The 288,358-nt window shown below is 36.3% G+C and overlaps 1 protein-coding gene across 1 annotated transcript; it reads right to left on the bottom strand.

The window, feature by feature from the left end:
• Positions 1-106,451: 106,451 nt before the first annotated feature.
• LOC127423643 (transcription elongation regulator 1-like protein) lies at positions 106,452-237,376 on the bottom strand. Its single transcript, XM_051668145.1, has 14 exons — positions 236,914-237,376; positions 235,941-236,265; positions 229,989-230,135; positions 229,167-229,347; positions 201,984-202,160; positions 138,670-138,795; positions 131,895-131,977; positions 126,672-126,760; positions 122,775-122,926; positions 120,597-120,672; positions 117,148-117,265; positions 115,938-116,027; positions 115,637-115,755; positions 106,452-107,650 (listed from the first exon to the last, which is right to left on the bottom strand). Exons 2-14 carry the CDS (start codon positions 236,205-236,207, stop codon positions 107,494-107,496), a joined length of 1,782 nt encoding a protein of 593 aa, XP_051524105.1. The 5' UTR covers positions 236,208-236,265; positions 236,914-237,376; the 3' UTR covers positions 106,452-107,493.
• Between the last annotated feature and the right edge of the window lie 50,982 nt (positions 237,377-288,358).

The following is a 288,358-nucleotide window of genomic DNA, read 5'->3' as shown; positions in this document are numbered from 1 at the left end:
TCTGTGTCCTTGATCCTAGAAGTTGCATATTTCAGCTAATAAGTTTCAGACTTGCCCGACTGAGAAAGTGCTTTCCAGTTTTGTGTGCAATATGAATCAGACGGTCAGTGAATGGACGTGTAAAGCTTATTCTATGCTGTCAGTCTTTCCATCTCTGACTTTAGATCTGCATACAAATTAGCCAAGTGATCAAACGCATGTGAAATATTACCAGAACTTTTGATAAAACTGGTCAAGAGACAGCAGGGCATGAGCTTTGAAACAGTGCAGGTGAGCTGAGCTTTAGTTCTTTTACACCTTTGTGTTATTAGACTCTTGAAACCCCTAGAGGCGCTCTCCTGATTTTTAAACACAATTGAAAGTTCAGCTGAAGTTTAGCTGCACTATCTACGAGTGTCGTCTAAAGAAAACCTGAATTAATCATATTTGCTGGGTATGAAAACAATAGAGAGCTACTGTACTGGTGGCAAGTTCGTGATTAAAGCTGAAAAATGAAATGACATTTTCAAAGGAATATTATCAGGAGTTGAGGAAACGGACATTTAAAAATTAAATCTAATCACACCCGGTTCTTTTGGCTTCGTGTGTTATATTCTTTCTTTTTTCAATGGCCTTTGCCAATTTTTGCCTTATTTTGCTCCAGCCCTTAGCCTTTTTTTTTTAATCTTTTTTTTTTATTATTCATAAATCATGATTATGATTTAATTACTGTGTATGCTGTGAAAGGAGGCAATTGGATTTTATTGTGGTGTCTTTGATATTCCCCGCTGGCTCCCTGCTGTTTCGGGTGGTTGACTCATTTGAGAGACTTTTTATCAAAATCATTATTTTACAACAAGAGATTTGAAGATAATGATAATTGGACTAGCTCTGTTCCAAAAACGTAGCTGCCCTGCTGGTCTTAGCTGGCTGCTAGACTGTTTTCCATTGGTCTGACTTGTGTAGTCTGGTGGTTTAAGAAGGTTTTTAGGAGAGAATCCCGCTGACCAGCCAGCTTGGCCTGGCTGGGAGATGAGCTAGACCAGTTAAAACAAGCCTGACCAGGGTGAAAGATCATCTTATCTAGCTTAAAGCAGCTAAGACCAGCAATCCCTTTTCTGCAGGGACATCTTATGTGTTATGTTACAGTTTATATTAGTCAGCTGTATTTGCTCACTAATTGGCACTTTCAAGTGTTTTTGGGATCCCAGAATTATGTCAGATCTGAATAACTTATGCAGTCTTTTTAAGATGGACTGCTTTGAATGTATTTTTAAACACAAAAGTTTTTCAGAAATAGCTTTGCATGTCTTTAATAGGATCAGGCTTGGTTAAGTTGTTGTAACAATAATATGAATTGTAGTCTGTGATCTAATAGACTCCTTAAGTCGTATTGTTTATTTGCAGCTTTTAAGTCCAAAGGCCATTTGCCTTGTAACGAATTTCATTGCAGTTAGATAAAGCAGGTTGGGCAAAAAGAAGACAGGAAATACACCACTGATACAGGGCTGTTAGCTCACACTTAACCAAGGAAAGAGTTAATAACCAAAGTTATTCTGAACTTATTCTAAATGTTTTCCAGGCAGAGTTGACATATGATTAAACATTAGTAGCTCTTCTCTGTGGATGTCGCTTGGAAACACCTACTAGGACACAAATAATTTTCAATGATAGCTGCAAGGTGGAAACTTAGAGCTGGTGCAGTCCTGTTATAACAGTAATTAATGGTTGATAGGAGAAGTGAAGTATGCATCCGTGAGCTGTGGGTGGTGAAGTACTGTCATACAAAACGTTGTCTTTGTTGTCTACATCCATCACTGTGGCTTAAATAGGTCGATGGCATACAATAATCAGTGCCCCCTAAAAACTTGTCACCCTTGGGTAGTTGTTTGTAACCAGTAGTGGTTTTAACCACCACACAAACCACGCAATTGCGTGGGGCCCTGGACGTCAGGGGGGCCCCCCACCCCGGGTAGGAAAGCTCTGCAAAAACCACTTGAGGGGTGATGTGGTGTTCTGAGTACATGGCAAAGTTTTTTTCCTGGGGCCGCCGTGCTTTGTATGTTTACTGTAACAGCTCCGAATGTTGCCTTCAATGCTCACATACAATACAGCCTTTTGCAACATGGTGAACAATACACTGCAGCGTCAGAATATAAGCTCCAGGTGAAAGTAAAGTAAATAAGACAGGGATATATTAATATTGTATACAACAAGTCATCAATATAATAATAATAATAATAATAATAATAATAATAATAATAATGTATCATATTATAATGACAAACTGGACAGCAATAAATAATTGTTGGGTTATAATATTAATATATACTGTAACAACGGAATTCCAAAATGTTACTGGGTGAAGTAGTTTTGCACACCATGTTAAAAAAAAAAAAAAAAAAGTGTTTTGTAAAAATATACTGTGTGTTGGGAGATATAGCTTTTATATCAATGTACTGTGGAAAATCTGGAAAACATGCATGAATTATCTTTAACTAGATTTTTATTTCATTAAACATTTTGAATGTACTTGGCTACAACGGCTGATAGGATGAATTTAAAATTATGATTTAAAATAAATGTTGTCATTTTTTTAAGCAAATTTGTTTTTAAATGGGGCACCGGGTTGGTCGGTTGCTTGGGGCCTCTGAAATCGCAAACCCGCCCCTGTTTGTAACTAATTACAATTACTAATTCCAGCTGATCATGTAAATGCAGTCTGTAAATAAAGTATTACCATATCCATTTACCATATACTGTCAAACAAATTCAAAATGTTTATATAATTACATGAAGTACTTGCACTGAATATGTTATTTTAGTAGGATATTTTATTATCTTGCTAACCACAGGGGATGCCTAATGGAATTTTTGCTTAGCATGCTAACTGAAAACACCTAGGGCCCTAATTTAAGAGTGCTAGTGTGAAGCGCAGCGCTACGCCATAAGTCATACATACAAAGTCAATGGGCATGACCATGAAGTTTGATATTTTCGTCAAGCATGTGCTAGGTCTAGGCGCAAGTGGGTTTGGCGAAAATTGCACTAATAGGCTGGGTCAAGTGCAATTTAATTCTGAGGTTCTTCTCTGGCACCGTTGGCATCATATTATATAGTCCATCCATTCCCTCAAGCACCAGCGATATAAACAAAGACAGCGCATTCATAAGAAGTTGGTAGTGTAAATGGACTGTATGCAATGAATTAGAAGAGTAGAAATATGGTCTTACAAAAAATAAACCATGGCCTAAAGATAGTTTAGCACAAATCTCATAAATATTTGTTTCATATAAAGGCTATAACAGTGATCATCCTGGACATAATTTTATGTTCCACTGTATTTTCAGAGTTTGGACATTAACTTTATTACCACCTGCTGGTGGAATCTTCAAACTGCAAATGCTGGAACTGAGTTGGGACTTTGCACTGAGATAAGACATGCTTTTGAAATATCTTAGTGCAATGACCTATTTTTCAGGAAAATTGTGCTTTGTGCCTCTTATGTACAATACACCCACAGTTTGCGCGCACACACCAACAGACAGCGCAAACACTCCCACCCATGGCCACTTGCGCTTTGCGCTCTCACAAAAATTGGATAAGACGTAGCGCACTCACGGAAATAGAGCCCATTAGCTGCGTCCCAAATCGCATACTTCTGCACCACTCTATGCCATTTTGTAGTTGAAGTAGTGTGAGTAGTGTGTTCACATTGAAAATGCACTGGAAAGAAGTGTACCCCGAGTAACCGGATGATGTACGTACTTCTTCAACCGAATTAACGGTGTGTGGAATTTTGACACCATGCACTAGGCGGTCATGGATAATACTATGTAGTGGAATGGATGGGTTAACCTCAGGGGCGTTGCTAGACTTCTGTCATCCGAGGCTTAGACCACACGCAATATTTTATTATAAAAATAAGAAGAATCCTTCCTTCCATGACTTAAAAAATGACCAACCTACCCGTCAAATAATAATTATATTAATCGCAACACTGACACCGGTTCAAAACATTGTATGTGCAAACGTCAGGTGCACAATAAATGGATCAAACACGTTTGAATTTAAATTGAGGATCAAAGCGAGAACTTTTCGGCTCACTGTTCATTGTGCAGAAACTAACACTAACAAAATCAAAGTCGTTTAACAATTTAAATTTGCAATTGTCATTTATCATAATATTTTGAGAATAAAGTAAAAATTACGAGAATAAAGTCAAAGCGTTATGAGATTAAAATCGTAATATTTTGAGAATAAATTGAAAGGAAAGTAACATCAAAGTGATGTGGTGGACAAAAGCAAAGTGTAGCGTCTGGGTCTTTACATACAACACCACTAACCAGGGAGATAACTTGGCTATGCATCCGAGCTGAATTTGTGGGAAGTTTTTGCGAACTCTGTTAATGAGTGAGGTGTGCATTAGTACAGGAGTATTCAATCTGTGAGCGCCTTTCAAGGGAGGCACGAGATATATTGGCTCACACTCAAGTAAAGCGAAAAATAATTGGAACTGCTGTGACTTATATAGGTCCATTTCAAGACATTGTAGGTGGTAACATCCCCTCAGTTACAGTATTGTTTGGAGAGGAAAACCCAACAAAAAAGACCAAGCATCACCAACGGCGAGCGGAACTTCAGGAATGTCTATCTGGTTCTTTCTCCAGAATAAATTACATTTACTACATAACCGCTGCAGTGCCCAGAAACTAGTAATAACTCTGTGCTGATATGCCAAAAGACCAAGGATTTCTTTATTGCTAAATCCTATTCTAAACATGATTACATCCTCTACATCCATCTCTTGCATTAACAAACCTGCTGGCTCGGCATTCGTTCTATCTTTGTGACAATGATGCTCTGTTTGGCCTAATATTGAGATTTTTTTCTTTAAATATTTCTTCTTTATTCACACAATATACTACTTTATTCACACAATGCTACTACTTTATTCTTGTAATTTTTACTTGATTCTCAAAATATTATGAATATAATCTCAAAATGCTATGACTTTATTCTAATAATTTTGACTTTATTCTCGTATGAATTTTATCTCAATGCTACAACTTTATTCTCGTTATTTTTACTTAATTCGCGAAATATTACGACTTTAATCTCGAAATCTTATATTTTTATTTTATTTAACGTGGCAATAAAACGCCATCATGGGATCACCGAGTAAAGTTAAAAATAACTTTAATTTGTATAAACGCATCTCAAAACACCTGCATTGGGTTTATGACTGTTACACCATTAAACATGATTCAAGGTTGTTTTTAACAAAGCAAATTTTCAACTTAAAGGTAAGGCAGTGTTTTTCCCCTTTTGCTCTGGTGTACAGACTTAAATACATTAATTAGACAAGTTCAATGCAATCTGATTTTAAACTATTTAAAATCAAGGCACTCCAAAAAGGCAATATAAACGCAGCAGTGTAACTCCACGCACATGACATGGAAATGTGAACCAGTTTTTGGATAATTTTTGTATGACTTTAATGTGAGATTTTATCATTTTAAGCCCTATGTTTTGTGCTATTAGGCTCATAGCTCACTGTGCTGACATTCTGAGTTGCATTTGAGGAAATTCCATTGCAGTAAACATTCTTTATTCCCACATACCGACACCAGATGAAAACCTGAATAACCGTTTGTGAAACCTTGTGGTTAACCGAATGGTAAAAAAGGTAACTGTGTACATCTCTACTAAAAATTATCAACGGATAATGATAAATCCAGATATTTGCTTTATTTCTACATCTGTGTAACTTGTGTAGGCTTTGTGACAGGGACATTTTGAAATAAGTTGGCCCTACATCTAATTGAAAAGTCAGGTAGGCCTAAATTTAGTTTAATAATATACTAAGAAACTTACAAAATATGACAATCTGTGTTGCCAAGACAGCTGAAATTTTCCTGTTCTCTCAAGACGTGAAGAACAAGAACAAAGTTATCCTAAAAGTCTTTGTACTTTTAAACTGGATCAGCACTAATGCAGGAACTTTTTGTGAAAGCCAAACGTCAACACTTTTGGAAGCTTCATTTTTAGTTGCATTTTATCTGAAAAGTATGTAAATATAAAGTGATTCCAGAAATGTTTTTCAAATCAGGAAGGAAGCAATTGCAGAAAAGCTTAAATATTTACTAGTACTCCAAAACTTTATTAAAGTTTTTGAGAAGGATTAACTACAACTTTTCAGAGTGTGTCTGATTATGATTCAAGCACTAGCAGAAATTATTCATATTATTATCTAACAAATTATTCACCATATTAAATGTTTCCATCAAGGAAAACAGAAAACAAGAGAATAATAATAATAATAATAATAATAATAATAATAATAATAATAATAATAATAACTTAACTCAGAGACGTTTACCATTCCAGATATATCGAGAAATTACTAAGTTAATTTTGTTCCAATAGCCAACAGATGGGGGTAATGGAATTATGGAGGAAAATAAATTAATACGAGGGAGGATTTTCATTTTGACAACAGATATTCTTGCATGGAGTGAAGTAGGAAGATGTATCCAATTTGCAAGATCTGAGGTGACTCTTGCTAGGATGCCATTTAAATTATTTGTGACAATGTCCTGTAAAGATGGAAAGATATCAACCCCTAAATATTTAAAGGAGTGCACCACAGGAATAGAGCCAGCAAACGCCACTGATCCAGTGTCAAAATTAAGAGGGAATAGACATGACTTAGTCCGATTAATGCTGTACCCAGATAAATGGCTAAACTGGTCAAATACATTTAAAACATGGTGTACTGATTGATCGGGTTTGTCTAAAAATAACAGTATGTTGTCTGCAAATAAAGATATGTGGTGAGATGTGTTTCTAACAGATATGGGAAGTATAGATTCAGATTGACGTACAGCTTGAGCTATAGGCTCTAAATATAAAGCAAACAATAATGGTGAAAGAGGACAGCACTGATGGGTGCCTCTTCCAATAGAAAAAGGTCATGAGCATATCTGGTCTGTAAGAATGACAGCTGTAGGATTAGCATAAATGATTTTAATCATAGTTATAAACCAGATCCAAAACCAAAATGTTCTAGCACTGCCCACAGATAATCCCACTCTAAGTGGTCAAATGCCTTCATTGCATCTAATGAAAAAAATGGCACAAGGAGAATTTAACTGTTCTGCTGCGTAGATTATATGATATATGATTGTCTGAGGCAGTGTGCGACTTAATGAATCCTGTTTGGTCATGATGAACCAGCTTAGTCATAAAGCCTTCTAAACGTTGGGCTAAAAATTATGCATATATCTTTACATCTGTGCCTATCAAAGAAAGTGGTCGATAGCTAGAACATGATGTAGGGTCCTTGTCTTTTTTTAAGAGTCTTGTCTTTTTTTATAAAGGTTCAGCTAAGGACTTGGAGTCTGATTTTGACTGATGGGAGATATTAAGAGTAGATAGGAAGGAAGTATAGGAAGCAGGTTCACCTTTAATACTGGAACTATATAGTTCAAAGTAGTAGGAGCGAAAAGTTTAATTTATACTCTTTTGGTCAAACAGAATCTCGCCTGAATGAGATCTTACAGCTGTGATATTGGCAAATTTTTCACTGTTGCGTAATCTTAAGCCAATAAATGACTGGGCCTGCTCCCATGAAAATAGTAATTCTGTCTGGATCTTTGTATAAGGAATTCTGCTTTTGGTCTATACAACAGATTAAGCTCTTTTCTGATAATATAAATTTTAATTGCAATATATCAGAAAAGGAATGCTGATTTGCTATGCTATTTTCCTATGCTCTATCATAGTATTTATATATGTCTTGACACATTATAGTCTTGACATATTATATATGTCATTCTGCCATCTGAATCACAGTGTTTGTCTAATATAGAAATGTTTACATTTCTCTGTATTCTTATTAAAACACCTATAGTTTTGTTATCTGCAGCAGCATAAAAAAATCTGTGGGCATCTTCTTTCCGTAAATGGGATTCCTGGATTAAAGCAATATCAACTTTCCTCCTTTGTAGTAATTCCATAAAACTTGTATGTTTATGGGGGCCCTTTAAACCATTTATATTGCAGCTCAATATGTTCAATTCAATCACTGGTGTCTAACAAATAAATAACTTGAGTAAAAGAGTCAAAGTAACACCCCAAATGTTTTGTCATAATTCTACCATTAACCCACCCCTTGCCCTCAGAACAACCCCATAACAGCCAACAAACCCACCCCACTGAACTTAAATAAGAACAAGCCCCAGTCTGCCACCCTCCCCTATCGAAATTTATGATGTCAGCATCAGCCTGTACAACATTAATGCACCGACATTAGCCCTCATTCTGAGAAAGAATAAGTGACTTAACCTTAAATCACATTGGTGTTAAAATGGGGATAAAGAAAATATAAATTAAACCTTTTGATCTTGTAGTGAGGGAACAAATACAGTAAACTGTATATTGATCCTGTAAGTCTTTAGGTTAGTAGAACATCACTTGTTTGCCTGCATAAAATAGCTACCAGCACTCATCTATCACATATTGTTCACGTTACACAGGTTAACTGACTATGACGGCCTCTTCTTCCATGTCGACATTTGAAGAATGAGGTTGGGTAGTTGATTTAGGAATTTACGCACTTCTTCTGGGGAATACAGCAGCTTGGGCTCACTGCATTTCATGACAACCTTCAGCGTGGTTGGGTATAGGAGAAAGATCTGCATCCCTGCCTCTCTCATTTCTTTCCGTATCAAAGCAAAGGAGCTCCGTTTCTTTGCTGTCACCGGAGAGAAGTTGGGGAAAAAGCTCAGTGTCGCACCGTCTCTTGCTTTTATCGGGCGACTGAATAGTGGGCTGAGTGCACAAAGCTCTGCTGATGTCCGGACCCATGAAAGTGTCACGTGATCTTCTGAGAGAACGTTTGATGTTTTGCCAGTGATATGTTCATTAAAGATTCATGCATATTTAAATCCTCCAGCATTTGATTTCGTGCCATAAACCTGCTGTATTTACAGAGGAAAGATTTAGAGTCTTGACCAACAATTTTACCAACTAAACCTCTAATGAATTATTAATGAGTATACTGGTTACTAAATGCAGATATACTGTTGGTATGTAAAGAACAAATATCCCTTTATGTTTGCAAATTTGTGAAATGCAGTACATCATGCTCAGGAAAAGCAGAGAATGATGAACTGTACATTACAAACTTTTACTTCTCATTTTTATTTTAGACTTTGCATTGAACTTGTGATTAAGGTCTTGATTATTTATTTAATCTTTTTAAGTCCTTGACATTTTTTTACTTTTTTTCTTTTCATAGCAACAGAAAAAAAAAAAAAAAAACTAGGAATGAATCAAGTGACATTCACGATGATTGGTGAGTTCATAAGAGTCAAAATATTTACAGATTTGTATTGTGGTTTAAATGTTTGTCTTATGAATTTTACATGAAGCTTAAAGGGTTAGTTCACTCAAAAATGAAAAGTCTGCAATCATTTACACACCCTCATGTTGTTCTAAACCCCTATTTTGTCTTATTTTTTCAGTTTCTTCACATATATGTACTCAGATGTATGTGCACAATAGTGAGTGAGAGGGAGAGTTTTATAATCATCCAAATTTAGCTGCTCAGTTATGTGTGTAAAAAAAGCTCTCAGAAAATCCATTAAGGTATTGGTCTATCTCCAGAGATCACAGTGTATGTGTATATATATATATATATATATATATATATATATATATATATATATATATATATATGTGTGTGTGTGTGTGTGTGTGTGTGTGTGTGTGTGTGTGTGTGTGTGTGTGTGTGTAGGTATTTTTACACACAAACAGAAACTAATGAGAGGGGAAATGAAAAACTCTGAGAGGATAAAAGCAGCTTCAACCAGCCTAAGGTGGTCTGCTGGTCTGGTCTTAGCTGGCCATCAGGCTTGTTTCCAGTAGTTGGGCTTGACCAGTTTAGTGGTTTTAGATGTTCTTTGGGCACTTGTCAACTGGTCAGACTGGGTGACCACCTGGCCAACCAGCTGAAAACCAGCTTTGGCAGGCTAGGAGGCCAGCTAAATCAGTAAACTGTCTTAATGGTGTAGTGTATGAGTTCTGCACCACCAGCATCACCAAATGTAATTGAAAAGATAATGGCAGAATCTGTTATTTAAGGATGGACAGTACCAACTATATTTGAACTGACATCAAACCCGCAGCTTGTGTGTAAGCGCAGCAAATCACTGTATATTTTTTCTATGTGCAAAAAGGGCATTTACATAGAAGTCTGAATGGCACAACAGCAAAGAACAGCCTGTTTAATTCAGAGGGTCAGATAGAGGGTCGAAAATGTAAGACTAAATTACGTCATTTTTGGTGCAAGAACTAACATAAGTGGATCTCAGGGAAAAATAAAATGATAAAAAATGTATGATATGACCTCTTCAAGAAAAGTTGGCCATAGAAAAACCTGCTCTAACTCATGCTAAATCATACAGCAGAGATGAATTCAGAGACTCTTTTGTGTGTCACTGCCTTTGTGCCTCTCAGACAGGAGAGTTAGACAGCATTTCTGGTATCTCAAGGGGTATGCAAAGACTTCTGTTTCTCTCTCTCTCTCTCTCTTAATGCACCAGATACAATTTTAAAGTAAAAGCAAGTGGTTTCCTTTGACTGTAGAGTGAAGTCTTGCCTCTCGGTAGCACTTTTTATGTAATATCTTTCCAGGCTCAGCTGTAATCTATGAAAATGAATATATTAGGGTGATTTTACATGATGCGAGGATGTATTATTTTGGCATGCCTTTACTTTTATACAAAGTCATCATGGGCCCCCCATCTTGTGTGTCCCAGTATGACTGCAACTTTTATGCAATTGTGGCCAAGTCAATCCAAAGTCATATGTTAAAATACATCTTAACTGTTTAAGGGTTCTGTGTGGGTGGCGTATATTGAACTCAAAACTGATCAGAGAAATAGTGAAACATCTTTAAAGGGAAAACATGAAGGTTAATAGTACTTCCCCAATGAAAAATGTCCAGGAACATAATCATATTACCCACATGCATACCTACAGAATGTACTTTATTAACGGCCTATTAAAACGTGTTTCATCATATGAGGTACATTCTTTGAAATGATTACAATGAAGTAAAGCTCAAGTTCAGCACTTGCTCAGTCCATTGCAGATGAATGAGAAACAAGTGAGAAAAAGATTGCAATATATCACAGTTTTGAATCGCAACATTATCATATCGTATCCCAGATATGGATATCATATTGAATCGCCAGGTTCCTGCTAATTCCCACCCCTAATCCTACTTTTAAGAGATATTTACCTCTGTGTTAAAGTTAAGGAAAAGTTTGCTTATAGTTTAAATGTGTGAACAAGTGAGATAGTACATGATGCTTCCTTCTACCCAGTTGCAAATGTTCTAGGATGACAGGGAACAATCAAATGGGTCAGTTTGTCCTGGCAACATGTGCTTAAGAGGAACATCACTAGCCATTTGGCTTCAAGAAAGAAATGGTTAGAACAGTGTCATTTAACCATTTTATTCATAAGTGTGAATGGTGGCCATGTGCTTCCTCCTGATAACCGGGACAGCTTGGCATGTTCAACTTTCATAGTACTTTCAGGCTGTAATTCAATGATTTACTACTTTTATTAATCAATTTATTATAGTATATGAAATAAAAAGTTATGGGGGCCAAAAGTCAGAGACCACTAGTGAAAATGCATCTATTTTGCATTTATTTTAATTTCAGATTTTCATAGTGTTTGGTATGTCAGGTTTAAATGAGATTTAATGTCTCATATTTCGGATCCCTTTATGTATGACTTAATATTCATTCCACAAGTAATTTGATGTAAATATAATCATGTAATGATTTGTATGAATGGAGATGTCTGTGATACAGTGCTAATTTGTCTTTTGATGACTCTGAGGCTGGTTTCGCATTTTAATGTGCTGAAATACCAATGTATCACACTGATTTCAAGCATCATTGGTAAAAAGGTCATGACACTTCTCCTCGTTCTGCTTCAAATAGCATGATTGACCCATGTCACAATTTTCTGCTCAAGTGAACTGAACATAAGGTCCTTGAGGTGAGCAATCGGTCAGGGTCAGGATGTTTTATTTAGTGTGACATCCGCAAAACAATGAATCAAAAACAAAGTCGGGTAAACACTGTATTTTGCCATGATTTTACTGTCTGAGATCCATTTTGGGGGTTGTAGGAGTCCAGATACTCCATTCCAGTTCATTTTTATTTTTTTATTTTCAATGTAAAATATTGCCTACATTAGTGCAAGGGCTCATCCACAGTGAGTGAGATGTGTAAATGTAACAAAATCAGTGCGTTTTCAAATGAAGACATGGCCAGAGATTTACAGGTCACAAGAGATGTCTTTTCTCATAAGGCACAGTCGGCAATCTTGGTTTCACTTAAACTGTTTTCATAGCAACTGTTATATATATATATATATATATATATATATATATATATATATATATATATATATATAGTTATAGGTGTCTTTAACTACTGTGTACTTGCATTTGATACAATGTACTTATTATGTACATATGTGTAGTTGCAGTGTACTTGCATTTAAAGTACATGCATTTACATCTGTAGTTACACTGTTAACCTTACCCCTAACCCTTACCCTGAACCCTAACCCTAATTTAAACCCTAAACCAACCCGTACCTCAACCTCAGTAGCAGCAAATGTGAATCTTGTACAAATTTCACAAAACAACATGTAGTTACACAATAAATGCATTGTATTGTATGTATTTTAATGTTAGTACATAGTAGTTAAAGACACCTCATACATTAAGTGGGACCAAATATGTACTAAATATATGATTTTTCATCATTTATTTTATACATAAAATACATGTATGTGTGTGTGTGTGTGTGTATATATATATATATATATATATATATATATATATATATATATATATAGGAAAAGGTACTCTTGCAAAGAAATAGAATATAAATTGCCAAACATAAAAATGCATGCACATATAATACATCAAAGATTAATTGTTAAAAATAATATACTGCATTTAATATTCAATATATTATTATAAGCATTTCATGTAATTCATCATACTTGCGTTGCAATGTTTAATATGAAAACAAATATGATTTGGTTCATTTAGAATATGTATCTTAATTGTTATGTAACTCATGGCCATGATAATGGCATTGTAACAGTCACATTTTGTGAGCTTCATACCAGTGAACAAATGCATTGAAATCACTCCTGAGGTGAATAAAGCTAAAGAAATACGCTTACCCATAAATGACTGATGGGTAAATGTCCTTCTTCACTACCTGTTAAGTGATATATCAATTTACACTTGTTCCCTATGTTGTTTACAGGGCCCTACTGACATATACGTACCGTATGATTTGGAATCTCACTACTGGCCCGAATACCCTGTCCTCTTGGCAGGGAAATATATCGCGATTGGAATGTACACTCTTGCTATTACAAACTCTTGAATGAAAGTGTATCTTTGGCTTTTCTTGTCAGAACATGTGACACAGAAAAGTGTTAATGCTTTTTTCCAAATTGAAATAGTTAACCGACCATAACAGCACACAAAACGTTCAGTTGAGTAGAGCTTTGAGTAAATAATTGCCCGTCATTCTCTGATTTAGAGTGTCTGTCGTCTTTGCTTGCTTTTCTTCATCTTTTTTGCTGGTGCACAATAACGGTTTGTCCATTCATCTGTGTAGGTCAGATTTATTTTCCGCTCTGCCTGAAAAGGGTGCGAAGGAAACAACCAAACTGAAGCAGCTTAGATGGTCTCATGCAGACCCAAAAGCCGCAGGTAAGAGTGACAGGTGGGCTGATCTTAAACTGAGGCTGCTGACACTGAAAAGTGATCTTTTGTGTTGTCAGAATTTTTATATCTAACCCTTGGATGGAATCGGATAAATAAGTGATGTTGTTGTTTTGGAGGGTCTGCTGTATTTTAGTCCATGGATTGCATGAATGATTGAGCTTTATTTGTCGAGGTCCTTGATGCGTACACCTCTCAGCGGGGAACATCATGCCTTTATCGTCACTTTCTGTCATTCTGACAATCTCATTCCGACACCAAGAATCCAGGTGCATGGAGCTGTAGAAAGGATGCATTTTTAACCAGCAGTGCTCTATGATATGCATCCAGATGAATAAAACAAACACCATAGATATAGAATGAAAACTCTTGAGTGGCAAAAAATAAACACACGATTGCCTGACAACCGATAAAGCACTGTAGAGTGAGTTTTGTGGACTACAGTTTGGAAAAAAGTAAGTGAATGCAGAGATGTAGAAGAGAAAGGTGAGTTTAAAACATTTGTTGTTATTGTTGTTGTTTTTTCCACCATGGTTATGTTCCAGTCACCTGATAGTGGCCTGTGAAATGAACTTCACCTGGTATTCTGACATCATAGATGCATAGCTCATCCATAAATGAAAATTCAAGCCTGATCAAATGAAAAGTATGTGACTGTGGTGACATTTTTGCAAAGGGACATTATGTGATTTGTCACATGTATCACGGCAGTTACTAGGTGAAATGTTCACTGAGTGGTGCTACAAGTAAGTTAAATGTTCTCTCAAACAGATTTAAGGTTAATGCTCTGTTGAGTTTTATCTAAAAAAAACCTACCATAAACCAAAACCTAACCAATCGTGTCATAAAATCAAATGTGAGATGAAAATTGCAATTACTGAAGCAACCATGTCATTCTGTGGTGCTTCCATGACATGTCGACTTGCATGTTCTTCTGTACTCATACCCTTGTACTTCACATTGTAAGTGCACTGCAATATTAGCTGAGCTACCGCGCAACTTGATCCTACTTGAATAGCCTTGTAAATGTAGTTGGTTATGTAAGCAAATGTTAAAATTAAGGCAGATGCTATTTGCACCCTGGTGCAAATAATGGTATATGCTATTTACACCCCAGTGCAAATAAGGCACTTATTATTTGCACCCCAACCCTGGTGCAAATAATGGTAGATACTAATTGCACCCTGGTGCAACTAGTTTCAGATACTATTTGCACCCATATTTAAATACTAACATACAGTGTGGGCATCACTGCAGTGAGTTTATTGTGTTCATTTAGAGTCCCACAGACAAACTACGTTAACCCTTACCCCTGAACCTACCCTTAACCTTACCTTAGAAAAAAATAACCTTGGTTTTACTACAGTAACCATGGTTTTACGTGGGAACGAGTGCGATCGACAGACCACGCCTCAGGATCTAACCCTTCTCTGCACTCCCCGACATTCACCGTGACCAAATCACTGCGATGAAATCAACATTTATATTCATTTTATCTATTATTATCTATTATTTTAAGTAGTATTAAAGAAAATATTAAGAGTGGAAACAGGAAATCGGATGGTAAAAAGAGCGGGACTTCACATGTTTCAGAGCTTTCAAAATCCCTGTACACATTTTGACCACATTGGTGATGTTAGGGGTCATTTTAACCACAACCTATTTTATGGTAGGCAGCCTGGGGAAAATGTACTGCTTTATTTTTCTCTACTGTTTTACCTTTTCTTCATGACTGTCTCCCATGATATTGTCAACTTATTACAAAAGTATCCCATACCTTTATTCCCTAACATGAGTTTTTCTGTATTAGAGAGCTTTTATGAGCTTTTGGTCCCCTTTAGTGTTTTGCGCCTCTGAAAAACTATATGTAAAACCTGTTTGTTTTGACTGGGGTCAAATTTACCCCAAACATAATAAATGTCATCATTTTCCTAAATATACAATTAATTAATTTGCCTTTCTTACAAGACTAAAAATATATTACTTAATCCCACAAATTGAGCCTTCAAATAGCACAAAGTATTGTTTGTTGACACAATTGTCATTTTGCTGGTATAAAACAAGATTTTCCTATGCAAATGTCATTATAAATATAAAATAAACATAAAAATTTCAAATGCCGTTTTTTCCCTAATACACAGTCTGTAGAAATGTCATAAAAGCAAATAACATTTTGAATTTGAGTAATTAATCCTATTTTAAAATGTTTGGGGTCATTTTGATTAAAGTTGTCACCCAACTTTAAACACTACACAAGGGTAATATTGATGATGTCATTTCACTCAAAATGGAAAGTAAAGCATTTTCAAATTACTCAAATTAGGTAAATGTATTAACCATGTTAAATAAATGTAATGGCACTAAACAAAATTGATCGCATTTATTATAAAAACAAAACAAGCAATCTATGAAGTCCATGAATTCAAAATTCTATAAACCAGTAACATACTTTACAATAAGGTTGTATTTATTAACATAAGTTAAAGCAAAAGTTGCAACATGATCTCATGAGAATTCATATCTATTTTTACGTAAAGTGTGGTTCTAGAAAATCTACATTTGCTTACGTTTGCATATACTCTAAACCGAATCATACATTATTGCCGTATTGACAGCATCTAAAATGTAATAATTTTAGGTATTAACACCATCAGAAACATATAAATGCTTATGTATAATGACTGAATTCATTACTGAATTTGTAGAATTAATCAGCCACTTTTATATAATTTATAATCAATGAGATTAGTTAAATGTCATCATATTTAATTAACACAGTTAATTAATATGACATTATAACGGTTTCATTGTGTTCTATGTGATTTCTGATGCACTTTTGTAACTAGTTTCAAAAGCTGACATCACTTTAACAAAGGCTAAACTTTAAAATGTCAAAAGAACATAAATTCTGTAATCGTTTAATCATTTATTAATCATTTAATTTTGTTTACCATGGGACACAAAACTATTTTTCAGAATATGCTGAGGCTAAAATAAATAAATAAATAAATAAAAATTACAAAAATAAACAACAAATCACCATAATCATAGCAATCATAAAAGTAATCAATTATATTTGCTCTATAATCAAAGTCTTCAAATAGCTCTGTGTGATGAATAGACCCAAATGCAAGATATTTATTCAACGATCTCTCTGTCTCCGTCTCCATCTGCCGTAGTGCCTATAACACCCATAACCGTCAACTTACGCACTGATGATAATTACAAAATTGCGGCTATGTCTAGAATACCCCCGCAGCCTAAGTCTCGTGAGAGTCTCATTCGCTGTTACTAAGTTTAGGTTTAGGTTTAGTTTTAGCGGTAGGGTTAATATTATGTTTAGGTTTAGGGGAAGGAGTCTGTGAACATTACATAACTTAAGGTAACCAGGAGGTTATCTTCTAGACATGACCGTAAAAGAGTTTTACGGCAGTGATGTAAAATGCTCAGTGGCTATCACGTGTCTTTTTCACGTGACCGATTGCGACTTGCCATATTTCGGAATAAAGAATTTTGATAAATTACCATTAAGATTAATAAATGCTGTAACATCATTGTTCATTGTTAGTTAATGATACCTATTAATGTATTAACTAATGTTAACAAATAGAACCTTATTCTAAAGTTTTATCAATAAATCTCAACAAAGAATTTATAAATATGTGTCTGTCTCTAAAATTGTAGGTAACTAGTGTATTTAGGCTTTATAATCTGTCAATATGTTGGTATTGTAAGTATCAGTGCCTACAAAGAAAAAAAAATGCAATGTAGGCTACTAGAACAACTCTTTACGTGCATATAAATGGTTATGAGCTCAGGTTGCACATGATGTTATATTGCTAACATATGTTAACTTCGGGCTCCCTCAGTTTACAAAAGCAGAGGCTGATCTACTGGTTGTGAAAGTTACAGTGTAATATTTCCAAACACCAAAGCCAGCCGTGCTACATACAATGCTCTATGTGATGTTTCCACCTAATGGCTCTCTCGATTTATCTCTTTGACAGTCGATCCATACAGATAAATCACCTAGGATGTTTTTTCTTGCTCTCCCTTTCTTTCACACTACACCTTCCAACTCTACTGTATCAAACGATTAAAAGTGCACCAAGTTTCTAGGGAGAAAAAAAACAATATAGTTTACTGCAGCAAACTTTTATAAACATATTCTATGAATGAAAAATTCTAGATACAATACCATTCAAAAGTTTGGAATTACTAAGAGTATTACTAAGGATTACTACAGTATCTTAGAGTTTTTGATAGGAATTAATGCTTTGATTCACCATTTAATTGATCAAAACTAGTTAAAACTGTGATATTGTAAATGATTATTACTGTTTTGAAATAACAGTTTTACATTTCAATTCAAATGAGATTTTTTTACCTGTGATGGCAAACATACTAATCTGAACATACTGATGGCAAGACACATCACTGTTTACAACTGTTTGCTTAAATGCATCTACTGTGACCACTTGTTTTCAGATTTCAAGGGGAGGGTCTCTGATTTCATGTCAACATACATCAATCATTATTTCAATGTGCTGCTTCATGATAATAATCTGCAAAAAAGTCATAAAAGACAAAGTAAAAAAAAGAAAAAAAAAAAAAAATGCCACACTGTTTCTCCCAGATGCAGTTGAAATTTAATCTATGCACAAACATTTTGAGTAGAATTCTCTGTTATTTTAGTCGAGTACTTGCATTTGCTGAGGGAGCTTTGCATCTGTGTCCCTGCATGTTGATCTGAGACTGTATTGTATATGTATTTGCTTTTTTAAAATTTCCAATCTGACAGTTATTTTATTTTAAAGCCGCTCGTAACCGGCACAGTTTAAAGTCTTGTTTTAGCACAGCAGTTAATTGACAGGTGAGGGGTGGTGCTTCGCTGCTGTTCGGGACACATTCAAGAAGGATTAGCGTTTACACCTCAAATGCGATGTGTTTACCTCCGTATGTAGTTTTTGTGATCCGATCACAAAACGTTCGGATCACCCGCATCGCATCTTAATACCTTGTGTAAACAGGGTCTCTGAGGCTGCTCACACAACGTGCTGTCAATAGCACCACAGGAAAGGGTAAACACATGTGAATTGATGCAAAGATGTCCTCGTCAAAATCATTCTGCAAAAATGTAAGTATAGTAACATGGTTCAATTAAACATGGTTGGAAATTTCTATGAAACATTGGCTCGTAGGGCACTTCTGAGTGACTTTACGATCAAACTGTTGTCACAACAGATGCGGTCGACATCAAGGTACCAGAACATTTGGTCGCAACGTGTTATATTTCTGTGTGATCATGCTGTGGTTAAAGCCAGCAGCCATTATTCTAGTCTACTTAGAAAAAACGAATACCTCATTCTTAAGAAACCATTCCAAATTTGGTCCTCCAGAAACCATTCTTATCTAATTTTCGCAGTTGTACGGCAGACGGAGAGATCGTTGAATAAATATCTTGCATTTGGGTCTATTCCTCACACAGAGCTATTTGAAGACTTTGATTACAGAGAACAAATATAATTGACTACTTTTATGATTGCTATGATTATGGTGATTTGTTGTTTATTTTTGTAATTTTTTTGTATTTTTTGTAATTTTTTTTTGGAGCCTCAGCATATTCTGAAAAATAGTTTTGTGTCCCATGGTAAACAAAATTAAATGATTAATAAATGATTAAACGATTATAGAATTTATGTTCTTTTGACATTTTAAAGTTTAGCCTTTGTTAAAGTGATGTCAGCTTTTGAAACTAGTTACAAAAGTGCATCAGAAATCACATAGAACACAATGAAACCATTATAATGTCATATTAGGTACTGTAAATGCATCAACTGTGTTAATTAAATATGATGACATTTAACTAATCTCATTGATTATAAATTATATAAAAGTGGCTGATTAATTCTACAAATTCAGTAATGAATTCAGTCATTATACATAAGCATTTGTATGTTTCTGATGGTGTTAATACCTAAAATTATTACATTTTAGATGCTGTCAATACGGCAATAATGTATGATTTGGTTTAGAGTATATGCAAACGTAAGCAAATGTAGATTTTCTAGAACCACACTTTACGTAAAAATAGTATATATAAATAGTGGTTAATGCATTTACCTAATATGAGTAATTTGAAAATGCTTTACTTTCCATTTTGAGTGAAATGACATCATCAATATTACCCTTGTGTAGTGTTTAAAGTTGGGTGACAACTTTAATCAAAATGACCCCAAACATTTTAAAATAGGATTAATTACTCAAATTCAAAATGTTATTTGCTTTTATGGCATTTCTACAGACTGTGTATTAGGGATAAAATGGCATTTGAAATTTTTATGTTTATTTTATATTTATAATGACATTTGCATAGGAAAATCTTGTTTTATACCAGCAAAATGACAATTGTGTCAACAAACAATACTTTGTGCTATTTGAAGGCTCAATTTGTGGGATTAAGTAATATATTTTTAGTCTTGTAAGAAAGGCAGATTAATTAATTGTATATTTAGGAAAATGATGACATTTATTATGTTTGGGGTAAATTTGACCCCAGTCAAAACAAACAGGTTTTACATATAGTTTTTCAGAGGCGTGAAACACTAAAGGGGACCAAAAGCTCATAAAAGCTCTCTAATACAGAAAAACTCATGTTAGGGAATAAAGGTATGGGATACTTTTGTAATAAGTTGACAATATCATGGGAGACAGTCATGAAGAAAAGGTAAAACAGTAGAGAAAAATAAAGCAGTACATTTTCCCCAGGCTGCCTACCATAAAATAGGTTGGGGTCAAAATGACCGCTAACATCACCAATGTGGTCAGAATGTGTACAGGGATTTTGAAAGCTCATTTCATATTGAAGTACATATTATGTATGTGTCATTCTAATAAATTTAGGAAAAGTCAGAAAGATTCTGTCATATCCTCTCGATCTGTTCCCACAAGATCCCCTTCCCCTTTTTGGACTCAAGATGGTGCCGAGTATGGCTGCTGCATTGCGAGCTCCGACACAACATAGCAATGTTTTGTTTGTTTTGTTCACAATTCTTATGTTTTTTGTCTTGGATGTTGTCTGCCTTATTGTCTACGACAGACAAACACTTTTGGACATTGGTTCAGCGATCTCACACCGAAAACCGGACTTCACATTCCTCAATGCCGACCCGCTGTTTACAAACACGCAAGCGGAGCCCTTTGTCTGGGGGCAAACTCCGCCATGAACACCGCTGCCTCTCTACCGGATGAGCTAAATAAAAATGTTATGCTCGTTTTGAGGGAAATAACACCGCCCTCGCGGAGAGAGCTCTCGCGGCTGAAGCTACAGAGGTTAGTTCACTCTCTGTCTCTATAGCGGATGTAACCCAATCCTTCCGACGGGTGAATATCCGCAAAACCGCGGGCCCAGACGGCATTCCGGGCCGCGTCATCAGAGTGTGCGCGAACCAGCTGGCTGGTGTTTTTACGGACATTTTCAACCTTTCCCTCTCTTTGTCTGTAGTCCCCACATGCTTTAAAACATCCACCATTGTGCCTGTACCAAAACAATCAAAAATAACTTGTTTAAATGACTGGCGTCCTGTTGCTCTGACCCCCATCATCAGCAAATGTTTTGAGAGACTAATCAGAGATTACATCTGCTCTGTATTGCCACTCAGTCCTGACCCGCTGCAGTTTGCTTACCGCAACAACCGCTCCACTGATGATGCCATTGCATCTACAATACACACTGCTCTCTCCCACCTGGAAAAAAGAACACTTATGTGAGAATGCTGTTTGTAGACTACAGCTCAGCATTCAACACCATAGTGCCCTCCAAGCTAGATGAGAAACTCCGGGCTCTGGGCTTAAACAGCTCGCTGTGCAGCTGGATCCTGGACTTCCTGTCAAGCAGACGCCAGGTGGTTAGAATAGGCAGCAACATCTCCTCATCACTAACCCTCAACACTGGAGCCCCGCAGGGCTGTGTTCTCAGCGCACTCCTGTATTCCTTGTACACACATGACTGTGTGGCAACACATAGCTCCAATGCCATCATTAAGTTTGCTGATGACACGACGGTGGTAGGTCTGATCACTGACAATGATGAAACAGCCTACAGAGAGGAGGTGCACACTCTGACACACTGGTGTCAGGAGCACAACCTCTCCCTCAACGTCAGTAAGACAAAGGAGCTTGTGGTGGACTTCAGAAGAAAAGACAGAGAACACATTCCCATCACCATCAATGGAGCACCAGTGGAGAGAGTCAGCAGCTTCAAGTTCCTGGGTGTCCACATCACTGAGGAACTCACATGGTCTGTCCACACTGAAGTCGTTGTGAAGAAGGCTCATCAGCGCCTCTTCTTCCTGAGACGGCTGAGGAAGTTTGGAATGAACCGCCACATCCTCACACGGTTCTACACCTGCACTGTGGTGAGCATCCTGACTGGCTGTAATTCCGCCTGGTATGGCAATAGCACCGCCCACAACCGCAAAGCACTGCAAAGGGTGGTGCGAACTGCCAGACACATCATCGGAGGTGAGCTTCCCTCCCTCCAGGAAATATATATAAGGCGGTGTGTGAAAAAAGCTCGGAGGATCATCAGAGACTCCAGCCACCCGAGCCATGGGCTGCTCTCACTGCTACCATCAGGTAGGCGGTATCACAGCATCAGGACCCGCACCAGCCAACTCCATGATAGCTTCTTCCCCCAAGCAATCAGACTTCTGAACTCTTGATCTCCCACGATCAAAATACATCAGCACTGCACTTTATTACCCTTACTCTTATATCTCACACCGGACTGTCATAAATTATATTATTATTATTATATTATGTTCTCTCTTAACAACTGACTATCAACCGACAGCCTGAATGTCAATACAGTACAATACTGTACATTCTATATATATATATATATATATATATATATATATATATATATATATACTTTTTTATATATTTTTTAATTTTTAATTTTTATTGAATAATGTGTATCTATATAGTAAAAAAAAAACAAAAAAAAACAGCGTATTGTATACTGTACAGTGTATGTTATTATTTGTATATTGTTGAGTGTAATTATGTGTATAACAGATGTTTAAATTGTGTTGTGTTAATTTGATGTTATTGTAAGTTGGTATATGTCATCACTGTCACGACTGCTATGTTGATCGGAACTGCACCCAAGAATTTCACACACCATTGCACTTGTGTATATGGCTGTGTGACAATAAAGTGATTTGATTTGATTTGATTTGATTTGATTCCCCTGAGTACTAACCTCAACCAGGACTACACTTCCCAGAATCCCCCTCTTCCCGCCGTTGATTTTCACACCTGATCTTCATTCTCTAATCAACTCCCTGTGTATATAAACTCTGCTCTCACCACTTTTCTCTGAAGTCTTGCCAGTTCACTTTGTTGTCTTGCAGTTTTGGAGCGGTATCTATTGCCTGCCTGTCCCTGATTACTGCCTGTCCCTGATTACTGCCTGTCCCTGATTACTGCCTGTCCCTTGGATTACCCCTTTGTTTACCATCTTTTTGTTACTTTGCCTGGACTGCTTACCTGGTTTTGACCTCTGCCTGTTTGATTACGATTGTTATTAAACTCTGCATGTGGATCTTCACTCTGTGCCTGACTCATTACAGATTTAAGGTTTTCTAAATTTTTTTGCATATTTATAAGAGATCGTAAAGTTGCTTTGGGGTCAATTTGACCCCAACCATTACAGGAGGTTTTTAAGTTAAAATTCATACAATATGAATGTATAAGGGAAAGCATTTATCTTAGGTCCTGTGAATGGTCACTTAAGTTGCCATTTTTGATCACCTTTTTTTTTTCCTTTATAGTTCATTTTAAATAGTCCTGCTGTGTGACAAATAAATTTTTAAAGGAAAAATATTCAATGTAGTTGCTCGATTAATATCGTATTAAAGCTGCATGCATAATGCATATAAAAGAATTAGTAAAATACTGCTAAATTAGTTTTAGAAGAAGTATACTGTTGCATGTCACACCGCAGGACATGTCGGCTTCCCAACAGTATTTCATGTCAACTACCCATGTAATTTTTAGGGTGTCTTAACGCACGGGCTTATACGGGCTGAAGTCCAGGGGCCTATATCTCCCATGGGGCCCATTTTTCCCTATCCATGTTCATGTGAGGAGCGCGTTTAAACACTTTCAGCGGGAGATGCGGTTGTTGAGATGTTGACAGTGCGCAACCGTTAAAGGCATCCGTGTAGTGCTTGTTCAATGTGCAGAAGTTCCCGCTCAACAAATGGAAGGGGGCCTCTGCGGACACAGCAGACAGTTCTTGAACAATGTCAGGCAATTGGAAGTTCGTTCACAGTCAATGAAGTCTTTTATACAGTTCATAACTCTGTTTATGTTTCATTACAGGTGGTTCTGCAAGGTCAGTTTTGATATATACAGTTTGCACAGTGGTAAAGTTATTCCTGAATGCAATCTAATAGGAACTAAACTGTTTACTTTTCAAAATGAATGATGAGAGAGATCGAGCAATGTTGACTATTTAAATACAGGACATGAATGATTTGGTAATCAAACTTATGACCACGGCAAATGAACCGACCGCTATAACAAGCAGTCAAATATTGCAGGCTGTCGTAATGATGGATATGTGCTCTTATGAACAGGTAAGGCAAATCTGAAAGAATGATCTGTTTAAACTGGTTCTGTTAGTCAGTTCAAGGGCACTGAAATCTACAGTACAGTTCCCTGTCCACATCATAACGTGTCTACAGTACAGTTCAAATTCTTATAACGTTGGTGAGGAATCTAGTCCCGAAATTAAGAAAAAAGTTATTAACTCTAATGCAATCTAAAGGTATGCTGCATAATAAGATTATTTATAATGTCTTATAATACACTTTAATATATCTTTTCATAAATACTTGTAATTACAGTTGCTGCATTCTAATTCTCATCCTATACAAAGTACTTACTGACGTGAACTGGGATGCAGTCTAGGACTGAGAGACAATGGACTAGTACATTTGTGATCCATTGTATTGGTTGACAAGTCACTTAGTAAGTCTGTACTGCCCTTGAGCAACATTTAAAGAGATAGAAGTGGTAATTACACTCTGAATACCCTCAAATTGATAATTAGAAATGCTATTATCAACACTGAAATGTAAGCCTGCATTTGTTTTAATTACATGGATTTGAATTATAATGAAATGACAGTAAAATGGAAGCATAAAACATTAATAGAGTATATGACACTAAGAAATAATCAATGAAGCAAGCTTGAGTCTCAGGCGCTTTCATTTTTTGCTTCTCTTTCTTTCGGCCTGTCTCTCTCTCTTCTAAACTCCTTTTTTGTTTGCCTCCAAGTGCTGTGTTCCCTCAGCTCTTTGGGGATGCTTTGAATGCCAAGTACATGCTGAAAGAGGCAGAACTGTAAGACTCAATCTCCTTCTACGACTTCTCACAGCATGTCATTTAATTTAAGGCATTATGGCAGGTTCCCTGGAACACATATCTAACTTAATTATAATACAATGAATCAGATATCTCGGATATCCTGTCATGCCTCTGAATGACCCAAATACTGTATTTCGGAGAGCCAATGCTGCTATACTATCAAATTGGTCTTTATTGCTGTTGTTTTATTCATTGACTTTTCTTTCGAACAATACATTTTTTGTATCTTTTTTTTTTTTGTTTTTTTGTTTTGTTTTTTTTGTACCTTTTCAATTCAAATGTTGAGGTTTCATTATAAACATTTTATGGAGGATACTCCAAGGAGGTAAGTTGAAAAATTATTATTACTTAAATGCATAAAAAGATCTTTGTTTAGACAACTGAACATGGGAACATTACTGGATGTACAAACATTAGATAAAAATTAGAATCTCCACCCCTGCAACTTGACTCTGTATATTACAATGTGTCTTTACCTACAGTTTGCATTTACATGTATTCATTCAACTTGTTAACAGTTGACTGTGTACTTTTACTATCCACAAAGAAAAAGCATATATGTGTGTATATATATATATATATATATATATATATATATATATATATATATATACAGGTGCATCTCAATAAATTAGAATGTCGTGGAAAAGTTCATTTATTTCAGTAATTCAACTCAAATTGTGAAACTCGTGTATTAAATAAATTCAATGCACACAGACTGAAGTAGTTTAAGTCTTTGGTTCTTTTAATTGTGATGATTTTGGCTCACATTTAACAAAAACCCACCAATTCACTATCTCAAAAAATTAGAATATGGTGACATGCCAATCAGCTAATCAACTCAAAACACCTGCAAAGGTTTCCTGAGCCTTCAAAATGGTCTCTCAGTTTGGTTAACTAGGCTACACAAGCTCGATGTCGTCATCAGAGGCGGACCGGAACATCTCCCAGTCCGTGCGATCAAAACAGTCTTGTAGCGTAGAGTCTGATTGGTCCGACCAGCACTGGATCGTTCTGAGGGTGGGTGCTTCCTGTTTCAGTTTCTGCCTGTAAGCGGGCAGAAGCAGAATGGAAGAGTGGTCCGATTTTCCAAATGGTGGGCGGGGGAGGGATTTGTAGCCATCCCGGAACGGAGAGTAGCAATGGTCCAAAACCCGGTCCCCTCGTGTGTTGAAACTAATGTGCTGGTGATATTTTGGTGCGACTGATTTTAAACTGGCTTTATTAAAGTCCCCGGTCACAATGAACGCGGCCTCAGGGTGCGCGGTTTCCTGCTCACTTATACTCCCATACAGTTCCTTGAGTGCCCGGTCTGTGTCGGCTTGTGGGGGGATGTACACAGCAGTGATAATGACCGCTGTGAATTCCCTCGGTAGCCAGAATGGTCGACACAGAAGCATAAGAAATTCCAGATCATGGGGAAGACTGCTGATCTGACAGTTGTCTAGAAGACAATAATTGACACTCTTCACAAGGAGGGTAAGCCACAAACATTCATTGCCAAAGAAGCTGGCTGTTCACAGAGTGCTGTATCCAAGCATGTTAACAGAAAGTTGAGTGGAAGGAAAAAGTGTGGACGAAAAAGATGCACAACCAACCGAGAGAACTGCAGCCTTATGAGAATTGTCAAGCAAAATCGATTCAAGAATTTGGGTGAACTTCACAAGGAATGGACTGAGGCTGGGGTCAAGGCATCAAGAGCCACCACACACAGACGTGTCAAGGAATTTGGCTACAGTTGTCGTATTCCTCTTGTTAAGCCACTCCTGAACCACAGACAACGTCAGAGGCGTCTTACCTGGGCTAAGGAGAAGAAGAACTGGACTGTTGCCCAGTGGTCCAAAGTCCTCTTTTCAGATGAGAGCAAGTTTTCATTTGGAAACCAAGGTCCTAGAGTCTGGAGGAAGGGTGGAGAAGCTCATAGCCCAAGTTGCTTGAAGTCCAGTGTTAAGTTTCCACAGTGTGATGATTTGGGGTGCAATGTCATCTGCTGGTGTTGGTCCATTGTGTTTTATGAAAACCAAAGTCACCGCACCCGTTTACCAAGAAATGTTGGAGCACTTCATGCTTCCTTCTGCTGACCAGCTTTTTAAAGATGCTGATTTCATTTTCCAGCAGGATTTGGCACCTGCCCACACTGCCAAAAGCACCAAAAGTTGGTTAAATGACCATGGTGTTGGTGTGCTTGACTGGCCAGCAAACTCACCAGACCTGAACCTCGTAGAGAATCTATGGGGTATTGTCAAGAGGAAAATGAGAAACAAGAGACCAAAAAATGCAGATGAGCTGAAGGCCACTGTCAAAGAAACCTGGGCTTCCATACCACCTCGGCAGTGCCACAAACTGATCACCTCCATGCCACGCCAAATTGAGGCAGTAATTAAAGCAAAAGGAGCCCCTATCAAGTATTGAGTACATATACAGTAAATGAACATACTTTCCAGAAGGCCAACATTTCACTAAAAATGTTTTTTTTATTGGTCTTATGATGTATTCTAATTTTTTGAGATAGTGAATTGGTGGGTTTTTGTAAAATGTGAGCCAAAATCATCACAATTAAAAGAACCAAAGACTTAAACTACTTCAGTCTGTGTGCATTGAATTTATTTAATACACGAGTTTCACAATTTGAGTTGAATTACTGAAATAAATGAACTTTTCCACGACATTCTAATTTATTGAGATGCACCTGTGTGTATATATATATATATTTATTATGTCTGATCATGGATTTGCATATATCTTCTGGAGTGTATCAGAAAATCTATCTCTAAAAGGGCAATCTCTTGAAGATCCTAATGATGCTACTCAGGACCCCAGCAGGAAGTAACACAAGCTTGTAAGTTTGACCTTACTATTAATTACATTTGTAATGTTTTTGTGGAACTAACACCATGTTCATTTATTCAGTCCTGTACTGTGACACCTCCACATATATAGAAAGTGAGATTAAGAGCATTAATAAGCATAAAATAAGTGAAAGCTTTGTTTATTTGTGTATGATTCCTTGCATATGGGAGTCTCTGCTGCCTTCCCTTACAAAGATCGAGAGTTCTGGCAAACTTGCCACAAACTTGCTGCAAATTTGCCGCCAATTTGCCACTCATTATTTTCACATGCAAATGAGCTTTGCTGCAAACTATTCATTGTCACCAAAGTTTGCTGCAGGTTCACCACTACTGGTGAAGGGCTACAAACTTCTTGCAAGAATTTGGGGCAAATCGCAAGCTCATTTGCATGTGGAAATAATAAGTGGGAAATTTACAGCAAGTTTGTCAGACCTCTAGATTTTTTGTAAGGGTTCATGTGCTATCAGAATTATCGTAAATACGAGTTTCCCACTCGGAAGTTGCACATGAACGACACGTCAAGTCGTAATTATGACTGGGAAACTCGGAGATAATTTTGATTCCTGAGTTTCCGAGTTGGGAGAAGATGTCATCTTTCAACATGGCGGAGAAAAGTATGCTTGACAGGTTATATACATTTTTCTAAATACAGATAAATGTTAGCACTTGCCGTTTCAGTACATTTATGTATATCAGCAACTATTTGATGCATTTGAACATTTTTACACCAAGAAAACAGCATGTATTTGGCCAAAACACCATTATCGTCAGCAAGCCGAGTAATACATATCATGGTGTCAAAATAAAAGTTCCTCAAGAAATATGCATGAACGAAACTGCCGATGTCCATGTTTCCTGTTCTTTTTGAACAACAAAGCACTTAAACGCGACACCACTTCTGAAGTGGTAATTATGAGTGTAAGTAGGATAATTCCAACAGTACATGAAGGCAGCATAACTGTTCGATGTGTCTGTCTAATGTGTCAAAATACCTAAATACCTTGAAATGTCTTGCAGTGTGACCACATAGTCCTGCAGTGTAAATCTGTATAAGGGTGAAAATAATTGCTGACCAGTTACAACATCTAAAAAAATGCACTTTCCATTATACAAATACAAAAAAAGCTCATGACCATCTGTCATCTTTCTTTTGTCTTTTCTGGCATGTTGTACCACAGATCATGTTCACACACATGTGTCAGAACATGTGTGCTAACCTGTAGGCCATGGCACAGACACAATCTATTATCTGACATTTTTCTGTTTTACAAAGTGTGTCTGTGGAAATTCTGTACCTGCTTTGGTGGTCTTCCTTTACTAATTAAAGCATCATGTCTGGTATTTTACAGTAATATCAATAAGCTGCACAGTTGTCAGTTGTGAGGGGGACTGTGCAGTAGAGCTTGAAGTAATCACATGAACAGGAGCTGGCAGGACGTGATAAAGCGACTAACAATGAGTACAGTCACCATTCACTTTTTCCCTGTCTTGCAGTGTGACAGTTAATCACGACCTATCAGAGAGCAATTCCTAAATTGTGCACCCTGTTAGCCAATAGGACCATGTCGTTACTTTGACAACTCACAAAATGTCAAATACACTAAAGGAATCGTGTAAGTCCACTTGTGTGTTTGTGTGTGTTAGCATTGCTTTTCTGACATATGAGTGCAATGCACATTCTATTTAATCCATTTTCTATCCATGTATGCAAATGCATATTTTGTGATACTGGAAGACAGCACATTTACGTACACTGGTGGCCAAAAGTTTGGAATAATGTACAGATTTTGCTCTTATGGAAAGAAATTGATACTTTTATTTACCAAAGTGGTATTCAACTGATCACAATGTATAGCCAGTACATTAAAACGATTTGAAAAAAAAAAAATAATAAATAATAATAATTCAGACCTTCTTAAACGACTTCAAAGAGTTCTCGTCAAAAAATCCTCCATGTGCAGCAATGACAGCTTTTCAGATCCTTGGCATTCTAGCTGTCAGTTTGTCCAGATACTCAGGAGACATTTCAACCCACACTTCCTATATGACTTGCCATAGATGTGTCTGTCTTGTTAGGCACTTCTCACGCATCTTACAGTCTAACTGATCCCACAAAAGCTCAATGGGGTTAAGATCCATAACACTCTTTTCCAATTATCTGTTGTCCAATGTCTGTGTTTCTTTGCCCACTCTAACCTTTTCTTTTTGTTTTTCTGTTTCAAAAGTGGCTTTTTCTTTGCAATTCTTCCCATAAGGCCTGCACCCCTGAGTCTTCCCTTTACTGTTGTACATGAAACTGGTGTTGAGCAGGTAGAATTCAATGAAGCTGTCAGCTGAGGACATGTGAGGCGTCTATTTCTCAAACTAGAGACTCTGATGTACTTATCCTCTTGTATAGTTGTACATCTGGACTTCCACATCTCTTTCTGTCCTTGTTAGAGCCAGTTGTCCTTTGTCTTTGAAGACTGTGTACACCTTTGTATGAAATCTTCAGTTTTTTGGCAATTTCAAGCATTTCAATTTCAAGGAATAATGTGCAGATTTTGCCGTTTCGGAAGGAAATTGGTACTTTAATTCACCAAAGCGGCATTCAATTAATCACAAAGTATAGTCAGGACATTACTGATGTAAAAAACAGCACCATCACTATTTGAAAAAAGTTATTTTTGATCTAGTCTAGACAGGCCCCATTTCCAGCAGCCATCACTCCAACACCTTATCCTTGAGTAATCATGCTAAATTGCTAATTTGGTACTAGAAAATCACTTGCCATTATATCAAACACAGCTGAAAGCTGTTTGGTTCGTTAAATGAAGTTTAACATTGTCTTTGTGTTTGTTTTTGAGTTGCCACAGTATGCATATCTTAAGGTAAATATTAGATCAAAAATGGCAAAAAATAAACAGCTTTGTCAGTCAATCATTGTTTTGAGGAATGAAGGCTATACAATGCTTGAAACTGCCAAAAAACTGAAGATTTCAGACAAAGGTGTACACTACAGTCTTCAAAGACAAAGGACAACTGGCTCTAACAAGGACAGAAAGAGATGTGGAAGGCCCAGATGTACAACTAAACAAGATGATAAGTACATCAGAGTCTCTAGTTTGAGAAATAGACGCCTCACATGTCCTCAGCTGACAGCTTCATTGAATTCTACCCGCTCAACACCAGTTTCATGTACAACAGTAAAGAGAAGACTGATGGGCGCAGGCCTTATGGGAAGAATTGCAAAGAAAAGCCACTTTTGAAACAGAAAAAGAAAAGGTTTGAGTGGGCAAAGAAAAACAGACAATTGACAACAAATAATTGGAAAAGAGTGTTATGGATCTTAAACCCATTGAGCTTTTGTCATGTCAAGTCAACCTTTATTTATAGAGCACATTTAAAAAGAACAGAAGTTGACCCAAAGTGCCTTACAGATCAAACAAACAAAATGACAGAATGATATAAAAACAGACTGATTTAAAGATAAATATAAAACACAATAAATTAAATAAAAACATATAAATGCAGCATCATTTATTTATCAATTTCTAACTATTCAATGATCTATTTAAAAGCTACAGAATAAAAATTTGTTTTTAAAGAAGATTTAAAAATGGCTAATGATGAAGCTGACCTCACATGGAAAGGGAGACTATTCCATAGATTAGGACCTATCACAGAAAAGGCACGGTCACCCATAGTGGCAACGAGGAACCCTCAATAGAAGTTGATCAGAAGACCTGAGTGCTCTGGTGGGCGTGTAAGGGTGTAGAAAGTCACTGATATATTGGAGCACGAGACCAGATAGTGCCTTGTAGACAAAAATCTGAATTTTAAAATCGACCCTGTATTCCACAGGAAGCCAGTGTAGAGATGCTAAAACCAGGGAAATGTGATCCCTCTTTCTTGACCCTGTTAAAAGCCTAGCTGCTGCGTTTTGAACTAGCTGTAGGAGGGATAACGCAGTTTGGGGCAGACCAATGTACAGTGAGTTACAATAGTCTAACCTTGATGTAATAAGTGAGTGGATCACAATTTCTAAGTTTTTATGGGAAAGAAAATGTGTTATTTTAGCAATAGATCTCAGGTGGAAAAAGCTACCCTTGACAACAGCACTGATCTGCTTAATGAAAAGTAACGAGGAGTCTGAAATCACTCTAAGACTCTAAGACACATTATCTTGTACATTCGACAACAGAGGACCTAACTGGGCAACCAGGGCAGGTAAGGAGGACATGGAGGAACCTAAAATCAAAACTTCAGTTTTGCTTTCATGTAATTGTAAGGAGGAAAACCACTGGAGGGCCATACCCTGGATGCCAACCATACATTCTAGACCATTGAGAAGAATATTATGGTCGATAGTGTCGAACGTAGCACTGAGATCTAATAAAACTAAGACGACAGGTGAACCTGAATCCATGAAGAGAAAAATATCATTAGTGACCTTCAACAATGCAGATTCAGTGCTGTGCAAGGGTCTGAAACTAGTCTGAAATTTATCTAAAATTATAAATGTATTTAAATAGGAGTAGAGCTGCGAATACATAACTCTCTCCAAAATCTTGGAAATAAAAGGCAGTTTTGAGATTGGTCTGTAATTGTTGTGTATTGCCGGATCCAAAAAAGTTTTTTTTTTTTTTTTTTTTTTACAAAGGATATAGAATTGCATTTTTAAAACTACTTGGAACAACTCCATTTGATAATGAGCTGTTAATTATAGCTGTCACACTGGAACTGATAGTCATGAAAACTTCTTGAAGGCGTGGAGAAAGAATATCCAGCATATAACTGGAACACTTCATCTTGGAGACTACATCTGTTAACTGTGCAGACGAAACTAGTTCAAAGTGAGTCAGGGAGCTGGATGGTGAAGGAATTAGTGGTTGATCAAATTGTGAAGGTGCAATTGCACCTTTAATCTGCTCAATTTTGTGAGAAAAGAAGTTTAAAAACTGTTTCACAGGTCTCTTGGGTGGCATCCATAAAAGCATTTCTAGTTGGGTTTAAAACAGAATCAATTGTTTTGAACAGCAGTTTTGGTCGAATTGCTTTATCAGAGATTAATGTAGAGAAAAACTTAGCTTTCGCTTTCTTTACAGCTCTCTGATAGTTAGTTAAACATTCCTTTAAAATGTCATAAGAGACCTGAAGCTAGTCTCTTTTCCAGTTGTGCTCAGCTTTTCTGCACTCTTGTCTGAGAGTGAGGGTGACATCATTTAACCCCCCTTGACTTAAGCGGAGTGACATTATCAAGTGTAAAATTACAAGATTTATTAAAATCGTCAACCAAAGTGTCAAGTCCAGCTAAGACATCATCTGTGAAACGCATTAGATAAAATTCTGAAAAAAAGATTGGCAGTAGACGAGTGAATGGACCGGGAGTGGCGTAAGGGCTGAGAAAAAGCAGGGAGAGGACAAGTAGAGACAGACTCAAACATTATTGAATAATGGTCAGAAATGCCAATATCTAAGACCTCTAAGTTGGATACAGAAAAAAACCAGATCTAATGAATGACCCATATTGTGAGTAGGACCAGTGACATGTCGTACAAAATTTAAAGACTCAGTGAGGGAGATAAATTCATTTACGAGAGGTTTTGATGGACAGCATACATGAATATTAAAGTCCCCAATAATCAGGAGTCTGTCACCAAGAGACACCAATCCAGAGAGAAAGTCCGAAAGTTGATGGATGAATTCCTTATTAAATCTGGGAGGTCTGTACACAAGTGCACAGAAAGAAGGACCCAAGCTGTCAATCTTTAATAGTTGGACCTCAAAACTGGAATACATATCCATAGGTAGTGTTCTGCATTTAAAAGAGTTTCTAAAAACAGTGGCAACACTATCTCCTCGCCTTGAAGTCCGTGGGGAATTTAAAAAGTCACAGCCTGGCGGTGTTGGATCCCCCAGGGCCATTTGTTCGCCAGGATTCAGCCAGGTCTCAGTGATGAATAAAAAGTCCAATGCTCGTGATATAAAAAAAAGTCATTCAGAATAAAAGACTTGTTCGATATCGATTGTGCATTAATGAGAGCCGTCTTAATAGTGGTGATATCTGTGTTTTGCGGTGAAATAAAATATGTGCGTTTCAGCATGCTGAGATTATCAAAATTGACACCCCGCTTAACATCTCTTTCACCAGTCAGAGGGTGACGGCGTGAAGACCAGATGGCCGGTATGTGGTGGTTGTCAGGGTAATTTGCAGGGATGTTGGCGTGATCCTCGATGGACATACCAGGGGTGATGCGCAATTCCAAGAGCAGCGCAATAGTTATAAACTCCATTTGACAGGTGGGCCGAGGAATTCAAATGCCGTAAATCCAGAGATGAGTAGAATCAAACCATATCGGAAGAAAGATGATTGCATGAACTTGCAAACAAGTAGGGAGCTCTCCACTGAAACTGGCAAGGGCCAACAGCAAAACTCCAACAGGCCAAGATGGGCAACAGAAGGCAGAACATCCTCAATGTATCCACCAACATGACTCAAATTCAAAATCCACACGCTCCAGCCCCACTGGACGTCAATGATGGACAGGGAATCAAGCAGCCTATTTAAGACTGCACGTAGCAGTCCCGGCAAAGACCATCGTTGAGTGTAGCGGTGTTAATTTAATTTGAGGTAATCCAGTCAGACGTGAGGTGTAGTGTAGATTTAAAACAAACGAAAATGTCAATAGTCCATAAGATTGTACATAAAAGAGAAGCATAAAACTCGATTTCCTGAGGTCGCTCATACGAAAGTTCACTAAAAGAAAAAGTGTCTAAAAACATTGAAAAGAACCCGGAGAGCAGCGGCAGACAAACACGCCAGCGTTCACTCTACATGAAGTACCAAAATAAAAAGTTCATGCATTTCATGCATGAGAACTAGAGGAACCTCTTTTGTGGGATCAGCTAGACTATAAGGTGCGTGAGAAGTGCCCAACAAGACAGCCACATCTATGGCAAGTGTTACAGTGTGGGGTGAAATGTCACCTGAGTATTTGGACAAACTGTCAGCTAGAATGCCAAGTATCTGCAAAGCTGTCATTGCTGCACATGGAGGATTTTTTTAGGAGAACTCTTTGAAGTAGTTTAAGAAGTTCTGATTTTTTTTTTCTCCAAATTGTAATAGTAATTTTTTCACGTTATTAATGACTCGAGCCTCTGGGACTCTGGATTTTTTGCCGAGTCCAGCTGAATCCATGACATTTGTGATGCAATGAAAAAAGAAATAACAAAACAGAACAGCTGCTTAAAATACTTTTTTTTACAGCATTTGTCCACCATTCACAACATTTAGCCATGCACAATAAAATATTAGGATATTTTGGGCAGTGAAATGTCTTGTTCATAATTTAATTATAGACTATAAAATAAATGTATTATTTGATGAGAGTTTGTGTATGAAGTTAAACTTCATGTTATGAGATGAATTTAGTTGGTTATGATGTTTTTATTTAATTGTGTTGAAGGACAGTTTTGTCTTCATACACCATATGCTTTCATTCTGAAACCACTTTGAAGTCTGTTCAGCAGGATACTAATCATAAAATATAAAAACCCACAGGTAACCTCAGGAGAAATACAGGCTGCTCTGGAAAAAGACGGTGTGGTTGTTTCAAGGAGCACAATACTTGTTGACCCCTCTCCAAACATAGCGCTTATGGTTGTGACCATAAAGCTCTATTTTGGTCTCGTCACTCCAAATAACAGTGTGCCAGAAGCTGTCGGGCATATTGTGACCGGGCTTTTTTGTGGCATTGGCTTCTTTCTGGCAACTCGACCATGCAGTGGTCGTATTTGTCATATTGTGCTCCTTGAAACAACCACACCGTCTTTTTCCAGAGCAGCCTGTATTTCTCCTGAGGTTACCTGTGGGTTTTTCTTTGTATCCTGAACAATTCTTCTTGCAATTTTGGCTGAAATCTTTCTTGGTCTACCTGACCTTGGCTTGGTGTCAGTAGATCCCTGAATTTTCCACTTCTTAATAAGTGATTGAACAGTACTGACTGGCATTTTCATGGCTTTGGATATATTTTTATATCCTTTTCCATCTTTATAAACTTCCATTACCTTGTTACGCAGGTCTTTTGACAATTCTTTTCTGCTCCCCATGGCTCAGTATCTAGCCTGCTCAGTGCATCCACGTGAGAGCTAACAAACTCATTGACTATTTAAACACAGACACTAATTGCAATTTAAAAAGCCACAGGTGTGGGAAATTAATCTTTAATTTCCATTTAAACCTGTGTGTATCACCTTGTGTCTCTGTAACAAGGCCAAACATTCAAGGGTATGTAAAATTTTGATCAGGGCCATTTGGGTGATTTCTGTTATCATTATGATTTAAAAAGGAGCCAAACAACTATGTGATAATAAATGGCTTCATATGATCACTATCCTTAAATAAAAGACTTTTTTCTCTTTTTTGCATGATCAGTCATATTTTCAAAATCAATGCCAAAATTTCACAGTTTCTGCCAGGGTATGCAAACTTTTGAGCACAACTGTCTGTCTGTCTGTCTATCTATCAATCTATCTATCGTATAAAAAACCTCATCTGTTTCTGAGAAAATGTAACTCTTTTTGCACCACACAATGGACATTTCACCTCACAACTGTTGCGATACATGTAAGGAGCCACTTATTATCATTTTGGTTGCAAAAATGTTACCACAGTCACACTTTATGGGAGATAACCAACCCATACATTTCGGCCCTCTTGTTGTGCATGTTTGAACACATGGGATATTTCCGCCCAAAAATAAAATCCTCTCCAGTTTCTTTGGAGCAGCAGATGGAGACTGTAGGTATTCTGACATCTCAATGTGAAATGAGTCAGTAGGAAGAGGAAGCCCCTGTACTGGCATGAGAGCGTAATGCTGCACGAGTGTGTGAGAGGTGTCGACATGTTTGATGATAATCACATGGTCATTGACTCGAGCCGCCTGTGGAATCAATACGCCTGACACATGGCTGCCTCCAGGCCTGATCATAATCCTTCATCTGTCACTCACTCCTTCATACCTCACCGTGGAACCAGTGGCAAAAGAAGGGCAAGAATTGAGCTGCTTGAGCCTCCTGCCGTGAAATGTATTCAGTGTCTGTGAATTCATTGCTGCTATATTGGCATCTTACGGAGGAAGACGAGGGATTAGATCAAATTTAATTACATTCTCCCACAAAGCTCCATATGTTGATGGGTTTAAAAACATACACTATCACACATGGGTGCTATACAAGGTTTGTGCTGTAATCAAATTTTCATTTCTTATTTAGCTGAGATCTTTCTAAGAAATAACCTAAGACTGTGAAGCTTAGATCAGTATTTTTAGCCATATCTCTTTCAATGTGGTTTTCATCTTATACCTTTTTCTATCCATTATCTAAAAGTGTCAAGTCTAAGATATATGATTACATTTTGTATTTTATGGATTACAGGCTCACACAAAATGTACCAGAGAGATCTGATTAAAAGAACTGGAACATTTTACAAATCTTTGTTCAACTGCAGAGGGTACCTATGCCAATTTTCGGGTGTGCGCCATTCAGAATTACCTTTTAAATTTGAATTTAAAGGGATGGTCTGGGTTCAATACAAGTTAAGATCAGTCAACAGCATTTGTGGCATAATATTGAGCCACAAAAAATAATTTCAACTTGTTACTTGTTTGTTTAAAAAAAAAAAAAAAAAAAAAAAGCACAAATGGCGGTTATAGTAAGGTGCTTAAAATTAAAGTCAATGGGGCCAATCCATAAACATTAAAATACACACTGTTTCAAAGGTTTAGACACAAGACGTGAACACTATACATGTTAACATGATTTTAGTATGAAAAAAATCACTTACTATCCTTATCTGTGTAAAGTTATTAATTATCAATATTACAACATTGTTGTCATGATGATGCTATGGCCCCGGTGAACCCTGTAATGTCATCACACTAAAATCGTGTTAACACATATTGTTTACATCTTATGTCTATACTTTTGAAATAGTGTGTATTGTAATGTATATGGATTGGCCACATTTACTTCCATTGTGTCTTACTGTAAGTGCGTTTTTTTATTTATTTATTTTTATTTTTTTTTTAATAAACGAGGCACAAGTCTAAATTATTTCCTGTGGTAATCAGCATTATGCCACAAATGCTGTTAATTTATCTTATTTTTTGTTAAGCCCAGAACATTCCTTTAATTCCTGAATTTGAATTGAGGTTGCAAACAGGATGCAGAATTGTAAGATGAGTTTTTATTTAAATGGATATTTCACCCACAAAGGAAACTTTTTCTGCCATGGAACACAAAAGAAGATGTTAGGCACAATGACAGACTAGGGGTTGCACGACTTGTGATTTTTAATAATTGACTAGTTGAGCCCATTAGGCGAGATGAATTCAACTAGTCGTAAAGTCGTGAACGGATCAGTCAGGTTTGAAGCAACATGAGCATGTGTAAATTATGAAGAATTTCCATTTTTGGGTGAAATATTCTGGGTTCAATGTAAGTTAAGCTCAATTGACAGCATTTGTGGCATAATGTTGATTACCACATATTGATTTCAACTTGTACCTCCTTTTCTTCAAAAAAAGCAAAAATCTCGGTGAGGCATTTGTAGGTTCTACTGGTTGTTTAGATCAGTGTTACTATCAGAAATAATAATTATTTATTTAGTTATTAAATAATATTTAAATTAAATAATAGAATCTAACTCATTAAAACCTCACACGGCACACCAATAAATGTAGTGCGCCATGTTCAGGAGCTGGTTTGGTTATTATCAATGATTATCAAAGATAATTATTAATTATTAAAATCAATAGAACATTGATGAGAATCAATGTTAGCTTTTTAATCCTTTAAATCAACAATTATCAAAGATAATCATTAATTATTAACATCGATGAAACATTGATTAAAATTAACACTAGCTTATTGATCCTTCAAATTCAACAATCATGAAAGATAATTATCAATTATCAAAAATCAATAGAATATTAATAAGGATTAATATCGCCGGAGCACCACCCTGGAATCAGGGACTAATAACCAGATAGTATAACAGTCTCAATATTAGATTGTCCTCTTAGGAAAATCGACATCCGAAAAATATCAACCTTCGAAAAGAAACAATGAAGGCTTGAATCCGAGCAATGACATCCCCTGTCAGCATGACGCAGGTGTATGCAAAACAAACCAAAACACTTCTCTTTGAAATATAACAAAGTTTATTTATGCAGTAATATCAATTAATAATCAATACAGTGCAGTCAATAAACAGTGACATGATTAGATATGGTAACCAAAATAAGCCTATAACACATGAGGGGAAAATAGGTGTGTGTGTGTGTGTGTGAATATGTGTGTGTGTGTGTGTGTGTGTGTGTGTTTGTGTGTGTGTAAGGTGTGATGTGCACAAAATGGCGGACGTGACCCTCGTGGAGAGTACGTCACGCGAGATTTCCGGCCAGATAATATGGCCGCGAATGTGGGCGGAGAGAAGCCGGCTAATGCTGTTTACCGCGTGTCTCCGCTTGTACGATAACTTAGGGACAAAGCTGAGCTTTATCACGAAGTTATCTACTAGCCAAAAGTGTGTGCGAGAATGTTTGTGAGGGGTCACGTGTGTGTGTGGTTAGTACGAGAGAGCGAGAGAATAAAGTGGCGGCACCAAAGCCGGTTTCGTGATCGTGGGAGAGAAAGCAGCTGTTAGTTTATCACTCAGAGATGCGGTGGATGGCTCGTAAATCATTCCGCGGTCTTTGATTCTTTAATGGATAAACTCAGTGTGCAGGTCTCACCCGTGATGGCGGAAATACACAACAGTCCAATGTGGTTGGACTACAACACAGCAGATCTCATTCGTGATAACAGTACATTACAGTAATACCTTGAGTATTATTAGCAGCAATGAGCGGACTCGGCGGTCTGCCAGTTGTACAAGCTATAACCTTGATACACAAGAATAACACACTATAATATTCTATCTCTGCCCAGACGTAAACCTCTTACTTGAATCATATGAGGACGCAGACGAATGTGTGTTCATCCGTCCTTTAGCTCTGTCGGTGGGCAGTACGGCTGCTGATTCTCAGCGGGCTGGCGGAGAAATCAGCGACGTCGACTTGATTGAAGATGGAAGAGAAATCTTTTTCTCTTCACTTCTGCAAGCAAACGGATGAAGATGCGGATTGCTCGGCGGTCTCCTTCGGATCCGTTAGAGTGTTCGGTGGAACACAGAGTAATCTCAACTCGTCCAGCGAGATGGAGATTGTATGGCCACAGTTTTAAGTCGGATGTTACTTCCTTGTACCACGAGGATACACCTGAGAGCAGCGATGAGCTGCGTCTACACACGGCGAGCAAAGTTGCTGGAAGCAAAGCCCGGAAGCATCTCAGAGCTGCTACTGATGATGTCATGTTTGAGGGGCGTTCTATCATGTGCCTCATCCAATAGGAGTTGAGAGTTCGATCCTTTAGTAAGCAAGGCTTCATGGGATTTGCACGTTTGATTTTGGCGCGGTTTTTATCAGTAAGATTTATGACTGTTTGTGGGCCTCAGTCAGGTTTTACAACTGAGTTAGGCCTGCATTTGTCTTCTATCTGAATACATGAGGCCCAACACATTTACAATGGAAATAAATGGGGCCAATCTGTAAATGTTGAAATACTCACTGTTTCAAAAGTAAAGCCAAAAGATGCAAACAATATGCTTGTTAACATGGATTTAGTGTCAGAAATGCTTACTAACCATTTCTGTGTAAAGCTGTATCCAATTTTACCAATTTGAACTTCATTGCTATGATGAATTTATGATGTAAACTCGCAAAAATGATGATGGATGATTGTACAGCTCAAATAATACACTAATTTTATCTGAAGAATTTATGTAAGTGCTTTCATAAAATTATAAGCTTCACTTTTCTGCCTTTAAACCCTCCAAAGATTGGCCCCATTCACCGTTGTAAGTGCCTCACTTAATCTTCATTTTTGCTATTTGTTTTAATTTTTTTATTTATTTTTTTAAAGGGAAGGACGAGTAGCAATTAATTTTGTGGTATTCAACATTATACCACAAAATGCTTCCAACTGAGCCTAACTTGTATTGAATCTGAAATATCACATTACATTTAAATATTAAGAAACAGTCACTGCCAATCAATGGGGGTAGTGTATTGTGTTAACCTCAACACTCATCCTCCACTGGCACTCGGTTAACAGGCTGCATATTACACACATCAGTAGACGGGCTCATCCACCTGTCGGTTTCCTCTCACCCTGGCAGAACACCTTTCCCCAGCACCTTTAGCAGTGAGCAACACTGTTTTAGTTTGGAGGTCATAGTTGGAAGCCCAGCTGCCCTTCCTCACCCTCCTGAAAGCTTCTTTTTTTGGAGCGGAGTTTGTCTGTCTTGGTTTGGTGCACTTGCATTGATCCGGGCCCTTGTTCTAACAATAATGATGGTAACAGACACTTAAACAAAAATGACACATGCCTGTAAACCCAATCAATCCATCCATCCACCCACCCATCCATCTCATATATTCACCTCCGTCCATCCGTCCATCCATCCATCTAGTTCGTCCATCCGTCACTCACATGCGTTAGGTCACGACTTCCGACATTCTCTTTTATTGCCAGTAAATCTTATGTAATTGAAAATATGAATATGTAGTGGTCATTATTTCAGTCGTTTTATCAGATTATTTTGTATAAATAGTGTAAAAATCACTGGATCAGGCATGTACTGTGATATAAAACTGGATGCACTCATTTAATTTCACATACATCAGTGTGTGGCAATCTTCCAATCACAGCTTAGGGAAGTAAAGCTTTTTGACTGTGATGGGATTTGACATTGCCTTTCGAGTGTCCTATTAAATTTGGAGCCCAATCTTTGGAGAGCTTCCTTTATAAGTTGTAAATGACAACAAGTGTGTGTTTTCAGTGTTTTTGGTGTATTGATTTTTTCCCCCAGAATAGCACAACAAAACGTTTTATTGTCTGACAGTTGGAGCACTGAATGCTATAAACTGAGCTTCAGGCGAGATTAGTTTTAACAAAAACAATCCACAACCTCATTGTCATCTCCCACGTACTGGTTATGTCTACTGGCAGCACAGGACTGCAGGAGAGTCTGTGTTTTATATGAGATGAAAGATGGAAAAGACAAACTTTGGAATGGGCATGATTTATTCACGGAATGTGTCATTTTGGGCATTAGTCACATAGCAACATGTTCTTTGATGGTTTTCCTCTCATCTAATCTCATCTCATCTCTTTCTTACTGTCCATTTTTGTGACTGGAGGTCTGAGCTGACTTGGTTAATGTAGCTTTATTATGGCTACTTTTTTTTTTTTTTTTTTTTTTTGTGACAATAGCCTTTAGTGGTGAAGAGCGTCTATGCTCAGGAAATTTGTTCTGAATTTTTGGAAATAGGTTTTATGTGATGCCCAGAATACTCATCTGTGATGCTTTTTAACTACAGAGAGTTTTGTGCACCACTACTACGACTTTTGAGGTAGCTTATTCTAATTTCCCATCATAAATATTTCCAGTTTGATCTCCTGTAAATTAAATGACTGTAGCGACATATTTGCAAAATTATATTACATTGTTCCTGAAACATATTGTGGCAGTTCTAAAGTGAGTTACATTTTCTGCCAAACAGATGAGGTTTATAAGGTTAATGCATTATTGAGTTTCAAAACAGCAAAACCTACCTCCCGTCCCTAAACCTTATACCTAAACCTAATGGATTGTGTCTTAAAAAGCAAATGTGAGATAAAAAACAAACGAGGTTTTGAAAGTTATTGTTGTTTAGAACTTTAAATCAACAAAACCTAACTCTTTACCCTAAACCTTAGAACTAAACCTTGCCTATACTGCCATAAAAAGCAAATGTGAGATGAAAAACACAATTGCTGAAGCAACCACGTCATTTTGTGGTGCTACTATGACACTTTCAGCTCACGTGTTGACTTGCATGCTCTTCAGGACTCGTTCCCTATTCCTTTACATCACAAGTGAAACGCTCTATAAGTTGAGCCACTGATTGTTTTCAAAAAACCTTATAAATGTAGTTTGTTATGTAATGCAAATGTTTAAATGTATCATCTTACAAGTCATGTGCTATACTTCAAGCGTTTTGATGTGAGCATTGTGTGAGGAACATGGCAAAAAGTATGTTTATGAACTGATAGTCTGCCGAAATAAGTAATTGTTATTGTAGTTGTAGCACCTCTAGTGTTACACGTAAAAATAATTTTGCAAAAGTGTAGGTATAGTAACGTGATTGTATGAGACCAGGTTAGGAAAACACAACAAAAATACTGATTAGGATTTTATTTATTTATTTATTTATTTTTTTACGTTTAAAATTACGTTTATTCGAGTCAAAATGTTTTCCTTATTCGCCATCAAACATGTACTACCCGTGTGATGTACAGAAATTTTATTGGACACTCCATTTCCCTCCTATTTCAGGAATACATTATGTCAATGCAGCCCTTAAGACAAATAGCTAAGTTTAATATTTATAGTCTTGACGTTAAAAAATTGAAACCAAGTACTCAAGTCATATTCTGCTTCATATTTCATATGCCTTACTGTCTACAGAACATCCTTTGAACCAAGGGCATTCAGTCTCTGTGGTTATGTTGCTCATTTTAACTAATCTAAGCCACAGCCCCACATCACAGTCTTTAATGGCCAGTAATGACAGTCTATCTGAACTGGGAATGAGCGAAGGAGTTGAGAGTCTAATTAGCTAATAATCTTCACACACCAATGCACAAATAAGACAGCAACTGTACCACATTCATTATTTACGTACACAGAGAGGAAGAGCGTGCAGCTTGATCAATCTCTCGTGGAAACAGCAGGAATAAAACATAAGGTGTGAGCCAACCTGACCTGCTATTTCCTCGGATACTCATTTTAAGCAGGAATTAGCTGCAGTTCAATCTATATCAGGGGTGCAAACGACTCTGTGACCCACATTATTAAAAGGACATGCATACAGTGCATCCGGAAAGTATTCACAGCGCTTCACTTTTTCCACATTTTGTTATGTTACAGCCTTATTCCAAAATGGATTAAATTAATTATTTTCCTCAAAATTCTACAAACAATACCCCATAATGACAACGTGAAAGAAGTTTGATTGAAATCTTTGCAAATTTATTAAAAATAAAAAACGGGAAAAAAATCACATGTACATAAGTATTCACAGCCTTTTCCATGACACTCAAAATTGAGCTCAGGTGCATCCTGTTTCCACTGATCATCCTTGAGATGTTTCTACAACTTGATTGGAGTCCACCTGTGGTAAATTCAGTTGATTGGACATGATTTGGAAAGGCACACACCTGTCTATATAAGGTCCCACAGTTAACAGTGCATGTCAGAGCACAAACCAAGACATGAAGTCCAAGGAATTGCCTGTAGACCTCCGAGACAGGATTGTATCGAGGCACAGATCTGGGGAAGGGTACAGAAACATTTCTGCAGCATTGAAGGTCCCAATGAGCACAGTGGCCTCCATCATCCATCAGTGGAAGAAGTTTGGAACCACCAGGACTCTTCCTAGAGCTGGCCGCCCGGCCAAACTGAGCAATCGGGGGAGAAGGGCCTTAGTCAGGGAGGTGACCAAGAACCCGATGGTCACTCTGACAGAGCTCCAGCATTTATCTGTGGAGAGAGGAGAACCTTCAAGAAGAACAACCATCTCTGCAGCACTCCACCTATCAGGTCTGTATGGTAGAGTGGCCAGACGGAAGCCACTCCTCAGTAAAAGGCACATGACAGCCTGCCTGGAGTTTGTCAAAAGGCACCTGAAGGACTCTCAGACCATAAAAAACAAAATTCTCTGGTCTGATGAAACAAAGATTAAACTCTTTGGCCTGAATGGCAATGTCTGGAGGAAACCAGGCACCGCTCATCACCTGGCCAATACCATCCCTACAGTGAAGCATGGTGGTGGCAGCATCATGCTGTGGGGATGTTTTTCAGCAGCAGGAACTGGGAGACTAGTCAGGATCGAGGGAAAGATGAATGCAGCAATGTACAGAGACATCCTTGATGAAAACCTGCTCTGGACCTCAGACTGGGGTGAAGGTTCATCTTCCAACAGGACAATGACCCTAAGCACATAGCCAAGATAACAAAGGAGTGGCTACGTGACAACTCTGTGTATGTCTTTGAGTGGCCCAGCCAGAGCCCAGACTTGAACCCGATTGAACATCTCTGGAGAGATCTGAAAATGACTGTGCACCGACGCTCCCCATCCAACCTGATGGAGCTTGAGAGGTTCTGCAAAGAAGAATGGGAGAAACTGCCCAAAAATAGGTGTGCCAAGCTTGTAGCATCATACTCAAAAAGACTTCAGGCTGTAATTGGTGCCAAAGTGCTTCAACAAAGTATTGAGAAATGGCTGTGAATACTTATGTACATGTGATTTTTTTTTATTGATTTTTTTTTTATAAATCTGCAAAGATTTCAAACAAACTTATTTCACATTGTCATTATGGGGTATTGTTTGTAGAATTTTGAGGAAAATAATTAATTTAATCCATTTTGGAATAAGGCTGTAACATAACAAAAAGTAAAGCACTGTGAATACTTTCCGGATGCACTGTATGATTGCCTTAATTGGAAAAAAAAAAAAAAAAAAAAGGTAGGTCTCCTAGGGTAACCTCTATCACATGGTTAATGGATGCAGTAATTAAATGAAAGTGATGGATAACAGGGAGGAGAGTAGAAATATTCTGGTGATGGATCCTGTCAGTCGAGGTTGGAAATATAAAGGGCTCTTTTTCAGGAGTGAATCCTTCTATCCAGTTCACTTTGAATGCTGCACTTTAGTATGATCCTGTTTGTTTTGCATTAAAACTGATTCAAAGTGCACTTGCAACTCTTTGAGGAACACTACACCATATCATTAGCCATTTTTACATCAAAATGAATGAAATAGCTTACCTGTTTAAAAGAAACAAAAAGGAAATTGATTGGAAGTGTGGTGGATTGGAATGGATGGAGAGTACACATTCACCTTTTCATTGTGTTTGCATTTTCATTTTGTTTTCTTTGGGGGGTAACTAACTAAAAGTGGTGACACTACTAATTTAACTACATTTTTCAACAGCTTAACAGTTAACAGTTTTCAAAACAGAGTAGCTTTTCCAGCAACTAGCTACTTCTTCAAATACTAATTTTGGACCATTGTATTGGACATGCAGCTTTACAGTCAAGTGAACTGCGGTAACAATCAAATGTTCCATCCTACAATTTCCACTCTGTCTAATCGGAAAACATATTAATTTTAGGGAATATCTTAAAATGCACAAAGTAGATACCTGCAAAACATTTTACATCTTCTTTATGTAACATTACTCATTGAAAAAGGAACTTTTTACTGTGAGAGCTACTATTTTGAAAACAGCTAAACTGCTGCCACGCTACTGAAAAATGTAGTTAAGTTAGTAGCATAGTTACTGTAGTTACTCCCCGACACTGAGTGTGTTTACATGCACACCAATATGCTGATAACTATAAAAACTGGTTATTCAAAAAATCTGCCAATGCAAGAAAACGCTTTTTACATAAGATTTGAAATCATCTGGTTATTCTATTTATTCGATGTCAAAACATAAACAGGCATGCACACAACATTTGCGCACATTGGATAAGCCGGAAAGAACGGTGGTAAAGGTGTTTCCATGCAAAGGGAAATCAGTGTAATTGGCAAAAGTCTACCTGTGTCGATCGGTTTATGCTTAAACCTTTTATGACCATACCTCAATAAAGGAAAAACATTCTAACTCATTGGTTCTCAACTGATTTTGCTTTAGGGCCCAGATTTTACTTGGACATCAAGTTGTGACCCAAAATGTTACCAAAATTGTTTATCATACAAAAACTAAACAAAATGTCCTTAATTAAAAAAAATAATAATTGTATTAATATTACCATTTTACTATTCTAACTATGCATTATATTGTTAGTTTTATTTTATTATTAGCATTTAGCATTGTTTATCCTGCTGTCCGCGACCCTATCAGAACAAACCTACGATCCATTTTTGGGTCGCGACCCACCAGTTGAGAAACACTGATTTAAGTTGTTTACCAGTGTTGTAGTACTCGAGATCGGTCTTTTTGAAGGTCTCGTCTCGGAATCGACCGCATTTTTACTCAGTCTTGTCTCGGTCTCAGACAAAGAGGACTCTGGATTTAATTTTAAGACCGGTCAAGACCACAACTGCGTCAATATCACTAAATTGCCTGTGCATTGTCTGATTTATTTGTTAACGTCATTACTGAGATTGGATGTAAAACTTCCTGCTTCAAATGCAAGCATTAACTTGACTAATTTCTCATTTGAAATTTTTGTTACTGTAAACGGCTGTCAGCCCTCCCCGCCCCCTTCACATGCACACCAAGAAAGTGAATGCGGGACACAGTAGAAGAAACTGTGGCTGTCTGAGAGATGTCAGCCAAATCTTGTGTAATACAATTTGGCAACATAAACCAGTGTTTCCCAACTACTGTGCCCACTAGTGTGCCGTTAAGGATTGTCTGGTGTGCCATGGAAAATTATCAAATTTCTCAAAATAAATAAAAAAAACTTTTTTCCCTCCAGTATTTTAGTGAAGGCATAGAGACAGTAGAATAGTTTTAAAGTTGCCAATTCAGTATATTTTCCATTACAAAGTATTTTATTCAACCAGTTTAAATATTGTGTCCATCATAACAATATTGTTCCAACAAACTCTAGTCCGCTGTCAAACGCAACTCCTCACATGCCCACAAAATGATGCTTAATCATCACACTTGTAGTAAAAACATTCAGTCAGTGAACCGAATGAATGAATAGAATACAACAGGTGTATTGTTTTACTCAAAGACTAAAAGCTGTTTATTTGTGCACAGTATAGAGTTACAGATGTTATAAACAGATGTGGCTTACTTGTCGCGTTTCACTCATGAAACTTCACAGAGCGCCTTTGACATCTGAACCGGTGAATGGAGGCCGAGTGGCTGCTCTCGGGTCCTAGTGCCTGCCGGATCCAACCTCTGTCAGTGTGACTTATGTGTTTTTTTGTTTTTTTTCTCTCTCTATCAACAACGCGATTTTGACCCCGTGCGACTTATAGTCATGTGCGACTTTATTTCCAGAAAATACAGTACATAAATAAATAAAAAAAATAAAAAAGATGTATTTGCTGTGCCGTTGCAAGAATTAATTTGCAAGAACAAATCTACAAATTGGAAAAGACAAATTTGTTGGTTTTTCATTATCCAATTAGCGCTCTTGGCATCTGTGACCTCATTATACAGTGTACCTCTGTTACTATTGTTTTTTGCATAGCCGAATTTCAAACATAACGAGTTCACGCTATTAAGACAGACAGAAAACATGGGACACGTTCTTGAAAAGGAAAATAATCGATGATGGTTATGTGGGATAGCGTTGTGCCACGGGATTTTTTAATCGTAAAAAGTGTGAAAAAATGGTTGGGAAACATTGACCTAAACCACAAAGAGTTCATCTGCAAAAAAGCGTCCGAAAGAAAACACACAGCAGTATGTAAATTATGCAATGCAATGCTTACCGAGATGGCTGGGACCACATCAAACTTTTATCAGCACTTAGAAAGGAAGCATAAAAAATGTAAGCTAAGTATAAGTGATGCTAGCAAAGCTAGCTAGCTAACGTTAGCAGTCTGCCTCTTGCTGCATTCCATTCAACTCGGAAAGTCGTAATTTCCAACTTCCTACTTGGAAAAGTGCGGTGGAATGACACTTGAAGTCGTAATTACAACGTGGAAAGTGACGTCACACAATCTTGTCAGCACCCAGGAAGACGTACAAAATAAGTGATAAACATTAACTTTTATTAAATAATATCGATAAGTGAGTCAAAGTTCCAACATTACATGATATTAAAGCTTGTTTAACAAACGTTAGCAGAGTAGCAGGTGTTCAAAACATGGTAAATTATACTCTCTTTTGATAATCGTACACCTGTAGCACAAATGCTAGCGTTGCAGATTGTTTATGAATTGGGTTGCTAGGAGACATCTCTGGTGACAGTCAAACACCTGATAAGCTAACGAGAGCTTTGCAGTTTTGTTTCCTTAGACGTCATCTTCTGAGCATCTGGCATTGGAATGCCTTTAGTCAGAGATCGGAGATATCAAGTGGAATATCCCACATCTGATTTGAATGGAACACAGCATTTGTACCTAAACTCATCTTCGCCCCTCACCCAAAGAGATTTAGCTAGTATTAACTATACATATAAGCCACCTATGTATTTACTGTTTTTTAGGTTGCTAGTTTCAGTTGCTTGCCAGCTATTTGTCACCTAGCTTGGTGTGGAAGCTACCTAATTTAGTTAACATATATTGAGGGATGTAGCTAATGCAGTGTTTACTTTGTGAGAGATTGAGGGGACAGGGCATGCAGTGACATCATTGTTCCCAAGTTACGTTTTTGCTTGTGATAAACAATGACGAGACAGGCCACATAAAGCGACGTAGCTAATGTTTATAAAGTTACGTTACATCAACATTAGCTAATGTCAGCTCCGACATCAACGCTACATGCCGTGGTAACATTCCCTCACTTGGGTGAGAGAGCTAGAGATGTGACAGCAAAGAGTGGAGACCGTTTAATTTGCCTCCACCTATATGAAAAAACATTTTAAATAGGCTGCTTTGCTTATGTTTGGCATTCTTTGTTCTATTTTCTAGATTTAGCTATGTGGTTAGCAAATTGCACACATTTGATTTGGAAAAGTAGTGTTGAATAAAGATGGTTAAGTTGATTTCAGCTCCTTAGTGTTTGTTTGTATTTGTTTGCTCATAGAAAACAAAGGGATATTCACACACATAAAATTCACCTTTGCAATGCCTTTTGAGTATTTTATCAAGACATTTCTCATAGTACACTGACACATACACACACACACACACACACATATATATGGCAATAAAAGAGGTGAATGAAGAGGAATCTTCATTTGTTTTCTGTGGGCGTTTTTATGGGAATGTGGATCTTTCAGATCGATTTGAGGAGTGCCTATGGTTTGCATGTTCCACATTTTATCGTAAGCATGTCATGCAGTGTGGGACTCGCACTGGTCTGGTCTTGGTCTTGGTCTTGGTCTTGACTTGGTCTCAACCCCTCAAAGTGTTGGTCTTGTCTCGATACACTCTGGTCTTGGTCTTGACTTGGTCTCGGTTTAGGTGGTCTTGACTACAACAAATTTGTTAAGTATGCCGAAGTGGCTTACACTGACACCTAGTGGCCTGGATGCTGCATCATTCAAACACAGTAGTTTTCAGTTGCCAATGCCATTGTGGAAATTCACTATGCACAGTAAACCAGAATTAATTTAATCCATGAATTAAAGTGTCCAACAACAGGCCAGTTACTGAGATTGAGTAGTTTTCAGATGGTCATGTGATGCTAACATGACTGCCCCAATGAGGCACCCCTGCCCCATGCAGAATAAAAGAGCTTTTATAAGGTTACTGATATGACTGAACTTTTCATCTCAAATGAATGCTCATGATTTTATACATATATTTTTAAATTTAAATGACTATTTATTTATTTAGAAGTAAAACTTTTTTTTTAAATGAGGAAAACATTACTGAGTTAACCTTTAAATTTAAACAGTAAGCCTTTCTATATGCACATTCTTAAACTGATTATGCTTGATAAGCCGACAACATGTGTGGTCATGTAAATGGATTTCCTTTATTGGTGTAAGGTCACAAATTTGCTTAGGAATAAACCAATCGACACAGGGTAGATTTTTGCCCTTTACCCCAATTTCGCATTGCATGTAAACACCTTAACTGCCATTCTTAATGGCTTATCGAATGAACGTAGTGTTGTGCACATGCCTCTACACGGATTGACGTCAAAGGCAGAAAATAACTAGATTATTTCAAATCTCATGTAAACGCCATTTTCTTGCTTTGTCTGATTTTTTTGTTAAGCCAATTTTGGACTGGTGTGCATGTAAACAGGCTCATTAAACAGTCATTTTGTTGATGAGATTAATACTGCTGTTGGTTTTCAAACCTGCATTCCCAACTAGCATGTCTCTAAATCATAAGCGTTACCTGAGAGTGTAAAATTACATTAGTCTAATATCTGTTGTTTTATGAGATGTCTAGATGACAGAAACACTATTTTACCCATTCATCTCTTCATAATAAAAGTGCTGCACTATGGTAGCGTTCCTGGTTTAATGCTGCAGATCACCCCGCAGGGAGCAGCCTGAGGGAGGCCTTGGCTTCCACCATGAATGAAAGATGTCCATGGCAGAAGAGTTTACAGGCTACGCACAAAGTACGCCATCTGCCACCATATTGAAACAACAATGACTGACATGAGAGCCAATGGGATTCTTAATGTGGCATGTGGGATTGCTAAGAGCAAGCCGTGGGGAGACATTACGCAAATCCAACAGTTCTCCTGCTATCTTAGCAATGCTTCTAAAAGCGAAGGGGAGCAGGAACTTGCATCAGTATGAATACAAATTATTTCAACTATTTCTGTGCAAGAATAGTCAAAAATGAAAGGAGAGAGAGAGAGAGAGAGACATAAAGAGAAAATAGAAGAGATGTTGTGGGGTGTGGGGTCCTGAAGACAGGAATTAGGAAAGTGTTTGTTGAACAGCGTGTAGTCAGGATGGAACATGTGCTACTGCAGGTGCTCGGCTACCCTGAAGTGCCATTCAAAATCGGCATGCCAACTAGAAAATATTGAGAACCAGAGAGTTGGGAGTTAGAAACTGAGAAGAGAACCTCCAAACTGAGTCTCATGAACGATAGAGGTGCATAATGTGGAGTCCCTATAATTCGATTGCTTTGACATGTTTCTTTATATTAAATAACAGATATCAATTAGTGCTGCACAATTAATTTAATTAAAATTGGAATTGTGAAATGGTCCTCTGTGATAATTAAACCTCAGAGGCTTTCATTGAATTAAATCAAATTAAGCATGCATGCATATACTGTAATCTTCTCAGATATCTTATTCATGTCCACGTTCAGATACAAAATTAGCACCACACCAGGTTTGACGTAATTGCCGCCAAAAGACTATTGTTTCTTAAGAGTTTTGTTAACAAAAACAGTGCGGCAGTTTGACTATGCAGAACTTTTTCTGCCTCGAAGATTTTTTGTGAATGGGTCATTGACAAATAAGGTTGTCTGAAGTGATAAAAAAAAATATATTCCTTCTCTCCCACATTACCTGAACAAAATGTGCCTTCTAAAAAAAAAAAAAAAAAAGTCAAAACATAGATTTTTTTACTTCACACTCAGTCTTGAAGGACGATGGCTGCTATCAAAGCAGCAAACCTATCAAAGCTCCTTTTGTCAGACTACCAAGCTATATGGACTCATGAAAATTGTACCACTGTTCAGTTCAAAGAGGTCTGACTCCAGCTGTTTCACTGTTTTGCTCTTGGAAGTCACATTTTGTTTCAGTCAGATTCCACAGGTCTAGAACCATCAGCAGGAAACATAGAGAAACAATTAAATATTAAGAACTGAAACATGCATGAATTGTCAATCACACTACCATCTTCTCCACTTTCTATTTTAAAACTCCGTCTTCAAAATCTATAGAATAAGCATATAGTTCATAGTAAAAGTTTTTTGTGAACATATTCATTGCTTGGTTGTAGTTGTGTTTAAAGATACAACTACCACATTTTAAGTCACATCAGATTATGTAGCTTTTATTTTTTAAGTTAGATATGCAAGACTTTAAAACTTAAAAAGCAAAAGGCAATCAGAACTTATCTGGGTTTACCATGTGCAGTCACCATCATGGAGATTTATTTTCCTTATAACTAAGATAAAGCTTTTTCTGAACAATGTAACTTTAATTACTAAATATGTAAGTAGAGCAGAAAATGTAAAACATCTCAAATTAAACGGATTGAGAAAATAAAATCTACCTAGATGTACAGCTTCAATCGAATCTGCTCGACTATGCACTGAAGTTAAAGAATACTGTGCTGACAAATATATATATATATATCTCAAATATGTCAAAATCAAAAGTAACAGTCAGTATCTGGTGTGGCCACCAGCTGCATTAAGTACTGCAGTGCATCTGCGCCTCATGGACTGCACCAGATTTGCCAGTTCTTGCTGTGAGATGTTACCCCACTCTTCCACCAAGGCACTTGCAACATCCAGGACATTTCTGAGGGGAATGGTCCTAGCACTCACCCTCCAATCCAACAGGTCCCAGACGTGCTCAATGGGACTGAGATCCAGGCTCTTCGCTGGCCATGGCAGAACACTGACATTCCTGTCTTGCAGGAAATCACGCACAGAACGAGCAGTACGGACATTGCAATTTATTGCCCTGGCCACATCTGCAGTCCTCATGCCTCCATGCAGCATGCCTAAGGCACGTTCACGCAGATGAACAGGGACTCTGGGCATCTTTCTTTTGATGTTTTTCAGAGTCAGTAGAAAGGTCTCTTTAGTGTCATAAGTTTTTATAACTGTGACCTTTATGCCTACCATCTGTGAGCTGTTAGTGTCTTAACGACCGTTCCACAGGTGCATGTTCATTAATTGTTTATGGTTCATTGAACAAGCATGGAAAACATTGTTTAAACCCTTTACAATAAAGATCTGAGAAGTTATTTGGATTTTTACAAAATTATCTTTAAAATACAGTGTCCTGAAAAAGGGACATTTTTTTTTTTTTTTTGCTGGGTTTATATAAAGCTTCATGTACATATTTTAAAGTAGAATATAATTGTTTTTTGTTGTATTAATTAAATTTAATATATCATTTTTAATTAAATAACTAAAATTATCAGTATTTTCAACTCCTAATATATATCTTAAATGTAAAAATAGTGTTAATACATACAAAAACATTTGACAAAACGTTATAAAAACTATTGTGTGCAACCACCTACCTAAAGAAAAAAAAAGAAAAAAAATTTAAAAAAAAAGAGTTAGGATATTAAAAGTAATTTATTTCTGTCACGTCCGAGAGAGCAAGGCAGGACCCAAATGCAGGGAGGCAAGGATGAGGGCTTTATTTTATAAAGTTCAAACCAAAAATATAAAACTGGAGAAAAACAAACAATTAAAACACTGGAAAACATATACAGAACAAGACTGGAGAAACACTAGACAAAGCACGATGATAACAAACGATTTGACAAAAGGAATCTTTTTGTTTTTTGGTGATTTGCCACCTACTGAACTGTAATGCAATCATGATTTATTTAGTTCATCGTTTCCTTTAACCTTCCATTTTGTTTTCCTTCTCTCCCTGCTTTCAAACACAACTCCCTTAAAAAATAAAAAAAAGATGCTTTGTCCCCACTCTAGTTCAATCAAGACCCCATGATTCAGATGGCACTTCGTGCTCCTCCATCCTTCACACAGAACCCCTCATGATCCTAAAAGTGTGGAATAGCATCATTAATGTACATTAAATTAAATATTATTCAAACCTTTACTATTTATGTACTGCATCAAAATCCTGTACTCTACTTGATCCCGATTATACTCTCAACCCAATAAAATTCAAAATCCTTATCTTTGACCTTTTTTATTTAAATATAATATTAACTCACTTCTCTCCTCTTCATACCTACTACATTCAAATATTACTGCTCAGCTGTTTAATTTCCTCCACAATACTCACATAAACCATTTTCATGTACTTCAGTTATATACAGTGATGAATTCAAACCTGAATGCCCAAGTCTTAGCCTAGTTATTATAACCTCTTCTTTCCTGTTTCTTGCACAAATATTCCATTTACTAACTACCATTTTTTTTTTTTTTTTTTTTAATGTTGTATAAATGTCTACCCTTACAATCATTATTCTAAACCTCTTGCCATTCTTTAACAATATTTTTTCCTTGTAATGGATTTAATGACAAAGGATTCCAACAGGAGGAGAGCTTATATAGGGGAAAACATAACAAGAGACAGGTGACACAGCTGATGAGCTGAAGGGAGTAATTAGTGATGTCATGGCAACAGGGCTAGCATACCGCAAGTGGCACCTGCTAACAAGAGGAAGAGAAACACACATGACACAGACAGACAGACAGTCAGGGGAGGCACAGTCAAACCAGACTGTGACAATTTCAATGTATTTGATTAAAGTTCAGTTTAAAAAAATGTTAAGAAAACATTATCTTTAATGTGTGGAACAACTGTCCATAGTTGTTCAGCCAAATAATAATAATTATTTTTTTTTTATTTTTTTTATTTTTTATTTTTTTTTAAGTGTGTTGGATCAGTCATATGTACTACTTTTATGATTTCACTTTTGTTGTATGGATAAGATAAGCTAATTTCTCTTTTGTGCTCCACAGAATTCAGATAATCACAGATATGATCGATTTATGTAAATGATGACAAAATCGTATTCACACAAACCCTTTTTTACGGACTCTTCAGAAATGAGTTGATAATGGCAAAAGAGTGATATTTTGGTAGAAACAGATTATAGTCAGTAATGTTTGTGAGAGTTGGTTACCAACTCAGAACATCCTATTCAGCCTGCAAAATGATGGACAAATTGGAAATCTTGGTAACGTTTTATTCAAGAGCATTTGCAGCCGGTTGCAACAAACCCTTTAAAGGTGAAGTGTCTAATTTTTCAGACGTTTAAATACCTTCTAAGGCATTTGTAGTTTGATTCCCTGAAAAAAGTGTAAACAAAATTGTTCAGTTTGTTTGAACATCCAAATCTACCTGACACATTAGCATTAGTTTGGGGCAGGACTATCTGTTTATTTGACAACCCCCCCATTATTTTTCCAATTTGGTTTGGTGGCACTAATAGCACAGAAATTACACACGTCCCTTTTAAGTTAAGAAAACACTTAATGATAATACCCTTACTAGGCTTTTCTAAACCTAAGGGATTTGTTGCATCTGGGCACTGGGCTTTATTTTTTATTTTTTGTCTTAGGTTTTGCTATTGATCCGAACAATTTCAGCAGTTCTTTGATGGCAGGATTCGCTTATTTCTAAACCATTTCACACATCACTACACGAGACCAAGATGAAACTGTCAGGGAAAAGACGTTACAAGTATATTAAATGTAGCTGACAAAGTGTGTTGTTTGTGTCAGACAATGCACATTGATCTGAAACTCCAATTTAATCTCTATGCAAATGCAGCAGGTTATTGGTCATGTGAAAAAAAAAAAAAAAAAAAAAAAAAAAAATATATATATATATATATATATATATATATATATATATATATATATATATATATATATATATATTCAGCATACAACAGTTTAAACTGCATTGTACCCTATAGAACACAGCAGTATTTAGCTATGTAGAATGCAGGATGAAATGCATTAGTAGATTTTAAACACAGTTGTTATGTTCAGTTCTTCTCTCTTATTATTCAGTAATGGAGCCTATTAAGTCATTGATTGGTTGATGAGCTTACAAGATTTGCAGTGAATGTGAAACTGAATAGCACTATGAGTAGATTCTTCTCTGCTTTTAGCTAAATTATTAATGGTTTTACAGTGTAGATGTACAGTATGCCAATGCTGGCAGAAGGGTTTAGTTATATTATCTAGAGTATTCCTGTTCACACACTTGTGTGTTTTTTTTTTTTTTAGAAAGTCGTTTTAGTATGCACCTGTTGAGATTCATCCACCTAATATGCAAAGTTACACATGTGTACCAGCATTACGACGTTATGACAACAAAGTTGTATGTATAGTTTGAACAGTAGCGATTTCTCAGGGCCAGCAAAGCCTTCTCTGCTGGCCTAACATGACAAATAAATAAATATTTTTCATCCTTTCATTCTCAATCACCTTTTTGCCTATGTATTTTTAATCACTTTCAACTCTTAATTAATCTACAAACAAATAGAATACAGTATTAATACAGTATTAACGTTATTCGTAGTCAGAATTTATTCCTTGATGCTTACAAGCAAAGCGTGACAACTGTTTCACAAATCACAAGCCCAAAGCCGAGCTTTTTAGCCGAAGCAGCATGTGAGTCTGAGCTCCACCCCCTCAGGCCTTCAGAATCTCCACAGAATCCTTCAAAAGTGCAAATGAATGAACAACTAAAGTCAGATTGTCAGATTCATCAGCCAGATGATTCAGATTGATTTATTTGTTCTTGGTGGGTGTGGTCTTTAAGATATGTCCTGGTTGAGGCCTTCTAGCTGGCCTTGAGTGATGCAATCATGCTTTAAGTGATGTACGTAATTCAAGAGCGAAAAGCGGGAGATCTTGCTGACGAGTCGGTTGGCATCGCTGCTGGTATTGCCGTTGAGAAAGAGATCCTTATGGATTTAAAAACACGAGTTGTTCTGCATGACCGTGTGATTGCTTAATTTATTAAACAGGAAAGGAGGGTTGATTTTCACTTCAAGCAAATTGGTAAGTGCTTTTTGCATTGTTATAGCAACATCAGGAATTTTCTAAGTGTAAATTAGGCTACTTGAGCATTCAGCAAGTTTTGAAAAGTAGCAGTGCATTCCATTCAACTCGGAAAGTCGGATTTTACAACTTCCTACTAGGAAAACTGCAATGGAATGCATTTTGAAGTCAGAATTACAACTTCTAGGCTCGTGCAGAAATTCTCCACACCGATTTCGCCGAGATACAGGGACATGATGTCACACAAAGATGGAGATATACAAAGTAAGTTATAAGCATTCACTTTATTAAGTAATATCAATAAATGAGTTCGTTTCCACATTACATGTTATTAAAGCTTGTTTAACAAACGCCTGCAGAAACAGGTATATAAAACATGGTAAATTATAATTTATTTTGATAACTGTACACCTGAAGCACAAATGCTAGCACTGCAGCATTGTTTATCAGTTGGGTTGCTAGGAGACATCTCTAATGAGAATCAAACCCTTGATAAGCTAACGGGAGTGTTGCAGTTCCGAATTTCGGGAATGGAATGCATTTATGGTCGGAGATATCAAGTAGGAATATCCCACATACAACTTGAATGGAACGCAGCATAACCGTGTACCCTGATGAAACAAAATTTATTTAGATCATTTAAATCACAAAAATTATTAGATAGATTTTTCCAGGTATTATAGACCTCCTTGGTAGATTTATATGAAAAATTATGATTTTTGAATGTCTGTTCGGGAGATGTTCATTTCACAAAACAGTCATGCTGCAGTTAAAATTAGGCTTGCTTGAGCATTAATTGTTGTTTCAAGTTCTGTCTTTCGTGTGTGGACGTGTTTTTAAAATGTCAGTTGATATTACTAGTTAGCTGCGACATAATGTGTGATGCCCAAAGGCATAGGGTGTCTTATTCGTGGTGAAACTGTTTTCTTAATGGCATGAATCACACTGAAGGCCTAGACTTAAAATGCACGGCCCGCCACTGAATTTGAATAATATTGGATATAAGTTTACACAGATAAGGTTACTATGCAGTAGAGTAGTTTAGGGCATATGCAAGCATACGCCATATGCCCACGTATCTTTCTTAGGATTTTGTGTATGCCCACCTAAAATAAGTGATGATACGTATGACCACCAGAACAACGAGTAGTCTTTTGACTTGGAACTTTTTAAATATACTAATGCGATGCCGCAGCACCGTTGAGTCAATTGTGTGTGTTTTTTTTGTTTGTTTTTTTAAGTGTACAGAGATACTCTCTAAATGCACACAGAGCAGCGGTAGGCGGGAGCGCAACTGATGGCACAGGCAAGACAGAGAGTCCGACTAAGCTGATCGACCAATCAAAGTGTTCATTTCAGACACGACTGGATATTTGCTAACCAGTCATATTTTCTGTTTCAGTAAGGGTTGGGACAATTACATGCTGATGCACAAGCATCCCTGGAGTAACCATAATTTGCACTGTAAATTGATTTCCCTGCTTAACGTATATATATATATATATATATATATATATATATATATATATATATATATATATATATATATATTTTACTTTGTGAAAATACATCATGTTATTGCACCCGTGGCCATTTTTGATGAACTCATGGTCAACTGTGTCCCATAATTATATCAATTATATATATATATATATATATATATATATATATATATATATATATATATATATATATATTGTGCCTTTTACTGCTGTCGGTGGTTCCTTTTTTTTTTCGTGATATCATCTAAATTTATATTTCTAAGTAGGAAAACAATATCACAATACACAGTAAAGCACATTATAGTACACATATAAAACAAATAACCATTAATTCTTATGTAAGCTAAACATGGTAATACAAAATAACATGTTAACGTGAACATTACTACACTCATATTAGCTATACAATGCTTAAAAGTTTATTGCATTTTATGTTTATATTAGTTTATTAATTAGAGTAATAATAAAGTATATATATATATATATATATATATATATATATATATATATATATATATATATATATATATAAATATATCATTGTACCCTTATGAGTGCAACATTAATGAGACCTATTAATTTAAATACATATTTAAAATCAAGTTACCATGTTACACCATGCCAGCAAGAAACTTACCCTGATATATGTTTTATAAGTTCATGTGGGTATATAATTGCATAATAATATTATTTTTTTTCTTTTTTTTTTTTTAGGGAAAAAATATATTTCTTACATATTTTACATGTGTGCTGTATATAAATGTAAATATATACAACTCTTCAGACACTACTACACCACTGTTAGTAAGCGATTTTATTGCACTAAAATGTTAACACATATATTGTATACATTTTATGGCTATACTTTTGAAACTGTATGTATTTGTGTATTTTAATGTTTAATGTTTATGAACTGGCAACTTCGCTTCCAATGAAAGTGCCTTACTGCAACCGTGATATTTGTTTATATATATATATTACAGTTGTGCTCAAAAGTTTGCATACCCTGGCAGAAATTGTGAAATTTTGGCATTGATTTTGAAAATATGACTGATCATGCAAAAACACTGTCTTTTATTTAAGGATAGTGATCACATGAAGCCATTTATCATCACATAGTTGTTTGGCTCCTTTTTAAATCATATTGATAACAGAAATCACCCAAATGACCCTGATCAAAAGTTTACATACCCTTGAATGTTTGGCCTTGTTACAGACACACAAGGTGACACACACAGGTTTAAATGGCAATTAAAGGTTAATTTCCCACACCTGTGGCTTTTTAAATTGCAATTAGTATCTGTGTATAAATAGTCAATGAGTTTGTTAGCTCTCACGTGGATGCACTGAGCAGGCTAGATACTGAGCCATGGGGAGCAGAAAAGAACTGTCAAAAGACCTGCGTAACAAGGTAAAGGAAATTTATAAAGATGGAAAAAGATATATCCAAAGCCTTGAAAATGCCAGTCAGTACTGTTCAATCACTTATTAAGAAGTGGAAAATTCGGGGATCTCTTGATACTAAGCCAAGTTCAGGTAGACCAAGAAAGATTTCGGCCACAACTGCCAGAAGAATTGTTCGGGATACAAAGAAAAACCCACAGGTAACCTCAGGAGAAATACAGGCTGCTCTGGAAAAAGACAGTGTGGTTGTTTCAAGGAGCACAATATGACGATACTTGAACAAAAGTTAGCTGTGCAAATGCCACAAAAAAGCCTGATTAAAAAGCCTTGACATGCCTTTGGAGTGATGAGACCAAAATACAACTTTATGGTCACAACCATATGCGCTATGTTTGGAGAGGGGTCAACAAGGCCTATAGTGAAAAGAATACCATCCCCACTGTGAAGCATGGTTGTAGCTCACTGATGATTTGGGGGTGTGTGAGCTCTAAAGACACAGGGAATCTTGTGAAAATTGATGGCAAGATGAATGCAGCATATTATCAGAAAATACTGGCAGACAATTTGCATTCTTCTGCACGGAAGCTGCGCAATGGCATGCTCTTGGACTTTCCAGCACAACAATGACCCTAAGCACAAGGCCAAGTTGACCCTCCAGTGGTTACAGCAGAAAAAGGTGAAGGTTATGGAGTGGCCATCACAGTCTCCTGACCTTAATATCATCGAGCCACTCTGGGGAGATCTCAAACGTGTGATTCATGCAAGACGACCAAAGACTTTGCATGACCTAGAGGCATTTTGCCAAGACGAATGGGCAGCTATACCACCTGCAAGAATTTGGGGCCTCATAGACACTGTCATTGATGCTAAAGGGGGCAATACACAGTATTAAGAACTAAAGGTATGCAGACTTTTGAACAGGGGTCATTTCATTTTTTTTCTTTGTTGCCATGTTTTGTTTTATGATTGTGCCATTCTGTTATAACCTACAGTTGAATATGAATCCCATAAGAAATAAAAGAAATGTGTTTTGCCTGCTCACTCATTTTTCTGTGTGTATATATATATATATATATATATATATATATATATATATAAAATTCTGTAATGTTTTGTTTTTATGTATATGAATATGGGAGGCATTAACTCCGAAAGCAATGTTTGGCATGTTCAATGATGTATCTGCCTAATATAGGAATAATGCAAGCCACAAATATAAAATGAGCAAATCATAATTGTTTTTTGGAACTGAAAGAACTAAACATCTTCCACCAAAGGACAGGAAAAAAATCAAATTTTAAATAGGCTTTTTCAATTTTTTTTTATTGTTTTTTTTTTATTTTTTATATTTTCTATGGGGAATTTGGACAAGTTTGATTTAAAAAGAATTTTGAAAATTTGTGTTACAGGCAATTTTGTGTTTTATATATATATATATATATATATATATATATAAATATATTTATTACTAAAGCACTAATATTGCAAAAAATATCTGTACAATGTGAAATTATAAAATAATGTTGCTTAAAAAAAAAAGAGAAAAGTATATGAATACAATGCTAAACCAGCCAGATTAATACATGCTGCTTGTAAGTTTTTTATGCTTTTAAAAGTGTACTTATAGACTTCTAATCTGTCCAATGTTCTCATGTATAATTGTCTAAACTGTTTTTGAATCAAAGTATTTTGATAAGGCCCCCATTTCCCATAGACGAGTTCATGAATAATTCAGCTTACAACCTTGAATGCAAATTAAGGTGAATGATATCAAGAGATTCCATTTCATTTACTGTTCCATCTGGATGAGTTTTTGTTATATTGCAGCTTTTATATGTCATTAGTAATAACCTTCCATGCTTTTATTGGAAATGTAATGCACGTGAATTCCCTGCACATTATTTGTCTAATTTTATCTGCTCGATAAGTGTGATATTGTGAGATTCTTTAAGTGCACGCAGATAATCAGATAAAATTCCTCATACTCTGTTGATCTTAAAGGTCAATTACTGAGTAAGTATCACCTCTTGGACTGTTTAAACCATCAGGATGAGCTTCAATTATGCTGTCATTCAGTAGCCATGAGTGGTCTTTATTTTAGTTAGTACTGCTTTGAAATTTTTTTTTTTTTTTTATTATCCCATCATATTTTAGCAAATATTTAAACCATACAGCATGAATGGAGTTGAATGTGTGCATTATAAGGATGTTCTTCTTTTGTCTGTAAACCAAAAAAAAAAACACACTTAGCCGTGTTATTATTTAATGGTGGCCTCTCACTCACAATTTAGACTGTTAAAATATGAAATATGATATATTCAGACATAAAAGACTGATCACATTGTGAATTCGCCGACAGTAGGCCTAATGTTTTGCAGCTGAAATCGGTCTGTGCTTACCGAAATTCAAATCACTGCCCCAAGTGGCTGAAGCTGGAAGTGTTGTTGACCATATGTGCACGTTTGGTGCCAAAAGGAAAGCATATTTTATTAACTCGTCCCCTTAATCCAAACCCCAACCCTAAACCTAACCGTCAGTAGAGTAAAAATTGAATTTTAGAGAGAAAATGCAACCTCAGAATCGTGTTTACCATTGTTTATGTGAATGTGATTGCTTCCTAGTTCTCGTGGGACCAGAACCTATGTTTCGGAGATTGCTTGCGCAACATGCCATGAGGATATACTGTATAGTTATCGGTTTCTGCCATTTGAATTCTGCCATACTGCCTTTTCATTGCGCAGGGTTCCCACACATCCTGGAAAACCTGGATTTTTGCAGTGCAGATTTCCAGTCATGGGAAAGTTATGGAAAATTAGAAAAATACCTTAATGTCCTGGAAAATAATAATTTGTCCTGGAAAATATTTGAGTATAATAAAACAGTTTGACTATGTGGCTAACATGTTTTTGTTACATATACAAAAACATTGTAACGATCAGTACTCTGGATAGGTGTCAAATACACATTCGTATCATTTTGTCAATGCCGGCAGCTGCACATTGTGAAACAACATCAACGGTTGACTGTCATGTACAAAACCCTGTGTCACGAACATTCTCTTCTCATCTGCTGTCATTTCTGCTTTGCTCCGATGAAATAGTGTAAGTAGTGATACAGTAAAAAAAATATGATTTTTCATTCTAACATTAGTGTTTTTTGAGCTACAAAAACACTTAAGCTGTAAATCTTAGACAACGGTTCATAGTCAGACTGCAAATTTTTTTTGAAAATGAGTTCACAACCCGAGGTGGTAGCATGGTGATGCGGCCTATACACTTTGGGATGTGAATTAATTTTCAATAAGAAATTAATGATCCGAGTCCACTTATACCACGGTTTCCACATGTAGGGCCCTTTGATTTCCGCAATGTGAAAAAAAGGAACAGAATCACTGAATCCAGTCGTAAAAATGGCATTAGCTGTGAAACGTGGAATGTCTCGGAATTTTACATATTTGGGAAGAAAAAGAATGTTTAAATTAGAGATGTGCTAGGGTGGTTGACTAATCAACTAGTCATCCATCAACTGACTAGTCAATCAGTATTACTGACTACTAACATTTCTATTTTCAGTGGTGGCTGTTTTAATGGCAGACGCAGTTCTCAAATTAATTGAGAGATGCCCATTTTTCATAGCGTTTTGTGTGATGATAGCTTGTTGTAATTAACAGCGAGGCTAATGGAGTCTAATTATACTTTTATTGATTCCTTAACACAGACTAGTCGACTAGTGGTTCAGACAACCCACTGAATAGTCAATTATGAAAACTGGTAGTTTTGCACATCCCTAGTTTTAATGCCCAAATTAAAATTGCAACATGTCCTAGTGTGATAATTAAATTTCAAAAGGCTGCAATTTAATTAAATATATAATCTGCATGTGCTGCAAGCTTCAAAATGAATGCGTGTAATGAATTAAAAAAATAAATAAATAAAAAATAAAAAAATCAATAACCACAATACACATCATGACCTCTCTTGTGTTTTTGCTTAAATATTACACCCGTTGGGCACATAAAATATCCTGGAAATGTCCTGGAAATTTGTGCCTTGAAAAGAGTGGTTCCCCCTGTTGCTTTTTATTGTGAACAGAAATCAATTTGTCACCCCTGAACTATTGATGTACTATGATTTGTTCAAATGTCTTTTTTTTTTTTTTTTTTTTTAATCCACAGAAATAATACAGAAAATACATACTCACCTTTAAAAATATATACATTATAAAATACACAAGCCGGTCTCATGACATGTTGTAATAATAGTACAAGATGGCAAAGTCATAAGAGTTGGCTTGTACAAAAATATATTACTTTTACTCCCACAGAGAAAAATAAAGGAACCAACAAATTATGTAATTGCGATTTTTCCTAAATTAAACCCCTAACCCAAACCCTAAGCCTAACCATGATTTTAATATGAATATAACTTCATATTCCATCATTTTTGATCACTTTGACCCAGAAACACATTTTGAGTTTTATGCACTTAAGTAGAAAGCTTTAGCTGTCTAATGATAATGTTTACTCCAACATGTTGCCGAGATCAATTTTAATGTTGGCTGAGGCTTTCTTTTTTACTTTATTTAATGCATACAACTCAAAATGTGTTTCTGGGTCAAACTGACTCAAAATGATGGAGCAGGTCACATTTACATATCATTTTGAACACTGTATTTAAAGGAATAGTTCACCCCAAAAAAAAAAAAAAAAAAAAAAATAATAATAATAATAAATAAAAAAATAAAAATAAAATAATAATAATAATAATAATTTAAAATGTAACCAGTTGTACCTGCATTTGGGTTTTGTGGTTGAACCAGGTAGAGTGAAAACACATCATGTTTATCTGAAGAGACCTCATCATCTGACCATCACCTGACCTTTTGGCCCCTACTGACCAAACTCTTAGTTTATGCCACAGCACACTGTGAGTAGAGAGAGTGAACAGCTTATTTATCAGGACACTCAAACTATCTCCCCATCCATCAAAGCATGACACAAAAGGGAGGAGGGAGAGCACACAGACCCCAGTAAAAAAAAAAAAAAAAAAAAAAAAAAAACTGCTGCAAAAGCAAGCAACTTTTCTGCTCAAACTGGTCTCGTAGAATCACGTTACTATACCTACATTTTTGCAAAATTATTTTTATGTGGCTCGTTGTACGTATCACGGCAGTTTCCTGGTGAAATAAACACTAGAGGTACTAAAACAACAATGCCTTTTATTCACTTTCACACAAATCACAAGTAAAAAGGCAGATTAACAGTTCATAAACACTTACTTTTCACCCAGTTCCTCACACAATACTATCTTATGACATCTTAAAACTTTAACTATAGCACATGACTTGTAAGGCAACACATTTGAATGTTTGCATTATATTACCAACTACATTTACAAGCTTGTTTGACTGCGATCAAATTTTGCGGTATATCAACTGATAGAGGATTGCAATTGTATGAGTCCTGAAGATCACGCAAGTCGACACTTGAGTCGAATGTGTTATAGAAGCACCACAAAATGACGTGGTTGCTTAAGCAATTGCATTTTTCATCTCACATTTGGTTTTATGAAACTTTCAGTTAGGTTTAAAGTTAAGGGTAGGGAGGTAGGTTAAGAATATTTAACTCGCTTTTAGCGCCACTCAGTGGGCATTTCACCTCGGAACTGCAGCGATGCATGTAATGAACCACATAATATCATTTTGCAAAAATGTCACCTCAGTTCTGTTTCCCTTTTAAATCAAAATTATTTTCCCTATTTTTTTTTTTTTTTTTTTTTTTTTTAACTAACCATTACTATACCTCAGAGTACAGTTTGACTATGTTAAACTTGCTGCATCAAAGATAAAGTGTTTTGGGGTGGTTGCCTGGGCGTTGCTATGTGGTTTGCTTAGGCATTTTTACTGTTTTTTTAGTGTGCTGTTATGTGGTTGACATGGTGTTCTGGATGGCCCTATACAAAAGAGCCCACCACCAAGTTTTTTTGTTGTTGTTGTTTTTGTTCTTTGATATTCTAGTCCCTCTTGCAAGTCTATGGAACTTTTTTATTTTTTGTGTGTGTCTGTTTTATTGTCTGTCAGGTGACAATCTCAAGTCTGATCTCTTAGTATTAGCACACCTTTCCTCAATAAGCTACATGATTTAAGGGTAGCATTCATGTCTGTACCACACAGTTACATGCCAAAGTTTAATACTTAGGGTTAGTGCTTTTGAAAACTACACTTTTAAAAATCCTTAAGTCTACTTATACTGTATAAGCAATAGAACGGATGCATGCCTTAGTAAACACAACTTATAATCTGTATACTTGTTCATTTTTCTAACTGTCTGCAGTACAAATAAGTACAAATGGTAAGATGTCATTTTAAGTGAAAATAAAGCTTATTAAAATAGTTAGGGTTTCAATTAAACACAGAAATCTAGTTGTTTGTTCAAAGTGGTCTGAAAATAACATTCATTGTAATCCACACACACTCACATGCTGCAGTAGTTTTTTATTAAAAAAAAGTTATTAAAGAGAGAACACAGCTATGGTCCAAAACAACCAATAATTAAAGTCAACAACAACTCGCAACTCATGCTGATATAGACATAAGCATCAAATAGCTGCCCCCTATATATATATATATATATATATATATATATATATATATATATATATATATATATATATGTCAGATACAAATTGTAACTTATGTAGCTGAAAAATATGTCTACATATTTGTCAGTCTTCTGACAATATTTTTTTCTTTACTCTGAAATGGCTTAAAAGGTCACATTTATTTATTTATTTATTTATTTATTTATTCAGATGAACCATTATTTTAACCTAACAGCCATTAATGTTGCAAGTTAGATACAATAAAAAAAGAAGTAAAACAGAGTAAAAATATAGTTATAGCACACACACACAGTATATATATATATATATATATATATATATATATATATATATATATATATATATATATATATATATATATATATAATGTATGTAAGAATTACATATATATTTCAAATTACATTTTTTTTTTGTTGTTTTTTTACATTTTAATAGATGTAAAATACCATATTGACTTTTGAGTGATGACAGAAAATAATGGTTGAATAAAAGATTAATTGAAATAGACAGTTTGATCTGATTCAAACTCACAAATCTTCTGCAACTGAAGTGATGCTGTACAGATTAAAACATATATTTCTTAATGCTTGCAAATGAGACAAGGGATGGCAAGGTTTTTAATGACCAAATAAAGTGCATTAAAGTCATCACAATGTTATTATTAATGTTGATTAATTTTACACCAGTATCAAATTCACTGTGAATACATTGTACATATTCAATATGTTGCCCTGCTCTATTCTGTAAGAGAGCATGACACAGAAGTTTTATTATCCAACTAAACAGTCTTCTAGTTTTTATAAAGCTCATTACAGTAGAGAAGCACACTGCTGTTTAGGTTCCATTATAAATAAATATTGGCATTGTGTTCTGAAAATGAACTCATCTCTGTCATTGTCAATGCTTTCAGGAGGACTTTTTCTTGAGAGAAGTGGATACGATCAGTTTTTCTTATCCTAGATATTTCAATGTCTATCTTCTACAAGAATACACTCAGAGCTAATAATAGTATCTTCAGTTCAACGTAATAATAGTGTTTTTCGAAGTGCTGTCCACAGATTTATTGACATGGGACACAAGCATCTTAATATGCTGGTTCTTCTGGGCCGGGCATTATGGGAAATAAACTGCCTGAACTTCAACATATCTTAGACATCACATAATTCGGTCTTTTGAGTTTTGCTTAAAAAAAAAAAAAAGATGCTTTTAAATGGCATTAATTGTGCATGTAGCTATTTTAGGGATTTTTTTTTATTATTATTTATTTATTTTATATGGAATAATTTATATTTTTTAATGAAAATAAAGGTGAATGTGTCATTTCTGTGCCAGTAGCATAACCAAACGAAGTTGCATAAATGATTGTTTTCAAACAAAATTCTTTGTCGACATATAGGACCATTCAATCCTATCAATCATGTTTTTCTTTATAATCTCCAGACATGAAACAATGCTAGAAGTAATTAGTAGTCTAAAACAGTGATCCTAACATTCATTTTTCCTGACTTTCACTTAACAACACAAGAAGAGAGCAACAGCTGGTGCGAGACAAGCGCAAGAAAGGCCAGACAGATGGCACACAGATCAATAATTACTGTACATCTTGTACACACAATGAGCACCGCAATCTGAGATTGCAAGCTGCATCAATGACAAAGAGGACAAAATTAAACAGCAGAGAAATGTTGTTTCACTGCTGCCCCAGCAGGCAAGCAATGCTCGCACAGAAATGGTAAGCAAAACACACTGTGACATTTCCGAAAATTGCATTGAAACAGTTTGTGGAGAGTGCACTTTGAGCACCAACAGAGTGGCTTAAAATACCACCTAATAAAAATATTTTACAGTTGGGCAAAAGTTCAGCCTGTCTGGTATTTCACCAGAATCTTAAAAAGGATTTGTGTCCCTTTGTAAACATGTAACATAATGTAGATATGGTATGATGTGCACATGATGTACCACAACACCATTCTAATCATAATAAATACTTCACCTTGTTTAACTTCCATCATATTTTTGGACTGGAATCATTGTCAGTTTAGCTTTGTTGTTTTTTTATCCTAACAAAACTCTTAAGTAAGCCATATTTGTCTGTCTGTCTAATCTGATCTGATCTGTGTCACTTGTTTGTTAAGGGGCAGTAGTTTTGTTTACCTTTAATTTTCCACTAATATAAGCTCTTAAGATGGAGAATTTATTACCTCTTTCCCTACAAATTAAACCAACATCAACTCATATTTTATGCAATATTGTATAAGTAGGACTTTGATAGAATATTAAGAACTATATCAGTTCTTAATAATTCAGAAGAATTAAATACAATTGCAATGCACTGTGTGTTGTGACACATCCTCCCATAACCATCATCAACATTTTCTGTGACTTGTGCCACAGTAGACCTTCTGTCGGTTCGTGCCATGGGCCTTGGGCACCCAACACCATGTCGCTGGTTTGTGGTTTGTCCCTCCTCGGACCACTATAATTTAACATTAAATGCTAGTTCAAATTAGCATGGTCAGCTACACCTTGTCCTTGTATCAATAGCACATTGTCCTTTTTACACATTACATATTGTAACTCCACATTTTTGCAGAGTAACAGCTGCATCTCTCGGCCACATTGTGATTCTGTTTTGCTTAGCAGCCCACATCACCATGACAGCCAGAGCGACAGTAGCATCTATTACAGAGAGATGGGTTCATTACAACCTGAATGGAGATATTCTACTAGAGGGTTTGTGTTTTTTGGCTTATTTATCTGGGCGTCTGCACAAATCAGATTAGTTTAAATAACGTTTGCCGCAGGCAATGTGAGAGTGCAAACATGCTAATACACTAGCAAGAGCAAATTGTCCGTCGAAGGCAAACCAGAGACAGAATTACAATTTAACTTGACAGATTAGATTGGAGGGCCATATCATGCTCTTTGGTTTCATCGGTTATTCAACCTTTAGAGATGAACGGTAATCTAAACTGATATTGCAATTAAATATTTGACTTTAACCAATTGCCAGTACGTGACTGCCATAAACAAACCATAATCTGTTTATCACATTTGTATCACACACATCACAAGACATGCTAGTAAACAGAGCAATTACTAATGAGGGTACCCTCAATGTTGCCCTCAATCTGCCTCATATATATATATATATATATATATATATATATATATATATATATATATATATATATATATATATATATATATTGCGGAGACCGAGGCTATTTGTCACAAGTCTATTACTCAGTAAAGATGAGATTTGGAGTCAAAAGTTTAATTGCACAAATGTGTGTTTTATCTTGCATTTTTTCTGGTATAAATGTGTTCTTAGGTCAAAGGTATTTTTCATGAAAGTATTGTCACATATTTTGATCGGGGCAGGTTGTCACATGTGTTTTAAATATCTTAAATGTTTACAATTTATAATATGCTGCCACTAATGGGGCAAGTTGTCACAAAATGTCAAAGTGCATTCAATGTGCTGTATCCTGGGCAATAATGGTGAAAACTTTCAATATATATTAGTGGTGCACCGATCAGGAAATTTGAGGCCGATACCGATCTCCGATTTTTTTAACACTAAGATCGGCCGATACCGATACCAAATTTTTTTTTCTTAACGTGCCCTTTGCCACACTTTTGCAAGTTATATTGTGCAGTTATATGTTTATGCCCCACACAGTAAAATTACGGTAACACTTTACAAAAATGTTCCTTTTGTTATTTAACAACATTACTGTAGTTAACATGAACTAATGAACAATGTAGTTACAACATATACTAATATTTTTTTTAAATCAAAAGTTGTATTAGTTAACATTAATGCATTATGAACTAACATGAACTAACAATGAACAACTGTATTTTTATTAACTAACATTATGATTAATAAATGCTGTAAAAAATATATTGTTCATTGTTTGTTCATGATATCTAATGCATTAACTAATGTTAAAGAAATTAAACCTTTTTATTAAGTGTTACCAAAATTGCATTAAAATTTAACATTGATTTGTATTGAAAACAGTTATGAATAGTTCTGTTGTTAATATCAAAAGGTCATTGTGACATACTGGCAACCAAAAACCATGAGAGCATCACACACAGCAGAGATACTTTCAAAAATAAGAAAAATATATCCATTACAAGCTCTAAAACTGCTCCAGTGAGAAAGGGTTATGTATAATAATAATATATAATAACAAAATTGGGTAAAATAAAAAGTTTAGCCTTATAATTAACTAATTAAAGAGACTTTTCTGAAATGAATGAAATATATTTTAAATCAAAATTGGCATTGCGCCCTGATATTTTCCTTGTGCACGGTCAGACGGCTTCTTATTAGACACATTAAAAAGGTCTTACATGCTGTCAGAAATGAAGTTTCTTTTATAAAATTTTGCTTTATAGTGGCATACAAAACTGCTGTGCTACTGCAAAGCAGTTTAGCAGAGTTGACCTTTTAAAAAGGGGACACCTGAGGTTCGCACACGGTGTTTATGTGTTGTGTTGTTTGTAATGTGTAGGAGGCCACTGCCAGCTGATATTTCCAAAAGCTTCACCATTGCTGTCCATAAAAAAATATACTCATGCAAACTCATGCACCATTTTTGTACTGAGTTCTGCATCATTGTCATCTGTGTGACCTTTAACCTTGTTTGTTTTTAAAGCTAAATAACTTTACCTTAATTAAGTACCACTTTGCATAAGATATATAAGCAATTTAACAAATTTATTTTCTGATTAAATTTGCAATTGTTATGAATGGCTTGTTTCAACGTGATGTCTTGAATGTATTGACAGCATTTAAAACGTAAATAATGTTTCGTCCGAAAAACTTGAGATATGTTTACGGATCCTTACTGAGTCCAAGAATATTGCATTCATGGAATTAATCGGTTGAATCTATTGTATTTATAATCAGTGGGATCAATTAAAAGTTCAATGCCATAACATTTATTTAACAAAGTTGATGCATTTACCTAATTTTACATTATAACAGTTTTATTCTGTTCTATGTGCTTTCTGGTCCCATATTCAACTTGTTTTAAAAGATTTCAACACTTTAACAAAAACAGAACTTTAAAATGTTAAAATAAATAAACATTATTTCATTTAATCATGACTTAATTTTTATTTTGTTTACTGTGGGACCCAAAAGGAGTTTTCAGAATATGCCAGAACGTGTAAATGCTTCACGCTGCAACCATCTTTTTGTGGACCGTGTGATGTTGTCATCACATAACATTTTTGAATGTGTATGAATTTTGAGGTGTCAATTCTCAGTATTGACAAACTGCTGAACCATTATAGTGGTTTAATTCATTAAAGTATTTTTCAGAGGTGCTGTGACAGTTGATTGCATATTTCCAATTTTATTTCTGATTATTTCAATTTTATCAGTAAAGAAATTTATGAAGTCGTTACTATTGTGCTGTGACGGAATATCTGGTTCAGTCGATTCTTTATTCCTAACCAAGTGGAGAGTGGTGTCGCTTTGCTTAGCGAGTATGCCGCCGAGACGTCACCCAAACGCCCTGCTGCAGGGGATCTACATCCGGAACCAAAGTGTGTGTGTAGTTCGCTGTACTACTTGCACCTGAAACAGTATCTACCAGCTTCACTTTCTCACTGACCTTCACTAGCATTTGGATGCATGTCTCTAACTTATTAACCTTCTCCATCAGCCTGACTAATTCCTTACATTTATCACATGTGAATCCCTCACTGCTGATGGAAGAAGCTATAGTAAACATGTGGCATGCAATGCAGGAAGAAATAACATAAGCGTATGCTAAAACTTACCGCAATTGTTTGTTGTTGTTGTTATGGTTGTTCTTGAGCAGTGAGGGTTTGAGATTGATGTGGTTCTATGTGGCTCCTGATCAGCAGATGTTTGAAATTGATGCATTAATCCATGTAAAACACAGCGGAGAAAACGAATGCACGCAGTCGAGATGTGAGATGTAGACAAGCGGAAAAATAAAAAAAGCGATGTAGTTGAAACAGTAGAAAATCAGAAAAACCCGAAGCATGTGGTAAAATGGCAAAGGATAAAACGATGAACGTATAAGCAGCAACCGGAAAAGGAAGTCAACCGGAACAGGAAACAGTGTAAGAGTATGGGCAGAAGAATGCACCGTGTGTGTGTGTGTGTGTGTGTGTGTGTGTGTGTGTGTGTGTGTGTGTGTGTGTGTGTGTGCTCCAGTGTGTCATGACAATCTTTGACAGTGACAACAGAACAGATCATTAAAAATTTTGACATTTCTCAAAATGAAAATTTTTATTGGACATTGTTATTTTTTAAAGTGGTACATTCTTCTGCAGTATATGGCCTACTTGTTAAAATGTGGATCTTTTAAAACAAACAAGCAAACAAAAAACAAAAAACATATTTGCCCATAAATGATCTTTAAAAAATAGTATGTAACAGTTTTTATTTATTTAAAGAACCATGCATTTACAAGAATTTGGCTAAATATCTATATATAATGTTTTATTTTACTTGTGTTAATTACATGTGTCCATGATGTATTAAATAGCATATAGCAGAGTCTTCTCACCTCATTAATATAAAAATGTAATTAAAATAGATTTTAATAAAACAATTTTTTTATTTATTTTTTTTTTTTTATTTTTTAAAGATTGCGGTCCTCGAGGCTAAAGGGATCCTGCTTTCCGGACCCCCAGCTTTCCAAAGTTGAGTACCCCTGACCTATATAATAGTATATTGTAACTGAAAATTATGGTCACTGCACATTTATCTGCCTGTTACATTTTATTTTATTTTATTTTTTTAGATTGTTGAAAATCGGTTATGTTTAGGGTTAAGGTAGGGCTAAGGGATCTAAAATATCTTTAAAATAGTAAAAATTTAACTATACAAATGTTTATAATATAAAGAATTTGTAAATATTTTTAAGTGTTCAAAGCTGTAAATAGATAGAAATATTTACATTTTTGATGCTGTCAAAACATATTGTGTATTTCAGTGTCTGTCCAAATGTACAAAAATGCATGTGTAAATTTTATGTACAAATAGCTACAAATAATAATTTGACAAATTAAATTTGAAGCAACTTACTGTGCACTTACAAAAGGGACAATCTCCTTGAAGTGTGGATAAGTGTAGTTCAAGATTTTGATTAGTCAATAATAAACAGGTGAAAACTGATGTACATTTAAATGTTTAAATAGTCATACATGCACTTTTAAGTGTTTTATTGAGATCCACTTACAGTGCATTCAGTAAGTATGCAGACCCCTTCATTTTTTTCATTTTTTTTTTGTTGCAGCCTTATGCTAAAATGCTTTAGTTCTTTTTTTATTTTATTTTATTTTATTTATTTTTTTACATCAATCTACACTCCATACCCCATAATGACAAAGCAAAAAAAAAACAGATTATTTTAATAGCAATCGGGGGAGAAGGGTCTTGGTAAGAGAGGTGACCAAGAACCCGATGGTCACTCTGGTTGAGCTCCAGAGATCATTTGTGGAGATGGGAGAAGCTTGCAGAAGGACAGCCATCATTGCAACATTCCACCGATCTCGGCTTTATGACAGAGTGGCCAGACGGAAGCCTCTCCTCAGTGCAAGACACATACAAAGGCACATAAAGGACAGAGCAAGATTCTCTGATCTGATGAAATGATGATTGGACTGTTTGGCTTCAATTCCAAGTGTCATGTCTGGAGGAAACCAAGCACTGCTCATCACCTGTGCAATATCATCCCAGCGGTGAAGCATGGTGGTGGTAGCATCAAGCTGTGGGGTTGTTTTTCAATGGCAGGGACTGGGGGATTGGTTAAGGTAGAAGGAAAGCTGGACACAGCAAAATACAGAGTTATCCTTAATGAAAACCTGGTCCACAGCGCTCAGAACCTCAGACTGGGCCAAAGGTTCACCTTCCAACAGGATAATGACCCTAAGTACACCGCCAAGACAATGTAAGAGTGGCTTAGGGACAACTATGTGAATGTCCTTGAGTGGCCCAGCCAGAGCCCGGACTTGAACCCAATCAAACATCTCTGGAGAGACCTGAAAATGGCTGTCCACTGATGGTCCCCATCCAGTCTGACAGAGCTTGAGAGGATCTGCAGAGAAGAATGGCCAAAATCCCCAAATCCAGGTGTGCAAAGCTTGACGCATCATACCCAAAAAGACTTGAGGCTGTAAATGCTGCCAAAGGTGCTTCAACTAAGTACTGCATTAAGGGTCTGAATACTGATGTTAATGTGATATTTTTTTTTATTTTTATAAATTTGCAAAGATATCAAAAATCTTGTTTTTGCTTTGTCATTATCAGAATCAGAATCAGAATCAGAATCAGAATGAGCTTTATTGCCAAGTATGCTTACACATACAAGGAATTTGTCTTGGTGACAGAAGCTTCCAGTGCACAACAATACAAAAACAATACAAAAACAGCAGTAAGACATAGATAATAATAAAAAATAGTTATACACATACGTACATTAACACACAGACACACACATACATACATACACACATACGTAGTGCAATCTAATACAAATCTGTTATCTGTTATGTACAGTGCAAATACAAATCTGTTATGTATAGTGGTGGGGGGGGGGGGGGGTCTTTTTTTTGTTTTGTTTTTTCAGAGGAATGAAATGGCAGAAGAGGTTGGATGTGTTGGATAAATATTAAAAAAAAAAAAGACTAAACTTTGTATTGCACATCGTTATGGCTCAATGGGGCAATTTAACTGTTCATGAGATGGATAGCCTGAGGGAAAAAAACTGTTCCTGTGCCTGACGGTTCTGGTGATCAGTGCTCTGTAGCGCCATTCAGAAGGCAACAGTTCAAAAAGGTAGCGGGCTGGGTGAGTGGGGTTTGAGTGATTTTTCCAACCCTTTTCCTCACTCTGGAAGTGTACAGTTCTTGAAGGGAGGGCAGGGGGCAACCAATAATTATGGGGTACGGAGTGTAGATTGATGAGAAAATAAATAAATAAATCTTTTTAGCATAAGGCTGCAACATAACAAAATGTGAAAAAAATGAAGGGGTCTGAATACATTCAGAATGCACTGTATGTTAGTAAGTTTTTATTTATTTATTTATTTATTTTTTGTTTTACCAAAAATCAGTTTTTCAACTATTTTCCACCCTCTGTTTGACCCTTAGAAATAATCAATGTTTATTTAGTTAGTTAATTACTCACTGTGACTGGTTGGACCAACTTTTTTAGCACCCAAGAGGCATGTCCACAACATGTATACATGAACATTCATTTGTTGACATATTCCTCAGTAGAATTTTAAAATGAGTCATTTGTGTGCAGTGTAGTTTCAATGAAAAACTCTTCAAGTTTTGAGTTCTAATAGTTTTCATATCAAGCTATTTTTTTCTCAAAATATCAAGGAAAATTTGGTTCCTCACACCCTAACCCTAACCCTCATAAGATAACAAATTGTAACTTTAAAACATACTGAGGAAATTGAGCAGTGAATTTTAGAGCTCTTGGGACTAGCATTATTATTATTTATTTATTTTTTAATTTTGCCAAATAAAAAAGCAAAAGTTTATCTAAAACACCTAGTCCAACTGGGTTCTAGTGGTAAAGTAAATGTCTAAAAACATATGGGGTTGGGGGGAAAAAAAATATGATTCACTGCACTATGGGCACATTCATTGCTGAGAAACATTTCTCCACTGTTTCTTGTAGCAAGTCAGCATCCTTCTGTACTTTTTCTTCTCCCTTTCTTGTTCTCTTTGGCTGAAGGTCATCTTACATTGCACCTGGAAGGCTTGTTTGATTCTTTACTGACACAAAAAAAAAAAAAAAAAAAAAAAAGAGAGAGAGAGAGAGACTCTGCATGTCTCCTATAGAAGCTTCTAAAAATCTTTGATAACTGCATGCCTGTGGCAATCAAGAAATAAATTGTTTGCTTGGTTGGTGGTGAAGCTTTATGCTGCAGGCAAATCGTAATTAAAGTGAAGCTCTCCAAATGAATCTTCCTGATCTGAAGCTCGCACTGACATGAAACAGGAAAACATGCCATGTCTTTCATCATACCAGCATGATCTGTCTCTCAAAGACTGCATGTGTGTACAATATAACATGTTTGGCTTGTATGTGTGGGTGGGAGTAATTATGTTTCTACTGGGCAGAATTGTGCTTCTTACTCCAGATTTAGCAGCTGTAGTTTCTCGAAACTTAATAATAGAGGATAATAGACTATTGCATTTCAGAGCTGTTTGTTTACAATGTCAAGAGTCAAAGATGTTTCCCTCCCAGTGTTGCTTTAAACACAAAAGACAAGGACACAGATTATAATGGTTTATAATGACTTTGTAAATGGCTCATCTAATCAGAATTTAGAGTAAGAACCTTCATTTTTACGACACGTTACTGTGCCTAAACTTTTTGCAAAAGTAGTTTTACGTTACTTGTTGTACGTATCATGACGGTTTCCTAGTGAAATGAACACTAGAGGCGCTAAAACAACAATGACATATTCCTTTCAGGCAATTAAGATTAAAAGGGCAGATTATCAGTTCATAAGCACTTACTTTTTGCACGTTATGTATCTCACAAAATGCTATCTTGTGACATGGAAACACTTTTACCATACCACTTCCACGACTCCGCCTTTCATGGCTCTGTCCCTCGAGCCTCCCATGGCTCTGGCTTCCACAGCTCCACCTTCCACGGCTCTGCCCTCAGACTCTTTCACTGCTCTGCCCTCAGTGTCTTCCGCGGCTCTGCTCTCAGAGTCTTCCGCGGCTCTGTCCGTTTCCCCAGAGTCTCCTCCTCCAGCGGTTCCGCCTCCTGACCCAGTCCCTGCCCTGTGGCCACCTCCCAGCCCACCGGATCCATTCCCTGCCCTGTGGCCGCCTCCCAGCCCACCGGATCCATTCCCTGCCCTGTGGCTGCCTCCCAGGCCTCTGGATCCATTCCCAGCCCTGAAGCCGCCCCCTAGGCCTCCTGATCATCATCCTTGGATCCTTCATCTTCTGCGTCATCATACCCTCCTCATCTGTCGCTGGGCACCAGGAGTCGCCCTTTAAAGGGGGTTTGATTTTGATTTTCTTCAAGGTCTCTTATTTTGAAGTTTTCCCCCGGACTTCATTTCCCATAGTGCACTGCCCTCATCACTTCCATCTGTTTCTTATTATCCTCACCTGTACTCCATTCACTCATTAGTTCCTTTTTGTACAAATATCCTCTAGTTTTACCCACTTCTTTGTCAGTCTTTGAAGTGTTTCGTTGAGTTAATGAAGTGCTACTTTGTATTTAAGAAGTGTTACGTTTAATAGTTTGTTTCCACTCCAGCTAATGTTTTACTCCAACGATTATAATTAAAGGATTGAATGAATCTACTCCTGCGTCTCCTCTCTTCCACTCCTAGACACCCAACGTTACAAGCACATGACTTGTAAGATGATTTATTTTAACGTTTTTGTTTTACATCTACATTTACAAGCTTGTTAATGGGTGATTAAATTGTGCAGTAGCTCAACAGAAGTGTTGTATTTATAAGACAAATTCTCCTCCCTCCCTAGGTGGCGATATGCACAAATAATATGAACTGCCAAAAACAAAAGAAAGATGTGAAAGTGGACATAAATAGCAAAAAATGAATTCAATATTTGTTTGTTTCTTACCCACACGTATCATATTGCTTCTAAAGACATGAATTTAACCACTGGAGCCTTATGGATTACTTTTCTGCTCCTTTGTGTGAGAAACAGGTGAGAAACATGTGATGCAGGTTTGATGTCATTAATGCCAAATGTCTATTGAATCAGAAGCAAAAAAGATGCACCAATATGTGCAATGCAGAAAGATATTTGAGAGCTGATGTTGAATATTTTTTTTGGATCTTCAAAGTTTTGTCCACCATTCACTTGCATTGTATGGACCTACAGAGCTGAGATATTCTTCTAAAAATCTTATTTTTTAATTCTTAAAGGGAATCTTATTGTAAAGTGTTAACAGTTCACTCAAAAATTAAAGTTCTGTCATTGTTTTCTCACCATTATGTTCCAAACCTATATGTTATTTATGTTTATATTTTTCTGTGGACACAAAAGGAGGATTTTGTCTTTTCAATACAATAGCAGTTCATGGTGACCTAGAGTCAAGCTCCAAAAAGGACCATAAAACCACAAAAGAACCATATTTTTTTTTCTTTTTTTCCAAATGACTCAGGCAGTGTATTCAGAGTCCTCTGTAGCCAAATGATCTTTCCCACCTCATCAGCTCCCGAATATCATTCTACATCCCCCATATTGGCAAATATTTTTTGCTTCTGATTCAAGAGACATTTGGCATCAATGACATTAAACCTGCCATGTTTTATATACGTGCCAATAATAGCCTAACACAATAGTTTCTCACACAAAGGTACTATATGGCTTTACAGGACATTAAATCTCTTTTGAATTATTTATTATTATTATTATTATTATTATTATTATTATTATTAAATTAAAGCATACATGTTTGGAACAACATGGGGTCATCTAAACAACTTTAAATAATGGATGAATATCGCCAATGAACCAGTAGTTTCTCCTATTTGTTCTTTTTTCTTCATAAACATGTTACAGTTCTTCAAACATTTCAGCTTCATCATAATAAGCTCTTGTCCCCAAAGTACCAACTGTGTTGTTGTGGTGACCTTTTGAATTGAAACAGGGAGCAAGTGCTGGAACATTTTCCACCATGTCCCCATGGCTGTTGGACTAGACATGGCAAGATCTGTTACAAATGAAAGATACCAGTGAATTCAATTGCTCAGAGCTGAGCAAGGTCATGCCCCTGAGGAGACAGCCAGGACTAACAGTCAAAGTTTATTATCTTTTGTCAAACTCAAAGGTGTTGTTTTATTATATGGGCTTTGTCTGTAACCTGAAAAATGCTGCCATCGCAGGCAGTATATGGAGGTTGAAAGGCACGAAGGCAAGTCCAAACCCAATATTTGTGTAACATCCTCTCTACTACGATGCCTTCATTTGGTTGATTTTTGAAGGCAGTATAGAAGTGTCCTTCACCGCCTATGAATCAAGATAACTCTCTATGTGTGTGTGGTTTGGAGGTTGACGGAAAGAATAAAACTGGCATCTGTTGGAGCAGTTGAAAGAAGTAAACAAATTCATAACCTTATGATTCTTTTTCTATCAAGAGAAAAAAGCATAGTCATTACATACTAAATGCTTGGTTATGTCTAAAACTCACATGAACTTGTTCTAGGCCATCAGACGAGACGTTATTATGCACTGGAAGCTGGTTTGAAAGCAGTTTCCTTGAGAAGTACCATCATTTATAAACAATGTCTGTCTGGTCGGGGAAGCAACAATGCAGCTGCATTTGGTTTCTGACAAAGCCGTAGCCTCACAATTTGCTCTCCCTTTCTCAATATTTGATTGAAAGAAAAACAATGTGATAGAAGTTAATAATTGTTATTGCAAAAGTCAAGTATAATTTCATACAATAACTTTGAAGATACAGATTTAATTATTACACATGTTTGCACATAAAATATTCCCCTTCTTTGCAGCTATACAATTTCAAAATCTCTATTTAGCGTATTTAAACCATTACGCGTAAACCAATGGCTTTTTGTCATCTATGGTGTGAAAGCTGGCACAACAACTTTGCTTTTTTAATCTAAAATGAATGAGTCAGAGCTTCAGTAGAGAAGATTATCAGTGAATATCAAACAAAATTTCAGTTTTTCTGTAAGTTTTTTCACACAGAGCTATCCTATGGCTTCAGAAGATTTGAAAGACAGTACATAAGTAATTTGAACTACTTTCTGTAGCTTCACAGACATGGTCACTATGAAATCTCATCTGGAAAAGAGTTGGGTAATGTTGTTTTCATAATCTCTCCTTTTGTGTTGACATGGAGGTGAGTCAATAATTGCAGATTTTTTTTTTTTTTTTTTTTGGGGTTGGGGGGGGTGAAATATCCCTTACAAGACTAACTTTTTTTTTTTTTGCGTGGTGTGGATGAGAGTAGGATATTTTTTTGCCGTCTTTTGAAATGACAGTAGAGCACAGAGGACAGAATGCCCTCAAGAAATCAAACTGATATCTCAATCTTCTCTTTAGTGTGATGAGTGTTTCAATCGAATTTCTCTTTTTTGCTCAAAAGAAGAGAGCTGAAATATGGATTTATGCTGTATTATGCACTATAATACTTCACATTATTTTCAAGTGCCACCCAGCATATTTCCACCAATACATTGTTTTTTTTTGTTTTTTTGAAAATTCTAACGATCACCAAAATAGATTTTTTTTAGCTTAACTGGAATGTAATGTGTTTCTAGTTACTTTATCTTGCAATCAACATCTCATATAAAAAATAAAAATAAATAAATAAATAAATAAAGCTCTGATAAAGATTTCTTCTTCCAAATTTTGCCCCTGGGCACACTTAAGTACAATTTGCTTTTGCATTCATGACGTTGTGGTGCCTTATATCGTTGTACAAAAGAACATTTTATCCTTCAGACTGTCAAGTTGTTGCAATAAAGATGTTTTATGAATCAATACTAATGATGAAATCCCTTGGTGTTCCCAATATCTTTCCTCCAATTGTGAAAAATCCCTTGTCGTCTAGTAGGTGCTTTAAAAAATATGAGAGTGTAACAGGACAGAGCATAATTTATATTATAGGATATAAGGCTGTTTTTCTTTCATGCGTGTAAATGAAGAAGGCCGTGTTGGGTGTCAGACATTGATTTCCCCATTAGTAATTTCAAAACATCTATTCTCCCTGATAGAACAAGCTGCACAACAAAAAACAAAAAAAATTGAGGACTGAAACAGCAAGAGAGCAATAAGGAGGCATTGCATATGCAGAATGTGTCAAAATGTAATTAGGAATGAGCAGAGGTTGGCCATATATATGGGGTTAAAGGATTTTGCTGTATTTGCAATGGTAAACACAAATTTGTAAGTTATAAGACATTTTCTAATAAAGGGGTCATACTATGGAAAAAGCATTTTACTTGCTTTTGAAGTAGGATATAGAACGTATCTGAAAATAAGAAAGTAGTTCATACAACTTGTGCTATATTCCATGTTTTCTGAAGCCATACGATAGCTTTGTGTTTGTTAATTTAAAAAAAATACCCAACAGTTTCATGACAACTCATAATGATTTATACAAGATGGCAAAATCAAAAGATATTTTTTAGTGCTATCATTCTATGTTGTTGCTAGGTTGTTGAAAGGTTTTTTCTTTCTTGGACAGTTGTAATTTCTGACTGAATGTACACTGATTGTAAAGCGACCTTTAGGAAAGGCACTATATAAATAAAATGTATTATTAATATTAGATATCATACAATTTGGCTTGTAAGAAAAGGTACAACTTTTATTCCCATAAAGAGACCAGCCAATCAACAAACAGAATTTCAAACCGATATAATTCAGGCATTAAATTTTAGCTTGCCTCCTATCCAACACATTATTTTAAAAAAGAAAACATCTGTGAACAAGTTACCCATTCCATATTTATACATGCAATACAAATGAATGATGCATATCAACAACTTGTAATATGCTTCCCTAATCTTGTTCCAACCCCACCGATGTTTTCTTTGGGTTAGGGGTTAAACTTGGGAAAAGTTGTAAAAATATTGTTCGTTGGTTTGCTTATTTGTCTCTGTGGGAGTAAAAGTTCACAGGGTGAACAGTTTACACAAGACTTTAATTAGACACACTTTAACTTGGACACAACATAAAACTGCTTTTCAGCATACACTTGCCGGTGCACACACACACACTGTTGGCCTTCCCGGGCCAACGCAGAATGCACACGTTTGTTGGTTGCATGCATCTCTCCCTCTCCAGGCTGATTGGGGTAATTCAGTGCCAGGCGTCCATCCTTACAGCCATGCCCTCCTCGTCACAAATTTGTTTATTATTTTGTCAAGATGAAACAAGATGCAGTTTTGGTGCAAATAAAGTTGAAGCAGTATTTTACCAGCAGCTTTATGCTCCCTGCTGATGGTTGTGTAAAGCAGTGGTTCCCAAACTTTTTCAGAGTACCCCTATTTTAACTTTCAAAATCCCAAACGACCCCCTCTCCTGCGAACCCCTAACTCCCACAAAAACAAAAAACAAAAATAAAAATAAAAATTACTGATAGGAGCAACATTAATGAATTCACCACCGGCTCAATAAAAACAACTAACAATATGAACTTGTTCACAAAAATAGATTTTCCTTGGAACAGGAGCAAAATATATAGGCTAATCTGGTAATGTGAATATCAGTGCATCAGAGGAGAAATGTATCCATTTTATACTCAGCCTATAAAACTTGCAAATATAAACTAAAAATGTAAGACATTAATATTGTGGTTTAGGATATTCACCTAATATTGAAGTTATGTGCATATTTATGCATGTTTTTTTTTTTTTTTTTTTATTTAAAAAAAAAAATATTACAAAAACTTTAAACGTGCATTTAGAGTGTGATTTTTAATTAATTATTATTTTTTTAAATTTTTTTACTTTTTTTTTTTTTTATGATTTGAGCTCTAGTCAAAAGATCCCTGAAGTTCTGGGTTCTACTTTGAAAATAAACTTTTCCCAAAAGAAAAAACTCCCTGGGTTTACCCACCATTTGAGGGTGTTTGGTGCTCTGATGGCTCTTCAGAACGACATGGAGGAAAAATCTATCTGTGTTAAGTTGTTGGATAATGCGATATGCCCAGCGATAATCCTATGATTATGTCATCAGTGCATGTGGAACATCGGCACCCTCACCACCCAAATATAGCCTACTGAACTGTCTTTGTTCCAAATGGCATATAGACTGCGTATAATATATATATATATATATATATATATATATATATATATATAGTTTTACCATAAGCTACATTTCCACAAATGTGACACACTCCATTATTTGAACCAGAAGTAGTGTTTTTTAATCCTGTGTGTGACAGATCACGGCAGCTGTCCATTCAAAGGGAGCGGGGCACAACGCTCTCTCTCTCTGACTTATAATATGAAAAAAAAAAAAACATGAATGAATATCAGATGTCATGTTGAACAAAACAATACAACTTACTGAAATGTATCATATATCATGTATTCACCCAATCTGTTAATGTTGAAATGACATGGAGAATATCTTGTGCTTTTCCATTAGCGCTCAAGTGACACCAAGTGACAATCGCATGCATAGTTTGTTCATGTTTCATTCGCTAGGAAATTAGCGACTTTGCGGCATGGTACAGTATATTTACAACTGCCAGCATTCATCACCAATAATATGTAAGAATTTATATATAAATTAATTTAGGAATATTGGCCGTGTTCGACCACCATTATATGAAGGATAAATGACCACTGATTAGATTATAAATCTGAATGAAAATTCTCCACCATTAAATATATAATACAAAAGGCTCATTGTATGAGTAGTATTGTAAGGCTCACAATGTATATGTAAGGAATTAGCTTAATAAGGGAATTATGATTTATTCCCTTATTGAAAGAATTAAGGTATGTGTCTGATCACTTGGCCATGCTGAGGTGATATGACACATCTGTTAACTCTTTAGAGTAATACTATTTTCATGGCTATTGAAAATAATATCACAAATATGTTGAAATATTGTTCGAGCTCGGAGCGTAGAATCAGTGACGAGATTATTTATCAAAATATACCACAGTCAAATTATCTTTGAATACAAACAAGACTTTATTGTTAATCTAAAACATCAAAATAACTAACACATACTGTAGACAAACATGAAAAACAGGTTGGTGAGTAAACTGTACAGAAGGTGAATGAAATGGTCTGTAACAGAGAAAATTGAACTTTATAAGGTCTATAGACAATGCCTTGAGAGCTATTGATACATTTAGTATACCTTAATTTGCAATCGGGTTACTCAAATTATATTAAAGAGACACCAGCACTTTCAGCGAAAGTTTGGAGATGTACTTGCGTTTCCTTGCGTTGCTTTGGATCTCTGTTAAGATCGTGAATTGAAGAGGCGGGGCTATGAAGCAAGGTCTCCCACAAGGGAGATTTGTGACTCCCCATCACGTGTGTGAGTCGTAGCGCAGAGAAGAGAACTGTTTTCGGAACTTTGCGTTCCGAGCTTTCCTAAACTCTACATCATGCAGAACCTGGGCAGAGGGGCACCGACACGAAGCCAGCTGAAGAAGGGCTAAGAGCCCAGAGGGAAGAGGAGAGAAGAAGAGGCAAGAGCAAAGAGCACAAAGAAGGAAACAGAAGACTAGGGAGTTCATCCTAGGTGGGGAGGTTTTTTTGAGTTGAGGTTGGCCGCCCCCCAAAAGTGTCTTGAGCCCATCAGAAGTGTCTTTTGCTGGGTCGCATGGTCCTTTCTGTCCTTCCCTCAAGATAATTAATTTATGGCCCATTGTGTGTGAAGATTTCTGTTTCCCACTCAAAAAGTAAACATTTTAATCATGACTTTCATAAGAAAATATATAACTGCAAATAACCCAAATATACTTCACAGCATCATTCTGGAATTTAAGAGATAATCAATTACATACCAAACACTTTCTTTTTAAATTACATTTATAATTCAGTTATAATGCATGATAAAACTTCCTATTAGTTTGTTAGTTTTAAATTTGAATTATACATTACACGTTATGAAAAACATAATTGTCATGGTTATTATCAGGTTAAACCTTGAATGAGATTTCTAGGCACGTTGGCAGATTATGTGCAGGATAAAATTACAGTAAAGTAAATTTTGCGATCGTATCAAAATTCCTGGATTAAGAGGAGATGTCCTGATATGTGTATACACTTGAAAAGTTAATTTTGTACATTTGAAGTTATGAGCAGAGCATTAGTTTTGTGTCCTGCTAAAAAGAGTTCAACGGTTCATATCCAGTGCGTGTCTGTTCAATCTCTCTGTTTTGTACAGTGAGTTTTAGAGTGTGATGGATATAATGGCTGGCTGTCACTGGATGGTCATTCAGTATATAATTTTAAGTGTTCTTGTTGTTCTGACTGGATGAATGGAACAAAGGAGCTTCTTTTGTATTTCTGGAGATCGTGGATGGTCCGGCATTCCACGGGAAATGTCTCATGCTCCCTTATTAGTCTAATTTAAGTGTAGCTAATTGTTTAAATCGAAGGACAAAAGAGTGTCTTAGATTACCAAAATCAGGCGTAAGTGAGCCAGCGGCCTGAAAAGAGTCCATAAATCTGCTCTTTTGAGTGTCAACCATCTTGAGAACAAAGAAAATTCTGTGGACGCACCAAGACCCCTCCTTGTCCATGTTGTAAATCAGAAATACCCACACACTTAATGGTCATCACATGACTTAAAGGCCATCTTCTTGCTCACTTACGCCTGATTTTGGTAGACTGTTTGGCGTCAGCAGAGCAGAGTCTTTAATTTAAGACGTTGAGGAATTTTGGGGGCCTCTCTGTGTCTTAGTTTTAATAACTTGGAAGGAAATATCAGCATAGCCTCTGGATTCAAGTCATTTTTCATAGACATCTTTAATTCTTCTTAATTTCATTCTGCCTGGTTTGTCAGATCCTACAATAGTCTCTCACCACAAATTACATACTCAATTCGAACTTTCTCCATTGTCTTAATGAAACCAAATTTAATACAAATAATTAAATCATAATAAATCCACCTAAATAATAATAAATAAATAATGAATACATAAATAAAACCAAAAGTTTTCTTTTTTACTACATTTTTTTCTTTCTACCTGACACTTTGCCATAGTCACTGATTTGGTTTGGCTAGCTAACCTGTTGTTTTGATCGTTGCTCAGTACTGTACAATTAGAACAAGCAGTTTTGCCATGTCTTTAAAAAAAGTCCATACCACTATCGCGAGATGCACACCTTCATCTTGATCTTTTCAAATATCTCATAAACAATGAAATATGATTAAAATATGGCCCTATTTGACTGAGCTTTATTACAAAAATAACTTTAACTTTTTCACCCATTCCATTTTTTTCTTCTTCTTGTAATACTCAAAATAGAAAGAGTTTCACGACCCCCCGTGAAGCTGTCACAACCGCCAGGTTAAGAATCACTGGTGTCAAGTATGTGGAGGCATGTCAGACGGCATGGAGGACTGTCGTTTCAGCGCCTGGTTTAATTCATTCTGCCTGAGCAACAGTGTGTGATGAAACAATGACAAAATGCGATAAACAGTAAAACTATACACATTTATGAAAATAGTAATTAATGATAATAATTTGACGACATATATTGCCAGTCTGTTATATAAAAACAGAATCATGTAGTATTTCTGAATCGCTAAAATAGCTGGAAATAGCTTATACTGGAAGTGGTCCACATTCAACGTTGTAATGGTGGCGCCATATTTACGTTGACAAATAAGGTGGATATTGCGGTCCGAAGCAGCACAGATGACAAACAGAGCAATGGATGCATTGCATACAGCCCATTTACACTACCAAATTCTTATGAATGGGCTTTCTTAATTTTTAATGACGTTGCTTGACATTAAATTTAATATATAATAGGATGCAGGCAGTGCAATAACTGAATAAGAACCTCAGAATTAAATTGCACTTGACCAAGCCCATTAGCGTTTTGGCACAGTTTCGCCAACCCACTTGCGCCTAGGCATGGTTTCGCCAACCCACTTGCGCCTAGACTTATCACATGCTTGCACAAAAATATCCCTTCAAGATTGTTGTCCCTGCTGAAAAGACAAGCATTTCTGTTAACCAGCTAATGTTGTGTTTTGGATGCTGGTGTGCTGGTGTCCCCACCAGGCTTTTAAACTAGCTTACCCTTCATCAGAAAGACCATGCTGGTCAACCAGCTTCACCAGCTAGGTTTTGCTGGTGAAAAGCGTTGCTATGCTTGGCTAGCAAGCATAAACCAGCCTCGACCATCTTGGGGAATTTCATGCTAGTTAAGCTGGTCTTTTTAGCAAGGGGTGTCTAAATATGAAGCAATCTCCTGATTCTATTTGGTCATCTGATCTCTTTAGTCTATATTAATGCGTATTTAAGATGTTTCCTCTACCAACTCCACGCTTCAGGCTGCGCTGTCAGTGCACCTGAGTTTGATGCCAGGAAATAGAAAGCCTGTCTGTCAGAAATGCCTCAGCGTGGAGAAATGACACAAAATCATCGAAGAATGAAATGAGAAGATCTGTCAAGTGTCAGACCCGTTTGATGTTGTACATCCCCCTTCCAGAGAAGGAGAAACACACCATGGGGTGCAAGGAGCATCAAGGGCAAACAAGTAGAATCTTCAGGGAAACATGCAGTACCAAAGAAGCCAGGAGGTCAGTTCTGATGATCTGTTGAAAAACTTAGATTAATTATCACTCCCTGAGGTTTGACAAGCTGTATTTTGGTGACAAAAAATGCTCTTGGCATGTATTATGTGAGACATCATTTATCTGTTGTAGCATGTTTTCTTCCTGCAATGATGTATGTATCCTGGATCATTGCTGCCTGATTAAAATTCCCAGATTCCTCCAACACCGTTCGTCGTTGGATTAATTTCCATATTTCTCCTGCAGGGCCCCATATTAAAATCTGCCAAGCATTCTGTGAAGCAGTCTAGCTGAAAAGGGCTTAATTATTTTCTGCGTCATTCTGTCCAGAACCTTGCAGCCAGCATGCAGCAGCCATATTTCCAACCATCTTCTACTTTTTCATAAGTTTGTTCATCTGTGTACAAAAAACAGACTAGTTTAAATTTGTACCTGATTATGAATTTATAAACCACTGGTGAAACATCTCACTCACAGAAAACTCATATTAAATAGCGGTATTAGCTTTTAATGGGTTGTGAATGTGTGAAATATATCAAAGACGGTAATGGAACAGTAAATGGAAGCCATTTATGTTGCTGTATTCTGGCATTTTGGTTGCTTGTAATGTTTGATTTAATTTCTGAGCTCAAAGTAATTTATCATTGTATGTTTATCTATTATATGGCTTGTTCTTCCTTATGGCCGCTTTTTGTGGACATATGTGTTCGCATTTGATTATGGGCTCCCAAAATTGTGTCCAATAGGCAGTGTTTGAATTGAGGGGGTGCTGGTAGTCTCCCAGACCCACCATAAGAGTACTGGCACCCCGATAAGAACAAATGAATTACATTTGAGGGGTCCCAAAAATTGCTATAAAAAAAGTCAAATTATTGCCCTGAAAAATCACGTTTTTCATTTATGCAAGTTTTCATGAGAGATCTAAAACGTTAATATATATATATAAATATTGCTTCCGGAAATGCTTCAGGACCAGACATCCGCAGTTGCATTGTAATTCCTTTGTTATTGTATATGTCCCTGAAAAGGTCTATAGTTTTTTTTTATTTGTATAACATTCAGGAGTTAGTGCATGATTAGGTGACCATTGCTTTGAAGTCAAATAAACTAAACTAACTAAAATGGAAACATATTAGACCCTGCTCATGTTATTCATCCACTGGCATAGAATTACAATTTTAGTTGATTACAATAAGGATAATAAAATTTTAATCTTATGATTTTTACTTGATAGTCTATATTGAAGCTATATTTTGTTATTTGAATTTACTTGTGCATTTAATATTAACCCCTTTCGAAAAGAAGGTGGGTGATGGGCAATTTTTGAACACAACCAACAGATGTTACCGTATTTTTCTCTTCTCTCTGAACATACATTCCTTCATTAAAATCAGCGAGTAATAAATTTTTTTAGCTCTCGTTTCTGCCCCAGTAATTTCTATTGAACACTCTCTCTCTTTCTGATGTGGAAGAAATGCATTTTGCTTTATGCCTCTGACATGAATTGCTACAGCAATTTTATTGAGATGAAAAATATACCACACTTCCACAAATTATCCATAATAAAATGTCAAATTTAACTGAGAATAATGCAGCACCTCCACCCAGTTTAGTCCTCTAAACTCCAGGTCTTGACCGCATAACGGTTCCATATCACTTCGCCAAATTATTTCAGTTATTTCAAAGAGTTGTACAGGCTACCACAACAAAATAACCAATTAAAACAAAGACATTGGTTAAGTACATCGGATAAGAATGACAAACAATGTCTTTAATATCCTAAAATTATTTCAGTTTCGATTGAAAAGCGTCCTTGGGCTCCCTCTCTTTCTCTCTCTCTCTCTTTCGCTCTCGTCTCAACCACACACACACACACACACACACACACACACAGTGCATGTTACCACAGCAAAATAACTATATAAACATAGACATTGATTAAAGTAAATCGGTTAAGAACGTCAAACAATGTATATAATATCTTACATTTATTTAAATTTTGGTTGAAAAGCTCCCTCATCTCCCCCACTCTCACACACATATATATGCACGCGCATGCACACACACACATTGAGACTCACCCGCACCCCCGCTACTTGATCAAAACAACAGTTTCTATTTTACGAAATAACTTTTAATATGTGAAACTTTTTATGTTTGAATGTATTTCTCCCCAATCAGCTTCAAATAGCTATAATGGAAAGCACCGCGCTACCCCTCCCCTTCTCTTTCACTCGTGCAGACACACACACACACACACACTACCTTGTTACTCCAATGCCGAAAAGCAGCGCATCCTTCGTTGCTAGTTCTAACGTGATGTTTTCGTACTAGCAACGAATGATTAATCTGTATCAAATCTAGATACACTTGATCAATACAACAGTTTCTATATTATCTGAAATATCTGTGGGAAATACCCTCGCACTCCCCTTCCCCCTCTCTTTACTCACTCTCACACACGTGGACACACATACATATCATGTATGTCATGTCAGTCACTGGCATCTCAGTAGGGTTGAAAACAGTTGTTAAAGTTTACATCGGAAATATGGCGACACTTGCTGCTGCTGAGAAGTCATGAAGAAATGAGTTATCCACTTTGGTGAATAAAGTACCAATTTCTTTCCATAAGAGCAAAATTTGTACATTATTCCAAACTTTTGGCCGCCAGTGTATGTGTGTGTGTGTATATATATATGTATATATATATATATATATATATATATATATATATATATATATATATATATATATGTATATGTATATATGAAAATATCCTTTAAATTTAGTCAATATTTCATCATATAATGTTCATTAATATTAGTTAGTATATATTTTAGTTAACCAAAATAATTTACTTTAGTTGACTGTAATGTGCAAAATGACAAAAACTTATGTCAAACTGTAACAGACCAAACTTTAAATTGCTCTTTTTTGCCTTGTCGAAAACCTTTCTTCAACAAACATTTTCATCAGAGTGGAAGGTGCTACACATAGCCAGGAACAGATTTAAACGACTTTCCCAAATTGTACTCTTAATGTGAAATCTGATCACTCAATAGTGATGCGTTATTGATGTGCTAATGTAAAAGTTTATGTGTTGATGCATTTATTTCTAAAAAGTCAAAAAGTTGCAAAAGTTCCAAGCGAGTAGTTTTGTAGCTAAGTTTCGGTACACTAAAGCTCATTTTGGACTGGTGAGATAGTTCTGAAAGTTACAGTATGTTTTCATTGTACATCAAGATCTGTTATCTCAAAATATCAAGGGATGTTTGATTCCTCATGATATGGACCCTTTAAGTTTAGTGACTCTTGTAAGATATGCACAAGTACCTGTATTTGGATGCAATGATTATGATAGTGCTGAAGTCCCAGATGCTAAATTCAGTATTCACAACCCCAGTACATTGTGCTGTGATCAAAGAGCACTATAAATGAGGATAACCTGCAGCAATGAGAGGCATGCTTTAACAATTTACTTGGTTTATGGTTGAGAAAGTGAATATTTGATCAAGTCTCTGAAGATGAGTCGCGCAGACGGAGACTTCCATGCAAATACAGAATTCTTGTGAAGTTCGGAACGAAATCTGTTTGCATTAGGAAAACGGTAAAATAGCTCTGCAGGCACTGTAAAAAATGAGCTCTACACATAAGTATTACGAAATTTGCATTTCAAATGTTGCATAAATGGCTTAGTTGAATTTATTTTTGTTTGGCATTGATTTGTATTTATTTTTTTCTTAATTTAAACATGGAAATACACAAAAATATAAGGTTTTGCTAAATGTAAAACAAAGAGAAGTTATGGCTTAAAAGGAATAAATATTTAAAGTTCTATACCATTTCTAGGTCATTGATGAAAAGTAAGCAAATTTGTGACATTGACCATGTTAAATTTGCACAAAAGGATTCCCTTGTTATCACTGAAGCAAACAAAAAATCTCTCTGAAACATTATTAAATCATGCTGGGATAAGAAAGTCTGTATATCAAGTGCATTGTTTTATGTTGTTTTTAACATTATTAAAAGAATTATGCAAACTAGATGCATTTTCACTAGTGCATGATTCACTTTGTATGAAATGCTTACATTTTCTAATTATCTAAGGACACTCCACAATTTTAAACCTAAGAGTATAGTATGTGTTAAAAATGATGCAGCACACGAAACCTAGGCATTTTGCATATACTCTTTAATATTGCTAATGAATATTTAGAGAAAATAAACAAATGATTCAAGCTCTTTGTTTTGGTCCTTAACGAGCCCCTTGAGAAAGTGCTGTATGGTCTGTATGGTCTCGTCCTTGTGTGAATCACCTGTAAATGACAAATTAAACCAGCTTATAGAACGAGCATTTTATACACTTTCCCTATAGGCATAAGATTACTTTTCCTCTCCACCTGTAAAAGAGCCAAGATTTGATTAATTAGTCATCGAAAGTGGCACATTGCCTGCTAGAGAGAGAGAAACCCTGGCCAAACGAGGCACTGACAAATAGGAGAGGTGACACGGAGGCCTAATTGGGGATTTGGTGAATATTTCAAGAGTCTGGAAGCCATTTGCCACCCTGCCAGATTGGCCTTTAAAGACCACCGTTAAGCTATTTCAAGATTGTAGAGACCTTTCACCTCACAAAATGCAAGCAGAAGTGGGATAGTGGGGATTATTCATTTAAATTCAACAATATATTTTTTTAAAACTCTTATTCTTCTTTTAGAAAATTAGGTGGTACACGGTCAGGCTGTTTATTTGAGTGGAACCTTCAGTTAGTGCCTTCAACACTCATTTCTCAAAACTCAATATGTAATTTGCTGGAGTATCCACACAAATGGCTTCAGACACAAAAATGTAAGTATAGAGGGCTTGTTGGGAAATAACTGCACAATTTTGTTTACAGAAAGTACATGAGGAATTTCAGATGAGAAATGAATTCAATGTTATAAGTAGCACAAAATTTTTATTTTTATTTTTTACTTAACCAAAGCTGATGTCTTATTTGAAAGAGTTGGTCTAAAATGCTCATGATATGTTGGTGGTAAATATTACAGTGCAAATGTTAAAGGGGTAGTTAAAGCATCACAAATCATTGGAAATCACCAAACTTTGGCATGTGTTTTCGGATTGCCCTGTTGAACATTGCGCTCACAAGATACAGGTCAATAAGTCATAATGGGCCATGTCAGAAAATGTATTGGCTCATGTCTCATAAACAATTAAATAAATTAAAATTATTTTAGAAAGGTTCATGACCAATTGATTTATGGACGTTTACAATAGCGTAACCTTGAGGCTGATTTTCACAGAATGTGGTACACACCCTCATCTTGCAACCCTTTATGGATAAGCCAAATTTCATAATGATCAACCTTTCACAATTGAAGTTATTAGCTGATGAAATTTTATTGGATGTTGGTGTCCATATTTGTCGACTTGTTTGATGACTAGTATTTTAAGTATATGTTAGCAAAGAAGATGCATTCCAAATGCATCAACGTTATAAAAGGTTTTTATTTGTAAAGCCCCCTGCTTGCAGAATTTGAAAACTTTTCGCATTCATCCTCAAAATGTTCAGATGTTAAAGTTTTGTTAAGTTTGGACTTTGCATTCAGAAGATATATGTCCAAAAAAGTAACTGACTTGCATCTTCGAAACAAATTGATGAATTAAACTTCCTTTGATAACTTGTTGTCATTAGGGTCTTTAGATTATACAAGCCAAATTTTGCAGTATAGCATAGAATTGTCTGAGTGGGGGGATTTGGGACCATCTTGCCAAGTTTGTAGTCTCTAGGATTTAAGGTCTCTGATCCCCAGACATTTTTATGGCAGAATAATAATGAAAAAATCATTATTTGTTCGGTGCTTGAACTCCTAAAAGCCCAGATTTCTGATGTAGTCTCTAACTTTAGGATCCCACTAGTGCATCTGTGTTGTTCTATCCACCATATATGTAACTAAGCAGTTGTGAAACTCCACAAAATGGCACATATATTGTAAGGATTTTTGCTCACTCAATTTCCACTTATTTCCAGCTGTCTAACAGCTTCCTGACATCCATTTGTCTGTTGAGAGGCTCTGCTGTCCATTGATCCATTGTGAATCTCCTCATCCATGCCGTGGGTGATTGTTGCTTGAAAATGTGCTTTGGTGAACTTGGATGCTTCATGGACCATTATGGACTGTGTAGATAAACATCATAGATAGTGAAGTGGTTCATTCATACTTTAAATTGGAATACTGGTGTATTGAGGTGAACAACATTGGAAGAGAGATCCAACTGACAGAGACACAGGACAAAACAATGACAAACACACTAATGATACAATGTCTTAAGAGATATTTCAGTTTTTGTTGTATCCCACTGGTAATAAAAGTGCAAAAACAGCACTCTTGTCTTATCTGCACTTCCTTCTGTAACTATGAAAATGAGATCAAATAGTGTTTCATTAGCAAGTGCATTTCACCATGAACTTTACAACTATTAAACTGTCTGGGAGAGACTGGCTTGCTTGCTCTGCATATGCACATAGTGGGCTGCTTAATTGGCACAAGCTGCAACCAGATGTGAAACAGTGAAAACGCAGTCTGTTAAATGACCATTGCACTGTCAGCTAGAATAATACCAACAATCAGAGCCATGGAGTTTCTTCATTTTAAGGCACATTATTTATCTCTGTTTAACAAAGCCATGAAGGCTGTTGCTTATTCTCCTTTTCTGTTGGAAATATTTAGAGAGAGATGAATAAAATGTATTAAGCATTGATGGCAATGATCTGAACTGCTCTTTGGATTAGAGCTCGGAAAGAGGAGACACTGATGACATCCCAGAGGAAAAATATTTTGCTCAATTGTTGCTCTTTCATTGTTTAGGAGACTTAAAGGTACTTAAAGTTCACCCTTTGATTTCTCAGCCATATCAGCATAGTTTGAAACATTGCTGGAGGAATTGGAAGGAACACTCAGACACTAAACTGGCTGAAATGCATTCATGTTCCTCTGAATGCACAAGGATTGAACATCATTAATGAATGTATTTGGCTGGATTCAAAATTCATGTCTTTAGTTATTTATATCCCATTGACCTATTCATGATAAACTGAAAGCATGAGAGACAAAATGGTGTGATTTTTCATAAGTTCAAGATTTATCTCCTCTATACTGAGGGAGCTGCTTTCCATTTGAAGCCTCTAAGCTCATATTGAATTGATAGTAGATAGAACTATCAATTACAGAATTACTCAACATCACTGGCAAATTATTAAAACACAATAGTCACATTTTATTTTATTAATTAGATGTTTTGTTGTCGTTGTTTTATTAGTATTGCTAACATAAAACCTGTAATTTCTTCTATTCCCTTTTTGACTAAATTCTCAATTTATAGTCACCTTGAAGTGCCTAGACAAGAGCAGTTTGATTTGGTGTTTTGATGATGATAATATATCCATGTTTTGAATCTCAATACACTAAGCATAAAGTATAAAGAACATTTGCTCAAGCTGTACATCCCAAGAAACCTCCGGCTGCAATTTTTTTTTAAAATTAACTCCAGAAACTTTCCTCGCGTCCAGCTCCCACATTGGTGTGTCCCATTCAGAAGTGTTCATCCCTATGCCCTATTCCCTTCGAAGACAGTTACACTCCACTGTTAGAGCTTCAAAAGGCTGAAAGGTGATAACGGTCAGTCGCAATTTTTATTGGAAATTCTGTTTTAAACGCCCTGCGAAGGCATGTTCAGCTCCAGTTAGAACACAGCCAGACATGTTAAACAGTTGTAGGAGGAGGGTGTGTTCTCTTTCTCGAAAACATTCGATTGGACAAGTCTTCTCAACCTCTTCGGGACGTCATGGATGTTCCTAAATATTTTTAGCTAGAAGAGAGAGACTGCAGATTTTAAATGTTTATGTCTACTGAAAACAAATTTTGTCAACGTTTAGAAGTACACTAGCATATAGATGACCTTAAAGCTAATAGATATGGACTTAAAGAAGCAAAACGTAAATTTTGATTTATGGAGTCTTTAAAGATGAAGTTTATTTTCTTAAAATAGTTTCTCTAGTACTGTTCAATTCCAGAAATTTTGGAATAAACTCCGATTTAGACTCTATGGTTTCTGAATTGATGGAATCGATTTTTTGAGTCTTAAGAAAAAAAGGAGGCAATGTGAAATCTTACAATAAGCAGTGCAATATAAAATATTATCCACACTATTTATGATTTACATGAATGATTGGTATGAATGACTCAAAATCATGTCATGCCCTCGAGCGAGTCGACATCCACTTCCTAGCTCCTCATAATCAAAGAATCGTTTATTTTTGGAATTGACTCCCTGTAAATTCTCTCCTATCCCAGCTTAATTATACATTGACTCAGCCAATGGCATGAGTTTGAGTTAGGACTTTCTGTTTGTACAGTCAATGGAAGATGTGGTGGGGGGCAGGGGAGTTGATTTCATTTCATGTGTCATGGGGACATTTAGAAGTCTTAAAGGCGGAGCAGCTGACCGTTTTATTCTAAAAGTGAGAGAGAGGATGGGAAATGGTCAAATTGTTTTTGGCACAAAGAAAAAAAATAAATTGGACCTCAGGGGGGAAAATTAACCTAGTTACGTGACAAGTTGTAATAATTAGTATGTGATGTTGAAATTTTAAGAAACCGTATTAGCTAGCTTGTACAATAACGTACGACTTTTCTCCCATAGAGAAAACTAAACTATCCAACTAACAATGTTATTGCTCATTTTTCCTAAGTTTAACCCACTGATCTGGTTAAATCCCAAACCTAATCATAAAGTCTAACCCCTTAACCAAACCCTAAACCTAAACCATGATTTTAATAGGAAAATAACTTTTTAACTTTTGTGTACTATGGAAGAAAGGAAACATTGGGTTTGGAATGAGACTAAGAAGCATATTACAGGTTACATTTAGTCATTTTAGCAGACGCTTTTATCCGAGGTTATTGACATACTACATCAGTCATTAGTATTGCATAAATGGATTGAGTAACCATATGTTCACAGATGTTTCCTTTCTAAAATAAATAGTTGGATATGAGGTTAGCAGAAATGTGATGCCTTTATTGTATCGATTTAACATTTTCTTTGTTGATTGGCTGCTGTTTTTGGGAATACAATTTTGACCTTTTCATACTAGCCAAGTCACATGATGTCTTACGATTTCACCATCTTCTACAAATTAGAGTTGTCTTAAAATGATGTTGGGCAAAATTATGATATGACATCTTTAAAATCAGAGTAATAGCATAGGTCATCTACAGGGGCAATTGAAATCAAAGCCTACTGACGTTGTAGTTATTGCTCTTTGTTCAAAAGCTTCACTTTTCACTCTGGTATTGATTAAGCTTCTGACTGTCCACTACTTATCATTGAGCACACTGGAATTAGCCAATTGAAATTAACTTATTAGAATTTCTTGTTTCAATTGTGGCTTGCTATAGTAAAAGCTTTATTGAGATTTTGAAGAACATAATAAGCAGTTTATTTGATTGACCACATGAAGTATAGGTGTACAGTAACTGATGTCTGAGATCCAGAAAGTCATTCATGAACTATCTTACTGGCTTGAAAAAACATCTGGAGAGAGCAGTTCTGTGTTTTGTGGTTAGAATTCATGGATTCATGGTGCCACAGGGCTGAAGTTATTTTGTGACAGGGATCAGTGTACATGTGTGAGATATCAGGGCTTACAGATACTTCATAAAAATGGCCACAGGTGCAGATATATGTGCACAAAAATCAAGTTGGTACTTCTAGAAGCAGAAACAAATGTTTGACTTGGGAGGAATAAAACTCAGAATCACTGTGACATTTTTGTTTTGTTTTTTGCCCAGCAGATTCCATGTACCACCCTACCATGTGTGATTGTGTCTGTTTTTTACGGGCTTTTTATTTTTTTTTTTTGCCTAATAAAATATCTTATGTATGTGTTACTTCAAGTATTATAGTAGTAGTAATAATAATAATAATAATAATAATAATAATAATATATATATATATATATATATATATATATATATATATATATATATATATATATATATATATATATATAATCAAACTAATTATTTTTAGAGTGTACTGTATATACACCAAATAAAATATAGTAAAAAAAAAATAAAAATAAAAAAAATCTAAAAAGAATATATAGTATAAATAAATATTTTGTTATATAATATATACTATATGATATAAAAGATTTGATCTTGATATTTACTATTATATACATAAATAAATAAATAAATTAAATAAATAAATAAATAAATTATACTGTAAAAAAAATATCAATAATAGTAAATATCAAAATAAAATCTTTGGCCAGTGATCAAAGGCTGTATTTGAATACACCAACTCAATATATAAACAGTATCTAAGGAGACCATTGGGTTATTTATTTGCTCCCCAAAAACTAAAGTCAGTGCATTTATGAGATTAATTAAATTAATATTGTATAATAAATACACGTTAATATGTTTAACACAGATAAAGTTCTAATAAGCAGTTTTTAGTTGAAAGGCCAAGATTAAACTGAAACTTGAGGAACCAAAGATGCTATTTTTTAGTTAATTAAGATGCTATTTGTTTGATTCTTATCAGTTATTTAGAATAGGAAGACCTTTGAATGAAAGCAGGTGCAAACAGCATAAATTAGTTGACATAATGTCATCTACTGTTTTGTATGCATCTGGATTAAACAGATAAGCTGAGATACCTTCCCAGGTGTCACCTGATTGGGATGATTTGATAACATGCTAAAATAGGCCTCTAGTTGGTCAGCGGTTTTCTGTTAAATGCTTGGTCCATATTTTGTTTAGTTAGTGCATTTGATAATTTTATATAAATAGTTAGACTTTGCATAGCCAGACTTTTGACTTTTGTGTGCAATATGCATCAGAGGGTCAGTGAACGGACAATGAGGGGTCTGGGACGATTTTGCGGAAATACAGACGTGTCACACAGGTGAATTTAGAGATTTAGCTCTTCGTATGATTTTACAGTTATGCATTTGGCAGATGCTTTTTATCCAAAAAGTGACTTACATTTCATTCAAGGTTTACATTTTTATCAGTTTGTGTGTTCCCTGTGAATTTAACCCATGTTCTTGCTGTTGCTAGCACCATGCTAGAGCTACAGGAACATAATTACAGTACATCATTATCAGACCATTACATAAGACAGCACAAAATGTGTTGAAATAGAAAACCTCTTGGTAGCAAGAGCACATGTATACTTTATTCTCCACATGATGAGTGGATTTTATGAAAGACATGAAAACTTACAACTGCTAGAACAGACTGTGCTTGCAGGAAATGACTGCAAAGTGTTTGTTTAGTGGATTTTGTTCAGCAGTACCAGGGGGCCCACCGCCTAAACACACCTCCTGGCCAAACTGAGATCTCTTGCAGTAAATAAAAAGCGACTGATACTGCACTGTCTTATGAATATTGCATAAGTACATGTTTTATTGGGGGGGGGGTAAACACATGTAAACAGTAAAGTTTTTTTCTCATGAATTTGCACATTTTTACTTGTACAACATTTCTCACTAATGAGGAAATTTTAATATGAAGTTCACATAATGTGTGAAAAAATAGGATAGCTTTTTATTTTAATTTTCTCCTTCTTTTATTTATAACTTCACCCAACCACAACCATATCTAGGGACCAGAATATCACAGAAACATAAGAGTGGACTCAACCACCCAGAACACCCTAGCAACCACATAGCAACCACCCAGAACACCCTAGCGACCACTCAGAACACACTAGCAGCCACTCGGAACACACATTGGCCTGGCAAAACACACTAACAAAACACACTCATGCCAACTTGTTTTGTATGGCAAGCACCACTCACATTTTCTTCAGAAAATTTAGTTGTGTGAAAGAATGGGAAAATAACCATGTAATATTCCCCATCATACGCTATTTGTCAATGAGACTGTCTTTGACACAATGTGTTATAGATTTTTCTGCTTTAGAGTCATTTCCATTGTCACATCAATGGAAGAATTTGGCAAATTGAACAATGTTGTTTACATTTCCAGAATTCCTGTCCCTTGTTAGTTTTGCCATCTCATTTGTGCATCTTGACCGACATAGATTCTGTTGCATTATCGCAGCAGCACAGTGCACCTGAGTTCTATCAATCCTGCACTTTCCATGTTTTGTTTCTGAGATGGGTTTGACCCTAAAGCATTCATTTTCATTGTGTATTCGGGAGATATACAGTACTTAGCGCTCCAGTCCTTTCTGTCACAGATATGGCCACTTTTGATTTCCCTCCAAAGAGAGAAAGTGTGTGATTTATTTTTAACCTCCTGAGACCCCGTGTCCACATATGTGGACATTACGTTTTGGCTTCGCTTAGGCTATGCATAATTAAATTTCATTTAAACCAACTGACCTCAGTTCATAAGACTCTAGGCTGTCATTAAAGGGTTAAACCTTTGATGCACCGAGTCATGTGACAAAACAACACAGCGCTGATCTCAGCTGAGTTTGTCTTTGGGAGAAACAGCAACAAAACTAAGAAACCATGGTAAGAAACCATTTTATGTTTTTACATGAAAACCTGTTTGAGTCTCTAGTTTCATCTGATATGCCATTTTAAACATTTCATTGTTTTATCGCAAAACGGCACAGTGTTAAATACAATGACCACGCACATGCACTATAGGTTCATTTTCCTTAAAATATCCTATATTCAATGTGCATTATCACATTGAGGATCAGTGGATGCATTCAAAATCTGGAAAATTTTGCGTTCAGAGGCTGTATACGGAGTTAGGATAAAAGTAAGGTGTATTGGTAACACTTTACAATAAGGTTCCATTTGTTAACATTAGTTAACAATATTAGTTAACATTAACTAACAATGAACAATACTTATTAAGCATTTATTCATCTTAGTTAATGTTCATTTCACATGTAGCAATACATTTTTTAAATCAAAAGTTGTATTTGTTAACATTAGTTAATGCACTATGAACTAACATGAAATAAGAATAAACAATAGTATTTTTATTAACTAACATTAACAAATATTAATACATTATTTTAAAAAAATTACATTGTTAATTTTTAGTTCATGATATCTAATGCATTAACTAATGTTAACAAATGGAACCTTACTGTAAAGTGTTACCGGTGAATTTCAAACTGTTCTGAGACCAGTGCAGACAGACAGTACACTGAAGGTTAAGTCATTCTCTAATTAGGGTGTAATGGATCAAGGGACCATCATATATCTTGCCTATGCAGCCAAGTGCAATCTGACTTTCTATACAGTAGCTTGGTATTTTTTAAAATTTTACAACTTAGTCCTGTACATTACATATACATTTTTAGGAAAACCATTTGGTCTATATATATATATATATATATATATATATATATATATATATATATATATATATATATATATATATATATTTGCATGTTTCTTACAGGCTACTAGTTACAAATCAAAAAGAGGAATGGAAAATGCACACAGCTGTCACACTCGGGTCTCAGGAGGTTAAGTCTGTAAGTTAGACCTGTGGCTCTCAACCTGGGACAGAGGGGGCCTCAGCAAATGTGCAAGGGGGCCACAAGATTATTTAAAATTATTTAATATAAGGTATATTAAAATCATATATTTATATATATAGTCATGTATTCCCTGTGTTTTTGCTTAGACTTTTATTTTGAAATTCTTGTTTAGTTCCCCGTTCCTATTAATTTTATAGTCCTTTGTAGTTTCTTTTCATGATTGGTTTTTCCCTGATTGTTTTGTCCAGGTGTTCCTTGTTTCCTTTTTTGCCCATTTGTATTTAAGCCCTTGTTTCCCCTGGTTTCTATGTCAGTTTTGCATGTGTTGTTATGTTCTGTGCTTGGTTTCCCGTGTTTTGTTTTTTTATACTGAGTTTCTTTGTTTATCCTTTTGTTAATAAAGCTGTGTTTATATCCTCATTCCTCACCTGCCTCGTCATATATATATATATATATATATATATATATATATATATATATATATATATATATATATATATATATATAAATCAATAAAATGCTAAAAACCGATGGAAAAAAAAAACATAGATAAAAAAGCGTGAACGTTTGAAATTGTCTTGCTGAGCTGCAATGGGGGGAGTGGCCATAGGCTCTTGCACCTGAATATTTAATCATGTAGGTCCGGGAAAAGTACAGGGGCTTGTGTGGAGTGCAAATAGTTGGTAGTTAATATGGGTTGCAGTTGTGTTTACAGTTTATAGAGGGCACAGTGTTCTTTCTAATTATGATGTGTAAAAGTTTCAACTGAAAAAAAAAGCAAAAATAAAATGTCAGGCTGGCCAGGATGCTCAAACAGACAGAGCAATGTTTTGATTGTACCGTAAAACCACAGTGTTCACACTTTTTGGGGTAGTCAACCAATAAATCACTTGTATTAAACTCGAATAAGGAAAAATAAGCCTATTATACATTAACATGAAAAAAAAAAAAAGGCACCAGTTCGAGAGAGATACAGAGAGACACGCGGCTGCTTTGTGTGTGCGTCTATGTGTTTTATGTTATGTTTCAGTTCTTTTAAGCCATTAAAGTTATGTTGACTGTTCTGCCGGTTTCCGCCTTCTCCTTGCCCTCCTTACCTGTTACACTCCCCCATAAAACAGTTTGCCAGCACACTGTCTGCTGTCCCCGTGCTTATTTATAGCTGTGTTTCATTCAAGTGACATTGATGGAGAACGGCTGTTGACTTTTCCTCACCAGTGACTTAGTTCAATCAGCCTGTGTGAGGCACAAAGGGGAACGCAGCACCACTAACGATGCAAACACGCTCTGGTTCTGTCACCTGCTAAATGAGTGCTGGGCCTCAATGCCAATATCTGAATTCCCAGTGTTTGTTAAATGTCTCTACTGTACATGTTGCTAGAAGAGATTGTAAATAACTCATGGTGAAAAAAAAATCACTTGTTTATTAAGGGTCAAAGTTTACATAAGGGGGGATTTTATGTCAGAAAAAAGCATGCACACTTTTTCTGCTTTTCTTTTCTGATTTGAGAACATTTTTTGGACTCAGCACCTTACCTTTACCTTTCAAAGTAAAACATTACTTTGGTGTGCAATTGTTTTTAAAAACACTGGGGATTTAATCATGTGGCAGATTATTAGATTTGGGAGGGAAAGACATGACTTATTTACTCTTCGATGATTGATAGTATTTTAATGGGTTTTGCAATTCTTTAGACACAATTGCATGAATCTCACAAAGCAAGTTAAGAAAATGTTCAGGTCGTGTTTGACCCCAAAATTAAAAGATAATATATATATATATATATATATATATATATATATATATATATATATATATAATGAAGCCTACTTTTAGGGCCATTAGGAGATTTTGCATTATGACATTAATTTCCAACCCGTTCTCATTCCCTAAGCATCCAGTTTTTATGCTTGTGCAGAAGCCGTCCACATCTGCATGATGACACCAAAAGTGCCCCCTGGCATCCTCATACTGACACGGTGAGAATCCCCTTTGTTTTCAATGAGAAAACGTTGTCGTCAGTTATCAATCTTTGAATATTATTTATGTGCTAAACCTCAATGTTTTATAATACTTATGAATATATTAGTGTGATATTACATTATACAATCATATAATATTTTAGATCCGCTAACCCAACCCCATTTCTAAACCTAACCGATAATCAAGAATATAAAACATGAAAGAGACGCTTTGATATACATCACACTATTTATAGATATTTTTAAGAGCACAACCGCACATTTATGCCTACACCTAACCAGTTCTCAACAATAGTACAATAGTACAAACAACAGATAAAGTACAATCACGATAATTTATTTCTAAAAATGCGCTATAATAATATTCCAAACCATAAGATGGCATTGTGTGAGTAGCAGAGTGAAACTGAAGGTTTTAATCGGTGAAAACATTTCCCCTCCATGAAGGAACTGTCATCCTGATTCTACCGGCACGTCTCATTCAAAAAAAATGAAATAACCGAACTTGAGCTCGTCACAGTCGGTCACAAGACATGTGAGAGCCAATGGCATAATCGCTGAGTCTCTGATGTCAAACCTGTGTCATTACGCTTGAGGCGGCAATTTCTGAATGCGTTATAATGAAACTTGTGCAGGATGTGTTACGGTGGACGCCGGGTGACCGTGATCGACGACTAAAAACTTTTGTTCTTCACATAAAATGATTGTAAGACTCGGAATACACCCGGAATGAAACGGGTCAGTTCTGCAGTGCAGGATGTGTACAGACAGATTAAATATCAACCACTGTGAATAAATGTTGCTGATTTCAAATGAAATGAAAATCATACCCCCAACATATGTCACGATGACAAAATTGTACCCCAACGTATAATTAAACAAGGCTAAAATTTGAATGGCCATTCGAATTCAGTCAGTTGACTTCATAGGTTTCACGTTGAAAAAAATACATGGCACTGTATGTATATATATATATATATATATATATATATATATATATATATATATATATATATATATATAGTAGAACTATAAAGATGCCCTATAATAAAAAAAAAATAAAATAAAATAAAAAAAAGGAATTTTGCACAAAATGTTTTTACCAAATATTTTATAGTATTTTATTTTATGTGGATAAATAGTAAAAAAAAAAAAAAATGATATACTCTATATACTTAATGTATATAGTGATATATAATTAGATTATAGGTGATTATAGTGTATCTTAATGGTCGTAAAAATAGACAATTTTATATTTGCTAAATATAATTTCTTAATTTGTACTTTTTTATTTTGGAGTGAAATATGCTATCCATCTATCTATCCATCCATCCGTCCGTCCATCCATCCATTGTGGAAAAAATAAGTGACTCCTAAACCTATAGTAGTTATATCATCAAAGAAATTAGGTGGTATGGGGGGAAAAAAACGGAATAATAATATATGAATATCTTCTTCCACCAAATCCGTGTCTAAAACAAGTGCTAATTAGAGTAATATAAAAGAGGCAAGTGAGTTAAAGGTGAATGAATGAACATTACATTTATATAGTGCTTTTCTGACACTAGATTCAAAGCACTTTACACAGTGAACGGGACTCTCCTCAACCACCACCAGTGTGCAGCATCCACCTGGATGATGCAACAGCAGCCATAGTGTACCAGTACGCTCACCACACACCAGCTATTGGTGGAGAGGAGATAGTGGAGTTATGGAGCCAATTAATGGATGGGGATTATTATGAAGCCATGGTAGATAAGGGCCAATGGGGGGAATTTAGCCAGGACACCAGGGTTACACCCCTACTCTTTATGAGAAGAGCTCTAGGATTCTTAATGACCACAGAGAGTCAGGACCTCAGTTTAACATCTCATCCAAAAGACAGTGCCTTTTTACAGTATATTGTCCCCATCACTATACTGGGTCATTAGGACCCACACAGAGCACAGGGTGAGCATCCCCTAATGGCCTCCCTAATACCTCTTCCAGCAGCAACCTTAGTTTTCCCCAGGAGGTCTCCCATCCAGGTATTGACCAGGCTCAACCCTGCTTAGTTTCAGTAGGCAACCGGTCTTGAGCTTCAGGGTGATATGGCTGCTGGCCACATCACCCTGTAGGTGATAAAATGCTCTTGATTGCATTGTTATTTTTACAGAAGTTAACAAGGTCTCAACCTCCCTGCAGAGGTGTTATAATAAGATCACATGTTAATAGTCATTACGGTATTTTTATTTTGCTTTTCTATAATGTCCAGACTCTGGAAGACAACTGGACAACATAATTGAATCTATTTGTTTCAATCAATTTGCATCAGCAGTGTCCCTGCAAATTTGTATTTGAGTGTCCCCTTCTTGACGCCTTCATACTAAAAGCAAAAACAAAACTGGTTATTAATGAACCTATTTTAACAAATAAAATTATTTTCAAATATACATAATTATCCACTGTACAGTATATGTTGTCCACAAAACAGTGAACAGTTAGATTTATCCCCAGGTTTGTGGGGGAGTGTGAAATCATCCACATTATTTTTTTTTACACAATGTATGGATTTTATTCGAATATCAACCAAATCAATAAATCAATAAAAATATTTGCAACAAAATATGTTTGTAGTTTTAAAACTCTGATTGAGGTATTATTGTAGAAATTAAATATGGTTAAATTACAAAAAAAAAAAAAAAACTGATCAGTTGTTACATGGTAACAATATGGAATTTTTGTGTATTGAATGAACTGACTGAAAACACCTTAGACTTGCATTTTATCAGGAATAAATTAAATAAAATCTATACATTATAAAAAGCAACATAAATTGAATGCAGTCACCAACATCTAAACAGTCCTCTTCCAATTAAATTTACCATCTTTTGATACAGTAAACTGAATCCACTCACTCCATTTTACTAAAAATATATGTACAACTTTGTGAAGAATTAATTAATGAAGAACTAATCACTTTAATTTTACAATATCATGTCAAATTTAATTACAACAAACAGTTTGACAACATTTGAAAAAATAAATAAAAAATAAAAATAAACTATCAATACACAACAACACTTAATCATTCTCACAGATGCAGTGAAGAATCGGTCTTACTCATACATACTCATTAGACAAAATGTTTTCACATCTACGGTCACTTTTAAGTCACAGCACTAGGCAAATCAACATTTATTAACAATTATTAAAAAATCATTTTCTTCCTGTGTGCACAGGTCAATGGCTTTATATAGTTTTGTGTACTTCTATTCAGTCAAACTCTGTATTCATGTTCAGCATTGCGATTCAGACACCTTGTTAAACTCAAACTGAAGATAAAGAGCTTCAATATGAAACATATTCCAATATAGAGAGTTCATTAACAAACCGCTGACCTGTAAATACGTCACTTTGATTGAACCCGATTGAGCTGGTTTAAAAATCAGTCACTGAAAAGCAAACAACACTGACGTAGGTTCCATCCTTTGTCGATTGGTCAGATGCATGGACAGATATTATCACTGTATACAATGTTCCTGACCATGTGATGAACAGTGTCAGGGAATCAGTTCACAGTACTCTATACAGTTAATTTCCCTGTCCACAGACCCTCATCTCATCTTTCTCAGCCGCATTCTGTTTTCTTTGTCCCGTTTTTTCAACGTGTTGATGAACTGGGTAAAAAACAGCTCCTGGTCTTTCCTCTTCAGAACTTGTTTGAATCGTGGATCTTTCCCATACTTCTCAGAAAATTCTTTAAACGTTGACCTACGAAGGAGAACATAAAAATAGGAGTTCCTTGGGGTTATTTATTACCCTGCTGAAAAACAGCTTAAACCAGCCTAAGGTGTTTATCTGGTCAGGCTTGTCTGCTTTGATGGTTTTAGAGGGGTTTTGGGCATTTGTCAGCAGGTCAGACTGGGAGACCAGCTACACTGGAAAACTGGAGAAGCAAAATGACAAATTTATTCTTAAACTATATAAAAAACTGAAGTGACTTTTTGCACCCAGGTCTGAATAGCACTTGCCACACAGCGCAGCTATTTTCACCCCAATAGTCTAGTGGAAGCATAGATATTTATGACAAAATGTGTTGTATGCATCACTACAGTGGTGTGGGGCATAACGGCGGTGTGAATGTGCCTTTTCGTGTGGGCGACCCAGGTTCAATTCTGACTTTGTCCCATTCTGTTTCCTGTCTTCACTCTTAATATTTTATTTAATACTAATTATACACACACACACACACACACACACACACACATATATATATATATATATATATATATATATACACACACAAACTATGCAACTAGATGTAATATAGATGTGTGTGTGTGTGTGTGTATATACACACATCTATATTAGATCTAGTTGTATCAAGGTGCTTTGAGTTGACACATCCAGTCAACTTAACATATTAAGTTGTGATTCTATTAACTTGTACTTAAGTTGAATTACAAGTGTATTTGTCATCTCAACTCACTTAAAAAGTTGTCTGAAAAAACAAAGACTTGCCAGCTACCAGCATGCATTGCAGCATGAATAAATAATGAGGTTAGTGTTGTAGGTTTGTTTTCTTGCTATTTGCAGACTTTATGTGTGCTGCTGTTGTTGTTTTTGTCATTACTGTTGATTAATAATTGGTTTTGCAATGTTAAGAGCTTATCTTTTAATTAATTATGTTTGCTGATTATAACTATTACTGAGGTTTGTGTATTAAGTGTTTATATCCATATGCCTCTTAATCAAACTACGTAGTATGCGTGTAGCCTGTGTCTCTCAAGAAGAGGCCATCCTGCAGTGCGAAACTTGCAGGGTGTACTTGACAATTAAAGTTAGGTTCACTGAACACTAACTTTACAGTGGTAGGCCTTAAATTTTAGTAAACTAAGGGTGGTTTCACATATAGTATGTTTTCAGTGAACCAAACCCATTTCGATTAAAGGGAACCAGCCACAAATGACCTCTGTGCTTTTGGTGTTCACAATGTAAGTGGACTTAAAAGAGGACCTAGTTTATTTTTTTGGTCCTCTTTATATTAATGTGGTCTCAGACTCCTTAAGAACTCAGACCCCATTGCAGCTAGAGCTGTCACGATTATGAAATTTGACTGACAATAATTTTTCATAAATAATTGTGATTATTATGATAAGCAATTGTCATACAAATTGTCATACTACTTAAGGTTCACGTATGCTTATTACAGATAGGCCTACACCTTAAGTAGTAATTTATAGATATTTAACTTGAAATCATATAATAAAATGGGGCTACATGATTACCTTGAAGTCTTTAAAAAAATATTGCATTTTTCATTAAAAATATTGCACAGGGATAGAATTACACAAAAAAGTAATATTTTATTAGTTTTATCATTAATGAAACCCAGACAACACCAGCAATTATATTACATTATGCAATAGTAATACCGTATACTGTAATTCTGTCCTAAATTCTTCACTCTCTCGCATTATGTTAAGGCTCTCCGATAAAACCTACAAGCCTCCTGAGGTGGTCTGAGTATGGTTCACTTTTGGTCCTTTTAGGGGGTCTGAGACCACTTGGGTTGTTCACATATACACATCTGAGAACGCCTGGAGTGCTCAAACGAACTAGGTGTGAAAACGTGTGAATTAAAATGAAGTTGTTATAAATCGTACCTATCAGTTTCTTGCCATTTAACGAGAGGCCATGTTTATATCTGCATTTTTATTGATTTTATTGTATTTTTATTTACTTTTGTTGACGATTCAGCGATGGGACTTTGAAGGGGTCAAATCATCCATTTTTATTTTTCCGCAATTTATGGATTTTATTAGAATATCAACCAAATCAATAAATCAATCAACATAAATGCAACATAAAATGTTTGTAGTTTTAAAGCTCTGATTGAGATATTATAGTAGAAATTAAGTAAATATAGAAATTAAAGATAATTCAATTACAAACAGACAAGGAAAATAAATTGGGATTGAACAGAATTCACATCTACACTGAAATGTTTTCACAACTACATCTAATCAATTCATATTACTTTTTAATTTGTGAGATAAACTTATCCAGTGAAGTCAGTTCAACTAAAAAAAAAAGCCCATGCAAAAAAGCCTCTAAATATGAGTTGAATCAACTTTTGAAATTTTGTAAAATTACAGTGATTTCCTGCAGTTTTATATTTTGGCGGAAAACATAGTTTTGATGCAATTAACCACAGTGTTACTACAGTAATATGTTGTTAACATGGTAACCATGTTAAATGTTGTAGTTACTATGATTTTACTAGAAAATACCATGTTGATACTATGGTTACTGTAGTAAAACCATGGTTCATTTTAAATAAACACAATAAACACCATGCAGTAATGCCCCTATACTGTACGTTAGTATTTAAAGGAATGTTCCAGGTTCAGTACAAGTCGACAGCATTTGTGGCATAATATTGAGTACCACAAAAATGTATTTTGACTCGTCCATCCTTTTCTTTAAAAAAAGCAAACATCTTGGTTCCAGTGAGGCACTTATAATGGAAATGAATGGGGGTCAATTTTTTAACATTCATTTATCATCATTGTAAGTGCCTCATTGAAACCCAGATTTTTGCTTTTTTTATAAAGAAAAGAAGGGGTGAGTCGAAACAAATTTGTGTTGTAATCAAAATTATGCCACAAATGCTGTCGACTGAGCTTAACTTGTATTGAACCCGGAACATTCCTTCAAATAGGGATCCAAATAGTATCTGCCACTGAATTGTATTTTGGCCCTATAAATCATCAAAGATAGAACACTCTTCCAACTCTCATCCGGCCAATCCAGGTGCAGCTTCTCCACTGCATGTGTGACGATCTAGATTAGCTTTTTGTAAGCCACAGAGGGCCTGGAAATCTGTCCACTCAGAGACAAGGTCTTGGCCTGGCCACCGGCGAACTCCTCAGAGTCTGAAGCCAAGTACAGTATATAAGGCATCCTCATTCACCAGCCTGAAGGAGATCGTGCTGCAAGCCTTGGGGCTGGGGTAAAAACTCTTGCGTGCAAGTTCAACGGGTGAACATCGCGCTGAGTCAGGAGAGAGTGAGAGGGAGAACCAAAGGTCGGCCTGCTGCTCACTAACCATCTCCTCAGCCTCTGCATCGCCTCCCCATGGATCCAGCTGGCATGCCACACTGGTAGACATGCGGCTGGAAAAATGGGGAGTACACAACCTACTCAAATCCCTTGTGAAGGAGGTGAGCCTCATGTCTGTACATTCATCACTTTGCAATGCAGGCAATCCGATTCCTGCTAGTGCAATATCTGCGTGGGGAAATCCTAGACAAGTCATGCATTTTTTTATGAGTATTTTCGCCTACGGTGTACCGCATACATGGAGGCACACACTTTCTGAACAACATCCTTGTGTTGCCACTCAAAAGGGAGAATTTAAAACCTCGCTTCAGCTTGAGTCGCAAGAACAACATGGGCTGCACTTGAAGTGAACTAAATCTGAGTAGATGGCTCAAAAGGAGCCCATTACATAACTCCTTATTAGGCGTCACTTAAGCGCCATCAGCAAATAAATTTCCGTGATTCTGTTGTGCTTCAGACCATTGTGACCACAAGGAGGTGTTCCCATTGCGTCAGCTACTGAAGCAGCATCAAAGTGAACTACAAAAGAAATACTAAGTAAATGTTTTCTTTTATTTTATTTATTTTTTTATTTTTTTGCAGTGTAGACCAGCTTAAACAAGAATAGACCAGAAAACCACTTAAGGCTGGTTTTAGTGTGATTATTCAGAATTGCTCTATCCACAATTGTTTTGTGAGGTGTATACTCTAATAGAGGTTTGATTGCCTTTGTTTTCATGGCTTGACTTGACAGTCATCTCAGTGGAACTATAGAGACCCTCAGGATGCAGCACAATTTATCTTTTGTCTTCTCATTTGTAGGCTACAATTTTCTAGTACACGTGAAAATACATGTACCTACTACACGAGCAGTGTGTTCTCTCTGTAATTTCTCTGTCTCAGTGTAAGCTGCTGCTCTGTGTCCTGAAACAAAGGCTTACTGTGTCATTCACAGCCTTGTTTCACAATCAATCATTCTGAAGGATTATTTTAAGTTGGATATCTTTGGAAGTACAGTATTAGATGACTGTGGCTTTACATGTGATTTTACTGTCTTCCTTATATATATATATATATAAGGAAGACAGTAAAATCACATGTATATATATATATATATATATATATATATATATATATATATATATATATATATATATATATATACACACACACACACACACACACACACACACACACACAATGGTAAGAATTAAATATAGATAATTTACATTTCCTAAAAACTAAATTGTGTGCTGCTTGCCTGTGCTAAACTTACCCCCACAATATTTATAACACACAATGCAAGTGCTTGCTGTTGCTATGTGGTTGCTAATATGTTAAGTTATGCGGTTGCTAGGGTGTTACGAGTGGTTTTTAATGAGATGTTATGCAGTTGCTGGGGTGTTCTAGATGGTTTTTACAGTGATATGTTGTTACTAAGGTGTTCACAGTGGTTTTTAGTGTTGCTATGGGGTTGCTAAGATGTTCTGAGTGGTTTTTAGTGTAATGCTATTAGGGTTGCCACCCGTCCAGTAAAATACGTGATTGTCCCGTAATAAATACGGGATTGTCTCATAAAATACGGGATTGTTCCATATTTAAAGATAAAATGATGCATCCCGTATCGAATCAATACGGAACGCGATTTGTCCCGCATGTGACAAAGATGGCGTCACGGTGAAATCGTTCCAGATCGCTAATTTAACACTGATATAAGTTGGAAAATTTGCCTATGGTGGGTAAGGGAAAAGTCCACACATTGTGCTAAAATGTGCTAATACTGTGGAGGATGTGGTAAGGGACCATCTGAAAAGTCCAAAAATAGTGCTAAAACTGTGGATTTGTTTCTATATAAATGTTCAGTAAGATCAAACAATGTATGAAAAATGAAATAAAAACAAGTACAGGTGAAGCAAAAAAATAAACAAATAAAATAAAATAAAGACAAATAATTTAAAAAATAATAAAAATAAAACATTAAAAAACGTATAAACCAACCAAAATGTATACATAAATAAGATAAAGAAGACAAATAATCGAAGAAATAAAAATAAATATATTTTTATCATATAAAAGATGTATTTTTTTATAAGTCATGGGTCAGGAATGTTCTCATTTTAGCATATAAGAAAGGATATACCTTTTTTTTATTAATAACGCATATTAACAATGCATTTATTGCTAAAACTATGGAAGATGTGATTAGGGGCCATGATGTAGTGTTGCTATGTGGTTGCTAAGATGTTCTGAGTGGTTTTAAGTGTGATGTAATGCTGTTCATAGGGCGTTGTGGGTGGTTTTTATAGTGATATGTGGTTGCTAAGTTGTTCCGTGCAGTTTGTAGTGTTGCTATGTGGTTGCTAAGGTGTTGTGTGCGGTTTGTAGTGTTGTTATGTGGTTGGTAAGATGTTCTGAGTGTTTTTTAATGTTATGCCATACAGTTGCTAGGGTGTTCTGGGTGTTTTTTAGAGTGGTATGTGGTTGGTAAGGTGTTCTGCGCGTTTGTATTGTTGCTATGTGGTTGCTGTGATGTTCTGAGTGTTTTTTTTAGTATGATGTCATGCAGTTGCTATTTTGTTCTGGGTGTTTTTTAGTGTGTTGTTATGCATTTGTGTTGCTATGTTCCTGTGTTGCTATTTGTGTTGTGTTTAGTTTGTAGTGTTGTTATGTGATGTTATGCAGTTGCTAGGGTGTTCTGTGTTTAGAGTGGTATGTGGTTGGTATGGTGTTCTGTTTGGTTTGTAGTGTTGCTACGTGGTTGCTAAGATGTTCTGGATGTTTTTTTAGTGTGATGCCATGCGGTTGCTTTTTTGTTCTGGGTGTTTGTTTTTTTTTTTTATATTGTGTGTGTGTGTGTGTGTGTGTGTTGCTATGTGGTTGCTAAGGTGTTCTGAGTGGTTTTAAGTGTGATGCCATGCGGTTCCTAGGGTGTTCAGCATGATTTTTAGAGTGATATGTTTTGCTAAGGTGTTGTGTGCGGTTTGTAGTGTTGCTAAGTGGTTGCTAAGATGTTCTTAGTGGTTTTTAGTGTGATGCTCTGCAGTTGCTATGGTTTTCTGGGTGTTTTTAGTGAGTTTATTTGCATTTGTGTTGCTATGTGTTTGCTAAGGTGTTTTGAGTAGTTTTTAGTGCAGTGCTATGCAGCTGCTAAGGAGTTGTGAGTGTTTTCTAGTGTGGTTATGTGGTTGTTGAGATGTTTTGAGTGGTTATAAGTTTGATGTCATGTGGTTGCTATGTTGTTCTGGGTGTTTTTAGTGTGTTGCTATGCATTTGTGTTGCTATGTGGTTGCTAAGGTGTTCTGAGTGGTTTTAAGTGTGATGTCATGCTGTTCCTATGGTGTTCTGGGTGGTTTTTAGTGTTGCTATGTGGTTGCTTAAATGTTCTGAGTTCAGTTCAGTTCAGTTTCAGTTCTATTATTTATCCTCACAGGAAATTTCATTTGCACAAGTGTCACATTAAAAACATCCAAACACACAAGTCAATAATAAAATGAGTATTAAATCAGTATTCATGTCAAGAGCAATTGGGATTTGTCAGAATATACTTAAATAGGGTACATACATTATACAAAATAAAAATACATAACAGATCAAAACTAAAATGAATTTAACATGCCAACTGCTACAGGGAGTGGTTTTTAGTGTGATGTTACGCTGTTGCTATGTCGTTCTTGGTGTGTTTAGTGTGTTGCTATGCATTTGTGTTGCTTTGTGGTTGCTAAGATGTTCTAAGTGGTTTTTAATGTGATGCTATGTGGTTGCTAAGTAGGGTTAGGTATTGAGAACCGGTTCCGAATCAAAAACACTTATACATCATTTGGAGTGGTTACTGAAGTAATCTTATACTGATGCGCAAGTTATGAATGTCCAACCTGAAATTAAATAAGAACTGTGGAAGTCTCACAAGACTGAAGTACAACATTAGATTACATAACACAATCTAAACCGTCTCTGGAACTGTTACTGTTTATTTAATGTTGTACTTCAGACCTGTGAGACTTTAATCAAGCAGTACAGTTACTGACTGGTCGTTCATATGACAATGTGCAGTTAAAGATACACAAGTTTTATTGTAAAAGTGGAATTTTTAAAAAATTAATGAATGAAATATGCTTTTGGAGTGTTTCATACAGTTCCCTATAACATTTCCATCTACATGATTTATTTAATATGTTATCTTCCTTAATATATCCTATATCTATATCTATCTATCTATCTATCTATCTATATATATATATATATACAGTATATATAGTTTTTCTTTGAGGACAAAGAGTTGTGAATATTAATATTAGAGCATTGACTCACGTCCCTGCTGTTCATTACACTATAAATGAATCAATAAATAGAATGCAGTAAAAGCAAAAGCAGGTTTCTGTTCAACTTATCAAAAGGCAAACTTCAAGCCAAGAGCTATAATCCCTGCAGTGACTCTTCTGTGTTTGAATTCACATCAGTGAGAGACCTCCGGGAGGAAACAAGGTTATCAAATACACAAACATGGAGCCAGACTGCAAAGTCCATCAGTTATTAACACCTTTGCTGAATAGATAATCTGTTCTACAGCTGACTTTTATAAAGGCATTGGCATCGGCAAAAGGTTTCAGTGTTCAAGTTCACACTTATTTAATCCCATACTGTATAAAAACTCACTTGGATGTGATTTTTGACTCCTCTAGCAGTTTTCTGTATTCTTCTTTTGCATGCTGGAGTTTGCACTTTTTCTCTTTGTACTCCTCTTTAATTCTCGCTTTGACAAATTGATCAAAAACCTGTGAACAAATGGGACAAATGTGATAATTGTTAGACATTTTTATTTTTTTTTTATTATTTTTTTTGTTTGGTAATGCTAGTGGTGCAGACATTACTTCACCTTTAATCAAGTGTGAAGTTTTATTAATGTTTGAGGTTTATAAAAGCTTGTGTGAGAGGAAGCAAAACCTTGATGTCATACCTGTTTACGTTCTTCTGGACTCAGCAGCAGGTAACGTGGATCAAATACAATTTTGTGTAATTCTTTCTCCCAGGTAGAGAATGCCGACACCTGTTCAAGACAACCAGGAAAATACTACTCACCCAGAACAAACCAATGGCAATTACTTGTTGTTGTGCTTCACTGGAAGATTCACACTGTGTGCACATATACTGGGTTTAAAAGAGGACAAAATGTTCCCTCTGTAAGATAAATTTTTTGCAGATGTACTTGAGTGTTGTATTGATGAGTAAATACTTATGGACATGACTAAAGTGCTAAATCTCTCTCTCACACACACACACACACACACACACACACACAAAAATTCCAGGTGACATTTTACCCCAATATATGTATATATTTTTAAATGAGGCATGTTAAGATTTTTTGCATTGCGACATTATTTTCATGACAATTAAGCACACTTTCCCCACTATTTCTCATTTACCATATATATGCATCAGTACAGTTTACTTTTTAGTTTTTTGTTTTAGTTTTTTGCCATTTCCATTATTTTCTGTAGATTCTATGTACTGTATTACAAAAATAAATAAAAAAATAAAAAATAAAATAATAATAATAATAATAATAATAATAATAATAATAACAACAATAATAAAAACACTAAGGCAGTAAAAAAAAAAATATGAAAAAAACAACAACATTAAAATTGAAATTATCTTAATTATTTTGTCATTATTTATTTATTTATTTATTTATTTTTACAGTAATGGGAATGAGAATTTATTGTAATAACATAATGAATTTTCTTTATGCAAAATGCTTTGTTTTCTTTCTCTTGATTCTGTGATGATATTTGACCCAGAGATGTTTGTACAGGTTTGTGAGAAAAAAATAAAAAAAAATGAAAATTATGTCATCATTTACTTACCTTCATGTAGTTCAAAACCCGGATGACTTTCTTTCTTCCATTGAACACAAATGCAATGCATAATGTTAGCTTCAGTCATCATTCACTTTCACTGCATATTGTTGGATGGAATAAAGATGCAATTAAAGTGCAATGCAATACATCTCCTTTTGTATTCCACGGACGAATGTAAGTCATACAGGTTTGGAACCTGCAGGTAAGTATACGATGAGAGCATTTTCATTGTTTGGTGAACTTTCCCTTTAACCCCCCCAAAAGCCTGAAGCTTCATTAATCTCATGGACTTCAAGTTCTCACCCCTCTTTCCAGAAGCATGTCTCTGAAGTGGCTGATCCGAAGCTCTAGTGGTAAAACCATCTGATGAGATGCTCCGTTATTTCCTTTGCTCAGTTCATCACACACAGGGTGCTCCAGTCTTTAATGAAATTGAGACAAAAGAAATTGAGTGACAGTTCTAATTGCTTCGTGTTAATATCTCAATAGATATTGTCAAAAGATTGAGGATATAGAGGGAAGGGTGTGATACTTTGACTCTGGCCATATTTCTCTGTTCTTTGGAATAGTTGATTCTGAGTGGTCGATCACAGCATTCTGTGGTCATATATGTCTGTATAATGTTCTCCTAAACTGTATATTTGATTGTAGTCCCTGGCATCTGATTTTCTTTTCATGTGCCAGTCTCATGTTTCTTCTAACATTCTTGATAAATTTAGTATATTAAAATGAGCTAATGTAACACAATTCTTAAAAATGTTTGTCACAATTTAATTGCGTGAAAATAATTTAAACATAAATACTGTAATTGTTGTTTACTATAACCAGATGTGGTGATGTCAGGTTCCCAGCATGCACCATGGCATGAGTATTTTGCCATTTTCATATTTTAATATTTATTGTTTATTGCGTTATTTGTATTAGTGATGTTTTGTTTGTTGCCCTTTTAGAGTTATGTGTCATGACGTGTTACCAAATGTGGTTGTTGAGTGTCTCTGTCATTGTGGTTTGTGTGTTGGATGTGAACATTTCTGAGACTACGAGCTCACAGATTGCTATACTTTTATTTACAAATGTTAGCAAAAAAGCTCAAAACAATATAAATTACATTGCCTAGACATAATAACAATGACAAGTTTAACAAATTATGATTTAATAGATGTGATAAAATAAATGTAAGTTTGTCAACAAGACTACATTAAATCCATTCAAAGAAGTTATTATTATTTAAATAATATATATAAGTAATTTAATTGGGTGGAAATTTATTTCAGTCATTTCAGAATTCAAGAAATAGATTATGCACATTTTCTCTTATTCTTTTGAAAAAAAAAAAAAAAAAATATATATATATATATATATATATATATGTATTCACACATACAGACTGATTAGGCTAATCATTATGACCACTCACATGTGAAGCAAATAATCTCCTAACAAGGCCACATGTCAAGGTCTGGGTAGATTAGATGGTAAGCGAACAATAAGTTCTCGTAATGCAGGAGAAATGGGCAGGAGTAAAGACCTGAGCAACTTCTACAAAAGCCAAATTGTTATAGCCAGACGAGTATCACTGAAACGGAAAGGCTTGTGGGGTCCTCCTGATCAACAGTGTTGAGTACCTACCGACAGTAGTCCGAGGAGGGACAAACCACAAACCGGCGGGCAACGAAGGCTATCATGTCTGGTCCAAACTGACAGACAGGGTTGGGAGGGTTACTTTTGAAATGTATTCCACTACAGATTACAGAATACATGCTGTAAAATGTAATTTGTAACGTATTCCGTTAGATTACTCAAGGTCAGTAACATATTCTAAATACTTTGGATTACTTCTTCAGCACTGGTAGATTTTTTTCACTTTCTTTGACTATAAGTAAAACAACTTACACTTTAAAAATACATTCTCTGAAAAACCTACATATCTTATGCTGTGTTGATAAAATCTAAGGATTTTTAGATATTTTTACAGGAAAACAATACAAAAATTATTATCAACAATACGATTTTTGCCCTAATATCAAAGGTCATAATAGAAAAAAAGAATTTATGATCCAACGTGAATTTTCTTGATAAAAAAATATGATCGTGTCTGGTAACATGTGCATGTAAAATGGCTAGAAATAGCATTTTATCTTAGCGTAAAGCTGACAGTTTACACAAGGTTTATTTCTGTTTCTTCTGCTCCAAACTTACTTCAAACTTACTTCTCTGTCTGCTCGTATGAATGTAACACATCATAAGAAAGTGTTTCACCGCTGTTCAAATGCACTTTGGATCACATCATTTATATGTATAAATGTTTCCATCTGAAAGGACTGAATATTAAATGAAACAAATGACAATAAAATGCAAAGTAATCTCTTCAGTAATCAAAATACTTTTAGAATGTAACTGTATTCTAATTACCAATGATTTAAACTGTAACTGTAGTGGAATACAGTTACTTATATTTAGTATTTTAAATACGTAATCCCGTTACATGTATTCAGTTACTCCCCAACCCTGCCAACAGAAGGTCTACTGTGGTACAAGTCACATAAAATGTAATTGATGGTTACGGAAGGAATGTGTCACAACACACAGTGCTTTGCTGTGTATGGGGCTGCATAGCTACAGACAGGTCAAAGTGCCTATAATGACCCCTGTCAACAATGGGCACACGAGCATCGGAACTGGACCTTGGAGCAGTGGAAGAAGGTCACCTGGTCTGATGAGTTCTGTTTTCTCTTACATCACATGGACAGCCATGTACGTGTGCTCCATTTACCTAGGGAAGTGATGGCACCAGGATGCACTGTGGGAAGACAACAAGCCGGTGGAGGAAGTGTGATGCGCTGGGCAATGTTCTGCTAGGAAACACTGGGTTCGGCCATTCATGTGGACATCAGTTCATGGTGCCACCTACCTAAACATCGTGGCAGACCAGGTACACCCTTTCATGGCAATGGTATTCCCTGATGGCAGTGGCCTCTTTCAGCAGGATAATGCGCCCTGCCACACTGCACACATTGTTCAGGAATGGTTTGAAGAACATGATGAAGAGTTCAAGGTGTTGCCCTGGCCTCCAAATTCAGCAGATCTCAATCCGACTGAGCATAATGACTTGGTGCCAGATACCACAGGACACCATCAGGGGTCTTGTAGAGTCCATGCCTTGGCAGGTCGGCACTGTTTTGGCGGCACGCGGAGGACCTACAGCATATTAGGCAGGTGGTCATAATGTTTTGGCTCATCTGTGTGTGTGTGTGTGTGTGTGTGTGTGTGTGTGTTATATATATATATATATATATATATATATATATATATATATATATATATATATATATTAATTTTGAGTAAATATAAAAAAAATCTGTTTAAAACCAAGCGATTTTTTATTATTATTATTATTTATTTTTTTATTAAATGCTCAAAGCAAACAAAATCTCTCACATTTCTTTTTGAAATGTAAATTGAGGGGACCTGTTGCTGGTTCTTGTATATAAGCAGACATTTGGCATGTTTCAAAAACCCAACTGTTCAATTAAAAAAAAAAAAACAAACAAAAAAAAAAACTCCAATAGAAACCATATGACACAGAATGTGAGTGCAGATGTTGCCAATACAAAACAAGAGACTTTGATTATCAGGCTGAGTGACATGAAACACGTCTATCTTGATCCCTCTTATCAATTAAAGCAGACTTTACCTCTTTCTGAATAGATTTGTTGTCATCTTTTTACTATACATGGCTCGTCTACACTTACTTGTTGCGTTTGGTCTTTGAACTATGATCCTCATCATCATCTTCAACATCAGCATAGGGAGAATTTGAGCCATCATCTGTTGATGAAACAAGAAAGCTTCTCATTAATTTATCCAAATTAGAAATGTATTTGTACTGTAATGTAGGGGAGACCAGGGCTAGTTGTCACACTTTGTGTAGATTTATTTTTGAAATATTTTTTTTTTGTGTAGGGATGTGTTAAATCTTTCATTTACAGTACATTTATGCATTTGGCAGACACTTTTATCCAAAGTGACTTACATTGGCATTAAGTGTCTTGCTCAAAGACACAATGGGGATTGAACCAGCAACCTTCTGCTTACATGTTCTGTGCTTTAGCCCACTATGCCACCACCACTCTTGAGCCCAAAAAAAGGAACATTTCCACCATTATTGCACAGGATACAAATATAGTTAATTTAATAAATTAATCTATAAACATTGAACAATACTGCATATGGGGTAAGTTGTAACAATAGGAAACTGCAATTAAATTGTCAAAAGGAGAGTTAAACAATTCTGGAACTCAATTCAAAACAATTCACTAAACAGCAAAAAATAAATAAATAAATAAAACCATTGTTTTGGCCTAGCGCTATTGTAATAAATACACTGTATGAATTCACATTTAAAACAAATTCTGACAAGGCAAACCAATTATTTGGAGTCAAAAAGGTCAAAATTAGTAAAAAAAAAAATCTGCAACAAGATGGTATAATTTTGTTAGTTTTGCGTACAACACCAGCTGTTTCAGCTTCTGTCTATCAGTAAGCTTATATCCAGCATATCAGGTTGTTAAAAAAAGCTATTTTACTCGAATGGTCATATTTGAATTGTAGATGTCAAACAGATTAAGGTCATCAATAGATAATCTCAATGAAACGACAATAACACTAAATCAATAAAGATGAAAAGCCTTCTGGGAAATTAAGCCAACCGTATAATAACTACCAGACAAGATCCAGACTAATTCAATATTTGCTAAGCCGCCTCATTGGATTAGAGCTTTTTGTATATCCACGAGAATGGCAGTTCTGTAGTTTGCAGGTGCATTAAACTTTTGCTTGAGCATAGTTATTGCACTATGAGGATTAAACTTTAGTGTCAAGTTCATGACCTTTACACCAAATGTGACCCTGAATACCATAACATGAGCTCAAACAGGGTGTTAGGTGAATTAATATAGCCTTTAACCCTTTAGTCAACAGTATAGGGCTTGCACAATCACTCACACTACTAGTCGACCAGTCCATGTTTACCTTTTATAAATGGCTTACCGCACACATTGCAGTATGAGCGGCCTTTTTAATCCAAGGCCCCCTGTCTCCCTCAAAAAAGTCTGCTTTTAAGCTTCAAAAAGGATGCAATGGTATCATGAAAGTAGTCCACCTGACTCAATCTGAAATTTTGCGATCAAACAACACGTGAGCCAGCGAGATTGAGCTTCTCTGTTGCTTTCTCATTATTTAGACCACATTCAAACTAATCCATTTTTGTTTTCCTAACATCATCGTTTTCCAAAGTATTTGGTAATGGAGAGCGTTTTTGAAATGCTGTGTTTCTGGTGGAGGAAAACAGCGTTCTAGTGTGAACGTAAACATAGCGAAAATTAAGGCGTTTCAAAAGAGAATAGATGAGTGTGGACGTGGCCTTAAATTTCAGTTTGTTTCCTGCCAAAACCTTTTGAATGATTTTTTAAACTTGGAAAATGATGCAAGAGTTGCATGGGCTACTTTCATGATAACTTTGCTTCCTTGTCGAAGCTTGAAAGCAAACTCACTATGCTTAAGGGGCAGTGGTGGCTCAGTGTTTAAGGCTCTGGGTTACTGATCAGAAGGTTGGGTGTTCAAGCCCCAGCACCACCAAGATGCCACTGTTGTGCCCTTGAGCAAGGCCCTTGACTCTATCTGCTCCAGGGGCACTGTATCATGTCTGACCCCAGCTTGGCTGGGATATGTGGGGGGGAAAAAAAAAAAAAAAAAGAATTTCACTGTATATGTGCAAATGTGTGATAAAATGATAAATTATAATTATTATCCACTGCTGTTGTATTGAGAAGAAAGAAAGAAATACAACATAGGGTTTGGAACAAGATCAGGTTGAGTAAATGATGACAGAATCCAAACCTCAAAGCAAAAAGAGCCCCCAAAAATCTCACCTGAAGAGTCTTTCTTGCGTTTGTGTGGTGGATGTTCAATAATTCTGTTGAGGTCTCCACGGTCTCTCAGATCCACTGGTTTATCCCATACTGATAGATGCATGCTGGGATTGAAGAAGAAGACCCTGTCATCTCCTGTCCACACTACACACCTAGAGAGAAGAGAAAAAAAAAATTGCTTGCTTTAATATACTCAAAGACAACTGTCTCTTAGTGGTATTCTCAAAAGGTGACTGGGAAAATCCAATAAGCAGCCGCAGTGAGACCAAATTGAGCCAGACAACTAAGAATGACAGAGACGGGATTTGCAAGTACAATTTGAAAGAACACCGTTAGGATTTAATTTTGAGTCATTAATCAAAAAAAGTAAAATTTTTGAAAAGTTCTATACTGGATATATATCTACCTTATGGATAAAACTGTAGACCTATTTCAGGCCTCATGCATGTCAGATAAAGTATTCATGGATTCTGCATTAGTCCGTGAGGTAATTTTATACAACCTCATGCCAACCATGACAAAACAATTCTGACATTTCATTTTGCTACTCCCATCAAATCAGCGAGATTGGCTCTGCCTTCCTATACTGTAGAACTGACCCAATGATATTAAAAAATCTTCGAAACGGAGCATCTGTCTGCTCATATGCAGTTATTCATAGTGGGGACAGATGGTCGGCGTTAGTCCTATGCCTTATTTGTCCTTTCTGTAATATTGCAGAATTTTTAAATCGCATCTATGCAACCACCATATTTCTCTAAAAAAAATAAAAATAACTACAAAACTAGATTTGCATTTTAAAGGAAAGTGCATGCAATGCATACAAATAACAGTTTTAATTCAGCTTAGGTTTTAGGTTTTAGTTCAGAGTAAATGAAATGCAGCATGAGTCGCTTTGCCGTTATAACGTTCAGCATGCATCTTGTTATCAGTTAGCTGTGCATGAAAATTAAAACAGAGAATATAAATGGTTAAATGTGTGCAAGAAATATGACTAATCACAATTCAGTATGCAAACAGACATGAAAGTTGACAAGCTGACTATTTTTATCATCATATTGTGCATACAGCTTTTATGACCTCATATTAATGGAGAGACTAATGGAATATTTGTACTTAATGAATAATAAAATGAATTAGACATTCCACAGGACAATTTAAAAGAAAACTAATTAAGGGAAAAGGTGTTTAAAAATTTTGAAATGGTGGCAGCTACAGGACCAGGTTACAGTTCCCCTTATACATTCAAATACATTTTAACCTAAAATATTGATGTTGATAATAAAAACAGTCAATGGACACATCAACTACCCAGATGTGAAAATCAAAACCAATTTAAATTCAGTATGTAAATATTACAATAGTGTCATTGCTGCTGGTTGGTGCCCTTGGTTCTGGAATTATTTTTCCCATTATCTTTTTTCCATAGGGATTTTATGAAATCCTTCATAAGAGAGTTCTAAGCCATGAACAAAACCAACCAGCTCCGAGGTGAATCACACCATTACAAACTTTGATTTGAAGTAAAAAAATAAGTATTTAAAAATCAGACAAAAAGACGTACAAGACTATGTACTTACCGTCTTCCACGAGGGTATGAACTACAGTCTCATGAAGCATTGCGAATGACGTAATCAAATGATAATACTATGGAAAAATATAAAACTATTGAGTTGTTGATTATAAGTATAGACACAATATTTTTAGAGTTTAATGCAAAATATTCAGATATATACATATATATAAGTCGTTTGAGAGTGTAGGGTGAGCGACTCGATTGTGTCTTTCGCAGTGCTTAATGGCACTCACATTAAGCACTGCGAAAGACACAATCGAGTCGCGGTCGCTGCAGAGCTCTTTTGGCGCGCTTTGTTGGTCATGATTTTCTGATTGGTGGATGATTGCTCATCATGGGTAGTGTAGTTCTTCACCACAAATTCCGCCATTTAATGCGATTGTTTTTTTGTTTTTTTGTGTGTGTATGTGTGTGTTTTTTTTTTTTAAATGTAGTTGAGATAACACACTGATGGCTTTAACAGAAGCATGTACCATAGCTCAAGGTAGGTCTGTCTTTTAGGGCTGCAACAACTAATCGATAAAATCAATAATTATCGATGATGGAAATCATCGACAACAAATGTCATTACCGATTAGTTGGATATTTGCGGTAAGCACAGAGAAGCCCTGTCGTCAGTGGCATCACTTCACAGCCAAGTAAAAAAAGTGTTGCATAATGAAACTCGTTTGAAATACAACAGAGACAAGTTGAATAGGAAAAAAACACGACCCAAGTTGTTCAGTGCATGAGAGCACTTTATAAACACTTCAAAGAAGATCATAATAAGCATACAGTTTAATGTGGACTGGATGATTGTACTATATTAAACTGTATGTAATGCTGAATATAATGTATAATAATGCTAAGGGTCCTGATATTTGAAAGTCCTATTGATAATGCCACATGTAATGTCTGATTTCATTAGTAAATTTATACTATGGCAAACATTATTTTACAGATTTTTTTGTCCCACTCCATGCCCTATAGATCATTTTACTCTTTAATGATGAGCATTTTTTGTTAAGTTTTACAAGTAAAGGAAATGTTTCGCCTAGGTCCTGAAAGTAATAATAATAAACCCAGACTTAACTTTTGATGATTCAGGCTTTGTTCAAAGTTTTGTGAGAGTATAGAATTGTGAATTCAGTAATGTAAATCAAACCAAATCCTTACACCCTTTATCATTTCAGTTGTTTGAAAAATCATATTTTAATAAAATACAGGAAATACAATTTCATTTTTTATACGATTAATCGTAGAAATAATCAACGATTAATCGATTATCAAAATAATCGTTAGTTGCAGCCCTACTGTCTTTAAAGGTGTACAAGTAATCGTTAAAAATCAATTCCACAATGGAAAAATTCAATTAGATTTTTGCTGATGCACTCTATTGAATGGTGAACATTCAATGGGGATTTTCAAACTTTAATCAGTTTCATACAAAGTATAATATTATAAAAGCTAAAAATAGATAGCATAGCTAAGGCCAAACTTATCTACAAAACAAAGTTTGAACGGAGTCTGTACATTTCAGAAGTTCAGGCCAAATAATTTGCATAAGTTTAAAACTGTGCCCTTATTATCAATACAGTGCTGCATTGAATGCATTGGAATGTGTTTTAAAGCCAAGAACTCTGCTCTGAATTGCTCTTTTGGCTCTTCCACCAAACGAATCTCACCCATTGTGTATAATCACATAACAGTTTGTGTCTGCTATTCAACAGAGTCCCCGAAGCTGCTGTCATCAAGCACATGTTAAATGCGAAGATTTAACAGTGAGTCAACAAAAGCTGAACGCGATAAGCTATGATGCCTGCAAAAATGTCTGTGTTATGTGTTTGTTTGTTTGTTTGCATGCATGGAAGGGAAGCCCACACTGATTTGGCAAAGGAAAAAAAAAAAACAGTCTTGCATAACACATGGTCCTAATGCAGGTTTGTGGTTGGATCTCATTGCAGTCTGGAGGTTTGTGCACTGCTGTATTTTATTCCAGCATGTGTTATTGTCATCAAACACTCAGTTAGAAAGCAACATGCATCATTTAAATGACAATATAGCTGCTGACATTTCTGACAGAATGAAAGGAGATAAAACAAACACCTTTATGGAACAAACCAGCTATTTAAGTATTCCAAAACACAGTAGAAAAACACTTATAAATGGCCCGCAATTACAAAAGTGGCATTTTAAAATATAGGTTGACACGGAGTCATGTGTGAGAGAACAATTGATTGGCTATTATATTGCATGCAGAGAATCACTTATAAGCAATAAAGATGCATCAAACTGGAAGTGAATATTGCAATTATTTATGTGCAAACAAATCGGGCAGTTACCATGGTGATCCAGGTATAGGCGTCGATGCAACTGGTCGCTTGTCTTTGGGCGAGATCTCCTCGTCGATGTTAACTTTAAATGGCTCATCCTGGACACAAACACACAAACAGAAATAGAGAGGATATGTCAGCATGGCATATACAGGGATGAACTTTATGATGATGTCTGAGTGATCAGAAATGTCCTCATGTGACACTGTGGATCTTAAGTGGCAGGATTTTGGTAGGAGGACAAAAGATGTGTTTAAAGTCAACAACAACCCATCTTATCCTCTGAGTGAGACATGATATTAACTTATAATGTAGGGTGGCACATGTTTATCAGAAATGGACTGGATTGTGAAAAATGTGCTTGCTTGTTTTTAAACAGGATATTAAATTAAGCTACTGAACAAAAAACAAAACAACTTGAAATGAACCTCAAATTACCTAAACCATAACCTAAATTATGATAAAGCACATACATGTATACTCCGTTCCAAAACCTAATGAGCTGCCTACAAAGACAGCACTTTAAGGCATCAAATGTGCACATCTGATGCAAATGGTATGCAGCAGGTAATGTGGCTTTCTAAAAGCTGATTTATACTTCTATGTCGAACCTACGGCATAGGCTACACGTAGCTACAGCGGTTACAGCATAGCCTCCGCCGTAGCCTGATGTGCACCTCTTCAAAAATGTAACAGGCTGTGTCTCGTTTGGAAGGCTGCATGCTAGGTAGGACGTGTCCTTTGAAGGCTGCAGTATACCGAACGTCCTCCTTTAAACAAGTCTCGTTTAAACGAGACGGCCTTCATAGGACAAACGGAAACAGAACGTAACATGGTTGCTATGACAGCACGCCACTCTTTAACAAGCGCAAGCGCTTTGAGTGAGAAGGGAACAAAGTCCCTTTGGAAAGGAGTGTATGAGGTAAATTTTAGGAGAGTTATAAAGATGTAAAGAGAAAAGAAAATAGATTTTACAGGTGTACTTTTAGTCTAATAATTTATTTTAATTATATATTAATATAATAATACATAATATATACTCTGCACCCATCTACCGAGGTACTTCAACTTGAGAATTAACATTCCTTGCATTTGAACATCATATTTACGGGCAAATTGCAGTTTTTTTTTTTGACATTTCCGTTGAAGCAAAGAATTGTGGGTTGTGAGTGCCCACGAAGGATACACCTCATGCATCCTCCAAATTCCCGTGAAAGAAGGTCGCATTTGAAGGCTGCATTCAATGTGTCCTACTCACTTTTATGAAACGAGACTGCCTTGATGACGTATGTGGCCGACAAATGCGACCTCCGGAGGACGCAGTCTTCCAAACGAGACACAGCCTGTCTGTTGCGTCGACGCAGACCACAACAACTGTGATTGGTGCACTTTGTAACCAGAGACTGCCCACCAGGATGATAACAACGATATCTTAGATATCGTCACATTTTACCTAGATTATTTTAATATCCATGCTTTATATCACATAGTATATGGGTTCGGGACCATTAAAGTAATTGTTTCAATCGGGAGCGTATGCTGTTTTTATGTTTTGTTCGTGTTTCACAAAGTTACAAGCGAAACGCGACAAAAGATATCTGCTGCTTATAAATTAAAGTTGTTGTTTGTTTTTTTTCTCAGGGCTTTTACTTGATATTAATTTGATATGTGAGTGAAATGTAAGTTATGGAAATGTAACACTTCTAATTTTTCAGCAACTTAAAAAGCACCTGGTAAGAGTTGGTTATGTAATATTGCCGATATGCATTGTAAAGTCTTTAAAACGACACCCATTTAGTGTTTACCAAGTGAGGTATAGTTATTAATTAATTTGATGATTTCTTTTTCAGCACATAACATCAAAAGTATGTTGAAATATTTAATTATTATTATTATTTAAGCAACTCAAGAGCAAGCATACAGTATTTTTGGCATTTATTTGTTTAAGTCAAATGGAGTAACCCTGAGGAAAAAAGTATTGATAAAAAAATACATTATATATATATATATATATATATATATATATATATATATATATATATATATATATATATATATATATATAGTTGCAATCAAAATTATTCAACCACTCTATCCAGCAATACATTCTGGTGATATGAAGTAAAACACATCAACTAAAACCTCAGTAAACAGTCAAAGTAAGTTTTTACTACACATTTGAGTGATTTTGAGAACAAAGAGTTCAGTTTACCTAAATGTAAAAATAAAAAATAACTAATTCTCTCCACAAATGTCATGTCAAAAATATTCAACCCCCAAACTCAATCATTTGTAGAGCATCCTTTATCCTTAATAACAGCAAATAAATGTTTCAGGTAAGTGTTCTCAGGCTTCGGACACCTCTCTATTAGAATTTTTACACATTTCTCATGAGCAAAAGCTTTCAGTTCATTGACATTCTTTGGTTTATGTGCTGCCACTGCTTCCTTGAAATCCCAACAAAGGTTTGCAATTGGATTTTAATGATGGACTGAAAGGGCCATTTAAGGATATTCCACGACCTATCCCTGAACCAGATTTTGGAAAACTTGGATATATCCTTGGTGTTACTGTCTTGCTGGAAAGTCCAGTGATCACCGAACTTCAATTTACACACTGAAGGCATCACATTTTTCATGCCAAAATGGCCTGAAACCTGAAAGAATCCATGGTGTCAGTCACATAGTCTGGATAGCCATTTCCTGCAGCCGCAAAACACCCCCATAACAGGACTGACCCACCTCCATGCTTGACTGTGGGGATGGTGTCGTTTTTGTCATCACCTTGTCATCTTACTCCAGACGTACTGCTGACCCATGGGTCTGAAACTCATTTTCAGTTTAGTGTCATACATCTATAAAACCTTCTTCCAGGACTCCACAGGTCCTTCCTAATTACTTCTTGAATATTCAGTCAACTGGAGTCAACATTTCCCTTGGTGAAATTTTGCTTTCTTCCGTACCCCAAGAAAGTTGCTGTTGTACCATATTTAAAAAAAAAATGTATGAATGGTGCTGCCAACTTTGTCTATTGGATATTAAAGTGCCTTGGAAATGTACTTTTAGCCATGACCTTTCTTGTGTAATTAAATAATCTCCTCTATTAGCTTTTGAGACAGCTTATTTTTAATTGCATTTTTTGCATAGAAATACATTTTTGCTTACAACGCTAAACTTACATTTTAAAAGTTAAATAAGTGCCATTGCAGACTGATGACTTAATTTTGTTTTAAACAATTACTTGTGTAGCCTTACATATTTAAGAAACAGCTACATGAAATAGGGGTTGAATAATTATGACATGGCTGTATTTTTAAAAAATCCTGCTATTTAGAAATATTATGTAATATATTCACACAATGACTTTGAATGTGTCACTCAACTGATATAGATGTAATGTTTAAAAATTCTGGGTCATCAGAAAAGCTTACCTTTGTAAATCCTTACTGTCTTGGGGGGGTTGAATAATTTTGATTGCAACTGTATATATATATATATATATATATATATATATATATATATAATATATATATATATATATAGTGAATTCAGAAAGTATTCAGATGATAACTTTGCAAATGTATTAAAAAGAAAAAAACTGAAATATCACATTGACATAAGTATTCAGACGCTTTACTATGACACTTGAAATTAATCTCAGGTGCATCCCATTTCTCTGGATCCTATTTGAAATGTCTCTAGTTTGATTGGAGGCCACCTGTGGCGAATTCAATTGATATATAAAGTCTCACATCTGAAAAGGTGGGCTGGTTTGAGTATTTTTTTTTTAACTGCTGATCTCCTAGATTTTCACACACATCAGTCTCTAGAATTTAATGGTGCCAAAAAAAAAAAAAAAAATTCCAGTGAGCGGCAGTTCTGCGGATGGAAATGTCTTGTTGATGAGAGAGGTCAACAGAGAATGGCCAGACTGGTTTGAACTGACAAAGTCTACAGTAACTCAGATAACTGCTCTGTACAATTGTGGTGAGAAGAATATCATCTCAGAATGCTATTCTGAGATATGAGTCGGTGCTGTTTTGGTGGCACGAGGGGGACCTACACAATATTAGGCAATTGGTTTTAATGTTGTTGCAGATCGGTGTGTATTCAAATTTAGAAATATTTTTGGTTGACATTTTTGGTGTTACAATAAATTACATTTTACAAAATCAAAACCGAACGGTAAAAGTGAAGTTCATTCCAATACAATCACTGGTAATACTAGTCATTATTTGTATGTCAGTAGATGAAAATTATTAATAATCGCTGGTGCTTGACAGGAAATGGAATATATAATAGGACGCACATGATGCTGGAGAAGAGCCTCTGAATTAAATTACGCTTGACCCAGCCCATTAGTATTCTGCACGCACATTTCGCCAAACCCATGTGCCTAGACTTGGCGCATGCTTGCACGGAAATACTAAAACTTCATGGCCATGCCCACTGACTTTGCACGTATGACTTATCGCATAGTGATGCACTACTCATGCTACCATTTGTTTGCATTTTGAATGTCTTTTTGAACAACTGGAATCAAAACACATTAGGAGTGCTATTTAACACACAATGTTGCTGCCTACGTAGAGCATTTCAAATCACTAAGTTATGAGATTCCATTTCAGGAAGGATGCTGCCTTAGCAGTACACATGTTTGAAACAAAGCTTCTGTTATTTCCTCATGCAGACATAAGTGAATTTCAATTATCTCGCCCCACACATGGGTTACAAGGCTAATAGTAAAATATAGTGTTGATTATCAACTGATAAATAGTCTAGAATGCATTCAGCCTCAGAAACCAACCAATTACCCAGTCCCTGCATGACCAAATGATGCAAATTACTGATTCTCCACATACTGTTGGCCAGCAGCCCTGTTCACTCTTTACGCTTAAATGAATTACCGTTCTGGGTGATTTTGCTAATTAATCCAGTTGATAAGATTTTAAACATGTCACCTATGGGGACACTGTGGTGCACTGCACTCCAACAAAAGCAATTATTAACTCAATCAGAGGACTCCAAATCTGATTCCGCCTTTAGTGTGACCTTTTCCACAAATCTGTTTGATATTCTTTCACCCTCTAAGACAATAGGAACCAATTTTTATAAGGACCCAGGTCTGCCAACAAATGAACTGAAATGCAATGCCAATTAGGCTGATGTTGCCTATAATGCAGATTTAAGAATACAATTTTGCTAATGAGACTAAAAGGAAATTATAACAAACCTCAGCTTTAGCCTCTGGGTTTGGATTTGTGCGGATCAGTAAAGAATCTCTGCAGGACGGCTTCTTTATTTCCAGTATCTTATCTGAGGAGGAGGACAGAGATGAAATACTCAATTTTGCAGCTTACAAAACAAACAATTAGCACCGTATTAATAGTAAATTTAGCTAAAGAAAGAGTTCACCTGTCATAGTTTACATACCTTCATGTTGTTCCAAACCTGTATGACTTTCTGTATTAAATGGAACACAAAATGAGATGCTTAACAGAATGTCTAAGCTGCTCTTTTCCAGATAATGAAAGTGAATAGGGACAGGTTGATAAAACTCATACAATATATTCTTAAAAGTCTTCTGAAGCATTACGGTAGCTTATTGTGAGGAAAAAACAAGTGAAATGTAAGTCGTTATACACTTATAATTTTCCCCTTCACCTTAACTCTCAAATCTTGTTCACGCTTGCATTCATTTCAACACATTCAGATTTAATAGTCATAGGTTATAGTGATATATGTAGATTTAGGGGCAATAATTATAGGGCCAAATTTGCCAACATATGCAAATATGTTTGAGACACAAATTACAATAATGCTTATTCAAAGTAACCACTTTAGAAAACCGTGCACCATTTCCTGCAAATTTCAGAATATCAAGTATTTTATAAAAAACAAATCTCCATTGTAATTGGATCAGTCAATGTGAGCACACTGTGAATATTCTTCAGAACAACAAGGGGGCTTTTTACCCCCAATAATATCCTTTCACTTATTGGACAGTTGTTGGAAAAACTTCTGATTTAATCACCTTGAAGTATTTTGGCTCAAAATAAATGTGATAATTTCAGGTATTCTGCTTGGCTACATAAATGTGCAACATTTTAAAGTTATTAAATGCTAAATCAAATTACTGTAGAGAGAATTTGACATTCAGCCTGATTTTGTTTTCCATGGAAAAAGATAGTCATGAGTTTGGAGCAACATAAGGATGATTAAGTGGATGTCAAGAACTCCAAATACACATTCGCTCCATCCACTAATCAAACTGGTTGTGGCATCCAATATATACAGTATGAAACACTGCAAACAATCAAATGCTATTTGTTATTCGTGAATATTGACATTTAGAACATTCAAAAAATCAATAAGGCATAAAAAAAACAAAAAACATAACACGTCCCAAGCAAGATGAAGAAGTTATCAAAAGAGATGGCAAAAGATGCTGAACAGAAATTGATGAGTAAAATCTGATTACAACAACCATCTAACAGCTGGCAGGCAAATCTACAAGAAAATATTTCACTCACTATATAGCTATATTATTCACAATATTGTCATTCACTTTAGTTAGTTTGGACAAAATCAGGTAGAGTCTGGCCTAAAATAATTTTCACTTTATTTCCAGTGGAAAGCTATGAAATTAGATGTGGCAAGCATAAGATGGAGTGGAAATCAAATGTGCTGCTTGATCTTTTGCTTCTAAATTCAGTTAATCTCAAACAGAAGCTGCATACTGAATTCAGCAGCTTAGGATAAAACAACAAAGAGCTGTCAGGGGAAAATACCTCTTTTCTCCAGAGGTGACAATTTAAAGAATAAAGTGCAAGGCACGCAAACAAATAATTTTATAAGTCAGCAAGAGAAAGTGTTGACTCTGGAATGTCTTAAAGGAATAGTTCACCCAAAAATGAAAATTCAGCCATTACTTATTAACTCTCACATGGTTCCAAACCCCTAGAAAAGCACAGGTAACACTTTACAATAAGGTTCCGTTCATTAACATTAATTAATGCATTAGGTATCATTAACTATCAATGAACAATCAATTTTTCACAGAATGTATTAATCTTTGTTAATGTTAGTTGAATAAAAATGCAATTGTTCATTGTTGGTTCATGTTAGTTCATAGTGCATTAACTAATGTTAACATATACAACTTTTGATTTAAAAAATGTGTTAATACTCTGGGCCCTATTTTAAGCGTGCAAGCGCTAAGAATAGCACAATGCCTTAAATCATAAGTGCAAAGTCAATATGCATGGCCATGAAGTTTTGGTATTTTCGTGTAAGCGTGCACTAAGTGTAGGCGCAAGTGGGTTTGGCGAAATCGCCCGTGCAAGGTGCTAATTGGGTCAATGGAGGTTCTTCTCTGGCACCGTCTCCGTCCTATTATACAGTCCATTTCCCGTCAAGCACTGGCAATATAAACAAAGACAGTACATTCATAAGAAGTTGGTAGTGTAAATGGACTGTATGCAATGAATTGGAAGAATAGAAATATGGATTTACATTATTTTGTGCGTCCTTGTTAAATGGGACATGTTCCTTTTATACGCATGGAAAATGTGGTTCAGGATATGGATGTGGACTCCGTTAAATTACAGAGAATGTAAGTATTATTAATAATTTTCATCTACTGACATACAAATCATGGCTGGTAATAACAGTGATTGTATCAGAACGCACTTCATTTCTACTGGTCGACATTGATTTTGAAAAATTATATACATTTATTAACACAAAATAATTAAATCAATAATATTTCTAAATTCAAATTACTCTTCAAATGAAATGATAATCAAAATAACAAAATGGTCATAAAAATCATACCAAATCCAAACATTTTACTCTCTCCTTCTTCCACCGGCCCCTTTTGCAGTGACTTAAACATAACAATAAAAATAGTAATAATAATAATTGAAAAAATAAACCATGACTTCTGGAAAATGTAACAAAAATCTCATTTTTTTATTTTTTTTATTCAACAAACAGCTTCAACAGCAATTATCAAGGACATAATTTGATGTTCTGTACTTTCAGAATTTGGACATTAACTTTATCACAACCTTATAACACCTCTTGAGTTAAGAGGTGGTATTGAAACGTCTAAGCGCAATGACCAAATTCTTAGTAAAATAGTAAATTATGCTTTGCGCCACTTCAATTTACATACGATACACCCACAGTTTGTGCACCTACACCCACAGTGCGCTGGCACGAAAATTGCACTTCGAATTAGTACTCTCATGAAAATTGGATAAGACGTTGCGCACTCACAAAATTAGAGCCCTATATGTTGAAATTAACATTAACCAAGATTAATAAATGCTGTAAATGTATTGTACAATGTAAGTTCATGTTAACTAATGTTAAATAATGTTAACAAATGGAGCCATGTTGTAAAGTGTTACCAAATCACAGCATACTGGTTTGGAACAACATGAGGGTGAGCAAATTTTGACAGAATTTGCACTTTTGGTGCACTATTCCTTTAAAGACATCAGTACATTTGCATATCTATAAAGAAAAAAAGGTTGTATAAGGGGAAACAGCATGAACTTGTAACGGATTGTTTATAAAACATTCAGAGCTGACAAATCCCGATTAAACTTGAATGAAACTGTTCTGGCCTCTTTGTGTTACAACAGCCAACTGCTTTGAAATAAAGGCTGAATGAAGATTCTGTTTGATTTTTATCAGTCATCATCTGAAGGCTGGAAGCGTTGATGGGGAAACCTCTCATCCACGCCTAAACAAAGCATTCTTCCATTTTTGTCAGTAAAGACACTTCCATGGCACACATCCATTTGGAGGTCTTATGTTCACAGAAGACAATGAAGAAGAATATGTGTATGGCTACTGACTGCCTGTGTCTAGTTGAATCACAAGCTGTTTAAGCTGTGATAAACACAAAGCCACTGTCCAAAACATGTTCTGTGCCACGGAAAATGAAGAATTGCACTGATTTATGGTGAAAGAGGACAGAAACCACTTGATGATTGAACATTTCTGGACAACAGACAAGTTCTTGCGAACTTGTGGCCATACTGTAGACTGTTTACCATTGCCAAGAATCATACAATGTGCAGCACGTGTCCATTTATATGCATTTTACAATGGCTTTGAACGTGGCTTATCCTATCAAATATCATTTTTTATTTATTTTTTATATATAATGAATTACATTTGTAATAACTGGAAAAGCAATACTAACAATTTTCTCTCAGCAACCTGTATCTCTGACCCCTGTCGACCATATCAATGAAGATAGCAAAAACCTGCATACAGTAGTAGATGTTGTTTAGTGAAAGTTTGAATTGCCTCCAGGGTTGGGACTTTGCAATAAACTTGTCAAACAAATCCACAAATAACAACAAGCCGCTGTAGTTAGAGATTAAGAAAACAATTGCTCATTTCAGAGATAGAACAGGCAAATAATAGCTCCATTGGATAAAAGTGAAAATTGCCTGGGCTGAGATGATAAAGACATATATAAAGAGGAAGATGCAGAGGTTGTCTTTTTCTACTAATCTGAAAATAAACATTGTGTTTCTGTAAGATTAGATGGTGTATACAGATGGATGACAATTTTATAATGCTGCCCTTGTGCATGTGATGAATGGGGAATTTTAAAAGATTTTTATAATAACCTCTCACTAGGTCCTGCATAGAAAATGTAAAACCAAACATGAAAATGCTACTCAAAGGAATAGTTCACCCAAAAATGAAAATGCTGTAATTAATTACTCACCCTCGTGTCATTCTAAAAAAACAGTATCTTTACACACCTCTGTTTCATACAGTGACAGCTCCAATATATATATATATATATATATATATATATATATATATATATATATATATCGATTATTGATTGCCACATTATTTTATTGACATTTATATAAAAAATAAATTAAAAAAAAATAGGCATCAATATATTAACATCAGCCAATATTTAAATTAGAAACCTAATTTGTGTGCTTTCAATTCACTGCCAGTTGCATTCCATTCAATGTAGTCTGATGTAATAGCTTTGGGAGACCACAAGGGGGTGATATAACATTTACTGAAGCTGGTCGCTGCATGGAAGAGGCATCACACACACAGGACGAGCTGAAGCGGCGCAGGAGATGGCAGTCGAAAGGATTTTGTACCTCTTCAAGAATTAACAAAGTGATGTTGATGAGTTTGCAGGTTAGTGTATGAAACTGGTGTAACTGAGCAAACTGAATGATTAGAAATGGTGACATTTATTATGCAATTTCCTTGTATGTAGCATTAAATATGTCTTTCATTCAAGCTCTCAGACCACAAAAAGTCATACTTGTAACTGAAAATACATATACACAATATAAATATAAATCCTATGATGGCTAGAGTAAATAATCTTTGGCCTTTGATAATGATTTGGGTTGGATTTATTGGAAAACGAAGCGAGGTGAGCTCCGTGGCACACCCACATCTTTAACAGCCCCTGTAGATGGAGAGCATGCAGTGTTTGCTTGCGTTCCTTAATAGAAAATAATTGTTTTGAATTTTAGAAAGCACCACGTCATCTGCCAGACGAGTCCGGTGTGCAACCCCCTTTAATTTAACCCTCTGCTTACACTTTACCAAAGTTGTGTTGAGAAATATGTTTGAAAGACAAAGACTATTGTGCAACGAGCAGCCCTATTTATATCTGAAAAAATACAGACATATATCGATAATCATCAGGAAAATCTTCCGATTATTGAAACATGAATATATATATATATATATATATATATATATATATATATATATATATATATATATATATATAAAAACACTATAAAAGAACCATAAAAGTAGAATGACTTTGCACTATAATTCAAGTCTTATGAAACTATCTAATAGCTTTCTGTAAGGAACAGACAGAAATCTCATTTGCAGTTGTGTTCAGATTCAAAATGTTTGCACATCATTGACACCAAACACCATTGGTTCTCACTTGTGACGTAAAATAGATTTTTTTTGCAGTATTCAATAATATGTCCTAATAATTATATATTATTAGGACAAAAATTAACCATGGTTGTCCTACAGTAACTATAGTTCAACCATGTTATTTCTAGTAAAACCAGAGTAACCACAAAATTAACCATGGTTATTACAGTCAAGGTTACTATAATATTATTATAATAAAACCATGGTTAATTTTTGTAAGGGTTAAACAGATAGGGTGACAACATTAAGCTGAACATAAAATTATACTTAATATATACAAATAAACCAGATATTTTTATTATTTTATTTTTTTATTATATACTACTGAGTGGAAACATAGTGATAAACAGCAGCGATTCTCTTAATATGTTGCTTCAAAAAGAAGGCAAACTCCCTTTAAGGCTGTGCAGGGCTCAAGTGAATCAGTTATGTGCACTATTTTATTTACATGAACCGTCTGAAAGAACCGACTCACTAAAATGAATCAGAGTTCCCAAATCTTAATATAAGGGAGTTGTTTATTTTAATCGGTTCATGCATGAACTGTACGAAAGAACTTACTCTGAAGTTTTACAGTGCTACATATGAGAGAGAGAGAGGATTGTTTAAGTGAGCATATTTTATTACTCCCTCGGCTCCATTGCTGCGTTCGAAATACAATGTGACAAATTTAGCGTTTTCTAACTCTACAGCCCTACTTGTCGGAAAATGTACAGGTAGCTTGTTACTGGAAAAGCTACACTATTGTAAAAATAGCTGAGCTACTGTCACGTTAGCAGCACTACTTCAGCACTCAGATGGACTACCTTTATGGTGCTTTCAATTATGTTTTTGGTCTGTCTCGGACCTTGACAGCTGTGGTCACTATGAATTGTCATTGTATGGAAAAGAGCTGGATGAAGATTTTTCAGAAATTCTCCTTTTGTGTTCCACAGAAAATCTAACAGCATACATAACAGGGTTTGGAATGACATGTGGGTGAATTAGTAATGAATTTAAGAACAATGTTTCATATTATTTATGTAGAATCTCACCTGCTGGCCTTTGCTCCCTCCAATTTCCAGTAAACAGGGTCAATCTAGGAGCAGACAGTGATTTTACCGCGGTGATCTGAGAGGGCAGTACAGGCCCCAGAAAACCCTCCCAGGTGCTCCGTGTTCCTGTATGTAACAAAGAGAACATGGAAGCACTGTAGGCTTTATTATGCATGAACCACATAGAGAGAGAGAGGAAGAGAGAGGATTATAAAAACTCAATAAAATCATCCAGGAAAATCCAACTTAAACTAGCTTTATGTGGTAGCTAGTTTTATATGGATTCTAGCTAGTCTGACCTGGTCATTTATGGTCATTTGCTGATCCAAGCTGGTCTACATTAAACAGCTGGATTAACAGATGGTGGACCTGGTTTCCATTAGTGACTGTCTGAGCAATCTGTTGACTAGTCAGTCTAAAGGGACCCTCATATCATTTCAAACCCATGTAACTTCCTTCCGTAGAACACAAATGGAGATGATAGGATCGACAGCCTCAGTCACTATTCACTTTGATTGTATGGAAAAAAGATGCAATGAAAGTGAACTGAGCCTTAGACCAAAATACTGCTTTTTGTGTTCCATGGAAGAGAGACAGTCATACTGGTTTGAAACGACACGAGAGTGAATTATTAATTAAATAATTTTCATTTTTGAGGGAACTATTCCTTTAAACTCAAAGTAGACCGATCATCTGTGTTTGTTCGGGTGGGGTTCACATAGGATACGTTTAACCTGGTCTCGCATTTTTAACTCACTTTTAGCGCCACTCAGTTGCCATTTCACCTCAGAAGTTCTGTGATACATGTAATGAATCACATAATGTCATTTTGCAAAGATTTCACCACAGTCACATTATGAGATGAGGCAGTATACATTCTAGCATTCAAAAACAGCTGGTGGGAGCTGTTACATTTAAATGTAAATGTAAAAAAATAAATAAAAATAAAAATAGCTAATCTAGTCGACAATCCCAACCCATCTCTAGTTTCGACCACCATAAACCAAGCTAACCAAAAACAGCTAACACATTTTAAAAGCCAACATGACCACCTTAAGCTGGTATAAGCTGTTTTTCCAGCAGGGATTGCATTAAACCATGTTCTTTCTCCTATCAACTGTGACCAACTGTGAAAAGTAATACTATTACAGAGATACTGCCAAGGACACACTACTGCAAAATACACAAACATTATGCCGTACAAAATCAGTCTGGCTATCTGTTTTCCATGAGGCAATAAGGCCATGTATTCTATTCCCAAATCCCAAACCCCTCATAAACAAATAAGCCTACAGGACGAATATGCGATAGCACTCCCCAGAGTGTTACACAGATGCTTCTCGGTTTTAAGAAATGACAGGCATGGTTTCACAAATTTGGCTTTTATCATTGAGAAGCACAAAATCATTTCATTTTACACTCTAAACATATTAAACTCATCAAAGCTTCAATCAAAAGTTCCTTGCACTAGTTAAACACTGAAAATGTTGGAAGAAGCTTCCAGCTCATTCTCGTCAACCGGGCCATATTTAACCTTTAATTTTCTAACGTCTGTCCAAATTCTACTCGACAGACATGGCATGTTCATAAAGGTTAATTACGTTTGGCTTTAGCTCTGGGCTGGGCATTGCTCAAATCCAGAGGGGCTGACGGACTGTCAGGGTGAATATGTATGTGCCATTTCCACTATAGCGCAGAAAGAAGATGCATTTTGAAGCATTTGTGATATTCTGCTTCCAGAAAAATGGTTAAAGTTATCAAGGTTACAGGCTTGTAAAATACATTTTTCCTTTTTAAAGACAAGTGTCTCTTTTAAGTTATGAAAAATGAAACCAAACCGCTTTAAAATAAATAAATAATATGAATTTTAATTAACAGCTGATAATCACATTCTTTTCATGAGTCAGAATTTTAGAATGCAATCAAAATTCAAATTCTCCCTTTGCAGAAAGAAAATGGTTTTGAAGATACCTCAAATAAACACATAAGGGAGAAATTAACACATTAGAGTCTATTAATAAAGACTGTATTTAAAAATTAATTGCAAAAATAATGACTTTTTCAATATAATCTAATGACAATTGATAATAATTCATATAAGGTGGTGAAATCGTAAAGTATCATCAAAGACTGTTAAGCCCGAGATTGACCACTTGTATTAAAATGAATTGATAAAATGATATTGGAGCCAGAAAAGGAAGTCCTGCCATACAGGTAAAAGAGCCAATCACCTTTTGGATGCAGACATCGCCTGTCAGGTACCTTTGAGAATGTGTTTGCACATTAGCTGGATCAGTCTGAAAAATTACGATTTTTTATTTTTATAGTTTTTTAATTTTTTTTGTGATCTGAGATAAGGAAGATAATATGTAATTTATGATACAATTGCTGCCAGATTTTACTGCTGATTTAAATATGTTATTTGATTGCAATCTTGACCAACCGTTTTGGAGATTTCAGTCTTTCCCATTCAAGTAGATATAGTAGGAGCTGTACTTTTACTTTTAAAATGCTGTTGTACAGGAAGGCGCTAGACATAAAAAAAAAATTAAAAAATCACCTACTGAATTTTTTTTTTTTTTTTTTTTCATGGTACCGTTCAGGGCTTCCATAGTTTTTTTTAATAAAAAAAAAAAAAAAAAAAAAAATGACATCTGGGATGTCATGAGGGTGAGTAAATGATGAGAGAATTTTCATTTTTGGGTGAACTATTCATTTAAGCTGGGATAGCTGAAAGTATTTTATCATAAAAAAAACACCTTTTGTGTTACTCGAGAAACATAAACAGGAAACATGAAGCTCCACCCATAAAGTAAATGGCTAAATTCAGAATTGCATACTACCATACAGGTCTTAGCCCACATCCACACTAATCCTGTTAAAGGTGCTGTAAGTGATTTTCTTTTCTTGAAAAAGGAAAACAAAAAACATTTCTACTCCCTGAAAGATATCACTTAAATAAGTGTCATGAGAAAAAAAAATATATATTGTCCGCAGACCACGGCCTCTGACGCTTTCTGCCTGTCAATGATTTTGTGCATTCTCATAGTGTTGTCGTTGCAGCAACTTATTGAGTCTTAATGCCATATTCTGATTTATAATTTGTCAGTTGAGGATGCTATTACACTGCTGTTGTGTTTGACATCCGTGGAAACATGCTTTGTGTCGGTTTCGATGCTAAAGGTGCGGTGTTCTGGAAAGAGGGACGTGGCTAAATCAATGGCTCAGTCTCGTGGAAGGTAGAACGGCTAAAATCGCTTACAACACCTTTAAGTTTGAATATTTTCTAACGCCATCGTTTTTCAAAGTATGCAGTTATGTAGAGCATTGTCGAAAGTCTCCATTTTCGTGAAGGAAAATGTAGATCAAGTGAGGATTATAGGCGTGAACGCAGCGAAATGTATGCATTTTCAAACGAAAATAGATTAGTATGGACATGCCCTTACTATTTCTACCATTTATAGATAGTATGGTACTGTGTTATGCAATTTCGAATTTCGCCTGTAGTATCTAATGGTTGTTGGACATTATAGAAGTTGACCCCTAGTGCCACTGCATCGACACAACGTCAAGTGAGTGACAGAAGGGGAACGTCTCAGTTACTGTCGTAACCTCCGTTCCCTGATGGAGGGAACGAGACTTTGTGTCCCCCCTGCCACAATGCTGTACTACCCGCTGAAATGGTCGAGACCCTGTCTCGGCTCCTCAGCACAAAACCTGAATGAGTGGTTGCGAGCCAGCTCCTTTTATACCCGTATGTCCGGGGGAGTGGCATGCAAATTCCACTCGCCAATTCTCATTGGCCTTTTCTCAAAGATATGAGGTGTTTGGGGCTCTCAAGAGCGACCCCTAGTGTCGCTATATCGACACAACATCTCGTTTCCTCCATCAGGGAACGGAGATTACGACAGTAACCGAGACGTTTTAGATCTCAAAACATAATCCCCAATGTAATAAAAACATTTATTGAAACCAAGCAGCAAAATGCCTTTGTTCTCTACTTCCGCGACTCCCCTACATCACTAGGAGGCTCATTAATTCATGACTGCCTCTACAGCAATAAAATCAACGCCTACTTTACATCATCACACCCTTGGCCCCTTGGAATTATTTTTGTATAAAACATGCACTAGACAGATATCTTTGACCTTTGTGTTTTTAGCGATGTGATACTGCATATACTGTACCTGTATGAGTCTATTTACCATGCTTTGGACTATGTTTGGACTATGACTATGATTGCTTGTGAACCGGTCATAGTACGATTCAAGTTTTGCAAAGGAACTGTTATTGAAGGATGGGGCAGTTAAAAACACCATTGGACCTGATCGCAAAACCGTAAATAACCAGTTTCATTCATGAATATTTCAAATGTCATGACTGTTTGATTGTGAACAGTTTAATATATTCTGATGCAATGTGTTGGGTGTACATTATGTGTAAACCCTGAAATGTAGTTTTATAATGTTGTGGAGCTTGTTCATTCTCTTCTGATTGAGTTTTGAATATGAATATGGCTGTTTTTGAGGGGCTGCATGATGTAAGCAAATAATAACGAGCATATTTGTTGAAGATTAAAGGAGGCGCTTAGGCCAAAACCAAGAGTTTCAGACAGAGGGCCAGACACAGGATGGAAAATAGAAAAAATAAAGAACATATATTACTAAATTATGACTGATTTGGTGCAAAAAAGAAAAAAAAAAAAAACTTTACAAACATTATTAGTGGACCTCAGGGAAGATAATACAATTATAAAAAAAGAGTATGTCATGACCACTTTAAAGTGAAACATGATTTCGTTTTTGGATTTTTATCTAGTGAAGGTGGCTGAAAATGCCCTCACAAGTTGGTTTTTGTCACGTTTCACTATATTAGGACATTTTAAAAAGATCCTCAAAATCAATGGCGGATTGATAGTTTTGGGCAGTTACAGATCATTAGCACACATCACAATGTCTGGCTTACATTTATTTCACTTAAAGTTGCACTTGTTGTAAGGTTTATCGTTAGCCTTGAGGACATGTCTCTCACATATCTCTCATCAATCTTGAATCAGCTGCTTGTCCTATGCATAGAAACATCAGATCTTTTAATGAGAGTAGGCGTGCATGTCTTTCAGCTAAGTCATTAAATAATGAAAAACCTATGATCAAAAACCAGATAAGTTGATTTAAGCTCCTTAAATGAACAGCGAGAGTGTAGCCTTCACTTAGCTGTTAGCAAGCGTGAAATATGCTCAATTAAAAAGTTGAAGTTAAATTTCACACTTAAATACCCGTGCAATTAAATAATAATAATAATAATAACAAAAAAATATTTTGTGGCTTTTAGTCCATGATTGCTTAAAAGCAACCTTATGCTGGTGTACTTTTAAAACTTGACAAATTAGCCTTTAATAGACATACAACCTGCAACTGAATAGCACGTAGCAAATCATGGTTCACGGCTGTGATGTAACTTATGCTGCCTTCATGTGCTATCGGAATTATCCTACTTCCCACTTCTGAAGTGGTAATTACGAGTACGTCATGTTCACGTGCTATGTTGTCGGAAAGAACAGGAAACATGGATGGTGCCAGGTTAATTCATTCATATTTCTTGAGGAACTTTTATTTTGACACCATAATACATATCACTCAGTTAGCTTGCTGATGATAATGGAGTTTTGGTCAAATACAAGCTATTTTTACAATGTAAAAATGTACAACATGCATAGAATGGTTGCTGATATACATAAATTAATATGACCAAAACGGCAAGCACTAACAATTAGCTGTATTTAGAAAAATTAACAAAACCTGTCATTCAGTACAGAAACTGTACTCTCCTCCACCATGTTGAAAGTTTAGGACTCCTCCCATCTCGGGAACTCGGGTATCAAAATTATCTCAGAGTTTCCCAGTTGTAATTACGACTTGAGGGGTCATTCATGTGCAACTTCTGAGTGGAAAACTTGTATTTAAGATAATTCCGATAGCACGTAAAGGCATCATAAGCTCACACTCCAATAAATGTCCAGCAAACTTGCTCTTTCAATAGGCAATACGTCAACACAGAAAAGAAAATAGCGCCTGTAAAACGTTTGTTTAAAAGCGTGTCTTTAAACACCATTTCCCTACCGCTGCAATGCTTTGTAGATGAAATAGGAAATTTTTTTCTCATAAAGGCTTAGAAGCATCCTGTGTAAACCTGTTTTCAGCCTGAGCTGTGAAAACAAAAACAGGGTCGAGAGTTAGATATTACACTCTGGAAGGTTTAGAGAGTTTGATGTGTTGTGATGTCAGGACTGATGGCACAGAAGGTGAAAGGAGGACATTATCTGTAATCTTTTGTTATAAAGGCACCAGACAGACAGTGAAAGCTTCTGGAATGACCTAAACATGACAAATGGCTGCTAGGGGTGAGGAACAAAGACCTTTAGAGGCAATATGCTCTGTGAATGTTTAAGGTTAAAATGACAGGTCTAGAACAGGGATGGGCAACTTGTGGCGTTGAATTCGGCCAGTTGAACAATATTAGACTGAAGTTGGATTTTAGTACTATAGACCAGCAGATGTTGCTTGTTCTAAACAGTTCATGTTGGCCAAAATAAATGATAAAACAAGAAAAACTGACTACGAAAACTGCGTTTCCCAGTAGAAATGGGAAATAGTTTTACAGAGTTCACAGAGAAACCCATGTGTTTGGGGTGTTTGGAGATTAAATCTGGCATGAAAGATTTAAATTTGAATTACATCACTGCTCACAAAAAGAAGTATGAGAGATACACCAGTGACATCAGAGCTGCTCTCATCGTAGATTTAAAACTCGTTAGAGAAGTAGGAGTGTAGGGGTGGCCTGCTGTTTTTTTTTTTTTTTTTTTTTTGCTGAACTTGGTTGGTGATTTGTTTACATTAGGTAGTGAGGCAAGGCCTCTATATTTTATTCAGAGTGTCTATTTGCACCCCAGTGTAAATATCATCTGCCACACAAGCCAGCTATTTGCACCCCAATAGTCTGGTGGAACCACTGAAATATGCGACAAACACATCAGTAGATGTCACTGCTGTGGCGTAGGCTGTAGAGACGTTGTGTGATTGTGCAGTGCTGTCCTAGCGACCGCGGATCAAACGTAATTTTTGTCCCACTCTTTTTCCCATTCGATTGTTTGTTTCCACTCTTAATATTTCCTTTAATACTACTTAAAATAATAGATACAAATGAATAAAAATATTTGGTTACGGTGAATGTTGAGGAGTACAGAGAAGGGTTTGATTCGGAGGCGGGGTCTGTCGCTCGGCATCGCTTGTGTGTGCATCATTGTATTACTAATATTGTAGTAACCATGTTCTTTGGCAGAAACCATAGTTTTAATGCAATTAACAATGGTGTTGTTAATACAGTAATATGGTGCTAATATAGTAACCATGGTTAATTTTGTGGTTACTGTAAATTAAAAAAAAAAAAAAATACCTTGGTGAAACCATGGTTACAGTAGTAAAACCAAGGTTAAGTTTTTCTAAGATAAGGTTAATGTTATGTTTAGGGGTAGAGGTTAATGTAGTTTGTCTGTGGGACTCTAAATAAACACAATAGACACTCTGCAGTGATGCCCATAGTGTATGTTAATATTTAAATATGGGTGCAAATAGTATTTGACACATTGCTCCAACTCAAAACTTCTTCATAACCCTGTGGACATTTCACCTTGAAACTGCCGCAAAACATGCCATGAACCACATAATTAATTTTGCAAGAATGTAGCCACTATCATGTACTTTTCATGAGGTCAGGCTGCAATACTCTAATAACCATAAATACATAGCACACTCAAATATAGGTAAAATAGTCCATTTTTAATTAGATTGAACTATTGTTAGCACTTTTCTTTGGTTTTGAATGTTAGTTTTAATGTTTGGTTTTGAAGTATATTTCAAATTGACATTTCCGAGCTTGTCACAATTCATTATATGATTGCCTTCTCCACGAAGGATACATGCAATGCTGCCATAGAATTTGGTCAAAAGAAGGTATCTCAGAAAGCAGCATAATCCTGCTTTTTAGAACCAATTTTGGGTCAAGGCGCACTCTGATGACTTAAAATGCTGCCTAAGTAAGCAGCTCTGCAAGGCTTTTGGAACAAAGCCAAAAGTCTTTCAATTTTGTTTGATGAAAAACTAATGTTCCCTTTGGCTGACATTATGGTAAACACCTGATTATTCAGGAGGATATTAATATCCGAGATATGGCATATATTATAGGATAAATAGATGTAAAAAAATACAGCATACGAGTTTCTGAGAGTTAACGATTAAAGAACATAGACTGAATTATTTCTTCTTTTTTTTTCTTCTTTTTTTGCCAAAAATTGCACCCTTTATATCAACTGTCTGAGCCCAAGAGCCTCGGAATTATACTTCTTACAAAAGATACTTTAAAAAATACAATAAGTGTAAGTAATTTGTGCTGTGAAGGACTACCAAAAAAGTAGCATTTAGCATTTCATGCTGAGGGTGTAGTGACATCAGCTTCATGGGAACCTATGCATTAGTTTTGTATAGATTTCATAATATTAGCATGGTCTATTAGCGAACAGACCCCTGACCCCCATAAACATCTTTGTTTTTGATTTGCAATGCACCCATTGTGTATCACACTAATTTGTATCAATTTCAAATTCATGGCATGACCATGTGACCAAGAGAGATCATAAAACAGCATTTAATATTCAGAAGTCAGAGTATAACAATGAGTAAGGGAAATAGCAATTCCAAATGGGCACACATCAAAACAATAATATCAATGCTTTAATATTTGAATACTTTATTATATAATACTTTAATACTGAAATATTTAAAACTTAAATTTCTGAAAAAAGTCATCAAAAGTGAGGAAAAAATTGCCTGAGAAATTCAAAATATGAAAAAAATAAAAATAAATAAATAATAAAAAAATCAGGTTATTAGGTTTCGTGTTTTTAATCTGATAAAAAAAAATTATATTCTACTATTTATACATTTTAGTGTATGGGTAACAGGTAATAAATTCTCAATATATTTTACAGAGGTTAATTTTGTAATGAATTTATTAATAACAAGTTAATAACATTATTATTATTATTATTATTATTTTTATTTTTTTATTTTTTTACTAAAATAAATACATAGATATTTTGGTGAAAAATATGTTCACTGTGTATTTTAAAGATATAGTATTTTTAATTCAGTCATACAATCTATTACTCTAATAATCCAAATCTAATAACTGTTAGATAAAATGCTTCTTTTTCTCAGTGAAGAGGGAACTTTTCTGAGCATGTGCTAAGTGTTATCACGATATCTACTTTATAATTGAATTCATTTTTTAGTGTGTTTTAATTGCACATTTATATTATTTAATTCACACATTACCTATAACAGTCATCCTTTAAATAACCAGAACTGAGTACAGAATGATTTTTCTCAACAGCTACAGTACATTTCCTTGGCATGAAATATGTCACAACTTTGCAATACTACACATTCTTAAACTGTACCTACATCCCAGTATCAAAGAATAGATAACCATTCTGCCTGTAGCGTTTAAAAGTCAAACTCTAGGGAACAATGATGCTGCTTTTATTTACATGAAATGCACAATGGTATCACCTGCTGGGAAATAATTAAAGCTACAGCATCAAAACAATGTGGTGCTTTTAATGTGCATTTGATAATCCATTTGTGAGTCATTTTATTTACAACAAACTCAGAGTCGGTGAGAACTACATGTCTCCTTTCCTTTTCCAACCTCACCCTGCCAAAACTTCCCATATCAAAGAAACAAAGGAGAAAATGTGACCTAGTTGAGTCCCACGGCATGTCAAACGCACATCAGAATCAATGAGTGAAGACGTGTAGTGCATTTGCCAAGAATCAAGAGCGTTTTAACTCCGAAGACTCCTGTTGGCCTTATGAAGCAATCTGTTTTCTATCACCGCAGCTGAACCCAACGATTCCTTTTGTGAAAGCTTCAAGAACTCCCTCTTGTGAAATAAATGGAGTGGCCCAAGGGCGGGAGATGAAGTGAATGTTAAAAGCTGTACTTAAACTCTTCCTTTAATTAATTCTGGGAATAATTATGAAAAGCCCAGTGTGGGTTGGTGTTTAATGCTTAGGAGATTTAAGTTATCTGGGTCTAGGCCCACTTACAAAAAAAAAAAGAAAAAAAAAAGAAAAGAAAACAACTTTATATTTTACAACATCAGCCTATAATCCTTTGATTGGATAATGCGTTTCACTGTGAAGTCGTATTGCATTCATTATTGTTGCCAAAACTAATCCCAGTTATAATATCCATGAAATTGATATGCGATATGAGATACAGCTTCAGAAGGCTTCTTTGCTTTAATGGCTTTTGAGATTTGTGCTCTTGTTTAACTATCCAAAGTTTGAAAGACCCAAAGGCATTGTGGAGATGCAACCTACTGTACTGTGGGGTCCAAAATCTGAAACCACATTGAAAATCAAGGATTTTGTTAATTTAAACCTGGAAATAAAATAAAAAAGATTTAAGATTTTGAAGCAGTTAGCACAAAGAGAACATAAAAAAAAAAAAAAAAAAAATGAAATATAAGAATCTGCACTATTTCTAGGTGCAAAAATGAGACATATAAAGAAAATCTGAAATTCATGTACATTTTTCAACTCAACGTTTTACTCATTGCTATGATGATTATATATTGTGTAGTACATCAGAAGAGAAATCAAAATAGAAGCATTTTTCAATTGTGGTCTCAGACTTTTGGACATTTCAATCTCTGTCGTTGACAGAACAGCTGCTGGTAAAATAGCTGTGGTAAAATATCTTGTTTGTCATGGTGGCCAAAACTAAGGCCCTTTTCACCCTTTTAGGCTGTCATAGGATGATGGTCTACTCCAAAAGTTCAAAGATTAATTTCTGTTTGTAATATTGCCCTGTCACATATAAATGACAACACAATTTCACATCTTCGGTATTGTGGCACTTAGAAACACCGTGGCGTGCCGTATGTGTTCAATATCTTTCCATTTAATTTTCCTAACAAGTGGCACTTTAATCAATCTCATTTCTATATTTGGGGAAATTGAAATACTGTTCCATACAATCACAAAATTGCAGGTATATTCTTCTTGTAACACACTTGTCTGTATGTCCGTCCATCCGTCCATCCATCCATAGTTTTTTCATTCTATCATTCTATCGTTCTATCTATCTGTCTGTCTGTTTGTCTATCCATCTATCCATTGTTGCATTGTTCCATCCATCCATCCATCCATCCAGCCATATTCTATCTATCTATCTATCTATCTATCTATCTATCTATCTGTCTGTCTGTCTGTCTGTCTCTATATATCTATCTATCTGTCGTTCTGTCATTCAATCTGTCTGTCTGTCTATCTGTCTGTCTGTCATTCTGTAATTGTATCATTCTGTCTGTCTCTTTGTCTGTCTATCCATTGTTCTGTCTGTCTGTATCTATATATCTATCTATCTGTCGTTCTGTCATTCTATCTGTCTATCTGTCTGTCTGTTTATCTGTCTATCCATTGTTCTGTAGGTCTGTCTGTTTGTCTGTATGTCTGTCCATATTCTTTTTCTTTCTTTCTTTCTTTCTTTCTATCTATTGTTCATTCTATCATTCTATCTTTCTGTGTAGTCTTAAAGCAATTGCCACTGGTACACACACAAGCGTTGTAGAGTTGTGCCCTCTGAAAATCTGCCAATCTGTGTTCTTGAAGGATGTCATGCCTCAGCAGTGCCTTGTGGGAGACCAATCAGGCCTGTCGTGCAAGGGTTGCCAGCCCTGGCCTTACTAATCCCCTGAACAGATCAGTTTAAAGAGCAGGTAAGCAAAAGGCTTCAGACGCGTGACATTAGAAATGAACAGATCAGCAGGATCGTAGACTTCAACAGAGCTGGAGAAAGTGAGGAACTTATGCATAACAGAATTCAGTCAGTGTACTAGGGCTGAGCGATATACCTAAAAAAAGAATATCTTAATTATAATTATATATATAATATATATAATATATATATATATATATAGAAATCAGAGGAACAATCATTTCAACCAAGCCATTGTAGCCAGTTAAGCCGCTTTTCCACCATCCGACCGAATGGTTCTCATTGTGAAACCGTCCCAACTGGCCCGGATCATCACAGCATGGCACAGTTTCACAATGAGAACCGTTCGGTCAGATGGTGGAAAAGCGGTTTCTTTTTCCACTGTGGTGCTGGAATATACCTAACAAATATGTCAGCAGTGATGGGCAGAAGCTTCACTACAAATAGCGAAGCTATTAGCTTAACTACATTTCTGAGTAGAAAGGTGGTAGCTTCGCTAGTTTTTTAATCAAGTAGCTTTTCATTAGCGAAGTTATATTTTTTATTAGGTAGCGCTTTTGACAAAAGCTACACCGCTACATCATACATCACACTGGTATTTACCGTAGGTAGTTTTGAATCAGCACTAAAGATGTCCGACTCGCAAATGAATCGCTCATTTGAGTCGGTTCTTTACAATAAATTGGTCACACATTACAGCAAAGCTGTCTGAATCGGTTCGCGATTAGGTCTGAATGACTCAGAAAGCTCACACGTGTGCTGCTGAATCATTTGGTGCGCGCTTTCACTTGCCAACACGCTCGCAGAATATTTTAAAATACCAAAAATAAAGATAACGCTGGTAGCAGTGCATCTACAATCAATGGAAACCAAACCTGAAAATGCATCCTATCGTTTGCCATTGATAAAGAAGGTCTTTATCAAATTTACAGCTTGAATGTCACTGCAGGTAAAGATTTTACCACCAGAAAAGACTATCAAAACACTTAGTAGCCCACACTAAAGTGTATCAAAAAAGTACCATGGCATTACCATGTGTTTTGGACATGTACCATTACCTGGGAGCACCATGTTAATACAGTGGTATACGAATAAGGTAGTCATTCATTGAAGTACCGTAGTAGTACCATAGTATTCTTTGAAGTACTTTGAAGCACTATTTAAGACAGAATAGTACATAAATATGGTAATTGTATCTCAAAGTACCATGGTATTACCATCTGATACCACCAGAAATCACATTGTTATTGCCCAGATGTGCTTAAACACAAAAGGAATTTGGCCTGTGATCAGAAGCTTCAGAAATACAACTGCTAGCCACAGAATTACAGGATACGATGAATAGTATATGTAGAGTTTTTATACAGGAGCGTGCAAAGGAAATTATGTTCAAATGTGTATGGGTTTGAAGAGGTGGTAGTATAAATGTGAAAAATAAAATGTAAAAATAGTGATTTTTCATATTGATCACATGGGTTTGCACAGGTAGCATGCATAAATATGAATTGACATGTTTTTTACATGCATATTATTTGCACCATATTGCATACCTGAAACTGTACTGTATTGCACTATACTTCACTATGCTGTACCATGGCTTTGATAAACATTATGTGAATACATATTTTAGATGCTTTGTCTATGACAGTATGCTCTGTAGCTTAAAGCTACTTTTGGTGTGAATCTTGTAGTGTAACTTGCTACTTTCTCTGAAGTGTAGCTTTTAGCTTAGCTTAAGTAATTTTTCTGTTGAGTAGTTGGTAGAATTAGCTAAATTTTTTGAGTAGCTTGCCCAACACTGTTTGTCAGTTGCCGACTCCGTGAGAGGTAAACTTTGGAGAGAGTGTGCTATAGGGGATGATCGCATATTCCAGTTTTTAGGACTGCTTTTTCCCCTTGGTCTTAAAAACTGCTAAAGCGCAGGAAAAACAAGCCAAGAAAGGTTTGTAACCATGCCGAGCTGAACTGTGCTCAAGTTAAAATGCTACTGGAACTATTCCTCACCGTACTAAAAACCGTTCTGTCCAATGGTGGAAAAGGGGCTTTAGATTCCAAATGTTTAGTGCAAGAAATAAAATACAGCACAAATATAGTTAAAAATAATTATTCAGACTGTTTATCTCGAAATGATCATAAAGTATATTTAATCATTGATACAGAAACCATAATTAATAACTAAAACACAACAACTAAATAAATAAATCCATAGTAAACAAAAAAGCTACTGATGTATTTTTAGTAAAACTTTAAAATACATGCAAAATGCCATACAGGGACAATTGTGAGTGTCAAAAAGTTTAATTGTTGAGTTTTGAAATGAACAAATTAAACTGATTTGTAAAAATGAATACATTTCTAACACGTTTTGAGCTTCTCACAACCTTTCTGATACTGAGACACTATTAAAACATCTCTGTCTTTACACTCTCATACCAGCAAGTAGCTAGACAATGAGGGATTGATAAATTAGTATAATAACACAGAAACGAAAAAAAAAAAAAATCAATAAAAGCACCTTAATCATCACAATATTCAGTGTTGTTTAATTTTATATCACTAGCTAAATTAACGAGAATAAATGCTGAATATATTGCCTAGCCTAAGTTTGAATTTCTAATGCAAAAATTCTCTCTTTTTTTTTTTTTTTACAGTAAAGCTCAGACATTATACAACAAAACTGTAAGCTTTTATTAAGATGAGGCAGTATTTCTATTTGGGTCTATTAAAATTCAGTCAAAATCAGCTGATTATCTGTTGAGTCTTGTTCGTTTGAAACTTATTCATGGTATCATCATTGCATTGTTCAGAAAGATGGATGACATCTGGGTAAAGATCAAACAAAGATGCACAAAAAACTACACGGAAGCCTTCAACCATATGGACAGGTACATGAAATTCATATGGGAAGATACAAAAGAACAAATTGGCTTATAGTTTATATAAAAGATGACAGTCTACTCTGGACATCATAGTCTACAGAAAACACCATTCAGTACCTTCTGTTTAAGTCTTCCTTCATATCCCCCACTAGAACACAAACTTTTCCTTTGGGCCAATAATGGGCAGACCAGCTTAAATTAGGGAGACAAGGAAGCTTTAAAGAACACTTTAAAAATCTGTAGCTACTCAAACTAGGCCTTGGTTAGAACAGACAATATATCTGGCAGGAGTGTCAAACCAATGAGTTAAAATGTGAAGCACAAAAGTTGCTTTTTTGAGGACAACACTATACACATTTTTTGGAATAGAGAACACAGCTGGTTTGATGGAAAGTGTAAATGAAGCTATCAACGGCAACCTTAGAGCAACCTTCTCAAAACACTATCTCTCTGCAGCAGTTTCATTTCACAATTCATGCAGCTGGGTATTTGACTCCCACAACGATCTCCAGTCTTCTTTGTTTGTAAAGAGGTTTAACTTCTGGGAAATCCCAGAACAATGAGTTTAACCAGACATCTGAAACGAGGCATTGCATGTAATCCCTGATTGTTTCCTAATTTGTTGTGTAGTGAGAGGCAAACAGGTACAATTGAAACACAGATGGAGCATGTTAACTCAAATTGTTCAGTACTTGTTGGTGTTTGGTAGGGCTACAACTACTCATTGTAACTAGTCAACTAATTGTCCATAAATGTCCTCTAGTCAGTGGGTCAATGTTATATATTTAAATCAGGGCATGCTTCTCCATGCTAGTCCAAACTGGTTTATGTTGGTTAGTGCTGGTTTGTTGTTGGTCTAGCTGGTGGACCGGCATAGCCATGTAGTTCTCCAGTATAAATTATTTCTTATTGCAAGCTGCAGACAACGTCCTTTATTTGATATGGCCGTTTGCTTTTGTCTTCATTATGTTTGCTTTACTAATGTATTTGGATTTAATTTGAGTTCTAGATAACAGCATGTGGAATGTACTCTTGTCCCTTGAAGATACTAGGTCAAAAGAGATTAAAAGAGTGAAATAAGTCAATTATATTAAATATCAGCAATATGTGAAGAACATCAAATTTTTTTAAAGGTCACTTTGAATCTTTAGACAGAGGTGTTCAATCTTGCAGCTGGAGAGTTATGTTTTTCACAAGTTTGCACAAGCATTTTTGAGTGAACTTGGCTATATCAATACCTCAATATTTGCTTCAGTGCAGTATATGGAGGTTGGAAGGCATCAAATCATGTCTGAATTCAAAGTTTGCGTAACTTCCTGTCATCTATGATGTCTTTGTTTGGTCAGTTTTTGAAAGCAAAAAATCCTTCACTTCCTGTGATATCCTACAGTCTTGTGCATGCAGATTGGAGGTTGGTGGAAAGAATAAAAGTGCCGTCTGATGAAATAAATTAATTTATAAACGTCCATTTTTTTCAACTGATGATTCCATTTAGATAAATAAGCACTGTAGTCATTAAATAGGGGAGACTGGGGCTAGTTGTCACATGGGGAAGTTGTCAAAAGGGCTACATGTAAATCTCAGTAACAATAAGATTTTGAGTTAAAAGTCTAATTGGACAAATGTTCATTTTCTCTAAAATAGGTTTTTATGTTGGTTTTCAACAACTAGGTCAAAACCTTATAGATCAGAATAATCTTTGTGCCCTCCAAAATAAATGTTCACTTTTATCATATTTTTGTTATAGCTCCTGGGTAAACATGCGAACATAATAAAACACACTGGAATACATCAAGACAAGGGTCAACTATATTGTGAATGTTTTTTGTTTGTTTGTTTGTTTTTTTTTTTTTTTTTGTCATTTTCTTTTTCTTTTTTTTTTTTTACACAATTTTAACATTTAAAATTGTTCTTAGGACAAATTTATTTTTCATGAAAGTCATGCTGTCACATGTTTTTAAATGTCATAAATGTATACAATTTATTAATTAAAATATTTGTTGACCCAAACAATGTTTTGATATATTTTTTTGATGTTACATTTTCCATTTTTGCTGTATAATGAGTAATTTTTTTAATCATAAGTATTGTACTGTTGGTTTCATGGTTGTGACAGTGGGAACACATTGCATGTCACATCCCAATGTTCCCATGAAACCTACGCCACTGGTTTAGTGGCAGGTTCCATTGTGACAACTTGCCCCATGTGACAAGATGCCTGTTATTGGGGCATGTTGTCACAAAAGGTCAACGTGTGTTAAGTTAACTGTATCTTTTTTTTTTTTTTTTTTTTTTTTCGGGGCAGTAACAGTGAAAATTGTCTGTGGCTTTTTTTTTTTTTTTAAGACTTTAAAAAATGTACATTCAAGAATAAAAATATTCACTGGAGTAAGAAGTGTGACAACAAGCCCCGGTCTCCCACATTTGCTTGGTTATGTCTAAACATTCCTAAAGATCACAGTTTGTTTTAGATCATTAGACATGATGCTATGGTACTTTGGGAGGCGGTCTGAAGCCAGTGTCCTTTAAAATGTGCCTTCAAACTGACAAGTTGGAACTCAGACTGAAGCTAAAACTTTTCAAGAAGGTTAAGATATCAGCACAAGTTTAAGAGAACAGAGGCAACAATGTTTAAAACAAATTTAATGTAATATTAATCTCTTTTTTTCTCATGTGAGCGAGAGAAAAAAAAATGTCATTCATCTTCAAAATAACTTCTAAAATAATGCCTCCATAATGAATACGCAACTTTTAGTGCGTATGACTTGAGAGTACAAAACAATAAAGGCGACTACAACTTTAAACACGTCACTCTGTTCTGTTTACCAGCAGTGAACTGGATGACTTGAGATACTGTGGGGTAGTTCACGATTCTACAAAGGATTTAAGAGTGCTTTGCTGAAAATTTCACAAGCGTAAGTCATTCAGCGATAGACACAGAGGAACACACTACTGAGTTAGTACTGACGTTGTTGCCTATTGATCCTAAACACATTTTCCACTCAAATTAAGTACGAACAAAGACTGAGACAGAGATACTGAATGTCTAGAGTACGGTTCTCAGAGATGACTGGAAAATGTTATCAAACAGACCGTGATCAGGACACTTTAATGATGCAACACTTTGTAAGGTTGACATGTCGAAAAAACAAACATTTTCCTTTCATGCGTACAAACGTTGTACTGTCAATGTGCAAGATACTGGCAATTGCCATGTAACCTTTTTTTTTTTAAATCTGTTCTAGCGAATGTATCCAGATCTAAAAAGTCATGCATACATGCTGCATTAACGCATTGACAGGTCATTATCAAAAATGTAAAATAAAACAAATAAATTTAAAAAAAACTTAAAACTCCTCAAAATTGCATATTAAATGTTGTTTCTTTCCTGTGTTGACATATTTCCTACTGACGGTACATATTGAAGAGCTCATCCCATTTTTTTAAAATCGCTAATATCTTTTAGTTTACATCACAGATATTAACCATGATTTGCTATTTGCTATTGCTAGTCGATTTTTAATTAGACAATGTTTTAGCGATAATTTTTGGTATTGAACGAAATACACTGGCGGCCAAAAGTTTGGAATAATGTACAGATTTTGCTCTTATGGAAAGAAACTGGTACTTTTATTCACCAAAGTGGCAACTGATCACAATGTATAGTCAGGACATTAATAATGTGAAAAAGTACTATTACAATTTGAAAAAAAAAATGTTAAATGTTAAACTACTTCAAAAGAGTTTTCATCAAAAAATCCACCACGTGCAGCAATGACAGCTTCGCAGATCATACTCAGGTGACATTTCACCCCACGATTCCTGTAGCACTTGCCATTGATGTGGCTGTCTTGTCGGGCACTTCTCACGCACCTTACAGTCTAGCTGATCCAACAAAAGCTCAATGGGGTTAAGATCCATAACACTCTTTTCCAATTATCTGTTGTCCAATGTCTGTGTTTCTTTGCCCACTCAAACCTTTTCTTTTTGTTTTCTGTTTCCAAAGTGGCTTTTTCTTTGCAATTCTTTCCATAAGGCCTACACCCCTGAGTCTTCTCTTTACTGTTGTACATGAAACTGGTGTTGTGCGGGTAGAATTCAATGAAGCTGTCAGCTGAGGACATGTGAGGTGTCTATTTCTCAAACTAGAGACTCTGATGTACTTATCCTCTTGTTTAGTTGTACATCTGGCCTTCCACATCTCTTTCTGTCCTTGTTAGAGCCAGTTGTCCTTTGTCTTTGAAGACTGTAGTGTACACCATTGTATGAAATAGCCTTCATTCCTCAAAACAATGATTGACTGATGAGTTTCTAGAGGAAGCTGTTTCTTTTTTGCCATTTTTGACCTAATATTGACCTTAAGACATGCCAGTATTGCAACTCAAAAACAAACACAAAGACAATGTTAAGCTTCATTTAATGAACTAAATAGCTTTCAACTGTGTTTGATATAATGGAAAGTGATTTTCTAGTACCAAATTAGCAATTTAGCATGATTACTCAAGGATAAGGTGTTGGAGTGATGGATGCTGGAAATGGGGCCTGTCTAGATTTGATCAAAAATTACTTTTTTCAAATAGTGATGGTGCTGTTTTTTACATCAGTAATGTCCTGACTATACTTTGTGATCAGCCGAATGCCACTTTGGTGAATTAAAGTACCAATTTCCTTCTGAAACAGCAGAATCTGTACATTATTCCAAACTATTGGCCACCAGTGTGTATTTATAATTGTTCAGTATTGTATATTTATACTACCTGATCTCATAAAATCACATTACAATACCTACATTTTTGCTAAATTTTTTGTACATGGCTCATTGTACGTATTGCGGAAGTTTCCTGAAGAAGGCGGTACAACAACAGCTTTTAGGTCCTTTTACACAAAACTATTAAAACTGTTTATTATCAGCAGATTATAATGCCCTGTTATTCACGCAATGCTTTCTTATAACATCAGATAACTTTTACTACAGGGCATGACTTGTGAGGGTAAACATTATCTTTTTTTCTTTCTTTTTTTTGGGGGGGGGGGGGGGGGTGGTTAACGGCAGCATGCAGACTTACTGTAATAGTGCTTTACTGCCACCTACCACTCTCCTGGACCAAAGACACTATACCTACTCATCCTATTTCCTTGTAAGTGTAAACATTTTACCAGATCTGTCAAGCCAGTCAGCTCACATGGTGTAAGCTTTGATGTGTAATCAGGGTAGACAATCAACTTGAATAGTCTCTCTTTGTCTAAAATAAAAATTTGCTCAGTTTGCATGTAAGCAGGTTTCACTGTAGCACACTGTGAGAACCTCTCACTCTGAAACCCTCCACCTCCCCAGATTCACAGGTCTAGATCTGATACATGGGGACTGCATTTATGTCTAATTGTGTAGCAGGATGTCATACATGATTGATGCAGCATGTCTTCTGTTTTTCTAATTGTGCCGCAGCATGTCCACATGCTTAACTCAGTATGTCTCTGTATGTTCTAGGTTTAGCAAGTCTCCGTACTTGCTCTGCAGCAGCAGAGGTCTAGTCAGCCAAGACCAATATCCAATCAATATGTCATACCCATGTTAACATGCTACATCTTTCAGAGAGTTTTCATGACTGAACTACATTTATAACCTTGTTCGCGCACAATCAAATCGCACAGTAGCTCAAATGATGGAGCGTTGCATTTGTGATGCAAAGGACAATGTTACGAGTCCTGAAGTGCATGCGAGTCGACATGTGAGACAAAAGTGGCACAGAAGCACCTCAAAATTATGTTATTGCTTCAGCATTGTGTTTTTTTCAGATCTCAGATTTGCTTTTTATGACATTATCTGTTAGCTTTTAGTTTAAGGTTCAGGGTAGAGAGGTAGGTTTTGTTGATTTAAAATTTGTTAGGTCATTAACCTTCCAAAATAATCAGATAATGTTACAGAAATTTAGGAAGACTATATGTTTGGCATATTTCTAATTCGCCCACCCTGAATATTTGTCCTTTTCACACTAAACTCACTGATCCACAACAACAGTACCAGTGTATGTGATCCATCCAGATCTGTCCTGTTTTCTCAAACCTTTCCTTGTTTGCTGGAAGCACAATCCATCCAACATTAGCCTCCCTGAATCCCTTAAAGTCTCCCTCTGCTCCATTTGTCAGACTGTCAGATCCATAAACATGCAAAAACTCTAATATGTTCATTAATTTCCTCCTGTGGCGGCTTTCTGCTGGAATGCTGATATGGGCCCTAAAACTGTTGCTTTAATTTGAAGGAAAACAACAATTTGAACCAAACTCCCATGGAGGAGGCATTCTGATGATTTTTTTTGTAATTATGATGCAGTAATGGCCCCAAGAGACAAACAACAATTATTCAACAGAGTGTGAAGACTGTTGTGGTATAATTGAACAACAATAAAACTTTTTAAAGGGTGTTTTTGTCATGATGTCAGGGTTTTGAAGGAAAAGTTGAAGTTCACCCTAAGTGAAAATTCTGTCAATATTTATTTACTCTCATGTCTTTCCAAACCCGAATGCTGCTATTTTGTTTAGTGGAACACAAAAGGAGATATATATATATATATATATATATATATATATATATATAACTCTTTTTCATACAATTACAGTTCATAGTGATGTAAAGCTCCAAGTAGGAACAAAAAACATCATAAAATAAGTATGACACGTGCACTTTATTCCAAGTATTCTCAAGTCATACAATAGTTTTGTGTGAGGAATTGACTGACTTGACAGACTGAAAATCTTCTCCTTTGTCATAGCTCTCAAATTAAATTAAAAATTTCTGAATTTCTGTGTTTCCTTACACAAAGCATTGAGGTCGTATGCTACTTTTATGATATTTTAATAGGCTTTTTTAGAGCTTGACAGCAGTCATTGTATGGAAATGAGCTGCAAAACATTTATTGTTATTTTTTATTTCTTCTTTTGTGTTTCATTGAAAAAGTAACAGCATATGGGTTTGGGTGAACATGAGGTTGAGTAAATAATGACAGAATTATCTTTTTTTGGTGAACTATTACTTACATTTGTTCCCATGTTGTAAGCCTTTGTGATGTGTAGGACATCACAGTCACCATCTGTGGCTACCTGACATACATACTGAAAGATTTCTGAAGGTGACCAGGTGAACATTTCTCTAAAGGCCTAATTTAAATATCTGAAGGCTTACTTACTTTGTATCAGCATCAGCGCTCAGCCTGCTTGGAGTTTATATTGACATGCCTGACATTTACACATGAACCCACAATGACACATCAAGAAAGAAAAAGCAAGTTTAAGTGCAAAATACAAAGGGGGCTTACATGTATAAAAGACAGAAAAAAAAAAAAAGACTGTAAAATTATTTCTTGTTATGTGATTTGGATAAAATATCATTTTAATATTGGTCTTCAAGTGTCCTCTAAGTGTTTTTTTCTTTTCTTTTTTTTCTTCTGTCTTTTATGACATGTAAGCCCTCTCTGTATTTTGCACTTAAACTTGCTTTTTCTTTCTTAATGTGTCTGTGTGGGTTCATGTGTAAATGTCAGGCATGTCAATATAAACTCCAAGCAGGCTGAGTGCTGAGGCTGATACAAAGTAATTAGACCTTCAGAGATGTCAATTAGGCCTTTAGAGAAATCAAGACTTTCGGCTGAGTCTTTTGTTGAAACAGGCTGGTATAAAGCATCTTAAGAAATCTTTCAGCATGTGTGTCAGGTAGCTACAAATGGTGACTGTGATATCCTACACATCAGAAAGGCTTTACAACATGGGAACAAATGTAAAGTAGTAGTTCACCAAAAAAAAATCTGTCATTATTTACTCAACCTCATGTTGTTCCAAACCCATATGCTGTTACTTTTTCAGTGGAACACAAAATAAGACATTTTCCATACAATGACTACTGTCAAGCTCTAAAAAACAAAGAACAACAACAACAAATAAACTATTAAAGTATCATAAAAGTAGTCCATAAAGATATATATATATATATATATATATATATATATATATATATATATATATATATATATATATATATATATATTTATATATTATACAGACGCCAAAGTACTAAAGTTCAGCATGACATATCGTTACACAGCTTTGTCTGACCATTTAACTTATATTTATTTTATACCTTTTTGCACAGACAGAAATTCTGATCACAAACTATATACATTTTCTTCTATTTTTCTTTGTTTTCCATACAACTGTTTGCGAAGACTGCCATGGCATTATTTTTATTCATTTATTTCCATGCCGGTCTATTATTGTGGTTTAATCTATTTTAGAAAACAGGCCCCTAAACAGCATGTCAAATCAAAGCGAATTGTGGCTCTTCCTAAGTGTGCAGTTTTTATCCAGAATAAGCAGCAATGTGGACGTTTGACTTGCGGTCAACTCACGTGTTCAGTGGGCCTCATACCCTCTGCAATGTATTTGCAATGCTCTATCAGTTGAGTTAACGTGCAATTTGATCACACTTGGACAAGCTTGTAAATGTACTTGATTATGTAATGCAAAGTTAAGAATATATCGCCTTACAAGTCATGCGCTATAGTAAAAGAGTTTAGATGTCATAAGATAGCATTTTGTGAGGAACATAGCGACAAGTGTTTATGAACTGATAATTGTTAACAACTGACAGTCGTTTCACTGAAAAGTCACTGATGTTGTTGCGTCTCTAGTGGTCATTTAACCAGGAAACTGCCACAATACGTACAGTACAATGAACCACGTAAAAATAATTTTGCAAAAATGTAGGTATGGTAATGTGTTTCTGTGAGACCAGGTTAGGACAAGACTTTATGCTGCTTATCAAAGTCTGGCTAAGCAAGACTACTAGCTGAGTGCTTTCAGAATACAGATCAGTGAAGCCTATAAATACAGCCTCTCATGAAAGTAAACTTTACATGGGAGTGTGATGTTTGTGGTGACAGGCACTATTGGCTGTAATGTAGAATAATTTATGCGTCAAGCACGTTGTACACATTGTGATTTTCTCTCAAACAGTGTGGGTGTATTTTGATTTTCTAACTTAGAAACAATTATACTCATAATAGTATAAAAACCCCACCTTTCCCATACTTACTCATTAATTGACATGCTTTAGCTAGAAAGACTGAATACTTAGAGAATCTGTTGTATTTTAAAGTAAATTTTAATGAGAAATGAGGAGGAAAAGATGAAAAACAGAGGTCCCCCATGAGGCATCCCCCTCCATGCAAAAATAAAATAAAATAAAAATAAAATAAATAAATATTTTACCAGACTATTGTTACGGCTGGATTTCCTAATGTCGGATGAACTGATTTTGCTGGACGTTAAACTTCAAAATGACAAAAAATGGAGTCTCAAAACATCCCTTTTGTGATAATTGTGATATAAACTGGATAGAAATTACATTTAGTTTTATAAGACTTTTACAAGCTCTCAACAAGGACAACCAAAGAGGACTGTAACAAGAAAAAACACAGGGAAAGTAGATAAAAGGAGCCTTGCTAAAACCAAAACAAAAAGCAGCTTAAAGGGGTCATAACATGCCTTTTTTTATTATTTAAATATGTTCTTTGAGGTTCACATATAATATATGTAAAGTAACCCTGACCCTTGCCAGAAATGCTTGGTTTTGGTGCTGCTTCTCCTTTATGACTTAACAGTACTGTTATGATTGGCTCTCTGCTTTTGACTGACCTGTTCTGTCCTTGCCATTTCACTGCTGCCACTAGGCGGGCTACAGAAGTGATAAGGTAAAGTAGGCGTTGATGTGTTCAGATGCAAATGTCTACCACAGTGTGACATCATAATGTGGAGGAAGTAGAGAACAAGTCGTATTGGCAGCTTGGTTTCAACAAATGCACTTTTTGCACTGAAGAGAAAGTTTTGAGTTCTGAAACTTGCAGTATGTTTTTATAGTACAATGACCTCCTATATGTCAGAAGATCAAGGAAAATTTTATTCCTCATGTCATGACCCCTTTAAACCTGCCTAAATTTTTCATTAGATGGTTTAAGCTGGTTTTGGTGAAGCTGGTGTTTCCGAGACTAACCAGCTGAAAATTGCTCAAAACCCTTCTAAAACCATCCAAACAGACCAGCTATCACCTTAGGCTGGTTTAAGATGTTTTTTTTTTTTTTTTTTTTTTTTTTTAAACTGGGATGACAAGAAATGGACAGATGAGGAGCTTGAGAAATAGAGAGCCACCATGCATTAAAGGGTGAGACTGTATGAAAATGAGGTCTAATATTATGTATGAAGAGTCAGGGTGGCGATTAAGGTCAAGAGAAAAAGAGAGAGAGAGAGAGAGTGGAGGTATAAATGTGGGAGTATTCAAGAGGTATGAGAGAGACTGGCTTCATTTTAAGAGTATAGGAGTGCAACACTGAGCCTGGGTTCATTAAAAATGAAGCAGGAAACTCATTCTGCTGCAGATCCCTGGAGAAAAGTACCAGAGCAATGAGGGAACAGGAGAAGTTGACGATTCTCAGGCACTGCACTGTAAGACAAGGGCTCTGTTACAAAAACTAGCGAGCTGCCTATCTAGACAGCATTTTAAGGAATTATAGGCACTCACCCAAGCAGAGGCTGTTCGAAAAGATAGGCAGCAACCTTTGTAAGGTAGGCAGAATCACATGTACCATTAGTGGAAAATGCAATCTTAATGCATTACGGAGAGCTCATCCAAGATGACGGATAAGGCGAGAGAAATGTTTGTTATAAATATGTTAAAAAAATCTTAAACTGTCAAAAAAGTCTATACAAAACTGCGTTGGGGGCCCAGAGACAGCCAAAGCAGTGCTGTCTGAGGATTTTCTACCAATATATAAAAATATTTTATAGAGTTTATCAGTTGAGTCCAGTTGGATATGAATGTTAAAAGACCATCTGTTCATTTTGAAGCATAATGACAGCATATCATTTTTACATTCAAATTATTTTTATAATTTGTTACATTCAGATATCCAAGTATGGGGGCATAGAAGCCCTTGTGACTGAGGAATGATACTGTATGGCGGTTCGGGGTATTCTGATCCACATTAAAGTCCGAAAGACTAGGCTACAAACTATTGTCTTTCCTTGTCATTCATGCCAGAGATGATGACATCTGATTAATTTCACAAAATTAGAACAGAAATCTATTTGTTTATTATTAAATGCTCGTAACATGCTGATTAATAAAGCTAAATTTAGAAGGCAAAAATGTTATGGTCTAAAGGAGCTACTGCGTTAACTTATGCGGCACCTCGTGTCTACTCACATGCGGAGAAAAGAGGCAACATACGCAGAGCGTGACGGTATATATGAAACGTGTTCGATGCCAGAGAAAAAATATTAAAGCTAACGTTAGTAACTTCATACACCCTTACGAAAATCGAGAGTTTATGGCAAATTTGCCACAAACTGATAATTTTCACATGTAAATGAGCTTTGCGTCCAACTTTCAGCGAATTGTACATTGTTGTCAAAGGTTTGCCGGAGGTTCACCACTACCGGCGAAGAGCTGCATACTTCTGGAAAACATTTGCGGTGAATCAAATGCTAATTTGCATGTGAAAATAACGAGCGACAAATTTGCTGCAAATTTCCGGCAAGTTTGTGGCTAGTTTAGATTTTTTTGTAAGGGCAGTCTAAGAAAGCTGAACTGCTTGTGTTTTTAGCAACACACACCAGATCGTCTAGATCAAGAACACAGGCTAAATATAGAAAATTACTCAAAAGCTTATCATCGATATCGTGAATTTTTTTATCACGATAAATATCGAGATCATTTTTTCGCCCAGCCTAAGCAGCAAGGCAACTCACTAGATTTCCTAACAGAGCTAAAAGCATCAGAATGAAGAAAACAAGCTAAAGTAAAAGCTTGCAAAGAAGGCTAGCCTCCAAAATGCCTAGAATATGCATTAAATTGATGACAAACCCTGTTAGCGGCTAACTGATTTAGGCCCTGTTTGCACCAGTATTCACATCTGTCTTAGGTGATCCATTCCCATGTGGACAGTGCTCAATACCGGTGTAAACAGGGTCCAAAAAGATTTGTGATCCAATCACTCAAACCACATTTGGTAGTCAGAAATGCATGTGACTACATCGCAATTGCAATGTAAATGCTAATGTGTTTTAAGCAACGGCAATACAGCGCAAACTCACCTAAAACGCAAAACAAAGGGTTTAAAAAAAATAAAAAATTCATGTATTTTTGTTAGAAATTTAGAAAAGTGCAGGTGTAAAGTGGTGTGTATGGTCACAGTACACCATACTAACATACTAACATACTAACTTTAGCTTTGTTTCTCAGCTGCTAAAAGTGTTACTCAGCCCCGTTTCCAGATGTATTAACAAAATGATTTAATTTTGTTCCTGGCCTAACAAACCTTATTCAATCATTCCAGCTTCATCCAATAACCAAAGTAACTGCCTCAGGTGTGTTAATTTGTACTTGAAACAAAAGTGTTTTGTCAGAGGCGCTAAGCTAACTAATAGGCATTTAGGTTTCTGGGTTGACGTTTGCTAGCTGCTGCCTTCTGGAAAGCGATGCAGGTTTTTCATGGATTTCTGTTTGTTTGAGTTGGTTAGTCATATTGATGGCTGACATTGGAAGATTAATTATTTCTCACTCTCATGTAAAGGGCGCCATTGTTATAGGTGATGGAGAGAAGGCAAAACAGATGCATATGCATTTCCATTTGAAAAGAGCCTAGAGAGGTGATGAATAAAACCATGAGATGAGTGTCAAATGGCATCAATTCTGGACATTATGCAGCGACATTTCATTAATCTCCACTCATTTGTCTTCTTAAGAGAGCCACTATATAAAGGAGATTTTAGCACATATCCATTTTACATAAAGAAGAGCTCAGCTGTAATGTAGTCCTGTCTTTGTCCTACCCGGTCAAAGTGCTTTGAATTTACTCCTAAAAAAAGGAAAAGTCTTTGGCAATCGTTGCAATTCAATGTCACGTTGCCTTCACTTCAGTGCAAATTTTAGAATCTCTCTCACAATAACAACACTATTCAAATCTGTCCTCTCTCAACCTCTTTCTATCGCCATCTCTCTCTCTCTCTCTTTCTTTATGGATTTCATGTGTTCTTGGCAGCGTTTGAGCTTCAAGCGAGTGTCCGCCTGTCGAATGTTTGTTTTTACTCAAAGACAATCCTTATGCATTCCAGAAATGTGATATAAAATCAGTTTGAAAAAATACTTCACATTCAGAAGTATGAGTGTGGGAGTGTCCATCAAGTGTGGTCACACCATAATCTAGATAGAGCTCTGATCTGAGAAACAGAGATAGGAACATATGTCTTAATTGCCTGCCATTTTTAGGCAGACTGCCACCTTACAGGCGCCCACATTTTTTCAAAGGGAATATTTTTAGTTCTCTAGCGATTAGCTGTGCCATGCTGTGATTGCAGCACTGGGACTATTTAATTCAGCATAAAATTAAAATTGACCCCATTTTCATTCTTACTGCATGTTTAATAATAATAATAATAATAATAATAAACTTTATTTTATATAGCACCTTTAAAAGTAGCTTCTCAGGGTGCTTTATACAGTAAACACAAACATATAAGAATACAAAACATCAGGATTAATGAAACATAATCATGTTTCTGATCTTATTTTGTACAATTCATTGGTACATGCCAACAAAAAATGTCTAAGGGGCCATTCACATAAAAACGTGTTTTTGCATGCATCTGCAGTGTTTTGCAATAGTTTTCCAATGTAAACAAGTGCTAGATATACATCTTTGACAGGAGTGAGGCACGTTTTTGATACCATGTCAAGTAAAAAAAAAAAAAAAAAAAAGAAAAAAAATCTTTAACTGATAAAAAAGTCTCAAGGCGCCTGCAGTTGTGCTTGACTGGTTTAATTCCTAACTCTCAGGTAGGTCCTTCAAGGTAGCTTGAAGAGGTGAGGTGTCCAAGCCACATCAGCTACTTACTGGGGTACCTCAGGGTTCAGTGCTTGGGCCACTTCTCTTCTTTATATACACAACATCACTGGGACCCATCATTCAGGCACATGATTTCTCTTACCACTGCTACGCTGATGACACGCAACTCTACTTGTCTTTCCAGCCCAATGACACCACAGTGACTGCTCGAACCTCTGCCTGCCTGGCAGACATCTCGGCCTGGATGAAGGAACACCACCTACAACTTAACCCAGCCAAGACCGAACTCCTTGTCTTTCCAGCCAACCCTGCTGTTGAACACAACATCTCCGTGCAGCTGGGTGCAACTACACTAACACCATCCAAAACGGTCAGAAATCTAGAGGTAACCATCAATAACAAATAAAATTTCACAGACCACATCTCAAAGACTGCAAGATCATGTAGATTTACACTCTACAATATCAGGAAGATAAGACCCTTCCTCATTGAACATGCCACACTTGTTCTGTCACTTGTCATAACTAGACTGGACTACTGCAATGCTCTAATTGCAGGCCTCCCTGCTTGTGCAATTAGACCCTGCAAATAATCCAGAATGCAGCAGCACGTCTGGTCTTTAATCAACCAAAGAGAGCGCATGTTACACCACTCCTTGTCTCTCTCCACTGGCTGCCGGTTGATGCACATATCAAGTACAAGGCTCTAATGCTGGCATACAGAACAGTCACTGGGTCTGCTCCAGCATACCTAAAATAATTTCTGCAGAGCTACGTGCCCACTAGAAGCCTGCGGTCGGCTAAGGAATGTCGCCTTGTTGTACCAACACAAAGTGGCACCAAAACACTTTCTTCAAAAAAAGTCTAAAAACACATCTTTTCCATGAGCACTTAACCAGTCACTAAAATAATAATAAAAAAAAGTGTTGCATTTTAATCTGTTTTGAATACTATTCTGATGCTAGTGAAACTTTGTAATATGGCACTTTTCGTACCACTGTCTCCTTAAGATGATTCGCTTATGTTCTCCTCTTTTGTAACTCACTTTGGATAAAAGCATCTGCCAAATGAATAAATGTAAGTGTAAATGTAAAATGCAGTTTGTTTTATTTTTTGCGCTTCGTCTCTTTTAGTGCAAGAACGTGTTCAGTCTGAAAGGACAAAAGACATTAAGGCATGGTTTTCAATGAAGTTTTTTTAATGAAACTGCACATTGGGGACTTTTATAGTTTTACATTTAAGACATTACAGACACTACAGTATGATTTTCAGTAAAGCTGCTTTAAAATGATGTGTATTGTAAAAGGGCTATACAAATAAAAGTAACTTTACTTGACTTACTTCTACACTTGGCCCCTTATTCTCCTTCTGCAATGACATTCTTTTTCAGCCGATGTAACAAATTCTAATTACAATTTATTTGATCAGAATGCATGGCTGCTTTTGAATGGCCATCAATGGAGAAACATACTTTGTTTTTGTCTACAGAATGGTGTGATTATGGCATCTACCATGAGGGGCTAACTAGTGAAGCTAACCAAACCAAACCTAGCCAGACATGAACCCCTGAGGACAACACAGCAACATTGGCTCAGCCAATGGTGTGAGTTTGGGGCGGGACTATCTTTTTGGCAGGCCAATGGCAGATGGGGGGAGTGTTCGGAAACCAGTTTAAAAACATAGTAACACCTTACAATAAGGTTGTATTCATTAACATTAGTTCACGCGATAGTTAACATGAACTAACAATGAAAAATACATTTGTAGCAGGGACTAAAAATGAAAGGTTTTTCATTTCGGTTCGTTCTGAGAAGAACAGTTATTTTTTTCATTTCGGTTCCAGTGTTTCACTGCCTCCTTTCCAATTGGTATTTATGTAATAATATGTTTTATTATTATTATTTGTTTTAATTACAGATCTGCTTCTCGATCAGAACCCGGCAGTGGCAAATCTACATCAATGCATCATACCTAACTATAAAATGATATATCTACCTCAATATTAAGGAAAGGCAAGGCACGTTTATTTATATAGCACATTTCATACACAATGGCAATTTAAAAAAGTAAAAAGTATTAAAATTAATAATAAAAAGGGTACAGATATAAAATCATGCAGTAAAATCAGTAAGTGCAGCACAGTGCTCAGTGAATAAATGCACAGCTAAACAGATGGACTTGAATGTAGCTACTGTTGGAGCACACCTGACCTCTTCTGGAAGCTGGTTCCAGCTGCGGGTGGCATAATAGCTAAACGCTGTCTCACCTTGTTTTGAGTGAACCCTTGGAATTTCTAACTGACTTTAACTTAATGATCTGAAAGGTCTGTTAGGTTTATATTCAACAAGCATATCTGCAATGTATTTAGGTCTTAATACCTAGGCTATTGAGCGATTCATAAATGAGTAATAGTACTTTAAAATAAATTCTAAATGTAACTGGAAGCCAGTGTAAAGCTCTGAGAACTGGACTAATATGCTTAATTTTTTGGTTCGGGAGAGAATCCTGGCAGCAGCATTCTGAATGAGCAGCAGGTGTCTAATTATATTTTTGGGAAGGCTGGTAAGGAGTCCATTGCAGTAGTCCACCCTACTGGTGATTAACGCATGAACAAGTCTTGACTGGATACAAAACATATAAGTCTTGCTATATTTTTTAGATGATAGAAGGCTAATATAGTTATTGCTTTGACTCCACAATGACACAAAGATTCCTTATTGATTTTTTGTCTTTAGACCCTTGGAGACTCCACATGTCATGGATGTCTACTCAGATTCATAGTCGCCTATGTTCACATAGGAACCCCTCCCATTAAGATATGACCTGAACCAGCTGACGATCATCCCAGAGAGCCCTACCCACTTTTCCAATCTGTCTAGGAGAATGTTGTGGTCAGCAGTGTCAAAGGCAGCACTGAGTAATACCAGCACTAATATTTTGCCTGAATCAGTACTAAGCCGAATATCATTAAATATCTTTATAAGCGTTGTCTCTGTGCTGTGATGCGGTCGGAAACCAGACTGGAAATTTTCCAAGAAGCCATTCGAGTTTTAGAATTTGTTCAGCTGATTGAAAACAACCTTTTCAATAATCTTGCCTATGAAAGGAAGATTTGAGATTGGTCTGTAATTATTTAATATAGAGTTATCCAAATTGCTCTTTTTTAGAAGGGGCTTGACAGCTGCAGTTTTTAGGGACTTTGGAAATGTGCTTATTTCTAACAGATCTGTTTACAGACAGTTAAGCACATTTTTGAAAAATTATGTGGGGAGTGTGTCAAGAGAGGAGGTTGACGTTTTAAGATGCTGTACTATTTCTTACAGGGTTTTGCCATCAATTATCTCAAAATCAGACATAGTGACTAATTTCTGAAGTTTTTGTGGTGGGTTCTGTCTGACCTCAGTATTAACCATGCATGTAGATGTAGTAATTATATATAAACTCAACATAAAATAAATGTCCTCTCACTTTCAACTGCTTTTATTTTCAGCAAAATTAGCATGTGTAAATATTTGTATGAACATAAAAAGATTCAACAACTAAGACATAAACTGAACAAGTTTCACAGACATGTGACTAACAGAAATGGAATAATGTGTCCCTGAACACAGGGGGGGGGGGGGGGGTAACAGTCAGGAATGAGCATCATACCTGTCCCACAGGTGTGATGTTCGGATGTACCGATTCTGTGCAGGTGTTGTTACATGTAGTCTGCCACTGCGAGGACGATCAGCTGTCCTTCCTGTCTCCCTATAGTGCTGTTTTAGGCGTCTCACAGTACGGACATTGCAATTTATTGCCCTGGCCACATCTGCAATCCTCATGCCTCCATGTAGCATGCCTAAGGCACATTCACACAGATGAGCAGGGACTCTGGGCATCTTTCTTTTGGTGTTTTTCAGAGTCAGTAGAAAGGTCTCTTTAGTGTCCTAAGTTTTTATAACTGTGACCTTAATTGCCTACTGTCTGTAAGCTGTTAGTGTTTTAACGACCGTTCCACAGGTGCATGTTCATTCATTGTTTATGGTTCATTGAACAAGCATGGAAAACATTGTTTAAACCCTTTACAATAAAGATCTGAGAAGTTATTTGGATTTTGACAAAATTATCTTTAGTTGTCTAAAATGTCTTCATCATGTCAAAGAAGGCTACATCCACAATGTGCATTAAGGCAATAAAGACTTGAGTTTTCTTCAGAATTAAAGAACATGCTTTATTTTGAATGGGAAAAAAAAGAGAGAGAGAAGCCTCATTGTTTTGGCTACAGGAAGTGGTGTAGTTCCCCAAAATTACTGTAATAAATTATTTAGACTTTAGTTTCATGAAAATAAATAAATAAATAAATACCATAATGAAATTAACCATTATTAACCGGTTACCAACATAAAAATAAAAGTTTCACTCCTGAACAATTAAAAGGGACTTTGTTCCCATTTTCAGTTATGTTCTGCAAAAAAATATCATTCATTTTCGTTCCTTTGAACGTTTACATTCCCTCATTTACAGCATTAATTAATCTTGGTTAATGTTAATTTTCACATATACTTATACATGTTTTACATTTTTACATTTTACATCGTATATGTAAACATTAGTTAATGCAACATGAACTAACATGAGCAAACAATGAACAATTGTATTTTGATAAATGAACATTAACCAAGATTAATAAATGCTCTAAATACAATAATTGTTCATTGTTAGTTTATAAAGCCTAATACAATAACTAATGTATATACACAACTTTCTGCAGTACTTGTTTCTGATTGCTCAGTTGCATTATCCAGATATTTCTCGTATAACTCTGCAATCTCTATAAGCTAATAAAATAACTCAAATCAATATGTCATGTCCATTTATTTAATAATTTGGCAAGCAGTCATGTAATAAGTGGTATAATGAATAGTAAGACGGTAATTTTCGCAAAATAAACACCAACAGAACACAAACTGGAGGTTGAATTGAGCTGTTTCTGGAGACTATGTGGTGTCTTTCTTTTCACATAATAACATAATTTCAACTAAAGTTGAATGTCCATTTCATTATATATTTTGTAAGTAGCTACATAATAAGGGGGATAATCTAGAGTCAGCCAGTCATTATCACAAAATAAATTCCTTCAGGGTGACCCAAGACCCCTCTGCTCTGCATCCTGACCACTCTGTTGGGGTTTATTTTGTAATATAACCATCTGACTTTACATTATGACGTACTTATTACACAGCAGCCTGGAATACTCGATTCTGATTGGTCAATGGCACCATCTAATGGTCCATTATTGCTCTTTAACCACTGCAGCTACACATATCAGACTGCTCATCTGGGTCTCTGTGAGCCATCTCTCTGGCTTCTTTGATCACTGTGCGATCTCTTCAAGTGAGTTAATAAAATAGTTTCAACTCAAATCAATGTTTCATGTCCATTTATTTGTTTATTTGTCAAGTAGTCTTGTAATAGCATGGATAATGAGGAGGCAGACGGCCATTTTCACAAAAAACAAAACAAAAAAAACACCAACAAAAACTCTGATGCAAACCGGATGTTGATTTCAGCTGTTTGGCGATTTCACATAATTACACAATTTCAATGCAAATCAAAGTGTCATGTCCATTTATTTGCTTATTTGGCAAGTAGTCTTGTAATAGGCTGAATAATGAGGAGTCAGATGGTCATTTTCACAAAAAGAAACCATCAACAGATTTCAGCTGTTCAGCGCTTTCTTTCTTCGCTTTGCTTTGCTTCACGTCAGGGTCCTGATTACCCTATCGGGGTTTATTGTGCAAAAACAACCGGCTGACCTAACATTATCCCTTACTTAACTAACAGAACCTTATTGTAAAGTGTTAAAACAAAAAATGAAACTGTTTGAAAGTCATTCTTTTTGAAATTCCATTTGATGCTAGTGAGCAGAAATTATACTTCATCTTTCAGAAGAGCCCTTCACTTTGATTCGTCCTCTCCAAAGCTCAGCACTCTTCTAAAAACCAAGTACACAACACTATTGTCCTTCATTGCTGCCTTCTTCTACCTCTAGAGATACTGATGAGCTATTTACTCGCTGCTGTTTAGAGAATGCAATGACACAGAATTCAAATGACAAAATTCCACTCTCTAGGAAGTAACACTCCATTGTATGAAAATAATGACCTGATAAATCAGTGTGAGATTCCTGAACTCTCTTCAATGAAAACTCCCAGCACATCTTCAAATACTGCATATAGAGTGCAATCTACACCCCACTTGTGCCTGCTAATTTTTCAACACTCAGACCTCCGCTAGTAATCAGTTTCCCATCTAAACAAACAATGGCGTGATAAAGATGTTTGGTTCAGCGCAATTAAAATTGTATAAACAGATTCAAGTGCTGCAGCAAAGCATGAAAGGTTTGTTCCCACATATGGTGATGGATTTGCCATTAAAGCCTCACACTTCTGTCGACTGCATCAAAAAACATTGTACAATATGTTTAATAATTTACCAAGCGTCAGAAGAGTGCTATAAAGTTTGAGGCCATTATGGTGACAAAGTCTCTTAATGGAAGAGTAAACAACTCGCAATTCTGAAAAACAGGATTGAGATGTGGTGGAAATTACATTGGGGTAGGAATTTTCACGACTTCTAGAAAACAAATGACAAAACATAAATTACATACAACTTCTGTGATGCATGTACACTGATAAGCCAAAATATTATGACCACTCACAGGTGAAACGATTAACTTTAATCATCTCCTAACAAGGCCACATGCCAAGGTCTGGGTAGAATAGATGGTAAGCAAACAATCAGTTCTTGTAGTCAAACGTGTTGAATGCAAGAGGAATGGGCAAGAGTAAAGACCTGAGTGACTTTGACAAGGGCCTAATTGTTATGGCCAGACGACTGGGTCAGAGCATCTCTGAAATGGCAAGGCTTGTGGGGTGCTCCCAGTCAGCAGCGGTGAGTACCTACCGACAGTAGTCCGAGTAGGGACAAACCACAAACCGGCGACAGGGTGTTGGGCACCCAATTCTCATCGATGCGCGAGGGCAACCATGTGCGCCATTTACCTAGGGATGTGATTGCAATAGGATGCGCTGTGGGAAGACGACAAGCCGGTGGAGGGAGTGTGATACTCTGGGCAATGTACTGCTGGGAAACCCTGGGTCCGTGGCCCTGGGCCATTCATGTGGATGTCAATTTGACACGTGTCACCTAACTAAACATCGTTGCTGACCAGGTACATCGCTTCATGGCAATGATATTCCTCCTTAGGTCTCATCAGATAATGAGTCAAAAAGAAAATTGTGGTTAAAAATCATGTTTGATATAGTCTTTGGATGATTTTTCACTCTAGAAATGGATGGTCAAGTTAAAATTATTGCATTGTGAATACAGTATTTCACGCAGTGTGCCCTCGTTGTATGCTGCATAATTAGCCAAATGTAGTAGGGTGTTCCATACATACAAATATGGCATACTGAACTTCTAGTAGAAGTTGTACAGTAGTATGCCATTCCAAACATTGCCCATGTCTGTACAGCTATTAAAAAATGATCTCATAGTAATCTCATTTATCCTTCAAAAGACTTGTTCAGCAGCAATCTTTACAACTTTGAACTTGTGAACATCTTCTCTTTGCTACGAGCCCCTCAGCTATTTTTTTCTTTTTTTTTTGGCACAGTTCCATAGACTTATACTAACATTAACCCCCTCTTAACACTGTCTGAATTACAGCATCCGTGATAAATCAACCTAGCGCTGGCAGCGCTTCAGATGACTCATACTATGCAATATTCAATAATATAATGCAAGAGTGGCCTTATTAAATGCAACATTAAGCCCTAATTCCCAGTCTAGTCAGTCAATCTTAAACCAGGCTTTTAATAATTGAAACTGCTATGGTCCAATGGCTGGCACTGTGGCTCTCGTGATGGCTACCCATCTCTGTTTGGGTTCAAGAGGGGCTATCAGACGGGGTTTGACTGAGAAATTCAGGACCAGGCACAGGAGGCCAAGGATTTGATTTATTGTAGCACTAACAAAATAAATGAGAGGATCTCAGGCAGGTGTTGATGTGGTGGTTTTGGTTGAAGTCTATACAGAAGTTTGAGAGCACTGTGAGATTTGGTTCATGTAATAAGGTTGGGGTTTTTGGGAAGACTTGTAATATACTATATCAAACTAGTCATATGGGGCTGCTTTTATGGTGGCCTTATGGTGTTTTTGGTCTTTTTTTTTTTTATTATTATTTATTTATTTTTTTATTTATTTATTTATTTATTTATTTTTTGGGAGTTTGACAGCTGTGGTCACTATGAACTGTTGTTGTATGAAATAGTTAATAGTTGCCCTGACCAAAACAAAATCAATAAAATCCAGGTATTCAAGCAAACGCAGACATTGCAACGAGACAGCACGCTAAACTCTCATTCTTTCAAAGCAAAAGGTCAGGCTGTTTCCAAACCACATGAACACAGATCTGTAGATGACCTTTTCACAATGCACCTGGGAGAGGTTTCTGCACCATGACCTAACATGCTCTTTTCATGCACTCAAACGGATGTCATGCAAGAATTATCAGTAGAAACAATCTTTGCTTTGCTTAATTTCTTTTTCTGTGGCTCTATCTTTTTCCCATTCTTTCATTCAAATTAAGTTGGAAAAAAATGCAAGCTCTTCCCAGCAGAGGTCTATAAACAGCTGTGGCTTTGGAGAAGAGCTGTCACTCACCTGGCTAACTAAAGAGCCACTCACAGAGGAGAGATACAAATCAGGACATGCTGCCTGGTACATGTGTGGTGGGGTTAGCATGGGGTCAGCTGTAGATTCAGATCTTCTCATAAATTTACATAGCCTTTATAGAATCTGTAGTACATGTTATCATATGGCATATTATTTGATCATTAAAAAGAGGGGTCGTATTACTTTTGTTTTATATTTAGTATGAAAATATTTGACATACGTATATTTACATCAGCGTTGGGGAAGCTACTTTGAAACTGTAGCTTACCAAGCAACAAGCTACTCATAACTTAAAGTTGTTAAATTACAGTCTAAGCTACTCTTTTTAAAAGAAGTAGTTAGTAGCTACACTACAAGCTACTAACAAAAAGTAGCTAACTACATTGAAGATATTTAAACAAGAAATGTGTTGTTATACTAACAATTGGATGATATTATTTAATTTTGCAATCAGAAGCACCTGATAGTTAGGCCTATATTTAATTAGGGTGACATTCCCTTACAAAAATTAACCATGGTTTTACTATAGTAACCATAGATTAACCATGGTATTTGTAGTAAAACCACAGTAACCGCAAAATTGACCATGGTTAATACAGTTATGATTACTACAATATTGTTATAGTAAAACCATGGTTAATTTTCATAAGGGTGAAACAATAAAATGTACACTTAATATACATTAAAAAAAACTAGAAAACACCCTATTTTATATAGCTGGATCAAAATATAGTGATAAACAGGAGCAATTGGCGATGTATTTCGCTTAAAAAAAATAAATAAATAATAAAAAAAGTCCCTTTAAGGCTGTGCAGGTTTCAAGTGAACATGTGAATCATTTATGTGAACTAGCTCATTAACATGAACCGTCCGAAAGAACTGATTCTCTAAAATGAATCACAGTTCCCAACGCTAAATATAAGGAATCGCTTATTTTAACTAGTTCATATACATGAACTGTTCGAAGGAACTGATTCAGGCTGCGCAGGAGCTCAAGTGAATCAGTGAATCATTTATGTTAAGTAGTTCATTTACATACACTGTGTGAAATAACTGATTTACTTAAGATTTTGATTTCCCGTCACTACATGTGAAAAAGAGGATGGTTTAGGTGAGTGTGAGTGCACACTTGGCTCAATTGCTGCATTTGCAATAAAATGTAGTTAAGTTAGTAGCACTACTTTTTGTTAGCTACTCCCCAGCACTGCTCTAATCACAAATGCTAAATGCAAAACTTCGTACAGATTCTTTGAGGGGTATAAACTAATAAGCACAACTCTACCTAGTGCCGTTTGTCAGAGAATACAAAGCCTATTTTTTCAGAACATATTTTTTGTCAATGTGATCATAACAGAGATAAAAGTATTACAGCTGTTTTTGTGCATATCTGCTGAATATCCTTTTATAAGGGTTGTAAGTCTTCACAAGCACTTCAGAGAGTTACAATAGTCCTAGCAGAAATACAGACCCACTGTGATAAATTTGGCAGCTGCACAGAATTCAAAAAGAGTACTATCTCAGCACTTTGTATTTGACTGCCCTGTGAACTAAACATCAGAGGATACTGGCATGTCATCGCTGACTTCTCCATTCAGAAGAGTGTGTTAAAATAGCTGCTAAAATCAGAGCAAATAAAAATGGCAAACTGACTCAAGGGATGAAACTGCATATTATTGAGTGCATTGCTATTCACAGAGTTACTTCTGAAACCTAAAAATAAGAGTATGAAAAGTGGATTTAATGGACAGTGTTTTAAAGGATTTTGTATGACCAATAAGTGCTGGTTCAAAATTATAACTGTGCTAAATTCTGTTTGACGTCGGAGTTCGGTTCCTTTGGTTGGAGCGAAAGAAAACATTTGTCACATAGTATTGCGAACACCGATGAATCCGAGGGAGTAATCAAAGGGGCTCACATAAACCGTCCTCTCTCATGTGTAGTGCTGGGAAATACAAATAATTTAAGTGGATCGGACAGTTCATGTAAATTAACCGGTTAAAATAATCAATTACCTTATGTTTAGTGTTGGGAACTCTGATTCATTTTAGTGAGTGGGTTCTTTCAGATGGTTTGTGTAAATGAACAAGTTCACATAAATGATTCACTGATTCACTTGAGCCCCATGCAGCCTTAAGAGACTTTGCCTACTTTTAGAAGTGAAATATTTAGTTAATTAATTATGTTTGTCACTTTATTTCAACTTCAGTTATATAAAATAGGGCGTTTTCTAATTGTACTAGACTATATTAAGTATATATGTTTAATGCAATGTTGTCACCGTATTTGTTTAACGCTTATAAAAATGAGACATGGTTTTACAGTACCATAGTAATATTGTAGTAACCATGTTTATGGTGAAACCATGATTTTGATACAATTAGCCATGGTTTAATGAGTTTTACAGATAATGTAGTATCCATATATTAACCATGGGTATACTATAGTAATATTGCAGTAACCATGAGTATAGTAACTATGGTTAATTTTGTGTTTACTCTGGTTTTACTTCAAATACCTTTGTTAAACTAATGTTACCCTTATAAAACTCTTTTGGACTCACTTTATATTAGGTGCATTAAACTACTATGTACTTAAAAAATGATACAATGTACTTATTATGTACATACGTGTTGTTGCTATGTACTTACATTTAGAGTACATGCACTTAATTACATTTGTAATTACAGTAGCCACATTTCCACTATCGGGCCAAATAAGCGAATGCTACTGCTTGCCAGGGCCAGTTGCATTCCCACTGTAACTTCCGGGACTTCATCATTCCTCTTTGTGGCTTTCTCAAGCCATTGGCCTTTGGCCCGCTGATTACCCTTGTGCCAAATAAGGCCAACCAGGGATTGAGGTGATTGAGACATGTCAGGATATGTATCCAGCGCACAACGGTTCAGGTTTGGGAAAAAAATAACAAATAATTGCGGGCACAGTACAAATCCGTTAAAATGCACAATGGACAAACTGGTGCATAAAGAAATTACTTTCCATGGTTCAGTGAACTTTCATAGACAGTGTGCTGGGACATCGTCCTGCTGCTATTGGAGAGTCCGCTCGGGACAGCATGGCAGTTACAGTCGGTGAGTTGTTATCACTAATTTATCTTGCTAGCTAGCTAATGTTTACATTCAATATAAACTCAATATTCTAGATAACTAGATAACATTATACCTCAGCTTGAGCTTCCCTTTTGCTTGTGAAATGGGCGAGGTGTGTGACGTTGACACCAGGGTGGCATATTAAGGGCGGGTTATAGGGCAACCCTGTGGGGCTATTGGCAAGATGGTGGGAATGCAGATCGATTATAGTCTCGTGGCTCGAGGTCTGAGGATATTGGCCCTGGCTGGCCAGTTTATAGCCCTGGCACACATTGGCCCGATAGTGGAAAAGTGGCTACTGTTAACTTTAACCCTAACCCAACCCTTACCATAAACCCTAACCCCTAACCCTAACCCCTACTTCTAAACCTACCCATACATCAACCTCAGTAGCAGCAAATGTGAATCTTGTGAAAATTTTGCAGAACAACATGTAGTTAAACAATATACTGTATACATTGTATTATATGTATTTTAATGGTAGTACATAATAAAGACACCTCATATAAAGTGGGACCAATATATTTTTTGTTTTTTCTTTTAAAAAGCTTCAATGTAGTTTTTTTTTTTTTTTTTTAAGGGAAGCTTGACTACAGTTGAACTACTTTAAGTTATGAGTAGCTTGTGGCTTGGGAAGCAACAGTTTCAAAGACTCAACCATTATTTTATTTGGTTGCTCCAAACCAGCACCAAACCTGCAAAGTAATTTCAAGCTGGTCTAAGCTAGTCTTTTCAGTAGGCAAAGTATCACCAGACGAATAACACTGTCTGTCACAGTCTGTGAAACCAAGCGACTTGTCAAGTACACTGAAACAGATATTAAAATATAATAATGAGGACATACTACATAATTAAAATTAATATAATTAGTCTGCCTTCAGCTCCTCACTTAATTGCACAGAACTGGAGTGAGGGTCAAAGCTAATGATGTGAAATAAAACCAGCCTGATTTAAATTATACTAATCTGATTAAACATGTTGTTTAACTGCCTTTAATAAGCACCGTTTACCATCAGACTCAAAGCTGCCAAAGCCACAGAGATCAGATCATTCTAAAGCACTGCAGTCATTTAATACATTATTCAACACTTCAACATCCGTCTACTTTAACGCAGTGGTGTTTTATGGTGCAGTATTTGAATAAAATGACATACCGCACCACTACTTTAGACTATGACATACACATTACAGTATTTAAAGATAAATTAAACAACTAGTGCCACCCAACGGAATTGCAAAAATAAACATTGTTTTCAGACAGCTTTCCCAAATACTCGCTTCCTGTGCCATTGGTCGAATAAACAGATAGTCCCACCCCACACTAATGCTACTGGTTGAGTCAATGTTGGTGTTTCAGGTAGTCAGAAAGCTAAAATAAACAGTGCAATATTTTAATTTCACTACTGAGACACAGTGTTCACAATTTTTGCAGCAATCAGCCTGCAAAGGAGGAAGTATTTAAACACTGAAAAAGTTACATACTTAGCTTTAATGATCACATACATAAACACTGTCAAGGTTTCGGAGTGACAACTACATTTTGTAACAGTTTTGTTTTCCTTTGTTTCATGTGTTTTGTTCATGTCTTTTATTTTGAAATTCAGTTCACCCTGTTCTTGTCTTGTCTGCATTGATTGCTTCCTCCCTAATTGTTTCTGGGTGTGTCTTGTCGTGTTATCGGTTAATAGACCCTTTTAATACTTTGCGAAGCGGAAGTCATCATAGTTGGGTAAACGCATCTATGGCTGCTGCCGAGGTGTATGTGTTTTCACAGTCGATAAAAATTAATTATTATTAAGAGATTGCTTTAAATCAGCAGGCACATATTTATTTATTAAAGGAACAATCTAGAAATATGTCGCCATAAATTGCAAAAATGCAAAAAACAGGGTAAAGATAACAATTCTGTGAGTTGTACTTGGTAAAACTAATACCTGATGGGGAGCAACACAGGATGTGAAGGAGTGGAGAGACCCATGTCCCGCTCCATCCGACTTCAAACCCTGTCAAAGACACACTCTCGTGTCGGTTGTGATGTGTAATCATTCCATTGAAACCATGACGGTGCAGCTCAGATTTCAAAGCGTTTCACAGTTCCACATGCGAGCGACTGATGTAAGTCCTCATCTTGAAAATACTGTCCACAGACGAAAGTGCTTCCTCGTTTAATATAGAAGTTATCTTCTTCACGTTTAGTTGCCTGAACCCACCGAGTTTGTATAAAGTTCAGCATCTTTTGGAAATTCATGGACACAAAAATCCGGATGTTTTCTTTTAGAATTTGCGCAAATAGGAACACTGTAGTGGCACTGGATATTACTGTTCTTCACGATCGCCGTCGTAGATGACCCAACTATGAAGACTTCTGCTTCGCGAACGAGGAAGTGTGAAAAGGATCCATGGGCTGTTCAGGTTGCAGTCCAAAACCCGAAAGAGAATTCAAGTTCATGTTGTTCCCTTGAGATGTTCCTATGGGTTAATATATTGGCAGTTTTAGATTTATGAGTAAAATAAGGTCTGTGGTAAAAAAAAAAAAAAAAAAAGATATCTTAAGATACTTGGACGTTTTGTTCTCGACATAAATTACAAACAGTCATACCCCAAACATTAATTTTAAAGCATCCGTGTTTTTTTTTTTTTGTGTTTTTTTTAATTATGTTGCTAATAAGTCCTTATCCAATAACTAGGTATGGACCAAAACAGTTTTCTGTTTCATCAGGCATGCAACTCACATGCTTGTGGTAGTTGTAGTCTTTATTTAGCAACTTGCTAGCAACATACATTTTTAAAAAACACAGCGGCTTCAAAATTCACATTTGAGGGATGACTGAATAATTTATGTTGTAAAACTAAATGTCCAAGTATCTTCAAGTACTGTTTACCACATACTTTATTTTACTCATAAATTGAAAAATAAAATAAAATGAAAAATTATAATAAAAACCCATTCCAGAATTCCAGAGAATTCCATGGAGAATCAGCTCACCGTGTTTGCCCACAAATCATGGCTGAACTGCTCTATTAGTCTTGTTAGGTCATTAGGTCTTGTTGATTCAGTCTTGTATATTAGGTTCTCATTATTTTTTCTTGTTATCTTGTTTGCCCCTGTGTATATATTAGCTCTCTTGCTTTACTTGTCTCTTTTTGTGTATTGGATGCATTTCTATGTTCACTATCAGCTAATTTGGAGAAGTTTCCTTCTCAAGTTCGTAGCAAGTCTTGATTCATTGTCAAGTTCCAGTTCTAGTCTAGTCCGGCTTTGTGTTGGTTTCTGGCTGTTCTGAGGGAAATTTAATTCCAATTGAAATTGGAATTTTTGAGGGGGTGCAAATTTGTCACTGAATGAAAGGGCAATTCATGGCTTTTTTTGGACACTGGAAATTCTAAAACTATACCAAATGTTCAAAATAAATAAAATTCATACATTTCTAGTAGTCATGTCTTAAAATATCAATATATTGATTATTGATTGGCACGCTATTTTGTCGATACATTTTTTTAAGCATCAATATATTGGCCTTCCGTTTAATGTAGCCTGGCATAATAGCTTTGGGAGACGTGGGCACTTTTTACTCTCTCTCAAGTAAATTTCTAATGAATTTTTTTTTTTTTTTCATTATTATTTTACTTCGTTACAGTGGGTGACATTCCTGTCATTACATTTCTGGTTTTAATTTTAATTAATGCATAATTTCTTGAGAGATTATTGAATGGGACTTTTACGACAGCGGAAGTTCACACAGCTACGTGCGTTGTCACAGACTGTCACTCAAGCCGAGTCATCACTGCTGCTGCATCATGCTCTTCAAACAAAGTGAAACACTTTCTTTGCTCAACACAATGAAAAAAGAATAGTTTCGTCATGCAATGCCTCCATTTAACACCAAGACAAGCGGATATTTCAAGATTAAAATTGCAGCTTTAACTTAAGGCAGCACGTTGTCGAGATAGTTGTGGCTCTAATGATAACGTTGGCTTTTCTGTGACATGGTGATGGTCATTTTCACGGTGATTCTGTAAATATGGTTTCTTATGACATATGTTTTTAAGTGTACATTTATAAATCAGTGCAGCAGTATATCAGTACGCTTTGTTCCTTGTCCCGCATGTCATGAGCAGTATTTATGCATTTATCCCACGCCCTCGCAGGGGTACTGGAAACTATTGCAGCTACTTCGGGTTGATTAAACATCCAAGGTAAGTGTAAATGCTTTGAGATGTGCGGGTGCAAGGAGATCGTACGGCGTAGAGAGTGTTGCGCGACCGGGGTTGGTGCCCTACGCAGACTGCATACTCTGTGTTTATGGAGCGGCGGTACTGCTGTACAGAACTAATGATCTAAATTATTTCAACACAGAAAACTGTAAATATACTGAACTAAGAATCCACGCAGGACTTTAAAAGCTGTGAAATAGCAAAAGTAGGCATTAATAAAGCATGATCTTGTTTTGGTTTATATTTCAGCATTATATATAATGTCCCTGTTGGATATTGTTCATGTTTTCACCATAATAATCACTAGAAAGGTTTCCAAACCTCTCATCTTATTGACTAATTCATCCAGATCTGACAAGAGCCCTTAAAGGGATAGTTCAACCATAAATACAAATTCTCCTATCATGTACTCACCCTCATGCCATCACAGATGTAAATTACTTTCTTTCATCTGCTGAACACAAATTAAGATTTTTAGAATAATTTCTCAGCTCTTTTGGTCCATTAAATGCAAGTGAATGGGTGCCAACATTTTAAAGTTAAAAAAAATTAAATAAATAAATAAATAAAAAAATCACATAAGTCAGCATATAAGTAATCCATAAGACTCCAGACTGCCTTTATGTGCTTTTTGGAGCATTACAATTTTGGCACCCATTCACTTGCATTGTTCTGACCTACAGAGCTGAAATATTTTTCTAAAAAGCATAATTTGTGTTCTGCAGAAGGAACAAAGTCAGTCATGCATATCTGTGATGGCATGAGGGTGAGTAAATGATGATCCCTTTAAAGTGATAGCTCAGCCATAATTTAATATTATGTCATCATTTTCCTACCCTCATCTTCTTCCAAACCCGTGTGACCTTCTGTATTCTGTGGAACACAAAAGATGTTAGACAGAATGTTAGGGACTGACAGTCTCAGTCACAATTCACTTTCACAAACAATTCACAAAAACATTCACTGAAAGTAAATGGTGACTCAGGCAAACATTCTGTCTAAAATCTTCTGATGTTTATTGTAAATTGGTATATGTCTCATCACTGTCATGACTGCTATGTTGCTCGGAACTGCACCCAAGACTTTCACCCACTGTTGCACTTGTGTATATGGTTGAGAGAAAATAAAGTGATTTGATTGATTTTGATTTTGAAATCTCCTTATTGTGTTGCATGGAAGAAAGTCATATGGGATTAGAACAACATCATGGTGAATGATGACAGAATTTCTATTAATAATAATAATAATAATAATAATAATAATATATATATATATATATATATATATATATATATATATATATATATATATATATATATATATATATATAATTATAATTATAATTCTGTAATACATGTTATGTGTATTATGTAATGGAATATAGGGGAGTTTACGTCCATTATGTCATTTGTGATAGTAACGAGTTACTCACTACTTGAGTACTCTTTTAATTGGATACTTTCTTACTATTACTCAAGTAATTATTTATGTTAGTACTTTTACTTCTACTTGAGTATATATATATATATATATATTATGTAATTACACTTTTACTTGAGTACAGTTTTTGCTACTCTACCCACCTCTGCTGGTATCACATCACACAGGACTCATCGATGCAGCAGGGGGCAATTGTGAATCTAGTCACCATACACACAAAATTTACAAAGGTTTTTGTACTTCTTCATGAATGAGCAAAGTAACGTTGATGAGTTTGCAGGTTAGTGTATGGAACTGGTGTGACTGCACAAACTGAACAATGCAATTTCTCTGTATGTAGCCTTGAATATGTTATATTCAAGCTGTCAAACCACAAAAAGACATACTTGTAACTGAAAATACATTGTAGGCTATATTAAGGATACATACTGTATACACAATGTATAATCCAATGATGGCTAGAGTAAATAATCTTTTGTTTGTTTTTGGGAAAAGATATGGGTTGATTTTAATGGAAAACGATGCAAGTTGCGCTCCGTTGGGCTGCAGAATTTTGAGCGGCCTCCTGAGTCATAGCTGGGTGTTGTGTGTTTCTTCATAGAAAATAATTGTTTTTAATTTTAGAATGTGCCATGGCCTCTGCCAGATGCGTCCAGTGTGCGACTCCCTTAAATTTACCCTGCAAGTGTGTTGAGAAATATGTCTGAAGAGACAAAGGCTATTGTGCAATGAGCAGCCATATTTATATCTGAAAAAATGCAGATATACAGTATATCGATAATCATCAGGAAAATGTTCTGAAAGACATAGATCCCAAGCCTGCAATGGAAGATCAACTGAAAACCAAGAATCAAAGACAAAAGTAATTGATGCATCTTAAATTATAGGCTAAATATAAGGAAATATAATTTACTTAACAGCTTGCTGGTATGAACTTTGCAACTGAGTGATGAAGAGCTCAAGTTCAAAGACTCATTGGGTATGCATTTTTTTAAATTATTATTTTTTTTATTGGAAAAAGGTTGTTAAGAAACTGTATTTCATTGTACAGTATATATAGATTATACTAGGCACAGGGGCACATCTTATTTTGTGTTGATTAACTTTTTTGTCTTCCATTAAATAGACTTTTTAATGGGAAGACCACTATTTATATGGTGTAGATAAACAGCAGCGGGAGTGAGAGGGGTCGATAAAGCACTGGGAGCTGCACAAAAAAAAAAAAAAAAAAGCATTTCCGCAATGTCATAATTCCTTTTCAATGAGAGGTTGCAAGCGAAATGGTCAATGGGCGCAAACTGTGAATTTGCCCAAATATGGAGGGCGCTGGTTGGGGGGGGAGGGGGTTTCGTGCACAGTGGTCAAAGTGAGGGGGCACAGCCCCCCATTTTTGATAAGTAATTATTATAACCTTTAGCTGCACAAAACTATCAAAGTCATCATGTAAGACAGGCTCCAATAACCCGAGAAAGAAGCTACAGTAAACTTAAAGCAGATATTAGGACATCACCTACAAAGATTAGACCCTCATCTATTGTGACGACAAATCTGAAGCACAGCTTGAAGATATGAAATTTTTTTCTCATTATTTGATGATAAAAATTTTAAAGTGAATTTTATTTTGTCGGCTTACAAGGGGACAGAGTAAAAGAGCGATCCTCTTCAAAAGTCTTGAAGAAGACTTCAGAACTCTTTGAGCAGCAGTCCAGGAGGCACTGCTAATAGCTATTTTTCTCTGTCCATTCGATAAGATACTTCATGAGTTTTAGATATTTTAGAAATTATGAGGGCATCAGTCCAGATAAGATATGACCTTGCATTAAAAAAGGAAGACGTTAGAAACAGAAAAGCGATAAGAGTTTTATTCTTCGGCTTAGAGTGGCGGAGAATTTGACAGGCTAAATTGATTTTGGGGAGTTGGGGAGTAATTCTTGGTGCGATGGGGAATCTGGTTTGCACACACTTAATCTGCAAAGTCTCCAACTGTTCAGCGTAACAATGCGAGAATCAATTTCCCAGTAATCTACAGGAGCCCTTAATTGCCAATTAAGCAATAAAATATTCCTATAGAGAAATTGTAATTATCAGACCTGTTGGAGGACAATCTGGTGCTGTGTTTAGAAAATAACAGATCATCTTTAGAAGATACATGCAGGTTGGGGCCAAAACCTTATATGATGGTATGAATAATTTTATATCACAATAGTTTTACAGTTATAAATTATATACATATAATTATGTATACAATAGAGTTATTATGTCTGGAAATGGAGCAAAATGGTTTGTATATTAAATTAAGTAGGTAAAACTTTACAATAAAGTTCCATTTGTTAACATTAGTAAATGTATAGGTAACATGAACTAACAAATAACAATATATTTTTTACAGCATTTATTAAACTTTGTTAATGTCAGTTTATAAAAATACAGTTGTTTATTGTTAGTTCATGTTAATTCATAGTGCTAATGTTAACATATAAAACTTTTAATTTTAAAAATGTATTAGTATGTTGAAATTAACATTAACCAAGATTATTAAATAATATAAAAGTATTGTTCATTGTTAGTTCATGTTAACTAATGTTAACAAATGGAACCTTATTGTAAAGTGTTACCATTAATTGAATAATAGGGTGTTTCTTCAACTTTGTATACTTACAATGTCCAACAGTGTATGTACATGCACCACAGGGGATTTATGTCATTTTTGTCCTTTTTTCTGAAAGACATGAAAATTCCCACCATAGTTTAATTTCCACCACATCTCAAATTCTGTATTGTGTTTAATAGAATTCCGTGGTGGAATTTTTTTTTTTTTTTTTTTTGACACTTTTTGCATAATTTGTCCAAATTAAGGCTTGTATGGAAATTATGCCTAATATTTTGCTCACAAGTGACATTTACTTTGATTTTTCTTCAAACATCACTTTTCTCATATTTAATCTCAAGCATGCTCTTCACTGGCACTTTTGTCAAGTACACTTACTTTTGAAAAACTTTGTTCAGGGCAAAATTGTTTGGTGTTTATCATGGATTTTCATAGTTTAATGTTGAAAGTCTGGGTCTAGGACAAGGCTAAAACAGTAAAATATATACATAAAAGGCATTTTAAAAGTACCAAAAATAAATGACAAAGGCATGGTATAAAGTAAAAAGTGGAAAATATATTTGTTCCAATAAAAATCAACGCCTAAGACACGAAATTGCCAGAATTTGAAGAAACATCCATTAATGTAGCAACTTGCAACAGTGCTAGGCAACCGTAAACAACTAAACTCAACTTCACAACACACCACTTTTTATCTAGTTTTTCCTCATCTTGACACAGTATTTCCAGGTATACTAACTAGATCTTTTCACAATGCAGGCACTGCCATAGAATAAGAATGATTATACATGGGCTCTCCTTTGCTTGGCACGCCAGTTTATAATGGAGATTTCACATATCAAAGGCTCAGTGGCATAATTCTGCTCTTACTTCTGAAAGATGTTTGCAAACACATCACACGCTAGCTTTTAATAGAACATCCAGGATGGCAAACCACAGCCTTCATAATTAGTGTACAATTTTCAACCCATGTTGATTGCAAAAAAGAACATCCTGTATTTGTGTGGTCGATCTAATACCCTATCTGTCTGTGCCCGTGATTTTTGACTCAATCATATTTCCAGTGAAATTAGCAATGCTATTCAGTCTTCAATTATTAATAAAACATGAATGGCTCTAAAATGAGAGGCACCGTGGGTAGTTTGGCCACCACTGATGCCAGTGTGCAGTTGCTCAATAGCAAATCACAGGTAATGTAGCTGTTTGTGTTTAATGCTAGAGCGCAGAAATTAAGACCGAGGAACAAATCTGTTACTTACAGTGAATTGTTGACTGGTGCACATTCAGATGTGCTATTTGCACCTCGACTCATTTTAATCTGGTGATGATTGATGCTCACATTGTTAATTACTGTCAAAAAACAAACACACTTAGGTGGCAATTTTGAATCCTAGATTGTTAATGTGCTCTCAGACTTTTGGACAGTACATGAAGTATATACTGCAGCAGGCAAAATTTGTATTAGACCGGCATAGTTCCTGGGCTGGTTTTAGTCCCAGTCCATTCCTGACTCTTAGCTTGTTAGTTCCAAGTGTTGTAAAGCTTCCGATCAGACTGTGAGTACTTTTTGCACTGACCACAAATGAGTTCTGGGCACTCCCACCTCATGGACTCATGGTACATCATGTACTGCTCGTGTTCACAGTGATCAGGTCAGTCTTGAAGCTTTAATTGATTGTAAAGTTCATCAGAGAGTGATAAAGAGAGAGAAACCCGGAGATGATTAAAGTGAAGAGGTCTCTAGAACAGCTTTCATTAATTTTACCCACACTGGACTAACAGTGACTCACTAATGACTCTAAGGACAGTCAATATGAATATGGTAACACATGCAGATGAGCAGTTTTTATCCACTAGAAACTCTCTGCATTATTTAAAGTTGGGATCATTTGGCAAATCTGTTGTGTATATTGGGGTCGTCATCACAGCTTGTTGTTTTTGCAGTGTTAACCCTCTGGCATGGTATTAAAAGCCATTTTTACCCATTTAAGGATGTGATGTTACAATCCAACATTGATTGTTGACAGTCGATTGACCCTTTTCCATTATTCTAGACGACTGTCTTCTTTATTTGACATTGTATACACACATTCAACATGAACATACATTCAACACTGCAACAAAAGTTATGCACCAAGTAAATCTGGAAAATGTACCAATTTAACTTCTGTTGTAATAGACAGTGTAACTCTCTCAAAATACATAATTTTTGGAAGAAAAAGAAATTACAATTATTATTTTCTTGCTCTCAAGTAAAAATAAACATGAACCTTTTCATGAGTAGCGTCCAACCTTTTCTCTGCAGTGCCCTCTGGAGTGAGTTATTGTAGTTAGTTTTTGCATGTGACACTGCACAGCCGGTAGAGAGGGGGCAGAGTGTAGTATTTTTGTTTATTATTTTATTTTCATTTTTGATTTCTTGTCATAAAAAATTAAGTAGAGTAGCTGTTTGTTTGACGAATGTCAGCTGCTACTATGTAAACAAATGGCAGCACGCATTGGAGGAAGATCGCATTTGATGTATTGACTGTGTGGATAAGAGCTGTAAACTTTTTATCATGGTACTTTGGTGACGAGTTGGATATAGTATGTATATAAAATAAACATATTCTATGGTTTAAAAGACTGTATGAGTTAACTGTTTGAGCAAATATAAATAACAAATGCTTGACCAGTGCAGCCTATGTCGGTGCAAAAGCCGATAAGAATCTGGCAGTTTGTAACGTAACTAGCTGTTGCAGAAACACATATGTGTGACGCTACTCTGTGAGGCCCAGTTGTTAAATATGTGCAATTGATACAATGTACTTATTGTGTACATATGTGTTGTTGCGTTGTACTTACATTTAAAGTGCCTGCATTAAATTACATTTGTAGTTACACTGTTAACCTTACCTAACCCTAACCTAGCCCTTACCCTAAACCCTAACCCTAACCCTTACCCTAAACCCTAACCCTAAACCTACCTGTACCTCAACTTCAGTAGCAGCAAATGTGAATCTTGTGAAATTTGTGTTACAGAACAACATGTAGTAACACACTAAATACATTGTATTGTATGTTTTTTAATGTTAGCACATAGTAGTTAAAGACACCTAATATAAAGTGGGACCATGATTTGTTATATGTGCTGTGTTGAAATTTGAAATGATCTCATTATTTGTCAGCAGACTGCTGAGGGCAGTAGTGTTGGGTTCGAGTCCACCTTAGTCGAGTCAGAGTCAAGTCCAAGTCTTTCAACTAGAGTTGGTGTACTGGAGTTTGGACTCGGATTCGAGTCAGAGTCATGAGTCCAGTTTTAATGGACTTGGACTTGTCATGGTGTTGGTTGCATTTTTACTCAGACTTGACATGTACTCTAGCCTTTCGGACTCAGGAGTCCAGCCGAGTCCATGACATTTGTGATGCAATAAAAAAAAAAGAAAAAAAAAAGGAATTAATGAACACATCTCTGTCTGCATGCAGCTGTATTAGCCCCTGAAGTCATAGACATAGCCAGAGTTGTTTCACTGTGTTTAAGCAAACACACGCATACACACGTGCACAGGCACACTCATCAGTCAACCAATACGCTTAAATGTTACTACAGAGACTACTGTATAACATCGACTACCAAGGTGGCTGGCATTACGAAAATATAAAGACGGGTATGTATCCAATGTAACTGAAACTAAACAAGGCAGTTTCACATGACACGGGACCTGACAACTGGTCAAACTGCATGTAGCATTTGTGCAGCCAAGATGGTGCTCGCATTGAGGTTTCATCGTGGTTAAAAACTTAAAATCAAGAACTTCATTGAGTCAAGTCATCACATCATGTCTCTCTCAGTTTACTAAAAACAGCATATTGAAATTAAATACATCAAAATAGTATTAATATTGGATATTAGGTCTTTTTAGGCATAATGTATCAACACATGTAGGCTTCTGTAGTCTCTTGTGGTCCACGCAGAGTTGTCAGCTTGAACTGGTCCATAATAGCTTGATGAATTAACTGTGTAACTTTTTAAATAGTCGGGGAAAAAAAGCATTATTGCTAAAGTAGACAGCAACTCTAAACAGATAAACAGCACCTATTTATTATCGATTGACTATTTTCAAAACATTGACGAGCTGCTTAAAATACATTCTTTTACAGCATTTGTCCACCATTCACAACATTCGACCATGCACAATAAAATATTAGGATATTTTGGGCAGTGAAATATCTTGTTTATAATTTAATTATAGACAATAAAATAAATGTATTATTCGATGACAGAGTTTGTGTATGAAGCTAAACTTCATGTTACGAGTTGAATTTAGTTGGTTTTGACGTTTTTATTTTAAATGTTTATTTTATTTTATTTTTTATTGTAAACCACCGGCTAACTTATGCATGTCTTTTTTCGCCTACATCTCTGACACTTTTGAAGGACAATTCTGTTAAATTTATGACTCAAAATTATTACTCTCCATATTTTTGCGGTTAAAGTAGAGCTCAGTTAAATTTTCTTTGGTTGGTATTTAAAGATTTCAGACATCAGAGTTCAGACTGTAGACCAACGCGGCTGCCGCTCAAGCTAATATCAATTATTATTATTTGTTTTTTTTTTATCTTCTGCGGCAGCTGCTGTGATAACCTTGGTTGTAATGACTTTTGAGTGGAGGGGAAAAAGCAACAAATAATTGAACATTTCAACAGAATGCAATAAGAAGTGTGTTGAAGGACAATTTTGTCTTCATACACCTAAAGCATATACTTTCATTCTGAAACCACTTTGAAGTCTGTTCAGCAGGATACTAATTATAAAATGTATATGTGAAATGCAACAGAGGTGTTTTTGTTACATTTATATTAAAAAAAAAAAAAAATTCTTAGTTGTGAAGTTTAAAAAAAGCTTAAAATATTGATGTTGAGTTTACAGTTACAATTTTAATTCAGATACATGAATAGACTCATTTGGACTCGGACTCGGACTCGGCTTGTTATGGACTCGGTCTTGAGTCCGACTCGGCCCCTTTTGGACTCGGAATCGACTTGGATTATTTAAAGACTCGGACTCTAACCCAACACTACATTCAACAATTGAGTCCGAGTCGAGTCCGAGTCCAAAAGGGGTCGAGTCGGACTCAAGACCGAGTCCGAGTCGAGTCTGAGTCAGAATGAATCTGTTCATAAATCTAAATTAAAATTGTAATCGTAAACTTAACATCAATATTTAAAGCTTATTTTAACCTTCACAACAAAGAAAAACAATGTCAATATAAATGTTACAAAAACTTGACAAAAACAAACATAGACTAAAGAAAGTAAAAGCTGCGTTAGTCATTACAACCAGGGTTATTATTGTTTCAAATTTTAATTTCGTTTTTATTTCTACTTAATTTTCAATATGTATTTTCAATTAAGTATAGCTTTATCTTAAATTATCCCTATCTAAAGAAATAATAGTCTAAGTTTCTACCTGTCAACACAGTAGTAATTAGCACTCACTAAAAAGTTACATCTCACGATTTGACTGCAAATGCTACATCAAAACACTGGAAAAGCCCACTGATAATATTAGTCCATTTAACACAGACAAATTTAATTAGCAGAAAACAGCGCAATGCGGGGCAGTTCTGCACACTGCTTGTGTACCTAAAACCCTGATGCGTCCGTGTGCGTCTCTCAGCAGCTGCCACCGAAGTTTTTTTTATTTTTTATTTTTATATTTGCTTGAGCAGCAGCCGCGTTGGTCTGCAATCATTATGAAATGCTTAAATACCAACCAAATATAATTTCAATGAGCTATTCTTTAACCACAGAAACATGGAGAATAATAATATTAAGTCATACATTTAACAGAATTGTCCTTCAAAATATAGAGATATAGGCAAAAAAAAAAAAAAAATATGTGCATAAGTTACCCAGTGATTTAAAAAAAAAAATAATAATTTCTTTAAAATAAAAATGTCATAACCAACTAGATTCAACACGTTACATGAAGTTTAGCTTTATACACAAACTCTGCCATCGAAAAATACATTTTATAGTCTATAATTAAATTCATTTATTTCTATTTCTTCATTTTTGTTTTGTTTTTTATAGTTTTCATTGCATCACAAATGCCATGAACTCGGCTGGACTCGGCAAAAAATCCCGAGTCCCAAAGGTTCGAGTCTGAGTGAAGTCTGAGTAAAAATGCATCTGAGTCCATGACAAGTCCATTAAAATTGAACTCTGAAGGGCAGTAAATTAATCTTATTTCCAGACATTTCTACCTCAAAAGAACGAATCGTTAAGTTGAAACTGATTTGGAATTGGTTAAAATCCTTATGATTCCCATATATATTAGTCAGCCTTAAAGTTGACCGGCCCACCAGTAAAAGATCCGTCCCTATAGCCACTCCTTTTCAATCAATTAAACCCCTGCTTAAAATGCGACCAGCCCACTACTGCTCGAGATACAGTATGTTTCTGGTTTGAAAAATTATCAGAACTTCTCATGGGAGAAATATGGACATCCCTTTCTCTCTCTCTCTCTCTCTCTCTCTCTCTCTCTCTCTCTCGCTCTCTCTCTCTCTCTTTCACTGTCTTTCACAGTGAAGATTTACCATTTATCAGTGAACGTGTTAATCAGAGTTTTGAGAAAAGTCCAAATTAATCCACAATGAGTTATCTTTATTCCCAAGCAGTGAAGAGTCGCCTTATGCAAATCATGACCTACTAATAATACTGTTATATAACATAATGGAATTTTCATTATTGTCGCCTCATTCAGCAGCCCAGCTTGTTTACAATTTGACCTTTGATCTTTGGTGGGTCACACCTTGTAAAAGCCAAGGAAACTTCATGGGTGGCATTTCCATAACCAACATCTCAAAACTCCATCCACATATTTAAGTATAATCCATTGATCATGTGATTTCTACTTTCGATTGTGATTTGTACTTTAACGATGCTGTAAAAATGTCACTTATAACAGATTTCAGGTTTGATATTTCAACAGTTTAGCTTTTTATTTTCAGTTTTTAACTGGTATCCTCATATTTAAAGTCACTTACTCACACAGATTATGGTATTCTCGCTTACAAGAGTACTGAGTTTGTCTGTGTTTTAGTAACAAGTAGAAAAACATCTCTAGTCTGAGGTGAGCCAAAAAACAACTTCTCCCACATCTGTAAAGTCATCAAGACACTGTGAGCTTTGGGAATTTGGCAAGGAAATGTACTGAAATCTTAACGTGCAACATCTCAACCTAAATAGACAAACACTTCTATCTGACACAAACATGCAAAATCACTTCATTTTAAATTATATGAGTGACATGAGTTCAATATGATGGTAAATAAAGTTTGATGATATAAATGTGTCAATCAGTAGATATTTTGCTTTAAAATTTTTACCATGGTAGATCTATTTGACAGGGAACCCAACAATCTAAATTCTATCATAATTTATTTACCCTCATGTTGTTCCAAACCTGTAAGACTTTCTTCTGTGGAACACAAAAGAAGTTAGATGGAATGTTAGTTAAGGCATGTTTTTAGGCACAACGTGAAGTGGAGTTTAGTTGTTTGTGATTGCCGAGCTACGTTGCAACTTGCCACATTAGTATAGAATTCATATGATGTGCGGTAATTCATTTATAAACCATTTTTCCTTTTCTTTTCTTTTTCTTTTTTTTTTTTTTATTGAAAAAATCACTTTATTGTAAAACAGTATATACTGTTACCATCATATTAAATCACTCAAATCATACCATGATATAAGATTTGGTCATACCACCGAGCCCCAGTTTAGTAATTTAGTAATTCAGAAAGTCATAGTAATCATTCAAATACATTTATACTTACTTTTCAGTTATGTTATATACAGTACATTCGCCAGAAAACACAATCTCAGACATATAAAAAATGCCCCTCTCTTTCAAACTGTTTGCCAACTAAAGCTATTTGACATTTCATGGATGAAAACGAAAACACATCATGAGGCAATTGCTTTCCAGTCAGATTTCTTTGATGCTGTGCTTTGTCCAGATTTCTTTATAATTATTGTATTAATGTCAGCATTATAGAGCACATGCTGTTTTGAAATGCCACAACACATGCGCACGCATAATAGCACAAATATACATACTGTACACACAAAAGTGCACTGGTGAATGTCAGATACATTAACAGTTTCTTTATCATTTATTTGCAGGAAGAAAAAAGAAATATTTGACAACAATGGCATCTTCCATACATAATCAGTGCACCACCTAATATCTCCCCACACATGTAGGACTGTAATTCAGACATTTGAAGGCGGCTCAAAGCTGACTGTTTTGGCATTAAAGGACCCACAGCACTGCCACCTTACAGAGAGCAGGATAAAACCAAACAAGAGACAGTGAACTCGTGCACCATATAACGTGACACTCATATAATACAAATCTGCTTTCAAAAAGATGCATCCATTTCAACTGCCAGAGTTTTGCATTCTGCACACCTAGTGAGCTGCCTATATAGGCAGCATTTTGATGGATTATTCAGGGTTCAATAAAGTTAAGCTTATTTGACAACATTTGTTGCATAATGCTGATAACCACAAAAAAAAATAAATAAATAAATAAATATATGATATATATATATATATATATAATTTTGACTTGTTTCTTAAAAAAAAAGCAAAGGTTGCGGTTACTGTAAGGAACCTGTAGTGGGAGTGAATGGGGCCAGTCCATAAGCATTAAAATGCACATTGTATTAAAAATATAGGTGCAAAACGTAAACATTTTACATGTTAGCATGACTGTAGTGTAATAAAATTGATTACAGGGTTTACCAGCGTTGCAATATTGGATGTAACTATATTTTTATGTTTATGGACTGGCCCCATTCACTTCCGTTGTAAACGCTTTACTCTAACTGCTTTTTAAATAAGCAAGGGAGAAGTCCAAATTATTTTTTTGTGGTAATCAACACTGTGCCACAAATGAGCTTAACATGTATTGAACCTGGAACATAAAGCTGTCGATATAAAGACTGTTCCAATAGGTGGGGAGCATAATAATGCTGCCTTCTAAAATAACTTTTGGCCAAATTTTTCGGCAGCATCACATGCACTGTAAATGTTGTAGAGAAGGCAATACCAGAATGGCTTGTGATGAATTAACTGAGAATACTTATCAAAGATTGCGTACTTTTAATTCATTCAATATTGGAAAGTATTGATAAAAATAGTTAAATCTACAGAAAATGTATTATTTTACACAATATTTGTGTGTGCCATGTATTTTAATGTGCATTAGAATCCATGAATATTGAATTATTGAATTAATACGCTGATTTTATTGTATTTAAAATCAATGAGATGGTAACACTTCACAATAAGGTTCCATTTAATAACATTAGTTACCAACATTAAAGGGACAGTCACTGTTTACTCACCCCTGTGTTGTTATAACCCTATATGACTTTCTTTCTTTTTCTTAATACAAAAAAAAAAAAAAACTGTGCTCAGTGATGTCATACAATGGCAGGTTATGGTGTCATACAAACGCAAACTTATAATTCAGAAGTCTAATAAATTATTCCATGAGACTCATGTTTGTTATGAAAGCATACAATAAGGTTTGGCGAAAAACAAACTGAAATCTAATGTATTATTTAGTGAAAATATTCACAGACTGTTGATCTCCTGTGTGCGTTCATGATAGAGCATGAGAGCAACAGTTCATGCAGCCCCCTCGCAACATTGGGGCATTCAAGCGAAAACTTGTGTTTATCTAAAAACAGGTCCTCCACAGAGATAGTGACATCAGATCACAACACAGCTGCACATAAAACAGAGAACAGAAATGACTAAACATGTCTCAAGATTTTGTAGTAGAAGAATTGATGCATTTCTATGCCCAGCCTAAATTTTTGAAAGTTTTTGGACCGGTGCCATTTCACAGTGGACGGAATTACCTGCGCAACGCTGAAAATAGAAAACAAGCAATTGATAGAATGTACCGTCGCTCATCACTGTTGGTTAGGAAGAAAACTCTGATTACCATAGAAAATATACCTTTAATCATGTATCATTTGCAGTCAGGTTAGGACACGATGTGACTCTGGCTGCCTTTAGCCTCATCTATGTTTCTGCTTAATATCTGAGTACTCTGTTCCTTAAAAAAAAAAAAAAATCACTTGACCCCCCCCCCCCTCACCCCACACACACACGCCGCAAGTGGGCTGCATGGACTGTTGCTCTCATGCTTTATCATGAACATGCACAGGAGATCAACGGTCAGTGTACATTTTCACTGAATAACACATTAGATTTCAATTTATTTCTCACCAAACCTCATCGTATGCTTTCATAACAATTATGAGTCTCATGGAATAATTAATTAGACTTCTGAATTATACTTGTGCATTCTTTTTAAGCTTGAAGAGGTGGTCACCATAAACTGCCACTGTATGACATAACTGAGCACAACATTTTGTCATTATTTTAAAGAATGTTACATGGGGTTATAAAAACACAAGGGTGAGTAAACAATGGCTGAATTTTCATTTTTGGGTGAACTAATCCTTTAACATGAACTAAAAATGAACAATACTTTTAAAGCATTTATGAATCTTGGTTAATGTTAATTTTAACATATAGTAAAATATTGTTAAAATATTAAGTTGTATATGTTAACATTTGTAAATGCATTAGGTAACATGAACTAACAATGAACAATTGTATTTTTATTAACTAACATTAACAAAGAATAATAAATGCTGTAAACAATATATTGTTCATTGTTTGTTCATGATACCTAATGCAATTACTAATGTTAACAAATGGAACTTTATTGCAAAGTGTTGCCACTGAGATTCATTAAATGTTCAATGTTAAATGTATTTAACACAGTTGATAAATGTACTTAATTTAATGTTATAAAAGTTTATTTCAGTATTTATTTATTTATTTATTTATTATGATTCCTGGTGCTGTATTCAGCTTGTTTTGAAGGATTCTATCACTTTAACTAAGACTAAAAATATAAACGTTAAAATGAATAAAAATAATGTTTCAATCTTTAAAATACCTGTTAAATAGTATATACATGTATATATATATATATATATATATATATATATATATATATATATATATATATATATATATATAAAAAAACAAAGAATTTGTAATTATTTTAAAATGTTTCAAAAGCAGTAAATATGTAAAAAAATAAAATTAAAAAAATAAAATACGTTTTAGATGCTGTCAATATATCCATATTGTACTTTTCAGCATTTATCAAAAATTTATAAAAAATAAAGTTTAAATGATGTGTACAAATAATAATGAGATCAGTTTGTAATTTGTCTATTTTATTCTAGCAACATACAGTATATACGTCCCAGTCTTTTTAAATTATTTATAAATCAAATCCCCCAGGTTAGGATGCTGCCTTTGAGTTCATTCACACAAAAAGTACAGGAGTGCCATTTTTTTTAGATGTCATGTCAGGTTAAAAAGAACATCAACTTTTAAAAACATCTCTAGACACCTGCGTTCTGTTCAATTCGTTGGAACAGCGACCCCTTAGAAGGCAGCTGCCTGTGTAGCCAGAAGACAGCAAGGCAGCACACTTGGTTTACTGTATACTTACTGTATCTGTTATCTTCCCTTACTCAAACTGTTTCACCATTGCTTCCTGCTTTAAGATTACAATCAGAATAATTTACAGCCTAAATTGCAGTGGGCTGATACTCTATGGGCCAAATGAAGGGCAACCCAGTTACCACGCCATCAAACAAACATGCATATACATCGTTAGAGTTCAATTAAAAGCACTTTGGGGTCCACTGGACTGCTTGCTTTAATGTTGCTTTTGAGGCCTGGATAAAAGGAAATAATTCCAGGGGAGGGTTCCATACGGGGCACGCTTGCAACCACAGCTGCATCGCTATTGATTCACAATGTTGGATTCATCCCTCACACCCACATACAAGACTGGTGGTGAAAAAAACATACATTTTCTCATAAATTATATAGATCTGCACACAGACGCATGTACACACTCAAATTGATGCACACACGCTGTTTTTTACCCCAGGCAATCAACCTGCAAGAGGGACTGAACATGTTCACCGGACACAACAGGAAGGAAACAGTTAATCAATATGCATGAGGGAAGAGAGAGAGAGAGAGAGAGAGAGAGAGAGAGAGAGAGAGAGAGAGAGAGGAAAATAAAAGGGATACGCTCTGTCTGTTTCCCCAAATGAAGAACCATGCTTCTTCTCTTTTCGATTCAGTCATTACGCACTGACACTTGATTTAAACCCATCCACTTCAGCAAAGGAAAAGTCTTACTTCTTTGAGAGAAATGGACAAGCCACACCAAAAGCAACACCACAACAAACTCAGCAATAATATGATCACTGAATCAGCAACTTTTCTTGTAATTGTTTGGTGAAGTCCAAACCAACAACCATAACAAGCCCCTGAATTTCCTCTCAAATCGAATGAGTCTGCATCTGAGTACTGTAGATTGTTTCTTAGGTGTCTAAGTACAAAATGTTTTCACAACATTTCACAATATTGCATTTTGGTTGCAGTTAAGTCACAGTAAATTGTTGTAAAATCTTTCTTAAAACCGCACCTAAATTAAAGGATTGTTCCGGGTTCAATATAAGTTAAGTTCAATTGACAGTATTTTTGGCGTAATGTTGACATTTTATTTTTGTTTTAAATAAATGAGGGACTACATTTTTTATGGTAATCAACATTATAAATAATTAAACTGTCGCTTGAGCTTAATTTATATTGAACCCAGAACATTCCTTTAAAAAAATGAGGTGCAGTTTATTTATTTTGATGGCAAAAAAAATAAATAAAAATAAAAATAAAAGATCTGTACAAAGTATGATTTTGAGAAAGATTACATTTTAGTTGCAAATACAGTACGTCATAATTTTATGAAAAATAATAATAATTTAATAAAAAGTTTTGCAAATAGAGTACAATTATTAACTTTAATTTGTTTTAAAATGTCGATACAGCTTATTTATATACTATATATATATATATATAAAACATTTGTGGAACATTATGTTTAAGTTTCAAAGTATGGTATCTGTAAATCTATAAATCTATAAATTTTAATAAAATATTTCAAAAATAAAGTGAAAATACTTTAATATATTTTTCCCCCATAGAACATAGTTTTTTTATGACCAAATTAAAACTTGCAAAGCTTACAAACCATTAACTTCCATGTTTAACCTTTCAGATAAATTATATTTTAGATGCACATACATATTAATTTTATAAAAACCAAAATAAAAAGTTTGAAAATGTAGTAAAATTACTAACTTTAAGTAGTTTTAAAATGTCAATTAAACTTTTTTACTACTACTACAAAAAAAAAAAAAAAAAAAAAAAAAAAAAAGAAGTGCAACGTTTGTGGAACATTATGTTCAAAGTATAGTATCTGTAAATCTATAAATCTGTAAATTTTAATAAAACATTTCAAAAATAAAGTAAAAATACTTTTTTTCTCCATAGAACATAGAGTTTTTATGACCTAATTAAAATTCACAAAGCTTACAAACCATTAACTTCAATGTTTAACTTATCAGAGAAATTATTTTTTAGATTCACATACATCTATAAAACCAAAATGAAAAGTTTTGAAAATGTTGTTAAATACTATAAGTAGACAAAATGTCAATACAGCATTTTTTTACTACAAAAACAAAAACAGACTAACTTTTGTGGAATGTTTTGTTTACTGTAAATCTACTGTAAATTTGGATATTTAAAAATAAAATACTTTTTCTTACATAGAACATATTATTTTGACCAAAATACAACCATGCCACATTACAACATTTGCTGAAAGTTTTGTTCAGATTTATTTTTAAAACTTGTAAAGTTCACAAGTTCACAAACCGTTAACTTTAATGTTCAATGGCAAAGCTGTGCCAACAGGGAATTTACCACGACTGCTAAACTTTTCACTTAAGTAAATTGTGATATATTATTTAAACCTTGTAAACAGAGGAGGCTTTTTGTATGGCTGCACACAAGACATAAATGTAATCTGCGGAGTGGACGCAGCATTAAAGCGTTATCACAAACTTTTTTGCAACTTAGTTTTTACAAGTTTTTACACATTTTATAACATTGTGCCAGCTGGGTTATTTCTACAAGAATGCATTTCTTGCAAACCTCTCTTTCCAAGCATGCTAAGTTGAAAGTGAAAGAAAAAAAGATTACAAAGACTATATCTGACAAACAAGAATGAAAAAACGGTGGCATTTGCATAACCAAAGGCATTTGCAACTACAATTCACCAATTAGGACATCAGAAGCTTTGTGAGCAAGCAGATCCTCATTATGAAGCCAAGAACCACACCAAGTGGGTTATACAAAACAATGCAAAGCAGGTTGGTTTTAACTTATGCCATATGCAAGAGAGTTTTTTTGTACAGTCTGGTAAATAAAGTTTAGTTCTCATCAAACCAAGCAAGTAAAGTTTGTACACTGCCAGATGAACAGGCCAGAGGGTCTTCTGTGGGACAGTTTTAGATGGGCGACCCCTGGGGATATTGATCCATATTTTTCCAAGAGCACAAGGACACTAATGAAATCTTTTTGAGAGGCATTCTTACCTGTGTGAGGTGCCGTCAGAAATGGGAGTTTGATGGGTGAGAGTGAGAGCAGGTGGAGAGGGTGAGCGGAGGAGACGGATGGTCCCTGTGTCACGTCAGACTCCATCGCCATCATAGCTGCTGCTGCAAGTGCAATCCGTTTAGAACTTCCTACTCGCTTGATGGACATGGGACAGCCTGGGATAGAGAGATAGATAGATAGATAGATAGATAGATAGATAGATAGATAGATAGATAGATAGCGAATGAGAGAGGAAAGGCCTGAAGTTTTGAGATCTCACAAAATATTATGGCTTTCAAAATATGACCATGTGTAATCTCCCTTCATATAATTCTAATCCAACAAAATGAGAAGTCAACATGAAATGGCACTTGCATCCAATTTTATAGAGTCCCTTAAAGGACAGGGCTGGAATTTCTGAAATTTACCATGGTTTTACAACATTAACCATATTTATAATAATAATTAATAATAATGTATAATAATTAATAATTTTCTTTATTTATCACACATTATACATTTGCACATATACAGTGAAATTCTTCTTTTTCACATATCCTAGCTAGGCTGGGGTCAGAGTGCAGGGTCAGCCATGATATGGCACCCCTGGAGCAGATAGGGTCAAGGGCCTTGCTCAAGGGCCCAACAGTGGCATCTTAGCGGTGCTGGGGCTTGAACCCCCAACCTTCTGATCAGTAACCAAGAGCCTTAACCGCTGAGCTACCACTGCCCTACCATGATTTTATCCATGATATTCATTGTGAAACTAAAGTGATAATACAGGAAAACTAAAAATATGGTAATAAAAATAATAATTTTGAGCTTATTATGGTTTTACTTTAAAAATATCCTAGTTTAATTGTGGTTACTGTAGTAAAACCATGAATTTACTATATATAATCAAGACAGTTCCATATTTTTATTTTCTTTTTATTTATTTTTTTTATTTTTATTTATTTTATTTTTTTTGGCTGAAACATGGTTTAACTATAGTAATATTGTAGTAACTATGAAAAGTAACCATGTTTATTTGGCAGAAACCATGGTTTTAATACAGTATACTGTATCCATATAGTAACCTTGGTTTTACTATGGATTAACCATGGTTAATCTTGGGGTTACTGTGGTTTTACCATGGTATTTCTAGTAAAACCATAATAACCACAAAATCATGATTTGTATTACCATAGTTTTTGTTTTCCTGAATTATTACTATGGTTTAAGTATGAATATCAATGTTAAAATATGGTTACTGTAGTAAAACCATGTAAAAAAAAAAAAAAAAAAAAATTTTGTGAGGGAATGCAAACTATTGCAAGGGAACGCAAAACTATTAAAAAAAAAAAAAAAAACACCCCCTAAGAGGCTCTGTAGATTTTATCTGAAATTGACTGAATCGTGAAAAGTGGGCAGAATGCACTATACCAGAATGGAGGCCTGATTGCACATTTTAAGTATAATGAGGAGGACTAATTCCCTCCTGATACATCACCGGCACCCACCTTTAAGAATGCTTTTTGATCAGGATGTTGAGGGTAAAGTTCAAATTCATCCTTGAGAACACATTAACATATGGTAACACTTCTATTGAAAATCTATTGTTGTTTGCTTTTATTGTTGTAACCTTTATTTCATTAACATTAGCTGGCATTAAATTGCTTTGTAAACGATTTTAGAAAGGCTGCATTACCTATAACAGTATAACTAAATATGTATTCTGCTATTGGTTGACGTCATTGCCGTCAGCCAAGCTAAGTATGAAAGTAATGTCGTAAAGTTAGTTTGTTAAGAGATTACGGAGACATTTGTTTTTCTTCTTTGGACTAATGTGCTCCGAATTGTGTACAGTAAGACCAGTAACATGCTTTACCTACTGGTATGAATGTAAATAAGGTACATTTTTATTTCATGTTGACTTAAAAATCCATACTGCATGTGAGGAATAGAAATGACTGCAAAAAGCGATAAAACACAGATTCACCGATTTTTGTGCATCAGTGGAGATCTGAAATATGTGCATTCTTCCCAACGGATGCCGCGCGTAGGCGTGGCTTTGTTCTTGGGTTTAATATGCTGCCAAACATGCTTTCACGGGTTTTTGCCTTTGTTTTTCAACAGAGTGTTACGCTACTTTATCATATTTGCACACAGACACACTCCCACACACATCAATATACACACAAGCATCTACTATATGTATATTAGTGATCAAGCCACATTTTATAACTGCAAAACACACATTAGAGTAGCTGGGTCAGTCCCGTTATTCAGTGCCTTTTGAAATGTGTAATAAAAAAAATAAAATAAAAAAAATGCTTGTGCTTAAGTTAAGGAAGTATTTTTATAAATGGTTACGCCAGACATTCAGAAATATGCTCTGGTCAAGCTCAGGCATTTAAATGTTATTAGTTTACATTACCTTGAAGACAATTATTATAGTTTTTTAGGCATATTTTAATTTCTTGCATTTTATCAAACACAATGGATTGTTTTAGAGTGAGACAAATCAATTAAAATACAATAAAACAGCATACATTTGAAAAAAAAATCTATGTATAATACTTGGTAATACTGATGTTTGCGCTGTTATTTTCCCACCAATATGATGTCATTCCTGGAGCATTTTGGAACTGCCTTTTGTTTTGTTTAAAAGTAATAAAGCAAAAGACTAGCAGATTGGAGGGATCCTAAGAAAACCTTTAATACATTTTACTTGATGGTTAGACCACTTGACATTTTTAAAGTCATTAAATCTTTTTTTATTATTATTATTATTATTATTATTATTTATTTATTTTTTTGATTTTTATTCTGTAGAACATGCTATACTATTTTATTTTATTTTATTTTATTTATTTTTTATGTATGAAACCAACATGGACACAAAGAATACATTTGATTTACATTTATGCATTTGTCAGACACTTTTATCCAAAGTGACTTGCAGTGCACTTATTACAGGGACAACCTGGAGTTAATTGCCTTGCTCAAGAACACAATGGTGGTGGTTGTGGGGATCGAACCGGCCACCTTCTGTTTACCAGTTCTGTGCTTTAGCAAAAATGTGTGAAAAATGTGTGACACATGTGAAATATGTGTTGCATATATGTACAAGTATATGACTTTTTATATCAGTGAAAGCCATACAGTACATGAACATAGATATTATTTATGTATGTTTTTCACATGTTTTGCTATATGTCAAATGCCTGTGTCATCTACATTGCTTTCAGGGACTGCCGCCCCTGAGTGAGGGAAATACTATTTAGCGGAACCTTTAAGAGATATTTGGAGTGAGAATGCGGGTGTTTTCTCCACACTGAGCAGCTCAAACACTTTATGTATTGGCACTAAGTGGGTGGATCACAGCCAAGCAGAACAGTTATCATGCACATACACTGCACTGAAAATCAGGCCACAGAGGAATATATCATGTGGAACTGTTCCGGTAAAGTGACTATACGAAAGGTCATATTTGTGAAGAATATAGCTGTTCAGTTTGTAGTCCTAAAACCTGGAAGAGCATTTTTGATCGATGGGTTCCCTTGGGAATTTTCATTAGGTTTTTAGAATAGTGATTTTCAAAGTATTAGTAAAATTAGGTCTATGGTTAACATGACTTGTAGAGACATTTATGTTTTGTTCTACAACATACATTACACACGACCATACCTCAAACGTGAATTTTGAAGTTGCATGGCCCAAAAGGTACCATGGTACTACCATATAATTTGGACATGTACCATATAGAACCATGGTATTCTTGGAAGTACCTTGGTGTACCATCACTTACAAAAGGTACCATGGTACTACCATGTTTTTGGAGACTTTACCGTGTTACTAAAATATTTTTTGGACATGTACCAGATAATACCATGGTATTCTTGGAAGTACCTTAGAGTACCAACATTTACAAAATATATAATGGTACAACCATGGTTTTTGGACACTTTACCATGGTAATACCATGGTTTGATTTGGACTTGTACTATAGAATACCATGGAATTCTTGGACATACCTTGGTGTACCATAATTTATAAAAAGTACCATGGTACTACAGTGGTTTTTTGGACACTTTATCATGGTGCTACCATGGTTTTTGGCCATGTACCATATAGTACCATGGTATTCTTGGATGTACCTTCTTGTACCATAATTTATAAAAACAAATAAAAAGTACTATGGTACTACAATGTTTTTTGGACACTTTATCATGGTACTACCATGGTTTTTGGCCATGTACCAAATAATACCATGGTATTCTTGGATGTACTTTTGAGTACCATCAATTACAAAAAGTACCATGGTACTACCAGGTTTTGGACACTTTACCATGGTACTAAAATGTTTTTTGGACATGTACCATATGGTACCATAGTATTCTTGGAAATACCTTGGAGTATCATCACTTACAAAAAGTAACTTGGTATTTAGATGGTTTTTGGGCACGTTACCATGGTACTACAATGGTTTCTGGACACTTAACCATTTTTCTACCATGTTTTTTGGACATGTTCCATATAGTACCATGCTATTCTTAAAAGTACCTTGGAGTATCATCACTTACAAAATGTACCATGGTACTATGATGTTTTTTTTTTTTTTTTTTTTTTTTTTTTACACTTTATCATGGTACTACCTTGGGTTTTGAACACGTTCCATATAGTACCATGGTATTCTTGGAAGAACTTTGGAGTACTATCACTTACAAAATGTACATGGTACTACGATGATTTTTTGGACACTTTATCATCGAACTACAATGTTTTTTTTTTTTTTTATTTGTTTTTTTTTTTTTGTTTGTTTTTTTGTACATGCACCTTGGTAGTATCACATTCATTTATTTTTTTAGTATCTTGTATTACCATTTAAATATCATGATACATGAATTTCAGTACCATGGTATTACCATGTGATACATTACTGTAGAGTGTTATTATGTGTAGGGTTGGGGAGGTGGAGGAATGCCGAAAGGATTGTTGCGGGGAAAGGTAAGCAGCGGCTAATATATTCTTCAGTTAATTGCCAGATTAGATGGGCAGGCTCCTCCTGAACCTTCGTTTAATAATCCATTTAAAAAGTAACCCATTGTGAATTTGCTTTCCGTGTTGGCCTGCAAATTGACATCATGACAGAACAGCTCTATGCTCTATCATCTGACAGAAGAAGCAAAGGGTATGGGGACTTGGGATTAAACATTACTCACCTTGTAATGTTTAACCGATTTACTAATATATCTTGAGAGTGAAACACCTAGTGGTTGGAGATGCTGTGGCAGGCGCATAGATTGCGTAAGCAATACATTTTTTATCAGGAAGCACTCTCTGTAGATATGACATGAAATAGACACCTTGAATTATACATCCACTGGGGACTTCTATTGAGCGGCAGCACATCACATAACTTCATCAGGGGTAAGTCCTCAAAAGTAACACACTCTTGAAAAAAGCACTTTTCATGTATATATATATATAAATAAATAACTTTTTTTTCTTGACACTTCTTGACAGGTTTGACAAAGAGAGATAAACACTATAAAAACTACAGTGGCCAATGGCTGCAGCAGTGAGGCCATTCTCTTGACCTTTGGGGAGCATTATTGCTGTGCTGCTAAGATGCATCCCCAGGGTTAGGTTTAGGGGTAGGGGTAGGGTTAGGGTTAGGGGATAGAATCTATAGTTCGTACAGTATAAAAATCATTATGTCTATGGAGAGTCCTCATAATGATAGCTGCACCAACATGTGTGTGTGTGTGTGTGTGTGTGTGTGTGTGTGTGTGTGTGTGTGTGTGTGTGTGTGTGTGTGTGCTTGTGCTTGTGCTTGTGTTTGAGAATGACATGCTTGTTCTGTATCAGGGGGTTTTATTTCAGAGAAATTGAGCAGAACGGATTCAGGCCAAGACAAGGGTAAATGCAGTGAGATCCCTCAGCAATTTGGAGCTGTCCATCCTGCTGTGGTGCTGAAAGGGAATTGTGATTGCATTTATAAAACTTTTCTTTCCTTTTTTTTTTTTTTTTTTTTCCTTTGGGAACTTTTAGCCATGTATATTTCTAGAAAGTAAAATTCTTTTCAAACATTTTCACACACTTTTATTTAATTGGTCTACTAACAATGTCCGACAGTGTGTGTACATGCATCACGGGAGATTAGTGTCCTTTATATATTTTTTTCTTTTTTTATTTTTTTAAAGTCATGAAAATTCTCACCACATTGTCATTCTTTATTCTGTTTAATACAGTTCTGTGGTGGAAATGACGGTGATGGAAATTACATTTACTTTTTTGAGATAAAATCGCCGACTCTTTTGTATTGCTAAGGCTAATTTCATAGCTAACATTTGATGTATCTTAAATACAAACAATTAAATAATATTTTCAGACTTTTGGCATAATTTTGCAAAAGTACAGCTTGATTGGAAATGACACTCATTAAAAATATTCTCCTCACAACTGATATTTACCTTGATTTTTTTTTTCTGCAACTGTCCCTTGTCTCATCTGCAATCTCAAGCATGCTCTTTACTGACACAATTATTAACTTGATTAACAAGTACACTAACTTTCGAAAAAAAGAAAAAAAAAGTATATTTATATATGTATATATATACTTTATATATATATATATATATATATATATATATATATATATATATATATATATATATATATATATATATATATATATACACTGGGGGCAAATTTGTTTCTGTGTGACAGTCGTAATTTTTGGAAAATCTATAGAAATAATTTTACACATTAAATATTGAAATAGTTTATGTTCATTTTGCTCTTTTTTTAACATTATAATAGTTTAAAAAATTCAATAATTTGCATTTTTATCATGCGTTTTTATAATTTAATATTGAAAGTGTGGGTGTGGGGCAAGGCTAAAACAGTCAAATCGAAAAAAGAAAAAAAAAGAAAGAAAAAAAAATGCTTCATAAAATGCTTTTGAAAATAACAAAAAAACTAAATGATTAATGCCCTGTAAAAAGTTTCCAAGTCAGTTTTATAGTGCACTAATAACTTTTTTAATTTGTCATCTTGGACTTAAACTGATACCTAGCAGTGTGGATGCAGCATCATTTAAACAGGATAGTCTTCATTTTACAATGGCATTGTAAAAAAATCACTATTCACAGTCAGATAATCATTTGAATGCAAGAGTGAAAGTGTCCTATAACAGCGATTAAGCTAGTAGTACTTGCCTGGTCATGTGATCCTAACATGGTGGCCCCCATGAGGGGACCCTCACCATGTAGGAGAAAACAGCTTTTATAAGGCTACTAATTTGACTGGAGTCTTCTTCTCATATAAATGGACATATATATATATATATATATATATATCCAGATAGCACATGTACATCACCCAGATGTCTATATGATGTGTGTTTACATCTGAAAGACTAATTATTTAGGTTGTTTGCTCATCTGCAATACGTCTATAAGACCTTTCCTTTTGGATGTCAATAAGACTTTCGGCAGATGTTTTTGAGAAGTTTATGATTAAGAATGTTTGTAAATCTAATCTTTTTAAGATGTTTAGCAGATGTTAATTAGTATGCAATGCTTTCCATATGAAATGCTCTTAAACAGACATTTAGGAGATGTACTTGTGCTATCTGGGATGTTTAAAATTTACTATTTATTTATTTAGGTGTAAAACTTTTTAAATGAGGGAAAAATTATAATGCACCTTTAATGTGATCTGCATATAACAAAAAGAAAAAAAAAAGAAAATTACATAAAATTGCCCTGAGTTGAAGAAACACCCACTTATGTGTGCTTCAAACTACACTGGCATCACCTTGATTCACAGAGGCTCTGTAGCTCTAAACCTAGTAAGCTATCTACCAAGACAGAATTTTACCAAAAAGCACTGCAGAGACTGCAAACCATATTGTTACGCAAGTATGTTACATTCTCAACATTTCCGCAAGGGGCGCTATAGTGGACATTAGCATAAACAATAGCCAGTTATCTGTTTCTGTATGGTCAACTTAAGCAATACCTTTTGGATTCCGATGAGCTGGGCCTAAATGAAAATTGTATTTATTTATTTATTTTTTACCAAAGTTGATTCTATATATGCTTCACATAAAATTATCGATAAAAATATTTAAACCTAATTAAGAATGTACTGTTTATCCCAATAATTGTGTGTGCTTAGCACTTCATGCATCATCATTTTGCTAATGGACAACTCTATTGAAATCAGTTGTTTAGTCTTGCAAATTGAGTGTTCCAAATCAGACAGGAAGGCAGCTAACTTTGTTTTGGAACAGAGCTTGTGTATCTGTCTCCTCATTTACCTGCATAATAAACCACTTCAGGCCATCTCCCTGGAAAGTTGTTTTTGTGCTGAATTATGGTATCTCTCTTCCTGGGCTCTTCCTTTTACACAAAGGCTGGATAATAATGCTGACCACCTTTGTTTGTTGTAAAAGTGGATCAATGCCAGCAAAATAAAAAAGTAGACTTTCAAAGTAATCTATGATTGAGCTAAAAAAATACTGTAGTTGGGAACAAATTTCACCAGAACCATAGGCCATGATCGGACAGAACATTTGATAATATGTAAGAACTGTCATTATTTATCACTTTATTATAGATGTACATATTACAAACATTTCATACCCACACAAAAAACATAATGTTTTGTATTAACAGATAAAATAGATTGCAATTATGTTTGGTGCTTTGAATGAAGCCCAAATTTACCTAAACTCAGCAAAAAAAGAAACGTCATGGTTACTTTCGTAACCTCCGTTCCCTGATGGAGGGAATGAGACGTTGTGTCGATGTAGTGACACTAGGGGTCACTCTTGGGAGCCCCAAACACCTCTGATCTTTTTTAAAAGGCCAATGAGAATTGGCGAGTGGAATTTGCATGCCACTCCCCCGGACATACGGTATAAAAGGAGCTGGTATGCAACCACTCATTCAGGTTTTGTGCTGAGGAGCCGAGATAAGGTCCCGGCCATTTCAGCAGGTAGTTCAGCATTGTGGCAAGAGGGACACAACGTCTCGTTCCCTCCATCAGGGAACGGAGGTTACGAAAGTAACCATGACGTTCCCTATCTGTCACTCACTCGACGTTGTGTCAATGTAGTGACACTAGGGGTCCCTATACAAAACGCCACAACTAACTGAACTGTGTTACGTGAAGTGGTGGTGTGTGATGGGCAGACTGCTGTGTGCCTCATAGCCAGCGCACCAGGCCATCACGTAACCTCCCCCAACATTCTTTATGAGCGTCGAACAGTCCTTCAGGAACAAGTCGACTGCCCAACAAATAGGTGGACAGGCTAGCCAAGCCAAGGCCTCTTTTTCTTCTCTTTTCTCCACAAAAAGAGTGGAATTTGTTAACTGATTGGAAGCCCGAAGTGTCTACGTCAGGGGGATGTCACTCCCAAGGGGAAGACACCGTGGAGACCACACCCTGCCCAAAAAAGGGGGGGGGGGGTGTATTTTGAGTGGAAATACGTCACATGGACTTTACCAAGCCTTGTCAGAAGTATGTCACATGGAGAGGTCCCATGGTAGATCCTACCCAAAGGGGGAGGAGTTTCTACAAAGCATGGCGACAGGGAGTAGAGGGGCCCCTGCCCAAGGAAAACACAGTTTACCGACAGGGAAATGATTTTGTGGAAAATATCACATGGGTTTGCCTTCGGGGAACCAGTGCATGTGGAGCACCTATCTCAGTACAGGGCCTCATTAGCGCACTTACTGAGCTGGCAGTGAGTTTCTCCGCAAACTCGACTGCCACAGGGCTAAGGAGGAAAGTCATCCAGGGATCACAGTCTGTGAACACTACTGGGAGTTAAGAGCGCATGTCTTCCCCTCAAGTGATGGGAAAGGCACTATACGCAAGTGGTACACCTGGCCAGTTGTCCTGGAACTTACCTGCTAGTGCCTGCCACTACTTGGAGTAGACCGGCTCAACCCGGAGATTGTAGAGCCTCGCAAAGGTGTTGGGTGCTGCCCAGCCCGCTGCTCTGCAGATGTCTGCCAAAGAGAGATCAGAGAGATCCCATGGGGGGACGAGGCATGGTCTAGAGGGGTTCAACCTCCTAGCGCCTCTCAGGAACCTGATGATCTAGTCGTGCTTCCCCAAGTACTTACCATCTACCGCATCGTGATGAGCCGAAATAGCAGCTACATACACCTTCAAGGTGGAGGGGGACAGCTGCCCCACCAACCTCTCCTGCAGGAAGGAAAGCACCAATCCGACTGCGCATCTCTGGGGGTCTTCGTGTCGGGAAGAACACCACTTAGCGAACAGACGCCACTTCAAGGCATACAGGCGCCTCGTAGAGGGAGCCCTAGCCTGAGTGATCGTGTCTACCACCGCGGGCGATAGGCCACTTAAGTCCTCCGCGTCCTGTCCAAGGGCCAAACATAGAGATTCCAGAGGTCTGGTCGTGGGTGCTAGATGATGCCCCATCCCTGAGAAAGAAGGTCCTTCCTCGGGGGAATTCGCCAGGGAGGGTTGTCACGAGGAGCGTGAGATCCAAGAACCATGTCTGGGTGGGCCTGTAGGGTGCTACTAGGATGACTTGCTCCCAGTCCTCCCTGACCTTGCACTGGGTCTGTGCAAGTAGGCTCACTGGGGGAAACACATACTTGCATAGTACGGGGGGCCAGCTGTGTGCCAACATGTCTATATTGAGAGGTGCCTCGGTCAGGGCGTACTAAAGCGGGCAGTGGGAGGATTCCCGGGAAGCAAACAGGTCTACCTGTGCTCGACCGAATCGACTCCAAATCAGCTGGACCACCTGAGGGTGGAGTCTCCACTCTGCCCTGAGAGTAACCTGACGTGACAGTACGTCCGCTGCGGTGTTGAGGTTGCCCGGGATGTGAGTGGCTTGTAGCGACTTGAGGCGCTGCTGACTCCAGAGGAGGAGACGGCGGGCGAGTTGTGACATGCAATGAGAGTGTAGACCACCTTGGCGGTTGATTTATGCTACCGTTGCTGTGTTGTCCGTCTGAACCAACACATGCTTACCCTGGATCAACGGTCGAAACCTCCGCAGAACGAGCAGTACTGCCAACAACTCTAGGCAGTTGATGTGCCAACGCAGCCGCAGGCCAGTCCAGGAGCTGGCAGCTGTGTGCCTGTTGCATACGGCGCCCCAGCCCATCTTGGAGGCATCTGTTGTAACCACGACGTGCCTGGAGACCTGCTCTAGGGGAACCCCTGCCCGAAGAAATACCAGGTTGGTCCAAGACTGAAGAGGCGGCGACAGACCGGCATGATGGTCATGCGATGTGTCCCGTGGCACCATGCCCATCTCAGGACTCGAGTCCGAAGCCAGTGGTGAAGCGGGTCTCATATGCATCATCCCAAGTGGTGTGGCTGCCGCTGAGGATGCCATATGCCCCAGGAGCCTCTGAAAGTGTTTCAGTGGAACCAATGTTCTCTGTCTGAACGCCTTCAGATAGTTCAGCACCGACTGTGCACGCTCGTTCGTGAGGCTCGATGTCATCAAGACTGAGTCCAACTCCAAACCGAGAAAAGAGATGCTCTGAACCGGGGAGAGCTTGCTCTTTTCCCAGTTGACCTGAAGCCCCAATCGGCTGAGGTGCCGAAGCACGCGGTCCCTGTGTACACACAGTAACTCTTGAGAGTGAGCTAGGATCAGCCAGTCATCGAGAGGGGTAAGGGCTGCCTCCGTGACCGCAAGGGGACAGGGACAGGCCGAAGGGCAGGACCTTGTACTGGTACACCTGCCCTTCGAAGGCAAAACGCAGGAAGGGTCTGTGTCGAGGTAAGACCGAGATGTGGAAGTATGCGTCATTCAGGTCTACCGCCGCGAACCAATCTTGATGCCGGACGCTTGGTAGAATGCGCTTTTGCATCAGCATCTTGAACGGGAGTCTGTGCAAAGCCCGGTTCAGTACTCGCAGGTCCAGGATTGGTCGCAACCCACCGCCTTTCTTTGGTATGATGAAATAAGGGCTGTAGAACCATTTCTTCATCTCGGCTGGAGGGACAGGCTCTATCGTGCCCTTGCGCAGAAGGGTAGCGATCTCCGCACGCAAGGTAGCGGCGTTCTCTCACTGAAGTGAGGCGGATGCCGCTGAACCTGGGCGGGCTCCTGGTGAACTGAATCGCATAGCCGAGTCGGATGGTCCGGACCAGCCATCGCGACGGGTTGGAAAGCGCGAGCCACGCGTCCAAACTCCGGGCAAGGGGGACCAAGGGAATGATCATGTCGGACGTACCAGCGGGTGGGGCCTCGCGGTGGGGCGGAGCTCGAGGTGCCACGTCGAGGGGATCCGAGCCCCATGGCCGTGCTGAGTCCAGGGACATCAAAGCACTTACCTGGCTCCTGCTGCCCACCAGCTGGGCGCACAGGGGCGGGGGGAGGGTTCCACTCTAGCCCGAGACTCGCGGCCACCCAGGAAAATATGTCCATAATTTCTGCATGAGCCTGGGACTGGGTGACCATTCCCAAAGGAGGAAGCCCAGTCGAAGCCTCTGCATCTGACTGGACGAGCCCACTCTCCAGTGCTGTGCTCGATAACTCATCCTCTTCCCGGGCTCTGAATGAGGGGTTGAACTCACCCTGAGACGAGCTGGCGATCTTGTCCGAGCGCGCGACCAGGCCAAGTGAGCGTACTGGGGAATGGGAGGTCCATGGGGGGATGCCCAGCGAAAGTGGTCCCACTGAGGTCCCCAAATTGCCCCCATTGCTAACCGGCATGGCCTCATACCCATAGGTAGAAGGACCGAGGCGGAGAGCCGCTGGGTTGGCTTGCTTTCTTACGAATGCAAGCCGCAACCGCAACGTTGCCATGGTCATGTTCTCACAACGAGGACATGATCCATCCACGCACGATGTCTCCACATGGGCAGCGCCCAGACACGTAAGACAGCGATCGTGGCCGTCGGAAACGGGGAGATAAAGACCGCAACCAGGAATAACACACAAACGGAAAGGCATCTTTAAAAAGACGTTCCGTGTGCCACTCTTTCAGAAAAAAAAATATACTCTTTTAGAATATACTCTTTTAAATGTTCTGGCAAAGTACCTAGGGGTGTTCTCTGCAAACCACAGATGCAGAGGGGGAGAAGCCGCTGAAATGCGCCGTTAGAGCCAGCAGAGAGAGGTGAATGAACTCGCCGGATGAATTCAGCTCAATGAATAGAACCGCTTGGCACTGAAGAGAAAATCTGAATGAGTGGTTGCATACCAGCTCCTTTTATACCCGTATGTCTGGGGGAGTGGCATGCAAATTCCACTTGCCAATTCTCATTGGCCTTTTAAAAAAGATCAGAGGTGTTTGGGGCTCCCAAGAGTGACCCCTAGTGTCACTACATCGACAACGTCGAGTGAGTGACAAATAGGGAATGTCCCTTTTTCAGGACACTGTATTTTAAAGATAATTTTTTTAGAACTCCAAATAACTTTACAGATCTTTATTGTTACTTTATTGTTACGTCAATGTTTTCCATGCTTGATCAATGAACCATAAATAATTAATGAACATGCACCTGTGGAACAGTTGTTAAGACACTAACAGCTTACAGATGGTAGGCAATTAAGGTCACAATTATAAAAACTTAGGACACTAAAGAGACCTTTCTTCTGACTCTGAAAAACACCAAAAGAAAGATGCCCAGGGTCCCTGCTCATCTGCGTGAACGTGCCTTAGGCATGCTGCATGGAGGCATGAGGACTGCAGATGTGGCCAGGGCAATAAATTGCAATGTCTGTACTGTGAGACGCCTAAGACAGTGCTACAGGGAGACAGGAAGGACAGCTGATCATCCTCGCAGTGGCAGACCACGTGTAACAACACCTGCACAGGATCGGTACATCCGAATATCACACCTGCGGGACAGGTACAGGATGGCAACAACAACTGCCCAAGTTACACAAGGAATGCACAATCCCTCCATTAGTGCTCAGACTGTCCGCAATAGGCTGAGAGAGGCTGGACTGAGGGCTTGTAGGCCTGTTGTAAGGCAGGTCCTTACCAGACATCACCAGCAACAATGTCGCCTATGGGCACAGACCCACCTTCGCTGGACTAGACAGGACTGGCAAAAAGTGCTCTTCACTGACGAGTCGTGGTTTTGTCTCACCAGGGGTGATGGTCGGACTCGAGTTTATCGTCGAAGGAATGAGCGTTACACCTAGGCCTGTACTCTGGAGTGGGATCGATTTGGAGGTGGAGGGTCCATCATGGTCTGGGGTGGTGCGTCACAGCATCATCAGACTGAGCTTGTTGTCTTTACAGGCAATCTCAATGCTGTGCGTTACAAGGAAGACATCCTCCTCCCTCATGTGGTACCCTTCCTGCAGGCTCATCCTGACATGACCCTACAGCATGACAACGCCACCAGCCACACTGCTCATTCTGTGCATGATTTCCTGCAAGACAGGAATGTCAGTGTTCTGCCATGGTCAGCGAAGAGCCTGGATCTCAATCCTATTGAGCATGTCTGGGACCTGTTGGATCGGAGGGTGAGGGCTAGGGCCATTCCCCTCAGAAATGTCCAGGAACTTGCAAGCGCCTTGGTGGAAGAGTGGGGTAACATCTCACAGCAAGAACTGATAAATCTGTTGCAATCCATGAGGAGCAGATGCACTGCAGTACTTAATGCAGCTGGTGGCCACACCAGATACTGACTGTTACTTCAGTTGTGATTCAGTTGTGATCCTTTGTTCAGGGACACATTATTAGTCACGTGTCTGTGAAACTTGTTCAGTTTATGTCTTAGTAGTTGAATCTTTTTATGTTCATACAAATATTTACACATGTTAAGTTTGCTGAAAATAAAAGCAGTTGGAAGTGAGAAGACGTTTCTTTTTTTTGTTTTTTTTTGCTGAGTTTATATAAGTTCCTTTAAAGAAAAGTTGACCTCCATCAAAGTCATAGTTTAATTTGCACACTGGAATACACTAATAAAAGTCTGGAGTTTCACAGTGTATAATTAATATTCACACATAGTCTGCCTTGAAAGTGTGTCAGACAGATCAATGCTTCTTCTTTCAAATGTGGGAAAGCATCCTGTTTGAACAAGTTCAAGCCATATGTTAAGACTGCACAAGGCTGTTAGCACTTTCCTTTCCTTTCCTTTCCTTTCCTTTCCTTTCCCTGTCCTTTATAATTTCCTTCCCTTTACATTTTCTTTTTCCTCTTCTTTTTCTTTAATTTTCCTCTCCTCTCCTTGCCTCGTGTTACATCTCCCCTTTCCTTTCCTGTCATTCCTGTTTTCTTTTTCTTCCTTTTCATTTTTTACATTACCTTCTCTTTACATTTCCTTTCCCTTTCCTCTTTTCTTTTTTCCTCTTCTTTTTCTTTCATTTCCCTCTACTCTCATTTTCATTTCCTTCCCTTCCATTCCTTTCCTTTACTTTCCTTTCCTTTCCTTTGTCCTTTCCTTTTTTCTTATCATTTTCCCCTTTCCTTTTCCTGTCCTTTATCAATTCCTTTCCTTCACATTTTCCTTTTTGTCTTCCTCTCCTCTCCTAACCTTTCTTTTCCTTTAATTTCCTTTCCTTTCATTTTTCCTTCATTTCTTCTTCCTTGTGTTCTCTTTCCTATTTCCTCTTTCTTTTTTCATTTCCTTCTCTCTACATTTCCTTGCCCTTTCTTCTTTCCTTTCCTTTTTCTTTCTCTTTTGTTTCCTTTCCTTTCCATTTTCCTTTTTCCTCTTCCTTTCTTTAATTTTCCTTTCTTCTCCTTTCCTGTTTTTCATTTCCTTTAATTTTGTCCTTTTTTCCCTTTCCTTTTTCTTCTTTGTCTCCCTTTTCCTTTCCTGTCATTTCCCTTCTCCTTCTGTCACGGCTCTGGTGAGTTTGCCAGTTTATTCTGTGTGTTTTGTTATTTTCTCTCCCTCATGTTTCGCAGGCGAAGCCGGCATGCATGATCAGTGTTTCCCTGGGAACATGGCACTAATTAGTGTGCTAGCAACACCTGGTTTTCCTCTAATTCACTCTCTACTTAAACCCTTTGTGTTCTCAGTATCTTTGCTAGATTATTGTTTGATGTGAAGTACCTTACCTCACTCTCTCTGCCTAGTTGGTCCTGTCTCGAGTATCTGTTTGGTTGCCCATCTCTGCCAGCATGCCGGGAGTGTGGTTACCTTCCAGCTTGCTGTACGCTTGTTCTCTGCACTCGCAAATCATCAACGGAGGATTCCTCAACTCTGCCCACATGTCGGGAATGTGATTACCTTCAAATCTGCTGCCCATTATTCTCTGAACCTCACTGCGCTTCTATGGAGGATTCCTATGGATCTGCTCCTGACTTCCACAACGCACACACTCGCTACGAACACAGTCTTCACAGATCTGGCCATTGTGCGATTACGGTGCACACTCATTCACAAGACTCCTTCCCTCTACTGCAGCTGGTGCCGGGATCTCCAGTCTTCGCCAGCACAGTTAACATTATCATTTATTGTAAATAACTCCTTTGAACTGTTCCTCTGCTTTTGGGTCCCTTTGTCTCACTCTCGCTCTCTGACAGAATAATCTAGCCAAGTATGGACCCAATGGAGGAATCTACTCTTCGCTCCGCTCTCTCTCAGTAGGGAGCCCTGCTGGGACATCAGCAGGATCAAATCTCCGCATCTGTCCGGGCTCTGGAGATGATAGCGTCGCAGCTCGCAGAGCTCACCTCAGTTGGTCAAAAATTCTGCCCACCTCCTGATGCTGGTCCCCCTCAGTAAGCACCCTCACTGGCTCCAGTGGTTACCCACATCCCTGGGCATTCAGAGGCTTGTATCCATCCTCCAAACCCTAATTCAGGTGAGGCAGGATCCATTTGTCATTTTTACGGAATTTTTACTTTTAGGTGACCAACTTCTTTAACACATTTTAACATAAGTAGCTTCTTTAGGTGTTACCTTTTAATGAGGGGAAAAGTGCACCTTTAAAATCAAGCAAAGTATAATACCAAACATCAGCACTCTGAATGAAAAAAAACAAAACACCAATGTGTCTCCAACAACACCACATCTTGTTTTAACAAAGGCAGCTACTGTGAGAGCCTCACCAATTTATCTAGAGAATATGTCGTGCTGCTAATAAAGTAAGCTGTTACCTAAGGGAAAAGCTCTTAAACTGCTGCTGACCTGTGCCAATGTGTTTGCAGACATTGAGAATTTTCCTGCGGGAAGAAAGTGTGACTGTGAGGACACAAATTGGACTTCCTCACAGTCTCAGATACTGAAAATGGCACACACCCTCTGGCACCAATTACTGCCTCTGCTAACGCTTATCAACGGCTCGAGCCCATGAAAATGACTTTGAATGAACAACTTTTGAGTCTTCCAATACCACTCAAGCAGGACCTGATTTCTGGACACGGCTGAAATGTACTTCTGAAGTCTGAAATTTTTCGCGAATGCATTGTTGTGCATAGGGTATATACTGTAACTCACACTGAGGTGCATTCCAAAATGGTTTGATCCATTTTGCCCTTTTGTTGTCAAAGTTGAGGACAAAGATCAAGTAGATTTAGTAATAGGCATCTTGCCTGTGAACTTAAGAAAACAGGGAACAGACAGGAGAAAATTTGTTTTTCTTGTTTCAGATGAGGGGTGGACCAATAGTGGAATTTGCCGATACCGATAACTAAGGTTGTGAAAAAGGCTAACAACTGATAAATCTGCCAATATTTTTTACATTTGATTTAAAAAAAAAAATTCAAAACAGTTCTTAGTCTTTTCTTACTGTAACGGGCACAGACATAAAGGCTACAAAAGTCCAAAATGAATAAAATACCAGATGCAGTTTATTGTTCAACCAAAATCATGTTACATGCCCAATCTTACGCCAAATATGCATAAGCCGACAATTTGTAAGATCATGTAAACGGCTTAAACAGTTTCCTTTATTTGGGTAAGGTCATAAACGGTTTAAGCAAAAACCATTTGGCCATTACCCCGATTTCCCATTGTATATAAACACATTTACCAATAAAATATTAAAGTTTTTTCCTTTATTTGTTGGTGCTCTCATACAGGTACTGTACATTACCTCCATGGCATGTAAGAATATAATAATATGTATAATGTACTTTGTTTCAAATCTATACATAGATTTTTAAGCAGCAGGCATTGAGGTAAATACAGTGTTCAGGATACATCTTAAAAATATCAGTTGCAAAAACTGATCTGCATCTATATTAGCATGCAGTATTATTATTATTATTTTTTTTATTTTATTTTTCAGAATTTATATCTTTTGACGAAAATGTCCTTTAAATTTAGTTAAAATTTCATCATGTCATATGTTAATAGTTTTTGTCAGTTTTACTGGTAACACTTTATAATATGGTTTTATTTGTTAATGTTAGATTAAAACATTCATTAACATGAAATAACAATAAACAGAACAGTACTTTTAAAGCATTTATTAATATTGGTTAATGTCAACAAATTTCAACATATAGTAACACATTTAAAAAAAAATGTTTTATATGTTAACATTAGTTAATGCACTATGAACTAACATGAACTAACAATGAACAATTGTATTTTTATTAAATAACATTAACAAAGATTAATAAATGTTGTAAAACATATATTGTTCATTGTTAGTTCATGATACCTAATGCATTAACTAATGTTAATGAATGGAACCTTATCATAAGTCATATGGATTACTTTTAGTGTAGTTTAATGATAATTATTTGTCCTTTTAGGAGCTTTACAGATGTGGTCACAACAAACAGTTGATGTATAATGAGCTTCTTGAAGATTCTTAAAAAATTCCCCTTTGTGTTCCACCAAAATATAACAGCTTGCAGGTTTGGAACAGGGAGATTTTCCATTAAAGTCTAATGTGCTACTGTATACACTACTGGTCTAAAGTTTTGAAACACTTGACCGAAATGTTTCCATGATCTTAAAAATCTTTTGATCTGAAGGTGTATGCTTAAATGTTTTAAATTAGTTTTGTAGACAAAAATATAATTGTGCCACCATATTGATTTATTTCATTATAAATCTAAAATGTAATAATAAAAAAAAAAAAAAGTTTTTGAAATTGATGACTTGGACCAAATAATAAAGCAAAGCAGCCAATAAGTGCCCAGAATATAGATGGGAACTCCTTCAATACTGTTTAAAAAGCATCCCAGGGTGATACCTCAAGAAGTTGGTTGAGAAAATGTCAAGAGTACATTTCTGAAAATTCTTGGCAAAGGGTGACTACTTTGAAGATGCTAAAATATAACAAAGTTTTTATTTATTTTGGATTTTGTTTAGTCACAACATAATTCCCATAGTTCCATTTATGTTATTCCATAGTGTTAATGACTTTACTATTATTCTAAAATGTGAAAATAAATAAATATATATATATATATATATATATATATATATATATATATATATATATATTTTTTTTTTTTTTTTTTTTTTTTTTTTTTTCACATTTAAAGAATGAGTAAGTGTTTAAAAACTTTTGACCGGTAGTGTATATGCACAGTTGGATACGGACATATAACAACTCTAATTGGTGTTTAAAGACAATTCTAATGTTGAGTTTGAGTATGATTCATCAGTCTGATCTGCTGTAAAGTTGAGGTGAGTGAGTGACCTATTCACAAGAGCTTCATTATGGTTCTATGTGCATTATACCGTTATGGCACACATATACATTGCAGGTTGAAGATACTCAAACTGGGCTACTCCTTTACCTCAGAAGAGAGTCTGAACCTCAGAGAGAGAGAGAGAGATACTAGTATCCAGGGTGCTATATCTGTAACAACTGTCACAAGCTGAAGGAAAAAAGCATTTTTCAAATATTTTTACTAAATTACTATTCAAAACCCACCAGTAAGTGTTCCATTGTTAAAATGTATAGTGCCCATGACTCACCCTCCTCTACACACACACTCTTTCTCTTTCTTTCTTTGTCAGACTAAACTCTTTTGCTTTTTGTGTTGCCTTTTCTTGCCTGTTTGAACTCACTAGAAAGAACTGACTGTGAGGGATATTAGACAAAACTGGGTGGACTGAACACACACACACACACACACACACACACACACACACACACACACATGCTCTTAGTGAGCTGCCTAGGCAGCATTTTAAGGCATCACAGGCGGGCTAGATTTGAAATATCCCTTCTTTTGGCCAAATTCAAAGTGTTGTTGATTATTATTTGGAATGTAATGCTAGCCTACTGTGCAATGTGTATTCAACCTATGCAATGCCACTGAAAACCAAAGTGACTCATTTCAGAGAAAAACTTATTAGAATAACTTAACTGCATAAGTGTGCACACCCTTTTATAATTGGGTATGTGGCTGTGTTCAGAATCAACCAATCATCAAACTCATGTGAAATAGTACACGCCTGTCTTCTGTGACTCTGATTAACTCCAAATAAATATCAGCTGTAGGATTTTCCTGACATCTTCTTGGTTGCATGCTACTACAAGAGCCATGGGCCACAAAGAGCTTACAAAGCATCAACAGGATCTCATTGTTGAAAGCAGCCACAGCCCATGCATTTTAAGTCTAGGCCTTTAGTGTGATTCATGCCACTAAGAAAACACAGTTTCACAATGAATAAGATGCCATATGCCCATCATACATTACGTGGCAGTCAACTAATAATACCAATTGACATTTTAAAAACACATCCACACACGAAAGCCAGAACCAAGGAGACCTAATACCAAGAAAAAGCTCTTAAATAATATTTGCAATTTGAATTTTGCTTGCAATAAATTTTGTTTCATCAGGGTACACGGTTACTTTTCAAAACTTGATCCAACACTGAATGCTCAAGCAGCCTAATTTTCACTTAGAAAACTCCTGATGTTGCTATAACAGTGCAAAAAGCACTTACCAATTTGCTTGAAGTGAAAATAATTCCTCCTTTCCTGTTTAATTAAGCAATCGCACGATCATGCAGAACAGCTCAGGTTTTTAAATCCATAAGGATCTCTTTCTCAATGGTGATGACAGCCGAATCATGAACAAGATCTCGGGCTCTTCACTTTCAAATTATGTACATCAGTTAAAGTGTGATTGCGTCACTCAAGGCCAGCTAGAAGGCCTGGACTGGGACACATATCATAAAGACTACACCCACAAGAACAAATAAATCATGATGAATCTGACAATCTGATTTTGATGCCTATTCACTTACACTGTTGGGGGATTCTGCAGAAATTCTGAAGGCCTGACAGGGTGGAGCTCAGGCGCACATGCTGCTTCGGCTAAGGAGCATGGCTTTGGGCATGCGATTTGTGAAACAGTTGTCACACTTTGCCTTTAAGCATCGAGGAATAAATTCTGATTGGATAATTTTGTTTGTTATTTGCTATTCATTTGTAGATTAATGGAAAGCAATTGAAAATACAGTACATAGGCAAAAAGGTCAATGAGAATGAAAGGATGAAAAAATATTTATTTATTAGGCATGTTACGCCAGCAGAGAAGACTTTGCTGGTCCTGAGAAATCACCACTAGTTGAAAGGTATCACTCAGGTGAGGTCTACAAAAAATGTTCCAAGGCATTAGATATACCATAGACACAGTTAAGACAGTCATCAACAAGTGGAGAAAGTATGGCACAACAGTGACATTATCAACAACAGGACGTCCCTCCAAAACTGATAAGAAGAGAAAACTGGTCAGGGAGGCTGTCAAGAGGCCTACAGCAACATTAAAGGAGCTGCATCTCTTTCTGGCAAGTACTGGTTGCTCCCTACATGTGACAACTATCTCCCGTATTCTTCATCTGTCTGGGCTATGGGGCAGGGTGGCAAGACCAAGACTTTTCTGACAAAAACAAAAACATCCAAGCCCAGCAAAAACCTATATCCAGTGTCCCAAAACCATATGGAAAAATGTGTTATGGTCTGATGAGACCAAGATTGAACTTTTTGCCCAAAATTGTAAAAGGTATGTTTGGCACTAAAACAACACAGCACATCAGCAAAAGAACACCATAACCACGGTGAAGCATGGTGGTGGCAGCATCATGCTTTGGGGCTGCTTTTCTTCAGCTGGAACTGGGGCTTTAGTGAAGGTGGAGGGAATCAAAAATAGCTACAAGTACCAGTCAATTTTGCCACAGAACCTTCTGGCATCTGCTAGAAAGCTGAAAATGAAGAGATCTTTCACCACAACAATGATTCATAGCACACATCCAAATCAACAAAAGAATGGCTTCAGCAAAAAAAGATTAATGTTTTGGAATGGCCCAGCCAGAGCCCAGAACTGAATTCTATAGATAATCTGTGTGTGTGTGTGGGGGGGGGGGGGTTGACCTGAAGAGGGCCATACACAGGAGATGCCCTCGCAATTTGACAGATCTGGAACATTTTTGCAAAGAAGAGTGGGGAAATATTCCCAAGTCAAGATGTGCCAAGCTAATAGACTCTTATCCAAACAGACTGACTGCTGTAATAAAATCAAAGGGTGCTTCAACTAAGTATTAGTTCAGGTATGTGCACACTTATGCAGTTAGGTTATTCTAAGTTTTTTATTTATTTTTCTCTGAAATGTGTCACGTTGGTTTTCAGTGGCATTGCATGTAATTTTTACATTAAAGGTGACATTTTTTTTATATGATTTATTTTTTTATTTTATTTTTTACATCACAAAAACCTGCTGTTTTAACAGGGGTGTGTAGACTTTTTATATCCACTGTATGTATAACGCCCAATAAAAATACTCTACTCAGTAATATTTACAGTACTTTGAATTTTCTTTGTAAACATCACTTGTCTCATATTTCATCTCAAGCATGCTCTTCACTAACACGTTTGTCATTTTGGTTAACAAGTACACTTTTGAAAAAAATCTTTATTTGGGGCAAAATTGTTTGGTGTGGTGAAAATGACACTGTAAAGAGGAGGCGAGAAGCAGCTTTCCTGGTTCAGGTAAGGATTTATTTTCACTTTGCAGCACAATTGCAGTCTCAGCGTCTTTGCATTATTCACTAAGTTGAACTATAATCACACACCGCTTCACCAAAATAAAACTCTCATCATTTGTAATAACAAAACTCTTGCTTCTTGTTCGGGTCTGTGGTGCCCAGGCTCTCTCTCTTTTCTACTTGCAGTGTGGCTCTATTTATGCCGCTCTCCCCGTGCTCACTGAAATTAGAGTCAGGTGTTAGACATAATTTAGCTCAGGTGTAAGCGCCCTTACCGCTTTCTCTCTTTCCGGAGAGATGCTTGACCACGCCCCCGCTGCCACAGACACCAAATTACATGTCATAATTTTTGGACGATAAAGTATATATCATTTTTTTTTTTACCCACCATAAATATTAAGATTGGTTGATGTTTATTTCACTCTTTGTTTAAGGTATCATAGTTGTAAAAATTTAATTTAGTTTTAAAAATTTAATTTCTATTTTTATAATGCCTTTTTTAGTTTAATTTTAAAAGTCTGGGTCTGGGAAAGGCTAAAACAGTCAAATCTATACATTAAAGGCTTTTGAAAAGTACCATAAATAAATGATAACGGCCTGTTAATTTATAAGATTGTGTAAAAATGTGTTGTTACTTGTTCAGTGTTACTTGTTGTCTAATGTTATTTGTTCAGTCTGTAGTATAGTGATTTTTTGCCAAAAGTAGTAAGTCATCCGGATATTACATGCACAAAGAAATGTTGCATACTAAAAATTACATATTATATATTGCATAAATGGTAAGAATAGTATAGTCAGGGCCATCCAAAGCAAAGGGCGGGGCCCATGGCATGATCAAATGTGGAGGACCTGATGCGACCGCACCGGTTGCATTGCCCTAAGGACAGCCCTTAGTATAGTAGTAAGGCATTCGGAACACAGCTGTTTTTCAATGTTTCAAACTCTTAAAAGGTTCAAGTTGAAGTGTAAGAAATACAGCTTTGTCTTGTTGAAGAGTTTTAAATTCATATTATATTCACTGACTCTTATCAATAGTATAAACACTTCAGTGCCTTCACTTTATTCTCAAGCACACTTGAAGTCTCGAATTTGTAAAGGCACAACAACCACAAAGGTCAAATCTTTACTGTCAGTTCAGCCTTAGTCTAGGAGATCTTGTGTTGAATCTATGCTGCTATGATATTCCATTCACTTCCTCTCATTATAGTCTTTGAAATCTGAAAGACAGAGAAGTCTCTACAGGAGTGAACTTTAATCTCTCAAGGACTAATCCTTGAACGCACATTAGTGCATCTGCTATCTAATTCATCAGCCTACCTGAAAGTGTCTGCGGATAAAGGCTTATGATCAGGAGGATAGAGCATAAGTGTAGCACACTTGCTCGCTGCTGGAGGGGAAGAGATTTTGGAATTAAATGTAGTGCTATCTGATACACCGCTAAATTGTCGATGAATCTCTGGTTTGTTTTCAATTTTAGCTTGTTCAATGTGGGTAATTTTATCTTGGGAGAATACTATCAATTCTGAGGGTTCTGTCCCAAAATCTTGCCGGGTCATTCCTACAATGCAGTATATTTTAATGTCCTCATCATATATGCCCAAAGATGGAAATCATGCTAGTTTATTTTCTTTTATCACATATCACAATTATACAGAGCCCCTTAGAGGACAGGGAGGGAATTTATTTTCAGAAATATTTTTGTGTTCCCGCACAATTATTTTGTGTTCCCGCACAGCAGCTTTATCCATGCCTTACAAAAATTAACCATGTTTTACCACAGGAACAAGTGTTTTAAAAACCACAGAACTTGTACCTCAACTTAACCATGGTGTTACAATAATACAACTGTCGTAACTATGTCTATTTTTTTTTTTTTTTTTTTTGCAGAATGACTATCATTTTTATTACCATAGGTTTGTTTTTCCTGTATTATTACAATGGGTTTTACTATGAATATCAACGTTAAAATATGGTTTCTGTAGTAAAACCATGGTAAATTTAATGATTATGATTTTACTATGAATACCATAGTTGAAATATAGTTACTGTACTACACCATGGCAAATTATGTGGTTACTATGGTTTTACTACAAATACCCAGTGCTGGGAAGTAACAAATTACATGTAATATATTACAAATTTTACTGGTCTGATTTTTTAACCACACATGAACAGCATTTGTAATGCCAAAATTGCCACAGTAAGAACATTGTAAGTGCCTTGTTTTTTCACTCAGATACAGACAAATAGCGAATAAAACACACACACACACACACACACACACACACACACACACACACACACACACACACAAAATCACATCAATTCTCATATTCTGATACATTCAGTAAATTTCCTGTAATGCATTTAAGCAACATAATGTCAAAATTGTTCAGCTTATCCTACTCAAAAACATGTGACATCAAACCAACAAGAATTAGGTCAGAAGTCATTCAAAAGTAATTCAAAAGAAATCTGATTATATTACCTTAAAATGTGATCCAAGAGATTGCATTACTGACTACAATTTTAGACATTTAATTAGTAATCAGTATCAGATTACAATTCAGATGTAATCTATCCAGCACTGCAAATACCATAGTTCAACAATGGTTACTGTAAAACCATGCTTAATGTCCATGAGTGATGGATAAAGCTATTGCAAGGGAGCACAAAATAATTACGAAGCAATAATCATTAATCTATTTATTGTTTTTCCATCATGTTAGCCTTTTATAATATCCCTCTGACAAAAGCCAGTTCCTTAATGACATCTTTTCCAGGACGTGACATCAGGACGTGATCATTTTGGTGAGAAAACTTCAACACAGACACCAGTAAGTATTAGCGATGGATTTTATGAACTATGTGATGTTTTGTGGTATTGGTTGGTTTTACTCACTATAAATTTTCCATCCAGTTTGATACAATTACAGAAATCAGTTTGGTTATATCAAAACTTTAAGAAATTTTAAAATTAATATCGAAATAAACCTCAAGGTGAGACCCTCATATAAGCTAACCCTCAATCAGTTAGCAACGACTAAATGTATCTATTTATTTCCATCCTGTTAGCTTACATTCTGTTAGAATTCCTGTTAATTTTGCAACATGATCACATGGCAAAATCGACATGTATCTTCTGAAAGTTCATGCACCCTGAAATAAACTGCATTCAGCCAAATTACTGACAAGCACCATCCCACATCATACATTTTTCCATCAATTCCAATGTAAATACACTTCCTTCTAGTGCTACTAATAACACTTTGTGCAAGCAAGCTCCAAGACACGGATTCTGGTCCCGTGAAATTTTTTTAGTAATCGTGTTCACATAAACATTGGTGATCGCGATTCGGAGGTTGCATTTTTGCTATAAAATGACATTTGCACTCCATTGACAACTACATTTAGGGTTAGGGTTTGGGTTAAGACATAGATTTAATAAAAATATGCATTCTTGTTGACCATATTACATAATTTACAAATAAAAACAACTCGCTTAACAACCCGCTTTTGGCGCCCCTCTGTGGACATTTTACCCAGAATCTGGAGCACACATGTGCCCATTAAAGTTCAACAACACTTCCAGTTTCGGCCACTGGGGGCAGCGATTCGAATTTCAGTGCGCACAGACAGATTTAAGCTTAAAACGTTCAACCTACTGTTGCAGAATTCATGATGAGATCAGATTTTGTGTAAATAATCAAGTTATACATATATCATAAAGTAATAAAGTGCCTGTGCTTGACCAGATTATACTTATGACAGTCTGGTAGACTCTTTTTTTAAAAATACTTTCTTAAATAACAACACTAGCATATTCATTTTTACGAGTTAAAAAGTTGAAAGGTCAGTACAGTATGTATTATACATTTGTCAGGTTGTCAGAATCAAATGGCATAACTAGTTTTCAGTGCACACTCATTATGAGTCTTCATTGCACTCTCTTAAGCAGTCTTCACTGCACGGTCAAGTTGATTAAGCCAAATTATGACTGATAATGAGCTGAACTTTAAGTGATTTCAGCTTCATTTCATTCGCACAAATCAGACCGCCTCCGCTCCCACACACAAACAGATGAGTGACAGCCTCGTTTCGGTTTTTATGAGGAACGCAAAATCTCAGCTGACAATCCTCTGATGTTGTTACATTAATTTAGATAAGAAGATTAAAGTCACAAAGGAAAAAGCTGTTTAAAACTAGGGAGAAAATAGAAAACAGAGAGATTAAAAAAAAAAAAAAAAAAACTCGAAATGGACAAGGCTAGGAAAATAGCTGCTGGGATCATAAATTCTTCCTCCTACCTGAAATTCGCCTGGGTGTCAAAAGCAGTGTGTGGATATTCCTGGAGGCTGCAGCTGGCCTACATATGCTCAATGCTGTTTGATTTGTCCTCAGCAGTGGCTTTTCTTGACGTTGGAAAATTCCCATTTCCTCTGGACTGATCCAGGTGGTCTCAAGGGCTAAAGCGTTGTTTAGATAAAGCTGGGAATGAGAAAACAGAAATTCCTGTGCAGTTAGAGAACAGCGACAAGCTCAAAAATTCCCAGAAAACAGTTCATGCCCCTGAGCTAGTGGTATGTTCTGTGCTCCAAATCAAATTAAATATACACCAGAACTAAATTTGCAATGTATATGAGGTTAACGTTTGGCATGAATGCTTTTACAAACATTAGTTAATTGGTTAAAAATATATTGCCTTTAACTCAGTGCTAACAAAACCGTATATACTGTAGTGGAGGCAGTTGTTTAATGTGTTTTCCCATAGAAGTAAGGTCAGGGTAAATTGTGATATTTTGTTGGGGCAAGTTTTCACACGTGTTTAATATGTTATAAAAATGGCAGGTTCTACTGTGACAACGTACCCTTATTAGGGCAAGTTATCACAAAAGGTTGACATGTATTTCAAAGAACTGTATATTGTTTCCTGGACAATAATGGTGGAAATGCACAATCGCTTTTTTGTAGCCAAGACTTGTATAGATGTTTCAATACAGAAAATGACTTTCAAAAATAAACCTACCCTGAGAAATATTTACTGGAGTTAAAAGTGTGACAACTATCCCCAGTCTCCCTTATAGTCTGATATTGCTCATCTGAAGGCAACAGTTTAATGTTGATTTTACCTTGTAATCTGGCACACGTTTTTCCACCCAGCCCTTGCCATAGTGTGGAGGCAGTACTGTCCGGTATACATGAGGGAACACTGGTAGCAGGTCCACACTTGCAGAGGGCTGGAAACCCATCATATGAGGCCTGGACGGCAACTCCCACTGGCACCGAAATAAAGCAGAGGTACAAATTTGACCACAATGATCTGTTTGGATCCACCCTCTAACCTTATAAGTAAGTCTATACAGGAGGAAATGAATAACTGAATTAAGAAGTCATTGGTGGAATATAGGTGTTAGGAAATCATTTTGGCAAAGAGAATGTTTCTTTTCATGTGTTACCCTAGGGATTTTGGATAATTCATGGAATTTTGTGAAGATCTTTACCATTAAATTCCCTCCCATTGTGTGCAATGTCTAAAGTTTGATTTTGAGGTAATTTGATCTAATGTTTAATCATTTTTCAAATGTTGCAAATTTATGAGGATAATTAGAATCCCTACACTTGTCACATTTATTATTGAGAACAAATACGTTTTTTTTATTTTTTTATTTTTTATTTTTTTGTCATTTAAGTTTTATTCAAGGTGATTAAATAAAAAATAAAATAAAAATAAAAATAATAAAAATGAATAACTGTTCAATAAGTGAAAGGACAGTATTTGAGGAAAAAGAACCCCAGTTGCAGTGGCTAAAGGCCCCTATAAAACACGTTGTTTTTCGTAAGTGGGCTGAATAGATTTGTTCTGAAAAATGTTCAAAATGGGCTCACCTTGACTGATCCAATCACTATCACTATTCATTTGTTTATAGAATTCTTGAGATGTTATGAAATGCCAAATGTGATTGAAATGAACAGAAAATGGTTAACCCTAAAGTAGTTATTTTGAATAAGCATTATCATAATTTGTTACTCAAAAAACATCTTGCTGTTTTAAAAGTATTTGTAAGTTGACAAATTTTGCCCTATAACTATTGTCCTTATATTTACACAATATCACTATAACTTGAGCCTTTTACCCCAAAAGGCTCCCTCGTCACTTTTTAATAAAAAAAAAAAAAAATGAAATAAAAAAATGTATTATTGTTATTGTTATTGTTTCTTCACTCTCAGATTATCCAATTTGATCAATAAAAAAATCAATATCCAATAAAACTAAATGTTTTATTTTTTTCAATCTTGATACAATAAAAAAAAAACCTGGTCTCATAGAATCAAGTTACTATAACTATATTTCTGCAAAATTAGTTTTATGTGGCTTAGTGTACCTATCGTGCCAGTTTCCTGGTGAAATAAACACTAGAGGCTCTACAACAACAATGATGTTTATTTACTTTCATGCAAATCCTGAGGTAAAACAGCTGATTATCTATTAATAAACACTTATTTATCACTCTGTTCCTCAAAGAATACTATTTTATGCCATCTAAACACTTTTACTATAGTGCATGACTTCTAAGGCAAAATGTTTGCATTACATAACTGGCTACATTTACAAGATTTTTCAAATATGATGAAGTTGCATGGTAGCTCAACTGACAGTGTATTGCACTTGCGATGCAAAGGACCATAGTACGAGTCCAGCAGAACACTTGAGTTGACATGTGAGCTGAAATTGTCATAGAAGCACTACAAAATGATGTGGTTGCTTCAGCAATTGTGCTTTTTATCTCACATTTGCTTTTTATGACACTTTTGGTCAAATTTCGTTTTAGGGTACGGAGGTAGGTTTTGTTGATTTAAATCTCGATAGATCATTAACCAGAATTTAATTTAACTCTCATTTAGCATGGCAACTGCATGTGTTCTCATTGACAGCAGTAGACTTTTTGGAACAGTGAAGGTTTAATTACAATGTCTTAATTGACGACCACACTCAGCACCATATCAGTGGACTTTTTGTGTTTCCAATCAATAACTACAGAAACCTCTACACCTCTTGTTATCAGGTCATCTGTTGTGGGTAGATTTGGAAATTGATTTATATTTGTTACTCTGCACTCATCAGTTGGTGAAAAATGTAAACTGGAAAAAATGGTGTTGACTACTCAATGAAGGGATGATTTGTTTTTTGTGAAAATGATGCCACAATGCCGAACTTAATCTGATTGACACTCAAATGCACACTTTTGAAAACTGAAGGTTTTTGATGGTTCTTTTCAGAACCTTAAAGGGATAGTTCCCCCAAAAAAATGAAAATTAATTAGAATTTTCATTTTTGGGTGAACTATTCCTTTAATAAGGATCTGTCGCTGAATCGCTTTTTTCCTGACAACAGCTGGGCAGCGCCATAATGATTCTGATCTCAGCTAGACTGTTTTCTGGTTCCGATCTCCACAAGAAGCAATGTAAAAACTTCTGAAACAAGCAATTCAGACAGTGAACAATGAGCATTCTAAGTGTTAGTTGGTTTAAAAATGAGTTCAGGCTCAACTTGTTGGCAGTTGTTGACTGTCATAACAACTCAAATGATATCAACATAACTAACCTCGGGCCATTGCTTTATGTCATCTACCCACTCGGGTGAGGCACTGCCAAAAAATGGTCTTTACGACTTTGTAAAGTATTGCCACTATGGAGCCACATGTTTTTATAATTGTACAAATTTAATAAGATAAACATCACATTATCAGCTAAAAACATATGCCAAATACTGGAAACCAGAAAACAAAAAAAGGCTTATGCTATGAATTGTGGAACACTTCCGCATTCAGGAAAAAAAAAAATGGATAGTTGGCTTTAGCATTATTAAGAGATTTTTTAGATCATCATATTTGTTTCTGGATTCTTTGAAGCACAACTAAATAGATGTTTTTTTTTGTTTTGTTTTGTTTTGTTTGTTTTACAGAACTAGAAAAGAAAAGGTTCTTTTTGCAACTTAAAAAACTGTTTTGGCTCTAACTGGCAACTTCATTTTTAAGAATATAAAAAGGAAGTTATATAAATCCAAATATTCAAAATTATCTTCATTGTTGGATACTGTCCCTTGAACTCAGTATAAACAACTCTCCAAGCACATAATCATGTAAAAGTCAACAATAAAAATTGACCTTAATACCCTTTCCTTTTCTTTTTATGAATGATTAATAAAGTCATGTCGTTCGAAAGAAAAACAAAGACTGTCTATGCAGTCTTTGGCCAACATGCAATAGCTTGCTCCACCTTTTCTGCTGACATCACCAAGGCCTTTTAATCGATCCCTGATGGATAAAATCAAGTGTGCTATTGAGATGAATGGGAATGCTAACAGATTGTGCTTTCCAGGTATTTTAGACCTAAAATTGTTTGCAGTTTCATGTTGACTTTAAATCTGGGTTAGCTCTTTGTAGATTGTGCTGTATGTTTCTACCGTGTTGAGAGTAATATCCTATTCTAACACGCTCTGACCTACCCCTATGCCACTCTGCGGTGGCAGTCAATCAAAAGCTTGACTTTTGTTTCTTTTATTTCTCTCTCTCTCTCTCTCTCTCTCTCTCTCTCTCTGGGTCCAGCACAGTACTACTAAGTTCACGCTGGCTGCTTCCTCTGAACGGCACTTTAATGATGTGAAGAGCACAAAGTCTACATCATTGTGGATGTGGAACAGTCGTGATCATGCCTCTGCTTGGCTCACAGATTAAATGTCACGATGAGTTTCAGTTCCTGAGGAGGATGCAAAATTCTAAATGCAGCGCCTCTAGTTGTGAAACTGTGGAACTGAAGGGATAAGGAGTACATGCTCAGAATTTTGATTATCTTAAAGGGATAGTTTACCCTGACAGCCTCAGTCACCATTCACTTCTTTTCTTTTTATACAATGAAAGTGAATGGTGATTCTGCTTAGCATCTCCTTTTGTGTTCCACAGAGTAAAGTAAGTCATATGGGTTTGGAACTTCATGAGGCTGAGTAAATGATGACAGAATTAATTTTGGCATGAACTATTCCATTAACCACTAGATCAGGGCCTAATACTCTAAAAAGCACCAATGAGACCAATGAGGGTTTTATTGCATTCAGTGTTTTGGGTGACACCTTAAAGGGGGTCATATCATGAGGAATGTACTAACTGCAAGTTTGTACTAACTCAAAACATTACAGTCCAAAAGTACCATGTATTGGATCAAAGCTGCGTAAACAGCTCACTTTTTACTTTTACAGACATCAGATATAAATAAATGGACATGGTAAAAGACTCAGGGACTAATTCACTAATCTTAAAAGGAACAGTTCGCCCTAAAATAACAATACAAATATCTCATAATTTTCTTACCCTCATGCCATCTCAAGCTCGTATGACTTTCTTTCTTCTGCAGGACACAACCAAAGATATTTTAAAGAATGTATGAGGTGTTTCTGTCCTTACAATGTACATTAATGGAGTCCAAAACTTGCAAGCTCAAAAATGTACGTACAGAAAGTATGAAAGTAATCCATGAAACTCGAGTGGTTTATTCCATGTCTTCTGAAGCGATACGATAGCTTTAGGTGAGAAACAGACTAAAATGTAAGTCATTATTCACTATAAATCTCCTTTACACACTTCCACATGCTTGACACATCACAGAGCGCTGTACCCAAACCAGACACACTCTATAAGTTGCACCACTGCAAAATTCAGTCATGCTTGAATAAGCTTGTATATGCAGTTGGTTATATGATGCCAGGTTGAAACTCCAGGTTGCTCCGGGGGGATTGTCTCTGTAATAAGTGCACTGTACGTTGCTTTGGATTAAAGCGTCTACCAAATTCATAAATGTAAATGTAATGCAAGCATTAAAATGTAATGTCTTTCAAATCATGTTTAATAGTAAATGTGTTTTGATGTAACAATTTTATAAAGTGTCAGTCTGTCGTATTACTTGTGATTTGTGCAAAAGTGAATAAAATTAATTGTTGTTGTAGTGCTTCTGATGTTTATTTCACCAGAAATCTGCAGCGATATGTAGAATGAGGCACATAAAAATCATTTTGCAAAGATTTTATAATAGTCACGTTTTTGCTATAAGACCAGGTTGGTATAATGATATCAGGATTGAGTACTTGGAAACCACGTGTAGCCTCAAAGAAGCATCATCTTGAAGCCTGCAGATTGTGTTCCAGTTGGGCCAGATGTCAGGCCGGAAGATTTAAAATGAATAAGGACTCACATTTTGATCTGTTTCTGACCCAAAGTGATCATATCGCTTCAGAAGACATGGATAAAACCACTTGAGTTTTATGCTGCCTTTATGTCCTTTTTGGAGCTTGAAAGTTTTGAACCCCATGGACTTACATTGTAAAGACAAAAACACATCATGCATTCTTCAAAATATATTTGTGTTCCGCAGAAGAAAAAAAGTCAAATGAGTTTGGGACAGCATAAAGGTGAGTTAAAGATGAGAGAATTTTCAGTTTGGGATGAACTATCCCTTTAATGAAAGGATGAAAGGAATGTAAATTGATAGCTAATAGGCTACACATAAAATGTTATTTTCATTAAATAATGCAGTAAGTATTCATATTAGATTGCATAAAAAGTGTAATCTAAAAATGTTGTAATTTGTAAATAGTATTACAGATTACATTTCAGAGGTAAAATCTACCCAGCACTGTGACTATCTGTATTACAATATTTAATTACAATATTATTTATTATTGTTGCTTATGTGGTTATCTATTTTAAATTTTTAAATTCAATGTATTTGTACAGTGCTTTTCACAAAGCAGTCTTAATGCCCCAATGAACAAGCAAAAGGCAGCAGTTGCAAGGAAAGGCTCTCTAAGGTCTACTAAGGAAGAACTAAGAATTGTCTATTTAAAACCTATCATCTTCTGTATTTAAACTCAGCTTTTGCCATAATGTGTAAAATAATATTTTAAAACTGGATCAGGCATTTATTCATGCATCAATGTAGAAAATTGCTGTTTTAAACAATATAAATATTCAGTGCATGAAGAATGGCTTTGTTATTGCTTTAACATGAGAAAGTATAAGATGTCCTGATACCTGAACACTAGGCAGACTGAACTGACTGATGCTCGCGGGTTCCGCAGCAACAGCCGCGCGCATTACAGGCAGAAACGGATCGCAAGACATATGCCATCCCGAGACCGCTTGAATCACCGGAGGAGGGCGAGAGGAGATGAGCACCGGAGGCGCAGAAGCAACGCGGCACAGTCCCGAGGTGGACGGGATCATCCAAAGCCACGGAGGAGCTTCTGCGCTGATGTGCCACAGCTGAGGCTGAGATTTGACGCGCTGGACCGGGATCATCGCTGCTGCATCTTATTCGGATGGATGAAGACTGTGGAAGCTGTCCGTGGAGTGGACACTGGAAAAGCAGATAGATGTCGCACATTTATCCGCAACCCAGGGTGTCAGATTAATTCCGCACATCTGGCACAACAAAATGTTTCCTCATACCGGACCGTGCCAAAGTCCCTTAAAGTTGCATCACCGAAGGAAAATAAAATGTTAACCTTAAAATTTTCATGAGGTAACATCTAATGTGGTTTGATTCAAGACAAAAATATGATTAGACAACACTGAGTCAACCTGGATACATCAGGTTACACCAACAAAACTAATTTTACGGGTTAGATCAGGCAGTAAATAGCTCCTTAATTGCTGAGTATTTTTAGCACATCAAATAAGCAGCATGGATAGAACTTCAATATCTTCATAACTTCATAAGGAGTGTTATATTAGCCTAAAATTGTTTGCATTTGGGATTAGTAATATTGAGCTAAATAGATCAATCTCATAAAATTGAGGTTTTATGAGAAATCAGATTTAGATAAAAAATACACAAAAAAAAAAAAAATAAAATAAAAAAAATCCCCTCCTAAATTCTGCAGCACCTACATGGGCTGCATGAAATTACGCAGGTGGAAGTAAGGCACCAAGAGAGCTGTATAACTTAAATTAAAGTTAGTTTAGCCGTTGTTTAAAGCATACTGAAAATGACATTCAAACTCACCTAAAAGGTGTTCCAAAATCCCGTTAGTTTATCATAATTTGGTGTTCATATGGTGTTTTGTTGGAAGTAAATCAATAGTGCAACATAAATAGATGATTAAAAATAAAAGTACTGCTGCAGATGAAGATTTTGGAGAATATCCAGTAAAAATGTGTCCGAGGTGTCCCAAAGCGCGGAGAATACGCAGAACTCCGTGTGTGCGTTCCGTTCACGCACCGTGAATCGCACTTCCCAAGTGCGCGATATCACACTGGCGGGTTCTCCATCTCTCTCACAAAAGCTCCATGGGAATTTCGGGTAAATCTGTTCGGTGTCAAGGCGACGATCCTTCAGTCTCCCCGCAGTGGTGTAACGCCCCTCCTAGAGCATCTCAAAATCACCACTCATCGCATTATAATCCGCTCATTTCTCGTGCTTTTTGGACACTTGTGCCTATACGTGAAGAATCATCGCAGAAGAATAGATAAGATTGTTCTGGCTCAGTCATGTCAGTCCAGACTGGGTGCATTTGCTATTGTAAACGGATCTGATGCCGCTATGCGCAGCCCACCTCAGTGCGTCATGGCGCGCAAAGACGCACAACTCTCACTCATATGATCTAATGAGATAATTACATTATGGCCCTGTTGTGTGTCATCCTTTTTCATTTTTTAACAGCGAAATAATTTACCTTTATGGAAACTGAGTTTGAAACATGTATGGGAGTTTATTTTATCCCTCATGTCCTGTTTGTGGTCTCAGAGAGCCAGAGGCAGTTTAAATAGCTTAAAAACATACTTAAAATGTAAGCATGAGGTTGATACTAGGACTTTGTGTAATCTAAAGAAAACTGATTATAAATAATATTGCAGTGTTATAACATGCTTCAAATATCCTGAATGAAAAATGGTACATGTGGAATCTCAGAGAGCCTAAAACTTTAATAAATGCAATGCAATGCAATTTTTTTTTTTTTTTACATACTAAACTTCTCTAATTGATGTAAACAGTACTGCAGTATACACTCCTGACAGATTTTTAGTTTGTATTTTTCTTCAGTGTGTTTTGTTGGGGTCAAATTTGCCCAAACGCAAACAACATTACCATATTGGATAACAGTTACATTTCTGAAGATATGCATGCCTACTTTTTGATAAAACAGAAGGTTTAAGATTCAGTAATATCTGTTTTCTGGGTTTTGATTAGGTTAGAGGAACACATTAAAGAATTTGAAGGGTAAATAAGAGGTATTTCAAATTACTATTATTATTTTTACATATACATAATTTGTGTTTCTGGGACCCCAAATAAAAATATTAAAAACAGTAAACTCAATCTCAACAGAACATAAGAGTTAATCGACTGTCATTAAATCGGCTTTTCTCAAACCTCTGGTGGTAATGCTGAAGATCAAATCATATTTTTTTATTATATATATATATATATATATATATATATATATATATATATATATATATATATATATATATATATATACACTATATTGCCAAAAGTATTCGCTCATCTGCCTTTAGATGCATATGAACTTAAGTGACATCCCATTCTTAATCCATAGGGTTTAATATGACATCGGCTCACCCTTTGCAGCTATAAGAGCTTCAACTCTTCTGGGAAGGCTTTCCACAAGGTTTAGGAGTGTGTTTATGGGAATCTTTGACCATTCTTCCAGAAGCGCATTTGTGAGGTCGGACACTGATGTTGGACGAGAAGGTCTGGCTCGCAGTCTTCGCTCTAATTCATCCCAAAGGTGCTCTATCGGGTTGAGGTCAGGACTCTGTGCAGGCCAGTCAAGTTCTTCCACACCAAACTCGCTCATCCATGTCTTTATGGACCTTGCTTTGTGCACTGGTGCGCAGTCATGTTGGAACAGGAAGGGGCCATCCCCAAACTGTTCCCACAAAGTTGGGAGCATGGAATTGTCCAAAATCTCTTGGTATGCTGAAGCATTCAGAGTTCCTTTCACTGGAACTAAGGGGCCAAGCCCAGCTCCTGAAAAACAACCCCACACCATAATCCCCCCTCCACCAAACTTCACAGTTGGCACAATGCAGTCAGACAAGTACCGTTCTCCTGGCAACCGCCAAACCCAGACTCGTCCATCAGATAGCCAGATGGAGAAGCGTGATTCATCACTCCAGAGAACGTGTCTCCACTGCTCTAGAGTCCAGTGGCGGCGTGCTTTACACCACTGCATCTGACGCTTTGCATTGCACTTGGTGATGTATGGCTTGGATGCAGCTGCTCGGCCATGGAAACCCATTCCATGAAGCTCTCTACACACTGTTCTTGAGCTAATCTGAAGGCCACATGAACTTTGGAGGTTTGCAGCGATTGACTCTGCAGAAAGTTGGCGACCTCTGCGCACTATGCGCCTCAGCATCCGCTGACCCCGCTCTGTCATTTTACGTGGCCTACCACTTCGTGGCTGAGTTGCTGTCATTCCCAATCGCTTCCACTTTGTTATAATACCACTGACAGTTGACTGTGGAATATTTAGTAGCGAGGAAATTTCACGACTGGACTTGTTGCACAGGTGGCATCCTATCACAGTACCACGCTGGAATTCACTGAGCTCCTGAGAGCAGCCCATTCTTTCACAAATGTTTGTAGAAGCAGTCTGCATGCCTAGGTGCTTCATTTTATACACCTGTGGCCATGGAAGTGATTGGAACACCTGAATTCAATTATTTGGATGGGTAATCGAATACTTTTGGCAATATAGTGTATATATATATATATATATATATATACTTCCAGGCAGTATGTTTGAAGGAAACTGAGGTTATCCAAAGTCAATCCAAAACTGACCACCTGCTTCCAAGTGGATCAACCCTGACTACTTCTATGAATATCCTGAAATGAAAGAGAAAACACTGTAAATGGTAACATAAGTGGATTTGACAACCCCGTCTGAGCTCTTATGGTTTGGATTCTGGTTGTGGAGTCTTGAGATGAGCAAAGATGCATGTTTAGTGAAATATCAGTCCAGTGGTCGGTCGGTCGGTCGGTCGGTCGGTCTGTCTGTCTTTCTGTCTGTCTGTCTGTCTGTCTGTCTGTCTGTCTGTCTATCTATCTATCTATCTATCTATCTATCTATCTATCTATCGGCCTTCTGGTCACCAGGCCTAAACCACTGGACTGATATTTCACTAAACGTGCATCTTTGCTCATTTCAAGAATCCCCAACCAGAATCCAAACCATAAGAGCTCAGACGGGGTTGTCAGATCCACTTATGTTACCATTTACAGTGTTTTTTCTTTCGTGTCATGTCATGTTGGAATTACCGTAATTACGAGAGTCCAACTTGGAAATACTGTTCACGTCTTCACAGAACTCGTAATTACAAGTTGCAAACTCGGAACTTTATGAAAGCTCTGTCTTGTTTGTCATATAGTTTACATATACACTCACTGAGCACTTTATTAGGAACACCTGTACACCAACTTATTCATGTGATTATCTAATCAGCCAATCGTGTGGCAACAGTGCAATGCATAAAATCATGGAGATACACGTCAGGAGCTTCAGTTAATATTCACATCAACCATCAGAATGAGGAAAGAAAGTGATCTCAGTGATTCTGACCGTGGCATGATTGTTGGTGCCAGACTGGCTGGTTTGAGTATTTCTGTAACTGCTGATCTGCTGGGATTTTCAAACACAAAAGTCTCTAAAGATTACTACAAAAAACATCCAGTAAGCAGCAGTTTTGCAGACAGAAATGCCTTGTTGATGAGAGAGGTCAACAGAGAATGGCCAGACTGGTTCGAGCTGACACAAAGGCTACGGTAACTCTGATAACTGTACAATTGTAGAGAACAGAATAGCATCTCAGAATGCACAACACGTCGAACCTTGAGGCGGATGGGCTACAACAACACTTTAGGACTATAGTGTTCCTAAAAAAGTGCTCAGTAAGTGTATTTTTGTTTGATATAAAATTTTATTATAGCCACTGCTACCTGGAGCACTGTCTTCGTTCTTAAACATTTTGCAAGAACATACAGTATAGAGGTGAATTAATGCATTAATGTAGTGATAAAATATTTCACTTTAATCAACAACAAAGCCATACATGGAATCTGTTTGGACATTATGAGTGTTGCCATAGAAAATAATAATTTCCGAGTCCAAGGACATGAGTAGAATCTTCGAGTTATCATCTCGTAATTACAGTAATTCTGACACTGCGTGAGCACAGTCAGAGACTATTTAGCTAAAATGAATTTGACACAATATAAATACTTGTTTGTGTTTACTTTTGACTGATTTGACAGTTGGAGTTTGAAATCATGAACATTCCCAGGCTCATTTGAACTTTCCGTCAATATAAATCTATGGGATTTAGTTTTTTTTATATTTTATCATCTGTTATGGGAAATCCATTAGTACAATCAGTTAGAAAGTCATAGCACACACATTCAGAACAGTCTGAAGGTGTTTGCCAAGTTTGATGTATGTAGCTTGGATGCTCTAGGAGGAGTTACAAATTCTGGAAAACCCCTACACCAAAAATCAAGCATTTTAGCATTGGTTTTTAAATCAAAGGGTTTTGAATATTATGAGAAACATAAATTCAGTGTTGCATGACCAGTTGTTGTTAAGACTGTTTGAAATGTACAAAGCTTATTTCACAGGTATTGATTTGAAAATCCATAAACACATGTGTAGTAGACAAAGTCTTTTTCTCATATCTTTCAGTTTTTCATAAACAGTGTTTCTGTGTTCTCTGTTGATTAACCAGTTCTTTATTGGGTTTGTTCTAAATTATTTATCATTTATTGTGATAGAAGATGGTCCAAATTGATTTATAATCAGGGTAGGTTGATAAATGTTCTTCAGAGCTCTTCGAAAGTCAGAGAACTCAACTATTGCACTAGAAATTGAGGGAACCAGTAGGCCAAAATAACTTTTTAATTTTCTCCAACAAAAATCTTGATTTTCACAGTGATTGGTCTTGGTCTCACACCCGAGGCTTTTTCTGTGCTCTGTCTTGTGTCCTTTTTAAAAATGGATCCACGGTTTTAATTAGCCCTGTTCACTTATCCTCTTGGATTGGTTGGGGAAAGAAGCTGAATACCCAAGGCTGTCCGTGGCACAGAATATGGCCTTGCCAGCACTGTGGCAGCTGAGATTATTCAGCTGAGGCTGTTCTGTTGTGATATTCCAGTTTTGGGGTCTGCCGTAGGAGTTGTTTGGATCCGCCACCGCTATTTCTCTGAAGGGGAAATCTGGATGCAGAAATGGAATTTTCCAAGCATTTCTGATTGGTTAAAGCCTTAACCTCAATCATACAGTGAGTGTAATGCCCCAGGCCAGTCTTACTTTTAGATTATGCGAGCATACGGAAAGCATGTCAGAATTCATCTTTAGTGCATTACAAAAATATTCAGAATTCTGGTGCCACAATCATTACCTTGGTTACCTGAGCAACAGCAAAGACTGATAAACCAAATTGGTGCTGCTTGGCAGCATGGGTGTTCATTTATATTTAAATAACATTATAAAGAGACATGATCCATTGTAAGAGGCATCTTACCCAGAGGAGTTGGGCTGGTAAGTGCCCACAATAGCATTGAAATATACTGCCTTGACATTGAAAGGCTTTGGGCTATTTGTTTTGGCGGAAACATGAATGTAAAATGCCCCTCACAGCTGGACGTGTGATTACGCTAACAGAGAGCACATGGTGAGGTTAATTACAGTGTCAAGCTACTGTATTTGTGGACTGGCCTGGACTCAATTAAATGCTCTTTTATGATTTAAGATAATACACAGCGGAAGTGATTAATGAGAATGGTTGCTTGTTTAATGCATTAATTAAGCAAGACAAAGGACATAAAATCTAATGCTTCTGATTACCCAATAATACGTTGAATTATTGTTTCGCTGCAAACTCACACAACTGGTCGAGCTAATGTTGCTATGTTACTAAGGTGTTTTGAGTTTGTTGTGGTGATTCGAAACCTTAAGGTAAACTTCGTAGTGGCTGTTAAACCCCTTCTTACTGCCACTGGTCAACATAATTGGAGGGTGTGACCTGGCGCTTCACCTAGTTTGGTGGCAACATTTGTTTTGGTTTTTTTGTTAATTTTTTTTAATCAGTCAAGATCAGTCAACACAAACACACTGAGGTGCAGACTTGCTGAGCTTGTGTAAACTACATCTGTACAACTGTTCGCTTAGAGATTTTTGAAGACCATATCATGTGTTTTTGTTTTGTTTTTTTTAAGATTAATCTACAAAAGTGCTCGTTCACGTTGTTTTCTGTTTCATTCATGTCTTTGTCTGCAGCCGTAAGCCATTTAGACTTCTGCTGAATCTCCCCAACACTTTTATATACACCCAACTTTGCAAAAGTATCAATGTCTTTCTCTTAAAAATGAAGAAACCCTTTTCATGATTTAACTTGGATTCTTTTCACAAAAATGTATCATCAAATTATGAGAAATTACACACTGTCTACTGCGTGTATATAACTGTAAATCAAGTGGTTAAAACAGATTCATTTACTGACCTCATGTGGATTCTATTCATAGAATGAGGCATGTAATAAATTATTACACATATAATGTCACATTGGTTAATTTTTAACTACTGTAGTTTGCTGATGAAACAGTATGCGTCTCATATTTAAATGCTTCTCTAAATGCCTCCCCCAGTGTCATGAGTGATGTCTGAATGTTCGCAAACAGTACATCGTTGCTCAGCTGTTTCAGTCTTTTTTTAAAGCTCTGAACGAAGAAGAATTTCACTGTGTGTGTATCAGAACCTTAATACTGAAGAAAACTATAGTATGTTTAAGTAAAATGTCCACCAGAAAAGACAGATCCATTTAAAACTCTGCATGAAATCCCTTACAAAAAATCTAGGGTTCTGACAAACTTGCCACAAATTTCCCACTCAATATCTTCACATTCAAAAAAGATTAAGATTTGCAAGAAGTTTGCAGCTCTTCACCGGTAGTGGTGAACCTGCAGCAAACCTTTGACAACAATGAAGAGTGGCGAATTTATGGGACATTTGCGGCAAGTTTGCAGCAAGTTTGCCAGAACTCTCGATTTTTGTAAGGGATGCCATTTGCAAACCATTTCATTTCCATAATCTGACTCATTTTCAAGTGAAACAGGACATTCAATTAGAAAAGAATTTAGGGTGGGACTTGATTTTATAATTTGAGCATTGATCAGATTGTGAAAATTGGATGTTACATACCAAAATGGAGCCATGTAGTTAAAGGGGATTTGTGATGTGAGCCTAAAAGAAAAGTTGTTTCAGATGCTGAGCAAGTTATGTTGATAAAAGATTACAAAGACAAACATTTTGTGATTTGAAATTATGTGCACCAATGAATCATGCACAATAAGATCAGTAACATGCATTAAGAAAGTAATGTTTGGAAGTGAAGGAGATGGGGAGGTATTTGCTGTCAAGAATTTGTTGTTCATATTGCCTGAGCCGTTGCCCGGGGGTACATTCTGTTTCTGAGTCTGCTAATTTACATGTGTGTTCTGATTAACCTAAAACTTCTGGTGGACGTCAGTGGGAAGTTGTGAGAGGTGTTTCCTTTCTGCTCTGCTTGTTTGTTGTCATGCCAGATTCTGGGAGAGGAATATTCCCAAAAATGCTCGTTCATACCACAGCTACAAGCACTTGAAAATTAATATTTATTTTCTCTTGTTTAGGACAGTGTTGGTTGTGCTGACAAGATACTTTGATTTATAGGACAGAAACACTGAAGATGTGGGGTGCAATGGGTGTTGTGTTGAAGCTTAGGGGTTCACAATACAATGCAGCATATTTTCATGTCTCCATTATGCATCTTAATATATTGTATAACAAGTTATTTTCTTGTTTTAGAAAATTCTTGAATATTGTTTTACTTGCTAATCAGTGTAGAGGTTTTTCTAATTTCAGTGATATTCCCATATACTTTTCACCGTCTTTTTGTAATATTCCTTTAAATAACAAACCCACTTCCTCAATGACGTAATCATCCTGGAAGTGACATCATTTTGGAGGGAAAACAACAGAACAAACACCAGTAAGTATTAGCAATGGATTCTTTAGCATTATGTTTTGTGGTACTAGTTGTTTTTGTTACACTTTAAAACATTTAATCTTATTTGATAAAATTTAATGAATTGATAAAATAACATTTTAAAATATGTTGTGAGACCTTTGCCATGTGGAAAAACTGATTTGTGAATTTGCATTCATTAGTAGTCATGGGGAAAAACAGAATTTTAAACCATGCAATGATGAAAAGGGAGAAATTTTGATTATAATTATTAAAGTATGAGCCTCGGAGAGCAACAAGTACAGGGTTATTCTGTGTCAACTCAACCAGATGTCTTCGTTTGAGAGCCTGTAACTCCAGAAGTATTAAATATATCTTAACATTGTTTTATATTCTGGTTCAGAACAAACTTTTCCTTTTGTATCTTCATTTTAAGGCCCTGTATGGTTAAATCCCACAAATGATACTTTGGCAATCTTTGGAAAAATTGAAACATTTCTATGAAATATATTGTTTGAACATAGATCCATCAAACAGCAACTGCAAGCAGCTGATAAAGAGTTTCACATTTTTTTACTTATTTTTAATTTTTAAACATATTTTGTGTAGGACAGGTGTGTGAACAGCCACTTGGTGCGCAATGCAGACAGGATGTAATTTCTTTAGGGAGCACTACCTGTCTCACTCTCTGTGCTTACGACAACTTGTTTGACACCACAAAACAACACACCTTAACCAAACACATATCCAAATGCATTTGTGTGTGTGCATTTTACACTAAATGCCACTCATATTTCATTAATCTTCATTTCTTTTTTCGCCAAGCCTTGTTTAAGGTCCCCATTTTAATGTGACAAGTAATTTTTATTTGTATATCGCTTTTCTCAATATACATCTTTTCAAAACATCTTTACAGAAAATGATGCTGTAATGTCTGTAATGTCTTAAAGTCCTTGTTGAGCAGTTTCAATAAAAAACGTGATTGAAAATCATGCCTTAAATTATTTGTCTTTAGGCCCCCAGTGAGCAAGCCAAAGGCAACATTGGCAGGGTACCAAAAACTCAATATTATTTATCTATGTGTAATACAAATCAGTTATTAATTAAGTAAACTGAGTAGATTTTGGTGGGCAATGTTTGAAAGTAAAGGATATTGATTGAACTGTAAATTAATGATTAAAGGAATAGTTCACCCAAAAATGTAAATTCTCTCACCATTTACTTACCCTTATGCCATAACAGATGTGTATGACTTTGTCTTCTGCTGAGCACAAATGAAGATTTTTAGAAAAATATGAAGTGAATGGATACCAAAATCTTGAAGGTCAAATCAATATTTAAGTCTTTTTGTACTATATTTTTTTCTCCTTGCCCAGTAGGTGGCGATATGCACAAATAATGTGAATTGCCAAAAGCAAAAGAAGAATTTGAAAGTGAAGGTGGGGATTGATCATAAAAAAGAATAAAATGTAGATTGCTTTTGAAGAGATGGATTTGACCACTGGAGTCCTACGGCCTTTATATGCTTTTTGGACCTTCAAAATTTTGGTACCCATTCACTTGTATTGGGAAGACCTACAGAGCTGAGATATTTTCTAAAAACCTTAATTTGTGTTAAGCAGAAGATAGAAAGTCATAGGCATATGAGATGGCATGAGGGTGAGTAAATGATGAAAGAATTTTCATTTTTGGGTGAACTATCCCTTTAAGTGTCTTTGAAGTCCCTCCCGAATTGATTGCAAATGTGCACATAGATGCAGTATCCTTTGTTATTTGGCTGATAAAGGCTCTAGTTTGGTCATTTATTGTCTATGTATTGCATTTGAAGAAATATTATGCAAGAAGTAGTCAAAGTGTTACTTGCTGTTCAATTTGATTGAGCTTGATAGCAGTTATTTGCTGTGTAATCCATCCTAAGTTCAATAGGATGCAGGCAGTGCTCAGTGAGGTGTGCTTTGCAGTATGGCTAAAGCTTGCAGTGATTTATTTTCTGTGAAGTCCATCCTAAGACCGAGGTGCTGGCAGTGGCCAGTGAAGTATCCCTTGTTGTCCGGCTGGAGATAGCAGCAGTTTATCTTCTGTGAAATCCATCGTAGTCAACTGATGTGAAACAGATATTGATCATGGAATCGCACCTCGATGTCTGGTTGGCACAAGCTGCAGTTAGTAGTCGTTGCTCTGTGACACATAGCGGTGGGAGTGGGACATCGAACTGGACTGGAGCTGGATCTGGCAGGCTCTGATAACCTGTCAGTTGTGTTTATTCATGACAATGTGTGTCATGTATAAACTGTTACAATTGTGACTTTTCTAAGAAAACATTTAAATCTTCATTCTACAGTAGTTTCATTATCTCGTCTTAGAGTTTTGCAGGTGTTCGTGACATTCTTATCTAAGCATGTCTACAACACTGTGTTTGTTTTTGTGGGGGGAATGAATTGTTTTTTGGGGTAATTAAACATAAAAAGAGGACATTTATAGGGAAATGTGTTTTGTGCAGATAACTGCTTCAGCTGTTTTCCACATCCCTTGCCACTTTGAACGAATTGCAGTTGGACTCTGTTTGGGGAAAGCAGGTTCTTTAGCTTGTATACTGGTCTGTAACTACACTGCTACCTTATCTATTTTGTTTACAAGGCCAGTCCATCTCAGAGTGGTGCTTGACTCTGAATGGAAGATGAGACCTTTGCCATGTGAACAGACATATTTGTTAAATTCATCCTTTGGGAATGGGGAAAAAAGCTGTATTTTTGACCATGCGATAATGAAAGAGGGGACAATTATGATTCAGTGTAATTATTAAAGTCAGAGGGCAACAATTACACACATGTACAACTATGTGCAGGTGTGTGTGTGTGTCTGTGACCAGATGACCATTATAAATGTTCAGCTTGAATTCAGATTCATTTCCATGCTATTTCTGGATGGTTTGGCACTGGTCTAGCTGGTGGACCAGAAATACAAGCCTTTAATCTGCTGAAAATGCTGGTCAACCAGCATGATCTTTCCGGTCTTGCTGATTAAAACTACAGGTAAATATTTGTTATAACCTTAGAAAAGCATCATTTTATTTTACATTGGTAGGTATATTACACCTAGTGTCAGATGGATGTGTGTATGTGTGCACCTGAGTAGTGGGGGGGATTTGGGACCATCACACCAATTTTGGGATCTCTACAATTAACAGTTGCTGACACACACACACTTAGAGCAGCAAAAGCATAATAAGACAATCAATACAAATACAGTAGAGTTTCAGCACCTTTGGGGTTTGGACCCCTAATGATACATTCATGAACTTTAGGTGAACATTTCTGAAATTCAAAATCTAGATATAGGTATTGCACTTACTGAAGAGCTACATTTGTTAATATTAGTCTATTTATGGACTCTTGAAAATTAAGATTTTGTCATTATTGTTTTCACGTGAATAATTAAAGGTTAATTTATAGTTCCAACATCATTTGAAATTTAGACCTTTTGTTTTGTTGGACAAGAAAAACTAGCTTCATACCATGTCACTCATGTTTGGTTTTCGACCCTAAAAATTGGGTAAAATGTAACAATTTACAGATGGAGTGACATTGAGATCCCCATATCTTTAAGATTTTACCATAAAGGCCCTTAAAAATGAAGATAACAAAAGTTACGTTTATTCTGAATCAGAATCTATAAGGATATTAAGATATCTTTAACAACTTCTAGAGTTATGGGCACTCCAACTTTGGAAAAACACAACAAATTTTTATTTTATTTTTTTTTCATTTTTGGGCTCACATCATTGGCATATAAAGCAACAAGGGGTGCTGAAATCAACTGATTTTAGTAATAGACCTACCTATAGTTGACACTGCTACCTTCTAATGTTATTATTTTGACCTGTAGTTTTTCTCCAAAATCAAAGCTGAAAATTGTCATTTTGACCCCCTCTAAAAAATAATGGATTACTCCATAAATATCAATCCATGGCATTTAATATTTGGCTTTCATCATGATTTATGTTTATCTCTTATTATTTAAAAAAAATAATAATAATAATTAAAAGACACATTTTGAGCCAGGGACCTCTGGTTGACTTGACACGGAATTACCCTGGTTAGTGCTGCTGACCTACAGTAGCCAGTAGCCCAGCATACTGTAGTCATGCTGTTCATCAGCAAAACCTGGCTAATCAACCAACATGATCTTTCTGATGAAGCTTGTTGACCATAGTATTGTTGCTGGTTAATTAGTTAAGACACTTGTGTGCTGGTTAAGCTTGTAAACATGTCATCATGATTTCCAATACCTGTTCCATTCCTGGTCCACATGATGTAAGTTGAAGATGTGGCCCAAAGTTAAGTGTCAGTTTTGTGTTCAGGTCCTCTTCAGTAATCATAGCATAACATTTTGAGAGTGATAGTCATAAAATGATAAAATACTTGTTTCAGACTGTATTAATTATCTTCCAGAGTAAAAACTCATGACAGGCAAATTACCAAACAATTTACGGACTGATTTACCACATGTCCCCCAGTTCAACTTAAATTTAAAGGGATATGGATTGTGTTCCATGGACGAAAGAAAGTCATACAGGTTTGCAACCAAATTAAGGAGTATTTAGGGTAATTAGTAGTAAATAATGACATAATATAATTTTTTAGGTGTACTATACCTTTAAGCTATAGAAACATTCATTTTTTTACCTATAATGGTCTGTTTCTCCACTATATCTTGTGCGGTGGAGTCAAGGGCTACTCTTTCATAAAGTCAGCTAGGTCTATTTCACTGACAATTACCCATGATACCCTGTGGACCTTGCCACATTTGTGATTGTGGTCATAAGGGAGGTCTGTTACTGGAATTGGCAGAGTGGATTCGGGCCCCACGAGTCTCATAAAACCAATCAAATCAGCTTCTACCTTTCGCTCAGGTTCTGTCACACTTCATATGAAGAAGGCATCTGCTTAACCTGCCATGCAGGAGCCAAAATAGTTTGACTAATGCTCCATTTAATGTAACCAAAAAGAAAAGACCCAAAACTACTGATTTTAACCATAATTAAAAGCCCACTTAATGCTTCTTTGCTAATTTCATACAGTGTCCTCAAAAGTACTTGGACACCGAAGCCACACTTAAGAATGTTTTAATTTAATTGCAGTAGACATACAAAATATTAAACCAAGTGGCATTTGCAAACAAATTCTGCTAGACATTTTCTCAGAACTAACTTCCAATTTTTTAGGCATTTTTGCAATTACTTTGAACCAGCTGGCCTAATGGTCATTTTAATTGGATGTATGAAGTCATGTTAGTTTCCCTCAAGTTTAAACAGGTGTCGGGGGGTCAAGGTTTGACTGGTTAGCTTTGGCAGTTAGCACCTGCTGTCAGGATGCCAAAATTATGTGGGCAAAAAGCATGTTTCTCCATTGAGAGCCATTTAAAAGTAGCTGTGTGCTCTGATGACATTAGCAACATATAAATTGCAAACATGTCAATATACAGTATTATCGCAGTTTTCCAGTGACCAGTTTATTTGGAGGACTTTTAACTGTGTCTAAAAGACTGTTTTTCCCTGTTAGCTGCCTTTGACGTCAAAGCTATGAAGAGTCGCCAATGAAGGGCTTGGGATTGTACGTATTCTCGTAGTACAATCAGCCAATCAGTGTTATCAGTATGTTGTTTTCCTGTGGCTCCAGAGTAATTATTCACATGGTATTTACGGCTCAGGGGTAGGTTGCACCAACCATGCGTAAGTTACTTAGACTAGTTATTGTGTAAATGGGCACTAAGCAACAATGTACAAACCACTAAATATTTGAGTGTTGCGCCATTAAACTTAAGATACATCCACATTAATCTGGATACATTTGAAAACAGCATTTTTTTTTTTTCCGAAAATACTCTTCGTCAACACTGCCATTTTCAAGCATTTTTCAAATGTTGCTCATCCACACTGAAATGTATGAAAACTCTTAAATCCCCTGCAAAAAATTGCCATTCCATGTACAATGTGAAATGCAATTGCCAATGTGTTCCGTTGCCGGACAGCAATACAGAGTAAACTTCCCATTGCCTTTGAAGGAATGCAATTTGAAAGTTGTACAAAGTATCATTTATCGTTAACAGTGGCATTAAAGTGAATAGCAGGCACAATAAAGCCGCTACAACATGGGCCGCCATCTTGATTGTTTTGGGTTGAATTGATCACATGACTGTGTCGCATGACAACAAATATGTCATCGTTTTCAGATATCTCCGTTTTCACTGTCCACACAACAACGCTAAGATGGCATTTTCAAATGTATTCACTTGGGAGAGCGTTTTCGAAAAGCTCAGTTTTCATTGTCAAAAATGCTGTCTCAGTGTGAACAGAAGGCCATAACATAGAGAAAAAGATGCATTTTTAAATGAAAACTTATTAGTGTGGCCTTAGGTGAGACCTACAGTAAAGTAACCCTTCAAATAGACTTAATATTTACGGAAGTCCTCACCTTCGCTGGGGGAAGTGGCGGCAACTTCCTCCATGGACCACTCGCCTGAGGCTGCAAGTGACACGGTATCAACTCCATCGCCAGACTCACCAAACGTGATTAGACCGTGCGCTCCTTCAGAGGACTGGAGGTTGTCCTGCCTATAGCGCAGAGGTGGGGACGCCATTTTTGATGCCCGGGAGGCTTGCAGGGCTTGCGCCAGCATGAGGTCCTCCTCGGATTCATTCCCCCACCGTGCCTCCTCATGTGGTCCCTCGGGATTTAACAGAGGAGGCAGATGGGAGGGCGCACCAGGCTGGATCATCCCTCGGAACAAGAGCGATCCTTGGAATGAAGCATCTTGAGATTCATGCCCTCGCAGTGAGGGCAGTCTGTCTCCATGAGAGCCGCTTTGGCGTGGGCTCGGCCCAGGCAGCTAATGCATCTCTCGTATTTGTCTGACGTTGGGACGTGTCGCTCGCACCTGGAACACTTACAGAAAAACATCTTGAAAAAGACACGGACATATAAGTCACTCTTATAATAGTAATAATAATGTATATATTAATGCATAAAGGATACAGTTTAACTCCAGCCAGAGCACTGTGTGAAGCAGGTAGTAGCCTCTCTGAAGTGCCAAGTTGTTTAATGGCAAGCCTCTGAAGCGAAGAACCTGTACACCGAGCGTGTCTTCGACGGCAAGGTGGAGAAAACTTCACTGGAACACACAGGGGGCAGTAAGCCTTCTCGCTGCAGGCACTAAGAGCACAGGCATCGAACCTGTTCGCGTCTCGCAGAGAAGAACCGTCAGCTGAAAGTGTATCTCGACGGCGAAGCAGAGATGGTTTGCAAGACGAAGTCGAATGTTCGTAGTCATGAAGGAAGAAAAATCTGAAGTAATGGTGATTGAGAGCCCGCTTATATAGGCCGACTATGCGGACCTCAAATCACCATTGCCAATCAGAAGACTGCAGTTATTGTACAAGGGTTTCAACTAGGTCGTCGAGGAAAGTATTCCCATATTGCTCACAGCAATGTCTAGTGAACTAAATTAAAAGGGAACTTTTTCAGAGTATTTTAGCCTGTGGATGTGTGATCTCCGCATCATTGCTTGAACTCCACCAATAGCCCTGAGGTGTGTATGTGTGTGTGTGCGCATTTGTGTTTGTGCTGTGTGTGCAGGTGCATGCCTAAGTGCAGTGCTGGGCAGATTACTTGTGAATTGTAATCAGGTACATGACAAAAAAAAAAAAAAGATCAGTAATGTAATCTCTTAGATTACATTATTGGGGTAATCTAATCTGATTACTTTTGGATTCATTTCAGCCTAATTCTATTTTATGTCACATGCATTTGAGAAGGATAATCAGTTTAACATAAAAGTACGAAAAGGAAAAAAATGTATTCCATTCTTTATTACTAACAAAAAGATCCTCACAAAAAGAGCTCCTTATGATATTTATAAAAAAGTACATTAAACATTACAAGAATTAAATACTAAATTCAACAGTAAACACTGAGACATCAAGTTCATTTTAAGTGCATAAAACAATAGTAGCATTACGAACATTAATTACCATAATATCAGCATACAATTATCATAACATGAACAAAAATTAATGACAATAAAATCAACAGCAACGACGTTGCCTAGGTCAAAGTTTTCATCTAAAAACACTTTTAACCCTTAATGCATACTGATAGTCCATCGCCTATCCCAAAGCTGAGGTGCAAGATATTTTCTTTTGAACAGCAAGAATATTCTAAAAGAGAAAAATATTTTACAACAGCAGAGTTCCACTGAGTCACACAAGGAACAGTTGTGTCAAGTTCTATGTCAAGTTTCATGCAGTGGACTCCACTGCATCAGCAGCAACAGTAAAGCGATATGCTTTGTTCCATTTTGCTGCACATTTTGCAGTTGAACTATTGTGTACCCTGTGGGCAGGACCCTTAGAGATGGCATCCACTAGATCCTTTGAAGCAATTAAGTTCAGTGTGTGAGCACACCATTAGTAAGGTAGTTGTAACAATGAGGGAGGTCTCAAGAGCAGGATCTAAACGCAGCGAAACAGTATTTAAACAAATAAACAAAGTACAGATAATGGGATAAACACAGGAACAAAAGAAACATCCACGATGGGAAAAACACAGGAACAGAGAAAACATCAATGATGGGAACGGGTCAAAGAACAGGAGGTCAAAACACAACAACTGACAAAGGTAAAACAGACATCAGGGCAATATATACACAAGGATAACAAGGTAAATGAAACAGGTGAGAAACAATGGGGAACAGCTGGAAGTGATCAGAGCAGGGGATTATGGGAAGTGTAGTCCAGGAGGAACAGATGACAGAGGCAAAACACAGGGCAGACAACAGTGAATCGTAACAGTAGTAAGATATATAAACTCAGCAAAAAAAGAAACGTCCCTCTTTCAGGACACTGTATTTTAAAGATAATTTTGTAAAAATCCAAATATATTTACAGATCTTTATTGTAAAGGGTTTAAACAATGTTTTCCATGCTTGTTCTATGACCCATAAACAATTAATGAACATGCACCTGTGGAACGGTCATTAAGATACTAACAGCCTACAGATTGTAGGCAATTAAGGTCACCGTTATAAAAACTTAGGACACTAAAGAGACCTTTCTACTGACTCTGAAAAACACCAAAAGAAAGATGCCCAGGGTCCCTGTTCATCTGCGTGTACGTGCCTTAGGCATGCTGCATGGAGGCATGAGGACCTCAGATGTGGCCAGGGCAATAAATTGCAATGTCCGTACTGTGAGACGCCTAAGACAGCTCTACAGGGAGACAGGAAGGACAGCTGATTGTCCTCGCAGTGGCAGACCACATGCAACACCTGCACAGGATCGGTACATCCGAATATCACACCTGCAGGACAGGTACAGGATGACAACAACAACTGCCCGAGTTATACCAGGAACGCACAATCCCTCCATCAGTGCTCAGACTGTCTGCAATGGGCTGAGAGAGGCTGGACTGAGGGCTTGTAGGCCTGTTGTAAGGCAAGTCCTTACCAGACATCACTGGCAACAATGTCGCCTATGGGCACAAACCCACCTTCGCTGGACCAGACAAGACTGGCAAAAATGGCTCTTCACTGACGAGTTGCGGTTTTGCCTCACCAGGGGTGATGGTCGGACTCGTGTTTATCATCGAAGGAATGAGCGTTACACCGAGGCCTGTACTCTGGAGCGGGATTGATTTGGAAGTGGAGGGTCCGTCATGTTCTGGGGCTGTGTGTCACAGCATCATCGGACTGAGCTTGTTGTCATTGCAGGCAATCTCAACACTGTGCGTTACAGGGAAGACATCCTCCTCCCTCATGTGGTACCCTTCCTGCAGGCTCATCTTGATATGACCCTCCAGCATGACAATGCCATCAGCCATACTGCTTGTTCTGTGCATGATTTCCTGCAAGAAAGGAATGTCAGTGTTCTGCCATGGCCAGCGAAGAGCCTGGATCTCAATCCCATTGTGCACGTCTGGGACCTGTTGGATCGGAGGGTGAGGGCTAGGGCCATTCCTCCTAGAAATGTCCGGGATCTTGCAAGTGTCTTGGTGGAAGTGTGGGGTAACATCTCACAGCAAGAACTGGCAAATCTGGTGCAGTCCATGAGGAGGAGATGCACTGCAGTACTTAGTGCAGCTGGTGGCCACACCAGATACTGACTGTTACTTTTGTTCAGGGACACATTATTCCATTTCTGTTAGTCACATGTCTGTGAAACTTGCTCAGTTTATGTCTTAGTTGTTGAATCTTTTTTATGTTCATACAAATATTTACACAAATCAAAGTTGAAAATTGTCATTTTGACCCCCTCTACAAAATAATGGATTACTCCATAAATATCGATCCATGGCATTTGATATTTGGCTTTCATCATGATTTATGTTTATCTCTCACTATAAAAAATTAAAATTACAATTTTTGAGCCAGGGACCTCTGGTTGAGTTGGCACGGAATTACCCTGGTTAGTGCTGCTGACCTACAGTAGCCAGTAGCCCAGCATACTGTAGTCATGTTGTTCATCAGCAAAACCTGGCTAATCAACCAACATGATCTTTCTGATGAAGCTGGTTGACCATAGTTTTGTTGCTGGTTAATTATTTAAGACAATTGTGTGCTGGTTATGCTTGTAAACATGTTAAATTTGCTGAAAATAAAAGCAGTTGAAAGTGATATATATATATACACACACACACACACGCACACTGGTGGCCAAAAGGTTGGAATAATCTACAGATTTTGCTGTTTCAAAAGGAAATTGGCACTTTAATTCACCAAAGTGCCATTCAACTGCTCACAAAGTATAGTCACGATATTACTGATGTAAAAAAAAAAAAAAGTAATTTTTTATCAAATCTAGACAGGCCCCATTTCCAGCAGCCATCACTCCAATTTATTCTTGAGTAATCATGCTAAATTGTTAATTTGGTGCTAGAAAATCACTTGCCATTATATCAAACACTGTTGAAAGCTATTTGGTTCATTAAATGAAGCTTAACATTGTCTTTGTGCTTGTTTTTGAGTTGCCACAGTATGCAATAGACTGGCATGTCTTAAGGACTATATTAGGTCAAAAATGGCAAAAAAGAAACAGCTTCCTCTAGAAACTCGTCAGTCATTCATTGTTTTGAAGAATGAAGGCTATCCAATGCTTGAAATTGCCAAAACACTGAAGATTTCAGACAAAGGTGTACACTACAGTCTTCAAAGACAAAGGACAACTGGCTCTAAGAAGGACAGAAAGAGATGTGGAAGGCCCAGATGTACAACTAAACAAGAGGAGAAGTACATCAGAGTCTCTAGTTTGAGAAATAGACGCCTCACATGTCCTCAGCTGACAGCTTCATTGAATTCTACCCGCTCAACACCAGGTTCATGTACAACAGTAAAGAGAAGACTCAGGGGTGCAGGCCTTATGGGAAGAATTGCAGAGAAAAAGCCACTTTTGAAACAGAAAACAAAAAGAAAAGATTAGAGTTGGCAAAGAAACACAGACATTGGACAACAGATAATTGGAAAAGAGTGTTTTGGATCTTAACCCCATTGAGTTTTGTGGGATCAGCTAGACTGTAAGGTGCGTGAGAAGTGCCCGACAAGACAGACACATCTATGGCAAGTGCTACAGGAAGCGTGGGGTGAAATGTCACCTGAGTATCTGGACAAACTGACAGCTAGAATGCCAAAGATCTGCAAAGCTGTCATTGCTGCACATGGAGGATTTTTTTTATGAGAACTCAAGTAGTTTAAAAGTTTTTTTTTATTGTAATAGTAATTTTTCACGTTATTAATGTCCTGACTATACATTGTGATCAGTTGAATGCCACTTTGGTGATTAAAGGTACCAATTTATTTCCATAAAAGCAAAATCTGTATATTATTCCAAATTTTTGGCCGCCTGTGTGTGTGTGTAAAATATATATATATATATATATATATATATATATATATATATATATATATATATCATATCATATCTAGTGCTTTCAATTAACCTGAAATCAACAGCAATGGCACTGCTAGGTCAAAGCTAACAGCTCAAAACTCTGACATACTTAATTTGACCCCTTACTACTTAGTCCATCATCTATTACTTAGCTGAGGTGCATATCTTAACGTAAAAGGAGCACATGCTCAAAATGTTCATCTGTGCACTTCAGGGTAAGTATATGATGATATTGATTTGAAAATAATCAATAAAATATTAACAATTTACTGTGTTGCCTTGTTAATATGTAATCATGTAATCTATAAAAAAGTAACTGTAGTCCGATTATGAGTATTTCAAAATGCAAATTAATCCAATGACAAGTACTTGATTTTTGTAATATGATTACATGGTCCAGACTACATGAAATCTGTTACAACCCAGCACTGCCTAAGTGTAAATATATGACAATGTTCTAAGTATGCATTTGAGCCCCCACTGATTAACATCATATCGACATTGAATGATTTATGCATTGAACATAAAACTGTCTGCCTGCTAAATGAATAAATGTAAATGTGTCCATATAAATGATGTGATCCAAGGAGTGTTTAAACAGTGGTGAAACACTTCATTTGTGATGCGTTACATTCATATGAGCAGACAGAGGGCGCTTTCACACTGTTATGAGTGAAATGGATATTATGTCATTGAGGACCTTTCCTTCAGGAGATTAATTAAGAAAGTCCACATACAGTACATGCGATCAGACGAAGATGCTTTTGTGTACAATCTGTGGGGTTTTGAATAAGTTTGGAGCAGCAGAAATAGTTAACCTTATGTAAATTGTCATGTGAACATTTAGCTTTATGCTTAGATAAAATGTAATTATTTTCCTTTTTTTTTTGTTGTTGCTCTCTTTCTATTAAGACGTTTTATATTAGGGCAAAGATGTACTGCAAAAATCGTATTCTTGATGAAAATGTTTGTATTCTTTTCCTGTAAAAATATCTAAAAATACTTAAAACAAGATACAGTACATTTACTTTATCTTGTTTTAGAAGCAGCACTGCATAAGATATTTAAGGCTTTTTCAGAGAATGTATTTTTTTAATCTAAGTGTATTTTGTCTAACTGAACTGTACATATTTTTTCACTTGTGGTTAACTTCTTTATAGACAAAAAAAAAAAAAAAAAAAAGGTTAAAAATCTGTGCTGAAGATGTAATCCAAAGTATTTAAATTACATTACTGACTTTAAGTAATCTAATGGAATATGTTACAGATTACATTTTATGATATGTATACTGTAATCTGTAGTGAAATACATTTTAAAAGTAACCCTCCCAACCTGTATATTTAAGTATTTTTGTTAAGGGTCGTATTTGAATGGCAATGTAATTTATCATCACTAACAGTTACGTGAGACAAAAAAAAGATTAAACTGAAGTTCATGGCTTTTCAACACTTGTGTTTACAAAATTTGAAGGCTGGTTATTAGGTTAATAAAGGTAAATGTCATATTCTGTGACTAAACTTCGCTTTACGGAGAGCTTATGACCCACTAGATAAGTTTTGCATTTAGAACTGTTTGTGCAACCAAATTTAGCACTGACTTGGTTACGAACTAACTAGTACGAAGCCCTAAATTTGAAATTTACGTCCCAACTTAAGGTAGAGCTGGTGCAACCCTACCCAGGTGATTTGCTCAGAATCAATGTTTTGGGAACTGAGTGCCTATGAACCAAAGATGGCAGCACCCAGGTCGCATACTTCCGGGACTGTATGTCCCAGCCAAGCAACTGCCATTTAGATGAATGGGAATGCTGATGGATAGATCTCTACAAGTTTTATTAGAACTCAGACATGTTCCATTTATTTCATGGAATCAGGGCTTGTTATAGTTGAGAAAATACACCTGGAACACGATGTCCTGCCTTCTATAAGGTATATATACCAGAACAAATAAGACATTTTGGAAAGAGTCCCGGATCTAAATATGCATAGAAATTTAGATCTAACACATATGGTTTTGCTTGCATACTGTTTTAATAAGCAGGCTAGTTTAATGAGATAACTGGCTATGTGCATTTTTCTCTCGTCCTTTGGTAGTGTGGGAGCCACTAGCAACCCATTAGCCATCTCTGTTCTAAGCGCATAATAACGGCAATATATTCATCTGATGACTGCCTGCATCTCTGTCTCATGAGCTCTTGGGCCAGGCAAATTCAATTTATGTGCCATAAAAATGCTTCTGAAATAATCCAATCCCATTCTAACTCATCTTCTCACTGCCTGCTCTTTCAGGCAAACGTAACTGATGCTGAATACTAAATGCTTGGGGTTTTCGCGCCCCTCTATCCCTGTGCACCAAGCATCAATGCGATGGAAGACCAAGTTAGAATGAGTCTGTGATGACACTCCTCGGCTGAACAAAGAAAACCAGCTCTGGAGATCGATAATGTTCGATAATGTTCTCCTGGTGAGCCTGTGGTCCACTTTTTGAACAGACAATGTTTAATATTCTCTGAAAACGGCAATATGTTTTGCTTGCCTTGTATATTAGTATTGAGTATTCGGATGATGAATCTTTGCATCGACTAATGGCCTTCTAGCAAATGACACACATTACTTTTAATTTACATTCAATTCTTCATATATCTCAGAACCAGCTCAAAGTATGTTATGTTCAAACTGACTAGAGCAAAGAAACTATGATGACAAGGGTTTGAAATAAGTAGATAAACACATTCAGTGGGATCCAGTGGGAAATCTAGTAAAGTCTTTCAATAGGGAATAATATGCTGATTTTATTCTATAGAGATGCAATGATATTCATGGAACACAGCTATGGAGGTATTTTTAAAGCTTGTGTAATTCATGTCTATGATGATGAATGGTACTACACAGTCGTTGTTATTTTGGGAGCCCTGGTAAATTTGTAACAGTACTTACATTAAGTGCATGATTTGTTAGGTGTGTATAATAAGATATCAGTCATATTTTTAGATTTTACAAGAGTTTTCATGAATATTTTATACCAGAAAAACAATACAACTTTGGAACCATGGAACAATAACAGTGGCAGGGTTGCCAGATTTTTGTATGTTTTCAAGCCGAATGGTTGTTCAACACAAAGGACAATTACGTGCTTGTGGCGTAATTTTTGCAGAATTATATTACATGGTTCCTTTAACGTATTGTGGCAGTTTCGAGGTGAAATGTCCACTGAGTGGCGCTAAAAACAAGTTAAATTTTTTCCCAAACAGAAAATGTTTTTAAAGTTAATACTTTATTGAGTTTTAAATGATCATAACTGACCTCCCTACCCTAAACCTTAATACAAACATATAGTTTCATAAAAAAGCAAATGTGAGATGAAAAATGCAATTGCTGTGGCAACTAAATAGTTGGTTATGTAATGCAAATATTAAAAACTTGTATGGCCTTACAGGTCATGCACTATAATAAAAAAAAAAAAAAAAAGATTTCAAAAGATAGCATTGTGTGAGAAACAGGGCAAAAAGTACGTATTTATGAACTGATAATCTGCCTTTTTACTACATTTGTGTGAAAGTGAATAAAGTAATTGTTGTTTTAGTGCCTCTAGTGGTCATTTCACCAGGAAACTGGCACGATACCTACAACGAGCCATATAAAATTCATTTAGCAAAAATGTTGGTTCTATTAGACTGGGTTGAAGGGAAGTCCTGGCATTATCTACAGGGCCGTAACTGCAATGTACATTGAAGGGGACAAGTCCCCCCAGTAATCAGATATGGCCAGATTGTCCCCCCCCCCCCCAATAATTGATATCCTTATTGCTGTTCTGCTGCAGTCCATTTTGTGCTGCTGTATAATTGTCATTAAGTTGTTGCAGGAATAACAGAAAGGTTTAAAAAAGTTAAATTTTTAGCGTGCACAGTAGTCTAACACCGCTCGTCAATGTCATTTGAAATAGCCAATCAAGTCGATGAAGGTGGGACTCAAGTTTAAGACACTAAACCAGAACCTTGTGGATTATTCCAGCACTGCGCATCAGCAAGCAGTTCAAGTTAAGAGTGTTAGGGTCATGTAATATGTAAGTATCTAACTAAACATGCAATATTTGACCACTGTTTTATGATTTAAATGTTGTACCAACCGTAAGTAATTTCCAAGGGAGCAAACTATTCACCATTTGGCGAAATTCGCCATTTTGAATTGGAGATGTCATGTACAGTACATTATTTGTATGTCATTCATAACTGTGAATGTGAAAACATTAACGGAGTAGTTTTCAGCATATCAGGTTTAAGACAAAGAGCGAATGTGTGTATACTGTAAAGGAATTGAATGAATGTGGTAATCTGGCAAACATTGTCTAGGAAAATGATTGATAAAACACAAAGTAGAGCGTTATCACCCAGATCAGAACTAGAACATGGTAAGAACTGTGATTTGAGGCTTCCATTGAGTTTTTAGGTTGTGACAAGGACAATGTCATATTTTTAGTGCAAATATTATTAGGTAATAATTTAAAATCTATTTAAGATTTTCTAAATAACGTCTTTGTCTTTAATTCATTCTGAACTGTGCACAGCATTTCTTAAGTCTTCTTTTAAAAGAGACCATTTTATTTTGAGTATGTCCTTGTCAGGTCTGTGCTCAAAAAATAAGCCACCGGTTAGAGTAGTAGTTCACCTAAAAATGGAAAATGTATTTTAACTCACTCATTTACTCACCCTTATGTTGTTCAAAACACATATGCTGGGTTTTTTCTTGGAACATAAAAATAGATTTCTTTAGCAGCTCTATTCCATAGAATACCAGTTTATAGTAAGCAGAAGCTGTCAAGCATCATAAAGGGCAAATCCTATAAAGCACTATTAAAGGTTCAGTATAAAGACATCATTTCAGTAGTCCATATGACAAGTGCAGTATATTCCATCTTTCTGGGGCCATACAACAGCTATGTGTTGCATGGACTACTTATATGGTATTTTTATAATATTTCTCTCTCTCTCTCTCTCTCTCTCTCTCTCTCTCTCTCTCTCTCTCTCTCTCTCTCTCTCTCTCTCTCTCTCTCTCTCTCTCTCTCTCTGGACCTTGACAGCAGTGGTCAATATGAAGTGTTTTTGTATGTAAAACAGCATCATTAGGATTCTTGAAGAAAATATTGTGTTAAGATTCTACTGGGAGGAAAAAAAAACAATGAGGGACAACCTGAGGGCAGCAAATAATTGTGTGTATTTTATTTTTGCTAGCCAGCTGATGTCGTCATTTTACAGATACATCAGTGATTAAAAGAAATTCAAATTATATTTGTCTTTTCTTTGAGACAGCACAAAAAAGAAAAAAAGATGACTAAAATTGCTAGCAATGCAGACACAGTGTTTGTCTTGTACTGTGTGAACAAAAAAAAAAAAAAAACACGTAATTTAAAACCAAATATTATACATTTTTGGTCACATTTAAAAAACTTTAATGCATTTAAAGCCTTTATTCAGAAAATTATTGTATTTACTGCATTTAGTATGTTAAAGGACCGAGGACACCCATGAACCCCCACCCCCAAAATGGTTTGGTCCCCCACAGTGTTCAAGACATGGTTACGGCCTTGATTGTCTACGACTTATTATCAGGGTCATTTTCCCATTCCTTCTGATACGTGTTTGTTTTTACCCACATTGTATTTTAATGATTGACTATGTAACTTTTAAGGAGAAAATTTAACAAGCAAATTATTTACTTGCAAATCACACTTATTTAGAAAATGCTCGTGGATATATGAATAAGTTGCTTCTCTTAAAAAAGATTTAAAAAATGTTTACATCAACATTTTGATTGAATGATTAAGTGTAGAAACATTTCATTCATTTTAGTTACACAATCAAGCGAACAAAATATTTACTTTTTAAAATATTATATATTTACTCACCAAAATCATCGCAAACCAATCTGAATTTATTCCATCCGCCCAACGCATTTTCCCTGCACTATTCCATCAAAATCAGGCATTTTGTCATTTTACTGTAAATATTTTTAAAACCCACCCAAATCATCGCAAACCATCCCAAATTTTGTCTGCTCACCCAAACACATTTTCCCTGCACTATTCCATCAAAATCACAATAAACTGTCCAATCTGGCAACACTGCAAAGTAGTCTTGCAAAAGATACAATTTGTGTTTTTGGAGGTTAATGTTCTAATACCCGAGTTATTTTAGTAGAGGCTAATTTCAGTTTAGGTTGTCAGCTTTATCTAATCAGAGATGGCAGAGAGATGATACAGATTTTGTAATAAAAAGCATTAAATATTTACACATCAGCTACATGCCTTCATTTAATATACATTTAACTGCACTGGCCAGCTAGTGTATGATGTGTTCCTGTAGCTCAACTGGTAGAATGTGGTGCTTGTAAAACCAAAATAAAGGGTTCAAATCCCAGAGGACACACAAACTGATAAAATGTATAGCCTGACTGCACTGTAAGTCAATTTGGATAAAAACATCTGCCAAATACATAGATGTAAATGTAATGATTTGCAGCTAATATTTAAATGGTGAAATAAAGCCAAACTCAGGAGGGATTCAGTTTAGCATTTACGAAAAACAAAGTATTTGCTGTTTTAGATTTGATTAGATGGTTTGGCTCAGTGAATCTCTGAGAAAATAAAGGGTCTTTATTTACTTTCGATTGCAGCTTTAAGCTGTGATGGCAGTAAACCCCTTGAGTGCTTTTTTAGAAAAAGCGAGGCATGTCAAAGACGGATTCTTCAACATTCTTATATCAGAACAGCCGAGAACCTTTTATAACTTCACTCAGATCAAATGAGACTCAACAGAGCTAAAGTGATAATATGCCACCATTGTTGTTTTTGTTGAAGTTGTCAGTGGATTGTTTTTGTTCTGAAAAGATATAATTTCACATCTTTGTTTTCATTGTCACAACTCCCTAGGAAGACTTAACATTAATTAAGAGACACGTTCCAAAATGTTTACTTGTTCATAGGACTGAATCTTTCAATATGTTGTAGACAACAAATAATTATATATTTAATTGTCCTAGGCTGGTTGTAAAAAGCTTTAACTTTAATCCTTTTATAAAGCTTGGCTACTGACATTATCAATCAAATGCTTGTTTATGTAAAAGTATCTTTGCTTTGCTGGTAAGTCACCTTGGAAAGACAGAATATCCAAAGTTTTCACACTTCTATGCTAATATACTGGATTATGCCTCCTCTTGACTCTGTGTTAGCTTGCTATTTATGGTTGAAGATTACTTTCCCCCTTACAGGCAATTAGCATCTCGTAGACACTTCAGATTCTGACTTATAATACAGTATTATAGGATATTATTCAGTGTAAACACTATATTGAAATTAAAGGTGCTGCATAAATGATAGCTTTTTTCAACTCAGCATGATCATACAGGAAATCGACATGTTGCTACCAAATGTTCCAGTACCCTGAAATTGATCCCAATCTGCCGACTTACTGACAAGCGTCATATCCCATGTGACATTTTTGCATCAATTTATATGCGTTTACTTTTTCCTGTGGTGCACCGGATAGTGTGTTGCTTGAGCATCTTCAGAGGCACAGGCTCTGGTCCCGTGGAAACCAGGAAGTACACAAACAATGGAGAGCGCAATTCGGAGGTTGCACTTTCCTTTTACAGGTTACATTTTTACTCCACTGATGGTTAGGTTTAGGATTGGGGTTTGTATTTGGGTTAGGGTGTATGGTTAATAAAATATGCATTTCTGTTTTAGTTCCACTTTGTGGACATTTCACCTGGAAACTGGAGCTTAAACTTGCCCATATGTTCAACAGCACTTCCAGCTTCGGCCACTGGGGGGGCAGTGATTCGATTTTCGGAAAGCACAGACCAATTTCAACTGTTTCAACTACTGTTGCTGAATTCATAGTGAGATCTTATTTCAGCGATATCTGTCAGTTAGTAGGGACATTTTGTACACTGAACTCAAAATAAAATAAATGCTAAGAGGAGGGAGATGTGGGCAGTTGGGGTTCACGCTGGTTCAAGTGAAGTTCTCCATTTACCGTGTACGGCATGGCTGTGGCCGACAACAGCCATTAATAAAAGAAAACGTTACTGAGATCGGTCTCCTGCATTATCATTGCATGCTACAATACGTTTTCTTAACAGTTTGGTAAAAGCAACTAAAAATGGGTCAATGACAAATAATGATGTCCAAGGTGATTAAAATGAGAAATCTTTAAAAAATCTAGGAAACTGAAGTGTGTAACCATTTCAACGTTAAAATATTTTCTCCTATGAAAGCTTATTATGCAGAGACAGCTATAAGTAAGCCTCTAAAACTGCACTCTAGCTTTGGCACTATAAAATTGCTCTGTTTTAAGCGGTGCATCCAGTCCGACCAAGCAACTTTGGCTTGACCAATAGTGCAAGTTTGAGATGGGACTATCTGTTTTTTCGACTGATGGTAGATGAAAGGAGTGTTCAAAATAGCAGTTTTAGAGCTAGGTTTATTTTTGCAATTCTGGTTGGTGACCCTAGTGGCGTAGAAATTACACACTTCAGCTTTAAAACACACGTGTCAAGTTTGTAAAAATGTAATCTTTGTGTACATTTTGGTTTCATAAAATGTCTTCAATAATTAAAAAGGAATAATTCAAATATCTTGATTTTTTGAGTCAAAAATAACATGAAGATTCCTCAGGGTTACTCCATTTGACCTAAACAATATAATATATCTCATCATAAAAATGTAAAATATTTTTTTTTGTCAATATTCTTTAAATGTTGTGTACATGTTAATATTTATAAATATTATATACATTTCACTGATTATTTTTTCAAGAAATAATAATAGATATTTCTGCACTACTAATTCCAACAGTATTTTTTTTTTATTATTATTATTTTTTATTTTTTTTATTTTTTTATTATTATTATTTAAGAATTTCAGCTTTAAATAACACTTTCATATTACTTTTAATGAGATGTCTCCAAATGGTTACACTGCTTAGACATTTTTCACTTTAAGCCACAGAAAAAATATCAAAATTAATTTGAACTTTTAAAATTGAAAACATGTTTATTATAGAAGTTTTTTAGTAGAATTGTTTTGTGTAAACTGTGGGATTTTTAATGTATAACATAAATGTAGAAAAAAAAAAATAATTCACGTCATTGACCCAAATATTAAAATCCGATAGACATTAGGGAACATGTTTAAAAGTTAGAGAGCCTTAGCTTACATCTAAATGACTCCCTCAGAGGTGCATTTTTTAAATTAAAATTCTAAACACACTCGCTAAAATAAATTAAAATGTAATGAAGTAATGAAATCAGGTGAGTTGCTGTTGGGTTTGACTCAAAATCAGTGAGTGGCTTTTGTAGAATTGAAATGAATGATGTTGATAATTGGATGGCTCATTTGCATATCATTAACATGCTTTCATAACAAGATATGACTGGATACAAAATTCCTCACAAATTAAGTTCTTGTCATTCCAAGATTCAGGTATGAAGAGGAAGAAAACATTGTTCAAAATTTCCTCTGAAAGTATCTGAGGATTTGAAACTTTAAAAAGCGCTTCAGGTTGTGTTGAGCGGGACTAGTCTCGACAGACCTCTGAGTGGTCTCAAAGATAGTGGTAATATCAGCTCGCTTCCACACGGCAGCACAAGTGACACATTTCACTGACCTAAGAGGGTGAAACTCAAAGCTGTGCCCTGTTCACTGGTCACACATCCATATCGACATCACGTTGCTCTGTCTGGCAGTGATAACATTGACTTTGTTCTAAATCCCTACTGTGTGTATAAAAGATGCTGCTACAGCTATTAAAGTTGAAGGAAGTATGTGAGTAAGGGAAGCAGGGATGGGAAAGACAGGTGCTTGAAGTCTTGCCCACTGAACCATTAATGCTAGTTAAACTGCTCCGGGGTTGGACAGTTGAGGCATGTGTATTGTCGGATTCTCCCATTTGCGATTCGAAAGATTTATATCTTTGGAAAGTGTAGGGTTTTAGGCGAGTGTTTACTTCCTTCCAAAGACCTCTTAGTGGAGCCTGAGAGCGATTTTCGGAAATATTCTAATATCTGTTTTAACTTCTTATAGGCCCTGTTTGCACCTGGTATTAAGGTTGAAGTGTGTCATTGCTGTGCCACTAGTGCCACCAAACGGAATTGCAAAAATACTTATTGTTTTCAAACAGATTTCCCAAACTCTCCCCCCATCTGGCATTGCTTGAACAAACAGATTGCCCCAACTTAAACTCCCTCCATTTGTTGAGCCAATGTTGTTGTGTTCAAGGAATAGTTCTCCCAAAAATTCTGACATCATTTCTCACCCTCATGCCATTCCAGATATGTATGACTTTCTTTCTTCTGCTGAAACAGCTCTGTTGATCCATTTAATTTAAAGTGAATTGTGATCAAAATTTTGAAGCTGCAAAAAGCACATAAAGGCAGCATAAAAATAATCCATAAGACTCCAGTGGTTAAATTCATATCTTCAGAAGCGATATGATAGGTGTGGGTGAAATACAGATCAATATTTAAGTCAGATAAAGCAGACAATTGCTTTTATCGGCCAGTACCGATGTTTGACTGATACATCGGTGCATCTCTAATTTAAACATCTGAAATCACACACTTCAGCTTTAACATCTTGGTTCTGGACTTTGTTTACACCTTTAGTGCTGTCTACTTGTGATAGGATCACCTGAGATAGATGTTAATACCAGGTTTAAACCTTGGCGATAGCACTGTTTCATGTTTTTGGGTTAGCAGGTTCGTTTTAAAAGCTGAAAGTTGGTACTGTGTGTTTGTTTATGTGTATCAGTACTTTTTTTTTTTTTCTTCACAATATATCTTTAGTTCCCACAACTTAAAATACATGTAATTTTAAAATTGTGTTTATGGTTTATCAAAATTAAGAATTTAAACTGCAATTTTACTTTCTCTTGCCCAAAAATTAAGAGATGCCCTACTTTTCAGGTAAATGGGTCACAGCTTAGCACATAATATGACAGTGGATCAATGAAAAGATGTGCTAAGATATTATTAAATAATATTATGCTAAATAACGCTTCATCAAGAGCTCAAATTTTAGATGAGTGACAGAGAAATTGGATATTATTACGGGCAGAGGTAAATATGAGAAGCAGCTATCGCTCCATGATTTTAGGTCAATTTGCATTTGTGTTCAGACAGAAAGCAGACAAACCAGGTCGGTTTAATTGCATATGCACAGAATGTTATTAACATTTGATATGAAAAGGTAAGTAACTACACATAACATCCATAAGGGGTAAGGGTAGATTAAATGGAAAGAATTCGGAATACTGTAGGACAATGTTTCTCAATTCTGTTCTTAGGGCATTTTAGGTCTCTCACTAATCTGACACACACAATTCAGGTCATGCAGTCACTACTAATGACTCAGACGTGGGTGACACTTCCCCCGCACACTATAAAAAGGTGATTTTTGTCTCCTGCACTTTTCTAAGCTAAACCCATACCGAGTCCAAATGGTGGATTTGTATACAGTATTCTTTACGTTTTGTTACTTTGGGCTGATTGAGCGGCCATCCCGCCAATCACAGGGAGAGTATCATGAGCCGAAACGACTCTTACATAATAGGCCATCAGTCAGACAGTCTAATCAATGTGGCTTCGTTCATTTCTACAAAGTTGCTTTCATCAATGTTCATTTTCCATGTTTTTTTATCGGCATTGATGTTAATCTAAATTAATAATCTAGAGAGGAGGAACACACAAATGAGAGTTAATTATAGGCATATCATTTTTGATTGGCAGCATTACGTGAAATGCACTGCAGAAAAAAAACAAACAAAGGACAATCCTTTTTTAAAGCACACATTGTAAGTGGAGTTTATTAGTGATCGACTGATATGGGTTTTTTAATGGCCGATGTCGATATCCAGAGAGCAGGGTGGCCGATAGGCCGATACTGATGTGCCCGAAGTTTAATACCTTATTCGGAAAGGCACGAATAATGACTTCAAAACGTATAATGGGTTAATACAAATAATATAAAAAATATTTCAGTGATTTCAGATCGGATGGGCGCGGTCACGACTCCGTTTGTGGTCTCTGTTAATTGTGTGCGTCTGGAGGTTATCTAGTGTAACATTAAGATACGACATTATATACACTTTCCACTTCTTGAAATGTCTATGTTAATGTATCACATGATTCACACGTGATTCTCATGTATTTATTTATAGCCTAATCCTGAGCGCGATGTAAAATTCCTGACCTGAAGTGATGATTTCACGTCAAAGCTCATATATATGTCTCTTAAAGTTGACCACATTTATATTCACATCAGCGATTAAGGTTATTAACTGGTTAAGACTTTATTCTGAAAAAAGTTAAAATGCTCCATAAAGGTTTAAATGCTCCATAGAGTATTCAGGAATGTTCCTCATGTAAAACAAAGAAACTGAAACTTACTTCTTTAAACTGTGCTACCTCTGGTAAGGCGTTATATACATTTAACATTATTATTATTATTATTTAACTAAATGGTGTCTTATCATTAAAATTCCTGATAGATTTTCAGGACTTTCACCTGTTTGTATATTGATTTTACTTTCACTTCTTTTAATGTTTGAATTTGTATTTATTATTCACTGCAAAATGTGTGTTTGACATTTCACATTTTGCTTGACACCTCCTGCCTTCAGAATAATGTTTTTATACATCCACAGACAAATGAAAATTCTGTTTCATGCAGATATTAATATCAGAAATCTCCTGACAGTTTAACCGGCCTGGATCGCCTGCTTGGATTGTCACAGACTGACCGTCATGATTTGTGAATCAGAGGAACTTTTGATCCTGATGCTGAAGTTTTGATACTGGCTGATAGAATACACGCTTCAGAGGAAGATTTTACTGTAGATGAGCGCGCGACGGGAAGAAAGTGCTGGATTTTCATGAGGTTCGTGAATTACATCTGTTTAAATGAGATATCTGCATTTTTGCAGATGGTATATAATAGAAGTTGTATTGATATTTGCCTTTTATCATTAGAAAAGTTACAGGGAACTATTGTCGAGAGACTGTTAGAATACGTGCTTCAGAGGAAGATATATGAGCACACCACAGTTCGCTGGATCTGCTGAAGTTGTGTGAGGTTATTACATCTGTTTAAATGAGATATGTGCATATTTGCAGATGGTATGTGATATTAGTTTTATCAATATTTGCCTTTTTATCATTAGACAAGAAAGTTAAAAGTTACAGGGAACTGATGAGGAGAGAGAGGGAGAATGAAAAAGGTGAGCACTTCAACATGAGCTCAAACGTGTCTTTCGCGGCTCTGATATGCAGACCGTTTACATGAGACTGTGTTGCACACCAGTCTATTATTGTAGTAACACAATGGCATGTAACATCAAAACAAACCGTGACTGGTCATTTACATGTCTCAGTCACTTCACATGCAAGCAAATGATTCTCAGCGCACTCAAGAAGAAAATCAGCCAAACAGGAAAATGTATCGGCCAATGACGATTATTATAAATATGTGAGGTAATGGTTTAATTGGTTGTTTTTGCTAATTTAAGCAGATTACTTGATCTGCGTTAAATATGTAAAGCTATTTTTAATATCAGCTCCTGTTTTTTACCTCTATGTTGGTGTGCAGTCGACAAACTGTAGGGAAAAAGATGGATCTGCTGTGTTCTTAGAACACTTAGGCATTTTACTGAAGTGAATAGATACAGTTGTGCTCAAAAGTTTGCATACCCTTGGAGAACTGGTAATATATGTACCTTTTTTAAAGAAAACATGAGTGAGCAGGCAAAACACATTTCTTTTATTTCTTATGGGATTCTGTAGGTAATAACAGAATGGCACAATTATAAAACAAAACATGGCAACAAAGCAAAAAATTAAATGACCCCTGTTCAAAAGTCTGCATACCCTTAGTTCTTAATAATGTGTATTGCCCCATTTAGCATCAATGACAGCGTGCAGTCTTTTGTAATAGTTGTCTATGAGGCCCCAAATTCTTGCAGGTGATATAGCTGCCCATTCGTCTTGGCAAAATGTCTCCAGGTCATGCAAAATCTTTGGTCGACTTGCATGAACCGCACGTTTGAGATCTCCCCAGAGTGGCTCGATGATATTAAGGTCAGGAGACTGTGATGGCCACTCCAGAACCTTCACCTTTTTCTGCTGTAACCACTGGAGGGTCAACTTGGCCTTGTGCTTAGGGTCATTGTCGTGCTGGAAAGTCCAAGAGCATCCCATGCGCAGCTTTCATGCAGAAATATGCAAATTGTCTGCCAGTATTTTCTGATAATATGCTGCATTCATCTTGCCATCAATTTTCATAAGATTCCCCATGCCATTAGAGCTCACACACCCCCAAAACATCAGTGAGCCACCAACATGCTTCACAGTGGGGATGGTACTCTTTTCACTATAGGCCATGTTGACCCCTCTCCAAACATAGCGCTTATGGTTGTGACAATAAAGCTCTATTTTGGTCTCGTCACTCCAAATTACAGTGTGCCAGAAGCTGTGAGGCATATCAAGGTGTTATCAGGCATATTGTAACCGGGCTTTTTTGTGGCATTGGCGGAGTAAAGGCTTCTTTCTGGCAACTTGACCATGCAGCTCATTTTGTTCAAGTACCGTCATATTGTGCTCCTTGAAACAACCACATCGTCTTTTTCCAGAGCAGCCTGTATTTCTCCTGAGGTTACCTGTGGGTTTTTCTTTGTATCCCGAACAATTCTTCTGGCAGTTGTGGCTGAAATCTTTCTTGGTCTACCTGACCTTGGCTTGGTATCAAGAGATCCCCAAATTTTCCACTTCTTAATAAGTGACTGAACAGTACTGACTGGCATTTTCAAGGCTTTGGATATATTTTTACATCCTTTTCCATCTTTATAAAGTTCCATTACCTTGTTACGCAGGTCTTTTGACAGTTCTTTTCTGCTCCCAATGGCTCAGTATCTAGCCTGCTCAGTGCATCCACATGAGAGCTAACAAACTCATTGACTGTTTATACACAGACACTAATAGCAATTTAAAAAGCCACAGGTGTGGTAAATTAACTTTAATTGCCATTTAAACTTGTGTGTGTCACTTTGTGTGTCTGTAACAAGGCCAAACATTCAAGAGTATGTAAACTATTGATCAGGGCCATTTGGGTTTGGGAGCCAAACAACTATGTGATAATAAATGGCTTCATATGATCACTATCCTTAAATAAAAGTTTTTGCATGATCAGTCATATTTTCAAATCAATGCCAAAATTTCACAATTTCTGCCAGGGTATGCAAACTTTTGAGCACAACTGTATTTAGACATGCTTTTTTATACATGAAAATGTACGGACGATATTTAAACTCATAATTATTATAAGACTATTATTGTTGTTGTAGCACAGAGAAGGGCGGGGCCTATCAGCCTGATGAGGCGAGCGAGGGATAAAGGCAACCGGAGACGGCAGTTCGAGAGAGCGAGAGCTTCAGGCAGCTGTCCTTTATGTTTGTCTGTTATTTAGCTTTTGCTTTAAATTCACTATTAAATTATGAGCTACACCTTCAAGCCGGTTCTCACCTCCACCTCCGCCGAAACCCGGGATGGAAGAGGGATGCCCGTCGTAGAGTCCTCGACACTGCCGTCCACCCAGGGGAGTGCCGCTGCCATCCACAGGGGGCTGGACTCCCCGACCACCTGGAGTGATGGAGCCGCTGTCAGGTGTGGAGGAGTGCCCTGCCGGCCACCAGAAACGTGACGGGGCCGAGGGAAGACCGCCGTCTGCGAGGGGAGGAGGGAATCGACTCCCCGACCGCCTGGAGCGGTAGGGCTGCTGCCAGGGGCGGAGGAGTGTCCCCATGGGTCACCAGAAATGTGGAGGGGCGTTCTGTCCGCTGGGGGTCGGAGGTCATTCCGGCCATTCACTCCTCCGTGCTACAGTTGTCTTTTGATAAATGTCATGCTCAGCAGCTCACAAACTGTAGGGAAATGATAGATTTACTTTGTTCTTATGAAGCTTAAAACCTTCACTAAAGTCTCTTTGTAGGTCTGTAGACATACAAATTTTTAAAGGATTAAAATTTTCTTTTGATCGTTGATTCAGTGACTAACTAATTTCACACAAGACACTCATTTGTCACCACATTCTGGGATTACAGAAATGGTAACTGAATCATTAAATGGATCTGAACTAATTTTGGTGAACATAATCAAAACACTCGAGCTACTTGGATACATTTCCCACAATGCACAAGCACAGTGTAAAAAATTATATTGTGCACATGCACAATTGTCATTATTGTAATTGATTTAATAATTCATTCAGGACCAGCTTGTGCTCAGTCTTTTATTGTCATGTGTGAAACAGAAGCAAGTGCTCCACAAGATGTCCTTTTATTTTTGCAGCTAATTTTGCAAAATTATGCAATTATTTTGCAATATTTGAATCTTTAAAATACAAATATTAAAAGTAAATAATACGTATACGTTGTATATTAATATATACTGTAATATGTGAATACTGCACTGTAAGTGTTGGGTCAGTGTGAGCCACCTACTGACAGCTGCCCCCCCCCCCCCCCCCCACACACACTTTTAAAATGACTGCTACGTCACTAAAGACAAGGAATTAATTAAAAGTTTAATGTAGTTTTTATGTAGCCATTACTTTATGTTCTTTACCTTTTAATTGGAAAGAAGACCACAGGCAGGTGTGAAGGATTCACATTTTATGTCATATCTTATTACATCTTACAACAGTGAGAGTCTCTCCATCCTCATCACACTTCTCTCCAGAGGATGCTTCATTTATGTTCTTTGTGTTTAATATGTATATAGCCAAAAAACATCAAATTAACTTGCCAAATCAAAATTCATACCATCCTCCCACTAGACACAGCAAAACTCACTCCTGTTAATCATGAATCAGTTCGTTCAACAAGATCAGAGTTGGTTGGCAGTAGCGGTTCTAGCTTGTATGGTGCCCTGGGCAAAACCCGCTTCAATTGTAAATGAGATGGCTGATGAAGTTCAGGGTGCACACTTGTTCACTTACAGTTGTCTCTGCATATTAAGCTGGGATAAGAGAACATAATATATTTTAACATATAAAAATACATCACAACAAATTACATAACATCTAACTTTCATGTAAATTGTTCAAAAATTTTGAGAATCTACTGACTAATTTACTAACATAAAAAATTCCCAATGCTGAGCTGACCGAATGGTTAAACCATATTTGGTGTAGAACAGTCAACATGTTATTGACACTTTCGTTCTCCATTACCTTTTCATTTTCCCTGCCAAAGGAAAGACTTCCCTTACACTTCCTGTTTCATTTCCTTCACTTTGAAGTACTAGCCACCTTCAAATATTAGAATTAACTCCGAGAGCAGATGTTTCAGATGAGATGCACATCAAAAGAATGTTTTAGATGACTCATAGCGGTGTTCCTGGCGAATCCATGCAGTCAATTTTGAGGAAAAAGCTTCACATAACGACAGCTGAAAATGCTTTGACATTGGCTCATGGCAGTTTCTGGGAGGAAAATTATGTATATCAGAAAAATGAGCCTGACACTGCAGAACTTTTGTGCTGCTTGGGAGACAAAAGTGTTGGGGAAGCTACTTTGAAACTATAGCTAGCCAAGCTACAAGCTACTCATAATGTAAAGTACTTAAACTGCAGTCCAGCTACCCTTTAGAAAAAGTAATAACACTTTACAATTACATTCTATTCGTTAACATTTGTAAATGTAGTAAATGGGGGGAGTGTTCTGGAAAACTATTTGAAAACAGGCATTAAATTTGCAATTCCATTTGGTGACAGTAGCACAGAAATTACAAATTTCACCATCCACACTGTGACATTACTCTTAGTTATAAACTGTTGCAAATGTTTATAAATGTTTTCATAAATATCAGATGGTGTAGACAAAAAGTACTGAAGCCTTATTAAAGATATACTGTAGTTCAGCCAAAAGCAAAACTTCTCTCATTTACTCACCCTCATGACATCCCAGATATATTTGACTTCCTTTCTTCCGCTGAACACAAACAAAGATTTTTAGAAGAATATTTCAGCTCTGTAGGTCCATACAATGCAAGTGAATTGTGGCCAGAACTTTGAAGGTCTAAAAAGCAAATAAAGGCAGCATAAAAGTAATAAATACTACTAAAGTGGTTAAATCCATGTCTTCATATATGCTCGAAGAATGTGCATCAACAAAAACAAGAGAAGAATGTGAAAGTGGAAATGATAGTAAAAAAAGGTCTTAAATGTTGATCTATTTCTCACCCACACCTATCAAATCGCTTCTGAAGACATGGATTAAATCACTAGAATCATATGGATTACTTTTATGCTGCCTTTATATGCTTTTTGGACCTTCAACATTCTGGCCACCATTCACTTGCTTTGTATGGACCTGCAGAGCTGAAATATTTTTCTGAAAATCTTTGTGTTCAGCAGAAGAAAAAAAGTTATACACATCTGTGATGGCATGAGTGTGAGTAAATGATGAGAGAACTTTCATTTTTGAGTGAACTGTACCTTTTAAAGATATTTTTATGTATTAATCTATTTTATATTTTTATATATTATAAAAATATATTTTAAAATTAACCATTTAATGTAAGGACATAGCAGTGTTGTTTCTCTTAAAGGTACATATATATTGTTTTTAAATAAAATTAATTGGTAGATTTGTGTTTATTTTGATGATCACATTCTCATCACTGCTTAATTTAACAGTGAAAACTAATGGCAAATTAAATTGTTGGACATGTTTTGTCCCAACTTAAGGGTATATAATTATACTATACGGGTATAAACCATTGCTCTCAAAACAGTCAATGCCGTGTCCAAACATTCTTTCAATTGACGTATAAGTTATACATGAAAACCACAGTAAAAAAAAAAAAAACGCTTTCTGAATATATGCATGCTATCGGAATTCACAAAAATTCACCAAAATGATATTTTCACATCCCAAAGGTTTTAGTAGGCTCCTAGTGGGACTTAGTACATGGACAGATAGTATTTTCCCAATTTGTCTAATTATACATATACAGTATTCAATGATTTTAGAAAAAAATAATCACCATTAAGTTATTTTCTTATTCCAAAGGATTTAGTAGATTCTGAGTGGACAAACTGACTTGCTACAGCTGTTTTTTTCCCATTTTGCCTAATTATACGTGTACAGTATTGAATTATTTTACTTAAAAAAAAAAAAAAAAAAAACACAAATTCACCAACATGTTATTTTCACATTCCAAAGGCAGTAGTAGGTTTCTAGTGAGATGCAGGACTTCAGTTGTTACTTTCTCAGTGTCTAATTATACGTATACAGAATTAAATTATTTTAGAAATGTTTTTTTTTTATTTATTTTTTTAATAAAAGTTGTTTTCTTATTCCAAAGGTTAGTGGGTTTGTGACACATCAAAAACTTTTCAACTGTGCCTCAGGAACTTTGTCACCTCTCTAAACACATTCTGTTGTCAAATGCCAGCAATATGTTTCAAAAGCCCGTCCTGCAGGATATCCCCTGTCAGCTGCATCTACACTGTCTGTTAATTTTAATAAAACTAAATGACTTCTGTCTTTGCACGTATGCATTGGTCTTTCAACGAATTGACTCACAATGGCAGGATGACATCAGAGCAGTTGATAAAAGCTCATTGTTGCTGTGACTGCTACTATCTTTTTTCACTTAAAATGCATTGATGTTTAAACTGTCAGAATGCTCAGTGCACATACGGTACACTCCATGATTTCAGCTGCGAGCATTGCTGCAGGGCAGCAGCAATATGGGAGATGGAATTAAGGGCAAAGAAAGGAGAGAGAAGGGGGGAGGTTTGGGAGGTCACTATACATTCTCTACATGGACTTCTGAAGAGTGTTCCAAGAATTGTTCAGTTTCCATCATGTATAAATGGGATTCAGATTTAGAATTTTTTTTTTTTTTTTTTCTCTACATTTTTCCACAGAGCTCAGTTTGAAAACCCTGTTTTCGAGTATGGCTATTTTTACTTTCACTTAACTTTTTTTATGCAACAGTTTTTATTTCACACATGAGAAACATTCACACTCAGTTGTGTCAAAAACAAGGTAGCACTCCGTCTTACTGTGTGCATTGAGCCCAAGGCATTTCTGTCAAACACATGCATACAACGCAACACTGTCAGGGGTGCAAACTGACAGGCTGTCAAAGTGTCCCAATGACTCGCACACCAACTTTAGCTGATGAAGTGTCTGTCACCACAGCCTTATAGGCAAGCAGCAAGATTTTATTAAAAATCCACTCTGAAATTAAATAGGCAAAAGAGAAAGAGAAGAGTGTGTTGTTCTCTGGGTGTTGTGTGTGAAGTAAACCATGAGGAGAGAGGAAAATGAGAAAAAAACAAATAATTTAAGAAATAGTTCACCCTTAAATTAAAATTCTGTCATTATTTCGGCCTGATCTCATGAAAATTACGTGACTGTGGCGACATTTTTGCAAAATGCTAATACGTGGCTCATTTCACGAAAAGCGGCAGTTCCGAGGTGAAATGTTCTCTGAGTGCTGCTAAAAATAAGCAACATTTTCTCCCAAACAGATGATGTTTTTAAGGTTAATGCTCTATCGAGTTAAAAAAAAAAAAAAAAAAAAAAAAAACTTCCTCCCTACCCTAATCCTTAAACCTAACCGATAGTGTTATAAAAAGTAAATGTGATATCAAAAACACAGTTGCTGAAGCAACCACGTCATTTTTTGGTGCTTCTATGACACTTTCGTCTCACATGTTGACTTATATCCCAGTGAACTAATATGCTGCAATTTTACTAGTGATTTGTGTGAAAGGGAATAAAAGTCATTGTTGTAGCGCCTCCAGTGTTCATTTCACCAGGAAACTGCTGTGATACGTATAATGAGCCATGTGAAAATAATTCTGCAAAAATGTAGGTATAGTAATGCGATTCTGTGAGAACAGATTGCATTATTTACTCACCCTCATGGCATTCAAAAATCAGTATGCGGTTATTTATTTTTTTTCCATGGAAACCCGAAAGGAGACAATTCATAGTGACCAAGAGATATGTGAAGATTCTCCTTTGGCATTCCACTGGGCAAAATAAAAAAAATAAAAAAATAAAATAAAAAAAGGGCATATGGAACAACAAGAGGGTGAATTAATAATAACACAATTTTCCATTTAGGGTGAACTAAGCTGCATATTAATCAATGCAGGTGTATATACAGAAATGCACAGAGAGGGAAAGAGAATAGACGTAAAGGGAGATAGAAATCCACCAGGCCTGTTTGGGCAGCACCTTACACAAGCACAGCTGTGAATACTGGGAACTCATAAATAGAAACACAACAATTGCCATCTGCCTCACGTACCTGTTTGTTCCACCTCTCATGTGTTCTCTCTCTGAGGTTTATTCTGCTCTCGAATCGGTCCATCAACACACACAGAGCTTTATTCCTCTCAGATGCCCAGTATGGAGAGCTGAAAAGCAGCTGTTCACAGATTTCAATGACAATGTAACAGAAATCAAAATGCATAGCCTCTATACATGCTGTTCAGTTGCACATTTTTTAGTAATTGTGCTGTTTGTTGTTATTTAAACAACCAAAGATGTAACTAGAGTGGGTGCGTGTGAGGAGCCAACAAAACAGCAGTTCATTGCTATAGCGGCAGAACTTTTAATCTAGCAGTTTTTGAGTGAACCTCAGGGGACCTGTGGACCGAATGTCGCATCTGCCATTATTTACCAAGCCAAACAAATCTTTTTTTATATATATTTATTTATTTATTTATTTTTTATCAGTGTGTCTCTCTGTCTGCATGAACATGTGCCTCTGTATTTGCCTATTGAAACAGGAAGTTTCATTCCCAATGACCAGGGCCAAAAATCTTTAAGCTTATGATTATCACGATTATGAAATTGGCTGTCGATTAATTGTAATACAAATAGTTGCGATTAACAATTTGTAGGGAATTAGCGACTTCGTGACAGGGTATGTTTACAACTGCCAGCATTCATCACCAATTATATGTAGGATAAAACAAATGAATAATTTGTTTTCGGAATCCACCAGTATTCAATCCACCAATATATGTAGCGAGTTGCTATACGTAATTAGTTTTGGATTGAGTATTGAGTATTGAGTTCCTCCACCAATTATACTGTATGTAGGGAATTAATATAATGGTTTGCTTATGACTTTGAGCTTGTGCCTACATCATTCTCTGACTATTAATGCAAGGGGATAAACTATTAATTCGGGGAATATTAAAAGAACCAATGTTTACGTTCGATAAACGTCTTCGGCCAGCGATGAGTTGATCAGCACGTAAGATTAATTCTTACAGTAAAACTACTTTCAGGACCGTTGAAAATAATATCACAAATAGATTGAAATGCTGTTTAGAGCAATGCAGCTTTTTAGGATCGACAGATTTCTAGGGACCGATATGATTTAATCAAATACACAGTCAAATTCTCTTTGAATACAAACAAGACTTTATTAACTAATCTACAACATACAACTAAACTAACACACAGACAAACATAAACATTGGTTGGTAAGTGAGCTTTGACAGAAGATGAATTGGAAATAATCTGTAACAGAAAAATGAACTTTATGGAGTCTACAGACCATGCCTTGAGAACCAACATTACTTAATTTAGTATGCCTCGATTTGCAATCGTGTAAGAAATTATTTATAAAACACCAGCACTTTCAGCGAAATTTTGGAGGTTTGTACTTGCGTAAGTTGCATTGCGTTGCGCTGCCTTGGTTCATTGGCTGAGTCCGTAGAAAGTCTTTGTTGCATCAATGTTTGGACTTCTGTTGAAGATTGTGGGTGACGGATGGGTTATGGAATGACCAGGCCGAGCCCCGGAAGTGAGGGCTCCTGCAAGGGAGACTCGGGACTCCCCGTCACGTGTGTGCAAGAAGAAGAATGAAGGACAGAGAACATTGTTTGTTCATTGCAGGGGGGTTTTGTTAAGTTGAGGTTGGCCTCACCCCAAAGGTGTCTTGAGCCATTCAGAAGTGTCTTTTGCTAGGTCATATGGTCATTTCTGTCCTCCCCTCAGGATAATTAATTTAGAACCTATTGTTCTAAGGTTTGTGAGTTTCCTGCTTAAAAAGTGAACATTTTAATCATGAATTTAATAAGAGAACTACAACTGAAAATAACCCAAATATAATTCACATTATGAATTATGTGAAGCATGAAGCATGAGAGTCCTAATATTTAATTTGTTAGTTTTAAACATGGATAATACATTACACATTATACATTATGAAAAACATAATTGTCAGGGTTATCATCTGCATAAGATGCATTTGTCCATTTTTTAAGTATAATCCTACACATGGCTGTGTATTTTGATAGTAGTAAAATAAGCAAAGTCCAAAGTCCATGTCAAATGTTTATGAATTAAGCTTCATGTGAGCTGGTGAGCCAATAGCATGCCTCATGATTAGCATAATAATTTTAAGTGTAAAGAGTTGGTTATATCGAAGAACAATGGAGGTTTCCATGGCGGTCATAGGGTAGTCCCTCAACTTATCAGTCATGTGATGAGTTAAGTTGGGGGTTTATCTGATTAAGAACAAAGAGGAGAGAGATTTTGTTGTGCTTTCCCCATAGATAACGTTTGCCAGATGCGACAAACTCCGACTTCCTGGCAGCAGTCCATCGTTAAGTCGTTCTGTGTGGAATTGTTGAATTTCTCTTAGCTTTCTTCTGTGTACAATCACAGTGTACAAAGTCTTGTCATGATTATGATGATTAATTGTTGTACAGATTGTCAAATTTAAGGTTTATGTGTGCTTAATAGAATTATACTTTAATGAGTCATTTATTCATATTTATCTTGAAATCATATAATCAAATAGGGATAAAGTATTTCCTTTAAGGCTTTAAAAACTTTGAAAATATTGCACAGGTGTAAAATGACATGAAAAATAATATTTTAAATATAAAAATTTTTGAAAATACTTATGTATACGTCTCTTTTTTTTATTTTATTTTTTATTTTTTGGACATCTTTAGTCTTGGTAAATGTTATATTTTACGTTAAATTATATTACATTATATTATATTAAAATATACAACAGTTAGTTCTGGTCCTCGAATCTGATTGGACGAGAGACATTCCATGAGAACTGATGGTCTCACACCATCAGCACTCGGACGCTTCACTGTGTGTATCACTCCACTTGTGTTCATGCTGTCCTAAACTAAAGTGTAAGAGCAATGCGTATGTGTTAAGAGCTACTGTATGTGTCTCTTTACATGTATTTTAAATTTTTTTTTACATTACATATGTTAGCCAGCAGGTGGTGGCAAAAGATATTTTTTGTGTGTAATATGAGCCAGTTAGTTGATGTGACGTGAATCCGTGTCAGCCAGTGTTTACATACAACAGCACTATGTGATCGCTTGTATTACTACTACACTACTAAAGCTAGGAAATAGCTTTAAATGAACAACTTCAGCATTAAGGCTCATCACAGCTGAGAGACACAACAGACTGATTAATTACACAACTCAAGGCGCTTACCTTTAACCGGAGTTTCCACATTGGAGAGGACGTGCTGTTTAAAATGGCGGAGGAGATTGCAGTTTCCATAGTGAAAGACTTTTGTGCACCGGCTACTGCAAAATAGGGAGAAATACCTCCACTTATATGGCTATTTTTCCACTGAGAAAGCTGATCTTCAGAAAGCTGACAGCATCTCTGCTTGGGAGTGGCAACAGGTGATCGCACACGCTCCATCTCTTTCTCTCTCTCTCTCTCTCTCTCTCACACACACACACACACACATCCATACACATCCATCCTTGTTTATCCAATAACGTGTCAGAAACAGCACAAGCCATGATACTATTTCTGAAGTGACATTTTTGAATTATTAACGAAGGCTTGGACGCATCATTTGGTTTGAACCAGCAACGGCAGATTCTGATCTGTCGCGTAAGAAAGTAGTTCCATGCACAAATGCGTTTTTTAGGACCGTACTCAGTTTTTCCTAATTTTTTTAAAATGTACTTGTTCATTGAACTGTTGTATATAAGAAATATCACATTCGCAATCGTGCTATATGGCCCTACATCAGCACTGCTGATGTAGGGCCATATCGCACTCTTGCTCGTGTGGTATTGCTTAAGAATTCATTTGAAATGATCATATAATGCAAAAACACCAAAAAATTAGATACATAAACATGGCATTCATGGCATTTATGAGTTTTAGGATACATTAAAGGGCTCGTCCATTTAAAGGTGCATTCAGTAACTTTTTCTCCATTATAAAAGTTTAGCTCCTAAAGACATGAATTGTAATTTTGCAATATATGTAGGAAATCATGACCACTCACATTAAAGTGAAGATGCCAGTCATATCAGTAACCTAATAAAAGCTGTTTTATTCTACATGGAGAGGGTCCGCACATGGGAGCTGCCATGTTAGAATCACATGACCAGCCAAGTACTACTAGCTTAATCACAGTAACCATCCTGTTATTTGACACTTTCACTCATTCTCGATAAATAGCCTTTTGTTTACATCACAGCCTGGCAAAATTATGATATGCTGTTATCGCTAGTCATTAACGGGTATTTTTAGGGGAGGGGACATGGTCTGGGAGAACATTTTATTGGGCCAAAAAAAATATTTTTGTGTTTTCCCAGAAAAGACTGTACATTTTCATCAGCTAAATGCCAGTTGTTCTTAGATATATTGTGACCATTTGTGACTGCCAAATAGATTACTTTATTGTGACACTTTTGTTGTATGGGAATAATGTTTGTGTTTCATGGAATGTAGAAACTCACAAATGCAAAACGTGTTGAACATGGTACCAGAGTGATGTTTTAGGGGGGAAAGTTGATAAATTGGTAGAGTGATGTTTCTTTATGAAAGAATGATGGCTCTGTGGACTGTGGGGAGATTTCATGCCCTGTAGCTGTTTATTTTTATTTTAATTTTTTCTCTCCTCAGGCTTTGCTCATTTCTTGCATTTCTGAAAAGCTGTTTTGCCATGGTTAAAACTCTTATCTCCAGCATATGTAAAAGTTTATGTAAACAACCAACAAAAGGACACTCAGTTGAGCAGGTGAATTCAGGACTGTGCCACCACCATTATAATAATAAGATCAATTGTTTTGGAGCTCTTTCTGTATACATCACAAGCTGGCAAGATCTCCTGAGTTTAATGGCTTGGTTCGCAAACTGTTCCATGAAGCATTCCAGGAATTTGTGTGAGCTGTGCTTTCACTTTAATCCTTGAGAGAAACAGTAAATATCTGAATCTCGCATCTGAAAGTATCAGTGAAAATCTTCACAGCAGAATTTCTTGATTACTCAGAACTGAGGCAACATGGACTATAATTTAAAGTTTACAGTGAGGCACACTACAAAAGAGAAGAAAGAAATTCAAATCATGATTGTGTTATTTATGCATAAATTCAATTATATTATGGTAAACATTTCCAAATAAATGAATAAATGCAATGATATAACAGATGACACTATCTATAAACATTCCCAATGAGAAAATGTATTAGTGCAATTCCATTGCAGTATAGAGTTGCCATACGACATTATAGTCATCGTTCATACACGATACATTTGGGAGACGCTTTTATCCAAAGCGACTTACAGTGCCCTGATTACAGGGACAATCCCCCTGGAGGGACCTGGAGTTAAGTGCCTTGCTCAAGGACACAATGGTGGTGGCTGTGGGGATTGAACCAACAACCTTCTGCTTACCAGTTCAGTGTTTTAGTCCACTACACCACCACCACTCCGTATTTTGAATACAATGTCCCTTTTTCTGAAAGGTAAGAATGTGAAAGAAAATAAATTTGCCTTATGGCTACACCGTTCCATAAAGGGTTTTTAATATGACCTATGATGTATCTGGAAATACGCCTATGTTGTGTGTATGATAACTGTGAAGTGCATTATTAAAAACTATTCTTAAGAGCAGTTATATGAATTTCTATGGAAATCATTGCATTGTGCTTGAATTCAAATTCAAATGACTGTACAATCCTGCATCCTGTTCGCTTCCTCAATTCAATTTCAATAAAAAATTCAGGAATTGAATTGGAATTTAAAAGGCATTCTAAATTCACTTCTGAATTGTGCACAACTCTAGTGAATAACCTCACTAAACATCATATTTAAGCAGAAACACTGGCCCTTTTTGCTTGCAGTGTCAATGTAGCCAAACTGACTGTGAAAAAAGTGCAGAGAATGGTGAATTTAATGTAGGTAATGTAGGTGCTATAAGCAGGTCAAGGAGAGGAACTTTTTGAATACAAAACAGCAAAAAGTTGCTGAAGAATCACATTAACCTTGATAAAGTTTATAATTTGACTTTACAAGGTAAAGTTTGTCCTTTTACTTCCCCATTAAATACATTTCTTCCAAGACCTTTTATGGATTTTCTTTGTTCAAGCACACACACACATGTACATACATCTCAGGATTTTCAAAGCATTTCTCTCTTTTTCTCTGAAGCACAGCACTTATATAAGGTCCCCAATGACATTTTTGAGAGAAAGTACAAGATTTTTTTTCTCCCCAGGGTTTCATTTTTTTGAAGTAAATTACAAGCATGAATAAAGTGAAAATTCAGCTACTACGTTTTGTTGTGATGCAGAAAAAAAGTTTTTCCTTTCCTTTTCTTAAAGGTTTTCCTTGAGGAACACTATCTCAACTCAGAGTTTGCTCTTTCATATCTCAAGAGACTTAATGGACTTAAGTCTCCTTACTTTGTGAACAATTGTCTCATTTGTTTCTATTTTATCCCTCCTAGAGTAAGAGCAAGTGTACAGGGTTGTAAAATTAACAACACCGCTCATATAATTTGTACTTGGAAGATTTTGATGAGTAATGTTCGAGTTTATTTTGAAATCTGAGTTTTATTGCAGATTTTGGTTTCTCGGCACAATGAGCACAGTTTGAGAAAGTTTGAAACTATGGAGGAGTTGTGAGATTACTAGGGAGTTTTTCTCAGGAGCAAAATCTAGGAAGAAGGTTAAGACAAAAAAGTTTCCATTTGCTCTGATTTAAAGGATTAATTCACCCAAAAATGAAAATTCAGTAATCGTTTACTCACCCATGTTGTTATAACCCCATGTGACTTTCTTTCATTTTCTTAAGACAAAGGGAGAAATTGTGAAAACAAAATTGTGCTCATTGATGTCATACAATGGTAGTTTATGGTGACCAACTCTTCAAGCTTCAAAAGGACACACAAGTATAATTCAGAAGTCTAATAAATCATTGCATGTGACTCATGTCTTGCTCTGAAGGAATACAGTGAGGTTTGGTGAGAAACAAACTGAAATCTAATGTGTTATAAGTGAAACTCTTGACCGACCTTTGATTTCCATTGCGCGTTCATGAGACATCCTGCACGCAAGCTTTAGAGCCCTTTGCGCAAGAGCAGTAGTTACGCAGCATGCGCGAGATGGGGCATTCAAGCGAAAACTTGTTTTGTTTCGGTTCAATAGGACCACTAGCGAGATACTAGGTCTTACTAGGTCTTCGTGGTGGCGCGTTTACTCACCTTAATCCAGGTCGTGGAGGACAAATCTCAGTTGCCTCTGCTTCTGAGATAGTCAGTCCGTGCATCTTATCATGTGGCTCGCTGTACATGACACAACGGAGACTCACAGCATGTGGAGGCTCATGCTATTCCCCACGATCCACACACAACTTACCACTTGCCCCACTGAGAATGAGAACCACTAATCGTGACCACGTGGAGGTTACCCCATGTGACTCTACTCTCCCTAGCAACCGGGCCAATTTGGTTGCTTAGGAGACCTGGCTGGAGTCACTCAGCACACCCTGGATTCGAACTCACGACTCCAGGGTTGGTAGTCAGCGTCAATATTCACTGAGCTACCCAGGCCCCCGGACCACCAGCGATAATAACAGAAAACACAACATAGCTGCACACAAACCACAGAACAGAACTTACAAACATGTCTGAAGAGTAGTCGTTTGTAGTGGAAGAATAGATGCATTTCAATGTCCAGCCTTATTTGTTTGAACCGGAGTCCTCAATCAAACGGTGTGAAGGAGGAGGCAGAAGGTAGCTACCAGTACCGCTGCTCCCTATTATGCATATTCCGCAGTCTGTGTAGGGCACCAACTCCCTAGGGGGACACCAGAAACTCCACTGGCTGCCCTTACTCGCACGTTATACGCTATTCAAGGACCCGAAAACAGTCACAAAACACAGACGATCGCCTCATGCTTGCACCACAAATCACACTTTGGACCAGGGTTACATGGCACAATGGCAAATATAGAAACCAAATGATCGACAGAATGTCCCTTTGCTCTTTGCAGCTTCTTAGGACAAAAACTCTGATTAACATGGAAAAGATAACTTTTGTTGCGTGTTGTTTGGCATCTGGTTAGGACACGGTATGACTTTTGCTACCTTTAACCCCATCTCTCTGTTTGATTGTGGACTCCGGTTCAAACAAATAAGGCTGGGCATAGAAATGCATCTATGTTTCGACTACAAACTCTTCAGACATGTTTTGTAAGTTCTGCTCTCTGGTTTATGTGCAGCTATGTTGTATTTTCTGTTGTTAATATCACTGGTGGTCCTGTTAAAGTGAAACAAAATGTGTTTTCGCTTGAACGCCCCACCTTGTGAGCGGCAGCGTAACTCCTGTTGCTCTCGTGCTAAGAGCTCTAAAGCTCGCATGCAGACTCATAAATGTGCAGAGGAGATCAATGGCCGGTGAAGAGTTTCACTTAATAATACATTAGATTTCAGTTTGTTTCTCACCAAATCTAATCTTATTCCTTCAGAACAAGACATGAGTCGCATACAATAATTTATTAGATGTCTGAATTATACTTTTGTGTCCTTTTGAAGCTTGAAGAGGTGGTCACCATAAACTGCCACTGTATAACACCACTGAGCACAACATTTTTCACAATTTCTCCCTATGTGTTAAGAAAAAGAAAGAAAGTAATATGGGATTATAACAACACAGGGGTGAGTAAACAATGACAGAATTCTCATTTTTGGATGAACTAATCCTTTAAGCTTGTTGTCAGTTTGGAGAAACAATTGAGATATTTAAGAGATCTCATTTGTGATTCCTTATTACTAAGGGTAATTTGAAGCGAGTGATTTCAAAGCCATAAAGCTTGTAAGGGCTTACTACAGCAATAGTTTGTAAAGAGATTATTGAGGAGCTAGTGTTAGTATTTGCAAATGTACTGAATGCGTACGTGTGTTTTTTGTAAACCTTCATTTCCCTTTTTGGACTGTGGTAATTCATGCATTATATGGAGGTTTGTTGTTTGCAAATAAAAGGTATTATTTTAAATTCCAAAAGCTCCGTCCTCTCTCCCCTTCCCTATCTTTCTCTTTTTGTGTCTCTGGAGTCATTATTTTGCCTTTATGGAAACATAGAGCTATTATCTATTCACATTCTGGAAGACGCCAAAATCGATGCACTTGCCGGCAGTGCTATTTACAGAATATTCAGTATATGAATGGCAGTTGTGAATGGAGGGCTGTGTCCCTTCTAATCTTGTAAGCATTAGTTTGATGACCTCTTTGTATTGTTGCTCTCCACACACATTTTCTCAAATCTTTAAGGAACCTGATGGGCATCTTCTATTGTATGAACTGAAATTATAGACGTCGAATGATGGAAGAGCTGTTGTGTTTCCAGAGGTAATTGCTAACATTATCCTATACCACTCGCCGTGCAAACAAACAGCACAAATTAACATGCACATTGAGCTTTTAGTGCTTTTAAAAACTGGTGCTTTACAACATTGTGAAAGTCATTGTACAGTATGTATATGGGCCATTACTGCTATGTGATACATTTTCATGTCCCCATCATATTTCATAATATATTGGATAAAAAATAAAAATAAGGGATGGAAATCATATAACTTTTCTTTTATCAAAATATCACAATTAATTTCACAAAGGGGTGACTTAAAATCATGTCTCTGCTTTGACTTTGTATTTTGCTCTTTATAATGTGTTATATGCATTATTTTAACAAGGAAAAACTGGCAATTTATTAAGAAATAAACCAGGTGTTCCATTTTTTCCTTTTTCTAATCAAAATGTTTCACACAAACATGTTTTCTTAGGAATATTGTTTGGCAGAGGCTATTTGCACTAAGTGTAAAAAGCAACAAAAAGCATCTTCTTTGCACTAAGTGCAAATACCATTAGATAATATCATGTTCTATTCACCCTGGTGCAAATAGTGGCAGACACTATTACACACCTGTAATACTAAATACTAATACTAACATAAGTACAGGGGCATCACTACAGCATTTTTATTGTGTTTATTTAGAGTCCCACAGACAACAAACCTAACCCTAACCATTCTTTACAAAATGAATCATGGTTTTACTACAGTAACCATATATCACCATGGTGTGTTATAATAAAATCATAGTAACAACT

This window comes from Myxocyprinus asiaticus, chromosome 32 (assembly GCF_019703515.2).
Source record: "Myxocyprinus asiaticus isolate MX2 ecotype Aquarium Trade chromosome 32, UBuf_Myxa_2, whole genome shotgun sequence".
NCBI classification, from domain to species: domain Eukaryota; kingdom Metazoa; phylum Chordata; class Actinopteri; order Cypriniformes; family Catostomidae; genus Myxocyprinus; species Myxocyprinus asiaticus.
This window is presented reverse-complemented; position numbering and strand designations above follow the sequence as displayed.

What these genes read in the sequence shown, in the direction of transcription:
- LOC127423643 (XM_051668145.1), bottom strand. Translation starts at nt 236,207, where the DNA reads ATGATCCCGGTCCAGCGCGTCAAATCTCAGCCTCAGCTGTGGCACATC. An exon ending in ACCCAGAGGCTAAAGCTGAG is followed by an intron (nt 126,761 to 131,894) that starts GTTTGTTATAAT and finishes GTTTGTGTCCAG; the next exon opens with GATGAGCCATTTAAAGTTAA. An exon ending in GAGTCAAAAATCACATCCAA is followed by an intron (nt 107,651 to 115,636) that starts GTGAGTTTTTAT and finishes TCTCCTTCGTAG; the next exon opens with GTCAACGTTTAAAGAATTTT.